The 223835-nt window shown below is 46.8% G+C and overlaps 6 protein-coding genes, 2 long non-coding RNA genes and 4 other non-coding genes across 16 annotated transcripts in view; 9 read left to right on the top strand and 3 right to left on the bottom strand.

Annotated features, from left to right (window-relative positions):
- Nucleotides 1–49463, top strand: part of Plxdc1 (plexin domain containing 1) — a 58531-nt gene extending 9068 nt beyond the window's left edge. Inside the window, exons 2-14 of the mRNA XM_036195297.1 lie at nucleotides 13411–13475; nucleotides 14186–14389; nucleotides 14665–14734; nucleotides 15376–15498; nucleotides 15932–16050; nucleotides 17240–17339; nucleotides 29306–29401; nucleotides 31695–31776; nucleotides 36076–36136; nucleotides 37700–37832; nucleotides 43548–43583; nucleotides 46093–46253; nucleotides 48241–49463. Coding sequence (XP_036051190.1) covers nucleotides 13411–13475; nucleotides 14186–14389; nucleotides 14665–14734; nucleotides 15376–15498; nucleotides 15932–16050; nucleotides 17240–17339; nucleotides 29306–29401; nucleotides 31695–31776; nucleotides 36076–36136; nucleotides 37700–37832; nucleotides 43548–43583; nucleotides 46093–46253; nucleotides 48241–48360 — 1370 coding nt within the window. The 3' untranslated portion in view covers nucleotides 48361–49463. The remainder of the gene's footprint in view (nucleotides 1–13410; nucleotides 13476–14185; nucleotides 14390–14664; nucleotides 14735–15375; nucleotides 15499–15931; nucleotides 16051–17239; nucleotides 17340–29305; nucleotides 29402–31694; nucleotides 31777–36075; nucleotides 36137–37699; nucleotides 37833–43547; nucleotides 43584–46092; nucleotides 46254–48240) is intronic.
- A 43072-nt stretch (nucleotides 49464–92535) lies between these two features.
- On the top strand, nucleotides 92536–121543 carry Fbxo47 (F-box protein 47). 3 transcript variants are annotated; one of them, XM_036196902.1, is made up of 11 exons: nucleotides 92536–92702; nucleotides 95507–95714; nucleotides 97212–97382; nucleotides 104031–104107; nucleotides 107850–107927; nucleotides 111857–111965; nucleotides 114092–114268; nucleotides 117602–117748; nucleotides 119098–119240; nucleotides 119767–119926; nucleotides 120915–121543. In XM_036196902.1, the coding sequence occupies exons 2-11, from the start codon at nucleotides 95531–95533 to the stop codon at nucleotides 121025–121027; spliced, it is 1359 nt and encodes a 452-aa protein (XP_036052795.1). In that variant the 5' UTR covers nucleotides 92536–92702; nucleotides 95507–95530; the 3' UTR covers nucleotides 121028–121543. The 3 variants fall into 3 exon arrangements, with proteins under 3 accessions (XP_036052795.1, XP_036052796.1, XP_036052797.1); XM_036196903.1 differs by having other exon boundaries at nucleotides 92536–92708; XM_036196904.1 differs by lacking the exon at nucleotides 117602–117748.
- Nucleotides 121544–130218: 8675 nt separating this feature from the next.
- LOC118589397 lies at nucleotides 130219–131744 on the bottom strand. The gene is made up of 2 exons (XR_004945669.1): nucleotides 131428–131744; nucleotides 130219–130868 (listed from the first exon to the last, which is right to left on the bottom strand). It is a non-coding gene; the product is annotated as an uncharacterized LOC118589397 (long non-coding RNA).
- Nucleotides 131745–134445: 2701 nt separating this feature from the next.
- Lasp1 (LIM and SH3 protein 1) lies at nucleotides 134446–173217 on the bottom strand. Of its 2 annotated transcripts, none has more exons than XM_036195577.1 (7): nucleotides 172893–173217; nucleotides 165747–165841; nucleotides 156560–156644; nucleotides 147614–147721; nucleotides 139389–139545; nucleotides 138840–138934; nucleotides 134446–137043 (listed from the first exon to the last, which is right to left on the bottom strand). In XM_036195577.1, exons 1-7 carry the CDS (start codon nucleotides 172959–172961, stop codon nucleotides 136870–136872), a joined length of 783 nt encoding a protein of 260 aa, XP_036051470.1. In that variant the 5' UTR covers nucleotides 172962–173217; the 3' UTR covers nucleotides 134446–136869. The 2 variants fall into 2 exon arrangements, with proteins under 2 accessions (XP_036051470.1, XP_036051472.1); XM_036195579.1 differs by lacking the exon at nucleotides 172893–173217 and adding an exon at nucleotides 166077–166257 and having other exon boundaries at nucleotides 136495–137043.
- On the top strand, nucleotides 173134–176151 carry LOC118588911. Of its 2 annotated transcripts, XR_004945625.1 has the most exons (4): nucleotides 173134–173458; nucleotides 173999–174152; nucleotides 174258–174350; nucleotides 175769–176151. It is a non-coding gene; the product is annotated as an uncharacterized LOC118588911 (long non-coding RNA). The 2 variants fall into 2 exon arrangements; XR_004945624.1 differs by lacking the exon at nucleotides 175769–176151 and having other exon boundaries at nucleotides 174258–174502.
- On the top strand, nucleotides 173768–173839 carry Trnac-gca. The gene has a single exon. It is a non-coding gene; the product is annotated as a tRNA-Cys (tRNA).
- Nucleotides 175486–175557, bottom strand: Trnac-gca. The gene has a single exon. It is a non-coding gene; the product is annotated as a tRNA-Cys (tRNA).
- A 10139-nt stretch (nucleotides 176152–186290) lies between the features above and the next one.
- Rpl23 (ribosomal protein L23) lies at nucleotides 186291–190303 on the top strand. The gene is made up of 5 exons (XM_036195580.1): nucleotides 186291–186372; nucleotides 186866–186949; nucleotides 187276–187404; nucleotides 189957–190070; nucleotides 190179–190303. Exons 1-5 carry the CDS (start codon nucleotides 186360–186362, stop codon nucleotides 190259–190261), a joined length of 423 nt encoding a protein of 140 aa, XP_036051473.1. The 5' UTR covers nucleotides 186291–186359; the 3' UTR covers nucleotides 190262–190303.
- Nucleotides 186981–187112, top strand: LOC118590523. Its single transcript, XR_004945813.1, has one exon. It is a non-coding gene; the product is annotated as a small nucleolar RNA SNORA21 (small nucleolar RNA).
- Nucleotides 190304–193304: 3001 nt separating the features above from the next.
- Nucleotides 193305–197629, top strand: C8H17orf98 (chromosome 8 C17orf98 homolog). Its single transcript, XM_036194968.1, has 3 exons — nucleotides 193305–193511; nucleotides 196511–196610; nucleotides 197441–197629. The coding sequence occupies exons 1-3, from the start codon at nucleotides 193305–193307 to the stop codon at nucleotides 197599–197601; spliced, it is 468 nt and encodes a 155-aa protein (XP_036050861.1). The 3' UTR covers nucleotides 197602–197629.
- Nucleotides 197630–199195: 1566 nt separating this feature from the next.
- Trnac-gca lies at nucleotides 199196–199267 on the top strand. Its single transcript has one exon. It is a non-coding gene; the product is annotated as a tRNA-Cys (tRNA).
- Nucleotides 199268–201417: 2150 nt separating this feature from the next.
- Cwc25 (CWC25 spliceosome associated protein homolog) lies at nucleotides 201418–222558 on the top strand. Its single transcript, XM_036198228.1, has 10 exons — nucleotides 201418–201560; nucleotides 204839–205011; nucleotides 210668–210904; nucleotides 213772–213841; nucleotides 215036–215148; nucleotides 215804–215867; nucleotides 217585–217787; nucleotides 218622–218711; nucleotides 220894–221055; nucleotides 221535–222558. Exons 1-10 carry the CDS (start codon nucleotides 201543–201545, stop codon nucleotides 221647–221649), a joined length of 1245 nt encoding a protein of 414 aa, XP_036054121.1. The 5' UTR covers nucleotides 201418–201542; the 3' UTR covers nucleotides 221650–222558.
- Nucleotides 222559–223835: the final 1277 nt, after the last annotated feature.

Raw genomic sequence — 223835 nt, 5'->3', positions numbered from 1 at the left:
AAGGTCACCCAATCAGTCCATGGGCAGGATTTGAACTCAGGCAGGATAGCTCCAGTCTGGTCAGAACCAGAACTGTAGAACACAGTACAATAAGGCCAAACATAGTAAGTAGCACATGCCCTTAATCCTGGCACTCAGGAGGCAGAGGCGGGAAGATCTATGTGAGTTCAAGGCCAGTCTGATCACTTAGCATTCCCATCATTCCAGAGGCTGAGGTGGGAGAACCTTTAGTTAAAAGCCATCCTGGGCTACACAAGAAATGACTAGAAACTCTCAGGCTGTCTCTTAAGGTGCAGGGGCAGCCTCAGGGCTGGGTTCCTGGAGGGTGCCCTGGGTACCACTGGCCTGAACATGGGAGCTGCCTGAGGAGACTGACGACCTGGTGTAGGGGAGCACAAAGGTCATGCTCCCATCTCTGACCTGGCACAACCCCTCTAAGGCTGAGGAGGAGCCAGGCTCCACCACCCAGGACCTGAACCCACCCACAATCTCCTTTGCTTCTCAAGCTAGTCTTTCCAGCCAGACCGCTGCCATACTGTCCAGGCCACTGAGAGTCTCTGGATTTTCCTTTCAGCTTCCTCTCTACATGCCCTAGGGCCAGCTGCCCACACAACTCTGGCTAGAGCAGACCATCTAAAAGACCTGCTTGAGGGCTGGAGAAATGGCTCAGAGGTTAAGAGCACTGGCTGTTCTTCCAGAGGTCCTGAGGGTCTTTTTAAAAAGAGACTTGCCAGGTGGTGGCTGCACACGATTTTAATCCCAGCACTCGAAAGGCAGAGGCAGGAGGATCTCTGTGAGTTCAAGACCAGCCTGGTCTACAGAGTGAGTTCCAAGACAACCAGAGCTACACAGAGAAGCCCTGTCTCAAAAAACAAACACCCTCCCCACAAAACAAAAACAAAAACAACAAAACAAGAAACAAAGAGAGAGGCCATGAGTACACAGGTGTCTGAGGAGGTCAGAGATGTTGCATCCCCTGGAACTAGGTGTTTGTTTGTTTGTTTGTTTGTTTGTTTGTTTGTTTTGTTGATTTTTCGAGACAGGGTTTCTCTGTGTAGCTTTGGAGCCTGTCCTGGATCTCACTCTGTAGACCAGGCTGACCTCGAACTCACAGAGATCCACCTGCCTCTGCCTCCTGAGTGCTGGGATTAAAGGCGTGTGCCACCACCGCCTGGTGGAACTAGGTTTATAGACAGTCATGAACAACTGACTAGAGTGCTGGGAACCGAACTCAGGTCCTCTGGAAGAAGTTAACCCCTGAGTCATTTCTTCAGCTCCCCAGATGTTCTCAACACAGACTTTCCAGTATCCTGGGATGCTTCTGAGCTCCAGACACACAGGAGAGTTGGTCACTGTATTCTAGTCCTAAGTGAGGTAGTGTCTGTCTTCTATTATCTGTGACTCCAATAGTTTCTCCAGTAGCACTTAGAAATGGGGCCTTGGGAGTATAGTGAGGTCATAAAGGTGGAGCCCTCAGACATCAGATTAGTTCCCTAATAAAAGAGGTTTGGGAGAGCTTGCTTATCCATCCACCAAGTGCAAAATCCAACAACAAAATGCTGTCTGTAAATCCCTCATCAGAGACTGAATTCACTCATGCCTCCATCTAGGACTTCCTGACTTCCTGAACAGCAAGCAACACATTTTTCTTGTTTATAAATTACCCAGTCTAAGGTATTTTGTTATAGCAGCCTACACAGGCTAAGAAAGTATGCTTGCTAAGACATCACTCTAAATCAGTTTCTTCATCCATAAAATGGGATAAATAATGTCTCATAGAGTTATAAAAACCAGGCATGCTAAAAGGCTGAGAAATTAGGCAAAAAGATTGTTCCCAGGTTTTACCTGAAACTACCAAAATAGGATCTCAGGGATAAAAGAGAATGCCCTGCCTAGAAGCCTCAGACACTCCCTTTGTGTGCTCATGTGCAATGGGACAGAATCCCAGCCCTGTAAGAGTAGACTCAATTCCCAGAGTTGGTAGTCACCCTCAAGCCTGAGAAGCATGGTGTCCTACTGATTGCTTTCAAGCGCAGGCATCTGGGCCTATGGGAAATGTGGCAGTGAGTTCACCATAGTGGTATTTAGGAGAGTACAAAGCACAGAGGCTAGCAAATGGCCAGAAAAAGGAAAACAGTTAAAATGGTGGGGTGCCTGGCAGCAGTCAGGACCAGAGAAAGGAGGAGGATCTCTGTGAGTTCAAGGCCAGCCTGGTCTACAGAGCAAGTTCCAGGACAGCCAGGACTGTTACACAGAGAAACCCTGTCTCGAAGAACTGGAAAAGAAAAAAAGAAAGAAAGAAAGAGAGAGAGGTGGGGGGAGGGAGGGAGGGAGGGAGGGAGGAAGGAAGGAAGGAAGGAAGGAAGGAAGGAAGGAAGGAAGGAAGATGGTGGGGTGCGGTGGTTCACACTTGGAATTACAATCCTTGGGAGGCTGAGGCAGGAGGATTACTAGGAGCTGAAGGCCAACATGGGCACACACAGAGCGACCCTGTCTTAAAAACAGAGTGGGTTTTCTTCTGTATGGACTGTCATGACACAGACCTAGACGTAGACGCATCCGGGAAGAGTCACTCTCAACTGAGAAAGTGCCTGGGTAGACTGGCCTGTAGGTGAGTCCCTGGTTATGTCTTGACTGAATGACAGGTGTGGGAGGGCCTGACTCATTGTGGGCGGGGCCAACCTGCAGGTCAGGTGAAGCAAGCCCTTTCTCTCTCAGTTGCTTTGGCCATGGTGTCTTATGCAGCAATAGAAACCCCAGCTAAGACAGGTGCCCTGCACCCGATCCGGTGACCTGAGTTCCATCCCCAGGACCCAAATGGGGAAAAAGAGAACTGATTCCTGCAAGCTGTTCCCTGGCCGCTTCCCACTCGCCACGGCACAAACACTAACGAGATAAGTGGGGTTTTGTTTGGTTTGGTTTTTGATTTTTTTCCAGACAGGGTTTCTCTGTGTAGCCTTGGCTGTCCTGGGACTCACTCTGTAGACCAGGCTGGCCTCAAACTCAGAGATCTACCTGCTCTACCTCCTGAGTCTCCCAGGTGCTGGGATTAAAGGTGTGTGCCACCACACCAGGCCATAATTTTTTTTTTTTTTTTTTTTTTAAGCTCAGAAGGAGCTGTATGCAGAAGAGAGAATACATGGGGTGGTTTCACTTTCTAAGAGCTTGCTCTTGTGGTACCCACACTAGTCATTCAAGAACTGCATAGATCCCTCTTAACGGCCACACCACTCTCGAAGGTCCCATCAGTGGTGCCCTTGGGACCAGAGTTCAACATGAGTTTCTGAGGTGAGAGGAAAATAAGACAAGGTTAAATGAACCTTTCTGGATGTTAGCCTGGTCCATAGCTACCTCATGAGCAAGCATTTCTTTCTTTTTATTTGAATGTTTGGTGTGTGTGTCATCACAAATGTGTGAGGGATACAACTGTGCTTTTGGGAATTGGTTTTCTCCTTCCACTATGTGGGCTCCAGGGATAGAACGCCCATCTCAGGCTCAGTGCCTTTACTCACTGAGCCATCTTGCCCACTGGGCTGTCCTACCCACTGAGCCACCTTGCCAGCTCCAGACAGGTATTTCAGATGTTCTGTTTTCTCTTGATCCAGAATGGTCAGCTGAAGTCACCTTCCCAAGGTCACACATCTAATAAGTGGCAGAGCCCAGACAAGAATGCCAGTTCTGCTTCACAATCTAGATCATAGCTACTGTCTCCTTAAGGATGATGTATGGGTAGAACCTTTTTAATTTTTTTAATTTTTAGTTTTTAAAATTCTTCTTCTTCTTCACAAAAGCACCACTGAGGATCTTATGCAGATGTAGGCTCTGATTCTGCAGGTTTGGGGTTGACCAAGGACGCTACACTCGCTTGCCCTCCCCTCCACCCCTTCCTCCCTCCCTCCCTCTCTCCCTCCTTCCTTTTCTTGTTTATGTACGGGTTTCCCTCTTTAGCTCTGACTGGCCTGGAACTCACTCTGTAGCTTAGGCTGGACTTCAACTGGTGGCAATCCTCCTGCCTCAGTTTTCCAAGTACTAAGATTATACAATGAGTCCCCACATCTGGCTTGCTTTCTTTTTTTTTTTTTTTTTTTTAAAAAAGATGTGGTCTCACTGTGTAGCCCTGACTGGAATAGAACTCACTTTGTAGCCGAGGCTTCCTTGAACTCATCGAGATCCACCTCCCTCAGCCTCCAGAGTGCCAAGATTGAAGGTGTGCACCACTGCACCCAGCCCAAAACTCTGCATTTCTGACGGGCTCCTAAGTGACTCTGGTGTCACTGTCCCTAGAACATATTTAATATCTGGGATCTAGAACACATTCCGGGTGGTTTTATAAACCCTTGTGGACTGGGGTGATTGGGAACCCCCTTCTCAGAGCACTTTCCTGGTTGATTCCAGCTGCCTGAGTGCTAGCCTGGCAAGCCTGGCTAGTCAAGCTCTCCTGCCAGCCCTGCGGGTGCCCTTGGTCACTTGCCCAGCATCCCACCAGCCAGTTGGCTGGCAGGTGATGGGATGATAGTGACAGCTTAGCTGGAGTTCCTTTCCAGAAACATCTTGAGTTCAGCCAAAGTAAATAGAGTGTCACTGTCAGAGTGAAGAGCCAAGAGGGTCTGGGGCAGCGGCAGTGTGAGCAATTGAGGGAGAAGAGCCCTTGCTATGCAGATACTGGGCTGGACGGTGTGTGTGTGTGTGTGTGTGTGTGTGTGTGTGTGTGTGTGTGTGTGTACAGCCTGTGCTGTCAAGACATTTCATGGAAAGGCCCAACAAAATCATCTAAGAACTCGCCCTTACGGGACACCTGCTGTGGGCACCGGGCCAAGAGCTTTCCTTCATCCTCTTCCGTGGAATCCTTTCAAGACTGCAGCATTGAGGAAGGGACTGTAACCAGAGAGAAGAATGATGATGTCTGGGTTTCAAACTTAAATCAGGCTGACACCAAAGCTCACACACTTGATCCTGGAGCAGTGGTTTTTCAAATGATGCCCCCATGGAACCCTAAAAGTTCCTGGAGATGCCCTACATGCTGCTATGGGAGAGAGGGGGTTGGAGAAGGCACCAGAAGTTACAGAGTGGCTTCACTGTGATGTGATGGAGGTCCTGAGCTGCCAAGGAAGGAAGAAAGAAAGAAGTCTGAAGTCACCCCATTGCCTGTGAAACAGGAGGATCATGGACCAGGGCTTTGTGACATGTCACGGATCTATCTCCTTCATAGACTTATTGACTCTCTTTGAAGTGTCAAACCGGCACTGCCCCATCCTCTGGGGAAGCAGACAGCAGGTTGTATGTAGTGATGATGGTCTGTGGATGGTGTGAGTTCCTTGGCCTGTGCATCCTGAATAAGGCACACACAATGTTGTACATTGTATAGTGTTAACTGGCCGGCGAGGCTGACTATGGCTTGCTTCCCTGACCCACCCACTTTTCCTTTTGTATTTATTTATTTATTTGTTTGTTTGCTTGTTTGTTTGAGATAGAGCCTCATACAACCCAGTCTGGCCTCAGACTTGCGATGTAGCCAAGGATGATCTTCCCTCCATCTCCCAACTTCACCCTGACTTGGTCCTTTGCTATGCCCGAGTGTCCCCTCTCTACTTCCCCTCCCTAAGCTCTCTCTGGTCCCTCTTACCACCTAGTTTTCCTCGGCCAGCACTCTGGATAGGTATAACTCCTAGCTTCAAAGAGTCACCTGTACTGGGGGAAGGGGCAGGTGAGGGGCTGTGTGGGGCCTGAGGGTGACGTTGTGTGGTGCCATCTGGAGCAGTAATCTCTGACAAGCCATTGTGCTGGTGCTGCTCGGGCCGGAGCAGAGCCTGGCCTGCCTGCCTGCGATCTTCACCAAGGTCCTCCATGCTCTCTGAGAGCTGCTGGCTCTTGGAGAAAATTGAAGCTTGAGAGGTCACTTCAGTCGAGATTCTAATGTACACATGTCCCCAGAAGGTACTGATGTTGAAATTCAGTCCCCATGGGGCAGTAATGAGGGTGGAAACTTAACCCACCACGGAGATGTGGGGCGATTGGGAGGTAATGAGCACTAGATAAGGCTGTCAGCGAGGAACCCAGGATAGGACTTCATGGGGTTTTTATCTGTCTATCTATCTATCTATCTATCTATCTATCTATCTATCCATTCATTCATTTATTTACTTATTTATGGTTATTTGAGACAGAGTTGCAATTCTAGCTGTCCTGGAACTTGCTTTGTAGACCAGGTTAGCCTTGAATTTACCAAGATCCACCTGCCTCTGCCTCCTGAGTGCTGGTATTAAAGGCATGTGTGAAGGCCCACAGAGGTTTCCTAGTGAGATCTGAGCTTGCTTTACCCAGCAGGGCTGCATTAGAGGATTGCTTGACCACAGTGTGGTTACCAGGTGGTTGGAAGGGTCTACACCTGGCTAAGCTAGGGGGAGGTTTTTGCTCCACCCTTTGGCACCCCAATAATAGTCCTTTAGAAGAGCCAAAAGGGGACAGTGGATATTGATCCAGGCCCTCCCAAGGCTATCCTGAGTTTCTGTCTGTCTCTCTCCCCTCTGTCCTTCTATCTAAATATTTCTCACTTCCCCCTCCTCAAGAGACCCTGGGGAAAGAGTGGGAGTGGGTCTCCTAAAGATGGCAGCACAAACAGGGACCAGGGACTGGGCAAAGGGGGAGAGAGGGCCCCACAGGAAGTTTGGGCATGTGCAGTTACGTTGAAAAATTAAGACAGGGGTATTCTATTTTCAGGAGTGAAAGTTAGGTGGAGGAATGCCGGAGTTGAGAAGTGAAGCTGCAGCGTATCTCTCTCTCCATCTAGGTTTCTTTCTTTTCTCTCTCTTAATTTCTATCCATAAAATTAAAGAAAAAATTTAGAGTAAGTAAATTAAGAAAAATATTTAGGATAAGACAAGCAACAAGACAGAGGAACTATGTCCTTGATTTCCAACTGTATGAATGCAAACTCCTGGGAGAAGAATCAGAAAGAAAAAAAAAATCTTTCAAAGAAGAGAAAAGATGGGCAGAAAAAGATTCCTGTGGAAGCTTTTGGCCTGGAGGCAGCTTAGAATCAAGCCCTGAGACACAGGGGGGAATGTTCCCCGAGGTAGATGTGGATGAAACTAAACCCTCCACTCTGCTGGCAAACACCATTACAACACTGTACAATCAAAATTAGCTTCCGTTTGACCATGAGGTCAAAGTTTAGAGGGCAGAAATTTTGGGTAAGATTTAGTAATCTCTCGCTAAACACAAAGCTTTTCAGACCTTTCTTTCTCAGATTTTTTTTTTCTCTTTCTGTAGGAGCAAAAAATTAAATTCACCTTGAAGACACATCTTGCAGAATGGGAGAATCACTCATAATTTCCCTAGTATAGCAAAAAAAAAAAAAAAAAAAATCCCCTGAAGCATTGCTAATTCTTACTGTTAGCATTGTATCTTTGTTTCTAACGAGCAATCGGGAACCAATTAGCAAAGGGCCCGGGGCTAGCACCTCCGAGTTTGTGTGCATTCCGGGAACACTAGGGTTCCTGCAGTTGTCAAGCAGCTTCCTCAAGGGTGGAACCCAGGCAGACAGAGGGGGTGCAGGACCTGGGCAAAACTGCCAGCATAAAAAAGCAGGGTAAATTTGGCGGTACAAACATGGCTGGCGGGAGTGGCAACAGTTGCCCCCCACAAATACAAGCCCTAAGTCAGTAGGTGGGGCTACGCAGTGTCCCCAGCTGTGAAAAGAATCTCTCTGAAAAAGCTCTCTTTTCTATTGGGGAAAAGACCTTTCTGAAAACGCTTTTATTCCAATGCTTTCACTTTCTGTCAATGACCCAATAAGGCGGGAGACAAACATTTGTCTGAGTGCATGTGGACAGACATGACCCGCTCTGGGAACAGTGTCAGGTGAAAAATCTAATTAGAGAGGTACATCTGTCAAATGGTAACACGGGTGTTTTAATGGAAGCTTAGGGAAGAAAAAAAAAAATCTCCCATGGTAAAAGCAAAAGCATGAATACAGACTGTGTGCACAGAAATTTTCTCCCGGACCCAAAAGGCAGTATGGGAAATGTAGTTTGTTCCTAATAGTGTGACAATATAGGGAAAGGCAGTTTGGGAAATGAAGTCTGTAACAGAGATACCAGTACCGCACTGCCCCCAAACTCTATTTTTTTCAGCTTAAAATTCTGTTTCTTGGGGTTGGGGATTTAGCTCAGTGGTAGAGCGCTTGCCTAGCAAGCACAAGGCCCTGGGTTTGGTCCTCAGCTCTGGCAAAAAAAAAAAAAAAAAAAAAAAAAAAAAATTCTGTTTCTTTTCCAAGAAATGTTAGAAATCTTAGCCTTAAAAATGCAAGAACAAAATATTGACATTATTTAAAAAGCTCATGGAAATCTTAAAAAGCAGCTTTAAGAAATTAAGAAGAGGGAGTTTTATCCTCAGTCAAGCTTACATGAATTAAGCTCTGACTTCAAACTCTCAAGAAAACTTTCAGAAAGCTGACTATAAACTCCAAACTTTAGAAATGATTTATGTACTTTCTGTCTTGTTAATAGTTCAGTTAAGAAACTCTTCTAGCCGGGCAGTGGTGGTGCATGCCTTTAATCCCAGCACTTGGGAGGCAGAGGCAGGTGGATCTCTGTGAGTTCGAGGCCAGCCTGGTCTACAGAGCTAGTCAAGGACAGACTCCAAAGCTACAGAGAAACCCTGTCTCAAAAAACCAAAAAAAAAAAAAAAAAAAAAACAACTCTTCTAGTTGTTTGCTAATAGAGTTTACTTTTGAATATGTTAGTTCTGTTAAGAGATTCTTTCTAGATGTCTGTTAAAGTTTATAAAATAGTTCTATAGCGTTTCCTTTTGAATATGTGTGTAAAAAGTGTAAATGTTGAATGTGAGTTCATACTAAAATTGTTTTTATTACTCCATCAATATCTGTCTAGTCCACACAAATCAGATACTATTGATTTTTAAAGGATAAACTAAATCACATCAGAAGCATCTTGAAGTTTTTACTACTCTTTTGCCTTCAGATATATTTGAATACTTTTATGATCTCAGTGGCCCCTGGAAAACTTAAGTGAAGATGTCATAATTAGGGGAGTTTTTATGTCTGCTTCCTGGAGGTTTCCACTCCTTCTGTTTCTGTTTAGAAAGGGGTAGGCTTCCCATAAAGGGATAAGTCTTCCACAATCCAGTTAGCTTGTAAAAGTGTCTTTATAATTAGCATGGGTTTGTTTACTTGAGTGGATATTTTGAAATGATTTGAAATGAATGTTTTCTCCTGGGAATCAAAATAGTCTCTTGAAAGTTTTACTGAACATCTGTTATGAGAGAGTTTTGATCCAGGAAAAGGGCTTGGTGCAGCTGAGACTGCTGTAATCACCTTAGACCCATATTCCATCTTTATTATCCTCTACTCCTTTACTGGGAGGTGTGGCAGCTGTGGAGATCACTGTGGATGTTTGCAAACTCAGTAGGGACCTGAGTCAGAGCTGAGTTAAGCTCAGTACCTTCTCCTGCCAGAGGCTGATGGTCAAAGACTGGCAACTTCCTTCTTGATAGCTTCCAACCTAAGCCAGAGTACACCTGATGGAAAGTGTATCTCTGTGCTTGATGGAAAGTGTATCTCTGTGCTTGATGGAAAGTGTATCTGCATGACTGGTAAGGAAGATCAAGCAAAGAGGACAACCTAAGACAGGCACAGTCTATCTGAGGGGCCTGAGGGGCCTTTATTATATCTAGAAGAGGGAGTTGTGGGGGCTCACAAAGGTTCCTAGTGAGATCTGAGCTTGCTTTACCCAGCAGAGCTGCATTAGAGTATTGCTTGACCACATGTGTAGTTAATAGGAGTTTGGAAGGGTCTACACCTGGGGGAGCTAGGGGGAGCTCTTTGCTCCACTCCTTGGCATTTCTGCACCCCCCCTTTCTTTTTTAAAAAAAAATGAGACAGGGTTTCTCTGTGTAGCTTTGGAGCCTGTCCTGGATCTCACTCTGTAGACCAGGCTGACCTCGAACTCACAGAGATCCACCTGCCTCTGCCTCCCAAGTGCTGGGATTAAAGGTGTGTGCCACCACCACCCTGGGCGTTTCTATAAATAGCCCTTTAGAAGAGACAGAAGGGGCTGGTGGATATTGATCCAGGCCCTCCCGAGGCTGTCCTGTCCTTCTGTCTAAATATTTCTCACTTCCCCCTCCTCAAGAGTACCCTGGAGAAAGAGTGGGAGCAGGTCACCCACAGGCACGCACCACCACTGCCCAGTGACCCTGCAGGCTTTATAAGAGGGAGAAGCCCACTTTGGTGGACTATACTGGTAATTCCAGCATTTTGGAGGTCCAAGTTTGAGGTCAGCCTGAGCTGCATAGAGAGACCCTGTCTTTCTTCCCATGCACACTTATGCATATAAGTACATGAGTATACACATACATGTGTGTGTACATGTGTATGTGTCAGTGTTTTTACATGTGTGTGCTAACACCTGTTTAAATGTGTGAGCCTGTGCATGTGCATGCACATGCTTACACTTATGTATGTGGTTATGTATCTGTGTGCATTTATCTGTACATGTGGGCATCTGTGAACATGTGTCTTTGTATGCATACACTGTATAATGTGCATTAGTGTGTGGATACACACATTCTTGTGTACACCTGTGCATGCATGAATATGTATGTTTGTGGTGTGTGTTCAACTCTGTGTACCTGTGTGTACACCTGTACCTTTTTTTTTTTTTTTTTTTTTTTTAGTTTTTCGAGACAGGGTTTCTCTGTGTAGCTTTGTGCCTTTCCTGGAACTCACTCTGTAGCCCAGGCTGGCCTCCAACTCACAGAGATCCGCCTGCCTCTGCCTCCTGAGTGCTGGGATTAAAGGCATGCGCCGCTGCCGCCACCACCACCACCACCACCACCACCCGGCTCACCTGTGCCTTTTTTGCATGTGGGTGTGTACATGTATGCATGTATATGTATTATCATTCATATGCACATATGTGTAGCAGGTCTTTCTTTGGACCACCAGCTCCTGAATAATGACATGGAGACTTTCTATTAATTATGAAATCTTGGCCTTAGTTTAGGCTTGTTCTCAACTAGCTCTTATAACTTAAATTAATCTGCTTTTATTAACCTGTGTTCTGCCATGTGACTCATTACCTCTCCTCAGTATCATACATCTGACTTCCTCCATGTTTTGCTGTTGAATTCCCGAACAGAGAGAAACCGACAGGAACCCAGTAAACAGAGAGAAAGGAAGGTACAGGGGTTGGGGAGGGGCAGGGCTCAGACCTCCGCCGCCATCTGGAAGGGCTTGTTTAGGTGACAGCATCAGAGACTTAAGGGCCATCCTTCCAACATGTCATCAAAGACCTGGGCCCCGTCCAGCTCTGTTGTTCTCCATCCTTACAATGTGGTGCTTGCCCTGAAGTTTACGATGTGGTTGCCGGTGATCCAGCCATCATGGCTGCACATCCGTTAGGACAAGGAGAAGGGAGAAAAACTAACGGGGACAAGCTATTGGACTTCTTTCAGAAGACTCCATCAGAACCTCAACCGCCAGGTGTTTGTTTTCTGTTCCGTTGTTGTTGGCAGGATGTGTTCCTTCCTGCAATGTTCCATTAGCAAAGAGGAATAGTGAGTGGATGTTGGCTAGGCAGATTCTGCCCCACATGGCCTTGTGCACTGGGGTAAGAGGCCTGACATTCATTCTCTTTAGCTGGACGCCATGGTGTCCTAAGCAGGGGAGTGACAGGGGGAAACAGCTTCAGGTTGTCCCACTGAGCCTGAGTGGCACTCAGCTGTGGGCACCTGAATTCGTTTTCGGCCATGAGAAAGTATTTATTCCATTTATTCTCCCTCATGCCTAGAGACTGAAGCCACTTTCTCTCTGGAGGCCCTGGGAAGGGCCCATCCTTACAGCTTCTTAGCTCCTGGTGACTCCTGGCAGTCCCTGGCCCTCCTTGGCCTGGGAACATCAGTCCATTCTCAGCCTCCGTGGTCACGTGACTTCCTGTGCCCCCTCATTTCCTCTGCCTGGCCCTCTTCCATGATAAAGACAGCAGCCATTGGATCAGCGCTTACCTGATCCAGGGTGACCTTCTGTTGTTCCCTTGACTCCACTTACCTGCAGAGGCTGCTGTCAGGGGAGGGCATCTTCTTAGGTACTAGGAAGGCTGGGCTTAAACCCTCTGCAGCGTGCCCAAGGACCAGACATCAGAGCTTGCCTCTCCTGCCTTCCTCTTCACTGTCAGCCAGGACTTTAGCCTTTAAGGAGGCAGACTTATTCCCAAACTTTCAACCCACTGCAGGCTCTGGTCCCTCACTAGTCTCTTAGTCATAAGAAGGCACACTGTGCCCAAACAGGGTTTGTTGTTTCTTTTGTTGCTCTCCTGTGGACCAAACCCTGAGCCTTGCATATGGTCTACCACTGAGCTGTGTCTCCTGCTGGGTTTTGTTTGTGTTTATTTTGTATTTTGAAGCAGAGTCTCAATGAGTTACCTAAACTGACCCTGACTCTATGAACCTCTGGCTGGCCTTGAACTTGTCGCCCTCCTGCCTCAGCCTCCCAAGTTCCTGGTATTACATGCATGCTCTCCCATACCTGACTCTTACACACTTCTTGAGCACTGATGAACAGGTGAGGAAGAACTTGGTCCACAACTACAGAAGTAGATTTACTTCTTCCTGCATGTCAGGCTCAAGTTGAAGTTGAAACAGTCATTTAAGCCAGCATGGTGGCATGTCCCTGAAATCTCAAGCACTTGAGTGAGTATTGAGAGTTCAAGGCCATCCTTGGCTACTAAGCAAATTCTAGGCCAACCTGAGCTACATGAGACCCTGTGTTAAAAAACAACAACAAGGGATTGGGGATTTAGCTTGGTGGTAGAGCGCTTGCCTAGCAAGCACAAGACCCTGGGTTCGATCCTCAGCTCAAAATAAATAAACAACAACAACAAAATGATGGGCTGAATAGCATCTAAACTTGGTTTCCCTTTTTCACAGATCAGATCCCCTGGAGCTTGAGCTATAGGCAATTGTAAGCCCTGCAATGTGGGTGCTGGGAACTGAACTCCGGTCCTCTGCAGGAGCAGCAAGCACTCTTGAGTTAAGAGTGAGCCGTCACTCCGGCCCAAAGCTGGCCTTTACTAAACTATTTTGTTTGACACGGGAATATAGAGCAACCAGCTGTCGACTGGCAACAGCAGGTGGTCCCAGCAGAACTTCCCGTGTTCCTTTACTTCTCTCTCCAAGCCCACCCCAACCCTAAGTCTCCAAAAATGTGTTCAGAGAGTGTCGCTCGTCAGAATCATAGTCCGCTGGTCTGTAGGCATGCAGTGATCAAGGGCCCCAGCTCCCTGCTCCTACTGGGCTCAGGCCAAGGGCTGGCTGGGCAGTTGGCAGCCCGACAGGAAGAACATGGTTCGCTCTGCTGTGTCTGCAGCCTGATTAACGATCCATGATGCCCAGGACATCGCTGTGCCCGAGGCAGCCTCCGGAGCCTCCGACCTCCCTGCTGCTGCCACGAGCCTTCTGTGAGGTGCTCTTGGGCCAGCTCCAGGAAGTGCTGAGACACAGCCCTGCTCGCTGGCTTTCCCATGCTTTCTGCCAGCCACTTCCCTGCCCTGCTATAAGCCCTGGCCCCAAATGCTCCTCCGAGGGAGACTGTGGAATGAACCCAGCCCGCTGTGGCCTCCCCATCAGCCACATAGGGAGATGCAAAATTATCCCTTGAACTCCTGGCTTCTCTCTTCCTTCGCTCCATCTGGTGGCGGCAGTCAGAGCGCGGCTGCTGCTGCTCTCTGCTCTGCTCATGCCCATGACTGAGTGCTCTGTGTCCTGTCTCCTCCAACAGACCAGCAACCGCCTTCTCCCTTAGTCGTCTAAGGCCTAGTTGTTGCTGGTGTTTGTCTGTTTTTCTTAGGGCAGGTCAGCAATTCTGCGTCCCCTGTGGTCTCGGCACGCTCCTTTTAGACAAAGGCTTTATCTGCGCTTTTCTCCATCATGTCTCCAATGTTGAACTTGGCCTTTGTCATCTGAAACGTCCAGGATTACAGGATAAGCCTCTGGCTTGTCTGGGTAGGACAGAGCTGAGCCCAAGTGGAGCCACTGTGGATTTGGCTAGGGCCAAACCTGTGAGGAATGGTGCAGGACTATGCTCTCCAGGGTTGTTCCAGAAGCTCCCAGGCCTAAAGCAGTGGGTCCAGTGCTCTGGGCCAGGAGGATCTGGGGGAAGTCTGGGTAGGGTGGTGCTGGCTTACCTGGCTCATCACACCTCCCATGGGCTCTATCTCTGTCCCCACAGGAAGACAACCACAACTACTATGTGTCCCGTGTCTATGGTCCTGGCGAGCGCCGCAGCCGGGATCTGTGGGTGGACATAGCTGTGGCCAACCGGAGCCACGTGAAGGTCCACAGGATCCTCTCAAGCTCTCACCGGCAGGCTTCGGTGAGTGCCTGGGCCTAGCAGGACAGCCTAAGCTGGGAGGTTGGGGGCTAGGCCAGCATCGACTTCCTGGACGTGGACATGGTTATGGCCTGGGGTTTGTGTTCTGGGATATAGGTACGGTCAGAGAATGCTCAGTGCGCATACTCAGCTGTAGTCCTAAGGGGCCTACCCTGGATATGCTTATGCCCACGTTGTTCAGACAAATCTGGAGCAGAGGGGATGACCAGTATTTGGCTGGCAGCTCTACCCATGGGGACTCTCTCCTGTCCCTGCAGAGAGTGGTCTTGTCCTTTGATTTCCCTTTCTACGGGCATCCTCTGCGGCAGATCACCATAGCAACTGGAGGTAAGGAAAAACCAGTGAGGTTGGGGGGAGGGCGCTTGGAGGTCTCAGCCTGGCTCTTGAGGGACTCACTGGGGATAGGAGGATAGGTGGGCTGAGGAGGCAGTCAGGGAATAGCTTGAATGTCCCACTCAAATCAGGTGACTGGTGTGTGGTGTGTGTGCATGCGTGCATGCGTGCATGCATGCATGTGTGTGTGCGCGCGCGCGTGCGTGCGTGCGTGCGTGCGTGCGTGCGTGTGTGTGTGTGTGTGTGTGTGTGCCTGCGTATGCGTGCACCCATCCTGCTGGACCAACACAGTCAGTATGCATAGCTCTGGGGTCTCCACATCTCAGTCTGAGCCCGAGGAAGCAAGGCCCAGGGTCCCTGTTGATATGAGGAATCTCTCTGATTCCTCTTACTTTCATTCTGTTTCCTGTTTCCCCTGAAACTGGGGAAGACGGGACTCACTTCCTCTTCCTTCTACTAGCCAGAGACAAGGGACAAGCATTCTCTAGTCTGGGCCATTCTTCTATCTCACCAAGCACAGAGCCCGCCAGGTGGGGAGGGGATAAGGCCACGAGGCTCGCTTCAAGCCCCTGCCAGTGGGAGGGGGCAGCCCCTTGAGCCGTTTCTAGTGACGCCTCCAAACCTCTCTCCCACAGGCTTTATCTTCATGGGTGACGTGCTCCACCGGATGCTCACAGCTACTCAGTATGTGGCGCCCCTGATGGCCAACTTCAACCCTGGCTACTCTGACAACTCCACAGTTGCTTACTTTGACAATGGTGAGGTCCGATCTCAGAGGATAGTTCACCCTGCCCTGGGCCCACAGTCACACAGGCAGACGGCCACCTTTCCATCCCACCCAGGCCATTTTCCCACTGTAAGAAGGGGACTGAAAACTTTCTGGGGAACCTCCACTACTTCTCCCTCTCATCAGCCTTCCAGGAGACAGACATTTCCATTTTCCCTTTTGTCTCCAGGGGTCAGGACAGGCAAGGAAGAAGGGGTATGCACACAGTATGAGATGAGCAACTTGGGGACCTGGGGCAGGAACAGGATCTTAAGGGGGCCTCTGTAGCTCAGAAGCCAGGCTAGTGGTGTGGGTTATCCAGTTCCTGCTTCTCAAACTCACAGATGGCCCCTATCTCTGACTACCACATCTGCTGGGTCCCCCTGCACTGGCTCCCTGTTCAGCCAGGTCTCTGTTCTCCTCAGGGACAGTCTTTGTGGTTCAGTGGGATCATGTTTACCTCCAAGGCCGAGAGGACAGGGGCAGCTTCACATTCCAGGCAGCCCTTCACCAAGATGGCCGCATTGTCTTCGGCTACAAAGAGGTGAGAGAGTTCTAGAACCTCCCATTTATCCAGCAAATCTTTATGGATAATCTGCAGTGTGCTGGGCATAGGACTCGGTGCCAAGACAGCTCTGGGCTTATCTGTGGACTTGGTGCTTATGCAGATTGAGAGAGATGGTTACAGAGACCAATATGGAAGTGCCGGTCAGATTAGTGGCCCTGCATAAAGGCTTCTGGTGCTAAAAGCCTGCTGTGGGGGATCTTCACGTTGTCAGAGGCCAGGGGAAGCTTCCCTGAGGAAAAGGGTTGAAATCTGCAGGATGAACAGGAATGAAGGAAGTAAAGAATGAAGCGCAGTCTTACTTAGGGTTTCTATCGCTGTGAAGACTCCATGACCACCGCAACTCTTCTAAAGGAAAGCATTTCATTGTGGTGACTTGCTTATAGTCCAGAGGTTTACTCCATTATCGTCATGGTGGGAACCAAGGCAGCGTGCAGGCAGACATGGTGCTGGAGAAGGAGCTGAGAGTTCTAGTCTTGACTGACAGGCAACAGTAAATCATCTGTCTCACTGGGCGTGGCTTGAGCATAGATGAGACCTCAAAGCCCGCCTCCACAATGACACACTTCTTCCAACAAGGCCACCCCTCCTAACAGTGCCACTCCCTGTGGGGGCCGTTTTCTTTCCAACCACACAATCACATGGAGGAGAGAACAGCATGCCACGGTCTGTGGCAGGACAGAGCATAGTTTATACAACGCACTAAATGAAGGTGGCTTTCTGGAGTGGAGAGTGGGGGACAGGATGGCACGGGGGGGGGGGGACCAGATGCACCTTTGGAAAAGGCTACTGTGGCTCTAGAGTGGAGGACAGATTGTTGGAGACTTAAGGGAATGCTGGGAGATGGTCTGGGGATGTGATACAGCTTGGAGAAGGGAGATGAGAGAACTGGGCAGACATGAGAGCCACTGGGTTAACTCACAGTATTTGGAGATGGCTGAGAAGAGGAAGAGTGGGGAGGAAAGAAAGGGAGAGGCCGCGGGTGACTTCTGGGCTGGGTGGAGCCAGAGGGTCCATGGAGGAGGAAGTGCAGGAGTCCTACAATATGGTTCCAGGGGTTCAAGTCCTCAAGCACTGAGCAGACAGCTGGCTGTGGAGCTCTGAGTGGGGACTTTGTGGCCACAGAGGGTTCCAGGTGGATGGCAAGTGCCTCTTCTCCCCGCTGCAGATCCCTATGGCTGTCCTGGAAATCAGCTCTGCCCAGCACCCTGTCAAAGCAGGCCTGTCAGATGCCTTCATGATTCTCAACTCATCCCCAGAGGTGCCAGGTGAGTCCCCATACAGCTACCTCTGTATTAGCGACTTTGCCCTTTCCTATGACAAAATACCTAGCTGATAAGTAAAATATCCCCCAGTAGTGCAGTAAGTCAGATCAGGCCAAATTAGTAAGTCCAGGTTTAATCTGAGCAAAGCATTCCTACGTGGTCCCAGGGGAAGAGGAGAAACCACCCAGCAGGTCTATAGGCCAGGTCTTAAATACCCTGTAGGGTGATCTTATCTCAGAGGGAGGAGCCGCCTCCTGGCAGGCTTTCTCAGGGGCAGGGTCTGGAGAGAGAGAGATGGGGCTGAGCTGGGGCTTCCATCTAAACACCAATGAAGACAATTTAAGGAATGTGGGTTTGTTCTGGCTCACATATAGTCCATGTGGTGAGGAAGGTGAGGAGTGTGAGCGTGAGTTGCTGGTCACATGGAGTCCATAGTCAGGAGCAGAGAGAGGTGAATGCTGGCGTTCAGTCTTGGTTCCTGAAAAGGTTTTGCACCCAGATAGGTCTCTCCACTGACCCAACAATCCAAATCAGACTGAATAAGAAAAAGCCCCGGTTTAATGGGTAAAACATTCCCAGGTGATTCTCCTATCCCCCAGAGAAGAGACAGGATGAGAGTCCAAAAAAAAAAAAAACACCTGTCTCTTTTCTGGGGGGCAGTTTAAATACCCTGTGGGAGTGGTCTTGAGCATCTCTGGGGGAGGAGCCATGTTTGGCAGGACTTTCTGAGGGGCGGGGTCTGGGCAGAGAGGTGGGGCTTCCACCAGAACAGTCCCTGGCCCATGGATAACACCACCGTATCCCAGCCTTTCTCTCTTCCTCAGCTGAACCTCTCTGGAAAAGCCCTTTGGAGATGTGTCTCCTGGGTGATCCTAAATCTAATTAATTTGATGATGGAGACTAACCTCCAAGCCCTCAGCATCCACGGGCGACTCACCCTAGGACTCTTCAGAGTTCCCAGTGTCCATGGTTTGTTCACAGGCACCCACTTCCATCAAGCCCCTGTCCCTTTGTCATGTTATAATGGGATCTTCTGTTTTTCATGGAGGAATGTCTCCAGTCTTGGCTGAAGGTATAGGGAGCTGTCTTTGAACTTCCTAAAGCTGAAGTGTGTGGCTCCCCTTGCTCCAGGTTGTACGACTCTATGCAGGTCCCATTGTCATTTAATTCCCAGTTCAAATCCTAAGTACTGGACTGGGGCTGGTGGCCAATGAGTGCTGCTCACTGTAGTGTATCTGTTAGAGCAGCTGGAGGGGGACAGTGGTAGATCCCTTGCATGACATGTGCAAGGCCCAGGCTCCATCCACTGTCAAGGCAATAGTGAGAGGCACATTGGTGCACTTTTCTGAGGCAGTATCCTGGCCTTCACTGAGGTTTTGTTTTGTTTTGTTTTTTCGAGACAGGGTTTCTCTGTGTAGCTTGGGAGCCTGTCTTGGAACTTGCTTTATGGACCAGGCTGGCCTCAGACTCACAGAATCCACCTGCCTTTGCCTCCCGAGGGTTGGGATTAAAGGAATGTGCTACCACTGCCCAGCTCTTCACTGAATTTTAAAGTGGGCCATGTAACATGTGCAAAGCCTTGGGCTCACTCTCTTGTACCACAAGAAATAATAAGTCACAACCCCTGCTTTCCGAAGTGATGCTCTTCAAAGTCTGAAAAGTCAGTATCCTCTAAGTCTGTTCCGCTAGGCAAGCAGGGAATTCGCTTGGATTACAATGAGTAGCAGTGAACCGCTTCAGGGAGAACACTGTGGTCTGTAGAGTATTGTTTCTGTGGATATCCCACTGTCCAAGCCCAGAACGGGAGGCCTTTTCTGTCCTGTGCCCATGTTAGCTCTTTCCTGCCTGAGAAGATACAGAGTGGAATTCAGGTTTCCTGGTATTGAAGATTCTCCAGCCATCTTGGTATAGCGACACATGTCTGTCTGCAATGTCAGCACTCTAGCAGTAGAGGCAGGAGGATTAAGGAGTTCAAAGCCAGGCTAGGTTACAAGAGATGCTGCTGTCTCAAAAAAACAAAACAAGGGTTGGGGATTTAGCTCAGTGGTAGAGCGCTTGCCTAGCAAGCACAAGGCCCTGGGTTCGATCCTCAGCTCCAAAAAACAAAACAAAACAAACAAACAAACAACAAAAAAAACAAGTAGTCTAGGCAATGACTCAGTAGGTAAACGCTTACCTACCAGCTAGCATAAGAACCTGAGTTCAGATGCCCAGCGTCCACGTCAGCTCCTCCCCCCACCATGGCGGCACATGCCTATAGTTGTAGCTGAGGAGGCAGACACTTTTGAACTTGATGGCAGCTAGTCTTGCCTACCTAATCATTGAGCTCCAGGTTCAGCAAGAAACTAAGTCTCAGAAACTGAGGTAGAGAGCAATGGAGGAAGATGCTGGCATCCACCTCTGGCCTACTTATTCACACAAACACGTGCACCTCCCCCCAACCCACCACCATGAAATGGAATTTAATAAAGCAAAACAAACAGCAACAGCAAAAAATGTGCCAGCCACTGAGTCCTTCTGTCTGCCGAGTAAGGTGGGAGAGGTCTTCTGGCGGGGCCAGGGGAGATTTGCTGGATACAGCGGGTTTCTTACCATCACTCCCTTAAGAAAACTATTGCTCACACTGTGATCAGAGTCCGCAGAGCGTTGTGATGCGGAGAAAAGCTGTGGGTGTCAGCAGCATCTGCTGGCAGAGGCAGAGGCGCTCAGATCCTCCATGCTGACCGCAATGTTCTTCATTTGGCTGGAGGTAGTGACAAATGTGATTCCCTTCACCTGTCTGTTGTTGTTGTTGGTTTTTGTTTGGTTTTGTTTTTGGAGTCAGGATTTCTCTGTGTAACAGCCCTGGCTGTCCTGGAATTCTCTCTTGTAGACCAGGCTGGCCTCGAACTCAAAGATTCACATGCCTCTGCCTCCGTAGTTCTGGGATCAAAGGCGTGTGCCACACATCCTACCCCTTCACTTGTCTTAAGAAGCTTTATTTTGCTGGACCTTGGTAGTACAGGCCTTTAATCCCAGCACTCAGGGGGCAGAGCAGGCAGATCTCTGAGTTCGAGGCCAGCCTGGTCTACAGAGAGAGTTTCAGGACAGCCAGGGCTGTTACACAGAGAAACTCTGTCTTGAAAAAAAATTTTTTTTTCATGTAATTGTCAAAACTGACATATTGTGAATTAGTGGAATCAATTACTGAAGGCCAGATTATCCAGGGCTCCAGATTGTAATGTGAACTCTGGATGGCACCTGACTGGCCTCAGACGGCCCTAGAATGCTGGTCCTCCTTTCCCAGAATTTCCTTTCCAAAGCGGCCTTGAGGCCAGATGTGTGTCAGCAGCATGTGCCATATCTCTGCGCCAGGCAGCCATGAAGGAGCTGGAGGCCTCAGAGCTGGCTGTAGAAGGGAGAGGGACCAGCCAAAGAGGATGTGGGAGGAGGGTCAGCCACCAGATCTGGCCCATTTTGACTTCTTACTCCCCTAATAAAGGATCCTGCATAGAGAGAGCCTCACGTGATGCTGTGCTCCTGTAGTCCAGCACTCAGGAGGTGGAGGCAGGAGGATGATTAGTTGAGGGTCATCCTCAGCTGCATTGTGGGTCCCAGGCCTGTCTGGAGTACATGAGGCCCTGCTTCAGAAAGAACAGGAAGGAAGACAGAGAAAAATATTCTTTTTTTTTAATTTTTGTTTTGTTTTGTTTTGTTTTGTTTTTCAAGACAGGGTTTCTCTGTGTAGCCTAAGCTGTCCTGGAACTCACTCTGTAGACCAGGCTGGCCTCGAACTCTCAGAGATCCACCTGCCTCTGTCTTCCAAGTGCTGGGATCAAAGGTGTGCGCCACCACTACCTGGCTATTTAAAGTATTTTTAAAGTGCTCTTCCTTGGACATTTTCCCCCAAGGGCCCTTCGTCCACTCTTCCACTTTTATCCTGTGTTCCCCGCACTTGGCCCCTGGAGTCTTTTCATTTTCTGCCCTTTCTTTATAATGATGAAAACCTGCTCTGCTTCCTGCCCTGAGCTGAAAGTTGCTCAGGGTTTTCTGCCAGGGTTCTAATCCTGGTTATTGACTAGATAACCAAGTGAGCAAAGGAACGGGTGGATGGATGGATGGATGGATGGATGGATGGATAGGTGAGTGGGTGGATAGATGATGGATGGATGGATAGATGATGGATGGATGGATGGATGGGTGGATGATGGATGGGTGGGTGGATGATGGATGGATGGGTGGATGATGGATGGATGGATGGATGGATGGATGGATGGGTGGATGGGTGGATGGATGGATGGATGCTGGATGGATGAGTGGGTGGATAGATGGAAGGATGGATGATAGATGGATGGATAGGTGAGTGGGTGGATGGATGGATGATGGATGGGTGGATGGATAGGTGAGTGGGTGGATAGATGATGGATGGATGGATAGATGATGGATGGATGGATGGATGGGTGGATGATGGATGGGTGGGTGGATGATGGATGGATGGGTGGATGATGGATGGATGGATGGATGGATGGATGGGTGGATGGGTGGGTGGTTGGATTATGGATGGATGGATAGGTGAGTTGGTGGATGGATGGATGATGGATGGATAGGTGAGTGGGTAGATAGATGGATGATGGATGGATAGATGATGGATGGATGGATGGATAGATGATGGATGGATGGATGGATAGATGATGGATGGATGGATGTGTGGGTAGATGATGGATGGGTGGGTGGATGATGGATGGATATGGGTGGATAGATATATGGAGACCCACCATAGCACATTTCCAAACAATGGTTACAACATTTTGGGATGACTTTTATGGCTGGACTTTTCAGTATCTACTAGTGGTAATCCTTCTCTTCCTCTTCTTTCTCTCTCTTCCCTTTTCTCTCTCCCTCTCTTCTCTCCTCCCCACTCCTCTTCCTTTTTCTCCTGAGACAGAGTCGAATGTAGCCCAGGCTCCTCTTGAATTTTACATAGTAGAAGGTGCCCCTGAACTCTTGACCCTCCTGCCTCCACCTCCCTAGTCCTAGAATTACAGGCGTGCACTACCACTCCTGACTCTAACCAGAGCAATACTGGCCTGCTGGTGGCAGGGGTGAGAGCAACATGGGACATGTGACCCTCTCCTCTGAGCCACTATCAGGTCCGGACGGGGCAGCAGGCTTTCTGTGGACCTCAGTGTTTCTGCATCTTGGAAAGTTGAAGCAGACAAAACACAATATCTCAAATTGCCAGAAATGTGGCTTGGAGACTGTCCCCATCCTGGATCCAGAAAACTGGCCACACAGATGGATGTCATTGTCCCTGGGTGAGCCCACATGTTGCTATAATAATCAAAGACAAATGACTCCAGTATGGATTCTGTTTATAAAAATATAAATGTACTTTGCCAGTCGATAGTGGTGGCGCACGCCTTTAATCCCAGCACTCGGGAGGCAGAGGCAGGTGAATCTCTGAGTTCGAGGCCAGCCTGGTCTACAAAGCGAGTTCCAGGAAAGGCTCCAAAGCTACACAGAGAAACCTTTTCTCAGAAAATAAAAATAAAAATAAAAATGTACCAAAGTCATACACGCAAACAGGTACAAGGTGACAGTTGAAGGGGCCAGTCTTTTCTATTCAAGACAGATTTCTGAACATCACCTCACACACTCCTCCACACTACCATTCATCTGCCCTGCTCCGCTGGCATTGGCTGCGCTTGTTCCCCAAAGGACGTCTCACATCCCCTGGGTGCATCAGAGCCCAGGGCTCAGCCCTTCCTTTGCCCACCCTCTAGTGGGAGCCTTGCAGCGTTCTGCCTTCCCTGGCTGTGGATTGCATGTTTCTGTCCTTGGACTTGGCTTCCTCGTCAAGCGCCTGTCTCCATCTGTGCCCAGGTCCCATGTCACCTTCCTTCTGACCGTGTCTGAGCTCTGGCCTACATCTTTGTAGGTAGGGAATTCCTCACATTCAGCTCCGTGCCTTCTTTGGGCTCCAGCCTGGGCCTGTCTGACTGTCTATGGTCATCTGAAGACTTCCCTTCTGAGGCTTTCCATGGTGATCTGTGGTGAAGGGGCTCCTATGGGCTGTGGCTGACATTCTAATAAGCGGATGAGGTTTTTAGGGCCATCTTTCATCTGTTTGTGTATTCACAGCCATTTCCTAAGCCCTTTTAGGTAGAAGGCCTTTGGCAGGGAACTGGCAAAGACAAATGCCGGGTTGCCGCTGTCCTCGGGGATCTTGAAGTCTAGGGGCAGGGCGAGTGAGACAGGAATCTAGATATTGACTGAGCAGTGTGGCAGGTGAGATGGCACCAGTGATTCGGCCTGAGGGTGGAGCCAGAAGAGGGAAGGAAGGTTGGCATTAGATTTGAGGCCTCATGGTCCCAAGGGTTGGCTTAATGTTCCCAGGCTTTCAAGCCACCTTCTGGGCCTCTATGTCCCTCCAGACACATGAATGACAGGAAATTGTCTTCTCTACCCTGCTGCCCATAACATCTCATTTCCCCGTGGCTAGGGGTCTTCTTTCAAAAGAAGTGTATATGGGGAAAGTTGAGCGTGATGACATAGGCCTGTAATCTCACCACTCAGGATCCTGAGTTCAAGGGAGGCCTGGTATAATGTGAGACTCTGGTCCAAACAACCATTTAGTCTGTGTGGGTTTGGGGATGTAGCTCAGTGGTAGAGTTCTTGCCTACTATGAATGGATCCAAGATTCAGCCCCCTGCACTAGAAAAAAAAATATATCTGTGTGCATGTATTTCTGTACATACATATTTGTCTATGAAGGTGACTATCTGTACTCTTGTGTATGTGTATGCATAAGTGGATATATTGTGGATCTGTAGGAGTGAGAGGTTCATTCCCACGTACAAGACCTCATTCCTATAGTTTGGTTTTGTTGTTTTTTTTTTTTTGGTTTGTTCTTTCCATTTTTGTTGCTTGTTTGTGTTTTTGAGAGACAAGGTCTCTCTACATAGCCCTGGCTGTCCTGGAACTCACTATGTAGACCAGGCTGGCCTCAAACTCACAGAGATCCACCTGCCTTTGCTGCCCAAGTGCTGGGAGTAGAGATATGCACCATTATACCTGGCTCACTCCCATAGTTCTTTAAAAAATTGGATTTTTTTTTATTTTATGTTTCTGAGTGTTTTGTGTGTATGTGCATCACATGAATGCCTGGTGACCTCAAAGGCCAGAAGAGAACACTAGATTTCCTGGGACTGGAGTTCTAGGTAGTTACTAGCCATCGTGTGGGGGCTGGGAATCGAACTTGGGTCCTTTATGAGAGCAAGTCCTCTTAACTGCTGGGCTAATTCTCCAGCCCACTTCCAGTTCCTGATGGGACACATCCTCTTAGGACCATGGTACCCCTGAAGACACCTGGACGTTACTAAGTGACTTTTTCTTCATTTGAAACAGGGTCCTTTTTGTAGCCCAGTCTAGCCTCAAATTCAGTATCCCCCTGCTTCAGCCTTGGGACTGCTGATATTGCAGTCACATGTCACTACACCTTGCTCTACTGGCTGTCATTTCTGAAGCTGTCTCTACAGCCTCCTCTCCCAGACTGAAAGCCGTTTAATAGGTGTGCTGGTTAGCTTTTGTCAGCTGGGCCCAAACCTAGACATATCTGGGAAGAGGGACTCTTAACTAAGTGCATCCTTAACTTAAGAAAGTGCATCCATAAAACTGGCCTGTAGGCAACTCTAGTTCTCTTTCTTTCTCTCTCTCTCTCTCTCTCTCTCTCTCTCTCTCTCTCTCTCTCTCTCTCTCCCTTTCCTCTCTCCCTCCTTCTCTCCTCCCTTCCTTCCTTCTTTTTACAGTGTCTCACTATGTAGCCCTGGCTGTCCTGGAACTCTCTCTGTGTAGACCAGGCTGGCCTTGAACTTATAGAGATCTGCCTGCCTCTGCCTCCCAAGTGCTGGGATTAAAGGCATGCTCCACTATACCTGGCTGCATTTTCTTGATTAGCGATTGATGTGGGTGGGGCCACCCCTGGACAGGTGGTCCTGGGTTCTGTAAGAAAACAGGTTGAGTAAGCCATGGGGAGCAAGCCAGTAAGCAGCACTCCTCCGTGGCCTCTGCATCAGCTCCTGCCTCCAGGTTCTTGCTTTTAGTTCCTGCCCTGACTTCTCTTGGTGATGGGAATGTGACCCGAAAGGTGTGAGATGAAATAAACCCTTTCCTCCCTAACTTGCTTTTGGTCATGGTGTTTTATCACAGCAGTGGAAACTCTCAGACAGAAACAAACACACAGTCATTCAAGTCTTTGGATGCTGTATAATTGTTTACTTTCAAAGACAGTTCTGCAAATGTTCCTTTCTGCCTCTTCTAGAAACACCAATAAGGATGCTGAAATCGGGAGTTAGAGCATTTGCACCACAGGAGCCAGCCAGAGCTCATGCACCCTCCCCATTGGCTGTTGAACACACACCACACACACCTCTGGGGACGGTCTGGAGCTTCCCTGGGACCTGAGGCTGTTTGTGTGTTTTTGAGACAAGATCTTGCCATGTAGCCCTTACTGGTCTGGTACTTACTATGTAGTCTAGGCTCTCTCCCACTCATAGCAATTCTCCTGGAGTAGCTCCCGGAGTGCTGGGATATGCCAGATGCCTAGGTGAAACATGTGTTTTAAGTTTGGCCCTTGGATTAAAACAGAAAAAGAAAAAAGCCACATGGCTTTGAGCAAATGATACATAGAGATCCTACACTCTGTTCTCACTTCTTCCTCTGAAATGCAGTGACATCAGTCCACAAACTCCAGAAGGATGTCAGGGCAGATGAGATGGTCCAGATCTGGGAGCTGTGTCTGACATGAGCTGGATAGAGCCGGCTCCAGGGTGGCCAGCAAGTGTGCTCAGGATTGAGCAGTTGCCCACACCTACGTACCGGATGAGTTAACCGAAGACATCCACGGTGGTGCTGGGCTCTTGTGCGATTTCCCTCTTCAACTGCAGAAGGTGTTTTCTATTTAAGGTGGTGGCTAGGCTTGATTGGTAATGTGTTATAAAAAATTTATTTGTCTATGAGTTAACTTGTCTGCACCTCAGTTTCCCCACTTCTGATTTGAATGACGGAACAGTATGTCTTGGCTCCCTTGCAGCTTAGCCCGAGGCATCTGAGTGTCACTTCTGACAGAGCCTAGGCAGTAATCCCTGGGAGGTCTGGACCCTTCCTCCCACCCACTGTTTGTCTGAGGATCTGCCTGGGAAGGAGGGAAGAGAGGAAGAAGAAGCAGGAGCCTGGATCTCGTTACAAACCATCTGCTTCCAAAGCAGAAGTTCCCCAAGGAAGGAAGGCATCTCAGACCTGGGTTGGTCATCTTCTCAGGCAGGAAAGGAAGGTCAAGGTCCTCCAACAGCCCCAGAGGACCAGTAGGATGTGTGAGCTTGGGGGAAGTGTGGTGGGGAGGGAGAGCTGAGACCAGTGCTCTCTGAACTGTCCTTAGAGACCCATTTGCCCTTGAGTGCTGACAGCCCGGTGTTTCCTGTTGCTCTGCTTTCTGGTGAGGGTCCACAGGGGGCCAGGCAGAGGTGGGGATGGCAAAGGCAGAAAGGATGTTCAGGTTGCTAGCCAATGGTCAGGGACTCTGTGGGGGACTCCTTTGTCACAACTTCCAAAGTGGGAGGGGACTGCCAAGCTGGTGTGTGTGTGTGTGTGTGTGTGTGTGTGTGTGTGTGTGTGTGTGTGTGTGTGTGTGTGCAGCAGACCAGAGGGAAGAGGGAAGGGAAGAAGTGGAGCATCCTTCCTCTCCATGTTTATAAACATTGGTTAGAGTGGAGTTTGAGATGTCTGGAGAGGCTGAAAGAGCCTCAGACTCTCAGCCAGACTCAGAGGAAAGAAAAGCTCACAAGTGGAGGCACACACCTTTAGAGCCAGCACTCTGGATGCAGAGGCAGGTGGATCTTTGTGAGTTCAAGGTCAGTGTGGTCTACAGATTGAGTTTCAGGCCACCAGTCAAGGCTACCTAGTGAAACCCTGTCTCAAGAAAACCCACAAAACAACCAAAACAAAAAAACCCCAATGCCTCAAAAACAAAAACAAACAAACAAACAAACAAAACAACCCATCAGTAGAATCTAACTAGTCTCATTTCTCAGTGTGGCTCACTGAGCCCAAGTCCCTCAAACAGGGTCAGCTGGGCAACGTGGCAGCAATCTCACTTCCTCTTCTTGTGTGGCTCACCTCCTGGCAAAGGCTTCTCTTTCCCCATGGTCTCTGTCACTCTCCCCAGCTTCATTCCAGGGCAGTGGCAGACCCTGGTGGACCCTGGGTGACTGCTGGCCCCTCCCGGTGACCTGGGAGTGGGCATGGTGGCATCTCAAGTGCGGGCCCCAGGGCTGCAGCTCTGCCATCACTTCTGCTTGGGAAGGTCTGCCCGGGATGCTGCACAGACACCAGAGCAGCTCCTCCTACTTCTGTGATTTCCAGTGTTTGGGGGCTGCAGCAGCTTCTGTGACCCCGAAGCAAAGTGGCGAGGTTGGGCGAGCATACCAGCTGTGATTTAGTTGTAGGTTGAGTAAGTGGAGACAGCTTGGAGGTTTAGGATAAGCCATAACGAAACACCCTCCCTGCCTCCAGGCTCACTTCCTCCTGAGGCTCTCTTCCCTACTGTGCTCGTCTGCCATCTTGGGAAGTTTTCCTCAGACCACCCTTAGCCAAGTGAAAAACTTGTATTTCGGCCTGCTCTGGGTTCCTAGCTGAAGCCGAAAGGGGGTGTCCTGGGGAAATACTAAAGCGAATCTGCAGGAAGAATTGAGGGTGGGGGAAAATAAGGGCCAGGGCGGGTTGGTGACTACCTCCAGTACTAACTGTTTCTCTCCACAAAATAGCTTCCTTCTCCGGTTTTGCCCATGGGACTGAAACTTTGAGCCATTCACAGCCAAGCTTGTATTAGAGAGCAACATGGTTCCAGGTCACAGGTAGAAAGGCTTGAAGAAGGTCTCATATTGGTTCAGCCCTGAGCCAATTACTGCTAGGCAGGACCTTGGGAGGGCAGACTCCCTCCAGGGCCATGTATGTGTAGACATGAGTTGGGTACAGTTGCCCCAAAGGGAACGCTGTTTCCATGGAGAGGAAAGGGAGTTGAGCGGACCAGCATACTCCTTGGCTCTGTCACTGTGTGGGGAAAGTCATTTGGTGGGAAGGAAACCATCCTTGATCATGATTCTTAGCTGAGCCTGGTAACAGTTGGGATACCGGAACTTTTGAGACAGCCAGGTTGGGCCCAGCTCTTCAGCTAAAATTCTAGTTTTCCCTCTTAAAAGTACTGAGTCAGGTGTTTCTCTTTCCACTTCATTAGCAAAACACTGAGGTTCAAGTGACTTAGCCAAGGTCATCCAGTAAGTCAGGAGCATCCTGCCTATGAGGGCCTGGGGGAAGTGTCTAAAGACAGGTGTGGTATTTAGGCTTGGTTCTGGGCTCTGAACCTTGCCTAGGCCTCTACCAGGAGGGGAGAGCTGGGGCGTGTGTAGTCAGCCAGGGCAGCCTATCTGTCTGAACATTTGCCAAGCATTCACTGTGGTCAAGTTCACAGCCAGGTGCTCGTCACTCGTCTAATTAGAAGTTAATAAGGCGGTGGTGGGGGAGGCACTGGGCCTGAGTGGAACAGAGCAGGGAGCAGCCTTGGAGTGCTGCTCAGAGGAAGCAGCCCTTCAGCTGGGTCTGCATGAGTGAGCTAGACACAAAGAGAGAATGGACAAATGCTGTGAGTTTATAAGCAGCAGTTGTGAAGTTGCCCAAGCATGAGGCGGATGCCCTAGGTCCTGACTCCAGAAGCAGCCAGGCCCCCAGGTTCAGACTGCTTTTCACATAGGCCTTCCTTCCAAGGCCAGCCCCTCACATGTAGTCTCCCTGTAGCTTCAGCCTCGTTATCCCAGGCGGTCAGGTTCACTTTCTCCTTCACTGGCTGCATATTAACATCTGTTGGGGTCCTGGGCACAGGCCTGGGAGCCCTCTGACTATGACATGCTCCTGATGTAACAGATTCCACTTCTTTTCAGAGTCTCGGAGACGGACCATTTTCGAATACCATCGTGTGGAACTGGACTCCGGCAAGATCACCAACACATCGGCTGTGGAGTTCACTCCATTGCCAAGTGAGTAGGGGCAGTGTGCTGTTCTGGAGCATGCTTTAGACTGAAAAATACTGGGTTCTGATCTCAGGCCCAACTTCTGATCCCTGGGGACACAGTCGCCTAACTTCTCTGGGCCCTAATGTCCCCACCCTGCCAAGCTGGGGTCAGGGCTGGAGCCGCACAGGCCAAGGTGAGTATAGAAATGGCAGCCTGGACATGGAACATCTCACCCCAGGCCTGGGGCGTGGTTTGTGTCTAATCAATGGCATCTATTGCTAGGGATACATACTTGAAACCCCACAGAGCTGAGCCTGGAGACTGCTTGGACAGGGATCCAGAAATAGATCTTAGTCTTTGGTTACTCGCCATTTTTCTCCTAGAGGAGGTGTCCCTGGAGGCTGCCTCACTGGGCGGCCTCAGTTGAGATGGAGCTTGCTATGGAGCCAAGGCTGGCTTCTCCTTTGTGGTGACTCTCCTGCCTCCGCCTCCCAAGAGCGGGACTATGGGCATGTGCTGCTGCACCAGGCTGGGACTCGTACTTTTCTGGAGGGTTTATTCCTTCTCTTTTCTCCTGAGTCTTCCTGCGGCCAACTGAAGCTGTAGCCATTTGCTGGCCTTTGGTGACATTTCTCATGACCCGTACAACCCCACCCGCGCCCCAGCCCCCTGCTGCCACTTTTCTCCTCCCTGGAAGTTCTAGGAATAGATAGCAGAGAAATAAAAAGAAAATTTTGTCATGAGTCCTGAGCGTCATCTCAGCCTGGCTCAGGCAAGTGTCTTCTCCCAGAATAGGGAACGGCCCCAGATCCCAGGGCGATCAGAAGATGAGGACACAGCCCAGATCACAGTCAGCCCCAACCCAGTGACCCTCCACTCAGGCAAGAAGCCCAAAGGCCTGGAATGTAGGGGTTTCCCAAAGACCACGTCAGAGTGGATCTCAGGCTCATGGTGATGCAGGCCTGTAATTCCCTCTGAGACAGTAAGGCAGGAGGACATTGAGCTCAAGGCCAGCTTGGGCTGTATAGGGAGACTGTCTTTGGGGGAATCAAACCTTAAGTCCTAGAAATCAGGAGCAAGAAAATCCAAGGCCAGACTCAACTGCCCCAATAGTACTGGGTCGTCCTGGGGGTGCATCTCTAAGACTCTCAGGAGGCTGGGAGCAGGGCAGGGACATCTGCACTGGAATGACTGGACATTCTGACTGCAGGCTCAGATGGGCCCTGATTCAAACCCAGACCTGCCATTCTTAGCTCCAAGAACCTCAGTTCCCCCCTGTGAAACAGAGTAAGCAAAGCTCCTACCATGATGTCCCTATACTCCAGACTCCCAGGACACGTGAACGGCCTGTATTGGTTTTTTGTTTGTTTGGTTTTAGTTTTTTGCTGATGTAACAAAATACTCTACAAAAGCAAACTTAAGAAAAGAAGGGAAGGAGCTGGAGAGACAGCTCAGTGGTTAATAGTACTGGCTGCTCTTCCAGAGGACCCGGGTTCAGTTCCCAGCACCCACAACTCACAATTGTGGCAGCTCACAACCCCAGTTACAGGGAACCCAGCACCCTCACCCAGACACACGTGCAGGCAAAGCACCAGTGCACATAAAATAAAATAAATATATTAGTTTTCAAAAGTGGGGGCTGGAAAGATGGCTCAGCAGTTAGGAGCACTGACTGCCCTTCCAGAGGACCTGGTTTGCAGTGGTGTTTGCTCCACCAACGCACATACACATTTTTTTTTTTTTAATTTAAAGAAAGGGAGAGTGTGCTTCAGCTCACAGTTTGAGGACACAGCCCATCATGGCGGCAATGAGTGTAGTGTGAGCAACTCACATGGGGTCGGCAGTCAGGATGCTTCAACTCACCAGCTGTGCTACCTGCATTCAGGGTGGGCCTTCTGTTCTTGGTTATACCTCTCTGGGGAGAGTCCTCACAGATGCCCCCCAGAGGTGATTCTTCTAGGTGATTCAAAATCCAGTCAAGTAGATAGTGAAGATCAACCATCCCAGGGACCAATGACCAGGAGGGCCGGAGAGAAGAAAGCAAGGGAAGAAGATCTCAGCACACTCAGGAGGCAGAAGCAGGAGGATTTCCGGGAGTTTGAGCACAGGCTGCTCTGTCTAGCAAGCTCCAGGACAGCCAGGACTACAGAAAGAGACACTGTCTCAAAACACAACAACATAAGTGAGAGACGCAATAATGACCTTAAATGGTCCCCAAAGTCTGAGACACTGCAGTTCAAGAGGGACCCAGAACTCAGGAGCTTTACCCTGAGAGGCAGTGACAAGTTGCTGACAGCTGCAGTCTCTTCTCTTGCAGCCTGCCTCCAGCATCGGAGCTGCGATACCTGCATGTCCTCGAACCTGACCTTCAACTGCAGCTGGTGCCACGTTCTGCAGAGGTTTGTGTCCAGGTTACACACGGACTTCTGAGAATGGACCATGGAGGTGAGGGTGGGGTCAGGCAGGGGGTAGCCAGGGCCCACTGACAGCCTCAGGCCTCACTGCCCGCCGTCCGCCAGCATTAGGGTCTCTCTGTCCAGTGCCACTCTGACTCCTGGGACAAGAATGCCACAGTAAGTTTCTCTCAAGGCTTGTACCTGATCAAGGTGGGTGTGTGGGTGTAAGGCCTGGGGTAGCCAGGCTCCAGGAAGACTGTCTGAAGACTCTAGAGGCTGAAGATCTCCTAGGAAGGCTGACTCCTTCTGAGCCAGGGCTTTGAAAAGAGTAGGTCATAGCTGTGGTCACTCTAAAATCTCTGGTCCGTTCTGTCATGATTTCCAGGGAGACCCAAGGTCTGCATTTTTTGTTTGTTTGTTTGTTGTTTAGGGGTTAGTTTTTTGTTTGTTTGTTTGTTTGTTTGTTTGTTTTGAGACAAAGTCTCTCTGTGTAGTCCTGGCTGTCTTTGAACTCACTTTATAGACTAAGCTGGCCTTAAACTCACAGAGATCCACCTGTCTCCACCTCCCGAGTGCTGGGATTAAAGGTGTGCACTACCACCGCTCGGCACAGGCCTGCCTCTTAACATGGCACCTCATTTATAAGCAAGTGACAGGCCGTGACCCAAAGACTTATCATAGCCTAGTGAGCTCCATGGCCTCCCCAAAACTGCTCCAATGTCTTGGGGTGCAACAGGTTTCCTGAAAACCAGGAGCATGGATGCTGCGGGTACTGGAAGTTCAGGACATTCTGGATGAGATTCAGTTTGGGGGATAAAGTTCTTAAACCCAATGCATCTTCCAGTCCTAGGTCTGTAATCATCTCCTCGCAGATTAGACTTGCAATTCAACCTTGGTTCTTCTAGCCAAGATAAATAAATGTCAGGAGAAGGGGATTCCTTTGGGGATGCTGATTCTCCTGAGAGCAGGAAGCTCTACAAAGTCCAAGGGCCTTTAAAGCTATCTTGAAAATTGCAAAATTACAGTCTCTAAGTCTCTGTGCAGCTCGCTACAGCGGTCAGCATTTCCTTTACTCCCTCCAACATCCCAGAGCAGAAACAGAAGCTCTTCATCCTACACACTGCCAGCCTGGCACACAAGATGCCAAGCCAGCCATCAGAGAGTGGCTGGGCCGGGATGCCATCCCATCCCTTCAAGGTGTTCTTCCCTCCGGCTGTGTCCTCTTTCCCTTTCTGAGGACCTCAATCCCTTTACCCTATGAAGTGGCGTAGAGTACATGACGCTGGGGGACATGGGTGGGGTGCACACTGTTACCACAGTTCCTGCAACCCCAGATAGCATTTTACCAAATGCATCCAGGGCCCTTAGCAGGAGAGGCACAGAGCCCCAGGGGAAGTGGGTGGCATAGACCCTCTAAGTGTCTTCCGTGAGGGAGGCTTTACTCTCTGTACCTGGAGGGCTTGGTAAAAAGGGCAGCTGGGCTGGATGTGGTGATGTAGGCTTTTAATCTCAGCACTTAGAAGCAGAGGCAGGTGGATATCTATGATATTTAAAGTCATCCTGATCTACATAGTGAGTTCTAGGACAGTCAAGGCTACATAGTGAGACCCTGTCTCAAAAACCAAACCAAACCAAACGAAACAAACAAACCAACCAACCAACAAACAAAAAAAGCCAACCCAGAGCTGGAGAGATGACTCAGCTGTTAAGAACACTAGCTGTTCTTCCAGAGGGATCCAGGGTTCAAATCTCAGCACTTGGTAGTTTAAAACTGTCTGCAATTCTAATTCCAGGAATCTGACGCCCTCTTCTGACCTCTGCAGGCACTGCACACATGTGCTACACAGACATACACACAAACGAAACACCCAAATACACAAAGAAAAATAAAATACACCTTTAAAAAAATCCATCTGAGCATGGTGGCACTTGAGAGGATGAGGCAGGAGAATCAGAAGTTCAAAGTCATCCTCGGTTGTGTAGTGAGTATGAGACCAGCAGTCTACAAAATGTGATCCCCAGGGACCAAGATCCCAGGAGCCTGATTTTTGGAACGTTTCATCTCATGCATTTTCAAAGCTGAGCAGCATTTTCTGAGCCTTGGGGTGATACTTCAGATGACCTCACACGATCCCTGGGATCTAGGGGCTGCTGCCAGGCATGACTCAGTATCCGACCCGTGCTGAGCCATAGGAAAATGGGTCAAACAGAGCAAACGCTCCCTTCACCACCGCCCCCACTTAGGGACCACACCCAAACTTAGAGACTAGATGAACTTAGTGGAGTAAGAGCTGGAGTCTCTGAATGTGAAGATGCTGGCCAGGTGGGGAGGTGTAGGGGCTCTGCTGGTGAGCTCTATCTCTTCGACAAAACAGGGATGCCCCATCAGAGGGCACAAGGGAGCTGAAACCACCCATCCCAGCCAGACACCCACCGCCTGGGCTCACTCCGGCTCATGCTCCCCCCAGCCAGCTCTCCAGAGCCTCAGCTCCAAAAGAGAGTTGATCAAGTCCTCTGAAAAGTCAGAGGGCAGGGCCGGGACACTGGGGACACCAGTGGGTGTCTTCTCCCCTCTCCCCCACTCACCCTGCCCTCTTTAGCCACTCAGGGCCTCCCTTCCCTGCTCTGTAAAGAACAGTTCCACCAACCACAGCGGGTACTTTCATTTTATTCTACACTGATCCCCTTGTCCCCTTGACTCATAGTGGAGTCTGTGGGTGGCCTTAGCCCTGGAAATGATGGTCGTAATTCTCACCTTACCTTGTCATTGTCAGGGCCCCTTGAGATGGGTCTGGTGCAGTGGGAGACTGCACCAGCTATTCAGCGATACTCAGTAAGTGGCCCATTCCCACATTCTTCTCTGAGTCACTGTTGGCTAGCTTGAGACTTAACATGTGCTGTTAAACCCAAACTGAAGACTCCAGGTTGTGGTATTTTGTTGTTGTTTTGTTTTGTTTGTGTATATGGATGTTTTCCCTGAATGTACATCTGTGCACCATGTTCATGCCTGGAGCGCTTGGAGGCCAGAAGAGGGCATTGGATCCCTTGGAATTAGAGTCATAGACAATTGTGAGCCTTCCTGTAGTTACTGGGGATGGAACCTGGGCCCTGTTGTCTGGAACTTGCTCTGTAGAACATGCTGGTCTTGAACTGCTTCTTTGGCATATACCAACAACAACACCCGGGCTCAACTTAGTCTTAAAAGGCTCTACCAACATCATCAAAGAAGCCTGAGTTCCAACCTCTAAACTGCTCATTGTCCCCCAGCCCCTAAAAAGTGAGAGAACAGTGGTTGGCCCAGCTCAGCCTCTGGAGGCCTAGTTAGATAGCCCTCAGGAAATTTGGCTTTGATCTCACTGGGTGGGCACACAGCAGCTGCTGGGGCTGAGTTAACTTGCTGAGAATTCTCTGAGCTAGAAGCTTGGGATGTTATTCTTCTGTTGTGATATACTTAGGGATTGGGTCACATCGGGCTTAGTGGCTTCCGCTGGCACCAAGAAGGAAGAACGGAAATTTAAGCAGGATGCTGGCAAAGAACATTCTCTAGTTTTTTCTTGTGCCCCACCCTCTCCCTAGGAAAGCCCTTAGTGTTCTCTGTCCTCTGCAGAGACCCGTGCCAGTCTCTGACACCATTCTTTTTTTTTGTTGTTGTTGTTGTTTTTGTTTTTCGATACAGGGTTTCTCTGTGTAGTTTTGGTGCATGTCCTGGAACTCACTCTGTAGACCAGGCTGGCTTGAACTCAGAGAGTTCTGCCTGGCTCTTCCTCCTGAGTGCCGGGATTAAAGGCGTGCACCACCATTGCCTGGCTCTCACACCATTATTATTATTGTCCCCTTATGATTACACAGAGGGAGTTGGCCACATTACATGATCTGATGCCACCCTCCACCCAGCCTCTGCTGCCAAAGGGAGACCCCTTAATAGTGATGGAGAGCCCTGAATGAGCAAGGCTTTCTCCAAAGGAAAGCACAGGTCTGGACATGCCAGATTCCCAGCAATGCCTTCGTACAGAGTGGAAGGGATCCTGAGTTTTCAGGGTCACACACACACACACACACACTGCTGGGCAGAGAAAGCCTTGCTCTGGGGAGCTGGATCAGAAGGAAAAAGTAGAGAACATGAGGATCTGACTGAAAATCCCATAATCCCCTCCTGCCCAGGGCACCTGTGCAGTGGCCTTTCTGGAGCCTAACCAGCCAGCCTAGAGCTGACCCTCAGAGAGCTGTTGATGAGTAGAGAGGTGAATGAGAGGGAGGATTCTCTGCTGAACTCCTCATATCCCGTATTTGGTTTCTCTATAGATGCTCCAGTGGCTTTGACCGCCACCGCCAGGAGTGGCTGGCCTACGGCTGTGCCCAGGAGGTGAGAAGTGTGCGTGGTCTGCTATAGCCCCTGCTTGGAGAAGGGACCCTGCCAGAGGACTCTGCCCTTGATAATGCTTCTCAAGGTGGCTTTGGCTTGTGACGGCCCCATCCTCTCCTTCATCCCAGAAAGGTTTTTCTGTTCTGCTCTGAGCCACTGTGGAGGATTTTCCAGGGCTGGTTGAATCCTTGAGTCTAGTTCTGCTGGTGATGTGACCTTAAGCAGGTAGCCTTTGGGAACTGCTACCTCAGGAAAGGGGGTGTTAGGTCTAGCCTTAGACACAGCTGACTCCTCTGGGCCACTGTACTCCTTATGTTAATGAAGCTCTATCCCTTCTAATTTTGAGGGAGGTGGTCATTGGGGGGGGGGATTGTTCCAGGCACCTCCTACTTAGAATCCCATCCAGGTCCCTTCTCCAGAACACTCTAGACCCGTGATTCTCAACCTTCCTAGTGCCATGACCCTTTAATGCTGTAATTTTACTACTGTTATGAATCCCCATGTGAATATTTTTGGAGATAGAGGTTTAAAAAGGGGGGAATAAAAATTAAAATAAAATAAAAAATTAGGGGTCACGATCCACAGGTTGAGAACCACTGCTTTAGTTTGTAGCACGTCTTCTCACACGGGCAAAAAGAGGCGATCTCACCCAGGAGCCTACCTCCTCTCAGATAATCTAGGCTAACCTCAAACTCACGCAGCTTCCTGGTCTCTGCGCCTTGTACGGCCTCCACGCCTTGTAAGGCAGGCACACTTCACTATGTACTGCTCCACACTTGCACTTATTTAACATGACCCAAAAAGCTGGGGACCAGGGCCCTCGCTGGCCAGAGGGGAAACTGAGGTACAGATCCGTTTAAAGACTTGGCCTGACATTCACCACCACAAGGAGCCAGGCTCAGTGTTTAAACACGAGCCCTTCGGGCTTCCCTGCCATGTTCTCATCTTTCTCTGCTCTTAGGAAAACATAGCTGGGGCAGCAAAATGGCACAGTGAGTGGAGGGGCCTGCTGCTAAGCCTCAGACCTGAGTTCAGTTCCTGGAACCCACATGATAGAAGGCAAGAACAGACTCCTGCAGTTTGTTCTCTGACTTTCGTGTGCTTGCTGTGGTGATCACACACTTTAAATAGATAACACACACACTAAATAGATAAATGGCGGCAGGTGGGGGTGGGGGAGCCAGCTGCATCTGACATTGGCTGTTAGTGACTGTTAAGATATTAGTTAGTTAGTTAGTTAGTTAGTTAGTGTTAGTTATCTATTTATTTATTTTTGAGACAAGGTCTATGTAGTCCTGGCTGTCCTGTGAGATAGGACACTTTCAAGATAAAGTGGAAGGTTCCATCTTCATTATTTTCTGAGACAGGGTCTCACTCTGATGACCAGGCTGGTCTTGAACTCCTGGACTCAATCAATCCTCCCCATCCTCCCCCAACCTGCCACCGCCTCCGCTGCCGCCGCTGCCGCCGCTGCTCCACCTCCCAAGCAGTTGAGGGCAAGTGTAAGGTCTGAGTGGATTCAGGGCTGGCCGCATCTGGAAGCAGCATTGGGGTCTCTTGCAGGCAGAGGGCAGGACATGTGAGGACTTCCAGGATGAGGGCCTCTATTCAGCCTCCCCCGACAGCTCCTTCGGCCCCTTTGACGGTGACCGCACCACCTCTTCCTCCTTCTTCATCGACAGTCTCACCACAGAAGGTAAGACATGAGTCCTGGGGCAGAGAGAATCCCCAGGAAGAGCCTGCCCATCCCTGACAGGGACCATCTCACAGGTCAGGGATTGCCCTGGTCTTTCACTGACCGTGCACTGAGATTCAGAAAGCTTAGCTGTCTTGGTGGTGAGGTGCAGAAGCCGATACAGAAGGAGAAGCTCTGACCACTGGGAAGACTGACCATGGGACCATGAGATGGAGGTCTCTTCAGAGAGGAGGAAATGGATGTTAGGGTACCCTATCTTAATATTAACCTTGCAGAGCCCATGAGGCTATTTATACTGTGGAATGATAACTCTGTCTGGGAGTCAGTGGTGAGAGATGATTGATTTTTTTTTCCATAACCTACCTTTATTTTTTTTTCCTTCTTCTGGTACTATTGAGCCCAGGGCCTCGCACTATGCTAAGCAAACACTTTACACTACACTACATGCCCAGCCCTCTTGTTTTACTTATTTTACTGAGACAAGGTATATTAGTTACTTTGCTATTGCTGTGATCAAACAGTGTGACCAAGGCAATTTATAAAAGAAAGAGTTTGTTTGGGCTTATGGTTCCAGAGGGTTAGAGTCCATGACAGTGGAGCAAAAGCATGGTGACAGGAACAGCTGAGAACTTACATCTCAAACCACAAACAGGAGGCAGAGAAACACACTGGGAATAGCACGAGTCTTTTGAAACCTCAAAGGCTGCCCCCAGGTCCACACTTCCTCCAACAAGGCCACACCTCCTGATCCTTCCCAAACAGTTCCACCAACTAGGGACAAGTATTCAAACATATGAGTCTGGGGGCGGGGAATTCTCATTTAAATTGCCACACAGGGTCTCACTCCCCCAACCTGATCTTGAACTTATGAGCAATCCTCCTGTCTCAACCTTCCAAGTTCTGGAATCACACCTATGAATCACTATGTTTTAGCTTTTTTGAGACATAGTCTCATGTAGCTCAGGCTGGCCTAGAACTCACTGTGTAGTCAAGGATGGCCTTGAACTCCTGATCCTTCTGCCTCAACTTCTTAAGTGCAGGAATTATTTTTTTTGGGGGGAAGGGGTGAGACACAGTCTCTTTCTACATACCCATGGCTGTCCTGGAACTCACTATGTAAACCAGGCTGGCCTGAAACTCACAGAGATCCTCCTGCCTCTGCCTCCCTCATGCTGGGATTAAAGGCATTTGCTACAATGCCTCTCTCACTTTCACTTCTGACTCAGTCTTCCTTTTTGGGTTGGTGCCCATTCACTAAGGCCTGACTGTCCTCGGGGTTCCTTTGCTGCCTCGAAGCCTGGGGATCCTGATTGGAGTTTCCAGAGATCAGGATACCTGGAACACCGTGTGAGTGCCTCTGACAGCCGCTGCAGCCTTCAGTCCCAAGGGCTTCGAGTCTTTTCTGTTCCTCAGACCCTTTTAGGATTTGGTCCTCAACCTGCTCCTTTTCCCTTAGGAAGGCTGAAAGGCTTGTGAGATATTTATAGCGTCCCTGGAGAGAAGGGAAGGGGAGAAGAGAAGTCTAGTGTCTGAAAATACAATGTAGTCTTACTTGACAGTAAGAGGCTTATAAGAGGCCAAATCAGCCACTCAGGGCTACCTGAAACCCCCTGACCTTCTAAACACCTAGACTAGAGACACAGCTACCTCAGACCTGACAGGAAGAGATGTTGTAAAGTGACAGATATAGGACTGCAGCCAGAGAGGCCTGCCTGGACAGGACAGAGACAGATCGCAGGGATTTGGAGGCCCGGGGACTGGATTTAAGTGTTCACATACAGTCAAAAGCCCCTCACTCCAGTGGACAGATCACCTCTGAATAGTGAGAAATCACCTGTGAGAAAGCCTGCAAATTTACTGTGGGAGACAGACCCACACCAGGCATCACTGTGGCATCTGAGGGCTCGGCTTAGCGGCTAGAACTAATGATCGGCCAGATGAGTGGTTATTCCAGAAGTGTCACCTACCTGCCTATCTGCCTCTGAGTGTGTTTGCCAGACGATCCATTCATTAGTCGGCCAACTGCATCTTGGCCTCATGCCTAAGAACAACTGTAGTGTCTGCGCTTATCAATTTAATAGCTGATGCATCCTCTTTCCTTTGATTAGAGAGCCACCTCATACTTCACAGAGCCCTGGCAAGATGGCCTCTGGAACCCAGTCCTGGTGAGCAGGAGAGGCTGCCTTGGGCAGTGTGGCCACCTTTGGTGGCTCTGTAGGACAGACTGGAACAGGCACTTGTGTCCATTTGTCTGACAGGATAGGTGTGGGCTGGACTGTAGTTGAAAGGTCTCAAAGGGATGCTGAGATGAAGGGGGGGGGTAGAGTTTATTAGAAGAGCTATTAATGCTATGGACAGACAGACAACAGCATGATGGGAGCTCTGAAGAGAGGAATCAGGGCCCACATGGCTGAAGTTGAAGCCTCTCCTTCCACCTTCCTTGAGGATGGGAGTGGTTTCACTTCACTCTCAGGAAGGAGCCAGGGCAAGGGTGGAGAGTGGGTGTGAGGCCACCAGTACCCGCTTTGGTGGAAACCCTGCACTCAAAGGCTGTTAGCCAGGGGCTCCCAGACAGTGTCTCAGCAGAGTGCCTGTCTGTGTCTGTGAGAGAGGAAGGGCTACTGTAGGCATTGGGGGCTGAGTAGCACTGGATTCTTCTAACATACATTGGGACTGGAGAGATGGCTCATTAGCTGCTCTTCCAGAAGACCTGTGTTTGTTTCCCAGCACCCACACACAGTGGCTCACAACCATCTGCAACTCCAGTTTTCCAAGGGATCCAGTGTCCTCTTCTGACCTCCACGGTAACCAGGAATGCACATGGTGCACAGACACATGCAGGCAAAACACCCATACACATTTTTTAAAAAAAATTAGGGTTTGGGGATTTAGCTCAGTGGTAGAGTGCTTGCCTAGCAAGCGCAAGGCCCTGGGTTTGATCCTCAGCTCAAAAAAAAAAAAAAAAAAAAAAAAAAATTAACATTACATTCTTCAAGTGTTTGGTCTATATTCCCAGTCAAGCTAATTTGTCAGTGATAGTTAAGGCTACTTTGATCAGGTTTTTTTGTTTGTTTTCATTTCTTCCTGTGTTTTGTTTCTTGAGCTAAGGTCTTGCTATACTTTGTAGCCCAGGCTGATCTTGAGTTGGGGATGATCCAGCCTCAGCCTCAAGCCCTGCCCAAGTCTTCATTCAGTTTTTGTTAAATGATTGTATTCAACTTGCAATTAAAAAATAGGTTCAAAGTTGCATTTAAATATCTTTATTGAAGTCTTATAAGTATATTTATGAATCTGTAACTCTATTTTCAATTTGTAGGAATTAGCTTTTTAATTTTTTATTTAAAAATTATTATTTTTAATTATATGTATGTGAATATGTTCAGGAGTGCCCTAGGAGGCCAAGAGGTATCAGCTCCTCCTGGGACAGAGTTCCAGGAAGTTGTGAGCTGTCTAGCATGGGAGCTAGGAATTGAACTCAGGTCCTCTGCTAGAATAGTCTGTTCTCTTAATCATATCTAAAAATTACAGTTAGTGTGTGTGCATGATGTGTGCAGGAGTGGAATGCATGTGTGGAGGTCAGAGGTCAACTTTGTGAAGTTGATTCTCTCCTCCCACCTTCCCATGGGTTCAGAGGCTCAAACTCGGGTCACTGGGCTTGTGCGGCCTCTGAGCCATCTCACTGACCCAAGGGATTGGCTTTTTATATTTACATTTTAAAATCATTTAGTAATTGAAGGATAATTGTTGGGGTTTCAAAGTAAAATATACAGAAGCAGGTATAGTCAACAAAGTTTTGTTTCTTGTTCTTATTTCCTCTTCCCCCCACAAAGAACAATTTTTTTTTTTAATTTTTAAAAGGTTGTTTGTTTGTTTTTCTTTTGGTTTTTCGAGACAGGGCTTCTCTGTGTAGCTTTGTGCCTTTCCTGGAACTCACTCTGTAGCCCAGGCTGGCTTCGAACTCACAGAGATCCACCTGCCTCTGCTTCCTGAGTGCTGGGATTAAAGCTGTGTGCCACTACTGCCCGGCTGTTTGTTTGTTTTTTAAGGTATGTGTTTTCCCAGCATGTATGGCCGACGGATGCATGCAGTGCCCACAGAGGTCAGAAAAGAATGTCAGATCCTCTGGAACTGTGAGCTGCCATGTGGGTGCTGGGAGTTGAACTCGGGTCCTTTGGAGGTACAGTAAGCATTCTTAACCACTGAGCCATCTCCAGCCCCCAACTTAAATTTTTTTAGTGTAGTTTTCTTCCATTATCTGCATTTTGACACTTGAAGACCCTGAGAGCACAGACAGTAGATGTGGAAGCCTTGGGGACCCCAGTGCTGCAGACAGGCAGGTGCCAAGGACAGCGAGGCACAGAAAACACAACAAACTGTCCCCTGAGAAGGGGCAGTACTGGGACCAGTGAGAGGCGAGCAGGGCAGTCAGCTTGGGTAAGAATTTAAAGGCAGCTCCAAAGAACCCAAAAATAATTATTTGAGATAAATAGTTCAATGTAGTGTTGATAAAGATCAAAATTAAATCTAAAAATTCCACGATGTACCTAATACCAAAGTTTTCAGCAGAGGATGGCACTCCCAGGTCAGCTCTGCAGAGTTTTCCGTGGTGAGACGCTGGAGGAGGAAGTCAGAGGGGAGGTTTAGGGCGAGAGGGCACGGAGGAAGTGATAGTATGCTCAGATGTGTGGAAGGCCAGGGGTCTGAGGGACCTTGAGCAGCTTCTCCAGCTACTCTCTTTCCAGCAGCTTCCACCACAGTGTGGAGCTATGACACTTAAAAGACTACTAGGGCCTCAAACCTGTGAACAAACGTGGGACCCACTAGGAGTCTCAAGCAGCCTGGATATTGGAGGTGCAGCAGGGAAGAGGAAGGAACTGCGGTAAACCGGGGTGCGGTTAAGACTCTTTCAAGTTGAGTGATGAACCGAGAAAGCCTCAGTGTACACCTTGAGCTATAGAGAGGGCGTTGAAATTGCTGCAGGCCCTGGGGTCCGCAAACAAACCCGGGGACCACTGTAAGCCTTCCACAGCATCCGGCTGCCTTAGAAGGCCAGGCAAGATTTCCAGCCAGCGGCCCAGCCAGCTGCCTGGCCCCTTTCATCGCTACAGCCAGTAGTATACACAGCTGGCAATTCTTTGACCCTGGCTCTCATGCTTTCCCCACTTCCCGGCTTAGAACTCACTTCCTCCCTCTGGGAAACTTGTTGATTCCCATGATCTGGGTGAGGCCTGCAGAGACTTCATCACGTGAAGTTTATTTATTTATAGTTTGGTTTTGGTTTACTTGTTTGTTTTGTTTTGGGGTGTGTGTGTGTGTGTGTGTGTGTGTGTGTGTGTGTGTGTGTGTGTGTAGTGTTAGAGGATAAATCCAGAGCTTCTCACGTGTCCCATGCTTGGCATGTGCTCAGTGACTGAGCTACAACCTGGTATTGTCTGTGTTCAATCGCCCCTCTGTTCCCTTCTTGATGTGGGTGGGGACCATGTGGTCTCCCTCACAGTAAACACTCATATAATGTTTGATGAATGAATGACACAGAGAGGAGGAGCTGGCTTGTCCCTACCCTCCCCATTGCACTGCCATACAGTTTTGAGCAGGACACCTCCCCTGTCTAAATGGAAAGTTTGGAAAAGACACCTCCTGGAAGTTCCATCCAGACCCAGAGTGACACATGTCTGAATGACTGCACTAATTTTGCTCCTTCTGTCCTCTTTGAAGATGACACCAAACTGAATCCCTACGCAGGAGGCGACGGTGAGTGCAGAACTGCCTGTCCCCCTTCACCAGATGGATGGCTGTGGGCCCACCTGGAGGAGCCCCAGCAGAGGGGGAGGGAGAAAAACAAAGGAACCAGGGGCCCAGGCCTCTGGCTGGTCGGGAGGGCTGGGGTCTGAGGCCGCAGACCCTGGGGCGATGAAGCATGTCTACTCTCCACACCGCTTGTCTCAGCTAGGAGCCTCCGGTGCCTACTGTCCTGAAAAGAATTTGAGGACGTGGCCGAACCAGTGCCACTTGGCAGGGGGACTTGTGACAGGGGGTGCTGCTTCCCTGTGAGCCTCAGCTGTATGTTTCCTCACTGCCAGTTTCCCTCCCAAGGAAAGAGTATACAGATGTTGTCCACTGCAGACCTGTAGGGGTACCAGAAGGGGGGCTACTACCAGCCTCAGGGAGAATGTCCTGGGAAGCCCTCCCCGCTCCCCCTTGCTGTAGCTACTACAAGGATGGATGTGGGGATGCCTTTCCAGTCCTCCGGGCTGGAGGGAATCGGGAATCGAGCCGGAGAGGCTCCTTCTTTACAGCATCCTGGCATACCTCCCAGTGGAGATGACACCATTATTCCCTTCCACGAGTTTGCGAGGCTGGGTGTGTGGTGGGGGAGGAACCAGGCCAGGCTCTTCCAGCTTGTGCTACGTGCTCATCCACCACAACCCTGAAGGTCAGATCACAGTGTCACAGCAAGCTAAGGCTGACCCCCAACCAGCAAGTCAGAAGAGCCTAGCCTGGGTGTACCCTTTCAGTGTTCCCACTTCAGGGAAGGTTGAGGCCCTACTAGAGTGGCCTGGGTAGTTTCTGTCCTGGGTTTCTTCTGTGTACACAGTGCCCGCAGAGGCAAATGGGGAGAGCAGGAACCCTGATGCAGTCAACATCCTGTCCTCACACTCCACTGCCTCTCTTCCTCCCCAAGAGCCATGTGAGAAGGAGTGGGGGTTTCTGTTGCTGACATTCACATCTGTCTTCTTAGCTCATACCTCCACATTAGGTAGGGGAGGCAGCAAGTACCCACTACAGGTAATGTTAGGGAACCCGGCTTCTCAGCAGCTGACACTGTCTGTGTGTCCTTTGGCAAATGGTGTAACTTCTGTTTCTGTTACCTTAGCCATAAAAGAAAAGGTGAGCTTGGATGAGCCCTCTTATCGTTGGGATGTATTTCAAATGCCTGGAATGTTCTCTGACAGTTGTTTGTAGGAGTCTCCAGAGGCTCTAGTTCATCCCACTGAATTCAGGCGCAATGGGACCCCCACTTCCCAGTGGACCTCTTTGTTCTTAAGAGCTGGATAGTAATCCATCCAGCAGGTCTCAATCTGCAACAGACAGAAGCAAGGATAACTATGGTTATTTGCTATCAAAGCAATTAATACTAGTTCAGGACTTCCAAGATGCTGGGCAAGGTTCTCAGGACTTGAAATAAGCTCTGTTTATCCATGGCACAGTGACCCCAACTAGACAGCTGTTGTCCTTGTCCTACAAAGGTGATAACAGAGGCTAATTTGCCCCAAGTCACAGAGCTATTAAATGGCATTTATTATTATTATTATTATTATTATTATTATTATTATTATTATTATTAAGGTAGGTATCCTTACTGTATAGTACTGGCTGTCCTGGAAATCTGTAGACCAGGCTGGCCTTGAGATCTACCTGCTTCTGCCTCCAGAGGCTGGGCTCAAAGTGACTGTGTAGATGAGGATGTGACCTTGAACTCTTGATCCTCCTGCCTTCTCCGAAGTGCAGAGATTAAAGGCCTTTGAGATCACACTCAGCTAAGATCCCAATTTTTTTTTAATTACATTTATTTTGTGTGTAGAGTCTGTGAATGTCTGCCACCCTCCCTGTGGAGGTCAGGGGACAATTTGCAGGAGTCAGCTCCCTCCTTTCCACCATGTGGTTCCAGGGATGGAACTCGAGTTATAAAGTTCTAAGGCTTGGCGGCAAGCAAGCACCTTTACCCCCTGAGCCATCTCGTTAGCAACCAAGATCCCAAACTCTTAACTATCACATGCCTTTTGTGAATTCCTTAGAAGTGCTGATGTGGCCAGGTGTTTGATTTGTGAAAGCTTCCTTATAACTTTTTGTTTGTTTGGTTTTTGTTTTTTGTTTCTTTTTGAGACAGGGTTTCTCTGTGTAGTTTTGGTGCCTGTCCTGGAACTCGCTCTGTAGACCAGCCTGGTCTCGAACTCACAGAGATCCACCTGGCTCTGCCTCCGAGTGCTGAGATTAAAGGCATGCAGGACCGCCACCTGGCCCTTATAACTTCTTAAGAGCAACTTCTAAATGATTCTAGAAAACACCTTAAAGGTGCCAGAACATTCACATTCACATAGTTAGAATCATCCCACCAACTCCCGCCACACCTCTCTGTGGGTTTGAAAATGTGGGTGTTTGTCTCTGGGACCTTGTCAGAACCTGAGGCTCTGAGGCCCAGCTTTTTTTTTTTTTTTTTTTCTCCTTGAAATCTTTCTCTGTTCTACCTGTATCTCCACAGGACTTCAGGACAACTTGTCTCCAAAGACCAAGGGTCCTCCTGTGCACCTGGGCACCATCGTGGGCATCGTGCTGGCTGTGCTCCTGGTAGCGGCCATCATCCTGGCTGGGATTTACATCAGCGGCCACCCTAATTCCAACGCTGCACTCTTCTTCATCGAGGTTTGTAACACAAAATCTAGTAGGTCTCTTAAGAAAAAAATACGGGGCCAGATATTGGAGTAAATGCTGAAAAATCAGAGAGACAAAGGAACAAGCCACAGCCACCACCTCTTACCTCACCAACTCCTCAGCCTGAAAATACTTTTAGTTCCTGTCTCCTCACGCCTTATACACCTTTCTCTGCTCAGGCATCACTTCCTTCCTAGTGTTGGGATTGATGGTGTGTGTGTGTGTGTGTGTGTGTGTGTGTGTGTGTGTGTGTGTGCCTCCCAAATACTGGCACTGAAGGTGTGTGCCACTATTGCCTGGCTCTGTTTCTCTCCTAGACTGAGTCAATCTAAGGTAATCCAGGGTGGTTTTGAACTCACAGAGATCCAGATGGATCTCTGCCTCCTGAGTGCTAGTATTAAAGGTGTGTGCCACCACTGCCTGGCCTCTATGTTTAATCTAGTGGCTTGTTCTGTTCTCTGATCTTCAGGCAAATTTTATTAGGGTACACAATATATCACCACAGAGATTGGTGTGGAATTTGCCTGTATCTGCTTCAGGCCAGTTTCCACATCAGTATTTCCCTTGCCATTCGGAACCTGCCTCGCCCCATCCTATCCCATCCCTCACCTCCCTGAGAAACTTTCCTCCGCTCCATCACATCTTTGTGGCTGGTGCCCTTGAAGTCCACTATATTCAGGACCCAGCATCTAGGTTTCCTTCCCTGGGGTGTGGCTGATTTCCCCACTTATGAGGTTAGGAAAGCCCCCAGAGGAAGGCATCAGAAATGCCGTAGAGTACCCTATAGTGGCAGGGGACCATCCCCTAATGACTTCCATTTTCTTGTACCCAAATTTGAGATTTTGGACTTACTCAGAGTCATGATGGAGCCACCATATTTCACTGCTTCTGTGGGCTTTTTGGGTGACAGCTGACAAGCCAAAATGTTAATGAGGGCTGTGCTCTCAGGGAGCTTTAGCTGGGAATGCTGCAGTTTTAATGTTCCAGAGCTCAGAGGGAACAGGAGTGTATCATGGGAAATAAGGCTCAGCAAGCCACAGAGCTCAGTGACATCCCCTATCCCACTGGTAAAGACATTTCCAGAGACGCACGGTAGACCACCCCTCGATGATTTCTGAGGATGTGAAGATGAATGAGACACTAACCTGCCCTCCAGTAGGTCACAAGCAGATGGTGTCCCCAGTAAACTCCTCACCAGCACATCCACAGCACATTGAACTTCCCTAGAACCCTGATTAAGAAGGATCATTTGAGAAGGTTCCAGAGGGGCACATCTGATACATCAGTCTCTACCTGGCTCGCAAGACCACTGACCTCATTCCCCAGAGGCCTGGGTGGTTCCCTCAGTGTTTTAAAATGAAACAGCGTCTTTCCAGTTGTTCTGAATTCTTAGCCTACCTGGGTATCACCAAGGACTACTGGTCCCCAGGCCACAAGGACTTCCATGGGTGGAGTCAGGGTAGAGCAAGGAATCTGCATTTCAGTAAGTTTCCCATTGACTCTGATGCAGGACCTGTGCTGTCTAGAGGGCTGTCTTGCATTTCCAGAGTCTCCTAGATCATTTAGGCATCTGTGGCCTGCTTCATCTCTTGCTATAGTCTCCCATCTCCAGTCTGCTATCGAAAGCTTCTAGCTCCATTTAGCAAACCGCACAGTGTTGGCTAAAATGTATTCCTTCCAAACCTGCTTCTAAACATGCCAGGAAGGTGGTGCACACCCACAATCCCAACACTTGGGAGGCCAAGGCAGGAGGATTGCTGCAAGTTCAAGGCCAGCCAGGACTATATAGGATCTCTAGTGGCATAGGGTTTATTGGAGGAATCTTGCCAAGAAAGTAGCCCCAGCCACCACCAGCCGTCTCTCCACACTGAGTCCCCATCCCTCAGAACCCTTGTAAGAGAAAGCCTTGCACCAGCCTTCAGGGATGGGGTCCAATGAGGAGGTGGGATTCTCTGACTTTGCCTCTGTGTCCCTGCAGCGGAGACCTCACCACTGGCCAGCCATGAAGTTCCGGAACCACCCCAACCAATCCGCCTACACAGAGGTCGAGCCCTCAGGCCATGAGAAGGAGGGCTTCATGGAGGCCGAGCAGTGCTGACAGCATCAGGCCAAAGAGCTGGGGATGGCACGAGATGGGGTCACAGCAAAGAGGAGTGATTTTTCCTGGCTTCCTCTGAGCTGGCCGTGAGCCAGGAAGACAATGGCTTATGGTGACGAAACCATATGGTCCTCACACCCCAGATAAAAGGGGTACAGTCACACAGCCATGAGGGTTTCTCAAAGGAACACTAACCTCAGAGTTCTCTGTTCTGATGGGAGGAGGCTCTTTTGGGGGGTCTCTCAATGGTCTGCCCTCCACTGAGCCCCTCCCCACTGGAGAGAGCCTGGTCACTGAAGCCCCTGCTGGGGCTCCTGCATTCTAGGTTCCAGAGACTCAAGGGCTGGTCTTCCTAGCTATGGAGTCAGTGCACTTGGCTCCAAACTCAGTGGCTCTGGAAGCCTGAAGAAGGGGTCCCCTCCATCCGAGAGCTCTTATCCCTTGAGACAAACCAAATGAGAGGGGAGAAAAGGAACCTTGGGGAACATGTGTCTTCTGGCCTTGGCCCTTTGCTTCATCCTTTCTGCAGAGACCCAGGGTCCGTCATCAGGGCACTCCAGCCTGCAGCCCAGGCTGCACCCTGCCCTGCCCATCAGCCTCCTCCTTGCAAGCTGGTCTTGCATGGCTGCCAGCAATGAGTGGGTGCTTGCTCCACCATGTGTCTGGTGCCCACTTTACCCTCTGGCCTCTTCTGTTGTCAATTCCAGGAGTTTCCTAAAGAGAGGAAACAACTTATCTGACTGACCTGGGTGGAGGCTTTTTGTAACCATTAACAACAAACAGGTGGCTAGAGGTTTCCCTGAGACCCCCTGCCTCAGCAGGGAGCTCTGGTTGTATCCTGTTCAAGCACAGCTGCCGTGAAGGTAGGGCAGAGAAGCCAGGCATGGGACAGAGGGACCTTGACCTGGAAATCGGCCTCCATCTCTCCAGCTCTGCAAAGAGCTTTGGGGGCAGGGAGTTGATGCTCCCCTACTTAGCCTGGTTTTAAGGGACTTCTGTCCCTGTGATGGGCAGGACTGCTTCTGAAGGACAATGCAAATCTAGAGCTTACCCTCCCTCCAAATAAATACCATCAGCAAATAAATATGTCACAGCCTCCACTCCGCCATGCCTTTGGGCCTGTAAGGAAGCTCCATGAAAGAAGCTTGCGCTCCAGGTGGGTCACTGGGAGGAGGGAAGGTTGTCTGCAGATACCTGAACACATCTGGTCCAGAAAATTCGAGCCGCTCCACGACTGACCCGTGAAAGGACACCAGTGACAAGCAGAACCAGAAATATGCTGTTGTCTGCTCTGCTTCATAAACCTAAAGAGAAAAGGCTGTGGGAAGGGGGTGGGGAAGGGACCTGAGGAAGGACAGCGAAGCAGAATGGAGTGCTTTGTAGACTTCAGGAGACAGCCGAGTCTGTGACCTGGGCACCCAGCCCTGTGGCGATCTTTGCCAGTGACCAATCAGCAAAACACCACGGACCATTGGGGCTGGGATGGTGTTGTACTTAGGCTTCTGTTGCTGTGATAAAACACCATAACCAAAAGCAATTTGGAAAGACTCACAGTCAGGAGGGAGCCTGGAGTCAGGAACTAATGCAGAGATCATGGGGAGTGCTGCTTAGAGGTTTGCTCCCATGGCTGTCTCAATCTACTTTCTTGTTTTGGTTTTTTGAGATAGGGTTTCTCTGTGTAACTGTCCTGAAACTCACTATGTAGACCAACCTGGCCTCAAACTCACAGATCCACCTACCTCTGCCTCTTGCTGGGATTGAGGGCGTGCTCCACCATCGCTTAGCCAGCCTACTTTCTTCCACCACCCAGGACCACTGGTCCAGGGGTGGCACCATGCACAGGGAGCGGGGCCCTCCCACATCAATCATTAATCAAGAAACTGCCCCGTAGACCTGCCTGCACAATCTGATAGAGGCATTTTCTCAGTTGAGGTTCCTCTTCCCAATAACTCCAGCTTGTGTCTAGTTGACACAAAAACTAACCATGACTGTTGGCTAGTGGGGACCCTCGGGATGTAAGCTTATGCAGGGGACAGTGCCTCTGCCCTTACCCAAGCTCCCTCACACTTCTTCCACTTGCAACCAGGTAACCATGCTGGGTTCCTGAAATGGACAAACAGGGAGGGAGGCAGGGACATCTTGCTACTACCACTGCAGATGGGGAAACAAAGTCAGGATGTGGTAGCCTGGACTGGGCCAGCCTGGCTGACCTCTGGGGTGTCACTTTTGGAAAACAGGCAGACCAGTTTGTTTACATCAAAAAGCTGAAGAGCCTTGGATTCCTCAGAACAGAACATTGAAACCCGGACTCCCAAGAACAGCCATCACCCCACAGAGTTACCAGAGACATGGTCCTCGATGGCATAAGCTTCTTCCCTGTCCAGAAAGCATTTCTACTTCTGGGGAATTTGACCCCAAAGTTTGAGCAAGCTGGTGAGCTGGATAGTGACTGTGAGTAAACACAGGAGATATAGGTCTTAGGGTCTCTCCTCCACCTCTGGCTGAGACTGGCAAGGCAAGGCAGCGCCTCCTGTACCATGCACCATTAACCAGACTTTCCACCCCCATGGCACATTCAGGTAGCTGCCAGTGCCTTCTCCACATGGAGGCTGTGAATATCCTAGAGAAAGTGGGCAAGGGCTCTGTAAAAGTTCATCACACAATAGGAAGCTTCAATCTGCGAACCTGGAGTTTTCCCTGTCAAAGAGCCTGGCTAGTCCTAGGATGTTTGTGTTTTGTATCCTTCAACCAGTCACAGAGCCAGGAAGATGGCTCCGTGGGTAAAGATGTTTGCTGCCAAACCTGAAGACCTGAAGACCTGAAGACCTAGGACCTACAGGGTGGAAGGAGAGAACTGACTCCCACAAGTTGTCCTCTGACTTACACACACACACACACACACACACACACACACACACACACTACAGAACGTGTGAGTGCACAAACATACAAACAATAGATATAATTTTAAAAGAAAATGGGAATAGGAGAATACAAAGGCTGGGTACAAGAGGCCATTGCTGCCTCCTTCACTCAGCTACTCCTAGATTTGTAGGCTTGTCTCCTTGTCTGATTCTAGAACACAAGTCCTAAGAGTCTTCTGTGAACACCAGCACCCAGGAGACCCCCACTCGGTACCACAGATAAGCTTTCCAAGTTTAACTGGAAATCACTCTCCAGCCATGACCCCCACCCAGCCCAGTGGATCTTGGGACTCTGGAGGCCACTTTTAAGCCTTGTCTTAAGGTTTCTATTGCTGTGAAAAGATACCATGATTATAGCAACTCTTATAAAGAAACCATTTAACTGGGTGACTTACAGTTTCAGAGGTTTAGTCCATCATTGTCATGGCAGGACATGGTGGCACACAGCAGACATGGTGCTGGAGAAGGAGCTGATAATGGAGAAGGAGCTACATCTTGATCTCAGGCAATAGGAAGTGGTCTGAGATACTGGGAGTGGCTTGAGCATATATGAGACCTCAAAGTCCACCTCCATAGTGACACACTTCCTCCAACAAGGCCATACCTTCTCCAACAAAGTCACCTCCTAACAGTGCCAGTCCCTACGAGCTTATGAAGCCAATTATATTTAAACTACCACAGCCTGGAGCCTGAGGTTCACAGTGTCCTTTGGGCATCATGAAAGGTTCTTGGTGAACCTATGGAAACAATTCTTAAAATTGGTACATTTTATCAGGCTCACTGTGTTCTCTCTCTCTCTCTCTCTCTCTCTCTCTCTCTCTCTCTCTCTCACACACACACACACACACACACACACACACTTATTGCTAAAAGCATTGAACAAGCACTTGGGAGGTAGTGCTAAGTAGGATCAGGAGTTTGGGGTCATCCTTGGCTGCAGGTCAAATTTGAGGCCAGCCTGAGCTACATACATTCCTATCTCAATAAAACAAATAATAGCAATATGCTAGACAAGGCTAGAGCTATACTCAGCAGTTAGCGCAATTTGCTGGGCCAGTGGCAAAAGCTGCTAGCCAGACACACTCTTTCAGAAACAGCATTCACCACATGAGCTGACCCAGTCTGGTTGTGAACAGGACTAAGGCTTCCCGGTTGTGGGGACAGACTCAGGTTGGCATGGAGTAGCACTGAGGGGCTGTACCCACAGCAGAGGAATCAATGTCACTCATTAAAACAGTCTGTCTTTCTCTAAGAAGTTACTGGAATTTCAATAGCTCTAGAAGGACCTGGGTTCTGGGAGACTCTGGTTACCCTACAAACAATAGATCTGTGTTTCTTGTATGAATTTCTGGTGTTAAGAATAAAAAGAAGCCATCTTTTACAACCTTGGCTTTGTGCAAAGCACGAGATAAAGGATGTAACGTCCACATCCCTTGATCCCATGCTTGCCTCTCCTTTACCTCTTCCCAGCAGGCCCTGAGTCTGGCTGTGGAGGAAAAAAGCCTCAGCCACTCACTGGCCAGCAGGCCTCCTTTCCCTCTCTCCAACAGAATCATCCAGGAGCAACCCCAGCGGTGAACTTCTTGCTGAGTCTGTAAATCCTTGAGAGCCAACTTCATGCATTTTAATCTACTATCTAGAAATGAAAAATAAATCGGAGTGAGTTGATACTGTCACATTTCTGGATGCTTCACATTCGAAGAACTTTAGCAGCCTCGTGTTTTTATTCCTTTTTTTCCCCCTCTCACAAAACATGAGTTAGCAAACCAAACAGGAAAAAATTCAAACTCCTCACAGCCAAAACCACTGATGCCAAATCTCAGGCTCCAAACAAGCCAATTTATGAATAAACATGCCCTGATCGCCAAATGAAAAGGAGCATGCTGGGAAAAGCAGGAGAGGCTGTTGAATAAGGTGGGGAGCTGCATGGGATGAGAAGGTGGGGAGCTGGGGCCTCAGCAGTGCCCCTGAGGGGCTGTGTGACATGAGCCAAATCACTGAACTTCTCTGGGCCTATTTCCACTTCTATGAAATGGGAGGGGCTAGTGTAGTTGGTCCAAGGAGAGGCCTTAGCGATCTGCAATCACCTGGTTGTTTTCAATTCACACAACAGTTTTTGAACCAAAGCATCCCTTTCTCTTCCATCATCCTGACACGATGACCACTTGTTCCAGTTGGTGTAAGACTCTCCTGGCTCTCGTCCTAAATGTCCTGCTTCCCAGGAGGCTCTTTGATCCCAGACACCAGAGACACATTGTCTCGGGAACTCTCCCACCCCATTGGCTGAAAGAATAATGTTAACAAAGTCAAGCTCTTTAGGGACGTAGTCAGGAACCTTGCTGGTCCACATATGTCCAGACAGTGTGAGCAGTGAGGGACAGTGTGGAAAGAAACACAGGACTCAGGCCCACCCACTCCAGACACACTAAATCAGAACATACATTTGAGCAGCCTCGGGATTCATGGGAAGCAATTCTGCATGGAATCACAGCTGGTGGAGAGGCTTTGTTTTTCCCATTTCTCAGATGAAGAAACTGAGGCTCAGAGAGATGATTTACTATCTATTCATCACGTGTGCCCTGGACCACCAAATGACCCATCCTAGGCCACACAGCTAGTAAGACAGGTCCCAAATCCAGGTCTTCAAAATCCCATTGGAGAATATCCTCTGTGTACCTCAGAACAGCACAGCTCCACATGGTCACAGTGTAACAGAGAAACAGATTACAGATTGGGACGGAATGCCCCGGCCCATGGAGGCCCTCACTTGGGTGCATTGTCACAACTTCCCATCCTCACTCCTGGCTCCCGAAGCTGTTGTGTGCATCTTCCCTTGTCTACACAACCCTGTGGTTATGCAGATGTTCTTTCTACTGCTGTCTCCTCCACCCCCATCTACTTCAGCAACAGGACCACAGAAAGAAAGCACCTGGATGAGCAAGCCTTGACGGCGACAGCAGCGGCTGATGACGATGAGGATGACTATGGTGATGATGCCTTAAGACTTATTTATTTTATGTCTATGAGTATTATGCCTGCGTGTCATGTATGCTTGTGCACCAGGTGCATGCCTGTTGCTGCTGAGACCAGAAGAGTTCCAGATGGTTGTGAGCTGCCATGTGGGTGCTGGGAACAGAACCTAGGTCCTCTGCAAGGGCAGCCAGCACTCTTAACCACTGAGCCATCTTCCCAGAAGATGCTCTGCTTCTGGAAGGAGGTGAACTGCTAAAACCAAACAGGGATTCTTTGGAGGGTGGGGGCTGTTTTCTTTTGCTAATAATATTCACAGAACATTTTTTATATCAGGTCCCAAAGGAGAGCTAGGTGATACCCCCTGTTCTCCACAAACCTAAATGCCCTGAAAATAAGGCCTCCGATTGCAGGCCTGGGCTGTGAGAGGGCTCAGTGAGGGTAAGGCTCTTGCCACCAAGCCTGACAACCTGAGTCTGATCCCTGAGACCCACATGGTGGAAGGAGAGAGCTGATTCTCACAAATTACTCTCTGGCCACCACACATACGCTGCAGCATGTACACACACTAAATAAATAAATGTGATATTTTTTTTAAAAAATTAAATTTCATTAGCTATTCCCAGATCCTTGGGTTTGACTCTTCACCTCCTTTGGAGATACCCTGTGATATGATGGAGTATGCAGAAGAGGCAAGACTCATCCTGCCCAGCTAAGCTGAGAAAAGACAGAAAACCTTCAAAACAACAACAGATTTGCTTTCCGTCAACGGCCTACCCTATGACCTGTTCCAATCAGATTCTATTTTTATTTCTCTTTTTCTGAGGTCCTGGAGTCGGGAAGGGAGTGTCAATGTTTTGCCAATGAGATATATCACCAGCCCTAGTCATCATTTTGAATTCACTCACAGAGATATACCACTGTCAGCCCACCCTTGCCTTGACTCCATTCTCTCAAGGAATATTAGAAAGCTCCTTCTCAGGGCTGGAGAGATGGCTCAGAGGTTAAGAGCACTGACTGCTCTTCCAGAGGTCCTGAGTTCAATTCCCAGCAACCATCTGTAATGGTGCCCTCTTCTGGCATGCAGCCATACATGCTGTATACTAGAAGAAGGAAAGCTCCTTCTCAAAGCCAAAAAGCCTCCCCCAGGACCTGTCTCCTGTCTGTTGCCCAGGGCTCCACAGCTGCTGACTTCTCTCTCTTCTCCTCAGGTCTCCACCCCAAAGTTTCATTCAGCCTCTCCAGCCCCAGGGTAGAAAGATACAGAAATCACAGGGACCAGAGGAAAGGGAAGAACACCTCACCCTGGAATTGGAGGGGGTTAATATTCCCTTTACATAGAAATATTTAATGTTAAAGCAATAGTCTAGGGTCTCCTCAGATACACCTGAGATTCTAAAACAAATGAATAAACTGTTCACTCTGGGGGCTAAAGAGATGACTCAGTGGGAAAGAGTGGCAACCCTCCCTCAGTTGAGGGCTCCTTGGGCCCTTCTTTCCCAGCACAGCCAGGAAGGGGAATGTGCCTCAGGAAGGGGAATGTGCCTCAGGAAGGGGAATGTGCCGCAGCTTCATGAGTCTTGAGGCCCTATCGCTGGGTGATCCTGTGCAGCTAGGCTCTTGGAGGAATGGGCTCTCCTCATTTGAACACAGCTTGAAGACTGGAGCCTGTTATGTTCCAGCCTACAGGACGGCTTTCTGATCCAGTCTCTCAACCTTGTAGCCTTACTCAGGGCGACCGAGGCCTGATGAATGACCTGCCAGGACCTCAGAGCATGTGGGAAAGCCCTGGCAGCTGGCAGCAGAGCAAGGTGGTTGGAGAGTGACCAGTTGGCCTCAGAAGCGACAGAGCCTGACTCCATTCCTGGTGCCTCAGCATCTCTGTCTCACTGTCGACATCTGTTTATTGGAAATGGTGGGGTGACAGCACCTGCCACATCGGGTTTCGGACCCAGGCCCCCTCATCAAGTACTTGCTGCCATTTTTATTATTTGTTAACAGCCGACCACACTCATCCATTGACCCAGGGTAGAGAAGGGATTTGTCTAGTGCTTTTGGCTACTTATTCCAGAAGGAGGGGTTCTGTTTGGCTGGCTGCCTGTGTCTTTCTCTCAGATACCACCTGCTAATCCAGGGTTATGAAAGACACCTCTATCCCACCAGGGGCAGCTCTCGGCTCTCACTACTCTGAGGAGAAAGACATTTAGTCACCCCTGATTCTTGCCTTCCTATAGATATAGATGTAGATGTAGATATAGATGATATGGAGAAAGATGGTATAGATATAGATATAGACGATATAAATATAGATGATATAGATAAAGATGGTATAGATATAGGTATAGATGATATAGATATAGATGATATAGATAAAGATGGTATAGATATAGATGATATAGGTATAGATGTAGATATAGATGATATAGGTATAGATGTAGATATAGATGATATAGACATAGATGATATAAGTATAGATATAGATGTAAAGATGATATAGATATAGATAATATAGGTATAGATATAGATATAGATGTAGATAAAGATGATATAGATATAGATGATATAGGTATAGATATAGATGTAGATATAGATGATATAGATGTAGATATAGATGATATAGATGTAGATATAGATGATATAGATGTAGATATAGATGATATAGATGTAGATATAGATGATATAGATAAAGATGATATAGACATAGGTAGAGATAATATTCAAAACACATCTGTAATCCAATCACTTAGAGGGCTGAAGCATGAGGATGGTTAGTTCGAGGCTAACCTGGGCCACACAGAGACAATAGTGAGCTTCTATATCTGAAATCTCTCTCTCTCCCCCTCCCTCCCTTCCTTTCTCTCCCTTCCCCCCTCTTGCCCCCCCTATTCTTTAGGGGTGGAGGAGAGAGGGCTGAGTAGCTAGGCTGTCCTGTTTGTAAGCCAGATAAGCCACTGAGCTGAGTTTTCTCTTTCTTTTTAAATTTTAATTATATTAATCATTACAAATTCTTTTTAGAGACAGATTAGACAAGCCAGGTGGTGGTGACACATACCTTTAATCCCAGCACTCAAGAGGCAGAGGCAGGCAGGTCTCTGAGTTCAAGGCCAGTTGGAGGTCAGCTGATCTACAGAGTGAGTTCCAGGACAACCATGGCTACACAGAGAAACTCTGTCTGGAAACCCCCTCCACAAAAAAAAAAGGAGGGGGAACAGTTTGGGCTGGGGTGTGACTCAGTGGTAGAGACTTCCCTAGTGTGTGAGACTCTCAAATAAAAGCATCCATAAATAAAACAAACATATTAACCTTACACAGTGCCTAAATACCACTCAGCATGTGACAGGCGCTTCAGTAGATAAGGTAAATGAATGTGAGCCTGACATGTCTTCTCCCTGGCAGATCAGTCCCCGCCCCCACCACCCCCGTGGATATTATAATGGGAAGAAACAGACTGGAAAGCCTTCATGCTTTCAGGGTCACAGAAGGAGACACTGTGAGCAGGTGATTCTTTCTTGCATGCAGTGTGTTTAGAGGGGCTGTGAGCCTCAGGTTGAGAGAGGGGGCAAGGTAAGGCCTGGGGCCTGGCTGCAGGAGCCTCTTATTCTTTTTGTTTGTTTGTTTTTTGTTTTGTTTTTTGTTTTTCTCTGTGTAGCTTTGTACCTTACCTGGCTCTCGCTCTGTAGACCAGGCTGGCCTCGAACTCACAAAGATCCACCTGCCTCTGCCTCCCAAGTGCTCCAAAGGCATGTGCCACCACTGCCCGGCAAGGAGCCTCTTATTCTTAGGTGGATGCAGAAACCAGACTTAAGACCCTCCTCTCCCCTTACCTGCCTCCCCTTCTTCAGGAGCACAGGAAGTCCGTGGCCCTGGCAGCTCCCAGCAGCAGGACAAGGGACCACTGCCATGGAGGCTCTTCCCACACACAGAAGCCACAGGCCTGGCTCTGCCAGTTTTCTGGTTCTTGAACAGAAAATTGAGTCTCAGTCCTCAGCACCCAAATACATGACTCATAGGCAGTGTGCTCCACAGAGAACGGGCACAAAACCAAGAAAGGCAGAGCACCGCAGTGAACAAGCCACTTGCCAGAACCTTCTTTCCACCCAGGTCCCAGTTTCTGGGGAAAATCACCTGCTATGATGCAGACACAGAGGAACCAGAGCTGGAAGGGTTCTCGTCCTGTCACTGAGAACCAGACACCCAAAGGCTACTGTGGTAGTTTGAATGTAATTGGCCCCCATAAACTCATAAGGAGTGGCACTATTGGGAGGTGTGGCCTTGTTGAAGGAAGTGTGCCACTGTGGAGGCGGGCTTTAAGGTCTCTTTTGGTTAAACTTTGCTCCATGTCACAGCCATTTCCTGTTGTCTGATCAAGATGTAGCCAGCACCATGTCTGCCTGCATACTGCCGTGCTCCCCACCATGACAGTGGACTGAACCTCTGAAACTGTAGGCGAGCCGCCCCCCAATTAAATGTTTTCCTTATAAGAGTTGCCTTGTCATGGCATCTCTTCACATGGAAACTCTAAACCAAGCAGACCCGGTAAGGCCAGCCTCAAAAAAAGGCAGGAGAGGGGGCTGGAGGGGTGGTTCAGAGGTTAAGAGCACTGACTGCTCTTCCAGAGGTCCTGAGTTCAATTCCCAGCAACCACATTGTGGCTCACAACTACCTGTAATGAGATCTGACGCCCTCTTCTGGCCTGCACGCATACATGCAGACAGAACATTATATAGATAGTAAATAAATAAATCTTTAAAAAAGGGGGGGGGGGCTGGAGAGATGGCTCAGAGGTTAAGGGCATGACTATTCTTCCAGAGGTCGTGAGTTCAATTTCCAGCACCCACATGGTGTCTCAAAACCATCTGTAATGAGATCTGGCGTCCTCTTCTGTGTACATAAAAAATAAATAAATCAATTAAAAAAAAAAAAAGCAGGCAATCTCTGCAGGTCCCCCAAGGTTCCTCCCATTCCTGCTTGTCTCTGGTACCTAAGAGAAGTCTCAGGGTCACTTCCATCTTGTCTTCAGTTTACCGGGCTGTGTGGAATTGACAAGTTAGGTGGGTCTCTCCAGCCACTTGTTTTCCACAGTCTCTTTGGAGCTCATCAGTTTGGCAAGGCAGTGCCCCTGCTTCTGCCTCCGCCCCCACGCTTAATCAAAGGATTCCTCTGTAGCACTTTACAGCTCTAAAAACACGTCCACACACTCAAGTCTCAAAGACAAGGTGCGTGGGAGTGGAGCGCATGCTCAGGTGCGGTCACAGGGCGCATGCTCAGATGCGGTCACGGGAGGCCTCCCTGCTGGCCCTCTCCCGACGAAACCCAAGCACGCTGCAGGATTCAGCACAAACAATCATACTTGGTGTTGGCATTGCTTTCAAAGCACTTCCTTATTGCAGTGTCTCAGCTAATCATCACAGGTCTCTTGGAGTTGGCAGGGTAGGGATTGGCATCCCGCTTTTTTTCCATCTTACTTATTCTGTGTGCCCGTGGGTACGTGTATAGGTGCACATGTGCCATAGTACATGCAATTCAGCAAGGGGTCTTATGTCTTACATTATCAGTGTGCTGTGTGATTGTGCAAATGCGCACAGCGCGGTCACGCAATCGGGGCATGTGTGGTGTAGCTCCGCAAGCGCTCCTGTGCACGTGCAGGGAAATCCTTAAAAAGCTGGACAGAGACTTCTCCCTCCTCTTTCTGTTCCCCTCTCCCCAGCACAAACCTCTTCCCCAGGCCCATGCCTGGTTCTTCTGTCGTCATCGTCCCCACCCCCCCCCCCCGCCGCCCTTCTAATAAAGCTCCAATACTGGGTTTTGTCGTGGCTCATGACCTTTCTGCCCAGTAACCAGCGCCACTTATCACTTTAAAAACAACACATGTGGCAGTCAAAGGACCACTTGCAGGAGTCAGCTCTCGAGTGCTGCACGTGGGTCACAGGAATTGAACTCAAGTCTTCAGGATTGGCAGCAGGCACCTTTACCTACTGAGCCATCTCGCCTTCCCAGCGTCCTAGTTCTTAAGATTGGCAGTGCTCAGAGTCAAAACAAGGGCCTTGAATACTTGAATATGCTATACAATTTATAAGAAATAAAAAAATAAACAAACATTGCCAGAGGTTGGAAAGATGACTCAGGCTTTGAGAACACTTGCTGTTCTTCCAGAGGACCAGAGTTCAGTTCACAGAATCCACACTGAGCAGCTCATAACCTGTAACTCCAGCTCCAGGATATCTAAAGCTGGATTCTGACCTCTATGGGCACACACATACATGTGGCATATACACACACACACACACACAGAGAGAGAGAGAGAGAGAGAGAGAGAGAGAGAGAGAGAGAGAGAGAGAGGGAGAGGGAGATCTTTGTTTAAGAAAAGAGAGAGGCACATACCTGTCATTTAAGCTCTAAGGACATCTAGCTGGCTACCTGTGAAGCCAAGACTTGAACCCTGGACCTATGATGACTTGAGGTTCGTGCTTTTACCCCTGAGAAGTCATTAAGGCAGTCTTTGAAGGGCACAGGTGGCAAATCTTCACCCAGGTCAGATCTTCTCTGCAGTATCCCTGGAAGACTGTGCATTGCTTAAACACCTCCAGCAATGGTGGGGAGGGGTCATTATTTTCTGAGGCAAGATTTCCCACTGGTTATTAGATTTTTTTTTTCCTCCATCAAATGAGGAAAATATGTTCATCCTAATATATGCTCTGGAACTCATGGTTCTCACAGAGGACAGGGCCCACTCAGGCAAGGTGAAGGATGGGCTGGGTCACAGACTCTCTGGTGAGTCCAGCAAGCTCCATGGAAGGTAGGAGCCTAATCTGTCCCCCACCACCACCTCCACCCCCCTCTTCACGACCTGCAAACCTGTTTAGGGAACTCTTGCCTGCTTGGTGTGGTGTTGGGGCCACAGCTGAAGCAAATACCTGAATTTCCATTCATGGAAAGGCCTCCCACAGCTGAAAAGATAATTATCTGCCCGCTGAGCTGACAGGTTCCCATCTGGCAGGGGCTGAATGCTGTGTCTTTAGAAAGAAAAAGAAAAGGGAAAACACAAAACAGAAAAGGCTTCTGGCTGCCTTTAACAGAGGCCCTCAGCTACTCTGAGGGGGGGAAATGCTGAGATGGGTGTGGGAGGGAGGGGGCTTAGAAAGGAGAAGAATCTGGGTACTCTGAGCTCACTCCCTTATTCTAGCACTTTCTCCTCTGCCAAAATTGGTAGGGCTGCCTTGCCAGCTGGACCCTGAAAGTCTGCCCAGATAGACAGAACCACGGGCCCCAAGACAGCCTCCAAAATACTCACTGCTTGCTCATGGGAAAATGTCCAGACAGAAAACAAAAAGGCGCCTACCATCAGGTAGAGATTCCACTTCAGGGCTCTGCTCTCCTGGGCTGTCCCCTCCACGTCTGCAGCCCCTCATTGTGACAAGCTGTAGACCCACGAGTGCCACCCACGAGTGCCAGTGCTGACACCCACCCTGCCATCGCCCCTTGCCTCCTCTGGATGTCTCCTCTGCACCCCCAGTCAAAGAGAATGACAAGTGGACACAAAAGGATCAGGAGTTCAAGGCCATCTTCATCAGCTACCTGATGGGTGAGAGGCCAGCCTGGCTACTCAAGACCGTCTCAAAAAACTCAAACCAAGCAAGCACATACAAGGAATGTTTTCTAGGAGCTTTAGCTAAGAGCCCACAGCTTACCAGTCGGTCCACTGTTGTGCCTCAGCTACTGGAGGTGTGTTAGGCCATGTACCCAGTCAGAACACAGGGCAGCCATTTGCTGGGAATTATAATAGCAGTTAGGTCTGAGGTCAGGGTAACCAGTGTGTTTAGACTTACACAAAGCCACAGTAGCATTACAGATTGAGTACTGTGTCAGGCCTATTATAATGCAGGAGCTAGGTATACTTGCACCAAAGTTGGAAGCCAGAAACTATTCTTGTTAAACTAGGTTTAGAAGACTTATATAACAAGATCACCCAGACAAAAATAATGGGAGGAGTTTATTCCTTTCATCCTTCTCCCTTCCTTCTGTCTTTCTGTCACCACCACCTCGTGTGTGTGTGTGTGTGTGTGTGTGTGTGTGTGTGTGTGTGTGTACAATCAACCTCAGGTGTCATTCCTCAGTGACTCCCACTTTTGTTTGACTGGCCTGGAACTTTGCCAAGCAGTCTAGACTAGGCAGCCAGCAAGCTTCCTGGGACCTGCTGTTTCTGCCTCTCCATCCTGTCTTTCCATCCCTGAGATCACAAGCACACAAACCAAACTCAGGTCCTCATGCTTAATTGCTTTACCAGCTAGTCCTCATTTCCCTTCCTGGGGTACTGGAGATTGAACCCAGGGCCATGAATATGAGACTAGGTTACCATAACCCTAGACCTGAGAGAGGGAAGTTGAATCTTAAATCTGTTCTGTTCTTTTTTTTTTTTTTTTTAATGGTTTTTTGAGACAGGGTATCTCTGTGTAGCTTTGTGCCTTTCCTGGAACTCACTCTATAGACTATGCTGGCCTGGACCCCTGTTCTGTTCTTTTAAATATATATATATATATATATTCAAAAAAATTAACTTCCTAAAATTTAATTTAATTTTCTAACGTACACAAAGGCCCCATGAGCTGGTGCCATGAATGAATCTACACCCATCAACAGGGGCTGCCATAGCTCTACCCACCTACCCTCTGTCACCAGTTTGATACACATATTAGATGCCATGTTATTTCATCTGTAAATACCTTGGCACTCACCTCTGAAGGATAAGAACGCTCCTCAACCTCTCAAAATTATGACCACTTATGAAAGTTTACCAAGAAAAGGTCCTATTGTTCTTTGAAACAGAAAGATTGCACAATGTATGTCACCCCAGCAGGGAGTAAAGCAATTCCTCAGCTCGGTGGCATGTTAGCACAGTGTGGTGGCACAGTCAGTGTCTGCCAAGTTCAGGAATGGCCGTCTGGCAGCTGCTGTTCACCTAGCCATACACAACAGCTCTCTTCTTCTCATTATCCCCAGGCAATATGGACCCATCCACAAAGGAAAGCGAAGGAAAGACGTCTTTCACTGATCCAGCTCTTTCCAGCTCATAGGGAATCTTTTCCACTGATGGTTGTGACACTGTCTTAGGTGTGCATGGAATAACACCAACATCAACTAAACACACCTACTATGTGTCAGACACTGAGCTAAGCATTCCCATATGTGCCAGCAATGTAACACTTAGGTTTTAAATGTTGATTCAATTTTTTTTTTTTTTTTTTTTTTTGTGGTTCAAGTTTCCATTTGACTAGGAATTTCATCCTACATTCAAATGCCATGGAAGACAATAAACCACTTTGGGGCTGAAACCCCAGTGTTAAAGAAAGTGTGGGTGTGGATGCGTATGCATCTAAACCACTCTGAAGGTCATCCTGGACAGTATGACTCTATCAGGTCTGGGATACGGTTCTTGTCCCAGATTGCCCTACCTCACCACAGTAGAAAGCATCCCAAATTCAAGTTTACGGTCACCTCCCACTTTTACGCTTCAGGGCTTGTCCTAAGGAGTTTGGGGGTCAGACAGGGGAAATAAAACAAAATACAACCATCACTTGATGTCCACAGGGAAGAGGACCCCAGGAGTACCAAAGTCTGAGAATACCCAAATCTCTTGTCTAGAACGGCAGAGTATGTGCATGTAGTCTAGGCATACCCTGCCATCGCTAATTTACTATAGAATGCCCAACACAGCATACATGCTCTATAGTGTTTGCACTTTTTAGGGAATCATGGCAAGAAACAAAAGTTCATGCATGTTCATTTCCTAATGCTTGCAATTGGTTTAATTGTATAGTGGCTGGAGAGATGATTCAGTAGTTAAAAGCATTTCCTGTTCTTCTAGAGGACCAGGGTTTGATTCCCAGCATCTTGCAACCATTTTTGTTGTTGTTGTTGTTGTTTGTTTTTTCGAGACAGGGTTTTTTTGTGTAGTTTTGGTGCCTGTCCTGGATCTCGCTCTATAGACCAGGCTGGCCTCGAACTCACAGAGATCCACCTGGCTCTGCCTCCCGAGTGCTGGGATTAAAGGCGTGCACCACCGCCACCCAGCCTCACAACCATTTTTAGCTCCAGTTCCAGGGGACCTGACACCCTCTTCTGGCCTCCCACAGCACCAGGCACACACATGGTGTACATACCTACATGCAGGCAAAACATTCGCACACAAATACACCTTTTATTAAAAGCTTTAAAAAAAAATCATGGATGTGGAATCCATGGATATGTAGCCAATTTTACACAAGTAGATCTGGCTGGGCATGGTGGTGCATACCTTTAACCCAGTTCTTGGGAGACAGAGGCAAATGGATCTCTGTGAGTTCAAGGCTAGCCTGGTCTACAGAGTGAATTCCAGGCCAGCCAGGGCTACTCAGAGAGATTGTTTCAAAAAAAGGAAGGAAGGGAGGGAGGGAGGGAGGGAGAAAAGAGTAGGTCTACAAAGCAGAGGGTACCAACTGGCATGGCAGATGTGGAAGTCAGGGGAGGCAAGAGGGATGCGCCACAGCAGTGGTTTGGGAGGCAGGAACAGAGAGGACACTGGAGAGAGCGGCAGGGGACCCAGGGTGTTTCCCAGGACTGTGCATTCACTGCACAGGCATGCGCAGATCTTTGTGTCACACACTTGACCGCTCTCCAGCTCCTGACAGTCACGCTGGTGACGGTCTCCACTGAGGTGGCTGCCTTTGCTTTTGCCTGCGTTCTTTAACAAGCCTAGGGCGCTCAGGGCCATCTGTCTCATCCAGCGGGGCTCTTGTTGGTAGCGATGAAAAAGGGGAGCACGCTGAGCTTTCTGTACCTCTAGAAGAGGGTTTGTCCATCATGGGTTTTCTGTTTTTGAGAAAGAAAGGGGGAGCTGGGCGTTGGTGGCGCACACCTTTAATCCCAGCACTCAGGAGGCAGAGGCAGACGGATCTCTGTGAGTTTTAGGCCAGCCTGGTCTATAGAGTGAGTTCCAGGAAAGGCGCAATGCTACACAGAGAAACCCTGCCTCAAAAAGAAGAGAGAGAGAGAGAGAGAGAGAGAGAGAGAGAGAGAGAGAGAGAAAGGGGGGTCCTGTTGGACAGAAGGATCACATCTGCTGGGGAGAGACCCGCAGTTAGGATGTTAACAACTGGGGGGGCTCTGAGGAGAAAGGTGTAGCGATGGGAACAAGGTGTTTTCAGAGCTCTGGAGGGCGGGCTGCGGTGGGGGGGCTGCGGTGGGGAGTGAGGGGAGAAACTAGGTATTAGCTCTGGAGAAGCAGGCTGGAGGCACTTTATGAAGATCTGAACAAGCGTGCTGAGGCCTTGCTCTGAAGAAGGGTCCTGGCAGAATTGTCACAGGATCTAAGGAATGTTTCTCTGGTACAGCAGAGAACACGGATTGGGACAGAGGGACAGTGGAGGCCAGGGAGAGCGGGCGGGAGGCCCCGAGTGTCCTCCACTGTAACTGTCACTTGCTTCTCTCTGGCCCCGTTGGAGATGGAGCCTAGACATAAGCCCCTTCCTGACTCTAAGCATCCTGGGAACAGCCATGCAGGACACCGGTTTCCTATTTCCCAGGGCTTGGCCGAGTATGTGCTCATCATATTTGTTGATGGAGGGCTGTGGAGGTGATTTGGAGGAGAGATGATGAAGGCCCTCTGCAGGACACTGGGAAGTCTAAATGGGCAGCCTGAGATGCTCTAATGCGACCACCTGCTTGTTGAGAGACTGAATATTCAACAAGAGCGGGGTTGGGGACTTAGCTCAGTGGTAGAGTGCTTGCCTAGCAAGCACAAGGTCCTGGGTTTGGTCCTCAGCTCTGGAAAAAAAAGAAAGAAAGAAAAGAAAAAAGAAATATACAACAAGAGCATCTGATGGCTAAGGAATGACAGGGCCGCTCACAAAGAAGCAGGAGCGGAAGTGGGTGCATAGATGCTTCTAGGTTGGGACAAGGCCACTAAAAATATCTGTCCAGAAGCTGGACACACAGAACTCCTGCTGCACTAACCTTATGGCCTGAGAGGGGTCCCAGCTCCATTTCTATTGTTGTAATAAAAGATTCTGGCCGGGCGGTGGTGGTGCACGCCTGTAATCCCAGCACTCGGGAGGCAGAGACAGGTGGATCTCTGTGAGTTCAACGCCAGCCTGGTCTACAGAGCTAGTCCAGGACAGGCTCCAAAGTTACAGAGAAACCCTGTCTTGAAAAAAAAAAAAAAATCAAAACAAAACAAAAAAATTCTGACAACAATCAATTTAAGAAAGAAAGGGTTTATTCTGCTTATAATTACAGGTTATAGTCCATTATTTCAGAGAACTCAAGACAGGAACGTAAAGTCTCACATCCATAGTCAGCAAAGAAGAGAATAAGCTTTCTGTCATCCATCTTTATTCTGTCTTATATATTTCAAGACCCTCTGAGTAAGGAATGATGTCTCCCCTAGTGGGCTGGGTCTTCCAACCTCAATTAATAATCAAGGCAACTCTCCACAGACAGCCCATAGGCCAACCCCATCTAGATAATTCTCCAATAAGGTCTCTTTCCAGAAGGGCTGGAGAGATGGCTCAGTGGTTAAGAGCCTGTATTACTTTTGCAGAAGACTTGAGTTATGTACCCAGAACCCATGTTTTTAAAAAGAAATGTTAACTAGATTCATTCTGGGGGCTGGAGAGATGGCTCAGGGGTTAAGAGCCCTGGCTGCTCTTCCAGAGGTCCTGAGTTCAATTCCCAGCAACCACATGGTGTCTCACAAACATCTCTATTAGGATATTCTGGCATGCAGGTATACATGCAGAGCACTTACAAATAAAAAAAGTGAAAAGATTCATTCTAAGATGGATCAAGGTTGTGTCAAGTTGATTGTTAAAACCAGAGCAGGAGGCGTATGCAAAGAGTTGCTAGTGGTTGTCTTGGGACAGGGTGAGGCCACCCAGGGGGAACAGAAAAGCCGAGGCCCTGGGTGGAGCCTTGAGCCAGCACTGATGGGAACAGAACAAACAACTCACTGTTGGGGAGAGAAAAGGAGAATCGGGCAACTGCAGAGTCAGAGCAGACAGGGGAGTGGCCCAGGTCAGGAGATGACCCCAGGATGCCCCCCCCCTGAGATCTCCAATGAGCAAACCTGGGCTGCCACCCAGCAGCAGCAAGAGAGTTCTCAGACGGCACTGTGACTAGGCTGTGGGAGGATAGGATCCAGATTGTGTTGGTTAAGAAAGAAGTGGGTGTGAGGGCTGAGGGGGCCAGGGGAGCCAGGGGAGAAAGGGGAGCCAGGGGAGAAAAGGGAGGCCTCTGAGAAGGGCTCTAGCGGGATGAGGAGAATTAAAGAAAGTCCCGCTTCAGATGGAGGTGGGACTGGGGAGGCCTGTGTCCGGAGCGGGAGAGAAGAAGGGGAGAGGTGAGGTGGCGTTGGAGGGGGAGGGGGCATCTGATGGTGTGGAGAAGGTCCCCAGGGATCTGAAAGTGCACAGTCAGGCTTATGATAGCTCAGCGCACGCCTAGCTTGTGACAGAACCTGGATTTCATCCCCAGAACCACCACAGAGTAAAAGCATGTAGACCAAAGGACCACTTCATAGTGGACATAGTAAGTCCTTCTATTGGAGAGCAAACTACAGAGCGTTACTGGTTTCTCTTCAATAAGGGCATATTGTTTCTACTAAAATACAAGAAAGTTAAGTGGATCACCAAGATCACACAGCCTATCAGTAGAAGAACTTGGGATCAAAGAATCAGTTAGGAGAAGTTCATAGGCTAGAGATAGAGTTCATTTGGTAGAGTGCTTGGCAAGCATGCATGAAGCCCGGGGTTCAACCCCTAGCAGTGCATGAACTGGGCATGGTGGCTCAAAATCCCGGCACATGAGAGATAGAGGCGAGAGGATTAGAAATTCAAGGTTATCCTTGGCTATGTACTGAGTTAGAGCCTAGCCTGGTCTACATGAAACCTGTCTGATAAAGAGAAACATGTAAGGTACCAAAGACCCAAAGTGAGCAGGAAATGGACAAGCTCACAGGCTCACAAGCATTATCAGCAGACTGAGCTCGGCCCCAACTAAGGAATAAGCTCCACGGCTGCTCAGAGGGTATGCCCTGGGGGAAGGGAGAGGATGCAAGAGCCCAAGCAGTTCAAGAGGAGGTGACCTTTGACCTGAGTCCGAAGAGATCAGAAGGAACAAGTTGGCTGAGGAGTGAGTGACATTCCCAACAAATAAGACTAGTATGCACAAGCCTGAGCCTCTGGGAACTGTGACCAATTCCCTTTTCTAGAGCACAGGGTAGGTGTGGCTGGGTACAGGAGAGCAGCGTGCCAAGATCGGGGTGGAGGAAAATGGTACACTGTGCTGAAGAACTGTAATGTTTTCCCTTGTCTCCTGGGGGCAGCATGGAGATTGGATGAATGGAGAACTATGGGAATCCAAGGAGGCAGGGACAGTACAGGACCATAACCTAGGCAAGAAAGGATGGACTGAGGCAATGGCATTTGTAATACAATAGAGAATGAATATGTGTATACATACATATACACAGTGTGATGGTTTGAATGAGATGTCCCCCATTGTCTCAGGCATTTGAATACTCAGATCCCACTTGATGGCATTGCTTGGGTAGGTTTAGGGGGTGTGGCCTCGCTGCAGGAAGTATGTCATGGGAGGAGGTGGCACCTTGAGGTTTCAAAGCCTTGTGCCATCCCCAGCTCACTCTTCTTCCTGCTTGGGCTGCAAGATGTGAGCCCCCAGCTTCCGGGTCTAGCCGCCATGCCTCCACTCTGCCATGGTGGACTCTTACACCTCCAGAACTGGAAGCCTAAATACCTCTGTAAGTTGCCTTGGTTATGGTGTTTTAGAAATAAAGCAATAGAAAAGTAACTAATGCACACAGATACTCTCACATATAAACATACATATATGTGTAACATACAAATACATATGTACTGACCAGCCTCAGAGGCGCCTAAGCTGATGTAGATGGTAGTTCACTCCCGTAATCTCAGCACTTGAGAGTCGAAGCAAAAGGATTATACTGTGTTCAAGGCCAACACAGACTACAGAATGAGATCCTGTTTCAAAACAGACAGACAGACAGCATGTTTACTAGTTCTGGTTTGAACAGAAACAGAACGGGGAAGTGGATACTAGAGGGTGGGGAGCTGGGAAGAAAGAAATCCAGGATGCTTTGGGTGAGAAGCCTTTGGGTGTCCAGTAGGAAGTGTTAGGCAAACAGGTGGATGTGAGGGTCTGGAACTCTGGGGAGGGGCGGAGCTGCATCAGAGTCCCTATCGTAAGGTAGAGATTGGAGCCACTTGTGGGGAGAAGACAGCAAAGCCCCCCCTTTTCTGAGCAGTGGTGCCATTTATGGAGTAGATGGAAGAGAAGGGCTGTGAGAAAGGGAAGCTGAGAAGTAGGAGAAGGAAAAGAGATAAGGATTCCTCTATCAAACTCACCGAGACCCAGGGTCACATGAGAAGGTGCTACTGAGAACAAGATGGGATGCAGGGATGGGGCGCTCACTTGCTTCCTTTGGGAAGAACAGCTTTATCCCTAGTAAAGGGATAAAGGAGGCCTTTTGCGCTAAGAATGGAAGAGCAATGAAGTTTCTCCCCTCCCTTCCCCTCCTCCCCTTCCCTCCCCTTCCCTCCCCTCCTCCTGCTCCTCTCCCCCTCCCCTCCTCTGTGCTATGTTGCTTGACTCTACAGTAAGCAGCACATTCACAGAAACTACAGCATGGTGCTTAACAAAGGCACTGAGTCAGACGTTCCAATGTTTCCACTGTGTACTTCAAACTAGACAGGCTACAAACAGAGATCATCCAATATGATCATGCTGTCCTTAAAAAATGTTCCTTTGATAATCATTAAACTGTTCTGTTTACCAGAAATGTTCACAGGGAAAATAAACAACAGGGCCATTTAGGAGAATTTCAAAATTGAAGTTTAAACCCTAAGAGAAAACAAGAACAGGAAAAATTTTTAACTGAGTGAGCTGTGCAGACCTCAGCCACCCTTGAGCGGTCTCTCTGGCTAACATTACATAATTCTTCAGCAGCTGCCGGTCTCAGCTGCTAAAATTCAGTGTACGCATCACACTTAAGGGACAAAATACTCAAAAAACAAAACAAAAAAACAAAACACCAATATAACCAGGCAGTGGTGGCACATGCCTATAATCCCAGCACTCCAGAGGCAGAGGCAGGTGAATCTCTGTGAGTTCGAGGCCAGCCTGGTCTACAGATCAAGTTTCAGGACAGCCACCAAAGCTACACAGAGAAACCCTGTCTCAAAAGCCAAAAACAAAAACAAAAACAAAAACAAAAACAAAAATTTTTTTGTTTTGTTTTCTGAGACAAGGTTTCTTTATACAACAGCCCTGGCTGTTCTTGGAACTCGCTTTGTATACCAGGATGGCCTAGAAGTCAGAGAAATCCACCTGCCTCTGCCTGCTACCCAAGTGCTGGGATTAAAGGTATTCACCATCACCACATGGCTCCAAAATTTTTTTCCTTAAGAAGTAGTGACTTTTTTTTTTTTAGAATTTTTAAAATTCTATTTTATGTGTGTTGATGTGAAGGTGTCAGATCCCCTGGAACTGGAGTTGCAGACAGTTGTGAGCTGCCATATGGGTGCTGGGAATTGAACCTAGGTTCTCTAGGGAGAGTAGTCAGTACTCTTAACCACTGAACCATCTCTCCAGCCCCTCAAAAAACTTTTTTTTTTAATTAAAAAAATATGGGGTTGGGATTTAGCTCAGTGGTAGAGTGCTTGCCTAGCAAGCACAAGGCCCTGGGTTTGATCCTCAGCTCCAAAAAATAAAAACCAGGGCTAGAGAGATGGCTCAGAGGTTAAGAGCACCAACTGCTCTTCCAGAGGTCCTGAGTTCAATTCCCAGCACCCACATGGTGGCTCACAACCATCTGTAATGAGATCTGGCGCCCTCTTCTGGCCTATAGGGACACATGCAGACAGAGCACTGTATACATAATAAATAAATAAATCTTAAAAAAAAAAAAAAAGCAGCCGGGCGGTGGTAGCGCACGCCTTTAATCACGCCTTTAATCCCAGCACTCCGGAGCCAGGTGGATCTCAGTGAGTTCGAGGCCAACCTGGGCTACCATGTGAGCTCCAGAAAAGGTGCAAAGCTATACAGAGAAACCCTGTCTCGAAAAATCAAAATAAATAAATAAATAAACAAACAAATAAATAAATAAAGCTTAGGGGCTGGAGAGAGGTCTCCATAGTTAATAGCACTTGCTGCTCTTCCAAAGGACGCAAGTTCAATTCACAGCACCCACATCAAGCAGCTCACAACCACCTGTAACTCCAACATTAGAGGATGCAACACCTTTTTCTGGTCCTTAAGGGCACTTACACACATGTGGCATACACTAACACAGATGCATACACATACATGAAAAAAAAAATCTTTAAAAAGCAAACAAAAAGAGACAGATAAGAATAGTCTATAGGAGGTCCGGGTTACCAACATCACCACCATCATCATCATCACCAGAGTGTATGTATGTGCGCTCACGCTTGCTCACATAGACTTGTGTGCTATGGTGTGTGTGTGTGGAGGTCAGGGGACAACATTTTAAAAGTTGCCACAGGGCTGAACACTTAAAAGTAGTTAAAATGAGTTTTATGTTGTGTGTACTTTCCCACTATAAAAATGGTTAATATAAAACCGCAGACAATGATCGTCTCTGGGATGGAGGGAGGAGATACATCTGGTGATACATCCTCTCGTGACTTCCCAGATGTGCCGCTGTTCACTTTCTTGGCTGGCCACTAACTCATTCCTGTTCGTTTTATTGCTGTTTTTAAAGTTGTTCTTTTCTGGGACAAAGCTGTGTAGCCCAGGCTGGCCTGGAACTCCTGGAATTCCCCACCCCTCCCCCATTCCTGCCTGGAATTGGGAGATTACAGGCTTGCAACACGTGGCTAGCTTTTGCACATACGTTTTCCTTTGTTGTTCAGTGCCCATGCTGTACTACTGTTGCTATTTTTATTTCATTTTGTGCTTTTGTTGTTTTTCTGAGGCAGGGTTTCACTCTGTAGCCCAGGCTGGCCTCGAACTCACAGAGATCCTCCTGCCTCTGCCTCCCAAATACTGGAGTTAAAGGCATATGCCACCGTGCCCAGCCTGTTGCCATTTTTTATTATTATTTATTTTATGTATGGTTTGCCAGCCTTTATGTCTGTGCACCACATATGTTCCTGGTACTTTAGGAGGCCCAGAAGAGGGTGTCAGATCTCTCAGGACTGGGGTTACAAACTCACCCAATAATCTCGGTCCTACCAAGTTCCTAAGTAAAAACAGTAGCCAGAAAAGACATTTTCAATACTAAGAGCCAAAAGCTCTGTATATCTTAAACTAACTCTTCTTTACATGATCCTCTGGCTAAAGGAGAACCCAGCCTCCTTTCATGTTCTCAATCTCTCGAAGGCTCCCAAGTACCGACAAACTGAGCCGCTCTGTCTTCTGGTTGCATTCAGTCCATTTAACAAATGCCTCTGGTTTTTGTTTGTTTTCTAACAATGCATAAAACACAGTCACATAAAAATTGCCCGTCATCTTTCACAAGGAAGACATTTCCAGGCTAAAGTACCAGCTATCTCTTCTCTTGTATTAGAAAATATGTAAGGCCTGTTATCTTGGGAGCTAACGGGGATGTTTGGCTGACCCACATAGTCACAAAGAGTCTCAAATGGAGATCTTCAGCCTTGGGTTTAGCTTAGTGGTACTTTAATGAACTCAGGCAAGACCCTGAGTTCTTTCCCAACACAAACACAGTAAAAAAAAAGAAAAAACCCTCTAGATAACTGGCCTCACACCCAGTGAGACTACAATACAGTAAAAAAGACACCAAAATAAGCTGAAACAAAGACATTTGTTATACAGACTTAAGGACATGTGCAAATACTGGACCCTACACTTCCAGTTGTGTCCTATGGGTTAATGGCTGACCAATTGAACAAACAAATGCAGAACACTAGGTAAATTTTAATTTCAGGTTTAAAAAAAAAAGTATAATGTATACCGGGTGGTAGTGGTCCACACCTTTAATCCCAGCACTTGGGAGGCAGAGGCAGGCAGATTTCTGTGAGTTCAAGGCCAGCCTGGTCTCCAAAGTGAGTTCCAGGACAGCCAGAGCTATAAAGGAAAAAAATAGTTAATTAATTTTAAAAGTATAATTTACTTCCCCCCCAATGCTGTAGAGTAGCATTCTTTATTCATTTTCAAAAAACAAAAGCAACCTAACAAAACAGAGCTAGAGAGAAGGCTCAACGGTGGAGAGTCCTCACTGCTGTAAGATGAGAACCAGAGTTTGGATCCCAGCACCCACATGAGGGGCTCACAAAGCTTGTAACTCCAGCTCCAGAAGACCTAGCACCTCTTCTGGTCTCCTCAGTTACCTGCACACACACACACACACACACACACACACACACACACACACTTTGAAAATAAACTAAAAACCAATAAAGATTAAAAATTGACTGTAGCTCCCTGGTAGCATGCTTATCTAGCATGCTCAGGCCCTGGGCTCTTTCCAGGACTGGATTCATTGGTAAGTTTCAGCCAATGAGAGATACTGTCTCAAAACAAACAAACAAAGGTAGATGAGTTGTAGGCTAGCAGGGCTTCCCATTGAGACCTAATATCAAAAACAACTGAATCGAAAACAAACAAAAGCAAAGAAAGCTAGGCAACCTCTCTCTGCGGCTGTTTGCTCCATAAACTGAGGATGCTGTGTGTCTGAGTCAAAGCAGAGGTTGCCAATTTTCTGCCTTTTAGATTCCACCCTCTCTGGAGATCATTATTTCTTACGCAGCTCTCTTCTGCCACCTGCTGGACATGATGCCACACATACAGTTCCCCAGCTGTTGTCAGTAACTTGTTTACTTAAGCTTTCAGCCAATTCATGAGAATTATCATTTTCTGGGTTTTCCACCTTTAAGAGTTTCTAGTTTGTAGCTCATTTCAAATGAGTCAAGGCTGAACTTTGCCCATCTGGAAATTAGCATTTCAGCGGTTTTTCCCATATTGGAGTATTTTTCACATTGGTGTCTTGCAATGACTATCCTGCCCAGTTGACTCAAAGAGTTTGCTTTAATCATTTACAAGAACAGAAGAAAACTGTTTAAAGTTTATGTTGTTGTTTTTTTCACATAGGGTTTCATAATATAAACCAGGCTGGCCTTAAGCTCACAGCAATTCTCCTGCCCCAGCCTCTCAAGCAATGGAATTACAGACAAGCAGTGCCACACCTGGCTTTAAATAATGTTTGAAAGATTTCTGAAGCTGGGTCTGGTGGTATAGCCTGTGACTCTAGCATTGGGGAAATGGAGGAAAGGGCATCAGGAGTTGCCTGCTAGCCTGAGCTACATTGTGAGACTCAACCTCAGAACCAACAACAATTTCTGAAACACTATCCTGATTTCTTCTTCTTCTTCTTTTTTTTTTTTGAAACAGAGTTGTGTGTGTGTGTGTGTGTGTGTGTGTGTGTGTGTGTGTGTGTACGCATGTAGTCATGGCTGGTCCAGAACTCACTCTGTACCTCTGTGTAGTCAGAAGTTTTCTTGTGTCCTGCCTGGTCCTGCAGCTGCTCAAACCCAAGTAAACCCACAGAGGCTTATATCAATTATTAATTGCATGGCCATGCCTATGGCTCAATTTTCTTGCTATGTAGCTCTTATAACTAAACTCGGTCAATTTCTATTTATCTATATATCACCACGTGATCCATGGCTTTACCTGTGTGCCTTTACATGCTCCTTCCTGGATGGCGGGATGGCATCTCCTCCGCCTCTGCCTTTCTTCTTCCTGTCTCTCTGCTGGATTGCCTGCCTGCCTCTAAGCTGCCTTGCCATAGGCCAAACGGCTTTATTTATCAACCAATCAGAGCAACACATAGTCACAGCATACAAAAAGACATCCCACAGCAGCTCTGTAGCCCAGGTTGACCTCAAACTCACAGAGATCCACCTGCCTCTGCCTCATGAGTGCTGGGACTAAAGATGTGTGCCATCACTGCCTGGTCTTTCTCTTATTTTTTAAAAATGATTTTTCCATTTCCCTAGGAGACTGAGGCAGAGGAATCTGGAGCTTGAAACCAACCTGGGCTACATAGGAAGACTGTCTCAGAACACAAAGGTCAGTGGAGAGAAAGGAAGAATGAAACGATGAAGGAAAGGAAGGCCAAACTGTTTTCCCACGTGGCTGAACCACTTGTATGCCCACAGCACCAAATGACCCTTCCACGCTCTTCGCACACCCTCTGGCCATTTGTGTTATTGGTGTTAACGATTTTGGCCAGTCTAATAGGTGAAAACTGTATCTCGTTGTAGTTTAAATTTTCTGTTGCCCCCCCAACATGTGTGTGTATGTGTATGTGGTGTATTTTTGTTGGTGGAATGCATGTATGTACTTGTAGACATTGGGTGTTTTTTCTCCACCTCTCTCCATCTTTGTTTTTGAGACAGGGTCTCTCACTGAACCTGAAGCCCGTGTGTTGGACTAGGCTGTGTGGACAATGAGCTTCAGGGACTCCCTTTCCCCAACCCCCACGCCCAGCACTGAGGATACAGTGCACTGCATGGCTAGGCTTTGCACATGGATTCTGGGGACCCCGACCCAGGCCCCTATGCTTGTGAAACAGGCACCTGAAATTTTCAATATTTTATAACATGATATATGTTCATTTGGAACCTCCAGCTCGCTCCTGTACAGTCTGAGAAGGCCCATTTCTGTCTCCTCAAACCCTGCCCACTCAGAAAATCTCCAAAACAAAGGGAAGGCACCAAAAAGCCCAGTTTCCCTGCAGTTGCCATAGTCCAAGTCCCTGCCTAAACCATTCAGCTTTTGACCATACTTGGGCACAAAACCAGCTTGTGGCAGACACAGTGTCACCCCTTGCCTACAAGCTATATAATCTCCCTGCTTTAGTTAGGGAGCATGGCTTCTCCAGTCTCGATCACTGGGACTGGAGAACCCATCCAGGAGTTCCTTTGCTCAAATAAACCTGTTCTTACACTTTTTCAGTTCAGCTTGGTCTGGCTTACTGCATCAGCAGAGAAACCTATTATCAGAGGACAGAAAACCTATTAACATAGAATTTTTTTTATGTTTATTTGCCATTTGTGGATCTTCTTTAATGAGGTAGGTGTCTGTTCAGATCTTCTGTTATTTTTCTAATTGTACTGGTCATTTTATGAAGGGTTTTTTAATTATTGTTTTTAATTATTTATTTATTTGTTTATATTTTATGTATAAGTGCTCTGCTTGACAGCAGAGGGCACCAGATCACATTACAGATGGTTGTGAGCCATCATGTGGTTGTTGGGAATTGAACTCAGGACCTCTGGAAGAGTAGCCAGTGCTCTTAACTGCTGAGCCATCTCTCCAGCCCCTATTGCTGTTGTTGGTGTGTGTGTGTGTGTGTGTGTGTGTGTGTGTGTGTGTCCTATATGTATATGTGTTATATATACAAATTTGTGCTCTTAGGCACACATGTGGAGACCAGAGATCAATGTAATAGATCCTCTATTGCTTCCCACCTTATTTTCTGAGACAGGGTCTTTCAGAGAGCCTGGAACTCACCATTTGCTTATTTCTGTCCACTGGCTCTGGGGTTCCATAGTGCATCGCTACTGTTGGAATTCCTGGCCACTCCCCCAGCTACATGACCACACATGCACTGTCCAGTAGCCAGGCAAGATGTTTCGTCATTCCAGGGCTTTATGGCCTACGTAATCCATGCACTGCATGGTCACGTAATTTGCACCCAGTGTGATCATGTGATCTATGCGCATGTGTGGCATAGCTATGTAAGCCCATATGCACATGTGTGGAGGAATCCATAAAAAGCAGCTCACAGATTCCTCCCCTCTCTTCTTCCTCTCTCCCGGCACAATCTTCCATAGGCTTAAGCACATTCCCCTCTGTTCCTTCTCTTAATAAACTCTTTTTTTTTTTTTTCTTCAGAGCTGAGGACCGAACCCAGGGCCTTGCGCTTGCTAGGCAAGCGCTCTACCACTGAGCTAAATCCCCAACCCCTTAATAAACTCTTATAGTGGGTTTTGTTGTGCCTTGTGCCTTTCCTTGCACAGTAAACAGTTGCTTAATGACTAACACAGCACAGCATAATAATAACTAACAGCCACAGCTGGCCTTTTACCTGGGTCCTAGGAGCCCAAACTCAGGTTCTCATGTTTACTTAACAAGTGCGTTACCCCTTCAGCCACCTCCCTAGACTCTTGGGGGTTTGTTTGTTTGTTTGTTTGTTTTGGAATAATCTTATGTAGCCTAACTAGCCTTAAACTCATTATGTAACAGACTCTGGCCTTGAACTTCTAACAGGTATGCACCACCTTTCCCTGATAGATTGCTCATTTTCTTATTGTAAAGGGATTGTTTTGTTTGGTTGTTGTTGTTGTTTTAAGATGGGTCTTTTATTCATCCCACCCTGACTTTAAATTCATTACATAGTAACGAATGATCCCCCCCCCCCCCCCCCCCCCCCCCCCCCCCCCAGGGTTTCTCTGTGTTGTTTTCGTACCTAACCTGGATCTTGCTCTGTAGACCAGGCTGGCCTCAAACTCACAGAGATCCCCCTCCCTGCCTGTGCCTGTTAAGAATGATTTTGCCCTCCTGACCCTCCTGCCTCCCCCTTCCAAATGCTGAGATTACACACAGCACAGGCACTGCCACACCCAGTGAGCTGTCCCTAAGGCTTTTTATTTTGTTTCATTTTGTTGTTTTGTTTTTTGACATATGGTCCTCTACATACCACACCCACTTCCTGTTGTCCCTAAATTCTAAAATAAAACTCCTGCCTGGAGCAGTGTCACAAGCCTGTAATCCCAATACTTTGGAGACAGAGACAGGTGGACCTTGTGAGCCAGCACAGGCTACATACTGAGTTCCAGGCCAGCTAAGGCTACATAATGAGACCCTGTCTCCAAGAACAAACGAATTAACCAACTAACAAAAACACATTCTTTCCAGGATTCCCACCGTAGTGTTAATATATAAGATGAATGAATGCATGCATAAATGAATGAGTGGACTTTCTGAACAGAGTTCTTGAATTCCCATTACCTCAAACCCTATATTTTTCTAAAAATGTGTGTTGGGAAGGGAGCTCTTTTGAAAGAAAGCCAGGAAAAGACCTTGGGAAAGCAGGCCACACCCAGTGCCCACTCACTGCTGTGCGCTTTGTCCCACTGCCCTGTGAATTCCCAGACAGCTGTCACTGACCCCCATATTTTAATGCTTTCATTTCTTGCAGTTTATGATGACATTCATTTAAAAATAGTCCAAAATACTTTCCTACCCATCTCTATCTCTTCCATTTGTGGTAATGCACAACAGAACATAGTTTAAATACTTTCCCTAGTAGATAAAACATTATGGGCCTGGGAGCAAGTTTAGAAAACTCAGACATGAAGCATAGAAAAACATAAATCTCTCTTAATCTTTTGTTTTGTTTTGTTTTTTTCTGAGACAGGGTTTCTCTATGTAGTCCTGGCTGTCCTGGAACCCACTCTGTAGAACAGGCTGGCTTCAAATTCACAGAGATACCCACCTCCCCTACCTCTGCCTCCAAGTACTGGAATTAGCAGCACATTACAACTATAAAATAATATATACAGTATTATACTGCGTGGCATAATACTATACATATTATTTTATAGTTTTCTTTTTTAAAATACCATTTTCCATCCAAATTTAATGTGCTCAATTGGCTGAAAGCATTGGGAAAGCAATTTAGTCTTGGAATTTGGTGATCTCATCTGAAAAAATAAAGACTTTCTATCTAACCATAAAGCCATTTTTTTTCTTCTTGGATTGGGTGCTCTGTCTGCATGTATGCCTGCAGGCCAGAAGAGAGCATCAGATCCCATGATAGATAGTAGTGAGCCACCATGTGGTTCTCGGAATTGAACTCAGGTCCTCTGGAAGAGCAGCCAGTGCTCTTAAGTGCTGAGCCATCTCCCCAGCTCAGCATAAAGCCATTTTTATACCAAAACCTATTTCAGGATGAAATCTATTCACCACTCTAAGGTTCTGTATGAAACAGACCCCTGGACCACACACTCTTAGCTTATATATGTTTTTATTTTTACTGTTGTTATTGTTGTTTGTTTGGTGCTACATTTTGCTAAAGCCACTGCAAACCAAAAATATAACTGCAAGGCTGGAGAGATGATGGTTCAGTAGTTTAGAGCACTGGCTGCTCTTGCAAAGAACCTAGGTTCAATTCCCCACATTCACACGGCAACTCACAGCTGTCCACAACTCCAGTCCCAAGGGATCCAACATCATCTTTGGTCCATGTGGGCACCAGGCATGTATGTGGGTGCACAGGCATACATGCAGGCAAAACACCTGTACACATAAAAATAAATGATTTCACTACATAGTAAAATTTTTTAATTTTTATTTATTTTATTTTATTTTTGGTTTTTCAAGACAGGGATTCTCTGTGTAGCTTTGCACCTTTCCTGGAACTCGCTTTGGAGACCAGGCTGGCCTCGAACTCACAGAGATCTGCCTGCCTCTGCTTCCCAAGTGCTGGGACTAAAGGCATGTGCCACCACCGCCAGGCCAAAATTTTTTAATTTTTAAAAAGAAAATAAAATATTATTTCAAAAGTTGATTTTAAAGGCTGAGGGCATGACTCAGTGAGTATAATGCTTGCCATGAAAGCATGAGGCCCTGAGTTGGATCCTATCACACCTGACTATGGGGTGTATACTTGTAATCCCCATGCCAAGGATGCAGGGATAGGTAGATCTCTGGGGATCGATGACCAGCCAGCCTAACCTACTCACTGAGTTATAGGCCTGTGGGAGGCCTGTGTCAAAAAACCAGGTAGATGGAACCTGAGGAATGACCTAAAGGCAAGAACACACAGATGTGGAATACTCTTTTTGTACACTGTGAAGATGTGTCTTTGCCAAGGCACCTTCTGGTTGGTTTAAGAAAGAGCTGAATGGCCAATAGCTAGATAGGAAGAGGTTAGGTAGGACTTCTGGACAGACAGACAGAAAAGAGGAGGGCATGAATCTAGGCAGGAGAGAGATGCCAGAGGAGACTGAGAAGAAGTAGGACATGCAGGAGGAGAGGTAAAAGCCACATGTCAGCATGTAGACTAATAGAAAGGGGTTAATGTAAGTTATAAGAGCTAGTTAGAAACAAGCCTAAGCCAAGGCCAAGCTTTCATAATCAATAATAAGTCTCTGTGTCATTTTTGTAAGCTAGCAGCTCAAAGAAAAATCCTCTACACACATATGTACATACACATAAAGAAGCATGCACAGAAAAGGTGCATTTAATATGCCTAATCTGCCAAACATCACAGCTTAACCATGCAGCATCCTCTGTTGCCCTCATAATCCTGAGGGAAGCTGTGGTTCTTTGTCCGCCATCACCAGACAGTAGCATACACACCTCACTGGCCCAGAGGGGAAGGAAAATCAAAATTCAAAACAATATGGTTTCTTCTGAGTGCCTACTACTTTCACACATCTTAAAGTTAAAAAGTCTAAAGTAAAATTTGTAGTTAGAGTTTTCCTGCCTGGCCCAGTCAGGACAAATCTCTCTTACCCGCCAGTCCCACAGTCACTCAGACCCAACCAAGAAAGCACACAGAAGCTTACATTGTTTACAAACTGTATGGCCGTGGCAGGCTTCTTGTTATCTACTTCTTCTCTCTTAAATTAACCCATTTCTGTTAGTCTATACTTTGCCACATGGCTTGTGGCTTACCAGTGTCTTTACATGTTGCTTTTCATGGCAGCGGCTGGCGGTGTCTCTCCCCAGCCTTCTACTTCCCAGAATTCTCTTCTCTCTTGTCCCGCCTATACTTCCTGCCTGGCCACTGGCCAATCAGAACTTTATTTACACAGAGTGATATCCACAGCAAAAATTAAATTATGTCAGGGACTCTCTGTGTATTTTTTCCAACTGTCCTACATAGCTTATAATATGCTTAGTTATATTATTTTGAGAGTTTCTAGGTAGAGATTATTTTTTAACTTTTATTTATATGTCTGTCTACCTATCATGTCTTTGCAGGTGCTCAGGGAGGCTAGGAAACAGCACTGGATCCCATGGGGCTGGAGTTACAAGACATATGGGCCACTAGCTGTGGGTTCTGGGAACCAAACACAGGTCCTTGCCAAAAGCAGAAATGCCCTTAACCATGGAGCCATCTCTGTAGCCCTAGGTTCTTTTGTTATTTGTGTTTTGTTTTAAGATATGTTGGCCTCAAACTCAATAACTAGCCCAGGCTGGCTTTGAATTCCTAATCCTCTAGGCTCTACCTCCTGAATGCTTGGACTATAGATGAGTGCCACCGTGCCCAGTTTTTGTTGTTGTTGTTATTGTAATTTTGGTTGGTTAGTTGGTTGATTTTTTTTTTTTTTTTTTGAGACAGGAAATCTTGTGTAGCCTTGGATGCCCTGGAACTAACTCTGTAGACCAGGCTGGCCTTGGACTCACAAAGATCTGCATGCCTCTGCCTCCCGAGTGCTGGGGTTAAAGATGTATGCTACCACCACTAAGTGCAGTACCTCACACTTACATACTCATACCACTGAGATATATCTCTAGCCCTCTTTTTAGTGTCTTTTTTCCCTTCAGATAGAAGCTCACTAAGTCCCTAAGGGCTGGCCTTAAAGCCATTTCATACTTTAGGCAAGCCTTGACTTTATAATCCTCCTGCCTCAGCCTCCCCAGTGTAGGTTCCAAGGAAACACTGAAGGAAGGCCCAGACTCAAATAGAATGTAAGAGCAAAGAGCATTTATTAATATTCCAGCATGCAGGGGTGTTCACCTGTACAAAATGGCAACAGCCCCGAGAGAAGTGTGGAGGCTCCTTTTAAGCACAACTAAGGGGAGTTTCAGGGACAGTTAGGTCATCTCAGATATGATTGGTTAAACAAGCAGCAGTTACATTAGTATTTTTTAATTGCCCAAGGTTTAGTCTTATCATCTTTGGACATACTTGCACAAGCATGGGCAAGTTTGGATGTGACTCAAAAGGGGACGCTGGATTTGTCCTTGAGACATTGTGAGGCAGGTTCAGGCCTTGTCCCTGAATGCAAGGGCCTTGTGGATAAATGGTCCTTTGTTGGAGAGATACCTGTTGTGTTCTTCTCCGAAAACTGAAACCTAAATTCAATTGTGAGGGTGAGAGAGTTTAACCCCTTCACTCCCCCTGAGCTTGGCTCCCTCTTGAACCCTTGAGATGGGTCCAGGGGCTGATATTGGGATCTAATAACCATCAGTTTAATAGTACCCAGACAGGAATTATCATTTAGTTAAGAGCCAACAGCAATTAGCAGAAGCAGAGGGGCCAAAGGCCCTGTGATGGCTGACAGAGTTTCTTATCTAGGAGGAACCTCGAAATGAGAATGGGAACCAGTTACTATTTTATTTTAGCTCCCCTATGATATGGAGTTTTCTTTGATCTAACATTCCATCCTGGTGGGGACAAGGGGTTGACACACTCTCTTCTGTAACTGTTTCCTGATGAAATTAGCATGTTGTTGTCAGGGCCCAGGAAGTTTGGAATGTTAGTCAAAGGCAAGGAGAGAATTCAGCAATGGGACATTTATCAGAAGCATCTGATTTGCTGACCCAGCTGAGGAGACAGGGAGCATTCACGTTGGCTGGACTGGTTCACATCAGCTTTCCCCAAGTCCAGGGCTCTCAGTCATTGGAGCAGGTTGTAGTCAGCCTCTGATGCTACACTGTGTCTGTCAGTCAAGTGGAAATCTGTTGAGAAAGACACTGACTAGGGACAGAAGTTACAATTTAGGAACTTTTAAAAAAGAAATTACATTTGGAACTTTTTCAGTTGACCTGTGACAGATGGAGCCAAGCCTTATGATTCGACTTCCTGACGCTTATGTGAATTTTAGGTTACCAAAGGAGATAAACATTTTAGATATATTAGCATTACCATTGCATTGGAATCCATATTGTAGAAAAAGCAAGTCACTGGTGTCTGTAAAACAGCTTGAGTCCTGGCAAATGTTATAGATTTGGGTTAAAAGCACACACATTTTTTCTGTCCAGATAGTCAGATATGGATTAGATTAAAATGTTTTTGGCCTGATGAGAAGCATCTTTAAGTCTATACGTAGAAGACAATTAAAGAAATTCTAAAATCTTGAGCTTATGATTGACTAGTAGCAGTGTTTTATCAGAGCTAGATTAACAGCTTATCAGAACTTTATAGATTATTGTTAAAACTTTGAATTTTTGAAGTCTCAATGGAATGATTGCATGGTGAGAGAAAGAAATTTGAAACATTTCTCGTATTTTAAATCATTTATTTATATCACTGTAACTTGCATTTATATCTTAAATCATTTTCTGAGACCCTCAGATTTTATTTAAGCTTTTGTATTCTCAGACATTTATATATCTTAAAACATTTTTAGACCCTCAATAGAGAACATTTTCTTAGACCCCCAAAACTTGCATCGACTTTCATATTTTAGAATATTTTTATCCAATCATTTATCAGAGATACAAGAATGCTATTATTGAGAATAGTCATTTCAAATTATGTTCCTTTAGTGCAGTTATATCTGAAACCTGTTTAGTTTTTCTCTATAAGAAACCTAATAGCTTTAGAAAAAGCAAGGTTTTATTTTGTTTGTTTGTTTTGTTTTGTTTTTGCGAGACAGGGTTTCTCTGTAGCTTTGGAGGCTGTCCTGGAACTCACTTTGTAGACCAGGCTGGCCTTGAACTCACAGAGATCCACCTGCCTCTGCCTCCCGAGTGCTGGGATTACAGGCGTGCGCCAACACCCGGCATTGATTTTTATATATATAATAAAATGAGCTAACAAGCTGGCTATAGCCTTGTGGAAGAAACTGGTTGCTTGCTGTTGCTAAGCTGACAAAGTTATAGTTAGCCTAGCCATCAATATCATCAGAGATCTAAGAATAACTTATAACATGAAGTATAATCTGATTGGCCTGTGTATTAGTTAAAATGACAGAGATTAGTCCATTACCTAGACAGCCATCCCAGGCTCCTAACGCTCTCCATAACATTGGGGCAGAGGTACCAGGACAGCATCAGTCTTTGGCTGCCATGTCTATAAGATGAGAGTTTTTTCCTGTGGAAGAGGAACATGGGGAAGACTGATCTTATTTTGTCTAGGCAAAGTGGGGCAATCAATTTTCCAGTGTCCTGCTTGTCCAGTCTGGGCCAGGTCCTGGTGGCAGGTGTTGCATTGGGGCATTTTGCCCAGTGGTCAGTGTTACCAATAATCCAGGTGGAGTCATTATGGTCTTCCATATCTTCTTTGAAGACCTCGGGGTCACTGTTAGGAGCTGGGAGTCTCTGTCTGTTATAGTAAGCTTTTTTTTTTTTTTTTTTTCAGAGCTGAGGACCGAACCCAGGGTCTTGCACTTGCTAGGCAAGCACTCTACCACTGAGCTAAATCCCCAACCCCGTAAGCTTTTTATTAAATAATTTAAATGCCATGTTCATCAGATATATGACAGGTTTGAGGACCATTGTCTATTAAATATATCTGAGCCAAACAAACCCTAGACTTAATCTTGGAAATATATCTAAGTTTGGTAACAACAATCAGGCCATAATGTTACCTTGTAGATGCATTAGTAAAATGGACCGTTCAGGTCCTGTCTTTATTTTTCTTATAAGCATTTTCTATCTTTGGGCATAAGTATATCCTTAGTCATTACAGGAGCATTTAGACTACAGCTTTTATTTATAGACCATAGATGTGATATTGACAACTTTTTTTTTTTTTTTTTTTTTTTTTAGACAGGGTTTCTCTGTGTAGCTTTGGAGCCTATCCTGGATCTTGCTCTGTAAACAAGGCTGGCCTTGAACTCACAGAGATCTGCCTGGCTCTGCCTCCCGAGAGCTGGGATTAAAGGCATGCGCCACCGATGCCTGACCATGATTGGTCTTCTATGGAATGACAGAACTAAAGCTCTTAGCTGTTCAGAATTTCATGGAGAAGTCTAACTCTGTTTCTTAAAATTTGTCAATAGCCAAAGAAAAGAAGAAGATCAATCATATAGAACCCTGCAACCCAGAAGACTGTAATATTATGATTAATTATTAACCTGTATTTTTAATTATATAATATATTTTTAAATAAGTCTGATATGGGACCTCAGTCCTCTTCCCTCCTCTAAAGAACATGACCCCATTTCTAATATAAACATTTTGCAGTGAAGAATCACCAGATTTTCTTTCACTTTTAAAACAGATTTACTTACTATCATGTATACAGTGTTCTGCCTGCATGTATGCCTTCACACCAGAAGAGGGCACCAGATCGCATTATAGATATGAGCTACCTTGTGGTTTCTGGGAATTGAACTTAGAACCTCTGGAAGAGCAGCCAGTGCTCTGAGCTATCTCTCCAGTCCAGCTTTTCTTTTTAAATGAAGAAAACCAACCATAATTAACCTAATAAAGTCAAATATCCAAGGTACTTTATGGTTTCTTTTTCAGTTTTTTGTTTTTGTTTTTTTAATTCAGTATTTATTTGCACGTATGAAAAACCCAAGAAAATACAGTTCACACCCCCTCTGGCCTTCTACAACTTCCTACACATCCTCGGGTCAGACTTTTCCTATCTCCACTCCTCTGGTTCAGCCAGACATTTTTATTTTAGACAAGCTCTTCTTTCCCTTCTTTTTATTATTTTAGTCTCCTGCCTTCTCTCCTGCTTTTCAGATAACATGAAAACTTTCACCAAGTCTTTCTTGTAGTTTCTTTTAGTAACCTAGAATATTGTATAGGTACAATACTTTAAACAAGAGTAAAAATATATATAGATATATATATAATCACAAAAATAACCTTAAATTTGTATCAATATATGAAAATCATACCAATGTGAAAAGCTTGAGGCTAGTAGTGTTTTTTTTTTCTTAACCTGATCAATAATAATGCACAACCAACCCCCTTAAGTGATGACAAATATTTACAACCTATCAAATCTGAATGACCAAGAACTATCTATCTTGAAAAAAATTTAAGATAATGGCCAAGTCCTGGAAAAACTAATTGTAACATTTGTCATCCAGTCTCAAAACTGTTTTCATGCAGAGGAACCAGAATACACATCATCTGTCCTGTAGTTTTTCTTGGCTTTTTCCCTCATGTCTGTAGCCAAGATCTTCAGGAGGTCCCCCGACCCCCAATCAAATCTGATCTTTATTAATTTTGAAGGAAATCATATATTTTCTCCCCTGTGGAAACATAAGCATAATTTTCCCAAACATAATATATCTTATGACTTTTATTCTGAAGCCAAGACATCTTAAAGTATACAGGCTAGTTTAATTCAGCACTTTCTTAGGCAGTGACAGGACAGAAAAGGGTCAATGAAGCATGACCTTAATTAGTCTTATCAATAAAAAAAAAACCAGGAGTCAGATATCAAGATAATAGCTTGAAAGACCAGAGAAGGAGAGCAGAAGCAGCCACTAGTGACTTCTTACCTCTTCAGATCCTCCCACTGAAAAAGCCCAAGATCCTGACTCCACCCAGCCTCATCACTTCCTCTCTCTTCCTCCCAAGTGCTGGGATTAAAGGCATGAGCCACCACCGCCCAGCCTTTATGGTTAACTAGTCCTCTATGGTAAACTAGTTATGCTAGTGCTGTCCTCTGATCTCCAGGCAAACTTTGTCAGAACACAAACAAAATATCAGACAAGTTAAGGTGGGGAGTGGCAGCAGCCAGGACCTTGGTGGAGGGAGGTGTTATCCTAATGTTATGAACTGTATCAACAGTGAGGAATTTGGCTTAGGAAGGGAGGGGGAGTGGCTGCATGGGCAGTTCAGCAGCTGGTGGCCACAGAGTGCTGAGCATTTAGATGGGGACTTGGGTGGCTAGTGGCATCAGGGAAAGAATTTGCAATAGACACCAAGAATTCAAAATTGGTCTTTTTGGAGCCTTTCTTTTGTTTGGAAATTCTCTGAGTGGGCAGGGTTTGGAGAGCGACAGAGACAGGACCATGCAGGGGCGAGCTGGAGGCTCCAACCCAGCAGGTTCGCCAAGCTAGACTTAGGTGGTGTCTGTACTTTGGTCTGTCATGGGTTTTAAAAACATTCCTTTCAATGCAAAAGCTGATAGTGACATAGAACGGAAGAACATTCCTTTCAATGCAAAAGCTGATAGTGACATAGAACGGAAGAACATTCCTTTCAATGCAAAAGCTGATAGTGACATAGAACGGAAGACGCTGACATTCTAAAAAAATCTTTAGTGAACTGCTGAGCTAGGGACCCCTCTTCCAGAAGCAATAGCCTTAAAGCATAGACTAGGGTGTCAAAATATGGAGTTGGAAGAGAGAGCTTCCCAAGTGGAGACTGCCCCAGCCAGTGGGGTTCCGACAGGGGCAACCCACCTGTGGGAGTGAATGAAAGGAACAGGGGACACAAGAGACGACCCCAAGACAGGATTCTGATCAAGCTGTAAATTTTATTTTCCTCAGCAAGGCTTATATAGCACAGGAGGGGAGGGGCAGGAAGGAGGGAAGGGGGAAAAGACGTGGAAGGGGTGTTAGATGTGGGAGACGTGCAGAACGTGCAACTGCAGGATATCAGCTAAGGTCACTGGTCAGGGGCCATTTATTCTGTTGCGAGGCTACCTGACCATGGAATGCTCTTTACATTTGGTTGTCATGGCACCTGACTGTGGAATGTTCTTATCTTTGGGAGCCTCTGGTTAGTAAACAGGTGTTACTGCTCTGGGGAAGGTCAGTGGTCTTATGACTTGTTCTCTGGCCTAGCTAGTACTTTTCCATGGTTCATGTTTGGTTCCTGACATCTTGGTCCCTGACAGGAGACCTTGGCTTGAACAGTACACCAAGGAGACAGCCAGGAATCCAGTTTAGAAGAAAATAGGAAGAGTCTGGGGAAAAAAGGCAGACAACCTCAAATGCAGCCACTCAGAGGCAGACCTTGGAGATCAAGCTGTATTTAATTAGAGACAGTCAGAAAACACTGAGCCAGGAGGCATGGGAATAATACAACCTATTATTCTATACCTATAATTTTCATTAAAATCGTTATTAATAAACTTAATAAATGAACAAATATTTGAAATTGGCTATTTCAGACCCCATCAGCTATTTCTTTTTTTCATTTTCTGATTGTTATTTGTTTTTTGCTAGTAATGGGGCTTGAAGCCAGGGCCTTACACATGCTAGGTAAGTACTGTATCATGAGCTACATCAGCCTTTGTTTGTTTGTTTTGTCCTGGCTGTCCTGGAACTCGATATGTAGACCAGCCTGGCCTCAAATTCACAGAGACCCACCTGCTTCTGACTCCCAAGTACTGAGACTAAAGGCATGTGCCACCACCTGTCTACATCAGCCTTTTCTTCCTTTCTTCCTTTTTTTTTTTTTGGTGGTGGTGGTGGGGTTTCTCTGTGTAGCTTTGTGCCTTTCTTGGAACTCAATCTGTAGACCAGGCTGGCCTTGAACTCACAAAGATCCGCCTACCTCTGCTTCCCAAGTGTTGGGATTAAAAGCGTGCGCCACCACCACTCAGCCTTTTTTCTTTCTTTTTTTTTTTTTAAATTTTTATTTTTTACTTTGAGACAGGGTCTTACCAACTTTCTCAGACTGGCCTTGACCTCACCCTGTATCTTGTAGAGAGACCTTGAACTTGATCCATTCTTTAGTTGACGAGCATCTAGGTTGTTTCCAAGTTCTGGCTATTATGAATAATGCTGCTATGAACATAGTTGAGCATGTATCTTTGTGGTATGATTGAGCATTTCTTGGGTATATGCCCAAGAGTGGTATAGCTGGGTCTTGAATTAGATTGATTCCCAATTTTCTGAGAAATTGCCATACTGAACTTGAGAACTGCCTCTGCCTCCCATGTACATGGAATGACTTGAACTCATGCCTTCCTTTAGGTAATATTTCATCTGCTGTTTATGAATATCAAAATTAAACTACAAGGGCTGGAGAGTGGTTAAGGACACTGGCTGCTCTTCCAGAGGTCCTGAGTTCAATGGTGGCTCACAACCATCTGTAATGATATCTGGTGCCCTCTTCTGGCATGCAGGCAGAACACTGTATACATAATAAATAAACCTTAAAAAAAAAAAAAAAAAAGCTAGCCAGGAAGTGGTGGCGCATGTCTTTAATCCCAGCATAGCCAGGAGGATCTCTGTTAGTTAGAGGCCAGCCTGATCTACAGAGTGAGTCCCAGGACAGGCTCCAAAGGTACACAGAAAAACCCTGTCTTGAAAAAAAAAACCCAAAACCCTAAATAAATAATAAAATAAAATAAAACCCTGGAGCCTGATATTGGGGTAACTTCTGAAAGATCAGAGAGACAAAGGAAAAAGCCACTGCTATGTCTCACCTCGTCAACTCCACAAATCCTCTGACTAAAATCCTCTGAGTCCTCACCCGAAAGGCTCCAGCCAAAAAAAACTCTAGCTGAAAGGGATGCCTCTGTGGAAAAGCCTTTAGTTCCTGTCTCCTCACACCTTATATTCCTTTCTCCACCCAGCCATCACCTCCTGTCTCAACCTTCCTAATCCGGGGATTAAAGATGTGTGACTTCCAAATATTGGGATTAAAGGTGTGTGCCACCACTGCCTGCCTTCTATGTTTAATCTAGTGGCTTGTTCTGTTCTTTGATCTTCAGGCAAGTTTTATTAGGGTACACAGCATATCACCACAAGTTTCCATAGTGCTTTGGATAACATCTGAATCTTTACCATTCATGATCTTGATATTCACTGTGATATTCACTCAGACAAGAGAAAAATAATTGGCTTCAAAATAATGCAAAGTCAGAATTGACAAATGGAGTTGGCAAGATGACTAGCTGGTAATGCACTTGCTGCCAAGCCTGATGACCTGTGTTATATCCCAAGAATCCACATGATAGAAAAAGAGAAGCAGGCCCAGGGCATGGTGGCACATGCCTTTGATCCCAGCACTCCCAGCACTCGGGAGGCAGAGGCAGGTGGATCTCTGTGAGTTTGAGGCCAGCCTGGTCTACAGAGCAAGTTCTAGGACATACAGGGCTGTTATACAGATATCTTAGGATTTCTATTGCTCTGAAGAGACACCATGACCATGGCAACTCTTATAAAGGAAAATATTTAATTGGGGTGACTCACAATTCAGAGGTTCAGTCCATTATCATTATGGTGGACCATGGTGGCATGCAGACAGAGATGGTGCTGGACAGATAGCTGCTGCATGTTGATATGCAGGCAACAGGAAGTACACTGAGACACTGGGTGGTATCTTGAGCATATATGAGATCTCAAGCTTGCCTCTACAGTGACACACTTCCTCCAACAAGACCACACCTACTCCAACAAAGCCACACCTAATAGTGCCACTCCCTTTGGGTTTATGAGGGCCAGTTACATTCAAACTACCACAACAGATAAACCCTGCCTGGGGGAAGGGAGGGGAGGTAAAGAGAGAGAGAAAAGGAAAGAGAGAGAGAGAGAGAGAAAAGGAAAGAGAGAGAGAGAGAGAGAGAAGAGAGAGTCAATAAAAAAAATCATGGATAAGTGTTTGTACTAATGATATGACAGCATGTCAAATCAACCCAGATTTGTGACAGAGTCTCATGTAGCCCAGACTGGTCTTGAATTTACTAAGTATCCAAAGATGGCCTTGAACTTTTGATTTTCCTGTCTCTGCCTCCTCAGTTCTGAGATTTCAGATGTGCACTGCCACTACACCCAACTTTGATCCTGAATTTTAAGTCACAGTTTGTGTGTGTGTGTGTGTGTGTGTGTGTGTGTGTGTACGTGCACATGCACAAGTGTGCATATTTTGTTTATACATTAAAAACTTTTGTTGGCTGTAATATGAAGCTGATCCTTCCCAAATAGGAGAATCTTTTCAATACTACTATCTTCCTTCAGCCTGTCTCCTATCTGGTGCCTTCTCCATTAAATTCTCAAATTAAATGTCTCCCTCCTCAAAGAGACCTTTATAATCCAGTCCATCTATACTAGCTCCTCCAGCACAGGTTAGGTGCTGTTGCCTTTTTTCCTTTGTAACCCCGTGGGTGCCATTGTAGCTACTTTGTTCGGTACTGTGATAGCTTTTAATACACTCCCTTGAGCAGGAAACACATGTATCATTATCTAAGGCCTCCTGGACAGCTGCCCCACTTAGGCTTCCAGACACTGAATCAATGCCCACATGAGATGCATGCGTATAACCCCAGTACTCGAAATGGCTAGTCAGAGGTTCAGGCTAGCCTTGTCAAAAAAATAAAGAAAGAGAGAGGGAGGGAGGGAGGGAGGGAGGGAGGAAGGAAGGAAGGAAGGAAGGAAGGAAGGAAGGAAGGAAGGAAGGAAGGAAGGAAGGCCTTGTCAAAAAAAGGAAGGAAGGAAAAGAGAGAGAGAGAGAGAAAGCCACAGGATCTGTAACTAAGTGAGAACTTAACATGGGGGGCGGGGGTCAGGAAGGCTGAAACAGGCTCTCAGGTTAGTAGTAGCCCAGGCTGGCTCAGTCCTCTTGTCTCCATCTTCTCTGTGTAGGGATTATAGGGATGTGCCATCGCACTCGTGTGACATACCCTGTTAACTTGAGAGCAGAGGGAACCGAAAACTGCCTCAAACCGAATATAAAGAACAAAATAGTGGCCGGGCAGTGGTGCTGCAAGCCTTGGGAGGCAGAGGCAGGCGGATCTCTGAGTTCGAGCCCAGCCTGGTCTACAGAGCGGGTTCCAGGACAGTCAGAGCTACACAGAGAAACCCCGTCTGGGAAAAAAGAAAAGAACTAAGCGGAGCGGTAGGCTTGTGACTCTCCCAAGTCTGGACTCTTCTTTCACACCTTCCCGCCTCCCTGACCATAATGGTCCACAGCTTGGTGCTTAAAATGGAGGTGGTGGGGCCGGAGCGTCAAGCGGCTCCCTCTGAATAAATACGGCTCGGGCGGAGGAGGCACGGCGGGAGCTTCTTCGCGAAGGGGCGTGGCCTCTGGGGGTGTTTCCCGGGGCGGGGTGGAGTATTCAAGAGGGAAGGCCGAGGAGCCCCGGCCGCTTGCTCTCCGCGAGGGGGCGGAGCCTCCTCCCGCGGGGGCTCCTGGGAGGGCAGGAGAGCCCCAGCTGCTTGGTATTCATGAGGGGGCGGGGCCTCCTCCCGCGGGGGCTCCTGGGAGGGCAGGAGAGCCCCAGCTGCTTGGTATTCATGAGGGGGCGGAGCCTCCCCCGCGGGGGCTCCTGGGAGAATTCTAAAATAGACTTGAGGCGCGGGGGGCGCCCGAGAGCCGAGGACGCAGCTCCGGAGCGGGGCGGAGCGGAGCGGGGCGGAGCGGAGCCTGCCCCGGTCTCTGGCGGGAAAACCCTGAGGAGATTTCCTCTCTTAAGGGCTGTGAGGGCTGAGGATGGGGGCTCACGACGACTGAGTCCCACTGCCCTGGCACACTGTAGCCGGAAAACTGTCGAAGTCTGTGGTAAAGGTGTTTTCTTCTCCCCGGTCCTTTCTGGTGGAGGTGGTGCCGGCGTCTGCCACGGCCCCTCACGCCCGCTTTGGAGACGTTTGGGGCTGGCACCGGAACGTTCCACCAAACCCCGCGGTGTGCTCCGGAGGGGCCGCGGCGGCGGGCGTCCAGGCCCGAGACCCTCCCACCATGGTGGGTGGGACGAGCTGGCCTGCCCCGCCGCTCGCTCGAAGGCTGAGCCGGGCAGGAGGTCCCCGAGTTCGACGCCAGCCGTCCCGAAGGGGGACTGTTCCTGTCCTGCGGGTTTGGGAGCGACGAGGAAGCCCGAAAGGGCTTGGTGGGCAGCGTCAGTATTTTCAGCAACCCTGCCCTCCTCCACCTCTAAACCGGGTCGGAGCGGGCGTGGGGGTGGGGAGAGAGTAAGATTTAAGGTTTGGGGTTTTTTGGTCTTCGAGAAAGGGTTTCTCAGTGTGGCCCAGGCTGCCCTGGAACTCACTGTGTAGCCCAGGCTGGCCTCGAACTCGGAGATCCGCCTGCCTCTGCCTCCCGAGTGCTGGGACTAAAGGCGTGCGCCACCACCATCTGGTTGAGACTTGAGTTTTGAAGTCACTGGGGCCAGTTATTTTCAGTCCTTCAGAGATTTAAGTTAAAATTTATATATCCACGTGTGTCTACACCCTTAGTGGATGGTAAAGACCCTTGGGAGGAGGTGGTCAATGAGTGTCTGAAGGGTCCACGAACCCCACCCTAGCCTTACTAGCCTTACTAGGGTAGAATTTACATTTTATTATAGTGAAAATACTTTAAAATTCTGTTAAAAGTTAAAATTCATATGGGCGGTGGTGACACACCCCTTTAGTCCCAGCACTCGGGAGGCAGAGGCAGGGGGATTTCTGTGAGTTTGAGGCCAGCCTGGGCTACAGAGTGAAATCGAGGTAAGATGTGGCTACCTAGAGAAACTAGGTTTTTCTGCCTTGGAAAACAAAACAAACCAAAAAAGTTAAATTTAAAAACAGCTTTGTTGATTAATCCAGTCAGAATTCTTCCCCGTGGAATTTCATGAAGATGCTAAAATACATATTCTTATAGAAAAACATATATTGGCATATAATTAAATTGTAATAAGATTACAATATAGTATGAATACTTACCTTTAAAAATACATAAATTATTAAATTTTCATTTTCACAATAATATAAACACCAAATGTAATCTTTCATTTATCTATATTTTATAAGCATGGACATGTTATATGATTTTATTATTTCTACAATTACTAATTTAAAATTTCACTGAATGTGAAGTAAAATATAATTACAGTCCTTTTGTTCTGGGGTTTTTTGTTTGTTTTTTGTTGTTTTGGTTTTTTGAGACAGGGTTTCTCTGTAGCTTTGTTGCCTGTCCTGGAACTCGCTTTGCAGACCAGGCTGGCCTCGAACTCACAGAGGTCCACCTGCCTCTGCCTCCCGAGTGCTGGGATTACAGGCGTGCGCCACCACCGCCCGGCCACTGCCAGTTTTAATCTGTTAGAGGGGATACATTCAAATTGCACTAAATATCTCTTTTCTTTGCTTTTATTGTTTGTAACAGAAGACTGTCAATACTCAGTTTAAAATATATAAAAACGTTCCTACAAATATTTAAAGCTACATTAATACTTTGGTATTTTTAGTCTACTAAAATTGTAAAAGTAAGTCAGGCCTGATGGTTCATACCTTTAATCGCAGCACTCAGGAGGCAGAGACAGGTGGATCTCTGTGAGGTCAAGGCTAGCCTGATCTACTCAGAGGGTTCCAGGACAGCCAGTGCTAAGAGAGAGAGACCCTCTCTGAAAAAAAAAACTAAATGAAATATACTGATGATAGATGCTACATTATAGGGCTTTGTTTGTTGTTTTTATTTTGTAAGACTGAGATTAAGCCCAGGGGCTGAAATACTCGGTGATTAGTCTGTCAGTGAGCTGCACTCCATCCCTCATAGGTATTGAGTGTATGTATGTATATATATATATATATAAAATTATTTTTTTAATGTGGAGCTGAGGATCGAACCCAGGGCACTGAGCTAAATCCCCAACCCCTTGAGTATATTTTGTGCTGCAATGTATTTTGTGTCAATTTTTTTTCTCTTTCCTCCCCCACCATGTTCTTTCATAGTTATCAAAAATTCATATTGGACAGTGAATTCAGGTTGCAAAAAGATTTCTTTTATATTAGACTATAAGTCTGCCCACAAGTTAAACTATATTAAATCTTTTACCACTTTCCTATCTTGCTTTTTTCTTTTCTTAGAATTTATTTCTTTTCTTAGAAATTATTTATTGTTTCATTTCTTTCTTTTTTTGTTTGTTTTTCACACAGGGGCTCAATAACCCTGCCTGTCCTTGAACTTGTGATCCTTTAGCTTCTGCCACTGGAATTACAAACATGTACCCCCCACATCTAGTTTTAAATGCTTATTTTCTTACTACAAGTCATATTCTACCTAAAAATAGATAGGATGCCAAAAGATGTTAAGGATTTAAGAAGTTTTTCAAATGATGCTGAGATGGATAAGTAGACTCCTGATGGGTGTGCCAATCTACGCATCATAGTAAATATTTTGTAATGTGGAAAGACAGGTGTTGCCCATCAAAGTGTGCACCTTGGGCTGGGACTGTACCTCACTTGGTGGAGTGCTTATCTGGCATGCCTGGGTTTGATCATCATCTCAAGAGGGGGGAAAAAGAACAGAAAGTGTGACTCTTAACTTAAAAAGAAACAACTTCATTGCCTTAATTTTTTTCTTTGTGTCTTGTGCTTTATTTTTCTAACCAGGATAAATCCATGAGATAAGAAAAGATGGCGTCCAGAGTAAATACCAGTTTCACTCTGATACCCAACCAGAAATGTAAACAACGTACTAACCATCAACCCAGCTATTTTTGCAACACCCCAAATTTAGATCTTCAACTCTTATCTACGCTTGGAAATTTTAAGGTCTTACCATTGGAAATATTCCACATAATTTTAAGATATTTGTCAGGTGAGGTTTGGGGGAATAGAAGTATGTTATTTAAGATATTAGAATATTATAATTTTCCCCAAGTATTAGTTTGTTCTCTTTATTCAGCTATGTTAGTACCATTCAGGAATGTTGATAACATTCATAATGAGTTTATTTTCTTTCTTTTTAAAAATAATTTATTTAACTTTATGTAAATTGAGAGTGTCAGGACCCCTTGACCTGGAGTTACAGACAGTTGTGAGCTGCCATGTGGGTGCTTGGGATTGAACCTAGGACCTCTGGAAGAGCAGCCAGTGCTCTTAACCTCTGAGCCATCTCTCCAGCCCGAGTTTATTTTCTAAGGGTCCACCAAACACTTCTCTGTGTTTTAGCTAAGACTGAGTGTAAAGTTCCATTCTTGCTCCCTCTCCTCTGTCTCTTTTCCTCAGAAAAGTTTACTTAGGAGACTACAAAAGGCAGCTGGCTTGACAGTACCATGAGGACTGCCCACAATAATGTTCAATTTTTTTTCCTTTCTTTCGGAGCTGAGGACCGAACCCAGGGCCTTGTGGTTGCTAGGCAAGTGCTCTACCACTGAGCTAAATCCCCAACCCAATGTTCAAAGTTTGTAAAGAAATTGTAGGCAGGATACAGCATACACCTATAATTTCAGCACCAAGGATGCTAAGGCAAGATCACAAATATCAGGCCAGCCTGGGCTACATAACAAGATCCTGTTAAAAACAAACAAACAAAGAAAAACCTTGCAGGCCATGGTGGTACATGCCTTAAATCCCAGCACTTGGGAGGCAAAAGCAAGAGTATCTCTTTGAATGCCAGGCCATCCTGGTCTGCATAGCAAGCTTCAGGACAGATGAGAGTGCATAGAGTGATCCACACTCAAAAAAAAAAAAAAATCAACAGCCAGCAGGTAGTGCACACACCTTTAAACACCTTTAAATGAAGCACTTAAAGGCAGAGGCAAGCCTGGTATACAGAACGAGTTCCAGGGCTACACAGAGAGACCCTGTTTCAAGAAAAACAATAAAACAACATCAACAAAATCCACCAAAACCTAGAACAACTACTATCACCTCTAAATTATCTGAATAGTAATAATATGATAGCTTGATATTTCCCACCATGTTTCTGTTGAGAACTAGATTTAAGACAGTATTAAGATCTTTTTAAGCACTAGGTTTGTTGTTTTTGTTTTTTTGAAACAGGCTATCTTAGAACTTACTCTACAACTCAGGCTGGCTTCCAACACCTGGCAATTTGCCTCCCTCAGCCTCCCAAGTGCTGAAATTACAGCTGTGAGTCAACACACCTGGCACTAGGTTTTTTTAGTTTGTAAGTTAATAGACTATACTAGTGGTGATGCTTTTATATTTAAGTCATTTGTATTATTAGTGAGTTAACGTAAGTTAATAGAGTATACTAACAATGATTTAAATCATTTGCACCCATATTTTATATAAATTTATTTCTTTTTTTGTTTTGGTCTTGTTTTAAATTTATTTATTTTTTTGATAGTGAAGGATATTGGCATGTTAAGCATGGTATCCAAAACAGTCAGCCAGCACATAATTAATTATATCTCAACCTCATCTGGAAGTAGAAGACTTTTAATACAGAACTTTCATAACCTTGATCTGTCTGGCACAAAAGAAGAAACTCATCTACTAGATCACTACAGAGCTCTAGGTAATTTATAAAATGCAAACTGCAACAAAAAACATCCTAACTGTTTTGTTATATAATTCTGTAAGGCTAGTGACTTCTAGACTATTTCCTGGAGATTTTCTTTTTTTCTATGGTATTATTTATTTATTTATTGGTTTTTTTGATACAAGGTTTCTCTGTGTAGCTTTGGGCCTTTCCTGGAACTCGCTTTGTAGACCAGGCTAGCCTCAAACTCACAGAAATCCGCCCGGCTCTGCCTCCCCAGAGCTGGTGCTGGGATTAAAGGTGCGCCACCACCGCTCGGCCAATGTAAAGATCTTAACAGTAGTCCTGCTAAAGATGAAAGCTGACAGGCGGTGATGGCACACCCCTTTAATCCCAGCACTTGGGAGGCAGAGCCATGCGGATCTCTGTGAGTTTGAGGCCAGCCTGGTCTACAGAGCGAGATCTGGGACAGCCTCCAAAGCTACACAGAGAAACCCTGTCTCGAAAAACAAACAAAAAAAAAAAGATGAAAGCTGAACACAGTGGCTCATGCTTGCAATCCTAGCATTTTAAAACCAAAAACAGAGAACCATAATTTGAGCCCAGCCTGTACCTCATAGTGAGTTCCTGAGTTCTAGGTTAGCCTGGACAAAGGTGTGACTCTGTATCAAAAAACTTTATAGAACTGAGGATGTAGCTCAGTTGGGCCAGTGCTTGCCCAGCATTCATGAATCCCTGGGTTTCATCCCTAGCACCAAATGAACTGAGTGTTTGTGGCACTTGCCTGTAATCCCAGTACTCAAGAAGTGGAAGCAAGAGGATCCGAAGTTCAAGGTCATAGTGAGTTTATAGTCACCTTCATGAAACCTTCCTGGGGAGAAGGGGAAAATACTTACATACCTTTCTTCGACTAGCCATCACTTCCTGGGATTGAAGATGTGTGTGCTACCCAGTACTGGGATTAAAGGTGTGTGCCATCACTGCCTGGCTTCTATGTTTAATCTATTGGCTGGCTCTGTCCTCTGATCCTCAGGCAAGCTTTATTTGATGTTTCAATCTTAGATGGTCTTTTAATAAAAAAAAACTCAGACCAGATATCAGGGTGAAAGCTGAAAGATCAGAGAAGCAGAGCAGCCAGCTACTAGTTCTTACCTCTACAAAATCCTCAGTCTAAAGAGAGTGAGTTCCTGTTTCCTCACGCCTTACATACCTTTCTCTGCCCTGCCATATTACTTCCTGGGATTAAAGTCATGTGTGCTTCCCAAGCAAAGGCATGAGATCTTAAATGCTGGGATTAAAGGTGTGTGCCACCACTGCCTGACCTCTATATCTAATCTAGTGGCTGGCTCTGTCCTCTGATCATCAGGCAAGTTTATGGGGGTACACAATATATCACCACAATTTGATATACAATATATTACCACAAGTGGTGGCTCATGACTTTGATCCCAGTACTTGAGAGACAGAGGCAGGTGGATCTCTGAGTTTGAGGCCAACCTGGTCTACAGAGCAAGTTCCAGGATAACCAGGGCTACACAGAGAAATCATGTGTCAAAAAACAAAACAAAACAAAACAAAGTATAAATTTAGACACATTACTGAAAAATCATTATTCTGTTATCAAAATCTGTGATCTTTTTAAAGTATTCTACATATTTACTAATAAGTCATTATATTATACTGTAATTAAATTCACCTTATCAAAGGAAATACTATATCATTTTTCTTCTCTTAATATAAAATAACTTGTATCTTTTACTCCATTCATTGATTTCATTTTCCCTAGAGTACTGAAATAAAATTCTAATTTCAGTTTGACTAATGATACCAATTTAACTATGAAACTAAAATATAATTAACCAAAACATGGCAATGAAACCAAATATCAGGATGTTATTGGGATTTAAATAAAGATATAGTAAGTTGAGTGAATCTTGTCTTTTAGAAACACAAGAATGCCTAGCTTTAAAAAAAAGAGAAGTAATATGTAAATTCCTCAATAATGGCTTGTGGTTTAGGCCTGTAGTAACAGCTAATTGGGAGGACTATGAACTCAAGATCTGCCTGTACTATGGAGTTCAAAGCCAACCTGAGCCATTTAGAGAGACTCAATGGCAGAGCATGCCCTAGCAGGCATGAAGTGAGGACCTAAATTCAGTCTACAATGCACAAAAAAAAAAAAAAAGAAAGAAAGAAAGAAAGGAGGGAAGAAAAGAAAGAAAAATAGTCTGGAGCTGGAGAGATGGCTCAGAGGTTAAGAACAGTGGCTGTTCTTCTGGGGGACCTGGGTTTCTTCCCCAGCACCTAAATGGCAGCTCACAACTGTCTGTAATTCCAGTTCCAGGGGATCCAGCACCCTCTTCTGACTGCCTCGGGTTCATATATACATGCAGGGAAAATAGACAAATAAGTCTTTTTTTTTTTTTAAATGAAAACAGTGTTGGTTTCAGTGTTTTTAAGTAGATTTGATAAAGCCTGGAACGAATGGGGCAAGTATTTGGATTCGGTCTAAAGGAATTTTTATTTTCCTAATCAAATCTTAGCTGCTTAAGCAAACCCAATGACATTGTCTGAGAATTGAATTCAATGGTAGAGTACTTGCCTACCTACTGGCCCAAGCTTATTAATCACAACACTGTGGAAGTGAAGGCCATAGAATGAGAAATTTAAGGCCAGTTTCAGCTACATAGTGAGTATGAGACCAGCCTTGGCTACCTGAGATGGTCTCAAACAAATAAATAAAAAAGGCTCTAGGTTCCATCTTCAGCACCACATTAAAAACAAAAAACAATAATTATATGGGTAATTCAATTAAAAATATATAAACATTGATCTTAACACCTAATCTTCAAAAAATGTTTCATCAATATATTAGTTTTAATTTTCTATTCAGTTTTTTGTAGATAGATGCTTTATGATTGGTTCTTTGGTAAATGACACACTCAGCATTTTCCCATGCTTTCTTCCCTATCTGATCTGTTCCTATTTTTAGATATTGAAATAACATTTTTCAGAATCTTAACTTTGAAGATTATAAATTTAATTTGCATTTTCTACTGAACAGAACAGATGGCCAGTGTAGAAGAATACTGCATCTGACATTATTTTCCTGGGAGAACTTAAAAGAAATTGGTCTCTGAAAAAGAGTACCTGTGTTTAGAAAAAAAGTCAGCTAAACAGGAGGGTTTTATGGTAAACTCTAACCCTTAAAAATAGGAGATTTCCAGTAGAAAAGGCAATTATAGCTTGCAGTCCCAGCTATGATATAACATGAGACACAATGCCAAACATGAAAGGAAAAGAACTCAGACTAAAGCCAAACTCTGAAAATAACTTTCTATAAGAAAAATAAGGAGGGCTTATGTTTAAAATTCAATTCTGGTCATGTGTTACCCAAACATAGCAACTTCTAAAAATAAACTTGATTCCTATAGATCTCCAGGTTTATATAATCATTTTATTATGTAAAGAGTAAATGTAGAGAAGTGATGGTTATATTATATAAAGAGTAAAAACTGGAGAAAGTGGTGGTATTCACATGCATCTTTTCCCACCACACACACCATTTTTAGTGAATGCGATTTGTCCTTACAGGAATGTTAACAATGTATTGCCATTTTAGGAAAGCAGAATACTTAGGGGAAATAAATCATACACTTCCTGCCAGTATAGTTCAAATAACATCTTACTGAGAAATTGGAAGGCTTTTTTTTTTTTTTCTTTTTTTCAATGTCATGACACAGAATCCTACACATTAACATACACGCTCTGTAAACTACCTTAGAGGAGACATAGTTCAGTGGCTAGGAGTGAGTACTTGCTGCTCTTGCAGAGGACTAGGGGGTTTGGTTTCCAGCACCTACATGGTGGTTCACAACTGTCTATAGCTCTAGTTGTAGGTGAGCCAATGCCCTGTGCACATAACACATGCTGGTGAAACACTCATACACATAAAAGTTAAATAAAACCAAGTGTAGTGGTGTATACCTTTAATCCCAGCACTCAGATGCAAAGGCAGGCAAATCTCTGAGTTCAAGGCCAACCTGATCTACATAGCTAGTTCCAGGACAGACAGGGTTACATAGAGAAACTCTGTCTCCAAAAAAAAAAAAAAAAGAAAGAAAGAAAGAAAGAAAAAATAGTATAAGTCTTTTGCTGTAGGATGTCTTTTTTTTTGAGCTGAGGATCGAACCTAGGACCTTGAGCTTGCTAGGCGAGCGCTCTACCACTGAGCTAAATCCCCAACCCTAGGATGTCTTTCTGTATGCTGTGAATATGTGTTTCTCCCATTGGCTAATAAATAAAGCTGCTTTGGCCTATGACAAGAAAATTTACAGCCAGGTGGGAATTCCAAGAGAGAGAGAAGGATGGAGACAGGAAAGACGTGATCCAGCCACTGAAGAAGGAAGGTATGAAAAGTACCAGTAAGCCATGGATAAACAGAAATGGGTTGAATTAAGTTTAAAGAGCTAGCTGATATAAGCTGGAGCCATAGGCCATACGGTTGATAATATAAGCCTCTGAGTAATTATTTTATAAGCCACTGTGGGACCTCAGGGCCAGGCAGGACACAGGAAAACTTCCAGCTATAGTCTTTGGAGAGAGACAGGTATTTAATCCAATATGTGAGCAAATTTATAAAAACTATAATTTATGTGAGTAAAACTGACTTCTAACCTCTGAAATTTTAAATACTTAATGACATTTAAAAAAAAAAAAAAAACTTTTTGGAGACAGAGTCCCTTATATAGCCCTAGCTGGCCTGGAACTCAGTATGTAGACCAGGCTGTCCTCAAACACAGAGATCCACCTGCCTTTGCCTCCCAAGTTCTGGGATCAAAGGCATGCATCACTACTCCTGGATGACTTTTTTCTTTAATTATTATTTTGTGTGTGTATGGGTGTTTCTGCCAGAATATGTGGCTGTGTACCACATGCATGAAGTGCTCTTAGAGACCAAAAGAGGGTATCATATCCACTGGAACTGGAGTTAGAATTTGTTACCTGCCATGTGGGTGCTAAGGATTGAACCTGGTCCTCTGGGAAAACAGCCTGTGCTCTTAACCACTGAGCCATTACTCTAGTCGCATGATTTTAAATTTTTATTTTTTATTATTTTTCCCCTCTTTTGGTTTTTCTTTGCATTTTTTGGCTTTTTGAGACAGGGTTTCTCTGTGTCCTGGATTTCACTCTGTAGACCAGGCCTGCCTTGAACTCACAGAGATCCACCTGGCTCTGCCTCCCAAGTGCTGGAATTAATGGCGTGTGCCACCACCACCCAGCTGGTTTTTCAAAACAGAGTAGCCTTGGCTGTCCTGGAACTAGCTCTATAAAGTAGGTTGGCCTTGGACTCAGAGATCTGTCTGCCTCTGCCTCTTTCCCAAGTACTGGGATTAAAGGTATGTATCACCACCACTCAGCTAAATTTTTTGTTTTTTGTTTTTTCGAGACAGGGTCTCTCTGTGTAGCTTTGTACCTTTCCTGGAACTCACTTGGTAGACCAGGCTGGCCTCAAACTCACAGAGATCCACCTGGCTCTGCCTCCCAAGTGCTGGGATTAAAGGCGTGTGCCACCACTGCCCAGCTAAATTTTTTATTTGGATAAAGAAGTACAAAATCTTCCTATTCCTATATTTTACACAATTTTTATCATGTTTTCCTTTGTTGATATAAGGTTAATCCCAAGAGATACTAGAATCTATTTCCTACAGAATAAAGATAAAGTTTGCCTAGTATATCTTTTTGCCTTATTGTATCTTTTTAAATCAAATACTCTGATATATGTCCTATATTATCTATATATGAGGTTTTGGCTTTTGCCAAAGCTAGATGGACATCAACACCACTTGGTGACTGTCATGCACTATATAGTACTTTTAATTCTTCCTCCAAAATATTTGTGTAAAAACTAGATCATAGTCCACAGTGATACAGCATACTTAATTTTAAGGGAATATTGTACTATGCTGTTGTGGAATATTACTTTAACTATGTAAAGAAGTGTTGCATTTGTTTAACTATGTAAAGATGTATTGCTGTTTCACCTTACCTGTCTAAGGCACCTGATTGGTCTAATAAAAATCTAAATAGCCTGGGGGCTAGAGAGATGGCTCAGAGGTTAAGAGCACTGACTCCTCTACCAGAGAGGTCCTGAGTTCAATTCCCAGCACCCACATGGTAGCTCATAACCATCTGTAATGAGATCTGGCACCATCTTCTGTGTACATAATAAATAAATAAATAAATAAATAAATAAATAAATAAATAAATAAATAGTTTTAAGAAATCTGAATAGCCAATAGCTAGGCAGTAGAAGAATAGATGGGGCTAGCAGGCAGAGAAAATAATAGGAGGAGGAATCTAAGGGGGAGGGAGAGGGAGATGCCCAGGGCCAGCCCAGCAGCTGCTAGCCAGCCAGACATGGAAGAAGCAGGAAAGTAGGACATACAGAATAAAAGGTAAAATCCCGAGGCAAAATGTAGATGAAAAGAAACGAGTTAAAATAGATTATAAGAGCTAGTGGGACAAGCATAAGATAAGGCCAAGCATTCATAACTAATAATAAGTCTCCATGTCATGATTTTGCAGTTGGTGGTCCAAGAAAGCCAACTACACTATGCTGTTGATAAGTTTATTTAATTTCATCGTTGTCATTTTTTCCCTTATGTCTCTTTCCTTTCTCAGGTCTACTTTTTAAAAGATGCACCTTGCTGCTTCCCACCAAGGACAGACTAAAGTACATTCACAAGATCCTCTCAGAAGTAAGATCATATGCCAGAATTAGTTCATGTCTTGATTCTCAGTGAAGATAATTTATCACTAATGTCATATAGTCTTTATAAGCTTATCTTTTAAATTTTCTATATGTGCTCTCTTCTCCTCTCTTCCTGTCCACATGTGTGTTTCACACAGGCCTGTCATGTCTCTTCTATCCTATATTAATAAACAGCTCTTCTGTGGAAAAAAAATTTCTATATGTATGAATGTTTTGCCTGTATGTATGCATATGCATCATGTGTATGCCTGGTGCCCATGGAAGCCATAAGAAGGTATCATATCCCCTGACACTGGATCTACAGGCAGTTGTGTGTCGATACTGGGAGTCAGACCTGGATCCTCTGCAAGAAAAGCAAGTGCTATCTCTCCAGCCCCAAATCAATCTATTAAAAACAGGATTTATTTTATTTTTTTAACTATGTATATGTTTGTGTTTCTATTTATGGGTGCCCATGGAAGACAATTACAATATATTTTATACCATACAAGAATAATAAGGCAGTTAGTGGGTCTTTTGTAATATTTATTTTTGTTTGTGGCAGGGTGTGTATACCATGGTGCACACCTCTTCTTCCTTTTTTTGAAGGGGGATGGTTTTTTTTTTGAGACAGAGTTTCTCTGTGTAGCAGTTCTGGCTGTCCTGGAACTAGCTCTGTAGATCAGGCTGGCCTCGAACTCAGAGATCCTTCTGCCTCTGCCTCCCAAGTGCTGAGATTAAAGTCATGAGCTGCCACCACTCGGTTGACAGTCCTCTTTTCACATGGGTTCCAAATTGAATTTATGTTTGTGACATAAGCACTTTACCTGCTGAGCCGTCTGTCTCACAGCTACCGAAGTTGTTTAAAATGGTAATTTAGAGGCTGGGTGGTGGTGGTGTACGCCAGAGTCAAGAGAGTCTCTGTGAGTGAGTTCCAGGCCAGCCTGGTCTATAGAGCAAATTCTAGGACAGCTAGGGCTGCACAGAGAAACCCTGTCTCAAAAGCAGAACAACATAAAAGTGGTGACTTAGGGCCTGGGAATGTAGTTCAGTTAATAGATTGTCTGCTTATGATTTGTTTCCTAGCACCTCTTACACTCAGCACAGGGGCACAGGCCTGTAATCCAAGCACTAGGGAGACGGAGACAGAAAGAAGCACCAGAAATTCAAGGTCATGTTCCTCAGGTACATAGTGAGTTCCAGATCATCTTGAGATAGGTAACCCTGCCTCAAAAAAACAAAAACAAAAAGCTAGATGTGGTGGCACAGACCTGTAATCCCAGCAATCAGGAGGCAGAAGCTGAGGATCAGGAAATCAAGGTCATCTCTGCTGTATAACCAGTTCAAGGCCAGGCTGGACTACAGAGACCTTGTCTCAAAAATAGAACAAAGCAGTCCTTAGGAGCCGTCATGGAGTTGGCTGAGGAGTCAGAACAGTGCAGCTTTCCTCTTCTGTCTCTCCCAAAGCCTCAGCAGGCTTTTTTGGATCCTGTGGGCTCCCTTTTTCCTCTAAAGCTGGCTCCCCTCCATTTGTTTGTCTGCATGTGGCAGACCTCTGTGCCAGCTTAAATGGCATTGCCTTTCTTCATTCTCTCCTCCATTCTCCTCCTCAGCTGCTGAGATTTATAGCTTGCCTGCCCTGGGTGGTTTTATTTTATTAAAATGAAATAATTTCTAAGTGTTAAAATCTTTTTTTTTTTGGTTTTTGAGACAGGGTTTCTCTGTAGCTTTGGAGCCCTCCTGGACTAGCTCTGTAGACCAGGCTGGCCTTGAACTCACAGAGATCCGCCTGCCTCTGCCTCCCAAGTGCTGGGATTACAGGCGTGTGCCACCACCGCCCGGTGTTAAAATCTTTTTATGTAATATACTAAACAATAACAATTTGAGATTTTTATTTTGTTTTGCTGTGCTGGGGATGAATCTTGGGCCTCTTGTATGCTATATAACTATAACTGAGTTATACCCTTAGGCTGAAATTTGTGTGTGTGTGTGTGTGTGTGTGTGTGTGTGTGTGTGTGTGTGTGTGTACTTACCCGTATGTGCATATCATGGCCACAAGCTGATGTCAGAAAACTTCTCTACATTTGTGTTGTTACTGAGACTGGCCTCAAACACAGAAATCCACCTGCCTCTGCCTCCCAAGTGCTAGGATTAAAGGTGTGCGCCACCAAACCTGGCTCCCACACTGAATATTTTGCCTGAGTGTATTTATGTGTACTGTGCACATGCCTGGTGAGTGCAGAAGTCAGAAGAAGGCATAGGTTCCCCTGGAACTGGAGCTTATGAATGACTGAGTCATCATGTGGGTTCTGGGGTCTTAACACGGGTCCCCCACAAGGGCAGCAAGTGCTCTCATCTGCTGAGCCATCCCTCCTGCCTCTCCACTTTATGTTGTTTCTTTATTGTTTTGGGAGGGGAGTTTTTCTTTTTTTCTTTGGTTTTTGGTTTTTGGTTTGGGTTTTTGATTTCTGAAACAGGATCTTTTTTTTTTTTTCCTTTTGGACAGGGTTTTTTTTTTTTTTTTTTTTTTTTTTTTATGTAGTCTTGGGGAATCTGGAACCCTACGTAGACCAGGCTAGCCTCAAACTCATGGATGTAAGGCTGTCTCGGCATCTTGAGTGCTGGGATTAAAGGTGTATGCAACCACACTTGGCTTCACCTTATGTTTTAGAAACATAATGAGCTCCAGGTTGCTGTTTCAGCTAGTCTGGCAGACCTGAGAGCCCTGGAGATCCACCTGTCTCTCCCCAAACCCATCCCCAGCACTGCAGTTACAGGCTCACCTTACCACACTCAGCTGTTTTTACATGGATGTTGGGGATTCTGCCTGCCTCTGCCTCACAAGAGCTGGGTGGGATCAAAGGTGCCATGCCCAACACTAATTTTTTATTAATAATTTTTTAAGTTAAAATATAATAATGTCATTTCTCCCTTTTTTCTCCCAACCCTTCATATATACCCCCTTTATCTCAAACTCATGCCTTCTTTTTCCTCTGTTATACACACACACACACACACACACACACACACACACACTCCTAAATGTATAAATACAGCCTGCTCAGTCCATATACTGTTAATTTGTATAGACATTGTTTCAGGGCCTACTACTTGTTATTGGATAACCAGTTGGTGTGCTCTTCTCTGGGAAGACCATTTCTCCTGCTCTCAGCATTCCTTAGTTGCCTTTTTTGTCTAGGTTTGGGGCCCCAAGAGATTTCTCCTTCCATGTCAGCCTCTCTATTAGTGTCTTCCTTGTTCAGGTCTCGTTTAGGCAGCCATGCTGATGATTTCATGACTTCATGTGTGTAGTTTCCCTAGTATTTCTAGGAAACACTCTCACAGCAGACTTCCTGTTCCCCTGACTCTCAGTCTTTCCATCCCCACTCCCTATGTGATCTCTTGTGTTGGAGATGTATCAGGTGGGGCTGGAATCACTTGTTCCTCTGCATTTTGATCTGTTGAGGTTTTCTGCAATGGTCTTTGTTGCAGAGTTTCTTTAATGAGAGCTAGACCCTGTCTCAAGATGTTTCCAGTAGCCATGGTAGTGCATGCCTTTAATCTCAGCAGAGGTAGAGGCAAGTGGATCTTTGAGTTCAAGGCCAGCCTGGACAGCCAGAGCTACACAGAGAAACCCTGTCTCAAAAAAAACAAAACAGAAACCAACAACAAAAAGCTATTTCCAGTAAACCTGAATATCTGAATATCAAGTTATTTTATAGATCCACTAATAGTTGCTCTCTCTACAGGTTTCCTGTTTTAAATTCAGCGGTTGTTCGGCTCCTTTGCAATGTGTAGGATTACCATGTTATGGGATGTTTTTACAGGTACATTGTTTAATGAATGATTTTGAACTGTTAGCAAGTAGAATATGGGGGGTGGGGATTTAATTCAGTGGTAGAGTGCTTGCCTAGCAAGCGCAAGGCCCTGGGTTCCGTCCTCAGCTCCAAAGAAAACAAAAAACAAGTAGAATATGGAATTCCTGTGTACATTAATAGACACTCTAGTAATCGTAAAGCAAAATAACACTGTAAAAATTTGTTTAAGAATGTATTTGGTTTTCTAACTGGTGAGAAATGCTTAGCATTTATTTACTCTATATAAAGGTACTTAAATTTTGGGTTTTTTTGTGAGCTAGGGATTGAACCTAGGTCCTTAGGCATACTAGGTAAGCACTCTATCTCTGAGCTGCAACCCAAGCCCTTAGCCAACTTAAAAGACTAAAGGTAGTATATGTGTGCATGCGTTTATAATTTTATTTTACTTTTTGAGTCCAAGTCTCACTATGTAGCCATGTGTGTCTTGGAACTCATTATGTAAACCAAGATGGTCTCGAGCTCACAGAGATTTGCTGCCTCTGCCTCCCAAGTGCTAGGAATAAAGGAGTGCACCACTACACCTGGCTTTTTTTTTTTTTTTTAACAATTTATTTATCTTTATTTTATGTTCATTGTTGTTTTACCTGCATGTATGTCTGTGTGAGGATATCAGATCTTAGAGTTACAGGCAGGGTGCTGGGATTGAACTCGGGTCCTCTGGTAGAGCAGTTGGTGCTCTTAACCACTGAGCCATCACTCCAGCCCCTACATCTGGCTTTTTTATGAGTATTTTCAGTTTAAATTTATGGACTAGTTTCCTGAAATGTGACTTTAGAAATCAATTTATTATGTCAAGAATATCTACTAATCTCTTATAAAGAGGAAAAAAATGAAAAGTATCATTTATTAAGCCTTATATGTGCCAGAAGTCCTAAAGCAGTCTTTATGAATTATCTGATTTGAAACTTATAACCACCTTAGGCTCTTACCTCATTCCTCAGGACTATACTTGAGAATCATATGCTGTATCCCAGCCTCCCAGCCACCAGCTCTTATGCACCCAGACTCTAGGACTTCCTACTAACAGTCGTCCAAAACAGATTTTTACTTTTTTTCATTTGTTTTGTACTTTCTACCTTTGGATTAAGTATTAAAGATATGCATTCATGTAAAATTCAAAAGGAACAAAATATATAAAATAAAAAGTCTCCCTCCCAGGCCTAACTCCCATCTACTGATTTCTTTTCACCAGAAATAATCACTGCTTAGCAATTTCTCTCATTCTAGAAGGAATAAAGTTAAATTGTGGGGTGCTGGGATTGAAGATTAATTTTTTTAAAATGTGTGTAGGTCTGGAGAAATGCTCAGCGGTTGTGGGCATTGGCTGCACTCCCAGAGGACCCAGGTTCAATTCCCAGCATGCATATGGTGACTCATACCCATCCAAACTTCAGTTGTAGTAGGTCCTACAGCCCTCTTCTGACCTTCTTCGGGATCAAGCACACACATGATACACATGTGTATATGCAAGCAAAACATTTATACACATAAAATAAAATAAATCAGAAATGTTTTTTTTAAAGATTTATTTATTTATTATGTACACAGAAGAGGGCATCAGATCTCATTACAGATTTTTTTTTTTTTTTTGAGCCACCATGTGGTTGCTGGGAATTGAACTCAGGTCCTCTGAAAGAGCAGTCGGTGCTCTTAACCTCTGAGCCATCTCTCCAGCCCCCCAGAAATGTTTTAATTTGTATTTGTGTCAGTGTCAGAGTGACAACTTGTAAGAGCTGGTGCTCCTTCCACCCTGTGGGTTGGGTGTTACACCTTGACCTAATGAGCTGTCTCACTGTCCCAGAAGATCGTTTTTTTAAACCGCTGAAATCCAGTTAATTATTTTAAGGGTTTATATGAGGGGCTAAGAGTGGTGGCACACTCCTTTAATCCCAGTGCTCTGGAGGCAAAAGCAGAGGCCAGCTTGGTCTACCTAATAACTTCTAGTCCAGCAGCCAGGGTTGCAGAGTGAGACCTTGTCTGAAAAATAAGTTTAAAAAACTGAATAAACTACAAGATTAATGAATTTATATAATTGTATGCTACTTAAATCTCCTTTTTATATGTTTGTACTTTTTTTAAATAAAGTCCTTTTTTTCTTTTTTTCTTTTTTTTTTTTTTTTTTGGTTTTTTGAGACAGGGTTTCTTTGTGTAGCTTTGTGCCTTTCCTGGAACTCACTTGGTAGCCCAGGTTGGCCTCGAACTCACAGAGATCCGCCTGGCTCTGCCTCCCAAGTGCTGGGATTAAAGGTGTGTGCCTCCACCGCCTCGCACATTTTTTTAAAAGATTTATTTATTTATTATATATACAGTGTCTTGCCTGCATGTATGCCTGCAGGCCAGAAGAGGGCACCAGATCTCATTACAGATGGTTTCGAGTCACCATGTGGTTGCTGGGAATTGAACTCAGGACCTCTGGAAGAACAGTCAGTGCTCTTAACCACTGAGCCATCTCTCCAGCCCATGTTTGTACATTTTTATATATTCAAGACAGTTATTAAATGTCTGTTTTCATTTATTTAAAAACAAGCAAGTTATAATCAATTATCACATTAAAATGAAATCATTATCATTTGTAAACAATATCAAAATGACAAGCGTAAAAGTCATAGACAGTCTACTGTAAAACTAAGCCACAGAGGCTGAAAGATGGTCCAGTAGGTAAGAGTACTTGGTGTGTTAAGTATGAAGACCTAAATTCAAATCCTCAGTACCCCAGTAATAAGCTTCCATTGCCATGGTGACCTCTAATCCCATCCAAGGAGCTTACTGGCTGCCAGCATAACCAAAAACTACAAGTTCTAAGTTTGGTGAGAGAGTGTCCCAAAGGAATAGGAACATGTAGAAGAGGACACCCAACATCCCCTTGTGTGTATCCTCTGTGGTCACATACACTCTCTCATACACACATATACACAAAAATAAATTAATAATTGGTTTAATTTAGTTTGATTTAATTTAAGTTTAAAAACTGAGTCACAAAACCAGGACTAGAGTCCCATTACTTAGACTTGCTGCAGGCAGATCTAGGGTTTGAGACCACTCGTAGTACAGTAGTGAGTGAGGTCCAAACTGAGAAGGCTGTAGAGGTGGTTGTCAGCTAAGAATACTTGATGCTCTTGCAAAACACCTAGCACCATATCAGGGCAGCTCACAATTGTCTGTAGCTCCAACTCTCCTGGCTTCCACAAGCACCTTCACTCATGTGGCATAACCTCACAGAGACATATACTCAAAAATCAAAATAAATTTATAAAAACCTTAAGATTTGCTGAGTGGCCGGGTGGCGGTGGTGCACACCTTTAATCCCAGCACTTGGGAGGCAGAGGCAGGCGAATCTCTGTGAGTTCGAGGCCAGCCTGGTCTACAAAGTGAGTTCCAGGACAGACTCCAAAGCTACAGAGAAACCCTGTCTTGAAACTGAGTTCCAGGACAGCCAGGACTACACAGAGAAACCATATCTTGAAAGAAAAAAAGAAAAAAAAAATTAAAAAATGTGGTGGGGGGCAAGAGAGATGGCTCAATGGTTAAGAGCACTGATTACTCTTCTAGAGGACCCAGGTTCAATTTCCAGCACCCACATGGCAACTCATGAGGATCCAATACCCTCACAAAGACATATATGCAAAACACCAATGCACATGAAATAAAAATAAATTATTTTTAAAAAGCCACAAAAACACCTTTCTTCCTAACAAAAAAGAGGCAAGATTTTGGAGAATTTCTAGGTTGCAATTATGTTGATTTCTTGTGAATTGAGGGTAAAAATTGCACATCACCTAGGTCATATACTTCAAACAGCCTATTTTTATTAAGTAGTAGTGGCTTACCCTTCCAATTTGTGTCTGAACTTGTGCAAATGTTTCTTCTGTTTTCCTCAGACCTTAACAGCAGGTTGGGATGAACTTGAGTGCCATCGTGTTTATAACTACTTATGTGAGTTGACTAATCTCTCCCGTAAGATGCAGACTGTTGTCTGTAACAAACCAGGTAAAGAGCTTCATTTCAAAGATAATATTGAATAGAGATGAATTGTTAATAAGAGGTAGAGTTCAAAAGTATACGTAAAACAAGTTGTGGAGGGGCTGGGATGTAGCTTGGTTGGTAGTGGGTTCGATCCCAGCACCACAGAAAGTAGGATACCATGTGGATGTGATCTGCTTCCTGTTGGTAGTTCCTCTGGAGAAACCTGATAACATAGAAGGGACAAGGACAAACCCCAAATCCAAGATAGTGATTCTTCTGGGGAAAGTGATTGGAATTGATAAACTAAAAATTCAACATTCGGAATACTTACTTATTTTAAAAACCCTTAAGCAAACATAGAAAGATGTAAAGCTTTGACTAAACTTGATTTGCACACTGTATTTGTTACTGTATTTTTACTTTTCTGTCAACTTGAAACATTTCAGTATTTAAAAAAAAAAAAAAAAGTGATGAGCCAGGCAGTGGTGGTGCACACCTTTAATCCTGGCACTCAGGGAGGCAGAGTCGATGAGTCTCTGGGAGTTTGAGTCTAAGCTGGTCTACATACTGAGTTCCAGAATAGCCAGGGCTGCATGGAGAGATTCTGTCTCAAAAATAATCACACTTGGGCTGGAGAGAAGGCTCAGAGGTTAAGAGAGGTTAAGAGCACTGACTGCTCTTCCAGAGGTCCTGAGTTCAATTCCCAGCAACCATATGGTGGCTCACAACCATCTGTAATAAGATCTGGTACCCTCTTCTAGTGTGCAGACAGAACACTGTATACGTAATAAAAAATTTTTTAAAAAAATTAAAAAAATCAAACTTACTGTCCACTGTTTTAGCTTGACTTGAGCATATTGTTCTTTCTACTTACTGTGTCTCCAATGCCCTTTATGCAATTGTAGTATCTTCTGGGAACCTTTTTCATTTTCTCATTTTTCTAAAATACTTTCTTTCTATCTCATGCTTTAAGACTCAGTTTGGGGTCTGGGGATGTAGTTTAGATGGTGGTAGAATACTTTCTTAGGATGCCCCAACACTGAATAAAACTGATATGGTGACTCATGCCTGTCATCCCAGCACTTTGTAGTTGGAACCAGGTGGATCAGAGGCTCAGAGTCATCCTTAGCTGTGTACTGAGTCCAAGGCCAGCCTGGGATACACAAACCCTGTTTGAAAGATAAGTAATTAATTAACTAAATTTAAGAAAATCAGGCTTATCTCATACCTCTGATCTCAGCACTTAGAAAAGAAGGCAAGAAGATTAGAAGTTCCAGGTTAGTCTGAGCTATATATATAGAATTTGTAGCCATTTTGGGCTATATCAGAACCAGTTACAAAAAGCTAAAATTGTGGATGTTGACTTGGCAGGTAAAGGTTCTTGAACCTGAGTTCCCTAGGATTCACATGGGAGACCAGAGAACTGACTTCCACATGCATGCCATGGCACATACTCACATACATGTAGGCACACACAAAATTTAAAAATGTAATAATTTTTAAAACTGCACACATGTGGTACACAGACATATATGCAGTCAAAACACTTATATACATAAAATAAAAATAAATACAATTGAAAAAAATTATTAAGCCAAAAATATAAATAAATCATAACTCTTAAAATTTTTGTAGAAGAAAGTGGAGTATCAATTTCAGTACAAAGTATGTGGATAATGTATGTCTGGTCTTTATATTTATTTCCTGTTAAATCCAAAATCTGGCTGAAGATGCATTTCATCCCTGCCACCACATACATTGGGTGCAATGACACACCTGTAACCCCAGCATTGGGGAGGTGAAAGCAGGAAGATCTGAAGTTTAGTATTAACCACATAATGAGTTCAAGGCCAGTCTGGGATACATGAGACCCTATCTAAATATGTAAATCTAAAAGTACATAAGATTCTGGTAAAACTGAGCATGGATTTAATTTACCATTATTCAAATTACTGAAGCTAAATAAGGAAAGTAAGCATGGAAGACAATCAAACTATAAAGTTAAGGCACCTTCTACTTCTTGGTGACTTCTGTTTATACACTCAGTCTATGATCTCTCTTTAACCATGGCGGTTAATAGCTGGCTCTGATCATTATCCAGTATGCAACTTACCTTTCTAGAAAAATTATTTACAACCTTTTCTTTATAGGAAGTTCCCGAAAACTAGAGTTAAGGATTAGACTGTTCTGTAGGAATGTCCTACTTGATCATTGGACACAACGAAGTGATTCTGCATTTTGGTTGACTCGAATATTAAAACCATGGCCAATGGTGAATCAAGCAAGATTGCTATATATTATCTTTGGACCGACAGCTCCTCAAGATGGTAAGCACCATTTCTTTTTTGAGGATATGTGTGTTACATACCTGGTTAATTACTTTTGCTTTAGGAGGCTTTTTAAAAACTTTACTGCTGGTGTACACCTTTAATCCCAGCACTCAGGAGACAGAGTCAGGCGGATTTCTGTGAGTTCGAGGCCAGCCTGGGCTACAGAACAAGAGTTCCAGGAAAGGCTCAAAGCTACACAGAGAAACCCTGTCTCAAAAAAAAAAAAAAAAAATCACACGAGGAAAGTGTCCAATCACAAGGAAAGCCACACATGGCAAAAACATGTTTTTCATATAAACAAATAACTATTGTTAAATGTAATAATAATTTGAAGTTAACTCACTCCTGTCTGTTACACCTGGGAAGAGTGTGAAAACACATTCCAAGAAAAATTTCATGATTTTAAAGAAACTGAGACACTTGGCTTGTTTTCTTGGAGTTTTCTCCAAGCACTCAGAATTCTCCTCACATGACTCCTTCTTGGACTGTATTCTGATACATAGAGTTCCAGACCAGTCAGAGATACATAGTAAGTCTCTTAGTTAGGGTTCTATTGCTGTGAAGAGACACTGTGACCAGGGCAACTCTTAGAAAGGAAAACATGTAATTGGGGCTGGCTTACAGTTTCAGAGGTTTAGTCCATTGTCATCATGGCAGGTGGCATGCAGGCAGACAGTGCTGGAGAAGGAGCTGAGAGTCCTACATCTTAATCCTCAGGCAGCAAGAAGTGAACTATGTCACACATGCGCATAGCTTTCGAATATAAGACCTTAAAGCCCACCTCCACAGTGACACGCTTCCTCCAACATGGCCACACCTCTTAATAGTGCCACTCCCTATGGGCATCCAAACACATGAATCTCTGGGGGCTATACTTTTCAAACCACCACAGTAAGACTTTGTCTCTAAAATAAATAAATGCCATCTATTTATTTATTTATTTTGTGTGTGTATGTACACGTGTGTAAAATGTGGCATGTCTGTGAAGTCATAGGACAACTTATAGGAACCACTTCTCACTGTATACTGTAGGGTTCTGGGATGGTCACCATGTTGACAGCAAGCACCTTTACACCTTTATCCACTGAGCCGTGTTGAAGGCCCAAGAAAGGCCTTTTGTCTTTACTTAGGTCTATCATTGCTAGTGTTTAAAGTGTGCTTTCACCATTTCAAAAACATACTGCATTAACTTGTGCATACCCTGAGCTTCAAGACAGAAATTGTTCTGCTCTGAGTCAGAACCAGATATATTCCTGTCCTCTCTCTCTCTCTCTCTCTCTCTCTCTCTCTCTCTCTCTCTCTCTCTCTCTGGCTTTTTGAGACAGGGTTTCTCTGTAGCCCTGGCTGTCCTGGAACTCGCTCTGGGGACCAGGCTGGCCTCAAACTCAGAGATATCTGCCTGCCTCTGCCTCCTAAATCCTGGGATTAAAGGCATGGGCCACTACTGCCTGGCTCCTGTCATCTCTTATTTACCTAAAAGTGCTGCTTTCCCATCTTAAACATTAATGTAACTCGAGGTGATGTTTACTGCTGGCGGGAACTGATGATGTTAAGAAACAAAACAGAGCCCCAAATTGATGATTTACTTAGTTGTAGGTTTTCAAATTCAAAATCTGACTTTAAAAAAGTTTGTTACCACCAGGCGTGGTAGCACACACCTTTAATCCCAGCACTCGGGAGGCAGAGGCAGGTAGATCTCTGTGAGTTCAAGGCCAGCCTGGGCTACAGAGTGAGTTCCAGGAAAGGCGCAAAGCTACAGAGAGAAACCCTCTCTGGGGGGTGGGGGGTGTTTGTTACCCTAGGTTGTGCTGAGATTAATGTTAAATTTATCTTACATTTCCTTATTCCACTTCACTCAGTAGATAACCAGTTTTAGTGCATATTGGCTAGCAGCCAGGAGTTTTATTTTGAAATTAAAATGTTGTGTATAAGCCACAGAGAAGATTGGCAATAAATAGAAAGTGACTGAGCTGCTCTGTTGTGATCCAAATGTTTGAAAGATGCTAATAGAAGCATGCCAGTAGGTTTTACTTGATTTTAGTAAAATTATAGCAGTTGACATTCCAATCTGTGTCATCTGTGTACTGGGAGCACTATCCTCATCTGTGTACTGGGAGCATTTTTCTCATCTGTGTACTGGGAGCACTATCCTCATCTGTGTACTGGGAGCACTGTCCTCATCTGTGTACTGGGAGCACTGTCCTCATCTGTGTACTGGGAGCACTGTCCTCATCTGTGTACTGGGAGCACTATCCTCATCTGTGTACTGGGAGCACTATTTGAGGCTGAGATAGTTCAGTAGGCAATGTGCTTGCTGTGCAAACGTGAAGAGCTGACTCTGACCCCCACACCCAGGGAAAAAGCTGGGTGTAGTGGCTTGTGCTGTGATCCCAACACTGTGGATGTAGCAATGGGCATACCCCTCAGGCTCCCAGCCATCTTAGTCTGAGAAGTGAGCCCCAAGGAAAGACACTGTCTCAAAAATAATTAATAATAAAAAAATAAAAAAGTAAATGATTCCTGAGGAATGACACCCCGGCCTCCACATGCATGCACATTCACACAGGAAAGGATAATACAGATAATAAATAGGTAGAAGCACTGTTCTTTTTATGAAGAGAGTTGGGACTTATTAAAGATACGTTAATATAAAGGGCTGGAGAGATGGTTCAGTGGTTAAGAACACTGACTGCTCTTCCAGAAGGCCTAGGTTTGGTTTCCAGCACCCACATGGTAACTAACAATCATCTGTAACTCCCATCCAGGTGATCCAATGCTCTCTTCTGACTTTTGCTGGCACCAGGCATGCACATGTTGCATAGACATATATGCAGGCAAACATGCATACTCATAAAATAATATAAAACAAAACCTTAAAAAAAACCACTATAATCCCCAGTAACAAAAAATTAAGTTAAAAATTATGTTAATATAGGCTTAAGCAGAGACTTAAGAGAACTCTTTCTTAGGAGAAAGTAACACGGTGTTAGTAATATGAGTGTTAAGTAATATGGGTGTGGGCTTCTCAAAGAAGAATTGTTGAAAGGAAGACCTACCAGAGCATGCGTAAAAGCTCCTCAGGAGAGAGTCACAAAAGCACTGTTCTTCATGTTCAAACTACTTCAGTTACTTGGTTTAGGTATTATTGCTGTGTTTCATCACAGTTAATGAGAAACTCAAATTTATAATGATATCAGAGTGGACATTTTAATGATGACTGTAGCTTATATAAGTAATGGGATTGTGTAATCCTTCCCATTCTAAACAAATCCTGAAATCTTTATCACAAACTATCTAATCTGTCATAGCCTACTTTTTGTTTCAATCCAGGGCAGGTGATTTGGCAGGAAATGGTAGAAGGACCCACAGATGAATCCAGTTTGAAAGGCTTGGCTAATGCCATTAAGTTACTCTATGACACAAGTACCAAAGAGTGGACGGCAGATGATGTTATCAGTCTTGTAGATGAACTATCAGGTGAAATATGTATTTCCTTATATAGAGTAATAGAAATTTAGTATTAGAATACAGCTGTGAAGTTATACAGACAATTCTCTAAGTAACAAAGAGTGTATTAGAAATCACTAATTGCTCAATATGTCGTATTATATATGTCTTGTTACTGCTCTAAAACGTTTTTAGCTTTGTGTATGTGCTTGTATGTATGTGGAGTATGTAAATACATGTGGTGTAAGAATGTGTTTATCTCAATTTCCAATGTTTTAAGTTAATGTGTTATTTGACAATTTCATGCATGTATGTAATGCATTCTGATTACTCTTGCTCTTCGCCCTCTCTTAGCTCCCTCCCACTTCCATAAAGTCCCCTCCTCCTCTCTATAAGACTTTCTCTCTGTCATGTCTTTTTATTTTGTTTTGTGACCCACTAAGTTTAACCAGGATGTTTGCTGTGGGATAATCCTCTTGCTCACTGTAAAGATTTGTCACTTGAACTGGTTTAATAAAACACTGATTGGCCAGTAGCCAGGCAGGAAGTATAGGCAGGGTGACCAAACTTAGGATGATAGAAAGGAGAGGGCAGAGTCAGGTGTCACCAGCCAGATGGAGACCTAGTTGGACACCTAAAATGGGATAGAGGTAAAGGCTACAAGTCCAGGGAAGTACATGGGTTAAGTTGTAAGAGGTAGTTAGTAATAAGCCTGAGCTATTGGCCGAGAATTGTAACTAAATAAGTCTTTGTGTGTTTATTTGGGACCAGGTGGTTGGGACAAGAAATGTCCAACTACAGCTGTCCACATGACCATGGGTATAGAACCGTCCCCTGGAGCCTGGTAGACTCACCAGTGGGTACACAACTGAAAACAATGGCTGTAACTACCATAGCTTCCATCAGTAGCCAACAGTTCCCCAGGAGGGGTTCAATTCCCAATTTTACATAGTAGTATTAGGTCACTTCATAGTTTAATGGGTTTGCTTACTCTCATTTTACAAGTTCTCACACATACATACTCTTCTAGATTACATAAAAACCCTGTCTCAAAAAGAAAAGAAAGAGCTGGGCGGCGGTGGCACACGCCTTTAATCCCAGCACTCTGAGAGGCAGAGCCAGGAGGATCTCTGTGAGTTTGAGGCCAACCTAGTCTACAGAGTGAGTTCCAGGAAAGGCGCAAAGCTACACAGTGAGACCCTGTCTGAAAAACCAAAAAGAAAGAAAGAAAGAACAAACCTAAAACATTGTTTCTGAGTATTTTCCTTGGCACTAATTACATTTCCAATAAAGTAATATAATATTGGATGTGTCTAAAGATGTTCACTACAGCAGTTGTGTAATTTCTCATTAAATACCTGTTCTTCCTTTAATAAAAGTGGTTCCCCGGGAGTGGCTTCTGGAGAACAATGCACGCCTCCTGATCCTGAGCGGGAACAACATCTGCTTCACTTTCATGGCTAGTAAAGCAGTGAACGGACGGGCCATTGAGCTCGCAAGGCTCATAGTCTTTTTGGCTTTGGTAAGTAAAAACTAAATTTTTCTCTAGCAAGTTATTTAGCATTCACTTGACCCAGCAATAGAGCTGCTTCCCTGGTGCTTACAAAACCCAGGTTTGTCTGTCTGTCTGTCTGTCTGTCTCTCTCTCTCTCTCTCTCACACACACACACACACACACACACACACACACACACACACACACGGGCCTACCAAAAACTGAGATTTACAGAAAATATTATTAAAGAAATAAGTATTAAATTACATATTTTATTTGTTTTTGTTTTTTGAGACAGTCTTACATAGCCCAGGCTGGCCCCATCCTCTCTATGTAGGCAACACTGACCTTGAATTTGAGTGCTGGGATTACAGGCATGTGCCATCACACTCCCATTTTATTCACGTACTGAGCGTTTCCCATTTGCAGTCTCAGTGGGTATCCTGTGCTATAAACTATGCTACATCACAAGCTGTCATTGTCACTCTCACTTGAAGCTTTACAGCTTTCTTCACATGAAGACTGATAATAGTGCTTTGTGCATCTGAATCAGGTGTGTGAGAAAGAGCTATATTGCATGGACTGGACAGTTAGAATGATGCAGAAAGTCTGCAAAGTCTTCAGCACTGCAGCAGAGAGAAAGAGCTTCCTGCAGAGTGTGGCAAATGCTTTTGCCTGTGTCACCATGGAAATGCTGCAGCCTATTATGTCTGGTAAGTAAGAGTGTAGACAGTTCATAGGAGGGAGGGATAGTGCCTTCAGGTCTCAGCCTCAGATGCAACTAACTGGGCTTGGTGGTGCACACCTATAGTCCCAGTACTTAAGCCTGAGCAAGAGAGCTGAAGTTTGAGCCAGCCTGGGCTACATAGTGAAACTCTGTCTGGAAATATGATTTTGGTTTTTTGAGACAGTCTCTTTCTAAGTAGACCTAACTGGTTTGGAACTCTATGTAGACCAGGCTAGCCTTGAACTCACAGAGGCCAACTACCTCTGCCTTCCAAATGCTGAGACTAAAGGCGTACGTTACCACACAGGGCCTTGTGTAGGTTTTAACAGATACTAATTTAGTTTACTAAATGGCCAACATGATAATTAACCCTGCTGTTTTTTAAAAAAGCTTTTTTTGGAACTCACAGAGATCCACCTGCCACTGCCTCCCAAGTGCTGGGATTAAAGGTGTGCACCACTATCATTTGGCTTTTGCTGTTCTTTTATTTTGCCTGCATGTATGTCTATGCACCATATGCATGCCTGATACCTGCAGAGATCCGAAGAGGGTGTTAGATTCCTTAGAACTGGAGTTACAGATGATTGTGAGCCACCATGGGAGTGCTGAGAATCAAACCAGGGTCCTCTGCAAAAAGGAATTGGCTGGTGCTCCTAACCATTAAGCCATCTCTCCAGCTTCTAATTAGCCCTGTTTTATAGATGAGAAAAAGAAAACATAGAAATAACCTGACTTGCCCAAGGTCATAAATGAAAAGATACTAAAGCTTAGACCAGTATCCTTTCCTGTTTTCTATCTAGTGTCTAATTTCAAGACTTCAGCGGTTAACGCCTGGCTTAGTAAAGATCATCAACAAAAATTCTTCTCTTTAAATATTATTATAAACACTTAGAACGTCTTACATTCCTCAGCCATGTGTTAAAATGTTTAACTTTTCCCTCTCCCTGCTATCTGTTCCTGTGTATGTGTCACAGGAGAGCGTGATGATGATGACAGAGGCTTCCTGAATTTGTTCCATCTTCTGCATGCTCAGGCGAACTTCCATAAGGAGGTGCTGTATTTGACCATGAATGCCTCTTCTTCCTAAGTCAAGAAGCTTGTCACTTAAAGAATATGTCTCTAGACTATAAGAGAGTGGCACTTTTTCACATCCAAGGGTAGCACCTGTTGGACTTTTGATAATCTAATTACCAGAAACTCCAGCTGCACAGGATTTTAGCTGTAACTGTTTCACTCTGATTAATGTAAAATAACAGGCAAACCCAAGAATGTGTTGCTACTTTTCTGGCAAACTAGCTCTGCCTCTCCAGATCATCAAACCAAAGCAGAATGTTAACTGTCCAAGAATCTGCAGCCAGCTCAACCTATTTGTGTGGCTCTTTGAAGCAAGAGCTGATTCTGCTGTATTAAGAACAGATTCGCATTTGTTAACTCGTGCTGTCTGTTCACTTGACATCGGCTGAGCAAATATGGCCCAAATGTTTTGTGAGGATTTGTAATACTGTGTTTTAGAATGTGCATTATGTAAGTCACATTCCTTACCATCTTCTTAGCATATGGCTACAAAATAAATTTTATATTTCATTTATATTTTGTATGAATTAACAGAAAAAAATCCAAAATAAGTATCTGTGGATACATATATATGTATGTGTATATATATATATACACATATATATATATATATACACATATACATATATTTCCTGCAAGACAATCACACAAAAGGTCTACAAATAGAGGAAGGTGTTTGTATGTGAGCTATAGTCTTCAGATAATGGAATCCTCTTATCACTTCCTTGGGGATTAGAGCAGAGAATTGCAAGCAGGAGAAAAACATAATGAAAGTAAATAGCTCTTCTGCTGCCAAAACAATCTTCACAAATGACTCCCCCTTCTTGGTAAGACATTCCCCTGTCCCAGAAAGTGGGGTTTGATGATGGGAGCTGAAAGCACACATGGTTAGAGTAGCCAAAGAGAGGAGATGGGGCAGGGGGAGAGAAAGTGTCTGTGGATCCCAAAGAACTCTAGGCCCATTCAGTAGACATACCACCTACCTTCACCTCTGCTTCCTATGAAGGTGGTATAATGCAGGGGGCCTCTAGAGCTCTGGCTTCCTCTTCTTGAGGCCCTCCCCGCCAGGCAAATGCAGGGCTTTGTACATGCTGAGCACGCACTTTACCACTGAGTTGGATCCTGGCCCACTGTCACCTTCCCTCTGGACTTCTCAGGGGCTGTCCTCTTTTCCTCAGAACACTGGGAGATAAGGAAATTACCTCTGGTGGCAGGGTGTGAAGAAAACTCATAGATTTTTAGCAAAAGGGCTCTGAACATTGGATAGGACTGAGGAGTAGTGAAAATTGTGGAGAAATAAGAATTGTGATAACACTTTCAGTGTGGAAGGATAAAAATTAATTGCCTTTTTGTTGTCCAATTATAATTCCACTAGAAAAAAATTCTTTTCTCCAGAGTTTATTTGAAGATTTAGGGGGGGAAACATTCTTGCTTTTATAAACCTCATTCATTTTCTTCAGCTCAGTTGAAGAAATGATCTGTAACAATTAGCCTGGGCAGCCTATGGTAATAGCAAGTACCAGAATGCAAAGTAACACCTCAGAGCATTGATTTTTTTCCTCTGTCTCTGATTTCCCATAGCCACTTTGGGAAGATTACTATTTTTACCTCTCAAAACACTAGTGATTTCAAGTTGACATTAGCTTACCATATCCGGCTCTGAAGATTTTGATAAATATATAACTTCATTTTATAGGGCTAAGAGTCCTACTACCTGCTCTTAGAGAGAACTTGGGTTCAATCCCCAGCACCCACATAGCAACTTAAAACCATCTGTAACTCCAGTTCCAGGGGATCTCATGCCTTCTTCTGGCCTATGCAGGCATACATATGGTGAATATCCATCCATCCATCCATCCATCCATCCAGACAAAACACCCACACAAATAGAGTAAATACAAATTTTTTCTAAAAGATAATTTCATTTTCTTAGAGAAATATGTCATTATGAAGTTTGTTTTAATTCCTTGAATTATTTGAGTCTCTACAAAAGTTATTTTTAGAAATTTTATTAAAGAAGCATGTTTTAATTAAAACAATTTATTTTCTGTACTGGAAATCTAACTTAGGGCCTCATACTAGATAAGCATCCTACTACTGAACTATAATCCTGGATAATTTAAAGTTTCTTTGATTGGAATCTGAGACTCTTTGCACCTTTGTTGGCATAACTCGCTGCTAAAAATTCTTTCAAAATTCACATAATTTTGTTAATTTTGATTATTATCCTCTCTTGTCCAGAATTTGGATCAGAAAAAAAAAATTAGCCTAAGACTGCAGTGTATGTCCTTTTTTCCTTCCTTCCTTCCTTGTTTGTTTGTTTTGTTTTGTTATTTATTTTTCAAGACAGGATTTCTCTGTGTAGCCCTACCTGTTCTGGAACTCTCTCTGTAGACCAGGCTCGCCTTGAACTCACAGAGATCCACCTGCCTCTGCTGGGATTAAAGCTGAGCGCTGCCACTGCCTGGCTTCTTTCTTTCTATCTCTAAAAAGTAAATTGACAAGTTTTTCATTTAAATGTTAATAGATAAAATAAATTTGGAAACAAATCTGTGGTTTCCATAATTCAGTGATCCAGTTGATTTTGCTGAGTACATTTGTCATCAAAAATAAAGTGATTTTGAGTTTTAAAGAGGGACATTAACGTGAAGGAAGCATTTATTCAGAGGTTTAAGTAGCAGGCAGTCTGATTAACCACAAAAAAAAATGGACTATCTGAAAATGAGTAGACTGAAACACTAGAACTAACTCGCCTAGAACTAGCTAGAACAGTCATAAAAACACTTCGAATTTTCCACCAGCCAGACAGTTTCTCCTGTCTCTCCAAACCAGATCAGTCTCCATGATCACCGGAAACCCAGGACCCCAGGATGTCTTCCCTTGTCCTCCTTTGGCTTTGGTTTATAGGGTGGACTTTCCTACTCTATCCCTACATTGCTCGTGTGTTTTTTCTGTACACATAACATAACATGTTACTACTTACTTTAGAAACTGAAGTTTCTATCTTGTAATGACTATCTTAACCATGTGAAGCCATAGATTTCTCTCACGTTATGGATAATGCCTTCTGTTTCCTCAGTCAGTAAGTAGCAGTTCATGAGTTCCAGGGGCAAAGTTCAGCATTGCTCATCAGCAGCTGCTTGTAAGTTCCTTCTCCTGGGCCAACTCTGTTTGCACTTGCAGGACTTTATTGTAGGATAACTGCTCACCTTTGGAGACCAGAGCCAGCATGAGGCGCCCAGGAGAAGACGTAATGGCAGAACCACTTGATATCTAAGAAATAAACACTACCCTCCTTGTAGGATTACTGTCAAGGTCAGCATCCTTATGTAAACAGTACGGAGTCACATGACTGCAGATTTGTACATGCCTTGACAGCCTCTGTGCTTACTAGACACCTTATTAGCACTCCACTAGCAGTGTGCACTGTTACCTCAAAAGCATTGTGTTGTGCTAAATATTTTTGATACCTAATATTGTATTTGTTAAACTATTTAATTTTTTATTCATCTTAATAAAATTAAGTTTAAACTGGAAATATTTTGAATATGTTTAGAGTTTGTTATTATTCCAGTCATTAACTTTCTTGAATGTACTTCTCTTTCTGTAAACTGTTAATTTTTTTTTCTCCTTTTTTAGACAGGGTCTTACTATGTAGCCCTGGCTGGCTGGGAACTATGTAGACTAGGCTGGCCTCAAACTCAGAGATTCACCTCTGCCTCTTGAATACTGGAACTGAAGGTTTGTGCCACCATACCTGGCTAAGCTGTCAGTTAAACTCTACAGTGATTTTAAAAACAGAATTGTTAGAGCTGGTTGCATGCCTATAATCCCAGCACTTGGGAGGTAGGGGCAGGGGCAGGAAGATCGCTGCTAATTTGAAGCATGCCAGTTGTACATATCAAGTTCCAACCCAGTCTGAACTGCATACACAGCAAGACTTTGTCTCAAAACAAAATAAAAGTAAGCACTTGGTTTCCAAACCAGGGATGGGGACAAAAGGCAGCACCTTGCACATGCTAGGCAAGCACTGCACCATTAACCGTATCCCAGGCCTGTGCCTCTGTTCTATGCTGAGGATGGAGCTCAGGGCCTCAGGCATGCCAGAGATACACTCTACTACTAAGGTACAGCACAGCCCCCAGGGAATTGTCTAAACGGTCTTTCAGACAGTTCTGATGTATCTATCTCATCCTTAATAGTGTAGCATCCAAAGATTAACTTCATTGACTAGCAACCACTCATCAATTGAGCAGTAATCTGTTAAGTAGAACAACATTGTATACTGTTCTCTTTAATTCAGAGACATCTCCAAGCATTATTCCAATTGCTGCTAAAATAAAGATGTTTTGATTATCAGTTTAACACCAGTTCCAAATCCCAAATAAACAATTAAATATTGTGTGTTTCCAGCAACTTCCTGAAACTACAAGATTTGAGTGTCTGTCTGTCTCCTCCCTTTCTCCTTCCCTTCAGTTGGGAAGGGGGCAGATGCAACCCAGGATATTGCCCAAGATAGCTAAGTGATCCTTATGTGTTTTTAGCTGAGCATGGTGGTGCAAGCTTTTAACTCCAGCACTTGGGAGGCAGAAGCAGGTTTGAGTTTGAGGCCAGCCTGTTCTACATATCAAGTTCCAGGCTGGCCAAGGCTACATACAGTAAAACCATGTTTAAAAAACATATTAAGCCAGGTGGTAATAGTGCACACCTTTAAACCTAGCACTCAGGAGGCAGAGGCAGGCAGATCTCTATGAGTTCCAGGACAGGCTCTAAAGCTACACAGAGAAACCCTGTCTTCAAAAACAGAAACAAAAAAATTAGTGTTTTAATTGTGCTTGAGAATGCCAATATACATGTAGTTTAAATAGGAAATAAAATATTCTCCAGCTAGATACAGTAGAATTCATGCCTATAATTCCAGTACTTGGGAGACTGAGGCAAGAGGATTGCTGCAAGTTCAAGGCCAGCCTAAGGTATATAATGGATTCCAGGCCAGCTGGAATTAAAAAAAATAAATTATTTTTTCTAACTATTTGAGAAGCAAGAAGATCACTTGAACCCAGAAGCTTGAGACCAACCTGGACAGAGCTTGGATACAATCTAAAAAAAATAAAGTGTTATCTGGGCAGTGGTGGCATGTATCTTTAGTCCCAGCACTCAGGAGGTAGAGGCAGGTGGATCTCTGTGAGTTCCAGGACAGCCTGGTGAGCTCCAGAACAGCCAAGGTTGCACAGAGAGACCCTGTCTCAAAAAAATAAAAATAAATTGTTTTGGTTTGGTTTTTGAGACGAGGTCTCACTATGTGGCCTGGGAACTTGCTCTGTAGACCAGGCTGGTCTCAAACTCATAGACCATGCACCTGCTTCTGCCTCCCAAGTGTTGGGATTAAAGGTGTGGGCCACTATGCTGGGCAAAATAAATTTATCAGAGCTGAAGAAATGGCTCAGCAATTAAAAGCAATGGCTGCTCTTACAGAGGACAGAGTTCAATTCTGAATACCCACTTGTTGGCTCACCATTGTCTGTAATTACATTTTTAGGAGATCCAACACTGTCTTCTGGCCTCTGCTCCATGGGCAACAGGCACCATGTGATACACAGATATACATGCAGGCAAAGCATCCATATACATGAGATAATAAAAGAAATTTGGGGGGCTAGAGAGATGGCTCAGAGGTTAAGAGCACTGGCTGCTCTTCCAGAGGTCCTGAGCAACCACATGGTGGTTCACAACTACCTGTAATGAGATCTGGTGGCCTCTTCTGGCCTGTAGTCATACATGCTGTATACATAATAAATAAAGCTTTTTTTAAAAAAAAGTAAAATTCTTTTAAAAAAAATTTAGCCGGGCAGTGGTGGTGCACGCCTGTAGTCCCAGCACACGGGAAGCAGAGGCAGGTGGATCTCTGAGTTTGTGGCCAGCCTAGTCTACAAAGTAAGTTCCAGGACAGCCTCCAAAGAAATCCTGTCTCGAAAAACCAAAAATAAAAAAAAAAAAAAACAGAAAGAAAGGAGGGGGGGGGGAGAGAGAGAGAGAAAGGCAGGAAGGAAGGAAGGAAGGAAGGAAGGAAGGAAGGAAGGAAGGAAGGAAGGAAGGAAGGAAGGAAGAAAAGAAAGAAAGAGAAAGAAAAAAGAAAATTTGAAAGTAAGTTTATCCAAACAAAACAATACTAGCATTGAGGTTGAAACAGGAAGATGAGGCCAGCCTGGCTATTTAGTGAGACCTTGTCTTTGGGGTGGGGGGGTAATGCAACAGAAAGCTACTGTTATTTCTGAGTGTATTACTACAAGGGTGTGTAGTCACAAAGTAACAATTCTCCAAAGTTTCTTCTTTTTTTGTTTTTTGTTTTTCATTTTTTGAGACAGAGTTTCTCTGTGTAACAGTGTTGGCGATCCTGGAATTTGCTTTGTAGACCAGGCTGGCCTTGAACTTACAGAGACCCCCTGGCCTCTGACTCCCAAGAACTGGGATTAAAGGTGTACATCACCATGCCTGGCCAAAGCTTATTTCTTAAAACTATGGAGCCAACTGATGAGATAGTGCAGTGGTAAAGGTGCCTGTCTGCCACAACTGAAGGCCTGTTTGATCCTGTGGACCTTCATGGTGTAAGAAGTGAACAGGCTCCCACATACAGAGAGAGAGGGGAGGGAAGGAGGGAGGGAGGGAGGGGGAGAGAGAGAGAGAGAGAGAGAGAGAGAGAGAGAGAGAGAGAGAGAGAGAGAGAGTGTGTGTGTGTTTTTATTGTTGTAGCTTTGTGCCTTTCCTGGAACTCACTTGGTAGCCCAGGCTGGCCTCGAACTCACAGAGATCTGCCTGGCTCTGCCTCCCGAGTGCTGGGATTACAGGCGTGCGCTACCGCTGCCCGGCAAGAATTTTTTTTTTAAAACTATTATGTTGTATTTTATAAAAAGCATTTTTAGGGCTGGAGAGATAGCTCAGAGGTTAAGAGCACTGGCTGTTCTTCCAGAGGTCCTGAGTTCAATTCCCAGCACCCACATGGTGGCTCACAACCATCTGTAATGAGATCAGGCTCCCTCTTCTGGCCTGTAGGGACACATGCAGACAGAACATTGTATACATAATAAATAAATAATTTTTTTTAAAGCACTTTTAAAAAGTTTAGTCTTAAGGCCAGGCGGTGGTGGCGCACACCTTTAATCCCAGCACTCCGGAGGCAGAGTCAGGTGGATCTCTGTGAGTTTGAGGCCAGCTTGGGCTACAGAGTGAGATCTAAGACAGGCACAAAAACTACATAGAGAAACCCTGTCTCGAAGGGAAAAAAAAAAGGCTAGTCTAGGGCTGGAGAGATGGTTCCATGGTTAATGGCAGTTAGTGCTCTGGCAGAGGACCCAGATTCAGTCAGTTCCCAGCACCCACATGGTGGCTTACACCACATGGTGGCTTACACCACATGGTGGCTCACAACCATCTGTACTCCAGTTCCAAGGCATCTGATGCCCTCTCCTGACTTCCCTGGCTCCTGCAGAAACATGGTACATAGACGTAAGTTCAGGTGTGCAACACATACATACAAGATTAAAAAAAAAATTAGAGGGTAATCTTTCTGTTTTTATGTTGTACCCATGTCTAGCAGCTTATGGACCTGACATATAACTGAGATCAGCCTCTGCCTTCTCGCTGAATTACTGACAAGGTGTTTCAATTCTATATGGGTACAGACTGAAGAACTTGTTTCATAGAACTTCAGAGCGAACTTGATTAGAGACTACACCACAAAGATTGAGCCACCATAATTAACTCTGTACTTTGGATTCCTTTCAGTCTTGATACTTGCTTAGCTAAGGGTACAGAACTGCTGTCTTGGTAGAAAATTGTAGTTTGGGCAAAGCATGGTGGTTCAGGCCTATAATCCCAGCTCTTGGGAAGTGGAGGCTGCTAGGATTTCAAGTTTGAAGCCAGCCTGGGCTATGTAAGAAGACATCACACACACACACACACACACACACACACATACACACACACACACACACACACACACACACACACCCCTGTATCAAGAAAAAAAATAGAGAAGGAAGGAGAAGGGAGGAAGGAAGGAAGGAATTGGAGTTTGAAATAGCAAGATTGTGCTGAAGTCAGAGAAATACTTGAAGCAGAATGTGCCCCTGAAGATCACTCCTAATCTATTAGTGTTCAAGGCCATGCTTTTGACATTAGTGAATCTATGGATTACCTGTTTCAGGTCCACACTGTCACATAGTATTTTATTTGTTAATGTGCTAACACCACAGATAAAGTAGCCAAAATAAATAAACACATTTGCAGTAAATAAACACATTTTCTCCTCAAATTTATCTTGCAGTTGAATGTTCATTATTAGGTATTGTGTACACCTTGTAATTTCAGCACCCAGGAGGCTGAGGCAGGAAGACTGAGTCTGATGCCAGCCTGGGCTCCATAGCAAGACCCTGCCTAGGACAAAGCCATTTGGGGAAGGATGAGAGAGTGTGGTAGATTACTAAAACTGTCTAGGGATTCTGCCCTTAGAGATATCATTTCCAAAGATTAGACAAGAATTTTAGATATTTTGTTTGTTTGTTTTGTTTTTTTAAGACAGGGTTTCTCTGTGTAACAGCTCTAGCTGTCCTGGAACTTGCTTTGTAGACCAGGCTGGACTTAAACTCACTGGGATTAAAGGTGTGCACCACCACCACCTGGCTATTTTTAAATTTTACGTGCATTGGTGTTTTGCCTGCATGTATGTCTGAGAGTGTCAGATCTTAGAGTTACAGACAGTTGTGAGCTACCATGTGGTTGCTGGGAATTGAACCCTAGTCCTATCCAGTGCTCTTAACCAAAGCTCTTAACCATCTCTCCAGCTGTGAGTTTGAGGCCAGCCTGGTCTACAGAACCAGTTCTAGGACATCCAGAGCTATACAGAGGAAACCCTGACTCAAAAACCCAAATAAATATACAGCAATTGAACAAAATAGCATTACAAAAAGCTATTAATTCTTTCTTTTTCCTTGTTTATGTTTAAGCTGGAAAAGAAAATCAATGTAGAACAGTTATGATGGTTTCCAAGGGGATAACAGACAACCCAGATTCGGGCCAGATCCACTCTGTATCCTAAAACATGTTTGTTTGTTTGTTTGTTTGTTTCTTCCTGACCCTAACTGGTCAAGGAAATATGAAAACAGTTTTTTTTTGTTTTTTAAACAAAAGGAACATTTAACAATCAAAACATGTTTAAAACCCCTCCCTTAGGGGTAAAATTTATTTTCCTAAATTAATATAGACATTTTGTTTCAATGCTTTATAGGTAGGTACAAAGAATAAGAACTTCACAACCATATCTCTCATCAAATAAGAAGCTGGGGACAAATGGGATAAGGAGGGAAGAAATGATAATCTTTAAAAATGCAAATGGCAGGGTTTTTTGAGGGGAGGCTGCAGATCAAGGGAATCCACAAACTCAGACTGTACAGTCTACAAAGACACTGATGGGACAGACAAGCTGAATTTGCCCTTGACCTTACAAGGGTACATCTGCTCGTGAAACAGAAAGGAGAGAAAATGTTGGCATGGTGTGCAGTTGCATTTAGATCGAGGGAAAGGCTGCCCGGATGAATGTTTGAGCAGTTCTCCACTGACTTTACTGATTCTACATTTCAACCTTCCACATTTTCAATACACCCTGTCTACAGCTTAAATACATGCAGCAGCTGCCAGTGGCATCCTTGAACTCCTGATGTCCCCAGGAGTGCCTCTGCCTCACAGAGGCCCTGCTTGCCAAGGGTTAGCCATATCCGGACACACTGGAAGAAGTCAGTTGGGCCTCCGGACTCCTGCTATTGGGCAGAGTCCTCTTGCTGGACCGGACAACACCGGAGCTGTGGGAAACCCAGAAACAAAGTGCTCAGCTGGGAACTGCAGATAGGTACCTCTACTGATCAGGAACTATCGAGAGATCTGAGAGGCCACCCCACTCCTCCAGACAAATTCCAGAGCTGAGAAAAGTGGGCACCTCCCCCAGACCTTACCCCAAGTAAATTTCATTTGCTATTTTACTCGAGTGGGAATGAGTCACTAGTGAGTTAATGAATGCAGTTATGCTAGCAGATTTGGAAACCACCCTGCCCCATACATAAGGATGTTCTGTAGCCATCGCCAGTAGAAAACATACGACTTGGTTTTGCATCGACCTAGAAGAGGAAATTAGGATATGATGGTCCCTGGCCACCACATACATCCCTCCCCTCCCCTCCTCCCTAAAGCCCAGTGCATTGTGAAGTTTATTTTTAATTTTAAGAAATTACATTTTAAATTGGTTCCCAAGGAAACCTTGCCTTTCTTGTTCTTTTCAGATTGATCCAAGAAATGCTATGGCAATGTGTCTGAGAAACAGATACAAAAACAAGCTCTCTTTTCATTTTGTTTTGGAATCAATACCCGAATAATGACCCGAAGCAAAAATCCACCGGTGCGTCAGCAAGCAGGATGCTCGGCGCTTCAGCTCCATCCTTCCCCTGGCAGCCCCCGCAGCTCCAGGCCACTAGAGCAGATAGATAATGTAGGACAGAACCACCAGGCCTATGATGGCAAAGAACATGAGGATGAAAATATCCAGCATGGCGCAATACTAAGCAGAGGAATCGCCTGGATTCCGGGGAAATGGGCGCTGCAAGCGTGGAGGTCGGTCAGTGCAGAGAAATGGCTCCCATTCCCTCCCGCTTCCTGTCCCCTCCCCCTCCCGGGGACCTGAGGCTAAGGGATGCTGCAACTCCATCAGCGGCTTACTCTCCACCTCCATCTTCACAGTCAGCCAATCACAAAGCCCACGGTGGGTAACCAGGGAACAGCTACTTTTAGACCAGGCAAAACCGGAGAGGTTCAATTTCTTCCCAGGAAGCCAGCCCCGCCCCTTTGTGTGGAACCGCTATCTGTATTTAGATACAGTTTCTGCACTGAGTGGGCTGCCCCGGGAGGTGTGAGTGGAGGATCTCTACAGACCCTTCAGGAACGGATTCTCCTGCCTGCCCTCTTCCTTCTTCCTCTCACAACTCTGGCAATTCATCTCAGAAAACTAATCGTTACCAGTTGTGTGGGGCATCGGCTACTTCAAAGGGGAATACGGATGAAGGTCTCATGTGGTCTCAGGGGGCATCCCTGGCATGGACACAAGTTTCACGCTGTGCCAGGTATTGCACACATGGGTAATTTCAACCTGTTTGAAGTCTGCTATAGCCTGGGCTCAGAGGTGGTCAGGAGCCTGCCTTACAATATTTCACAGCTCGTCACCTGTGGGCAGGACTCAAAGCAAGGCTCTCATATTGCTAAGCCCATATCCTTTTTCTTTTCTTTTTTGTTTTTTTCAAGACAGGGTTTCTCTGTGTAGCAGTCCTTGGCTGTCCTGGAACTCGATTTGTGGATCTCCTGAGTGCTGGGATTTTAATTAGAGGCACGCACCACAACTGCCTGGCCTAATTCCATATCCTCTTTGAGTCCACCTCACACTGACTTGCCTTGTTGGTCTGGGAGACATGAGGTCTCTCCTCCACCCTTTCTGTTCTGTCCTTTCCCATATTTGTCTCCTCAGAGAGTTTAGCCCAGTGTCATCCTCAGAGAAGACTGAGGAACCTGCACACCCACTCCTGAGTAGATAGTGTCTAGAAATGCAAATTTAAGTTTTTTTTTTTTCCTTTTTGTTGTTTTGGTTTGGGGTTTTTTGGAGACAGGGTTTCTCTGTAGTTTTGGTGCCTGTCCTGGATCTTGCTCTGTAGACCATGCTGGCCTCAAGCTCACAGAGATCCGCCTGGCTCTGCCTTCCCAGTGCTGGGATTAAAGGCGTGCGCCACCACCGCCTGGTTGTTGTTTTTCTTGTATTGTTTTGTTTTGAAAGTCACATGTAGCCCAGGCTGGCCTTGATAGGAGTCCCTTGCCTCTACCTCTCGACCTCCAGTCAGCTTCCAAGTGGTTTCTTCTGAGGGAGCAAAGATGGATGGCTTATTAAAAGTCAGTGATATGAGGACCAACGACAGGGCTCAGAGGGTAAAAGAGCCTTGCATAAAATCTGCCGACCTGAGTTCAAGCCCTGGGCCCTACATGGTGGACAGACAGAACTGACTCCCGTAAACTGTCCTGGGGTGTCACATGTGCCCTGTAGTGTAAACACATACATACTTGCACAAGCACGCACAATAAATAAAAAACGTTTAAAAAAAAAACAAAAAAACCATGCTTCCTCAGTGAGATATTTTGTTGACTTCTGCTGTGTGTGCACCAACTATTTATTATTAAAAGGAAGAAAAATCCTGTAAGCCAAGTCTGAGGTCTAGCATCCTTAGCCTCACCCCAAATAATTCATTTGAAGGGTCCAAGCCTTGAGATATTAGTAACCGCCTTCTAACATGAGGCCTCAGAAACTTAGGCCACTCCCAGAAAAGGAGCCTTCCTTGAACTCATTTGTCCAGTAGGTGACAAATGAGTTCCAGGAAGGCACATCTACACCAGCTGAGCAGGCTCTTCTGATGTTGTTGGACACTATAAGCTGGCAGCCAGCTCCTTCGGGGACCCTGCTGGGCCTGCCTTTGTGGGGACTCACCCAACCTGAGCATCCCCCACTCCTGCTCTGCTGGGTTCAGCCTGCCATTCTGATTAAGTTTCAGCACTTCGCCTCTCACTTGCTGCTCCCCTGGGGCCAGAGAATACTTCCTGTGTAGCCCCAATGTTAAAATGTCCCTCTCCACCAAGCCTCCATGCAGGTAGCTGATGACCAGGAGCCAGGGTCCAGGAGTGCCTTTTGCCTACCCCAGGACCCTTCCCAGGTCCGCTGAACAGAGGCTGGCTGCAGTGCCTGCAATGTAGCTGGCTGGCTGGGGACAAGCCTTCACAGGGCTGGGAGGAGATGGGACAATTCAAACATGGCAGTGGTACACACTGGGCTAGAGCAATCTTGGGCTGAGCTCACTGGCTGCCTTGAAAACCTGTAGTGCCCATAGCCAAAGACGAGAAACTTCTTTTTTTGAGACAGGTTCTCTGTGTAACAGCCCTGGCTGTCCTGGAACTCACTCTGTAGACCACCTGCCTCTGCCTCCCAAGTGCTGGGATTAAAGGGTGTGCCGGCCAAGCCCATGCCATGCCAGCAAGACCCGGAACTTGACTGAGACCCGTGGCAGCCCCCGTGTCCCCTGGCTAGGAGGGGGGAAGATGCAGAATTCAGGGAATGCCAGCCTTGCATGGAACAGAACCCCAGGCTAGGCAGAACTGTCACTTTTGGAAGACACTGGAGGGCTGAGGTATGTCCTCAAGGAAGAAGCAGGCATGATAAAGAGCCAGCTACCCTTTGGTTTCTGGGTCAGTCCTTCTCTCTTTGAGGGGTAACTGGGCTCACTGTCGGTGAAGGTCAATGCCCGCTGGCAGACAGGACACACACAGAAGTTACTTCAGAGCCAAAGAGGAAGCCCAGTCCGCAGGTAAAAATTAGACTTTTATTTGCGTCACCAGGATAAAGATTCACTTTGTGGTTCAAGTCAATGTTCAGATTCATAACAGGCCAGAAAGAACTGATCCGAGCGCAAGGCCAGGAGGGAGGGTAACAAACAGATCAAAGAAAGTTGACAACCCCATATAAAAGATGAGTGCGCGGCTTCACACACACACACACACACACACACACACACACACACACACACACACACACATGAAATGTCAGACAGAGGCGAATTTCACAGGGCCACTTCTGTTTCCTTTTAAATACAGGCTTTGTGGGGTGGTACTTTTTGTCTTGTGTCCAGCTATTAACAAATAAAAATGTTCCCTGGAGGGACACCAGGGCGGAAAGCAGGAAGCAGTCTGGGGAGAATCCATGTCCCTCACCACGGGGCTTCTTGCATTGCAGGATTGGCCCACAAAAGTTAAGTTCACAGTCTAGCCAAGGTGCTTTTTTTTTCCAGGGTTTTAATTGGCTGAAAGACCTTTATGAAGGAAGAGATCATGGGCTTGGGGATCCTGTGCTCTTCTAGGAGTGGATGCTTCTAGAAAAAGAATATGGACTCCAGCTGGGGCCCTCAGCACCAATAGATAGTTCCTCTTCCCTCTGCAGGTGTGTGAAGGCCTCCCCCATTTCTAGCAGTAGAGGAGCAGCTGGCATGACATGTTGGGAAGGGAGGTTCAGCTGACTGCAATCAGGCTGCGGCACCTCCCAAGCATAGGCCCTCCAAGAGCAAGAGTCCCTGACCCCTGGCCCCCAGAACCGCATTGTGCTTTGAGATGAAGAGGAAATGGAATGGACTGGTGCCTCCCCTGGGGCTCCTAAAACGTTTCCACAAAGTTCTCCCCGTACTGCTCCCACTGGCCATCACCCAGGTTAGGGTCAGAGAGGACTGACCAAGGAGGAGAGTGGTTACTCGCCAATCTAGCAAGGTTGGTTGTCTGGACTACTGACCGCATCGCTGACCTGACCAATGCCTTCAGGTTCAAACCTCACCTGCAGTAGGGTCTGTGGGCAAAGGGGCCTGATACAAGACTCAGAGTCAGAGGACCCACGAGAGCTGACAAGAAAACCCAGAGATGAATGAAGCCACGTGAGGGCTGTCCCAGGCCCCAGGGGCAAAGGAGGAACCTGAGTTTAGCACCAGCCCAGAGATGGTACTGCCAGCTTTGGCGTCCTGGACCCGAACTCGCTCCCTTGTTTCAAGGACAGGAGAGCCTTGAGGGAGGTGCCAGTGTGGGTGACTTGGTCCTACCATACTCTGTAGCCTCAGACACAAGGAGAGGAAAGCCTTCTCCCGCCTCCCCAGTGAGTGAGCAAAAGGGTGATGGGGCCTTCTGTGTGTCCAGGAGACTGTTCTCAGAGCTCCAAGCCCCATCCCGCCGTGTTCCAGGGAGGGAAGGCCATAGGAGGCGCAAGACCTCTTCCCAGGGGAGCAGGAAGGAACAGCTCAGTTAACTCAAGTCCCAAAGGCACCCCTTGCTCTACCCTTCACAGCAGGATCCCAGCCAGGGAGATAAAGAGAGTCCCTGGAGGCTGGGGGAGGGGAAGCAAATAGGCCTGGGGAGAACACCCTGTTCCCTCCTTCCTGCTGCTGCCCTTAGAGCTAAGGCAAGAACTTGACCCAAGCTGTGCTTCCCGAGGAGCCCTGTGGCCACCCCCAGGTTTGCGTAGGCAGGACGGCACACTCAGTGTGTGAAGAAACACACACAGGGTCAGGAGAGAGGACTAGCAGAAAGGTAAATTCATCACATTGGTCCCGACGTAACTGAGGCCTCGGTACCTCCCCTACTCCCCCCAGGAATGTATGGAACCCTACCTGGAGGTATGAGGAGTATGGGGCTCACCCCAGCCCCAGGATATAGGGTGTCAGAGGAGCTAGGCCCAGGGATTCAGAATGGCCTAAGGCGGGAAGTGAAGCTGGGAGCTAACAATCCTCCCCTCCCCCAGACAGGGTCTCACCACATAGCTCTGGCTGTCCTGGAACTCATCGTGATATAGACCAGGCTGCCCTTGAATTCAGAGAACTGTTTGTCTCTGCCTCCCAAGTGCTGGAATTAAAGGTGTGCGCCACCAGCACCTGGACTATCTGATCTCTTTAATGGGTCTCCCATTTCAGCCCAGCCCTGTGAGCCCACCCTCCCCAGAGTGCCCGGCCTGTTCCATCCAGAGAGAAAAATCAATCAGTCGGTTGGTCCAAGGGAAAACCTGCCAGAGGAAGGAGCCCGAGACAGTGGCAGAACAAGGCTTGGGTTGGCAAAAGCAGCTGGAGGAGGGGCGGGGATAAAGAAGCAGCGGCGGATCTGAAAAGACAGAGACACTGAAGGGTGGATGGGTCAGGCCCCAGGACAGATGTGATGCCATGGAATGCACTGAAGACAGAGGGTGGGGCGGCAAAGGGCTCAGATGGCCTCCACATAGTTGGCTGGCAGCATCCCTGTGTCACCGGTACGCTCCACGGTCCCGTACATCCAGCCATCATCGATCTGCTGGACGTTGACGATGGTGTCCCCATCCTGGAAGGAGACCTCGTCCTCGTCGGCAGCACTGTAGTCATACACTGCACGGTACCGTTTCTGGGAAGCACAGGCAACAGTCAGCCTGCGCATTGGATGGAGGCTCTCCCATACCCAGACCTTCACCTGGGCCAGGCGAGTGCTCCACCAAGCACTCTCAGGCCCCATGTTTCTCTCTACCTCTCAGGGACCTCAGGAGAACAATGAACCAGAAGACGGGGCTTAGGGATGGGCCTCTGCCACGGAGTTTCTAGAACCTGCTTCCACAGGTCAGCAGGAAAGTCCCATAGACTCAACGCTAAGATAACGGTTTTAAAATGTGGTATGACAGGTGGCGGTGGTGCACGCCTTTAATACCAGCACTCGGGAGGCAGAGCCAGGCGGATCTCTGTGCGTTTGAGTCTACAGAGCGAGTTCCAGGACAGCCAAAGCTACACGGAGAAACCCTGTCTCAAAAAACCAAAAATAAAATAAAATTCGACATGCCATACTGGGCATGGTGAAATGGGATTTTTAACGCAGCATTCAAGAGACTGAGAGAGGAGGATCCTGAGTTCAAGGCCAGCCTGGACTACGTAGTTGTCTTAAATAAAATCCCTGGTATGCTTGGGTCTGGGTTTGAATTCTCAACACCACAAAACAAAAAAAGTGGTACAGCCTAGTCACTATTATTTGAAGGGTTATTAGTACCACTGTCCCCTTTATGACTCGTCTGACTTCAGTCCCAAATGGGGACAAAAGGCTTCTAAGAGTGTCTATCTTCCAAACCTGTCATGACATGCCCACAGATCCTGGTGTGTATATTGACTGTCTTTCTCTCCAACCTGAGCTGCCTCCCTCCTGCAGCCTAAGGGCTATGCTTTCTATGACCTCCCAACACACCCACCCCCTTAGTTTGCTATGGCATCTTTGCCCACACCGGCACCAGGGCAAACTTGGTCTTTTCTTTCTTTAAAATAAACAAACAAACATTGAAACAAGGTCTAGCTATGTAGCCAGGCTTGTCTTGAATTTGCAGTAATTCTCCTGCCTCACACCCCCAAGTGCTGAGATTACACCCTCACCCAGCTGCCAGGGTGAGTTTCATAAAGCGAAAGTCAAACACACTGGTCACAAAGTCTTCCCCCTGGCCTCCAAAGTCCCCAAAGGGCCTGACCTCATCTACTTCCTTTTCCTGTCTCCAGGAACCTGTACCTTCCTACAGGATACCGACCCTTCCAAGGATGTTCTGCCACAGGGCCTTTGTACCTGCTGTTCCCCCTGGACCATCTCACTCCTCTAGTCCAGCAGGACTGTTGGGAAATGTTAGACCTTGTCTCTGCTGTCTGCATACTACAGCCACTCACTACCTCATCCTTCCCACAGCCTCTTGGTGTCGTCTATCCCAGGCTACTTTATTTCTCTCCCACTCTGACATGGAGATCAGCCTAGTGCACCCTAGGGGGACGTAGCCTAGACCGTCAAGGCCAGCATGTTCACACCAACGACTGCCAGCTCTTTCTGCTGCTCATTTTCTCATCCAGAAAAACCTGATGAGTCCTCCCATAGGCCTGGCTCAAGACGGCACCAAAGGCTACATCCTACCCACACCAGGACACAAAAGCTAGTAGTACATTATTGTTTTCCGGGCGGGAAGGGATGCGGTACTGGGGACAGAACCCCAAAGTCCCATGCATATTAGGAAGTGCTCTACCACTGAGCTATATATAGCCTTGGTGTTTATCGTGTGTGTGTGTGTGTGTGTGTGTGTGTATGTGTGTGTGTGTGTGTGTGTGTGTGTGTGTCCCCACACATACACTGCATACAGCTATGACCTCTCTCACCCCAGAGTCTCTCATTTCCAGGCAGATACTCACCCCGCCGCCACCTGGGGCACTACGCTGTATGGAGACAGGGGCTGCGGGCTCCTTGTAGCCACCATAGGACTGAGTCGGCTGCTGCTGCTGGTAAACTGGAAGATGGAAGTGACAGGGCTCAGAAAGTGTCCGGCCAAGCCCATTCCCCCATGCCTGTGACCTTGCCAAGTCCATTCCCCAATGTCCTGTGACCTTGCCAAGCCCATTCCCCGATGCCCCATAAAGCCAAAGGCATGGATTTTCAAGCCCACCCCAGCCTTGCTCAGCAACCCCCCACAAAGGCTTATGGCTAGGTGCGCACGTTCGTTAGTGTCTTGGACCTTTATGGGGGCCATATGTTCCTCATACTGGGATCTACTCTTCCAGATCTCCTGCACTCACACCCTTAGCAGGGATGGGAATACGATTCTAGGGAACAGTCCTACATGCATGGATGCCTCTGTGTGTGTGTGTGTGTGTGTGTGTGTGTGTGTGTGTGTGTGTGTGTGTCCCACTCTCCTGACCTCAGGGCCCCCTCCTGCCCTCCCCAGAGCCCAGGCTAGCACTCACCTGGGGCACTGGTCGGGATATGGTGAGGCTGTGGTTGCTGCTGCTCTGGTGGCCTCCGGTAGCTGCTGCTGTCCTGGGCTTCTCGGCGCTCTGGCTCCACACCTTCACCTCCACTGGGCCCCATGCGGCTCTTCTCAAACTCCTCATGGTATTTGATCTGCAGTGCAGAAGGAATGGGTGGAGGACTCCGCAGCAAGCCAACAGTCCTCTCCCATTGCCACTCAAGCTGGGTCCGGTGCCTGCCTGTCCTCCTAGCCATTGAGGCAGGAGGGAGGAGCTGGGAACTCCAGGCCAGCCTGAGCTTCACAGTGAGACACACACACACACACACATACACACACACACACACACACACACACACACACTCACACGAGAGTCTCCTGGAGAGCTACAGAAAGAGAACCAGCTGTCTTTGTAACTTAGCCATGACAAGCCCCGGCTAAACCTTTCTTTTCTCTCTTTCTTTTTTTTTGAAATAAAATCTCACCACATAGACCAGGCTGCCCTGGAACTCAAAAGATGTTCACCTGCTTCCTGTCTTAATTAAACCTCCTTAAAAGGGATCATTGGGGCGGGAGGAGGGAGGACAGGGGAATCCGTGGCTGATATGTAAAATTAAATTAAATTATAAAATACAAAAAAAAAAAAAAGATCATCAGATGTGTATGCTATGAGTTACTACAGGGTACAATGAGATAACAGCCATGAAAAGTCCACGCAAGGACTGGCTATGTATCTTGAGGGCTGGTTCTATAATTCAGTTGATGGAGTGCACAAAGCCCCACATGCTGCACAAAATCAGGCATGATACACACAGCAGCACTTGGGAGACAGAGACAGGTGGATCTTAGTTTGATGCCAGGCTGGTTTACATAGCCAGCCAGTTCCAGGCTAACCAGGACTGTATAGTGAGACTCGGTCTCAAAAACAAGCAGACACAAAGTTCAAGATCATCCCTGGCTACACAGACTAGAAGGAGAGCCCCCCTTGTATGAGCATGTGGTAGGGGCCAAACCTTTCTAGCTCCCACTATGGTCAATCCTAACCACCACAGCCGCTCCTATTAATTGCTCCTTGCTGTGGCCAGGCACTGTGACTATCATGGGCTGCTCATTTTATAGGACCAACATGTGACTCAGTGACTGTGCCAGCCCCTGGGCTTGACAAAAGGCTGACAAATACTCCCTTGAGTGCCTTTAGCACAATCCTCGAAAAGCACACACTACTTTAATGATGACACAGAAACATCACTACACAAATACAGAATGTACATTGAAAAATGTGCAAAAATAAAAAGTGATCCACAAAATATGAGACAGAGAAGCAGCAGGCCAGAGGTTCTACATGTCCTTCCTGCACCCTCGTGTGACACATCCTCTCCTCCCACCTGGAAGAGCCTCAGTGAGGTCTCCTCCCTGCTCTCCCACCGAGGAAACTGGTGGGAGGTCAAGAAGGGAAAGGAGAAGGCCCAGAGTTTGGGCAGATGGAATGAGGCAGACTGAACAGCTGCTCCCAACCCTGACAGAACAGCCTGGTGACTGTACCATCCTAGGGAGGCTTCAGACCCTGCCTGGAAGGCCTGTTTCTCGCTTGTTTACCAGGACCCTGCCCTCTCCTAACCCTGGAGGATGGCAGTGGAAGGGAGAGGTATGGAGCTGGGCAAAGCTGCTCATTCCCTTAGAACAGAAAAAGAAAGAAGCTGAGCCGGGGCCCTCTCCGGAAGTCGTGGTGAGGGCTTTGGCCCTCCACGCCCGCGCTTTCTCTGCTGTCCTCTCTCTCGCTGAGCATTCTCTGTGCACAGTCAACAAAAGGCACAGAGCTGTGGCTAACTGGGGACACCTGGGTCACTATCACTGGCTAAATAACGGTTATGCTGCAGTGTGGGCTGACAGGCCAGCAGGCCAGCAGCCGGCATGGGGATGGAGTGTCCACTAGAGGCAGAGAGCTGCTGACTCTCAGAGTTTGGGCAGAGACCAAGACCTCTCCCTTCCTCTGTCATGACCAAGCAGGGACACACATTCAATGGCGAAGCAGTCAGAGATAAGGCCGGACTGAAAACTCCCCAGGGTGATCCCCTAATACCACCTGGAAGGGCACCCAGGCGTGAGACATGCACAGACACAGGGGAAAGGGGGGCCTCTCCAGCTCCAGTTCCTTAAGGACCCTGCTCCATGGCCAATAACCAAGAAAGGAAGTGAGAGAGAGGAGGGAACAGGTCTGCATCTAGCCCTGGGTGTCCAGCTGCAGAGCCAGGTGACCCTGAATGTGAGCCCTTCCCTGAGTGGCTCTACATTAAAGATGGGGTGAAAGGAAGCTTTAAAAAAAATTCATGTGGGGCCCACACTCCTCCTTCACAACAAGGGTTCTTGGGGGGCAAAGGCTCAGGGGCTACTAGGCCCCACCCATAACTCATTCTTGAAAGACAGGCAACCTGCATTATTTACTAATGCCTCGTTTCCTCATCCATAAGCTAGGCCATGGTAACATCTACTCCCCATCAGTTCCCAGGGCAGGCCTGTGGACATGTGTATTCCACATTGGCTCCATCCACCATTCTTCTTAGAAGTCATTTCGTGTAGCCAGGCACCATGACATATGCTCACAAACCCAGCCACTCAGGAGGCAGAAGCAGGAGGATGCCACAAACTTTGAAGGCCAGTCTGGTCTAGATAGTGAGCTCTGAACCCAACAGGGCTACATAGCAAGACCCTGCCGACAGATAGATAGATAGATAGATAATCAAAGTTACTGCCCATGAGAAGATGCATATAAAATTAGATCCCAAAGACTCAGGCATCTTGAATAGTGATAGCCTAAACACAAGACATCCTCATCCTCCCTTGACCCACAGATACCACTTGCCACTGTTAATGAATTAACCACAAGCCAGGCAGTGGTGGCACATGCCTTTAATCCCAGCAGAGGTAGGGGTATCTCTGAGTTTGAGGCCAGCCTGGCCTACACAGCGAGTTCTAGGACAGCCGGGGCTACACAGAGAAATTCTGTCTTAAAAAAACAAAAAACAAAAAAACCAACAACAACAACAAAAAAAATGACAACCTTAACATATGCAGAGCTCTTCACACCAATGTCATAAAAGTGTCCCACACATTATCTCCCCCACCCTGACAACAGTCACCCTAAACTCTAAGCAGGGGGCTGGCTTTCAAGTTGTCCTCTGACCTCCACAGCACACATACTAAGTAAGTGATAGTTCAAGATGGATACACCCTATCATTCCCATTTCAGAGAGGAGGAAATGCAAGAAAGGCTTGGAGACCTCTATGATGGAACTTTCACTGGGACAGTGGACAAAGTCACAGACAGACAGACAGACAGGCCTTTTCTTGAGAGCAAGCACGGGGCAGAGTGACTACATGCCTAGTTGCCATTCTCTCTTCTTCTGTCCAAACACTGCTCTCCCTCAGAATGGGGGGTCATCATAGGACCACCCTCCCCTGGGTACACAAACAAGGAGAGGAAGCATGGGGCGTAACAGCTGAAGAGCGAGGCCTGTTCAGGCTGGCCACTGCCTTCCACTTCCTCCCCAGCAAAAGAGGGAAGCTGTGTGATTACTCCTGGCCCACCTAGTAGTTTCTTAAGCAAACAGGCAAAGCAACATCCTCCAGAGGATCCTGTCAATCATGTGACTCAGATCTTTTGCTTTGTTTTGTTTTTCAAGACAGGGTTTTGGTGCCTGTCCTGGATCTTGCTCTGTAGACCAGGCTGGCCTTGAACTCACAGAGATCTGCCTGGCTCTGCCTCCCGAGTGCTGGGATTAAAGATGTGTGCCACCACTGCCTAGCTGTGGCTCAGATCTTTTTTTTTTCCCTTCTAACTTTTATTAGTGTGTGTGTGTGTGTGTGTGTGTGTGTGTGTGTGTGTGTTTTACCTGCATGTATGTCTGTGCACCACATACTCAGTGCCTTCAGAGGTCAGAAGAGGGCACAGGATCCCCTGGAACAGGAGTTACAGGTGACTGTAAGCCAGCATGTGGGTGCTGGGAACCAAATTAGGTTCTCTGTAAGAGTAGTAGGCACTCCTCAAAGTTCTGGGGTTTTTTGTTGTTGTTGTTTGTTTGTTTTTCACCCTGGCTGTCCTGGAACTCACTCTGTAGACCAGGCTGGCCTCAAACTCAGAGAAAGAGCCCAAATGAGAATAGGCAGTAGGGTCCAGGGCCTCCATGGAAGGAAGCCAGTCCTCTACTCACCACGAGGTATCGGTGCATGTGGGTTCAGTGACTGGGGCCTAAAGACTCTTTTTTTGTTTTGTTTTGAGACAGGAAAGACTCTCATTGGGCAGGCCTTTGGTATGACGAGGTAAGGTCCCTCCAAGGTTGGTGGCTCATGTTCTGCTTTCTGAAGCACCTGCTTCCTGACTGCAGTGGAAAAGTCTGACCAGCCACACGTCTGCCCCCACATGACACTGTGTCACAGCTTAGCCAGTACCATCAACCTTTAAATGGACTAACCAGCTTGCTCTCATAAACCTGCCCCTTTGTGGGGCGGGGCTGAAGTTCTACTTGGTGCCCCAACATATTACTCCTTTCCTTTTCTCACCCAGCCCAAGAATAACATTTCGTTATTGTTCCCATTACACAGATAGGGAAACCAAGGCTGAAGAGTAAGGTTAAATAGGCTACAACAGAATCTACTACTAACGTAAGGGCCTTAGCTCTCAACCACCATGTAATATGGCTTCCTATCAGAGACTCATGTCCCACCACGCCTGAGACAGGGTTTCTCTGTGTAGCCCTGGCTGCCCTGGAACTTGCTCTGTAGACCAGGCTGGCCTCGAACTCAGAGACCCACCCGCCTCTGCCTCCTGAGAGCCGGGATTAAAGGCGTGCACCACCACTGCCTGGCTTTTTTCTTTCTTTTTCTTTAAGTGAATCTGAAGATCAGGCCCAAGACCTCATGAATGTAAGGCACATGTTCTACCACGGCTTGACACCCCTAGGCTTGATTGGCACAGTAAGAGAAGAGCTGTTTACTGTACCTGTTACAGTGTGGTTCGGTTCGCAAGGGGGGAAATGAGAAAATTGGGGCTGGAGGTATAGACATGTGAAGAAGAAAAAGCCAGGCTCCCACGAAAGGCTTCAGGAAAGCCATTTCTCATTCATCTACGACCTCGGCAATCTGGAGCAAACACATACGTAAGCTTAAAGCCTTTGCCTCCCAGCACAGTGCTAGAACATGTGAAGACAGGATTATGAGATATGTAATTCCCTCCCTCCCCTCTTCCCCACTCTGCTAGAGATGGACCTCGTAGCCTCGCACATGCTAAATCCACATTCTGCCACTAAGCTGCATCCCCAGGCCCTTCACATCCCTTCTTTCCTCACAATGTAGAGAAGCTAGCTCTGCCTCTGAGCACCACTGGCAATGTTCAGCACTAACGCAGTCACATGACTACTAGTACTTTTACAGAGGAGTAAACGGAATCTCAGAGCAGCCCAGCAGGTGTGGAATGGAAAGACAGGAACCTTCATTCCAGCTGGCACGCCTGTGTCTCTCACCCTCTTGCCTCACGCAGGGCTGAGGACAGACCGCACGTCACCAAGCAAACATCACCATCCCAGGAGAATAGGCACTTGGTTTTCAATTGATCTGGCTGGTGAAGCCAGGCTCCATCTCTACAGGACAGTCATTAGGTGCTAATCTGGGAAGCCGAGTCACACACAGGGATGCTATTTTAGAGCCAAAATACAGTGTGGCTCTGAACAGCAGCCTTCTCAGGGTTCTGCTGGAGGCTGGCACAACTTGGCCACAGTTCTGCCTGTGGTTAGAGTTCCCTCAGTTCTGGGACACAGCCAGGTCTGGCGTCCTCTGACTGAGGGGCTGGTGAGACCTTCTGAGTTTAAGTGATAACTTTTTCTCAGTGAGGACCACAGTACACCAGGGGATGTGTTTACAATGCTGAATCTTGGGCTCCAGTCCAGGGGTGACAAAGTGGAGTGCTGGGGGAACAGAGACCCTGCATCTTCACTAAGTGCCCTATGATTGCAGGGGACCCTTTGTGTATATATGGGGAAACCGAACCCACGGGTCCTTGTGCACGCTAAGGTATTGCCCAGCTGACTGTGGGGGGCTCTGACAGAGACAGACTTTAATCACATTCATTAGGACCAAGAGAAAGACTTCCAGCATTCAGTCACACCTCCCAGCTCCCAGCTCAGGCTGTTTGGTTGCTCTGGAACCCCAGGCCAGGTTCAAGGCACCTCCCCCAGCTCTGAACCAGGGCAATCAGCTAATTGCAACCCTGAGTGGCTGATAAGATGCTGTCTCTAGTGTGGATATCTTGGCCACAGCCAGTTTTTGTTTCCAAAACTCCTCAGGCACTAATGCATCCAATGTTCAATAACAGAGTGCAGGAAGGCAGGTGAAACAGACTGGGTATCAGAACATTCTGGAAATCTTCCAGAAAGTGACACAGGAATGACTAGGGCTTGCTCCCTTCCAAGAGTCTCCAAACTCACAGGGTAAGTCAATGAATGAATGTCCCAGAGGCTGGCAGCATTGACTGGAGGTGTCTCAGGACACAAAGCCGCAGGACTCCAGCTTTGTGAGACACTCCACGGTTTCCCAATCACCCAAGGCCACACCACTTCCCTTCTTTCCAAATAGGGAGTTTCCCTGACACACCCTTTTACCCTTTGTGTGGTCTGAGCCAGAAAGGAAACTCCAGGGTGTGTGTGTGTGTGTGTGTGTGTGTGTGTGTGTGTAAGGCCCTGGCTGGAAGAGGGTAACTGTAAGAGGGTTTCCTGGGGGCCAAACAAGGTTTGAAGCTTTCTGAGAATCACCCTCCAGGCCAGGAAAAGCAGTCCATTCCCTAAGGCCATTCACTTTAAACTTCAGCTCAATAACTGGGTTGCAAAACAAACTTGTTAGACTGTCCCTGAAACAAGAACAGAAAAATGTCTGAATGAGCTCCCCAAGTCCAAGCACTACTCAGTACAGTGGTTTCCTTTTCTCTTTTTGATGCTGAGGAGGGCACTCTGGGCCTGATGCATGCTGGGTAAATGCTCTACTGCAAATCTACATCCTCAGCTCTCTTTCAAGAGGTTTTCTTTGTTTCCTACAGGGTCTCCTTATAGAGCCCAATCGCTTGATCTTTGCCTCAACCTCCAAGTGGCTTGGAATCCATGCCTCTCCTGCCTCAGCCTCCCAAGAGCAGGGGTTACAGGCATGTATCATTAAATAAAGGGAATGTTTCTTCTAGACAGAGGACAGAATTTAAAAGCTATTACCCCAGGCAGGGGTGGTTCCGTCTCGGCCCTATGTTTACGGAATCTACCTGACCCTCCACTACCGCTCACCAGCACAGCCCAGCTGGCTAATGAGGACGGCAGGATAGAGAGGGATGTGGAGCCTAGAGGGTGGGGACTTAGGTGGGCTGTCTGAATCCGGGTCCTATCCACTCCACCCCAGTCCCTCAGCCCAGGGGGACAGACATGAGGACAACGGCCTGCCTCATCCTTCATTGATAGGGGTCTTGTTGCAGCTCACTGGGCATGTTCTAGAGCTCTGTGCTCAGGCATGTGCCCATGTCCTGTGATGTCGCTCACAGCCGCGCCCTACTCCCACATACTCCAAATCAGGCCCCTGTAAGCCAGAGCTTCACAAGCTGCTAGTTTACAGCTAGGCACAGAAAGCACAGACGGAAATGGAGGCCTGTTCTCTAGTTCCCGGCTGTCACTTTACCACCCTCTGAAGGGGCTGGAGAGGGTGTAGGGCCAGCGGGCAATGCCAGCTGGGTTTTCACACAGGAAGGAAGAGCATGCTGAGGTGGGAGGCTGGCGAGGGAGGGCGGAAATGACTGCAGTGTTAGCACCCAGACGCAGACAGGAGGCTCAACCCCCCAACCCCAGCTTTAATCCTGTGCTAAGCCAAGCACACGCTGACCCCCACCATGCCGAAGGGGTGAATGGGGGCCCCCACTCTAGAGAGTGGGGGGTAACTTAATATCCCCATACACACACACACACACACACACACACACACACACACACAGGGCAGTCTCTTTAAGGAGGAAATGCTACTTGGACAGATGCCTTGCAAAGAGGGGGAGCAAAGACAAGGCACTTGGGAACCCCAGTTTCTCCCTTCCCTCTATTCAAGCCACCACCACACAGGCTCCCCTGAGGAGCCAAGACCGGGAGGCTAGGGAGAGGGTGAGAGAGGAGGGCAGAGGGGTAGCCTGGGTAACAGGGAGCGAGGTCTCACGTTACTGATCTGGTCCTGGGTCTTCTTGATTCTCTGCAGCTCCGGTGTGTCCGCCACCACGCTGAAGCCTTTACCCTTGTTCTTCTCAAACTCCTCCTTGTAGCGCACCTGGAGGCCGAGGAGGAAGAGGAAAGCCCGGGGTGAGGTGAAGTCTGAGCATAGGCATGCCTAGCCTGAGGCCTCTGGCCAGAGCCAAGAAGGAAGAGGAAAGCCCGGGGTGAGGTGAAGTCTGAGCATAGGCATGCCTAGCCTGAGGCCTCTGGCCAGAAACCCCCAACACAAAGCAGAAGCCTGAGCCACAAAGTATCGGAGCAATAATAACCCCACTAATAACCACATATCTAGAAGGTTCACATAAAGAGGCAACGTCTTGGGGTAGAGAGATGGCTCAGTAGTTATAAGTACTAGCTGCTCCTCCAGAGGAACCCAGTGAGCACTTAAAACACAAAATAAAGAAAATAAAGATGGAGGCACTTTTGCTCAAAGTCCTGACATCAGAATGTGCTGACACCAGAGGACAGCATCAGCCTTTAATTAAAGGCTTTAATCCCAGCACTTGGGAATCAGAGGCAGGCAGATCTCTGTGATTTCAAGGCCAGTCTAGTCAACGTAGTGAGCTCCAGGACAGCTAGGGCTACATAAGAGAGACCCTATTTCAAATAAAATAAAATAGTCCCAGAAAGTTAGCACCTGGGTGTAACCAGTAAAGCTGTGGGAGCCCCAGGCCAGGAGCAACCTGAAGCAGTGACCTCGAGTCTACAAAGATGATCTCCAGGCAGCTCAGCAGCCCCTGGTCCCCAATGTTCCTCAATGCACACAAGCCACAGACTCTAGTGACAAGGGACCCTTTCTAATGAACAGATTTCCCACCAGGATCCTGTGCCTTTGCCTGGCTATGACCTTGGTGACTGGTGAGTGTCAGGCATCCTGGTTAACCTGGCTAAACGTAACTGAGGCCGTGAGCACCTAGCCTCCACCCACTATCCTTCCCCTAGCAGTGGCCGCCGTGGCCTGCTGTGCACTGGGCTTGCATAGGACTTGCAACCTGCTTACGCCAACTCTACCCACTGTCTGTGAGTAGACATCCAGATATCCATGGATCAACTGAGTTGTTGATTTATTTGCTGTGAGTTACTCACTTTCCCATAAAGTGTGACATGTGAACAATATACTGTACATTCAAAAAAGACATCTGACTAGCCTCCCTGTGACATATAACTCAGGTCCAATTCCTAGCACCCATGTGCCGACTCACAACCATCTGTAACTCCAGCTCACGTGGGTCCGAGGCCCTCTCTTATTCTCTGAGGGTACAGGGCACTCACAGGCTACACAGCATACAGGCAAAACACCTATACACATAATACTTTTTTGTTTGTTTGTTTTTCAAGACAAGGTTTCTCTGTGTACCCCTGGCTGTCCTGGAACTCACTCTACAGACCAGGCTGGCCTCAAACTCATAAAGAGCTACCTGCCTCTGCCTCCTGAGTGCTGGAATTAAAGGCGTGCCAGCATACTTTCTTTCTTGGTCATTTCACCTGCCTGAGGTCGCATGACTTAGCAGCAAATATCCTGAGATGCCAGGATGCCTGACTCTTAACACTACACTCCTCCTGCCTACAGCTGTAAGAAAGTCCTTGCCAAATCTGAAGATTCAGCATCCCAGCCAGAACATGGCAGGACCCACCTAGAGCACGGGGGAGTTTTTAAGCAACCAGCTGAGCAAGGGCTATGCCAAAGGACAGAGGCGCTGCCTGGAGAGCGGTGACCTGTTGCTGAGCCTTTGACAAGGCAGAACAGCTTCCTGCAGCCTGCCAAGCTGGAGAAAGAAACTACCAGAAAGGGGGGCAGCTGAGCAGGCGGAAACTCAGAACAGGGTCCGAGCTCTGGGGAAAGCCACACCACACCACTGCTGCCCCCTCTCTTAAGAACTCTATGGAAGCTGGGCAGTGGTGGCGCAGGCCTGTAATCCCAGCACTCGGGAGGCAAAGGCAGGTGGATCTCTGTGAATTCGAGGCCAGCCTGGTCTACAGAGTGAGTTCCAGGACAGCCTCCAAAGCTACAGAGAGAAACCCTGTCTCGAAAAACCACAAAAAAAAAAAAAAAAAAAAAAAAAAAAAAAAAAAAAAAGGACTCTATGGAAAACTAGAGGCACTCAGGATATACTACAGAAAGGACTTCCCAGCACTAAAGGAACTGCAATCTGAGGAATGAACAGCTCGTGCTTCCCTGGGGATTTTAGAAAACAGAACAGATGCTGGAAATACAGAGGGACTGTTTCTTGGCTGTTTCTTGGCTTCAGATGTCCACTGTCCATCTCAGTATCTGTTCCAGGCCTCACCAGCTGCCTGGATTTCCTCTACAGTGGCTGCACTATCCTGAAACAGGTCAGCCCAGGACATAGAGGCCAGGATGTTGGGAGTTTCCAGGAAGCCTGGGCAGCTCCCAGGCCTGGAGTCTTGGGTCGCACACTGAGCTACCATGCTGAGGACTCACAGCTTGTGAACACTGTCAGGTCCTCCATAGTTAGGATCACAACTTAGGTGGATCCTTTGTCCTTTGATGCAGATAAAAAGGAAGGCCTAAACCGGCTTGGTAGCTCAGGCCTGTAATGCATTCAACCGCCTAGATTAGGATACATCTGTGTAGCGAGACCAAAAAGATCTGGCAGATTTAATGTAGGTTCACATGAGACAAGGAAAATGACCTGGCCTGACACAGGCTTGTGAAAAACGCCTGAAGTTATAAGAGAAAGGTTCAGGCCCAGGCCACCCAGAGGGATGTCAGGTGAGTGCCTAACATCCACCCTCCTAGGAAGGCCTGAAACAGCACATGACTACTAGAAGGCACTTCAGAAAGTAGACATCTGGAAAGAGAAGAAAAATGGAGAATGCAGAAACCCAGAAGGGTCCTGCCTAGCCTTAGCTTCCTATAAAAAGAGCCATCACAGATATTAGTTAAAACATGAGAAAAGCCAGGGATGGTAATACACACCTAAAATCACTACGCTCGCAAGGTAGAAAAAGGTAAGAGTTCAAGGACAATCTGGGGTGTGTGTGTGTGTGTGTGTGTGTACAGATATATCAAAGTGAGTTTGAAGCCAGTTTGGGCTATATGAGACCCTGTTTCAAAATATGCACACACAAGCACACACACACACACACACACACACACACACACATGCACACGCACGCATGCACGCACACACACATACACACACACACACACACACACGCACACACACACACACACACACGCACACACATACAGCTGAGCACAATGATGCATGCCTGTTATATTATGACTAGAGGCAGAGACAGGAAGATCCAGCCCAGTTTACACAATGAGATCAAATTCTCTCTCCTTCATGTCAAAAGAAGGGAGACTTTCAGGTCACTAAATAGGTGTGGGTCCAGAACCAGGAGCTTGGACTGATAAATCCAATCGCCAAGCTGCTTCGTAATCTTAACCTCTGAAGCCTCGGGTTCCACATCTGTAAAATGGGAAATCAATGGTGACGCCAGTGCTAAAGCGGAAGTGCTGGTGCCACACAGCACTCTAGGACAACTGTGCCAGCGCTTTGCCAAGGCTAATGTGCTGAGCCCATGCCAAGCCCCACTCCCTCCAGTTTCCTGGCTCTGCAAGGGTCAGGCCCCCAATCCAGGGAACAGTTACCATGGCAACACCGCAATGACATCAACTAGTTCCCAGGCTTAGAAATGGCCTTTCCTCCCCACTGAATGGATCATCCATTTCACCCTAGCATGGGAGGCAGAGAAGGTAGAGTGGGTGGGGGCAGGGAAGCCTGGATGCCACAGTGTGGCTACAGGCCCCAAGTGAGCCAGGTCCCCTCTTGAGGTTGGGGTATAGGGAAGGAGAGCTGGCTAGCCAGTCTCTCAAAGCCCACTCACTCTGGAGTCATGGCCCTATCTAAGCAGCTTTTGGCCGGAACAGAACAGAGCTGAGGAGAGTTTTTTATCGCTAAAAGGGGTAGCTGGGAGGCCCTCATTGAGACCTTCCCCTCACCCATGCCAGAGTGCCTGCATTTGTCTGGATGACTCACCAGCCATGGCAGGGTAGTGGTTGGGACACAGCCTGCCAGGTCACTCAACCCAGTTGTCAGTTTGGCTACAATAGAGCCTGAACTTTGACCAAATGACTCCATCCCTGCTGCCAAGGCCTCCCTCTCTGGAAATTCCCACAACAGCACAGGGCATGACACCCAGAGAGGCGCTATCCATGAAGATCTACCTTTCTTAGGTAGGTTTAGTTACTCTCTCATTTATCCCAGCTGAGAGCTGGTACATGCCAGTGTTTGCCGGATAAATAAGAAATGAATCGAATACAGATACATCATCCGTCGCCATCCACCATAAGAAGCCAGGTGTGACAGCACACAGTAATCCTAGTGAGGCTTGGGCAGGATTGAAAGTTCTAGGCCTGCCTGTGCTACATAGCAAATTCTCCCCTCCCCCACTCTCTCTTCAAAAAAAAAAAAAAAAAAAGGAGGGATGTGGGGATGGGGGGCATGTGTACACCTTTAATCCCAGGCAGAGGCAAGTTCTCTCTGAGCTCTTGGGCGAGTCCCAGGCCAGCCAGGGGTATGTACTAAGACTGTCTCAAAAAGACAGAAACAAACATTCTACCAACCATTCCCATTTCCTGTAATGCCATGACCTCATTTTTGCATGAGACCCACACTATGTAACCCATTCCCGTCGAAGGAAAAAGCAGCTGGACTTTCCATCAGAGCCCCAGATGTGAGGAACTAATGAGAGATCAGAGCTGGGAATGGAGGGGTCACAGTCACTGCGTCCATTTCCACTCCCTCCTAGAGAACAGTAAAAGGAAATGGTTACCAAGCTCTGGCACCATGCCAAGAAGGGCAGACACCTCACACATACTAACATCCCCACAGCCGACCCCAGGGGAGACGATCCCCACTTTACACATGGAGGCCCCTTGGCAGGGCGGTTTAATAACTAGTCCTGAGTCACAGCTAGTGGTAGTAATCTAGGCCTCGACCTCAGGCCCTGGTAAGAATGAGACAAGGTCTCAGGATACAGCCTAGACTCGTCAATCCTCCTGAGGGTGCACACCACCATGCCGTGTGTGCGTGTGCGTGTGCGTGTGTGTGTGTGTGTGTGTGTGTGTGTGTGTGTATCTGTGTGTAGCACAACCTCAGGGGCACCACCCCCCTCCTTTGAGGCAGAGCTTTTCATAGGGCTGGAGCTCACCCATCAGGACAGGGCCTCCAGGATGCCCTGGTCTTTGCCTGCCCACTGAGGGATTACAAGCAGGAACTACTCTGGCAATTTTTACCTGGGTGCCAAGAACCGGAAGGGGGCAAGGACTTTACCACTGGAGCTATCTCCCTAGTCCTCTTTGCTCCTGACTGGCGAGAGGGACGCTGCTCTTCAGGGAATGCCGCTGTCCCGCTGGTCATGGGATCCAAGACTGGCGTGAGAACCCTGCCCAAGATGAGCGGCAGAGAGGCACAGCACGCTTCCCTCCCCTCAAGGGCATTTCCTGAAACCCTCTAAGAAGGTGTCAAGGGAGAAAACACAGAGACATTCCCAGCACTTCTGCCTGGGAGGGGCTTGGACTTGTCACACACACACACACACACACACACACACACACACACACATACACAGCCTCTCCTCAGCCCCATCCCAAAGCTGCCGCCTCCACGTGGTGGGCTGCAAGTGAGAAGGGGGAGCTGGGGGGAATGCCAGCTTAGACAGCAGCGCCCAGAGTGTCATTGAGGTCACAGATATCCCAACACCCCAGGTACCTCTTTGGGAGCCAATACAGCAGTGGGAAAAAAAAAAAAAAAAAAAAAAAAAAAAGATCAAAGCTGGAGTGGCCTGGGCTGCTCCCCAAAGGAAAAAGAACCCGCACATGAAGCCAGGCCAGTAAGGAGCCAGCCCTGGAAGGAGCCCATGACACCCTGCTGGGGAAGGGCAGGGAAGCGGGAGAAGGCTCCCACTTTCCTTCCAGCCCGTCACACAAAGCTCTAACTAGTGCCTCCCCCACAGCAGCCACAGACCTATCACCAAGACAGCCAAGCAGGGCTGTCCTTCCAAGCCTCACATCGAGCCCAACCCCCAGCTTCTAGGCAAATGGGTCTCTGTCCCCATTTCACTACTCAGGGTGGGGGGAACTATGAGGGGGGAAAGAAAAAAAAAAGCCTCAGACTACACAGATGGTAGGGGGTGGGAGAGACACATGCCTCGAAGCGGACGGGGCTCTCTCCTTTCCACGTCCTCCTCCAGGTCCCCACGTCCAGGAATAGAGCTGTGCCCTCAGTGCAGAAGGTAAACTCCCTCGCCTCCCACCCTGTTGACTGACACAGATCCCCCAGTGTGGCACCACCCCCAAAGCTCTACCTGGCATCCCAGCAGAGCAAGCCTCCAGAACGCCCTGGTTGGGCATGGTGGCATATAACCAGGAATCCCAACCCTCGGGAGACTGAGTCTGAAGGATTAACGGGGTTTGAGGCCAGCCTGGGTTAACCTCCGGTAAGCTGGTGTGATGGGCAATCAGCCCAGCAGAAGAGTTCCAGCTGTACTCGCTGGGAGGCCCGAGCAGCTAAATTCAAAATCTACCTGCCTCGAGCCCTGGGCAAGTGGTGTTGAGAGACTAAGAGTTAGATACCCCAGTAGGCAGACAAAGAGGGAGAAGGGGCCGTGGCTACAGAACAAAGATGTATCAGAGTAGCCTCCCCAAACCTCAGTGACCCCTCCTACATAATAGGAACAACTCCTTCTTAGATTAGAGGTGGCAGCTCACACCTAAAATCTCAGCATCCAGGAGGCTGAGGCAGGAGAATTCCAGCCTGGGCTACTTCTAGTGGGCTCACAATAGCAAGGGTGTTGAATTTCTCCTTAGAGTGGGACAGAGAAAGGAGAACACAAGAAAGTTCTCTTGCCTGGCCCAGGCACCTGCTCCTTTGACCCCTCCCTCTCCTTGCCTGCTGGAGGCAGCTGGAGTCTAGGACTTGCCCTGGAACCACTAGAGGACAAGCCTGTGCGGTGGAACACACTTGTGAGCGACAGGACCAGAGCCCAGATCCTACAGTCTCGCTCAGTGTGGCCTGGGACTCTTTGGGACTCACTTCCCAAGCAGGGACAGGAAGGGAGCTACCTTCCCACCTTCCTACCTTCCCACCTACCCACCTTCCCCTGGAGTTGCATCAAGGACAAGAAGGGGAAGTACTACAACACTTGTTAGGTTTCACAAGTTACAGCAGCATCAGGGACCATTTTGCGTTTTTGTTTTTGGGTTTTTTTGTTTTGTTTTGGTTTGGTTTGGTTTTTCGAGACAGGGTTTCTCTGTGTAGCTTTGCGCCTTTCCTGGATCTCACTCTGTAGACCAGGCTGGCTTCGAACTCACAGAGATCCACCTGGCTCTGCCTCCCGAGTGCTGGGATTACAGGCGTGTGCCACCGCCGCTGCTGCCGCCGCCACCCGGCCATTTTGCGTTTTGTTTTTTTTTTAAGAGCGGGGAGACTGTTCCCTTCAGGCAGTGGATAGAAAACCATAAAGCCACCAGGTGTGGTACAACCTCAACCCAGAACTTGGGAGACGGAGTTAATGTCATTCTTTTTTTCCTCCTGAGATTTTTAAAAATTTATTTCTTTTTACCTCTGTGCGTTGGTGTTTTGCCGTGGGTGTCGGGTCCCCTGGAACTGCAGTTACAGACAGTTGTGAGCTGCCGTGTGGGTGCTGGGAATTGAACCTGGGTCTTCTGGAAGAGCAGTCAGTGCTCTTAACCACTGAGCCATCTCTCCAGCCCCCTCCTAAGATTATTTTTTTGTGTTTGGTTTTGCTTGTTTTTTTCAAAGCAGGGTTTCTCTGTGTAGCTCTGGCTTTCCCAGAACTCATAGAAATCCGCCTGCCTCTGCCTCCCGAGTGTGTCAACATTGCCCAGCTAAGAAGTTTTTTTAAACACTCAATTTTATGTAGGTGTATGTGTCTCCATGGGCTATACACATGTGAATGCAGATGCCTGCAGAGGCCAGAGGCTTTGGGTCCCCGAGAACTGGAGTTAAAAAGGTTGTAATGACGTGGGCTCTGAGTGGTCTTTCTAGCCCCCAAAGCAATTTTTTAGAAGGACTACTAGACATTACCATCTCAAAACAACAACCAGAACAAACAAACAACAACAACAAAAAAACAAAAACAAAAACAAAAACAAACCACCCGAAACAGTCCTACAAGGGACGCCTCACTTCTCACGGATGAGGATTGAGTCCTGTGGCCCAGCTGGCACTACCCTGGGCACCTTGCCAACCCAGTAAATTCCCCTACTTGTATTTTCTCATTTAATCTTTTAATCCTTGTGGAGGCAGGCCAGGCTGGCTCCAGGCAGGGTTCAGTTAATAAGGTCTCAGGGCTCCAGACCACCCTAGCTCAATGTAGCCCATATCCCTAAAGGGCAGAGACTTCTCCAAGCCAGGGCAGACAACGTCTTCTTCTCTACTGTCAGGAAAGCCAGGCTAAAGGGATGGGAGGACCATCCCCTCACGTCCCCTCACGCTGTCCCCTCTCCAAAGAATGCAAAAGGTTTGGGGACATGACTACAGAGGACAGGCTGCACAACCCACACTGGCAAGTTTCTGGTTGGCTCCAAGCTCTTCTGTGCCCGGGATGAATGAAGTGGTAGGCAGGGGACAGCTTCCTGTTAAAGGCAAGCTTTAGGAGCCCTAGTCAAACAGATGCCTGCGCCTCTCCAACCAACTTCAGGTAGGAAGGCAGTATCCTCAGCATCAGCCCCCACAGAAGTCAGGAAGTGTGAAGTAACCGAGGAGAGGTGGGGGTGGGGAGACAGACAGGCCCGGGATTTCAGCATCTCAGGCCTCACAGAGACCACAGGTGCCCTTGCCCAATCCGGTGCCACAGGCCCTCCCCTTCCACCAGCCACAGAGTGCCCGCCCCTCACCTGACTCTGCAGCTCGCTCTGTTGCTTGAGACGGAGGTTTTCAGGAGTGTCAGCCACCATGGTGAAGGACTGCTTGGGGTAGTGTCTGCCGGACAGAAAGAAAATTGGGCATCACTCTGGGGAAGGACGGGGAACGCCGGGCTTCTCTAACGTTAACCCCTGCTCACTTGTCAGAGCTGAGGGGAATCAGGAACTTCTCAGGCACAGCCTGGGCTAGCTGAGAGGACAAGACACAGCAGGCCTGAGGGGCTGCCTGGCAGACAGAACTGTCCAGGGCCACAGGGAGGCTTCTGACGGTGTCCGATGACCCTTGTTTCAGATAATCCATGCCTTGGAGTCTCCTGGGACAGGCCACCCAGGAGGGCCTAGTCAGCTGTGCAGATGGGCACAGGATCAGAACTCAGACTAGCAATGGAGACCAGGCTAGACGCAGAAGAGCATGAGAGACCAAGACTGAAGGGAAAATGAATACGAATACCTAATACCCAGAAAGTTGTAAACTGGTGTGCTAAGAGAATACATGTGCCAAGAGGTGGTGGCGCACGCCTTTAATCCCAGCACTTGGGAGGCAGAGGCAGGCAGATCTCTGAGTTGGAGGCCAGCCTGGTCTACAGAGTGAGTCCCATGTCAGCCAGGGCTACACAGAGAAACCTTGTCTCAAAAACTAAAGAGAGAGAAAGAGAGAACACGTGTCCAACATGGTGTTTCAAGGGGCTAAGAATGTCCAAGTCACAGGGTAGGTGGGAGGGTCTGCTTGTGTCTAGTCACCTTCCAGTGACAGGTGACAGCTGTTAGTGCTGCCCTGTGCTAAGGGCTTATGGGACTTATTCTACCAACCTTCTGTCACTGTCCTCCTTTACAGACAGAGCAGAGGCTAGAGAGGTCGAGCAGTATAGTCTAAACACACGGAAACAGGTCAGTATTCTGCCCCCTAGAAAACATTGAGAGGTGGCCCAGAATCCAGTCTGCAAGGACCTGAAGGGTAATGTCCTTACTGACGGAGAGGTAACCAGTGTGTGGGGACTAGCCCTTGTCACTCAGCAGTCTCTGAGTTCACATATTCATCACATCGCCACCCTCTTCTCCACTTCTCCAGGAGGGGAGAAAATTGCTTTTGGTCACTTGTCTATTGCTTTATCCAAACTCCCAGAACAGCGGCTGAAGCTCAACAGAGACTTGAAGAAGCATATGCCACACCAGATGCTGAAGTTGGGCTAGGACCGGAGAACTCCGGACAACCGCCGTGTGTCAACGTGAGGTCCTCGGGTAAACCAGCCATGGTCTGTGTGTAGTGCTGGAATGTGAAATAGGTAGGTCCACGTGGACCTCACCCATCTCAGGGATTGGTGGGTGGCTTCTCCAAGCAAAAACCGTATTGAAAAGTCTGACTTGACTGTGCTTAGCTCTGGGTGACTGCGCCCATCACAGCTGTGACCAGTGCAGACCCCCTGACTCACACCCAGGCAGCCCAGTGCCAGGTCAGAAAGAGACAGATGGCCCATTGGAGCCTTTTTCTAGGTATGACCCACCCAGGCCGGCCGATATACCCACAGCAAGTCATGAGCTACCACGTGCTTTAGCCAACCCCGCACGTTTCCCAGCCACCTGTACCAACATATGATGTCCCTCTGGGCTACCTTGGGTAGAGAGAGGACAACCAAAGAGGGTGTGACTCCAAGGGACACAGTGATAGGCTCTGTTTCTAGATAACCATCTTCACCCTCTTGCAAGGTCACTGTCCTAGCCATCCCAGTTAGCCAGATAAAGAGCTCCCGAGCCAAAGGAGGGAGCTAGACGGGAAAAGCAAACACAGGTGCCTGCAGCTGGCAGCAGGAATGGCTGTGAATGAAGGCAGGCAAAGGCAAGGTCCCACCCCGAGGTCTGGCCCAGTGCCCTGCCGCCAGGCCACCCACAGCTCAGGAGCCCATCCAAAAATTCCTGCTCCCGCTCAGGGCCAGGGAGGATCAAGCAGGACTCTGTTCCTAGAGACAAGAAATGAACAGAAGGAACAGAAGTGAGATCTCTGGGAGAACTGGCTGGCCCTGAAACCCTAGGAGACAAGGCTTCAGAAGGGACCCTCCACACAAACTGGACCCACTCTAAAGGGAAGTGGGGCACTCACCAGGGGGAGCTGGGCATCTGTCAGGAGAGACGCCCACAGCAGAAGTGAGGGATCCAGGAGCCAGGCAGCTCTGGCCGGGTGTGAAGGGTCAAGTCTGATAACCAGCTAGCATTATGCCTTACAGAGTGGAAGCAGCCTGGAGAGCTGAAGGCAGGGACTCCACAAGCACACATCCACAGAAGCCCGTCCACAGACCCCGGGGGTTGTTCTCGTTTGGCCGTATGTGCAGACTGAAAGCCACCTCCTCCACTGGCCCAGGGATAACCAGACACGTGCAGACAGCCACACCCCCTCCCTAGTTCAGCGGCTGCGGTACACACAGCATCCGCCTCCGGAATGATTAACACATGGGTGTGTCCTCTGAATTGGACATGGGGCTGGCAGCCATGGACCCTCACATTCACATACCTCCTCCACTCACCCTGTTCCTCTGCTACACCCTAGCCCCATCAGAAGATCCCAGGAGCCCCTGCAACATGTACCAAATGCTTTGCTTCAGGTGGGACTGGGGGTACTTCATCACCTCTTTGTGGCCACCATGATCTTCTCCACCCTCTAGAGCAGGAATATTAATGGGGCGGGGGGGGGGGGGGAGAGAAGTCTAGATGTGGACTCCAGAGCGCTAGGGAAGGAATTTAATCCTGTATTGGTTCTCATAGATTAAAGAGCTCCAGATACTCGGGTGGGTTGCTACACGCAAGCCCAGGCAGAGGAAGAGCCCCACAGGGACTGCATTCCTCCTGATGGGTCAGCCCAGTCCCCTCCCCACAGCCCCCAACCCTGGCTGAGACAACCCTGCCTTTCCCTTCTCCTGCTAGCTGCTGTGCTTCAGGTTCCCATGGCAACCTCATCCTCAGCTCCAGGCAGGAGAGCAGAGAAAGGAGGGAGAGAGAGGTCTATGGGGTATGGGGGCAGGGGAAGACAGACTGCAAGAGTATCCTCAACCAAGAAGATGCCCAAGGGGCCTGGGCTGGTTTCTTACAGACAGCTGTGCTCAGGTTTGTTTCTAAAAGGCAGGGCACCAGAGGCCTGGACCGCAGCCCTCCCCAACATGGTGGTCCTCTTTGAAGAGGACTCCAAGTGATCTTCCAGAAACCATTGCTGGGAATTCTACTTTTCTCCTCCCCACCCTTAGACCCCAGGTTGAAGCCACCTTTCACCTTCAGGTTCAGGGAGTGGGGGGGGGGGGGCAGGAACACACCAGTTAACAGCTAAGACCACCCACCCCAGCCAGATCTTCAGGCTACAACGGAGACAAAATGAGAGACAGTATAAAGGTGCGGAGCTGAGTCCACAGAGCACAGCTGCTCTTTGTCCCTTCCTGGGCGAGCCCCTTATTAATCATTCCCAGAGTGTGGTGCCTTCACCAGAGGCCTCTCCACAGACCTGTCTTCGCTTAGGATAGCTGAGCGCGGAGGGACAGGACGGACGGACACAAACCGACACACAGATAGTCCAACAGGACAGGAAGCTGGGTGGGGAGGGACAAGGCAGCTACCTGGCAGCCAGGAAGGTGAAAGCAGGAAAAGCCTATGGTAGCCAGAAGGTAGGTGGGGGGAGCTGGGCAGCTGTTGGTGGGGAGTTGGGGAGTGGGGGAGACACAGGCTCGCAGCTCAGTTCCTCCACAGGCTGCACAGAATCACAGGCTGTCAGAAGCACAACCTCTTCCCAAATGCCCCACGGGGCTGGAAAAGGCAGGTACCACCTGGATGCCGATTTCGATTTCACATACAGAGTACCCGAGGCTTGGAGTTAAGGATACTTTGTTTGGCATCCTTTCCTCTGCTCCACAGCTGCCTGGCCAGCTGAGGGCATGCAGACCTGTTAGGGCAGATGGCCCTGGTCCAGCTCCAGCTCCCAGAGCTCTGTGAAAGGTGTAATTGGCAGGGCGATTGCCAAACAAAGTGCTTCATCCTTCAAGACCAGCCCACTTCCCCGCCTGACCTTTGAACCCTAGAGAGGACAGTGACCTAAGGGTGGCCTCCATCTCAGGCGATGAGCTACCCACCTGAGGACCTAAGCACACTGTTCCATGGCCTTGTGAAGTCGTTCCTAGCTGACAGGGGGCGAGTGGGACAGTGTGAGCAGAAGTTGTATTCCAAGGGCTGACCAAGGACAGGCCATAGATTCTGAATGCCCTGCTCTTCTCCGTTTTTGCAGGGAACATCATCCCTTCCAGTCTGGGACCTCTTAAAAAAAACCCCAGCTTTGTGTTCAAAGAGGAGCAAAAATACATCAACAAAAAACCAAGGAACTTTCGGGTTTTACCAAAGGGAAAGGAGAAGAAACAAAGCCCTAACATCCTGCCTCTGGTTAGAGCTGTGGATCCCCAAAGCCCCTGCTGGGAACACTGCCCACAGCCAAGCAGAGAGGGCAGGCTCCATTAGCCCTGATGCTTACCAGCCCCGCTCCTGGCCTACAGGACTAAAGTGTTAGGGACAGGAAAAAACAAGGAGGCATTGTTTGACCAGAGGCTGGAAATGAGCAGTCCAAAAAGATTAAGGGTACACTGGAGAAAGAACTTACCAGTCCTTAGACTTGGCAGACAAAATGAAAAGCCACATCCTTTTAATTCCTTTTTTTTTCCCCATTCACTAACAACTTTAAACAATGTCCACACTAACCCCCTGTTGGCAATATTTAAAGAGAAAAATATTGCCAAGCCAAGTAAGGCATGAAATATTGGGCCTCAAATTCCTTATCAATAAAAATGGGGCATTGGGAGTGAAAGTGATCTCCAAGATTCCTTGAGGCCCCGACATGTCTATAAGTAGGACTATGGGGAGGAGAGAGGTTGGGGGATGAATGAGGCAGGTGAGGTGCATGATGGCTGACACTCTGGCTCCCTGTCTTTGGTGGCCTCCTTCACCCCAAATATACCACACACACCCTTTACACCTGTATTGCTCCTAGCTCCCTAACACACTTGATTCAAGAAGCAGAGAATTTGGGGGAGGTAGGCAAGCCTGGGATGCTGCAAATGCCTCTCACTCCAGGACTGTAGCAAGGCCAACCAGATCTACTACATACATAGCAAGACCTAGCTCAAAAGAAACTAACCTGTGGCTGGAGGTAGCTCAGTGCAGAATGCCTGGTCACGCTAGCGAGCCTAAAGCCCTTGGTTCAAACTCCAGCCATGAATAAGCCATGTCAGCACTTAGAGATGGAGGCAGGAGGATCAGAAGTTCAAGATCAGACAAAGAAGCAAGATAGCTCAGTTTGACAAGCCTGACAACATGAGTTCAAACTTCAGAACCCGCAGTGGAAAGAGAACCCAGTCCTGAAAGTCATCCATCGACCTCTACATGTATGCACTGGCATGTGATTGCCAGCACTCATACATACATGTTCCTCTCTCCTTCTCTCCCTCTTCACACATACACAAACTTTTTAAAGTTCAAGGTCATCCTTGGTTATATAGTGAGGTTAAGGCCAGCCTGGGCTACCTGAGACTGTTTCACAAACACTGGGATTGGGATCAGGATGCTAGAATACACTGACTGGGCTCTAGAAATGGGAAGATTCCCAGTCCCCAGCAGGAAGGACATTTCCACCCTTCTCAGCTCAGCCTCTCACCCTACAGTTCTGGAAAACTGAATCAGGAACCCAGATATCTGGGTCACTTTGAGGGAAAAGGTTCTACTTAGGTCTCTCTTCCTTCACCACATGGTTCCTCTAGTCTACAGTGGGCATCCTGTCTGCAGGTCCTCAAGGCAATTGGTCCCATTGCCACCCCAACCCCAGCTCTGACCTCCACACTCTGTGACTGTTTGCATGGACCCAGTGAAACAGGTTTGCATGAGCCAGGGTTCCGATGATCCAATTTACAAAACAAATACTTCAGGGCATAAATATTTCTCTAGCCAACAAAACAGGCCCACTCCACCCACCTGGAAGCTTCATGAAAGAGGTGAGCAGGCGTGCTTGGACTGCTACACAGGTAGGAGTGTGCCCCCCTCCCTCATTGGGAAGAGTTCACCCTAAGAAATCTGCAGGAATCTCAGTGGGAGCCAAAGGGAGCCCAGGGGATGGTATGAGGCCACTCCAGGACAGTGTCTAATTGCATGCCTGTGGCTCACCACACCAGGCAAGCTGGCTGCGAGCACTAGCCTGTGTTCATGCCCCTGTCTCCTCAAACACGTCCTTGCAAGGAGAGAAACAGAAGCCCTTTTCACTGTTCAGTCACTTTCTAGAACTTTGTAAAGACGGAGGGACACTCAGCTTTCTTCTCTCATTTCCTCTTCTTCCACAAGACCCTAAGATGCCCCCAGGCTCAGACACCAGCCAGGAGCAGGCAGGCAGCACACAGAACTTCCCTGCACACCAGACTCACCCCACACTCCCTGGGTGGCCTAGAGCCCTGGCAAATTGCCAGGAGATGTCACCTAGCCTGTGTGTCCCATCCTAGGCAGGCTTAGTCCAGTGGAGGGGAGCAGCGCCCTGCAGAAGGTCTAGCCTGTGGCCCACAAACACACCCAGGGCTGGAAGGATTCTGGAGTGTAGGAGGGAGAAGCCCTGAGATTTGGGAATCTGAATGTCACTGAAAAATAGGCTCAGAGACAACTCGAAATGGGAGAGAATAAAGTGACCATTGGACTCAGGGCCTAGCACCCAGCAGGGATTCTGATCTAGGGCAGGGGGAACCCAAGTTCAGACAGGGGCAGAGGCCACCTATCTGCATTTGGCTGGGGACAATGAGCTTAGCAGACGGCACCACAGATACAAAGCCAGCAGGGAGCAGCAGCCAAGAGGCTGATGCAGCTGGAATGAAATGAAGCACAGCTGAGACACACACATGCGGGTGTGCGCGCCCATGAGAGAGAGAGAGACACACACACACACAAGCACACCAAGACACAACCCGATGCAGGTCCTTCCCAGCAAACACCCACTGGGCCAGAGGTCAAAGGTCACCTATATAGAGCTGAAGTTAGGGGAGACACCAACCTGTTCTCCTAGGGAAATGTCAGGAAAGGGATAAACTGGTGACTCCCCAAGCAGGGAAGACTTATCTCCTACTTTTCCCAGGCCCCAGAGGCTGCAGGCTCTCTCCTTTCCCATTTGCTGCCTGTCTCCCCCAAGAAGACTAAGCTAGAACTCTGGCACCAGGGCTAAGGGCATTCTGACAGAAAACATTCTCTCTGAATTCCAGCGCTCACTGGGTAGAGAAGTTGGCTGGAGAAGAGAGCAAGGAGTTATCACCCTGAGCTCCCCATGCTCAGCTAGACTTCTGCCAGGAAGTGGAGGCCCACCCACAAGATGCCCCAGGAGGCTGGCAGACCAGCCTGAAGTAGTCCGGCACCCAAAAGGTTAAGTGCCCTGGTTTTTCTGAACCCCACCCCGCTCCCCAAAGGAGGGAGGAAGTGGCAGAGAATCAGGGTTTGTGTGAGCCCTTAAGAATTCAAAGAATGTCCCATTTCCCTTGGGGCTGGGAGGGCTGGGAGGGCTGGGGGGGCTGGGTAGGCCAAGGAGCCATAGAAATCAGGAGAACTAAGGGACCAAAAAAGCTATGGGCCTTCCTCTACTCAGAACCACCCTGGGCTGGACCTAAGATGGGAACAATGGCCATGCTGCCTCTTGGGCTTGAGACTGTATCAGAAATCAGGTTCCCACACCTGAGACAGGTCAACAGAGAGCAGAGAACAAGCAACAAGTGTCTGGTGAACGCCCAAACCCCTAAAGTCCTTGGGCCAAGGAGGTGGGGGCAAGATAGCCTGCCCTCAAAGAGACATGTCTCCGGTTTTCCTTCTGGTAAACTCTGGCTAAGAAGAATTAAATTAGGAGACCAGCGGGTCATGGTGAAACATGTTTATAAACCCACACATCTGGAGGTGAAGGCAAGAAGTTTTAGGATATCTATCCTCAGCTACATAGTGAGTGTAGACTAGCTGGGATATATGAGACAAACAAGCAAAAATACCTAGACTTAAGACAAATCAGAAACTTAATTGATTACTGATCTTGCCACCTCCCTTTGAGGAACTTGACCTCCTAAAGCCCAGATCTTGCAAGTGGTCTGAGGTCAGCTGCTGCATCTGCTCTGACTTACTGCTGAGGGTGCACTTGCTACTCACAAGTCCCCTTAGAGATAAGAGTTTCAATCCTCTCTGAAACTGCCGGAGACTCACTTCCAGGATGGTGTCCCTCCAAGGTGGGAGACAATGGCCTCCCTCCCCAAGCCCTGCATCCAGCAGGCCACAACACAGGATTCTCTATAAGGAACATTCGAAGCCAAGCTAGCGACTCTCAGAAGAATGGGCAAACAGTGTCACTGGTCTCCCTGCAAGGCAGAAAAGGAGCTGGTTATACCAGGCCACACCCTTCTCCTTCTCAATATGAAAAGGAGCTGAAGTGATGGCTCAGTGGTTAAGAGCACTGGCTGCTTTTGCAGAGGACCTGGGTTCAACTTGCAGCACCCCTATATAGGCTCACAACCACCTACAACTCCAGTTCCAGAGGATCTGATGCCCTCTTCTGGTCTCCATGGATACCGAGCACCCAAGTGGTATTCATACACATAAAATAAAATAAATAAACAAATATTTTTTGTTTTGTATTCTCAAAAAAAAAAAAAAAGAGAGAGAGAGAGAGAGAGGAAAAAAAGAAAAAAAACAAAAGGTCTCTAAAACCTTCTAGAAGGAAAATGGAGAAAGGAATCACCAAATGAGAGAAAGCCAAGAGGAGAACCCCACTCCCAAGCCTGGATACAATGCAGCAGGCACAGGACAGGTCTCTTAATCCCCGTTGTACCCTTTGCACAACACGCAAGGTACAAGGAAAGTAGCCCACTGGCTTTACTACCCAGAGGCTGTCTACGAACCAGCCTCACATTAGCCTCCCCACGTGATCCTGGGAAAGTCCCCTCCCTTCCCTGTTTTCTCATCTGTAAAATGGGGACAGTAAAAGCACTCTGCTACGGGGGGGGGGGGGGGGGGGGGGGGGGGGGGGACAAAGCGATCATAATCTATCCAGTAGGGTGCGCAAGTGCGCAATGCCACCTTGGGCTGGGGGGTGGGGTGGGAGGGAAGCCAGGCACCCCAAGACTCCCATATCCCCCAGACTCACGCATTGCAGTAAGGTCTCTTCTCATAACCCTTGTAGTTCTTCATGTTCAGGGTCATCTTGCAGGTCTCGCAGTGAAAGCATGCTTTATGCCAGAACTGGGTGGGACAGAGGAGAGACACAATTAGACAGCAGGACTCCCCCAGGCATGGACACACTCTAAGGCTGTAAGAACACCTGGGGAAGCTGGGCGGCAGCGGTGGTGGCACAGGCCTTTAATCCCAGCACTTGGGGTGGATTTGAGGCCAGCCTGATCTACAGAGTGAGTTTCAGGACAGCCAGGGATACACAGAGAAACCCTGTCTTAAAAGTAAATAAATAAATAATAATTACCACCTGGTGAACAGGGGCATTTCAGGTCACAGGCTCTGGCAGCCAATGACACTCCCCTCCCCTCCACACGCCCCACCAGACAATTATTTAGCTGTCAGGACAGCAAGTAGATCAGATCTGAGAGAGTAAAGGGAGATGAACCCAGTTAAGAAGGAGGCAGCAGCCTCCAGAACGGCATCTCCACTTCCCCAGACCACTCCAACCCAGAACTGGATGAGACTCCTTGATTATGCAAAGCGGCACTCCGTTGCTAAGCAGCACACTGGGAAGGAGCAGGTCCTTGGCCACCAAGCCTGCAGAAGAGAGCACAGCCAATGGTACAAAGGCCCAGACCAGGGCAGACCTATCTTCCCTCTAAGCTGCTGACCCTCTGCTGCTCCCCTCCATGATGCTCTAGCTCAGCTGGCTCTCACTTCCCCAAGGACCCCCGATTAGAGGAGCCGGTAGGTGCCCCAGCCACACCCACATCCTGTCCACTCCCACCTCTGCGGCCCGCAGCTGGACAAGGGTGGGAGACACCCAGAAGGGGTAGAAAAGAGCTTTGTTTTAAAGCCCTCAGCTAGACTCCAGGTGTGTCCATATCACAACCCCACCCAGAAAGCTGTATGACCTTGGCCTCACCCTGTCTGCAAAGCACCTGGGAGTCTGATTCTACTTCCTGTCTATGGACTGCAGAGAATAATGCCCGTCTCCCCGGGACTGTTAAAGATTCATGAGAAACCACCTGCCCCCAGGAAAGCACCCGGCACCCTGCTTCTGAGTGGGTGCTGGAGGTACTCACACAGCCCAACTTGAGCACCAACAAGGGTACATGGGAGGAGCAACCCTAATAAACTCAGGGTTCTAAAACAGATCCAGGGTGGTTGATGGAGAGAAGGAGTAACCACGTGAAGCCACTCCATCCCAGAATTTAAGCCTTAGGCTGCTTGTACCTGCCTGTCTCAGCAGTCAATGGAAACACTCTTGACCCCCAAAGGAGGTAGCCAGGGGCCAGGGAGACCTCAGAAAGTGCCAGAGTGGGTGGTAGGACTGTCAAAGAACCCCCCCAAAGTGGTGCTTCTTAAAACATGTTTCCCAAACTAAGGGAGCTTCAGACACATTCGGAGGAGGGGCCCAAAGAAAGGAAGCTCAGTCACTGGGATTCCACCCCTATACCTCAGCACACTTCAACCAGACACCAGGTCTATTTCTGGGGGCAATTGCCCTCTAGTGGGACATTTTTCCTATCAAGGAGACCCAACGGGGTAAAAAATATCTAACAGGGAATGTTAACAAGGCAGGAAACGACTCTTTGGGAAGGGAGCCAGCTGTAAGTCTGGAAGTAAAGGGTCGGGTGGTCTAAGCTTGGCCCCACCCCGACCTGGGCCCGTCCAAGAGCCACTGCCTCCACCCCCTCCACCCCCCCCCCTCACAGTAACTTTCAGAATCCTTGCAGTTTGGGGGTGTCCCATAACCAACATAAACCCCCCCCCGAAAAATCAAAACAGGGTGGTCCTTCCACCATAGATTTCCCTGACTGGGAGGCATTGGCAGATTGCCCCAGCTGTCACCAGCTAGTCTACAGCCTCTGCCTGCTGCCCCTGCCTGGGCCCCTGCCTCCCCTACCCCCGCAGGGGCCTGCCAGGAAAAACATTCTGCAGAATCCAGACCATGACCCACTTTCACACACACATATGCAGGAATACACTGTCCTAGGGCTAGGGACCTCCAAGGTCGCCTCCTGACAAACTCCAGGTCAGGAAAGAGATCTCCCACAGATGGCCAGATCCTCACCCTAGAGCCAGGCCCTGTGGAGAAAGAGCTAGTAGAGTACAGACCAGGCTAGAGTTCCCACAGGAACTCCAGGCTGCTCCCAAGAGTATGCTCCCATTAGTGGTCTACTCCTAGAGATCCTAAGGGAGCCAGTGTTCTCAACTTGATACATCAGCCTGCGACAAGGGAGCGTGGTCATCTGTCCTTTTTTGGACTGCTCAGGAGCAGAGTAATGGAAACCAGTGTGAGTTGACTATCTGCTGGGCAGCTCACCAAGGCAGGTCTCCACATCTGTGGAGTTCAGTTCCTTCAGGAACTGTAGGAGAACCAGAAGGCCACTCCTTCGGGGAGGCAGGAAATGGCCATTCATTCAAGAGTGCTCGTGAACCAACTCCAGTATGAGAGAAACTTCATCCTGTCTCTTGTCAGGTATGGAGGAAAGATACTGTAGAAGAAGGGCCATCCCAAGAGGACCTGCCTTCTTCCCCTGGTCCGAGGAGCCTTAGTTCACAGCACGAATGGCCTTGTTTGCAAGGTCCAGGGCAGACTTTGGGCATGCACTCCCAGGATTTATGACTGAGGAAGTGAACCACACTGGGAGGTGTGCAGCTCAGAAGGCATCCCTAGTCACAAGGCAAGCAAGCTACCCATGAGATGCAGCTCAGTCAGACACCAGGCACTGGTCAACTGCCTTTCCCATCCTGTCCGAAATGCTGTGTGGGAAAAATGACTCTACAAAAAGACAGACCGACCAGCGGGCATAGAAGCCCCTGCAAGGATCCCACTCACTAGAGCCAGACCTGTGGCTCTATGGTTCTAGGGGAGGGAGAGAGGAGCTTCATCCAGGTCCCTGTACCTGCAGCCTGTCACCTGCCCCCTAAGGTGCCGGTGACTCAGGGCTGGAATATGAGACCCCTCCCTTCCTGCAGAGTTAGTCTGCCCCTTCCTAGGGTCAACACCAGCACTACCCAGGCTCAGGCCATCAGCCTAACTCAGGGCCTCCAGCTTATAAACTCAACACACTTCCCCAATTCCTTTCTAGTAACCTGAAGCTCCTGGAACCATAGCCCTCAGGATCCTTGGCCCAACACATTCCTCCAGATAGGATGAGGAAGGGTGGGGCCCACTCCCCGCCCCCATCTTACCAACAGGGTTTCACTACGCAGCTATGGCTGGCCTTGGAATACACTCTGTAGCCCAGTCTACTGGCCTCAAACTCAGAGATCCTCCTGCCTCTGCCTCCCACGTACTGGGATTAAAGGTGTGCACCACTATGCTGCCTAAGTGGAACCCACTTTTGGAAAAGAGACAGTGTAAATAAAAATACTTTTTTGCAAATACACCAGCAGACGACCTAAACAGCCAGAATTTTAGAAGCTGGGGAGGTAACTCGGTTGGAAAAGGGCTTGCCTAGAAGGCACAAAGACAAAATCCTGTGTTCAACACTCAGCACTGTAAAGAGTGGATGTGGTGGCAAAACTCATTAGTCATCCCAGCACTTGGGAGGCGGAGGTAAGAAGAGGATTGTGAGTTCAAGGACAGCCTGGGCTACATGAGACCCTGTCTTCAAAAGAAGAAATTTGCAAGTCATAGTGACATATGACTGTAATCCCAGCACTTGGGAAGTTGAGGCAGGAAGATTAAAAAGAAAGAAAGAAGGAAAAAACTTTAGGTAAAAGGAGGAAGACAGACTGTCCATGAGCCTCCTCTGGGTGGGTAAAGTCATCAGGAACATGGCCCAACACAAAATGGTAAGCTTACTTAAAACATTATAAAATTTTTTTTCAGTTTGAGCAACTTGATTGTATATTTCTCTATTGGGAATCTTGTAGATGACAATATCATGTCCCAATGTCAAAAAGACAGACACACTTGCTTATAGGGCTCATAGCTTACAGGAGCTATCTTCCCCCAACCCACCTCCCACCCCCACCCCCACCCCATTTGTGAGGCTGCTCAGCCCAGTACACTTCAGTAAGTAGTACCTAACGTGAATGGCTGGTCCTGAAGTGATTGCAGGGTATTCTAAACTTTTCTTTTTAACAACAAAAACAAAAACATGGAGATGGGGGTTGGAACAAGAGCTCAGTGGTTAAGAGCAAGGGCCGATCTTCCAGAGGACCCTGGTTCAATTCCCAAAACCCACATGGTGGGTCTCAGAATTTTGTTCATTCCAGTCCCAGCCAAGCCAACACTTCTTGGCTTCCTCTGACACCAGGCATACACATGGTGCACAGACATATACGCAGGCAAAGATCTATACACATAAAATAAAGCAAACAACAACAAACTGTTATTCATGGCAACATGAACTTTGTTCATTTGAGGGAACAGGGGTACACCCTAACAGCCATTTGGGGCATTCCAAAGCAACTGTCAGTGGGCCAGTCCCCCAGCTTTCCTGACTGTCTCCACCTGTTTTTAGAAGCTGAGGGAGAAAGAAAGTGAGAGAAAGCTGTAGCAGATTCTCAACAGTGTAGGTCACTAGATACAAAGTAGGTGTTCAATAAATATTTGTTAAATGAATGAGGTCACCCTGGCTCTCCTTCCTGTTCTAATCCCAGAAACCCTCCAGGGAAACAAACCTCAACCTCCTTCCTCAAACACTGTCGTCAGATTTATTTATCCAGCATGCAGAGCTCGCTGGTACTATGGATTGGGGACAGAGTGGCCTCCACTGGTGATAAGGTTTACCCACTTATGCCTTTGACAGATAAGGCTCAGCCAGGAGAAAAGACTGTTCATCAAGGACACAGGTTACTTAGCCAAGCAGCAGGCGGCATGCCATAGGGGATTGCAGTAAACCAGGCCAGCCCACCTCGATTCTCCCTGACTGTCGACCAGAGCCTTGGGAAGTTGGGTAGCAACCATGCCTATGGGACTGAACTTTCCTCATACCCAGGTCTCTGCTCAGCATTCTCCAGGGCTCCAGTTCTATCTGTTCTTATTGCCTGTAGGGCATTGGACGGGAGAGACAAGACGGCAGGATTTTCCAGTCTGTGGAGTGGGTGAAAGGCAGATGTCTCTCCAGGACCACTTCCACTAGGGGGAGTTCTAAAACCAGAAAGGAATCACCCACTCCCACTTCCCAGGGCAACCCCTACTAGAATATTCTCTTCTAGCTAGGGCATGTAGGATCCCTGCCCCCTTCCCTATGACACACAGCACTGAAGGTCTTTAGAAGGAGAGTGATTGGAGTGCTGGGCAGAAAAGAGAGAACGGCCTTGACCACACTCCCTGCACTGCCCACCTCCGAGGCAATGACATCATCAATACCCATCTGGTGACAGGAAATACTGAGGCCCAGAACCATTCATAAAGCTGATGGGCATAGACCTAGGCTAGGACTGCCTCCCACTTCCCAGGCTAGCAATCCACCATCCATTGCTTCTCCCCACTCATTACTGGGGAGCCCACTTGACAGCCTAGGGAACTGCAAATGCCGAGGTCAAAACACTTGACCAGGAATGACAACTATCTTCATGTAAGGACAGTTAACTTCCCGAGTTTGTTTGTTTGTTTTTTGGGGGGTGGGCCTCCATCTAGGAGTGCCCCTCTCCAGGGGCTAGTACAGTGACTGAGCAGATCAGCACCTTCCGTAAGCTCCTCCTAAACTCCCGGCTAGCCAAACCCCATGTCCTTTTCCTCCAGAAAAAGAGTCCAAATGTTTCAGAACCACGAGTCCCCACCTCCTGACCTGGACTCGGAGGTCAAAGGTTCCTAAGAACGAACTAATCTTAGTCCCGAGAGGAGAGACAAAGTATTTAACAAAGTATCCATTTCCAACAAAACTAGACCCCCCTCTCTCAGGCGCAGGCCTATCGCCTGTTCAGACGGAAAGGTGGGAAGAGGTAAACTCCTATCTAGCTTGGGGAACTAGACACAATGTACCCACGAGGAGCCAAATCACAGAGGCGTCCCTTCAGAGGGGAACACAGAGAAGGGACAGGTTGCCTTCGGCTTTAGAAGGTTCAAAGCAAGGCAGGAGGGTCCCACCTCAAACTGTACCGGAAACACCCAGATCTACTCTTCAATTCCCCTTGCAGAAGTGTAATGGCAACCAGATGAACGAGTCCAGCCTGGGCTGGGGATGTGTAAGAGCCCCTAGGGGACAGCTAGTTTCCAGAAGGCTACCCTCTCCGCCCTTCCCTCTAAAAAAATTCTCCCTTTCCTTGGCTTCCCCAGAAGTCGGTCAATCCCACCCTCCATTGATGAAACCAGCTCTGAAAAGTTAGCTCTTTGTTCTCCAAGCTGGTCTCCAGGCTGAGCACAATTTCAGATCTCGGAGAAGCGTCCCCTCCAACCCTCCCTACCTCAGCAGCCCACCCCGCCCAGCTCCTGCTGGGCTGCCCAGCACCCAGAGTGGCTTGCAATTTGAATTGGGGATTGGGAAAGCTATGAAGGAGGTCTGCGGGTTCCCCAACCACGGAACCAGCAAGGAGGGGGCAGTCCAGCAGGTCGTTCAAAACGGGGGGGGGGGTGTCTCGAAATAAGATTCCAGTGCTGCCCCTAAGTCCCTTTCACCACAATTGGCACTCGCTGGCCAATGGACCAGACCCAGCTTCCAGGCCAGGAAGCCGGGCTACCAACAGCCCAAGCCCGGAGGGTTGCGCTGGCCCCAGCCTCCGCCCCGCCCCCGCCGCCCCCTCCCCCCAGCGCCTCGCGCTTCCGCCTACTTGGCGCTGGGCGCCGCGGGGAAAGGGAGCGGCCGTCTCCTCTCTTACTCCCGGCTCTGAGGGGGGGCGGGACTGCACCTCTAACCTCCGGCACACACCCCGGCGATCCTGGTTTCCTGGTGCTCTCCCGCCCTCCCGCCTTTCCAACCCTTCTAGCCCGGACGCACAGAGTCCATCCTTCTCCAGCGGTGGCTGCCCACCGCCTCGCCTTGGATTTCCCGGGTTCCAGACTGGGGTCTGTCTCCGCACCCCAAGTCACGTCCCGCCTTCCTTCCCTGCTCAGGGGATCACAGAGAAGAGCCCGCAGAGACCCAGTCCCTCCTTCCTCCCCCCGATTGAGAGCTGCACTGGGAATGCCTAGCCCGCGGCGCCGGGTGCCCGAGCTCACCTTATCCAGACAGTTCACCTTCTCCGTGGGATACACGATCTTGCCGCACCGGGCGCAGTTAGGGTTCATGGCTCCGGGGAAAGACTGGGGCGGAGACGCCCGAGCTCGCGCGCGTTCCCTTTTCCTTGGGCGAGCGGCTGGGAGGCGGCGGCTGCAACTGTGCTGGCGACGGCGACTGGAACTGGGGAACTGGCCTCCGCCTCCGCCCTCCTTCCCCTAATAAACACGGTGGGGAGGAGGGGCTGCACTGGCTGGGGCGGGGACGCGCCTCGGACGCGGAAAGGGGCGCGCGCGACCAGGCGCGCTCCCCGGGCGACGTGGGGCTGCGTGGGGGCGGGTTCCGGGGAGGGCTGCAGGACATAGGTGCTGGAGTCCCTAAGCTCCCGGGGTGCCCGCGCCCCTGGGCTCCCCGACTGACCACAGCCCCGGACCACGGCCCTTCCCCAACTGGACATACATACGCGACTGCGACAAAGCCCGATCTCCCGTGAGAGGGCCGACCCCACGCACTCGATGAGGGTGGGGATGGTACGGATTCTCCAGACTCGAGGACTTTCTTTATACCAGTGGGTACCCAACGTGAACCTGCGGGGATCCCCACCTGCCCCGCCCAGTGCCCCAGCTAGTTCCCTTCTCGCCCACGTCCTCTCCTACATTGGTACCTGCCCCTTTCCCTTTGGACTCGGCGCGTCCGGGTGTTCACACTTCCTGCGCCTCTGAGCTGCAGGATTCCTAGGGGTTCACGGGCATCCTCTGCTTTTAGCTTGGTCCCCTTTGCTCTTTTATTCTTTTCCCTTACCCCTCTATTATCCGTGTAGCAGCTGCAACAGTATCTTACTACTGAAAAGAATTTGCTCCAACCACTGGAACGGCGTGGGGGTATAGCTCAGTGGTAGAGCATTTGACTGCAGATCAAGAGGTCCCTGGTTCAAATCCGGGTGCCCCCTCGGAGTCTTTTCCTCAATTTAATGGCCAAATAAATATACGTGTCATTTCAAATATCATCATCTTGACCAATCCTGGGTTAAAATAGGTAAAAAGATAAAGATTGTTCCTCATTTTACAATCTAAGCGGAAACCCTTCGTTTTTGCCTTGTATCCAGCAGAATAACTGTCAGGAACAGAAGGTGCGCGATCTTATTTGACTGGCGCCAGAGTGGTGATTTCTGCCTTGCGTGTTTTGATTGGATGATTCCACACTTGGTTTTCAGGAGCCAAGGTCACTCCCCAGGTTGGCATTCTATGTCGGAGAGGATAAGGGTAGGTCAAAAGAGGAAAACTCACAGATATGGCCCTTCCCCAACCTAAGCTTGCTTTTTCCCTTTTTTCATTCTGCCTTCTTTATTATTCTCTGTTCTTCACAAGCTTCCCTGTTGCTTGGTGATGCGGACCGAGTAAAAGCCCTTGGAGAACGTGGAAGCCGCAGCTGCGCACCCATCGGCTCTCTACAGTGCAAGAGTAAGATCCCAAAGCCAAGCAATAGAAATTAATGCAGTGGGTTTCAAACTTAGGCGTGCTCCAGAACGACCTAGAGGGCTCATCAAAACATCCCCAGTTTCCCATTATTGTGTAGACCTGGAGGGAGGCCTTGCCAATTAGCTCTTTGACGGATTTTCCAGGTGAGGCACTCAGGGACCCAGGAACCGGTCTTTGAGGATCACTGGAGTGTTACTACAAAAGCCTTCGGTTTGAAATCCTCAAAATGGGGACAGGTGTTCATCTGCTGAGTGTGTGGCCTACGGTATCTGGGCTGGAAGAAATCTTAGTGTGAAGAAGGAGGCAAGGGCGGCCCCCTCAGCTAGGTTTTGCCCAAAAAAAGGAAAAAGAAAAGAGAGGGAGAGGCATGCTGCCTGGGTCAGGGTGCGGCTGTGATATTTTAAACACGGAATCTGGTTGTGTCATCCCATGACCCCAGGGGAATACTCTCGTGCATTTTTTTGCTTCCCAGTTCCCATTACTGTTCTCTGCCGGGCTGAACAAGGAAGGGGCTAGAACAGCTGCGGGACAAATCCCAGAAATACCTGACTATTGCGTCTCACTTCCCAGGCACTAGGCCGTGAAATTGTATTTTATCAGGCCTCAACTTCTCAGTGAAGAAGATTCTCATTTTTTTTAAATCTTTAAATAAATGTCTTTTTTTTTTTTCCATACAGAGTGTCATGTAGCCCAGGCTGGCCTCAATTTTGAAATATAGGCCAAGGCTAATCTTAAACTCCCTTGAACTCTGATCCTCCTGCCTCTGACTTCTAAGTGCTGGGAGTAACAGGCATGTATTACCACACCTTGCTACAAACAAGTATATAAACATTCTGTTTCTGGATTCATCTTAGTGTTTTGGGTCAGGATACAAACTAGGTAAAAGTAATACTGCTTTCACACCTCCACACTGTGACCCAAAAGCAAGTTGTGACTAAAACTAGTCCAGCACGTTAGGAGAATAGGGTTCCTACTACTTACTTCCGGAGGACCACGAACATTCAGAATTACGGTGCTCCCTGGGTGCGGAAAATTTGGAGGATAGAGATTTTTGAATTGGAAATAACTGACTAGTGGAATTATATATGAATGTCAATGAAAAATATGCACACACTTAAGGGGGCACCCGGATTTGAACCGGGGACCTCTTGATCTGCAGTCAAATGCTCTACCACTGAGCTATACCCCCTCTGCCGGTGTGAGCTGAGAAAATTCATTTTACATGACTTGTATACTTTTCATTTTTGAGACTTTATACTTTTAAAAGTAACATATTTTGCTAAGTAATACAAATTTAACCAAAATAAAGGCACACATCTAAAAAAGAAAGCTAAAAGCACACTGACGATTTGGAAACATGAATTTAGGTTGCAAACTCTTTTTTTTTTTTTTTTAAGCAGGGTTTCACCATGTAACTCCATCTGGAATGCAAGTTAGACTCGATACTTTATCCAGTTTCTAATCGTTTATCTTTCTCTTACGAAACTGCGTTGGAAGACTTTTCCCTCTGCTCTCTCCAGGATACAAATATCATCTCAAACAGAACACCCACTGCGAGGCATTTGCAGTTTCCAGAGCGTCATGGTTGCCCTCTTGAGATTCTTAGAGCACTCACTATGCCGCCCTCTCAAGAAGCAAAACAAACTTCCAACTAAGATAGAGCAGTCCTAGCTCTCTGAGTTCCCAATGTGCTAGAGACCAACTAGGAATACATTCACAGGTGAATTAGCATAAATACTTGCTGGGCAGTGGTGGCACCAGCGCATGTGTTTGGAGGCAGAGGCAGGTGGATCTCTGTGAGTTCGAGGCCAGCCTGGTCTACAAAGTGAGGTTCAGCTAGTGATGGTGCCTGGGGAGTATTTAGCACTCAGTTCAGCCATGGCTGAATAGCAAAACTCTGCCAATAAGTAAATAATACTAAAAGCAAGATATTTAGCAAAGTACCTGAGGGCTACTTCAAGTTGGATAGCCATGGAAGAATTTTATTCTTCTTTCCTTTACTTAGAGTGATGGCAATCAAGTCCAGGGGCACTTCACCATTAAAATGATACCTTTCCCAGCTGTGTGGAAAGTGGGAATAGTGATTTGGCAGTTAAGACCGGAATGACATTTAGTAGGGAACCCTTTGGCAATCTGTGTAGGGTGGATAGTCTGGGCGGAGGCAATGACCAGTGGGCAGTCCTTAGAGGTGGGAGAGGCCAGGCCAGGGAGGAGCAGTTCAAAAGCTGAGGTGTAGGTGACCCACGCAGAGACAGAAGGATCTCAGAGCTCCAGGCCAGCCAGGCTTACACAGTGAGCCCTGGTATGGGGCAGTAGGGGGGTCGTGGCCAGGACGGGGGTGGGGATGGAGGGAAGCCACGGAATCTAACATAGCCGGAAGAGTGGAGAGCTTTGAGGCCAAAGCAAGAAACATGGAACTTATACAAAATGAATGAAAATGTGTGAGACAGTTTAAATGAAGGGAGCTTTAATCAATCATCATTCAGACTAATACAGAGGAGTTTTACAGGGAGTCTAATGGACCTGGAGAAAACCTCCTGTGCAGTATTATTTAACTTCAGGAATGACAGTCTGCAATATGCAGCATGGTGGAGTTTAAAGACATCATGCTGACTATATAGAGATCTTGTCTCAATAGATAAATAAAGAAGGAAGGAAGGAAGGAAGGAAGGAAGGAAGGAAAGAAAAAGAAAGAAAGGAAGAAAGAAAGGAAGAAAGAAAGAAAGAAAGAAAGAAAGAAAGAAAGAAAGAAAGAAAGGAGTAAATAAATAAATAATAAATAATGTGAAATCCGGATACTGCATGATTTCAGATACAAGGTATGTAGAGAACCACAGAAATAGAAAGGGAAATAAATGGTGGTTAGTAGGGACTGGGACAGAGGGAAACAGAGAGCTGCTGTCAGTTGTACAAAGGTGAGTGAATTCTAGACAACTGTTCCACAACTTTGTGCCCAGAGCCCTGGGGTGTGGCTCAGTGGTGGGAGCTCTCCTGGCAGACACCAGGCCCTGTACTGGATCAGGAACAAGAAAAATCGAAGATCAGTCTCACTGGTTTGAATTCAAGGTGTCTAGGTGTGATGGCACATACCTGTAATTCCAGCACTGTGAGCCTCTGAAAGGCCAGCCTCAACTACATATAGAGTTCAAGGTCAGTCTGGACTACATGAGACCGAGAAAGATAAACAGACAAACAGAAACAGAAAAGATAAAATACATAAGAAAATAAAAAGCCAAGCATTTCTCTTTGGAGCTAAGGATGTACTCAATGACAGAGTCACCTAGACTACTGAAGGCTCTGGGCTGTGGATTAGATCCTAACACAAACACACACACCATGTTTTGGGGGGCCGACAAGATAGTTCAAGTAGAGGTACTTGCTATTCAACCTGATGATTTGAGTTCATTCCCTAGAACCCATGTAGTTAAAGGAGAGAACCAACTCTTGCAAGTTATTCTCTGACCTCCACACCCACCTAAACACACACACACACACACACACACACACACACACACACACACACACACCTAAACACTCATACATACACACACACACCCCTAAACACTCACACACACACCCCTAAACACTCACACATACACACACACCCCTAAACACTCACACACACACACCCGAAACACTCACACATACACATACACACACAATAAATGTAAAAAATGCTAACTAAAAAACCCCATTTTAGCAGGGAGGTGGTGGTGCACGCCTTTAATCCCAGCACTTGGGAAGTAGAGGCAGGTGGATCTCTGTGAGTTCAAGGCCAGCCTGGTCTACAGAGTGAGATCCAGGACAGGCACCAAAACTACACAGAGAAACCCTCGTGTTAAAACAAATAAATAAATAATTTTTAAAACCCATCTTTTTGAAAAATCTCAGCCAGATGTGGTGAGTCACACCTGTCATGCCTGCACTTTGAAGGCTGAGGGAAAAGATGCTCAGTTCCAATTCCAGGTCCAGTCTGGGCTCTATGGCATGACCCTGTCTCAAGAACAGCAATAATGAAAGTCTCAGTCAAGAGAAAGCTATAAGTGTATGGCTCCCTACCCTTGCAGAAGTCATAATCTGGTACCACAGGCAACAGGCTCAATATACAGCCAAGGATATAGAGAGAAACTCGTGTGTGTGTGTGTGTGTGTGTGTGTGTGTGTGTGTGTGTGTGTGTGTGTTCTAAGTTTTTACTTCTGATGGTACTTGGGATTGAGCTTAGGAGTTCAGCATACCATGTGAGTTTTCTACCACTAAGCTATATACAGAATAGAGACATTGGGTGGACATTTAAGGAAGATGTTGAAAGCAGAGGCCACCACTGCATCAGGCTATTTTTTTTTAAAGATATTTATTTACTTTTTTATTTTACATGTATTGGTGTTTTGCCTGCTTGAGGATGTCGGATACCTTAGAACAGGAGTTACAGATAGCTGTGATCTGCCATGTGGGTGCTGGGAATTGAACTCTAGAAGAGTAGTTAGTGCCCTTAACCACTGAGCCATCTCTCCAGCCCCATGTGTGTATTTTTTTTTTCCTTTGAGACAGGGTTTCTCTGTGTAGCTTTGCACTTGTCCTGGAACTCACTCTGTAGCCCAGGTTGGCCTCAAACTCACAGAGATCTGCCTGGCTCTGCCTCCCAAGTGCTGGGATCAAAGGCGTGTGCCACCACCGCCCAGCTACCATGTGTGTATTTCTAACACAGGAATTGGCAAACCTACCAATAGATCCCTATAGTTACTGTATCCCATCACACCACTGCAACTGTTTTCTGCAGAAAGGAATGGGCAAGCTCTGCAGCTGAGAGACGGAGGGGATGAGAGTATAGGGGTTTCAGGACAGGAGAAACCATGGGGTGGTCATTTTGGAAAGAAAAGGTAAACATACTTGGGCAGAGGTGTAGGAATACTAGAGAAAACCTTTTAGAGGGGAGTGGCATGACACGTGCTTTTTCTCCATAACACTCAGCTGCTGGATGCAATCATGGAGCAATCCTATCATTGAAGTTACTTAGTTTGCAGGCTGGCAAGGAAATACATCCTCAGGCTCACAGTGAATCAGGCAGTGTGCCAAGCAAGGACTTTGGAGAACACAAAAAACACAAAGTGATCCCTGCACTCAAGAAACAACAGTCCACCTGACTTAGGGTGGGTGAGATGGCTCAGCAGGTAAAGGTACTTACCACCAAACCCGATGATTTGAGTTCAATCCCTGAGATCCACATAGTGTAAGGATCAGTTCCCACAAATTGTACACACACACACACACACACACACACACACACACACACACACTTTAAATGCAATTTAAAATACTGAACAAGATATGTGTTCCAAGTAAGAAACACTCCCAAAATCAAAATGCGGAGAGAATATTTAAGACAGCTCTTTGATGATGAAATCCAAGACTTTGTGCTGGACAGGGAAACCCCACAAGGCCTCCACACAAAGTATGACAGGCAATTGAGTAAAGTTCGAAGCAGGAGAAGTGGGTCTCCCCAGGGACAGCACATCAACTGGTTGTCCAGTTCCAAATGGTAAGCCTGCAAACAGGTATCCAAGTAACATTGTATGGATGAAACAAACAGGTTCTATTTAGAAATAAATGTAGCGGTGGTGGCACACACCTTTAATCCCAACACTCAGGAGGCAGAGGCAGGTGGATCTCTGTGAGTTTGAGGTCAGCCTGGTCTACAGAGCTAGTTTCAGGACAGCCAAAGATATAGAGAAACCCTGTCTGGGGAAAAACAAAATAACATCAGTGATTGTGGACAACTGGAATGTCTTGGGCTACCTTACCCTCTAAGTAGAGGATTTTCTCTCATTGCAGATGTATATGAATGACCTAACATCCTTGTGACTATTAGGTAAATCCCTATGGAATGTAGAAACAGACCCCACCAATCAAAGGCTGTCATCAGAAAACATTCCAGGACTGTTCCAAGAGGTTTCCCACTTTGATGTAACTTGCCTACCAGCTGTTTTTAAAGTGTGTTAGGACCAGGCATGAAGGCACACGCTTGTAATCCCAGAACAACAAAACACACACACACACACACAAAGCCTTGATTTGTGGTTTTTCCTTGTTCTAGTTCTGTAAAAACTTCAAAGAATTGTTATCATATTGAACACACTGAGACATGGTGTTTAGAATAAACTGAATCTGTGTTCCCAGGTCATAGTCACTTGTGTTTGGCTCCTGAATAAACTCTCTTATTCCTTTCCGGGTAACAATGGTGTTAAGTTTTGTACAGTCCAATTACAGTCCTCAAAGTGGGGCCCCAAGGATAATGCAACCTTCCTTCCTTCCTCTCTTTCTCCTCCTCCTCCTTCTCCTCCTGCTCCTCTTTCTTCTAATTTTTGTAAACAGTATCAGTAGTTAGCCTTTGGCTGGCCAGGTACTTGTTCTGTAGACCAGACTGGCCTAGAATTTATAGAGATCCACCTGCCTCTTAAGAGAGTGCTGGAATTAAAGGAATGTGCCACCACAGCCCGGGAAAATCCACTTTCACTAGAGGGGTCCCTAGATCGGCATCCAGTACCAACATGATCTCCTAGTGCCCCCGTGACTGGCACTGCTTCAGGGGAAGGATCTTTCCATGGTTTCAGCATCCTGTGATTTGACTGGGGAGTCTTCGGTTGATTCCAAAATGGTGGTTTAGGGATGGTTGTGTTGGGTATCTTTTGTTTTCAGAGCTTTAGATGGAGGTATCCATTCCTTTGAAAGCATCCTGGGTGTCTGACCTTTCAGTTTGTATAAACTTTTTCTCCCACCATTCCTTCAATGTCGAAGTCATGAGTTCAAGGCCAGCCTGGTCTACAGAATGAGTTCCAGGACAGGCTCCAAAACTACACAGAGAAACCCTGTCTCAAAAAACAAACAAACAAACAAACAAATAAATAAATAAGTGGGGCCAGGCAGTGGTGGTGCACACCTCTAGAGGCAGGCAGTTTTCTGAGTTAATGGCCAGCCTGATCTACAGAGTGAGTTTCTCTTTTTTGTTTTGTCATGTTTTTTTAAAATATATATTTATTTATTAAATTTTTTCCCATTTTACATACCAACCCCAGTTCTCCTTCCCTCCCCTTCTCCCGACTCCTCACCTCCCTCCCCCTCTATCCCCATCGACTCCTCCGAGAGGGTAAGGCCTCCCATGGTAGTCAACAAAGTCTGGCATACCAAGTTGAAGGAGAGCCTAGCCCCTCCCCATTGTATCAAGGCAAAGTATCCCACCACAGGGAATGGGCTCTAAAAGGCCAGTTCATGCACCTGGGACAGAATAGACAGGGCTACACAGAAAAAACCGTCTCAAAAAACTAAATAAATAAACAAATGTGGAAACATAACTGAAGACAATTTGGCTTTATACTTCCCTCATTGGGGAGCATTGAATGTCTGTAAACTGGATGTTAGGCATTTGGGGGTTTTGGTTTTACACACTACACTAAACGTCCTAGGAAACAGATTATTATTATTTATTTATTTATTTATTTTTTGAGACAGAGTTTCTCTGTGTAACAATCCTGGCTGTCCTGGAACTCTTTTTGTAAACCAGGCTGGCCTCAAACTCACAGAGATCCGCCTGTCTGCCTCCTGGATTCTGGGATTAAAGGCGTGTGCCACCACCACTCAGCACTGCCAGTACTCTTAACCGCTGAGCCAGTTCTTCAGCTGTGCCTGGCTGCAATAGAATTTTGTTTCTGGTTTTGTTTATTTTTTAAAGATTTATTTATTTATTATGTATACAGCATATATGACTGCAGGCCAGAAGAGGGCAGCAGATCTCATTACAAATGGTTGCTGGGAATTGAACTCAGGACCTCTGGAAGAGCAGTCAGTGCTCTTATCCTCTGAGCCATTTCTCCAGCCCCCAAGACAGGGTTTCTATCTACAACTCTGTCTGTCCTAAAACTCACTCTGTAGACCAGGCTGGCCTTGAAACTTTGCCTTGAAAAGCCAAAAAAGAAATAAAAAAAAATTTTTTAAGTTCTCTCTAAAGAACTTCATCCATATGAGAGAGGTGATCCATCTTTAAAGTGCACTGAAATAAAAGTCTGGAAAGGATTTGACAAAACATTCAAGTCAAACCCAGAATAAAGCCTGCAGGAAGAGGTAGCATGAAGCATCCCAGGACTTCTTTATCCAGTTCACTGGTCATCCGTGCAGATGAGTTAGGAGAGGTCATCAAAGGGGATATTTGACAGTCGGACAAGTTGGCTCTACTGGATGGTTCTATATCAGCTTGACACAAGCTAAGTCATCGGAAAGGAGGGAACCTCAATTAAGAAAATGTCTTCATCGGGTGGATCACTGAAAGTTTGAGGCCAGCCTGATCTACAGAGTTAGTCCCAGGAAAATGCATGTAGGGATCAGATCAAGCTGTAGGGAAGCCTGTAGGGCATTTTCTTCATTAGTGACTGATGGGTGTTGCTATCCCTGGGCTGGTGGGCCTGGGTTCTATGAGACAGCAGGCTGAACAAGCCATAAAGAACAAGCTAGTAAGCAATAGCCTTCATGGCTCCTATTCAGCTTCTGCTTCCAGTTCCTGCCAGGCTTGATTGACTTCCTGTCCTGACATTCTCCAGTGATGAACAGTGATGTGGAAGCGTAAGCCAAATAAACCTTTTCCTTTCCAACTTGCTTTTGGTCATGGTGTTTCATCACACCAATATTAACTCTAAAATAGTGGTTAACTCATTTAATCCCGGCAGTCGGGGTAGACACAAGTAGATCCCTGTGAGTTCAAGGCCAGCTGTCCTAGTTTATATGAACATAGTTAGTTACCCAGAGAGACTCAGTCTCAAAAAAAAAAAAAAAAAAAAAAGTGGCATTTGGCCAAATCCCTTGCAATGCTATTGGTTCCTGACACAGATAGTGACGAAGGGGAAGGGGAAGAAGGTGTTGATGAAGGGGTGAAGAGTGAACGTGAAAAAGAGGGGGAGGAGGAGGAGGAGGAAGGAGACAATGGCCCAGTGACGAATACAAAGGAACACTGGGGATTCCAGCCTCCTTTTTAGATTTTTCTTTTTCTTTTTAAATTTTCTCTAGTCTGTCACTCTTGTGCTCAGTTTCTGAGATCTCTCTTCCCAACATGATCGTCCTTAACTTAGTGTGGAGAAAATACCTTGGACAATATCTTGTTCCAGGCCAGCCAGGGATACACAGTGAGACTGTACTTCAAAAAAAAAAAAAAATTAAGAGTAAAAGCTGAGCATGGTGGTGCAGTTCAGTAATTTCAATGACTCTGGAAGCTGAAGCAAGAGGATCGAAAGTTCTAGCCCTGCCTGGGTCACAGAGCGATTTCAAGGGTATATGAGCAACTTATGGGGCAAATTATGAAAGATCCTATCTTTTTTGTTTGGTTTTTTGTTTGTTTGTTTTTTGAGACAGAGTTTCTCTGTGTAGCTATGGCTGTCCTGAAACTCTCTCTGTAGACCAGGCTGGCCTTGAAATCACCAGAGATCCACCTGCCTCCTCCTCCTGAATGCTGGAATTAAAGGTGTGGGCTAACATCGCCTGCCTGGCATAGTAGTGCACATATCATATGCAGGCACTACATACTTGCCAGATGCCCACAGGGCCAAAGGAGAGTGTCAGAGCCGTGGGAACTGGAGTCACAGATGGTTGTGAACTGCTGTGTGTGTACTGGGAACAGAACCAGGTCCTCTTCCAAAGGAGCAAATGCTCTTAACCACTGAGTAACCTCTCTAGCTCTACCTCTCTTTTCTTTCTTATTTCTTTTCTTTCTTTCTTTCTTTTTATTTTATTTATTTATTTTTTTGAGACAGGGAATTGCAGATTGGCACAAGCTGGCTTCAAACACCCAGCAATCCTCCGTCCACTGCCTCCCAAGTCCTGGGACTTCAGACATTCCACCATTCTGGACTTACACTTTCTCAAATCATTCCTCATGATTTTGTTGAGTTCCTTCTTGCTCCTGCAGCTCATCCTTCCTCGCCTCTCTCAGGCACACCCAGCTTCCTTGCTAGTCACAAGTTTTAGGCAAGTTCCTGTATAGGGCTTGTAAGTGACCTTTGACTGTTGGATACTTTAAACTTTATTATTGTTACTTATTAATAAATAATGTGTGTGTGGGCACATGTGCCATGCTGTGTGTGGGTTCAGAGAAAAATTTTATGAAATTGGTTCTCTCCTTCCACCTTTACCTGGGTTCTGGTGATCAAACTCAGTGGTCTGGCTTACATGGCAAGCACCTTTACTCATGGATCCCTCTTTCTGGCCATGATTTTACATACACCACACACACACACACACAAATAGAAACTTCCCACCTTTTTTCAGTGTTGTGGACAAGACCTAGAATATTCCTTTTTTTTTTGAGCTGAGTATCGAACCTGGGACTAGTGCTGTACCACTGAGCTAAATCCCCAGCCCCAAGACCTAGAATCTTGTTAGGCATGTGTTCCACCACTGAGATACACCTCCAGCCCTTTTCCTACTTTACATCTTCAGACAGGGTCTTTCTACATTGCCGGGGTGGCCTTGAACTTGGGATCCTCCTGCCTAACTTCTGAATATGTGGGATTACAAGTCTGCACCATCAGGCATTAATATTTCCATTGTAATCTGCCTCTCCACCTTCCAGACCCCTTACTTTTCTTTCTTCATAATTATTTGTTCCACTTAATGAACTACTGCAATTTTCAAAACTATGTCTGTTCTTTAGTGTCTAATAGCTGCTTCTAACCTCTACTCTGGCAGATAGTAAAATCCATAAAGGCAAAAACAATTCTATTTTGTTCCTTCATGTAATCTGATGTATGGCTTGGACAGAATCTGGCCTAAAGTAAGCATTCAACACATTTTTGAATGAATGTGTCAACAGAAGGAAAGAGGGGGAAAATGAGGAGAGGTTGAGGCAGTGAAAAGGGGACGATTGATACTAATAAATTAAAATACGCTCATTTTCATTATACTATATATATTATAATACACACACACACATAAAGTATACTATATTTGAACTTTATTTAGAAACTTTGCACATCGTTAAGAAGCAACAGAGCCAATCATTCACTGACGGCTGTGTGGGGTAATTTTGAGAGTAATGGAAGATGAGATACTCAGCCGTTGTCTGACTTCAGCTGTGTGCACAGTCATGAAAACAAAACAAAACAAAACAAAAAACTGTAATCCCAGCACTCGGGAGGCAGAGGCAGGTGGATCTACAAAGCTAGTCCAGAACAGGCTCCAAAAGCTAGTGTGTGTGTGGGGGGGGGGACTGGCCGCGGTGGTGGCGCGGGGAGTGGAGGGGGAGAATCTCTGATCTCTGAGTTCAAGGCCAGCCTGGACTACAGAGCGAGTTCCTGGACAGCCAGGGCTACACAGAGACCCTGTTTCGAAAAACCGGGCAAATTCACTTTGAAAAAAACTAAAACTAAAACAGAATGCAATGGTACCGAATACACAGATGGGAGTGATCTATAGCGCCCCACAGCCATTGTTCCACAACATAAAGAAAACATTCTGAGCTCGCTCTTCCCCCATGTCTCTCTGTTCTTTGGGAACAATTTATTTTTACTTATGTATTTATTTGTTCTGAAAAGTCTCACGTCGAAATTTGCGGTTCTCCTGCCTCAGCTTCTCGAATGCCGGGATTCCCAGAGAGTGCCACCACGCCCGGTGCACGAATTATTTTTGAATTCCTGGTATCCAGAGAAGAGCTTGGCAATGAAGCTCAAAAGAAGCTGTTGAACAAATTAATAAAGACAAAAATGTGTCTGTCTCCAATTACTTCCGCGGCCGTTGGGAGGAGAACCAAATTCAGGTGTGCCTACAGAATTAAACCACAATTCACAACTCCCGGATGCAGCAAAGCGGCCTACGCTTTCTACGTCATACAGCTGCGCCACGAGGGAACCAGGCGGGTGTCCGGAGATCCGGTCACATGGCTGACTGGGCGGGGCTTCCAGTTCATATCCCAGTGTCCCTTGGAGTAACTTCCTTTCTGACTCTTTCCGGGCGTTCAAGATGTCGAAGCGAGGTGAGGAATTGGGGATCCGCTGGCATCCGCCGCGCTGGGCGGCCGGCCGGTTCTGTGGCGACGGCTCCGGGCGGCGGCGGCGCTTTGCCGTTCTCGGGCCGGAGAGGGAGTGGGTGCGCGCCGCGGAGGCCTCGGGAAAGCCCGGAAAGAGGAGGGTGGCGGAGTTGGGGCGCTGAGCTGGCAGGAGCGGAGCGTGGGGCTGGACGGGGCCCGTGCGCTCGCCCCGCGCACGGCTGCGCAGTGGGGTGCTAGTCGGCCTGCCTTTGCAGAGTCGGTAACTGTAGACGTTGAGGCGAGGTTGGAGTCGTCCAAACCCCCTTAGCCTCGACAGGAGGACGGCAATATGGGAGCAGCCAGGTCCTGGGACACCTGGGCGGCACACGGGGAGAGGCTACTCTTGCAAAGCTTATGCACTTGTAGTGTGGGGCTGTGAGGGGCACTGGGAATCCTGGAAACAGTGGTTACTTGACCTGGTTTCTTTCCCTCCCCGCAGGACGTGGTGGGTCCTCCGGAGCGAAATTCCGGATTTCCCTGGGTCTTCCGGTAGGAGCTGTGATCAACTGCGCAGACAATACAGGTGAGGCTCTTGGCCGTGCCCGCCTCGATTCCCCCTTTTAAAAGCACTCAGTGGGCCGTTTGCTGGTGACCCACTGAGCCGTCAATAAGGGGCAGAGTGATAACACCACTTTTGGGTGAAGTGGCAACTTGTGTTGTTTACTTCAATCGGTGTTGTGACAAGGTACATCTGAAAAGATTGAATGTCCCGTGAGTGTGAAGGGGCTTGGCAAGTACAAGAGATCGCTTTTGCTTCGCGATCGCTTTGGCTTTTTGAGGTTGAGATACTTGTTGCGTGGCCCGGGCTGACCCTAACGGGCAATACAAAATTTGTTTTATTTTCTGTAGGAGCCAAAAATTTGTATATCATCTCTGTGAAGGGAATCAAGGGCCGACTGAACAGACTTCCTGCTGCTGGTGTGGGCGACATGGTGATGGCCACAGTTAAGAAGGGCAAACCAGAACTAAGAAAAAAGGGTGAGTAGACCATGGTGGATAGTTGAAGTTCTCCATATTTTGGAAAAAGGGATTGATTTCTGTGGCTGCCAAAACCTCCGCATGACTTGCTGTCCTTTCGGACACTGTTGGTCAATTGTAATGCTACTACAGTCTTTGGTGCTCCGGGACAGCTTTTGACTTTGTAGACTGTATTGGACTTTGAGGCGTGAGCCACGAGCCTGATTGTTTTGGTTTATGTGATATCTTGTCGTTTTCCTAAATATTCTTCTGTAAGCTCAGGTCTGCTGTTTTTTAAATCTGTGGCTCGCCTGGCAAAGTTCATCAGACAGTAATAGACCACCCGGTGTTGTGAGGAAAGGTCTCTGGTTTCTTGTATGGAAATCCTGAATGGTGTGTTTGAAGTGTGGTTATTGTTTGAACAGCTGGAAGCAAGCACAGCTTTAAAGATGCCTTGTAACCACGGACAGGCAGTTTCCTATTGTGGTGGCAATAAACGGAGTAATGCACGACCCCACAAAGTGTTTCCATTGGGTGTATGGATGAATTAAAAGGGACAAGCCTAAACCCACCTGGCTGACTCTTTCACTGCGGGGTTTCGATGTAGACCTGGACTCAGGTCCACACACCTCGGGTTCCTAGGTGCTGGGTTTGAAAGCACTGTTCTTGTTTTTTTTGTTTGTTTGCTTTTTCAGGGACGTTCTAGCAGTCCCTTGGCATGGCACAAATGTGGCGTGGGGGTGTGCTGCTATAGCAACACTTTGCTGTCAGCCTCCATAACCCCAGTATTGAAGTCTTTGTGCCGGGCAGTGGTGGTGTCACACCCCTTTAGTCCAAGCACTCCATGAGGCAGAGATGGGTGAATCTCTGGGTTTGAGGCCAACCTGGTCTACAGACCAAGTTCTGGGACAGCCAGGGCTACACAGATATCTTGTCTCAAAAAACTGGGGAAAGCCAGGCAGTGGTGGTGCAACACTATCTCAAAAACAAAACAAAATAAATAAATAAAAATTAAGAACAAAAGGTTTGCTGGGCAGTGGTGGCGCACGCCTTTAATCCCAGCACTCGGGAAGCAGAGGCAGGCAGATCTCTGTGAGCTTGAGGACAGCCTGGTCTACAGAGTAAGTTCCAGTACAGGCTGCAAAGCTACACAGAGAAACTGTATCAGAAAATGAATGAATGAATGAACGGCGGGATGGGGGGCTTTTGTTGTTCCCTAAAGCCTCTTCTCAGAACACCTCAGGGTCTGGTGGTGGCTCTGGGGGCTGTCAGAGAAGAGCAGAGCATGTGACCCTTACTTCGTGGGGAGGATGACAGCGGGTGTTCTGTTGTCTCCACCACTGTGGACACATCCTTCATTTCTGTGATCTTAGTTGGGACTCTCCAATTGAGACTTAGTCGGTATTAGTTATTTATTTTTCCTGATCTGTGGCTTTAACAGTAGTCAGAATCTCTGTCTTTAGGAATTCAGTCTTAATATTGTGCATAAAGATAGTGCTTCAATTTGAATATGCAGGAGAGGGCTGTTAAACAGGTAGCTTTAAAAGCTGAGCTTTGGGCTGCAGAGATGATTCAGGATAAGAGCACTGACTGTTCTCCCAAAGGTCCTGAGTTCAATTCCCAGCAATCACATGGTGGCTCACAATCATCTGTAATGAGATCTGGCACCCTCTTCTGCATGCATAATAAATAAATAAATCTTAAAAAAAAAGTTGAGCTTAGTTCTAATTATATAATTGAAGTGGAAGCCAGACTAGACTGCTTTTAGACCGAAGAGATTGTGGTGGTTCATATCATGTGTCCTGTCTGACATCAGTAAGGTCCCAAAGTCTTGTTTTTCCAAGTGGAACTATCTCATCAATAGGCAAAAGTAACAGAATGGATTTCGTGTACTATTTGTGCATCTCTATATACTGATGAGGGATCTTTCTCCAGTAAAAAGGAACACAAAATCTAAAGAAAACATTTCCTGTCCTTAGTATGATAAGGGTGTACTGTCAAGATACTGGGCATTAATTAATTGGGAAGTTGGGGGTAATACACATCAAACAGTGTTCTCTTTAGAAGTGTTGGATAGCAAACAAGGAACTATGTAGAAACTGACATGTAATGATACATTTTTATTTGGTGTAGTTAATATTTGCAGGTCAAAATGTGTGTACTTTGTATGGCAAGCCCTCTAGGGTTATCATGTGAAGGCCACATTCTTCATTGAGTGCTAGGTTACAGGCATGTAACCTATGTCACTCTTGCATGCAAGGCAAATTCTGTCAACTGAGCTGTTGGGCTCTGACTTCTGATCCTGTGGTCCTAGGATAAGAGGGGGAAATGTAGCAGACAGTGTTTTAAGGTTATATTTTGGAATTATTCTGGAAAGGAACGTATATATCTCTTTCTGAACAAAATGATGACTGTTTAAGGAATGATGTTTGCACTGATTCTTGTCCTTGTGGCTAGGTGCTGGAAACCTAATGCTGAGTGGACAGTCTGGAGAGGTGTAGCTGCTTGCCTTTATTTCTGCTTGTTCCAGGGCTTTGCCAGGTGATAACTGCTGCCCTGTTTTTCCTCCTTAGTCCATCCAGCAGTGGTAATTCGACAACGAAAGTCGTATCGAAGAAAAGATGGGGTGTTTCTTTATTTTGAAGACAATGCAGGAGTCATAGTAAACAATAAAGGCGAGATGAAAGGTAAGAATCAGTTCAAACCATCCTGCATGTCTTCGGCTGGGTGACTACTGACTGCTCTAGGAGCACGAACAAGGAGCCCTCTCTAACCTGTCTTCCTTTTCTACGCAGGCTCTGCTATCACAGGTCCAGTCGCAAAGGAATGTGCAGACTTGTGGCCCAGGATTGCATCCAATGCAGGCAGCATTGCATGATTCTCCGGTGTATTTGTAAAATATATTCATTAAAAAGTCTTTGCTCCAAAAACTTGTTTTCTTGACACACCTTCATCAGCATCAGCAAGGATTATCTTTAGGGCCTGGAGAGATGGATCAGCTATAAAGACCACTGGTTATTCTTCCTGAGGACACAGGTTCATGTCTTAGCACCTACATGGTAGCTGTAACTCCAGTTGGGGGGGGGGGGCAACATCCTCTTTCAGGCCCCTCTGCTGCTTTGTTGTGGGTGTTGGGTCCCCAAGAACTGGAGTTACAGTTATGAGCCGTCATATGGGTGCTGGGAATTAAACCTGGATCCTCTGAAAGAGCAATCAGTGCTCCTACCCACTGAGCCACATCTGCTCTTTTTTAAGGACTGGAAAAGCGATATCCACAGAATGATACTGGTATAAAAAGTGGTCTTAGCTGGGCGGTGGTGGTGCATGCCTGTAATCATAGCACTCAGGAGGCAGGGGCAGGTGGATCTCTGTGAGTTCCAGGACAGCCTCCAAAGCTACAGAGAAACCCTGTCTCAAAAAAAAACCAAAAAAAAAGTCTTTTTTAATATCTCTGCATGGTGATTTCCACCCATAACACCAACAAGCAGGCAGATCTTTTGAGTTCATTAATTTGTTTTTTAAAGATTTATTATGTGCACAGAAGAGGGTGCCAGATCTCATTACAGATGGTTGTGGGCCACCAGGTGGGTGCTCTTCACCTCTGAGCCAATTCTCCAGCCCGTTTTTGTTTGTTTGTTTGTTTGTTTTAAACACAGGGTTTAGCAGCTCAGGCTGTCCTGGAACTCACTTTGTAGATCAGGATAGCCTTAAGCTCACTGAGATCCTCTTGCCCATGCCTCCCAAGTACATTAAAGGCATTCACCACCACTGCCTGACTCAAAAAAATTTTTTTGAGGCAAAGTCTTGGAATGTGTATCCTTACTTGGAATGCCTCAAACTCATAAGTGATCCGGTCTATTTTAGGTGTATTGGTGCTGGATTGTATATCTGCACCATCTGTACAGTGCCCTCAGGCAGTCAGATCCTCTAGAACTTGAGTTATAGATGATGTTAGTTCCTGTGGTTGCTGGGAACTGAACCCAGGTCCTCTGGAAGAGGAGGCAGTACTCTTAAATGCTGAGCCACCTCTCCAACCCCAACTAGAAGCTCTTCTACACTACCTCACTGGTGCTGGGATTATAGGTCTACATGCCTACACCTGACAAGCCTTTTTCTTGAATGTTGGAAGATCAGGCATTTATACAGCAATGAACAGAAAAGCCTTTGCTGTTTCTATGTAATCCAGAAGAGGCAAAAGTACATTTTGAGGCCATTTTGGGTAAATTAGCAAAGAGGAAGGCTGAAAGTGCCCTGTAGTAGAGGGCTTGCCTGGCTGAGAACAGTTTCAATCCCCAGGAGTACCCAAAAGTATTGCCAACCTGCTTCACCCCAAGTGCCATAACAGGGTTGGAGTGGTAAGCAAAGACACATTGGGGGGTGATACATAGAGCATTTGTATTAGGGTTTTATTATTAGGGTGGGTGGGGAAATGGAAGCATGAGGAAAGAGTCACTTGGCAATAATAAACCGGAATATAGCATTTTACTGTATCCTAATCCCTGCCAGACAGAATTCCATGTCCATTAAGTTTAGGGTTTTTTTTTTGGGGGGGGTTTGTTTTCTGTTTTTTTCTTTCTTTCTGGAAGACAATAATTGGTTCTAGGTGGCACATACTTGTAATCCCAATACTTAGGGGTTATAAAAAAAATGATGCTGGGAACCGAGCAGTGGTGGCACACACCTTTAATCCCAGCACTCGGGAGGCAGAGGCAGGCGGATCTCTGAGTTCAAGGCCAGCGTGGGCTACCAAGTGAGTTCCAGGAAAGGCGCAAAGCTACACAGGGAAACCCTGTCTCGAAAAACAAAACAAGAAAAAGTGAGGCTAGCCTGGGCTATCTAAGAATGATTAGAAAAGTGGGATGAAAGGACCGGCCCTGAGGGTCCTGAACAGAGGGTTGGGAAAAATGAATTCTGGTTTTGGTTCTGCAACTAAACTTGGTGAATTGGGGATAGGGGAAGGGACAATCAGCAGTACCCCAGGCTGACCCCAATCTGTAGTTGAGGTTGGCCTTGAATACCTTCCAAATGCTAGGATTACAAGTGAGCCCCACCACCTGTGGTTTGTGGTTTAAGGAAATCCTCCTAAACCCTTAGCTACTTAGACTGAAGGTGAGGTTCTAAAATGCTCTTGAACTGTGGTCACATCCAGACGCCAGCTTTGCAGCAGAACTCAGCCAAGAAATTGAATCTTATAAAGCCTGGGAGCAGTGGCCGAAGATGTTAAAGCCTCACTGCTTTGCAGGGTACTAAGTTCCGTTACCTGTTTTTGGTTTGGTTTAGTTTTTTGAGACAGGGTTTCTCTGTATAGCCCTGGCTGTCCTGGAACCTCTCCATAGACAAAGCTGGTCTTGAACTCACAGAGATCCACCTGCCTCTGCCTCCCTAGAGTTGGGATCAAAGGCACGTGCCACGACCGCCTGATTGGTTACCACTCTTAGCTCCGGGTCAGGCGCACCTAAACTCATATACGAATGAAATGTTAAAACATTTATGTATGCCAGGCGGTGATGACACCTTTAATCCCAGCACTCAGGAGGCAGAGCCAAGCGGATCTCTGTGAGTTCGAGGCCAGCCTGGTCTACACAGCGAGATCCAGGACAGGATCCAAAGCTAAACAGAGAAACCCTGTCTCGAAAAAACCAACAAAGCAAAACAAAACTATTTATGTATATAAAGTGTGAGCGCAGAAGACTGGGCATGTAGTACAGTTTGATAGAGTGCTTATCTAGTACGCATGCGCATGAAGCCCTGGGTTAACTCCCAACACCACATTAAGATGGGCGTGGTGAACCTGAAATGTAGAACAATAGGGTTTGTGTCTCAGAGAGAAACTTGACCTACGTAACAATGTAACAATGCTCAGTGAAGCCCCAATCTGTGCTCTCTTCACCAGAAAGCCTTCTGAGGCTGTGGTGGGTGGGATGCCTCACTGTTGTGAGTGTCCTCTGCGACTCGAAAAGAGCTTTGTTTTGGATGGGGTGGCAGTGAGCACAATGGCTCGGGCCTACGGCCTCACGAGGCCCAAGCTGTGGTCCGCAATTCCACCTTACAATCCACAACTTGACTACCACACTCGTAGGTACTTCCGAAGCCACGTAGTTCAGCCCGTCTTGCGCAAAACGGATCAGGTAGGTTTGGGGATGTCCTGGAGGACCCCGAGATTCTGTCAGCCAGCCCTTGGTGCTTGACTTTGGTGGCCCAGGACTTTGAGGTTTTGCCCTCCCTAATTCTGGGCCTGGCCCTGCAGAGAGCTGGGCATAGCAGAGGCCAGCACCCTGGGGCTGTGTTGGTGAATTAGGGAGTAGAGGAGGGAGTGTGGTGACTGAGGAGTGGAGGTGCTAAGCTCTCGAGGTCCTTTCCACTCAGAACCCCATCTACAGTCTCATTTCTTGTTTTTGCAAAAGGGAGACATCACGGGGGCGGGGGGGGCTTCTAGCGTGACCTTACCGCAGGTCCTCAAAACCTGAAGAAACTCCCATAGAGCTCTGTGAACCAAACAAAGGGGATTGTCTGGACCTGGTATCTTGGTCCTATGCTGTCACAGTTGCAGGGTTAAGGCTGGCTCGGGACACCTGTGAGCCCAAGGGAAGGGAGCCCCCACTTCTGCAGACATCCCCCTGCAGTAGTGCTTGCCCAGGACTGTAGATCTTTAGGCTGTTAACTGGCAGTGCCATTTTCTCCCAACATCTAATTTTCTGTCTTTGTTTTTGTTTATTTAGGTTATATAGTCTCTCTGTCTCGCAGGCTATCCTTGAAGTCTTAAGCACAATGATCTTCCTTCCAGTAACTGGGAGTGGGGTTGAGGATGTAGTTTAGGGGTACAATACTTGCCTCACATGGATGAGGTCCTGGCTTGAATGCATCCTGTTCACCACCCCGATACAAAATAAAACCAATGGTTGGGCATGCAGGACCACAGTCCCACATCACCTGTTGTGCCTCCCAACACGTTTGCCTTAAGTATCTGTGGATTTCAGTGGTGTGAAGGCAAAAAGGACCTACCGGGTTGCACTTTTATAACAAGAGCCAGAGGTATATGTGTCTAAGAATGTCAGTATTTTTATTTTTTTGTTTTGGAGCCACAGTCTGGCTGTGTAGCCCAGGCTGGTCTCCAACTTGAAATCCTTTCCCCTCTGTTTCCTGAATGCTAAGATTACAGGCCCAAGCCACTTGACTTGAATTTATTTATTTATTTATTTGCTTATTTTGGTTTTTAAAGATAGGGTTTCTCTGTGTAGCCCTACCTGTCCTTAGAACTTGCTCTATAAACCAGGCTGGACTCAGATTCAAAGAGCCACCTGCCTCTACCTCCCAAGTGCTGAAATTAAAGGTGTGCACCACCACCACTTTCCAGCTTGCTTTGCTTTTTGTTTTTTTTTGTTTTGGTTTGCCCCCCCCCCCCCAGACAGGGTTTCTCTGTATAGCTTTGTGCCTTTCCTGGAACTCACTTGGTAGCCCAGGCTGGCCTAGAACTCACAGAGTTCTGCCTGGCTCTGCCTCCCCAGATCTGGTGCTGGGATTAAAGGCATGTGCCACGGCTTGTTTTTTTGTTTTTTGTTTTTTTTTAAATAGGGTCTCACTATGTGACCCTGGCTGGCCTGAAACTGGCTCTGTAGACCAGGCTGGCTTGGAATTCACAGAGACCCACCAGTCTCTGCCTCCCAACTGCTAGGATTAAAGACATGCCACTATGTCCAGTTTGTCACACACACACACACACACACACACACACACACATATTCACACACACACACACACACACACACACACACATACACACACACATTCACACACATATTCACACACACACATTCACACACATATTCACACATACACACACACATTCACACACATATTCACACACATTCACACACACACACACACACACACACACACACACACACACACACAGTGTTTTGCCTGCACATATGTCTGTACATGACTTGTGTGCCTGGGGCTCTTAGAGGAAAGAAGAGGGTGTCAGATGCCCTGCACTGGAGTTACAGACAGTTGTGAGCCTTCATGTGAGTATTGGGAATTGAACTGGGTGTTCTAGAGGTGCTTCCAGAACTCTTAACCACTGAGTCATCTCTCCAGCTCTGCCTCCAACCCCCACCCCTTTCTTTTGAGGCAGAGTTTCATCTCTAACTCATTTTCCAGCTCAGGTTACCTTCAAACTTGGGACCCTCCTGTTCCCTCCTATGCATCCGGAGTGTAAGCATGCACTACCATACTCAAGCTTTTAAAGTGTTTCCTTGTTTTGTTTGTCTGTTTCTTGAGAGGATCTCATACTTAGTAGCCCAGGCTGGCCTGGAACTCACTGTGTAGACAAACTGGCTTCAGACTCGAAACTACCCAAGAGCTGCCAAGTTACAGCATGCCCATGCCCAGCTCTGGTTTTGTTTTGTTATTGTTTATCATCAAAATTACATCTATGCTGGGTATTTTTATTTGAATAAAGATGTGAGAAAGTCAGGTGGTGGTGGCACACACTTTTAATCCCAGCACTCGGGAGGCAGAGGCAGGTGGATATCTCTGAGTTCAAGGCCAGCCTGTTTACAGAGCAAGTTCTAGAATAGGTTCAAAAGTGACAGAGAAACCCTCTCTGGGGGTGTGGGGAGCAGGGAGTGAGAAACAAGATATTTGAGCTGGATGGAGCAGCATGTGTACTTGGGAGAAGTTAGGGTAAAGACAGGAGGGTCAGGAGGTCAAGGTCAACCTCAACTAAACAGGTTTAAGGCTTCCTCTGAGCTATGTGAGCTGCTTGTCTTGAGAAAAATAACCAACAACGTGTAACAAAACAGTAACAAAATGTGTATTTAGCCTTTACTATGGCGGGCCTTTTATCTAAACTGAGTCATGGACAGCTCAAGGCAGCTTTCCAGTTGGTTACTAGTGAGGAAACCAGAGGGCGAGAAGAAGCTCTGTAATTGGCCCCTGGTCACATAGCTTGCCAGTAACAGGCTGGGATCAGGATCCACACTGTCCAGCAACAGAACCCACCAGCCACAATGCCTCTGCCCCCGTTTCTTCTGGCTCTACTTCTCCCTCTTACCCAAAGCAGCTCCAGGAGTTTGCACTCACTCGGAGGCATCCCAACTGACAGTCTTCTGTCCTTCATTTTCAGGATCATGGAGGTACAGGAAGGGACGGCTGGATAGTGGATTATTACCACATCTTTGGTCAAGGACAGAGATATCTGAACAGGAGGAACTGGGCAGGGGCAGGCAAGTGCCATCTCACTGTCCATCCTCCTATGATCCCACCATGGAAACAGTGTGGACCCCAGAGCTGAGAGAGGCAGGGCTACAGAGAGGCCTGGTTGGGGAAGAGGGGGTCAAGGACTGTATTCTCCTGGCTTTTCTTCCCATACCTAGCAAATAGTGTTTGGTGCTCCTAATAGTCAGTTCTTGAACACCTACCATATGTCAGGTCCCCCTCAGCCTCATGATTTTAGAGTGGTCTGTAAGGAAGGGCTGAGATGGAGCTGCAGTTTCCCCCATGCAGTCTAGAGCCTGTTGTTCCTGTGCTCGAGCGCATTCCTGCCTGTGTGTGCGTAGTGTGTTGCCCCAAGACACACACACACACACACACACACACACACACACACACACACACACTGTCTCCCTGAGCATGCTCAGTTTAGCAGCCATGGGAAAAGGAAGATTCACTTTTTCTGACAGGGACAACCTTCTTCCTATTCAACTCTACCTTTGGGTACAAGATTACCATTCTTTGCATAACATGATCGAATTGATCTCATCTATTTTCTCCAGATGGGAGAGAGGCAAGGGTTGACATCCTTATATCTTCTGGGAGCCAAGTCCAGACCCAGCACATACCCTTCACAGTCCTTTTGTAAACTCACCTGGGGTAGGGTTTATTTCTAGGACATCTGTTTCTGGGACCTCATGTTGTTAGTTTCTTTCAAGGGGCTCAGGGCCTCTGAGGAGGAAGCACCCAGCTGTGGGGGTAGGGATGCTGTGACTCACTGGGTTTAAGTTGGGAAGACAAGAGGATACTGTCTGCAGGCTCAGCCACTCTCCTCTTTCCCCAGGGCATTCCCTCCAGCAGGTCAGTGGACATGATTACTACAATGCCAATCCGAAGAAGATAACTACGGGCTTGTACGGTCGATTTGGCTACCGCCGGAACACTCCAGCCCTCCGCCAGCGCCCATCAGTGTTTGGGGAAGTCACCCCATTCCCTATTTTCTGAAGACACTGCTTCACAGGCCTTGACATGAATCTCCAAGCAGATGTTTAGATGAACTGTCAATGCTATTCTATATTTTTAAAAGTTACATTTTGTGAAAACGAAAAACGAAAACAAAAACAAAAAGTTACGTTTGTGTCTCCAGGTGTGTTCTTTCTTCTCTGGGGTGGGAGGAGGGAACAAGTTGGTTTCTGTACACTCAGCTTCACCTTTGGAAGGGAGAAGATCAATTAAAAAATCAAGGGAGCCTCTGTTTCCTTCTAGGCTGGGGTGGTGAGATGGGGCTACATTTGTCTGTCTTCCCTTGGCAGGGCCAGGGATTAAACCGGTGGTCTAGTGCATCGAAACACCAGCATTCTGCCACCGAGCTACCTCTCTAGCTAGCACTAGGTACTATAAGCTTGGCCCTCAACAAAACTTCTCTAGGTACCAGTAAGCTGGCCACTGTTTCCGTCAAGAACAAGGAAGGGAGCTGTGTGTGACAACCTGAGTTAGATCCCCAGCACCCACAAGGTAGAAAGAGCACACCGATTGCCACAAATTGTCCTCCGACTACCACATACACTCTGTGGCATGTATATGCCCATATGCATACATATACTCAAACACAATTAAATGTCGGGCAGTGGTGGCCCGTGCCTTTAATCCCAGCACTTGGGAGGCAGAGCCAGGAGGATCTCTGTGAGTTCGAGGCCAGCCTGGTCTACAGAGCGAGATCCAGGACAGGCACAAAGCTATACAGAGAAACCCTGTCTCGAAAAACCAAAAATAAAATAAAATAAAATAAAATGTCATTTAAAAGAGACAAAAAGAAAACAAACCCAAACAAACAAAGGCAAAAATACAGGAGGAATAGGCAATGGGGCCCTAGCTAGGTGCAGTGACACACACTTGTAATCCCTGTATTTAGGAGCTGGGAATGGGACGATCTTGCACAAATATGAAGTCAGCCTGGTTACATAACAGGTTCCGAGCCGGCAAGCACTATAGAGAGACCCTGCATCAAGTCTCAACAATAATAAATGTGATTTCCCTGGTTATTTTCATCCCCTCTGAAAAACAAAACACAATCCTGACATTTTAAGTGGGCCTGGGAGTTTGGTCTATAATCCCAGCTAGCTTAGAGACTGAGGCAGGAGGATGCAGGTCAAGGCTAACCTGGCTACACAGGGAGACTTTGTCTAAAGAAAAAAAGAAACTCGAGGGACAGCAACATAGATGCTGGGAGTGTGTAGCAGAGAGTTTGGTTGGCATGGCTGAGGCCTTAAATTCAATTCTTAGTCCTAAAAATAATAAAAAACCTGACATCAACCATCTCCTTCCTACACACACTTCAGTGAGGACCAAATGACATTGGGGTGCTTATTAGCCCAAATCACAGGATTTTCTGCTCATGATGTCCATTTCCTTTCTCACCAGTTGTCATTGTTTTATGTTCCCACCCTGCTCCTTTGTGGCCAAGAAAAGCCAAAGCAGAAGATGTGTACAGAGAAGGCGAGGCTTGAGAACACAAAGCTCCCCAGGGCATTAGTGTGGGTGGAACCGGTTCATAGTGAGTCACCATAAGTGGACAAGGAAGAGGACAGTGACAAGGTGAGGGGGTATAGCTCAGGGGTAGAGCATTTGACTGCAGATCAAGAGGTCCCTGGTTCAAATCCGGGTGCCCCCTTCCTCCTTAGTTCTTTTATTTCCATAACCCAGGCACTATAAATAACAAGGAACATTTAACCTGGTCTTCTGGACTAGGAATGAGGCTATGAGCCTGCCTGTGCTATGGACAAGAACTTTGAAGCCACTCTTGTTCTGAAATACATGTTCCTCTCACTTTCCAAGGGACCAATAAAACAGAGTCACTATACCCCTCCACTTTAACACAAAGTCCTTAGGCTGGGGCTATAGCTCAGTGGTAGAGCACTGGCTAACCACATGGGAGGCCCTGGTTCAAGACTGGTCCCTGAAGAGAAAGGATGACGATTGGTAGACATCTCTTCCTTCCTTCTATCTTCCTTCCTTTTGTAGCCCTGGCTATCTTGCAATTTGCTGTGTAGACCAGACTCATCTCAAATTTATAGAGATTCAACTGCCTCCAAAGTGTTAAGGTTAAAAGCATGCAACACCACCACCATTTTTAAAAAAGATTGTGTGTGTGTGTGTGTGTGTGTGTGTGTGTGTGTGTGTGTGGTGTGTGCAGATGCCTGTGGAGGCAGGAAGGCAAGAAGACGGTGCTGGATCCCTTGAAATTGGAGTTACAGGAAGCCATGAGCTGGTTCACTCATCCCTCCAGTTTTTTCTAGGTATTTCTAAAAAGAAGCCTTAATTTTTTCCCTCCTGAACAGGTAACTACTTTTTTTCCCCAAGTGTATGAGGTTGTGAGACCCCTGGAACTGGAGTTAGGGAGTTGTGAGCTGCTATGTGGGTGCTGGGAATTGAACCTGGGTCCTCTAGGTAGAGCAGCCAGGGCTCTTGAGTCATTTCTCCAGTCCCTTAAATTTTTTTTTTTTTGGTTTTTCGAGACAGGGTTTCTCTGTGTAGCTTTGCGCCTTTCCTGGTACTCGCTTTGGAGACCAGGCTGGCCTCGAACTCACAAAGATCCGCCTTGCTCTGCCTCCCGAGTGCTGGGATTAAAGGCGTGCGCCACGCCACCACCACCCAGCCCTTAAAATTTTTTGCAAGAATCCTCTGAAAGAGCAGCCAGTGTTCTTAACTGCTGGGCTATCTCTCTAGTCCTTTAATTTTAACAACTAAAAAACATAAGATACACGTCTTAAATGCCAGCACTCTAGTGGCAGATGGGTGTGGATCTTTTTGAGTTCAAGGCCAGTCTGGTCTACATTGAGGGGGACAACCATGGTTTTACATAGAGACCCAAATAAAAATTAATTAATTAATAAAAGACTGTAAGACCAGAAGCAAATTGGCAGATGCTAAACTTTCTGAACTTGACCGAGGATAAATCTTTCTTTTTTCTCTCTCCCCTCTCTGTCTCTGTCCTCCTCTCTCTCTCTTTTTTGTTTTGGTTTTTCGAGACAGGGATTCTCTGTGTAGCTTTGCACCTTTCCTGGATCTTGCTCTGTAGACCAGGCTGGCCTCGAACTCACAGAGATCTGCCTGCCTCTGCCTCCCAAGTGCTGGGATTAAAGGTGTGCGCCTCCACCGCCTGCCCGGCTCTCTTTTTTCAAGGTAGGCTTTCTCTATGTAGCCCTGGCCGTCCCGGAACTCGCTTTGTAGACCAGGCTAGCCTTGAGCTCAGAGGTCCGTCTGCCTCTGCCTGGGATTAAAGGCATACATCATCACACCCAGGCAGTTTTTTCTTTTTTTGAAACAGGTTCTTCAGACCAGGATAACCTCAAACTTTGTGCAAACGCTGGCCTCGAACTCTTTCTCCTTCTCCTAGCGCGGAGATGATGGGAGTGTGCCACCACGTCTGACTTTGGGAATTTCGTTTGACGGTATCTATTTCTATAAAACAAGCCGGGAGTGATGGCGTTGGCCGGAAGTCCAATTTTGAAAGCTAGATTGGAAATCCTGGTGCCTGAGGAAGGCGGCCTAGGTTGGCGGAGACTGACGTCTTGCAGAGGGCCCTGATGAGTGCGTTACCAAGGCAATAGAACCTTTCCCGTGGCTTTTCAACAGTTGGGGACCTTGGACGAGGTGGTTACGTGAGGCGACTCAAAGTGAGACTATCTACACCCCGAGAGTGGGCAGAAACTACACACGACTCTAGAGTCTCGGAGACTTGGCGCTCGTACAACGTCACCGCTCCAAGACGCCGACGCAGTTATATGACGCCACTCCCGGAAGTGCGAGCTAGAGCGGGCGGGGAAAGGGGCAGCTGGTTCCTTTAGGGGTCGGGTCCCGTGAGGCGGTCTCAGAACTGAGACCGTTTCCTCTCGATCTCCGCTGAGTCTTTCAGGTCCACGGACTGAGGAAGCGTCTCCACCGTCATGGGAGGCGGAGACCTGGTAAGTGCCCGTAGGCCTGGGCAGTTAGGATCGAGGCCCGAGACCCGCTGGCGCCGGGGACGGAAACTGGCAGGGGCGCGGTGGAAGTCAGGGGTAGCAGTAGGTAACCCTGGTAATTCTTGTTTTCAACACAAGGGGTTGGTAAACTCCGAGAGAGAAAGGATGGTTAAGACCACGGAGGGACTGGGATGAGACTTGGGAAGATGTGCGGCGAGTGATGTCTGCTGGTGTCTGTGTTTGCTGATTGGAGGGGGTCGGGGGCTCCCGGCTGGGAAGTCTGAGGTCACGAAGGGCAGATCTTGGCACACAGAATTTATTTTGTGTATGTTATCTTGGGACATAGTTCCTTTTCTTAGCTAGGAGTTTACAGTTGTTTCCTGGACCTGGACTGTCGAAGAGTGGGCCCCAATCCTCCTCGATTCTTTGGAGGAGTCCATTTTAAATCTTGTCCATCATTATTTCATTCCCTACATCAGTGCTTTGCTTTGATCTGTAGTGACAAGGCAGCTGTCTTCTCTATTCATAACACTTTTTTTAGGCTAAGCTGCAGTTGCTCTGAAGTCGTGTAGTTCATTTGTGGGGAACTAATGCCTTAAATAAAGTGGAAGTATCCACGAAGCACAGAGCTAGATTAGAAAATTATTGATCTTCATAAAGTGAAGCTAATTGAATCGATAAATATATTACTTTAGATATCTATACATTAGGCTGAGTTTGTCAGGTATTCTTGATTTGATCAAGTTCTAGGACTCCATCAAAGTTGGTCTAGATTTTTGTTTGGTTTTCGAGACAGGGTTTCTCCCTGTGGTTTTGGTGCCTGTCCTGGATCTCGCTCTGTAGACCAGGCTGGCCTCGAACTCACAGAGATTGGCCTGGCTCTGCCTTTGCCTCCGCCTCCCAAGTGCTAGGATTTAAAGATGTGAGCCATCCCTGCCCAACAAAGTTAGTCTAGTTTAGTATGTTCTTTATGTAAATGTGATTGTGGAGAGTGCATTAGTTTGTTTCTCTGTTGCTGTGATTAAACCAGGACCAAAAGCAACTTTCGGAGGAGAGGGCTTATTACATCTTACAGGTTAGAGTCCATCATTAAGGGAAGCCAGGGAGGGGGCAGGAACTGGAGCAGAAGCCATGGAGAAGTGTTGCTCACTGGCTTGCTTCTCTTGGCTTACTCAGCTACCTTTCTTATATAGTCTGGCCCACCTGCACAGGGATAGTACCACCCAGAGCGGGCTGGGCCCTCCTACATCAATTAGAAATCCAGATCTGTGTGTGTATGACGGTGAGGCTGTCCTGCAAATTGTATATTCAGCCATAAGATGCCATTAGCACTTGACTCTCCCTTAGTTAGGACATCTATAAATTTCTCCAGACACTGATTGCCATCTGTGCCCTGGGATGGAAAGGAGGACCTATGTAGGACAAAGGGGTGGGGTGGTGGTGGTGGTGGTGGTAGTGTGGTGTTGAAGGAAGTCCTCCTTAAAGGAAAGAATGTAGGAAGGAAGGATGAAACAACCTGGTAAAGGAGGGAAGGCAGTTAAGGGTAAAGACAGAAAGCAGATGGTACATGCCTTTAGTCCCAGCGCTTGGGAGGTAGAGTCAGTAAGAGCTCAAGTCTGAGGGTAGCCTGAGCTGGATAGCAAGGCCCTGGCTTGCACATTATGTGTACATGCTCACACATACCTGTGTTCTCTCTGACTGTGTGCTTTGTGCCTGCAAGGTACCTTGTGTATTTTATCTCCTTTAATCTTAAACTGGTCTCCAGATTTGCATCTCTCCCATCCACTCTTGGCATGATAGCTGGACATGCTCTTGCCTGCGTCTTTTCAGGTCTTCCTTCCCACCATCAACAGGGTGCAGTTTAAGACCCTTCACGTGTCTGTAAGAGATCTGCTCTGCTGGCTTCTTAGCTGGCTGTATCTCACACACCTCCTCCATTAGCATGCACTCTGCCTCCAGCCACAGTGAATTCTTTATGTTATGTTTTCCCTCATTGCTGGGACTGTGGTTGTGAGTGACATTTCCTCTTTTGTTTTTGGTTTTTGCGGAGACAGGGTTTCTCTGTGTAGCTTTGCGCCTTTCCTGGAATGAGGTCATAGACCGGGCTGGCCTGGAACTCACAGAAGTCCACCTGCCTCTGCCTCCCGAATGCCATTTCCTCTTACAGAGCTTCCCATGTCACCAGCTATTTTATAACCAACCTAAGATGCTACTTCCCCAGGGAAACTTCCTGCGATTACAGTTCAAAGTGAAGTAATGAGAGGAGAGAGGAGAAGCATTCATTGACAGGGAAGAAACGGGACAGTTCCAGGGAAGGAAGGTTGAAAAAGGTCTGGGTACATTGTAAGCATTGCAAGTTTAGGCACAGGAGAGCTAAGTGGACTCAATTAAAAAAAAAAAAAGAAAGAAAGAAAGATGTTTGAGGGGCTGGAGATGGCTCAGCAGTTAAGAACACCGACTGCTCTTCCAGAGGACCCTGGTTCAATTCCCAGCACCCACATGGTGGCTCACAACTGTCTGTCACTCCAGGATTTGACAGTCTCACATAGACACACATGCAGGCAAAAACACCAATGCACATAAAATAAAAAATAAAATTAAAAAAAAAAAAACAACAAAAACAACTGGCCGGCAGTGGTGGTGCAGCATTCAGGAGGCAGAGGCAGGCAGAGCTCTGTGAGTTCAAGGCCAGTTTGATCTACAGAGCTAGTTGCAATACAGCCAGGGCTACGCAAAGAAACCCTGTCTTGAAAATCAAAAGGAAAGAGAGAGAGGGAGGTGTTTACATAAGAATGAATGTACTGTCCCAATGAACCATGTTGCCTTTCAGAATAGATCTCTTCCTCCTTGCCCTATTTCTCCCATCTTGCTGTTATCAACTCCCATTGTAGGCATGGCTAGTGGAGTCTAAGGTTGTAAGTGTTTGAAGGAAACTCGGAAAAGACCTGTTCCACCCTGGAGCTGTAAAGACATTTCCCACAACTTCAGGCATGCTCGGCAGGCACTCTACCCCGAGCTGCATCCCTCACCTGCTGTCTTGCCTTTCCATGTGTGCATGTTCTGGTTCTGGGAAGGGTGGGTGAAGCGGGGCATGATGGTTAATTTTAACTACTTGAAATAATCTAGAATCACCTGGAAAGAGAATCTCAGTGACAGTTGTCTACGTTGGGTTGGCCTGTGGGTATGTCTGTTGGGGATTATCTTAATTCGTCTGTGGGAAGACCCTCATAACCTTCCACCTCCCACTCTCTGAATCCTTCCCTCCTTCCTTTCACTCACAGAACCTGAAGAAGAGCTGGCACCCGCAGACCCTTCGAAATGTGGAGAAAGTGTGGAAGGCAGAGCAGAAACATGAGGCCGAGCGGAAGAAGATTGAGGAGCTGCAGCGAGAGCTGCGGGAGGAGAGAGCTCGGGAGGAGATGCAGCGCTATGCTGAGGATGTCGGCGCTGTCAAGTAAGCGAGGGGCTGGGTGTTTGCTGCATGCCTAGTCTGGGTGCTGCGTAAGAGTTCAGTGATTCAGCATGTGGAGCTGGGAGCCTGACCATCTCCATTCTAAGGTTGGCTGTGCGTGTCCTAAGTTGTGTACCAGAGAGAAGGTATGGGAGCCTTGGGTATCTCGATAGGATCCTGGAAGTCATAATACCCAAGTCTGTGTGGGTTGTTGAGGACCAGATGTGTAATCCCAGCACTTGGGAGGAGGCAGAGGCAGGTGGATCTCTGTGAGTTCGAGGCCAGCTTGGTCTACAGAGCTAGTGCAGGATAGGCTCAAGCTACAGAGAAACCCTGTCTCGAAAAAAACCCAAAAAACAAAAAACACATAACCAAGTTAGTGTAGACCATGCTCCCAATAGATAGTTGACTAATACTCACGACTATGACTAAGAATCATTGTCTTTATGCTATCTGAGGCCTCTGTGAATGTATTGCAAGCCCATCTTCTTGGGGGCAGTGGGGTTAATGGGAATAAGTAGATAGGGTAGCTGTCAATAAAAGCCTTGTTGTGGCTGTAGACAATCTTGGTGAATTTTACCTTTGGTCACTTTCAGGGTAATAGTAATAGATAATTACCCTACCTATCTCATGAAATAGAGGGGGTCTATTTCAAGAAAATAAAAGGCATAAAATGCACTCCACAGTGCATTCCGAAATCAAAATGACAGGAACTGCAGGCAATTTGAACCGAGTCCTCCCTACTGTTCCTGTTCATGTGTCATGGGCAAGCCTTCAGGGTGACATGTGGCCCATTTTCCCCATGGGATATTAAAGGGTTTTCCTTAATTTCATGGCAGAGGGATTTGTTACATCCACAGTTGTGTGTGAGACTTAGTTTCAGTATGTGGACATAGTACCTTGCATGTAAATAAGGGGAAAATCCTATTCTTCCACGAAATGGATTGGAGAGGGTCTGATGTTTTACAGTGAATGAGGTTTTATGGAACTTTTAAATTAAATACAACATATTTAGGGAATGATGCTGGTAACTGTTAATTGTGAACCTTGGCGGAGTCCACGATCACCTGGAAGAAGGGCTTCTGGGCAAGTCTGTGGGGATTATGTTGATTCTGTTAGTTAATGTGGGAAGACTCATCTTGACTATGTGCAGGACTATCCCAGTGCTGCCAATCTGGAGCTGTAGGAGACTCAGCAAACTGGGCACTTGACTGTGCATGCAGGGTGACCAGCTGAGTTAGCTCCTGTGTATGCAGGGTGACCAGCAGAGTTAGCTCCTGCTGTCTGGATTTCCCTGCCATGATGGGCTGTATCTTGAACCATGAGCCAGAATAAGCCCTCTGTCCCTTAAGTTGGTTTTGTCAAGAGTGTTATTTCAACAGTACAGAGTGAGTTCCAGGACAGCCAGGCTACACAGAGAAACCCTGTCTTGAAAAAAAATAAAAACCAAAACAAAAGAAAATTAATCTTTTTATTTTATTATTTTTTAAGAGTTACTGCTGGGCGGTGGTGGCGCACGCCTTTAATCCCAGCACTCGGGAGGCAGAGGCAGGTGGATCTCTGTGAGTTAGAGGCCAGCCTGGGCTACAGAGTGAGTTCTAGGAAAGGCGCTAAAGCTACAGAGAAACCCTGTCTTGAAACCGCCCCTCTCCCCCAAAAAAGAATTATTTATTTTGGGGCTGGTGAGATGGTTCCTTGGTTAAGAGAGCTTGCAGAGGACCAGCTTTGATTCCCAGCACACACACTGACTCATAACCATCTGTAATTTGGAACTTGTAAATCCAGTTCCAGAACATCTGACACCCTCTTCTGGCCTTTGTGGGTACTACACACATGTGGTACACATACATACAGGCAAAATACATCAAATTGAATTTTTTTTTTTTTTAAGCTGAGGATCGAACCCAGGGCCTTGCACTTGCTAGGCAAGCACTCTACCACTGAGCTAAATCCCCAACCCCAAATTGAATTTTTTAAGAAGTGCAGACAGGGTCTCATTATAGCCCAGACTGGTGGTTCCCTGCATCAGCCTCCTGCGTGTTGGAATTGCAGATTATCTGTTAACCCTCGTGCTGAGGACTGAACCCAGGGCCTTGCACTTGCTAGGCAAGTGCTCTACCACTGAGCTAAATCCCTAACCCCTAGGTTTTTGTTTTGTTTTGTTTTGTTTTGTTTTTGAGGGCAATTTATTAAAAACCAAGACAGACAAACTATAAATCTCCCAGTTGCCTGGAGGTGGAGAATGGAGAAGAGAATGGGTGGAAAGGCCATGCTGTTTGGGATAAGCCAGCATGGGGGTCAGCTTCATGGCTATATACAGCCACAGGTGGGGAGGGGATTTATGGAATTCAGGTAAGGCAGCCCTAAGAGCTAGAGAAAGCATACATAGTTCTGGCCAGCGTCCAGAAGAAAAGACAAAAGAGAGAGAGGGAAAAAGTATATTCAGGACTAGAAAGGCAGGCTGCCGACCCTGAAGTGCCTCATGGCAGCTGGTAGGGATCCCCTCCCCCCAATGGCTTTTGTAGCTGATTTACTTGTCCATTTGGCTGGTTTGAACGCTTTGTATAATTATATGCTTTGACTTTCTCCAATTGAACACCATTGATTTAATGATTCACTCCACTCTTGTGGTTCAAGTGATCTTTTCTGTCTTTGTCCAGCATTGTTCTTGGAGCGAAGACGATGTCTCGTTCATGTAATGCTGTCCATCTCCAAATCCCTTTCAAACCCAAGGCCTCAAACATGCTAGGCAAGCAGTCTACCACCGAGCAACATAGTTTCTCTTTGGTATTTGCTGATAGTGTTACATAGTTGCAGTTTTAGACAGTAGCATTTGATCCTTTCATAAATAGATAAAGATGGGGCAGTTCCTTCCTCAGCCAATTCCTGTAGAGTAAAAGGGACTTTAAGAGGCAGAGGCAGGCAGATCTCTGTGAGTTTGAGGCCAGCCTGGTCTACAAAGCGAGTTCCAGGAAAGGTGCAAAGCTACACAGAGAAACCCTGTCTCGAAAAACCAAAAAAAAAAAAAAAAAACAAAAAAAAAAGGCAAGATTTTAAGGTTTTAAGTCCTTGTCTGAAAACCAAAAACAACAGCCAGCCAAACAAAAAACAAACTGGAGGCCTAGGTAAGAGCATCTCTGGTTTGAGGCCAGCCTAGATAACAGTGAAACCCTGAAAAAAAAAAAAAAAAGTAAACAACACAACAGAACAAGGGCTGAAATTATGGCTCAAGGTTAAGAGCAATTGTTGTGCTTGCAGAAGACCCAAGTTCAGTTCCCAGCACCCACATGGCTGCTCACAGTTCCGAGGGTTCCTGTGCCCTCCACCTCATGCACATTGTGCACATACATATAAATAAAAAAAAAAAAAAAATTAAGGGCTGGAGAGATGGCTCAGTGGTTAAGGACGTAGTGCTCTTGCAGAGACCCGAGTTCCATTCCCAGCACCCATGTTAGACAGCTCACAACTGCCTGTTCCAGCTCTGACCTCCACAGTCACCAGACAGGCATGTGGAACACATATACACAAAAGTCACTCACACATACACATTTTAAAAAAATAGTCTTGTCACAAACGAAACCACTAGGTATGATTGTGCATGTGTGAAACCTCCACACTTAGAGGAAGAGGCAAAAGGATTAGGAGTTCAAACCCAACCTTGGCTACTTGCCAGATGGCCCTGGAAAGAGAGACCAATTACTGAAAGTTGTCCTTTCTGACCTTCACGTGCACACTGTGATGTGTATGACCCTCTCCATTATATACACACACTAATGGTGAATAAATTTGTGTGTGTGTGTGTGTGTGTGTGTGTGTGTGTGTGTGTGTGTGTAGTTTTGGTGCCTGTCCTGGATCTCTCTCTGCAGACCAGGCTGGCCTCTAACTCACAGAGATCCACCTGGCTCTGCCTCCTGAGAGCTGGGATTAAAAGTGTGTGCCACCACTGCCCGGCAGTAAATAAAAATTTTAAAGCAAATTAAAACCCCAGAGCTTATTTGGTAGAGTGCTTACCTAGCATGCCCAAAGCCCTTGGTTTGATCCCTAGTGCAGCATGAACCAGGTGTAATGGCATAGGGGTATAATCCTAGCATTCAGGAGGTAGAAATAGGTGGATAAGAAGTCAAGGTCATCCTCATCTAGCCTGGAACAGCTCCTCCCTGGAATCCCTGGTCTTCACAGCTGTCAGACTTTCTCCTAGTCTGTTATTTACCTGCACAGGAGAGTTAGGAAAGCCTGTGATTACCTGGAGGCCACTGTCTGTGGTCCCTATTGTAAAGACCATCCTTCCTCCCAGTCTCCTGGCCTGCCAGAACCCAGCATTCAGTGTACCCTTCCATCTTGACTCTAGCAGTGTGGGTAAGCCAGGCAAGCTATTGCAGTTTGACTCAGCAACCACAATCAGTTCTTAATTACAGACTGAGGCTTTTCCAAACAGGCCCTTTAATAGACAGAAAAGTTATAAGTGGTCATGTTTGTATTAGTTTAAATGAATTATTTTCATTAAAAATACCCAGGGATCCGGGCCGTGGTGGCGCCTGTAATCCCAGCACTCGGGAGGCAGAGGCTGGTGGATCTCTGTGAGTTCGAGGCCAGCCTGGTCTACAGAGTGAGTTCCAGGACAGGCTCCAAAGCTACAGAGAAACCCTGTCTCGGAAAACCAAAAAAAACAAAAAACAAAAAACAAACCCAAGAAAACAAAAAACCCAGGGAATCCATTGCCCTCTTCTGGCCTTTGAGGGTGCTAGACATTCAATGCACAGACATATATGCAAGCAAAACACTCAGACATAAAAAATTAAGTTAATTAAAAAAAAAAAAAAGAGTTCAGCAGCATCCTGTTACCATCTGTCACATAAAGGTTCCATTCTCACACCTCTTTATCTTTCCACAAGGAAAGAAATGAAGTCAGGTATGATGTTGTGACATCATTTGGTCCCCCTCTTTTCTTTTTTTGGGGGGGGTGTTCCGAGACAGGGTTTCTCTGGGTAGTTTTTAGTGGCTGTCCTAGAGCTTGCTCCATAGCCCAGGCTGGCCTCGAACTCACAGAGATCCACCTGCCTCTGCCTCCTGAGTGCTGGGGTTAAAGGTGTGCGCCACCACTGCCCGGCTTTTTTTCCCCCTCAGTGCAAGCATCATTTACTTACCAGGTGTCTCTGGTCATTTCTCATCTCCTCTCAAGCATGCAGCACCACTGGGGCTGCTGTGTCAGGTGCAAAGATTGGCAATGAGTATGGCTGCGTGTGGGATTGCTGAGGTTGTTCTGGGTGCTGAGGTAGAATATGTTTATTGTTTTAGATTATCTTTGATGTGAAGGGATAATGTATAAACTTGGTAGTGGAGACTAGGTAGCTAAGTGGAGATCCATGCCTTAGCTGGAGGATTCTGGTTTTTCTTCATTAATTGTCTTTGTGAAAAGGATCTCTTCATTTATAAGAATCATTTCTTCATGTCTGCCAAGTTGAGAATGGTGTTTGGTTTACAGTAGGTATCTGCAGAGGCAGTCCAGTGCTGATCAACTCAGGTTCTGTGTGGAGTTTGACAGACTCTCCATTTCATGTGTGTGTGTGTGTGTGTGTGTGTGTCTGTGTCTGTGTCTGTGTCTGTCTGTCTGTCTGTCTGTCTGTAGCTAAACTATATCTTTTTTTCCCCCTTAAACCAGGAAAAAAGAAGAAAAGTTGGATTGGATGTACCAGGGTCCTGGTGGGATGGTGAACCGGGATGAGTATCTGCTGGGTCGCCCCATTGACAAGTATGTCTTTGAGAAGATGGAGGAGAAGGAGGCAGGCTGTTCTTCTGAGACAGGACTTCTGCCAGGCTCTATCTTTGCCCCGTCAGGTGCCAATTCCCTTCTTGACATGGCCAGCAAAATCCGGGAAGACCCTCTCTTCATCATCAGGTACTGCTGGGGGTTGAGAAGGTTGTTACAGAGATGCCCCGGGCTCTTCCCGGGCTGCCGTTTCTTGCTTTATAGTGCTCCTGTTTCCCACACCTCTGTGTCTGTCTGTGCTTCTGGGTGGTGAGAAAGGGCTCCTGTAAGGGTACCTGATGTAGGCCGCATGGAAAGATACTGGCAAATGTTTCAAGCCAGACAAGATTTATCTACCCATCTTTAACCCTTAAATAAAGATGAGAGGTAAAAGGCTGGGGATACCTTTGCTGGTAAGAGAATGTGTCGCTCCTGCCGAGGACCTGAGTTGGGACCCCAGTGCCCATGTCAGCTAGCTTAGAGATGGTGGAACTGCAGCCTTTGGAAGAGCCAAAGCCTCTGGCACCCGTGGGCACCAGTACTTACATATCTCACACTCGCGTGTGTACACACACAAATTAAAGATAATAAAAATCGTATTAAAATTAAAAAGGAGGTAGAAGCAAGATGACAAACACTGCTTGTTCCTTGGAAATCTGGGAAATCGGTGTCGAGGTGACTACAAGGTAAATGTCCCCTCCTAACCCCTACTCCCTTAACATCCCGCTGTAATCGTATAGCCGGTAAGTGCCTCTCAGTCCTTTTTCCTTCGCCTCCTTCCTTGCTTTTTTATTTTATTTGTTTGTTTTTGGGTGTGTGTATGTTTAGTGTATATATGTGCATGTGCGTGCTTACCTGTTTGTGGAGGCTATAAGTCGACATTAAATGCCTTTCTCAATCACTCTTCCTTATTTGCGTGTGTCTGAGGGTGCATGTGTGTGTGTGCACATGTGCATACATCCCAGGGTGTGTGTATGGGTCAGAGGGCTACTTTTGGGAGTTGGTTCTCTCCTTCCACCTGTGGGCCTTCGGGATTTGACCTTAGCACCTGGGCTGGGCAGCAAGTTCTTTCAACAGCTCTCTCTGCCTTACTTTTTGAGATAGAGACTCTCACCAAACCTGGGACCTGCTGATTCATCTACACTGGCCAGCAAGCCCCAGGATCTTCGTATTGCTGCCTCCAGAGTATTAGGATTGTGGCTTTCTTTACTGTTGTTACTGGTTTGGGACAGGGTCTTAGTATGTAACCTTGGTCAGCCTGGAGCTTGATATCTAGACTAGACTAACCTTGGACTCATACCTCTGTCTCCTGAATGCTGGGATTAAAGACATGTGCTCTCGGGCGGAGAGATGGCTCAGAGGTTAAGAGCACTGTTTGGTCTTCCAAAGGTCCTGAGTTCAATTCCCAGCAACCACATGGTGGCTCACAACCATCTGTAATGAGAATTTGCAGACAGAACACTGCATACATAATAAATAAATAAATGAATGAATGAATATTAAAAAAAAAAAAGACGTGTGCTCCCACCCTGGCCCACTCAGCCTTTTCCATGGTTTAGGGAGGTGGAGTTTGAGGCCTTCTGCTCGTGTGGCAAGCGCTTTACTGAATGAGCCCTCTTACTACTCGGTTTTTGTTTATTTGAAACAAGGTCTTATGTAGTCCAGGCTAGCCTCAAACCCGCCCTATAGCTGAGTGTGACTGAATTACTCACCCTCTGATGTGTGTTAGCACGCCCAGCTTTGTGATTTATTGAGATAGTAGCCTTGGCCTTGAATTCACATCTTCTCTCCTCAGCCTCCTGAGTATTCAGTTCTACATGATCACGCCCAGCTCTTCATTAATGTTTGCTTGTTATATCCCTAATTTGTTTCCAAATGATAGGCTTTCAAAATTTGAAAACTTTGTGACGTTTCTTATTGTTCATTTATTTATTTAAATTTTTTTCCCCTGGGTTGGGGATTTAGCTCAGTGGTAGAGCGCTTGCTTAGCAAGTGCAAGGCCCTGGGTTCGATCCTCAGCTCAAAAAAAAAAAAAGAAAAAAGAAAAAAGAAAAAATTTATTTCCTGTGTATGCGTGTTTTCCTGGCATGTGTATCTGTGTACTGTGTGCATGCCTGGTGCCTGCAGAGGCTAGAAGAGAACTGGAGTTACAGCCAGGTGTGAGCTGCCGTGTGGGGGCTGGGAATGGAACCCAGGTCCTCTGGAAGAGCAGCCAGTCCTCTGAACTGCTGAGCCATCTGTCCATTTCCCAGCACCAATATGTACACACACACACACACTCCTCAAAAGAAGAACCATTGTGTATACACACACACTCATTTCACAAAGGAAGAATCATTGTGTATACACACACTCACACACTCACTTCTCAAAAGAAGAACCATTGTGTATACACACACACACTCATTTTTCAAAGGAAGAACCATTGTGTATACACACACACACTCACACACTTCTCAAAAGAACCATCGTGCATACACACACACACACACACACACACACACACACACACACTCTCATATACTCTTCTCAAAAGAAGAGCCATTGTGTATACACACATACACACTCACTTCTCAAAAGAAGAGCCATATTGTTGTCTTTATTGCCCGGATGATGGGTCTGTTTTTATGCTAAGCAGTGGAGGTTGTTTTGAAATGTTGCACTCAGGGGATTTGCAGGTCCACACCCGATTCCTTAACCATGAGGGAAGCCTTCAATGTGAAGCCAAATGCTCACTGTCACACACTGCACTGTCTCCCATCCCACAGTATCCCGTCTCCTGTGTGTTTGCTAGAGCTCTCTGGCTTCCACACCATCCTCTGTAAATTGACCACAGTGTAAAGTCTGTGTCTGTGAGGTTTTTGTTTGGTTTTGTTTCAGACAGGTTCTCACTGTATAACCCTGGCTTGCCTGTGTGTGAGTTTTGAAAAGGGGTTTGTTAAATAGAATTTGCTGCAGAGGATAACATAATTCCCTTTGCAAAAGAAAGAGTCATTACAATTTTTCCTTCTATTTAGGAAGAAAGAGGAGGAGAAAAAGAGAGAGGTACTGAACAATCCTGTGAAAATGAAGAAAATCAAAGAGCTGGTAAATCATGCATCGAACATGGACCAAGATGGTGTTGGGGATGTGTTTGTTTGCATGTGTGCCTGCATTGTGTGTATTTGTGGTATCTGAGGAGGCAGGAAATGGGCATCAGATCTCCTGGAACTGCAGTTATGGATGGTTGTGAGTTATTCTTTGGATCCTAGGAATTAAATCCTGGTCCTCTGGAAGAGCAGTAAGTGCTCCCAAGTGCTGAGCATCTCTCCAGCCCCTCTGTCAGCTTCTTAACGCTTGGCCTTCTTTCTATTTCCTTCTAGGAAGTAGCCTGGCTTTTATAAATGACTTCTTCTGGGTTTGTGAGACAGGACTTACTTTGTGACCCTGGCCAGTCTGGAACTCCAGTCCTCCTTCCTCAAAAATTACAAGGCTTAAATTTTTATTTATTTATTTATTTACTTATTTATTTATTTATTTATTTATTTATTTTTTTTGAGCCAGGGTTTCTCTGTATAGCCCTGGCTATCCTGGAACTCACTGTGTAGATCAGGCTGGCCTCAAACTCAGAGATCTGATTCCCTCTGCCCCTGGAGTGCTGGGATTACAGACATGCACCTCCACCACTTGGCTCAATTTTTTTTTGTTTGTTTGTTTTTTTTTCAAGACAGGGTTTCTCTGTGTAGCTTTGCACCTTTCCTGGAACTCACTTGGTAGACCAGGCTGGCCTCGAACTCACAAAGATCCGCCTGCCCCTGCCTCCCAAGTGCTGGGATTAAAGGTGTACGCCACCATCGCCCAGCCAATTTTTGTGTTTTTACATACTATTTTATGCTAGCTTACCTTAACAGCTGGGAAAGAGCTACATGTCTTCAGTTTCTTTTTCTTTCTTCCTTTGTTTCTTTGTTCATTTGTTTGTTTTTTGTTTTTTGCATCTCCTTGTGTATGTGCATGGCCTGTGAGTGGTCAAGTTGTCAGGCTTGGTAGCAAGTGCTGTTAACCAGTGAGTCACAGGCTTGCCAGATGTACATAATGAGACTTTGTCTCAAAATAAGAACAATTTTTCAATGTGGATTCCTTGCTCACTTACCAGAGAATTTTTTTAGGGGGTCTGGAGTACATTTGTGCCCAACATGGATGCCCTGATAGTATCCTGGGCCATTTTGTATGTGAGCTGTTCCCTACACTAGGTACTAACAAGGGTCTTAGAGATCTCATGCGGTTATGTTCTGGACATTTCAGTTGCAAATGAGTCTGGAAAAGAAGGAGAAGAAGAAAAAGAAGGAGAAGAAAAAGAAGCACAAGAAACATAAACACAGAGGCTCCAGCAGTGAGAATGAGCATGGACAGGGCAGGTGAGCAGATGGTGCCAGCCTCCTTCAGCAAGCCTTCCTACCCATTCACTCATCCATCCCACGGGAGGAGCCGAGCACCAGGCACCTGGGGTTCCGTAGGGACCGTGCAGATGTGTGCTCTGTACTGAAGAGCCGGCCTCTGGCATTAGACTTCTTTGGAGATGCTAAGCCTGTGTCTCCTGGTGCACTCTTGGATAGGCTGACATTCGCCTCCCAGATCATAGGTCAGAACTCCTGACAGGCCCCTTTCATCTCAGCTAGAGTCCTGGGGACTGAAGGGGTTTCTGTAATCCCTCTCCCTCTTTCTGTAAAAATGGATTAATGGGACCACGTGCGCCCATTCCACGTCTTCCTACAGGGACAGTCAGCTCTGATGCTGCTGACTCACGATTAGTCCCCGGAATAGCAACATGAGGTGAGAGGAGAATGTGTTCAGGCGCTGAGGCTGAGAACTCTGCCCACGGCTTTTCACAGGAAAAACTCAACCGTGCTGATGTCTTCCAGTGAAGACAGTCCAAATAGAGGAAGGCACTGCCAAGCAGTGGCAGTACTAGTTGGGCACTGGGAGAGGCTGCACGTGGCAGCAGGAGAGATTCAAACCGGACTCCTGTGCCTTTTCTTTTTCAGTGAATGTGTGTATGTTTTAATCTCTTAGATCTCAAAAGAAGATGGCAAATTCCTTTCCTGTTTTGTCCAAAGTCCCTGGATATGGCTTACAGGTAGAGATGTGGGCTTTTCAAAGGGAGTGACTATGGGAATGTGCAGTTTGTCACCTTTGACCCCTGCAGATAGCAGGGGAGTCTGGGTAGTGGAGTCTGGGGCTGCGGGAGGCTAAGCCTGCTCCTTATCCTTGAGCCCTTTGCCTCTTTCTGAGTCCTCTAAGTAGAGAACTCACTAGTTGGAGAACTTATCATCCCACCAAGAACTGCAAATAACTGACACAAAATGTATACATTTTAATGGCTTTTGACCAATGGCCATCCCTCACTTTTGTATTTTAATTTTTTAAAAAGATTATTTATTATTATGTATACAGCATGAGTGACTACAGGCCAGAAGAGGGCACCCGATCTCATTACAGATGGTTGTGAGCCACCATGTGGTTGCTGGGAATTGAACTCAGGACTTCTGGAAGAGCAGTCAGTGCTCTTAACCTCTGAGCCATCTCTCCAGCCCCTGTATTTTAATTTTTGTGAGGTGCTTGGGATGGAACCTGGGCCTTGCATATGCCCAGCAAGTGCTTTGTGAGTGAACTACAGCCTCAGCCTTGGTTTACTTTCTACATTCCTTCCTTCCTTCGTTTGTTTGTTTATTTGCAGACAGAGTCTCACTGTGTAGCCCTGGCTGTCCTGGAACTCTCTATGTAGACCAGGCTGGCCTTGAACCCACAGACATCCTCCTGCTTCTGCCTGCCCAATGCTGGGATTAAAGCCATGTACCACCACACCTGGCTTGTTTTTGTTTTTGTTTTCCTTTAAGATTTATATTACTTTTTTTATATTATGTGTATGAGTATTTTGCCTGCATTTATAAGTGCATGCCACATGAGTTCCTCATGCCCACAGAAATCAGAAGAAGGTATTGGATCCCCTAGATCTGAAGTTAAAAATGGTTGTGAGCCACCAGGTAGATGCCAGGAACTAAACCCAAGTCCTTTGGGAGAGCAGCAAGTACTCCTAACTCCTGAGCTAACTCTCCAGCCCTTGTTTCATATTTTTGAGAGAATTATGTGAAGGCTAACCTGGATCTCAATATGGAGCTAAGGCTGGCTGACCTTGAAATTCTAGTTTTCCTGCTTCTACCTCCTGAGTGCTAGGAACACAGTACCCTGACACATCTGGCTGTTTTGTTCTGTTTTTTTTATACAGGGTTTACTTATGTAGTCCTGGCTGGCCTACAACTCACCTGCTTCTGCTTCCCAAGTGCTGGGTTAAAGGTGTGAGCTCTGGGCTCTTGTTTTTTTTTTGTTTTTTTTTTTTTTTTTTTTGATACAATCTCAAAAATTCTGATTTCTTCTGCATCCTGAATGCTGGGATTATAAATATGACAGGCAACTCTTGGCTTTTCTGAATAGGATTTCCATATCTAGTTTAAATTAGTCTCAAACTTGATTTTCCTGCTTTTGCCTCCTGAGTTGCTAGGGATAGTATATATGTACCATTATGCCCAGCTCTTTTTTTTTTTCTTCCTTTAAGACAGAATCTCAGAATATAATGCAAGCTGTCCTTGAACTTACAATCCTCTTACCTTAGCATTCTGAGTACTAGGATTCAGGTAGGCACCCCCATTCCCACCCCCACACAGCTGTGTGGTCAGCTTGATTGCTCTTGGCAAATTTAAAGAATCTCATTGTTCATTCTTTCCCTTGCTGTACTACACTTCTGTTTGAACAGCAAGATTTTCCTATGAATGGTTTCTCGTGTCTTAATGACATAGGTGAGAGACTCCGACCGTAACCAGGGGCTACAGGGTTCTCTGATGGCTGAGCAAAGGGAGATGAAGAACCATTCCCGCTCAAGAAGCTCCTCCCACTCACCCCCCAGACATGTCAGCAGGAAGAGCTCCAAGGAAGAGAGGTCCCGGGACAGGAGGTCTCGATCCCCGGGCAGAAGGTCACGATCTCCAAGACCCAGCAAACCGTGAGTGTGGGAATTCACTGGGAAATAACCTGTGACCCTAAGGGCCTGGTCACAGCAGGTGTTTGGTTTGGGTGATGATCATCATTTCCAGTCTTAGATGTCTCAGCTTTATTTCCTCTCCATCATTCTTTTCTCCACCTCACTCATGTGATCATAACGAATCGCATTTGGAGGACTGTATTGTGTTGGCAGAATCTCCCTCCACTTTGGGCTTTACCTTTTCTGTATGTGAGTGTAGTGTGTGTGTGGTGTATACACACGTGTGGTAGGTGCAGATACTTCGCTTGTGTGGAGTTGTTGGATGTCTTCCTGTCTTCCTGCCACACTCTACCCTATTCCATCAAGGCAGTCTCTCCCTAAACTGGAGCTTTGTTTTTTCCTTTTTTCTTTTGGCTAGCCTGGAAGCTCACAATTGCCAGAGATTCTCCTGTCTCCTCCCAACACAGTGCTGGGGATACAGGCATGCACAGAACTGCCTGGCTTATGTGGGTGCTGGGATCTCAATTCTGGTCCTCGGACTTATCTAGCAGAAATCTTAACTGCTGAGCCTCCTGAGGCCCTGGATTACACTTTTTAAAAGATTGTGTGTGTGTCTACATTTGTGTAACTGCATGCTTTGTGGAGGTCAGAGAAAAATTTGAGGGAGTTGGTTCTATCCTCCACCATATGGATTCCCAGAGATTGAACTCAGGTTGTCAGGCTTGGTAGCAAGTGCCATTGAACCATTTTTTTTTGGCCCCAGCCTGGAGTATACTTTTAAGGGAACTCCATTGGTTGAGGGATATACTAATAATCCCCATATAAAAAGGCCTGTCCCCTCTGTGTTCATTACAGGCACGCCTCTAAGGTGAACAGGAAAGAGAGAGATAGCCCATCACCTAAAAAGGAGGTCTACCAGAGGCGGCATACTTCTGGATACACCAAGTAAGTCAGGAATGTACTAAACGTCAGGTTCGCATATTTTAATTTGTTTCTACAAATGAGCACTTTTAAAAAGAACTGTCTTCTTCCCTTTAGAGAGAAATCTGTATATCACAAACTGTGTACAAACTATAATATACCCATTTTAGCAGCAATAGTTTTAGATGTCTGTTTGCCACCCGCCACCCCCCCCCCAGGTGAGGACCGAACCCAGGGCCTTGCGCTTGCTAGGCAAGCACTCTACCACTGAGCTAAATCCCCAACCCCAAGATGTCTGACTTTGTTAAGTGGTGACTAATCTGGTTCATCACTCCTTTTTTTGTTCTAACTTCATTTAGGATGAATGACAGGAAAAAGACATACCTATTATATTCTGAGGTTGGTCATTAAGTCAGGTTGCTGGCATTTAGCTTCATTCCAAAGTGGTATATTCTTGGGTTGTATCCATGAATGTATGTGTCCTGTACACCTCTACTCACACATGGGGAGGTCAGAGGAGGACATCGGACATTGGAATTTTCTTTGGGCCACCAACCAGGTCCCAAATAAAGACATGGAGACTTATTATTAATTATGAATGCTTGGCCTTAGCTTAGGCCTGTCCCTCTAGCTCTTTTAACTTTTTTGTTTTTTGTTTGTTTTTTTGTTTTTTGAGACAGGGTTTCTCTGTGTGGTTTTGCGCCTTTCCTGGAACTCCCTCTGTAGTCCAGTCTGGCCTTGAACTCACAGAGATCCGCCTGCTGGGATTAAAGGTGTGCGCCACCACCGCCTGGCTCTTTTAACTTAATTTAACCTGTTTCATCTACATTTTGACTTGGAGCTTTCCTACTTTCTTGCTTCCTCTGTGTCTGGCCCCTGGCGTTTCCCTGGCACCTCTTTTTCTTTCCTTTTTTCCAGCTTCAATTCCTCCTCCTACTTAGTCTCCCTGCCCCAAAGTCCCACCTATACCTCCTCCCTTGCTATTGGCCATTCAGCATTTTATTAAACCAATCAGGTGTCTTAGGCAGGCAAGGTAAAACAGCAATATAATTAGACAAATGTAACACACTTTTACTTAGTTAAATAAATATTTTGCAACATAAACAAATATAACACATCTTGCATAGTTAAACAAATATTCTGCAACATAGACAAATGTAACACATCTTACATAGTTAAACAGATAGTTCACAGCACTCTACCTTATTCACTGAACCAGGTCTGTCACTGAAGTTGGGGCTCAATGATTTGGCTAGGCTAAATGGCCACCCAGTTCCTGGGATTTGCCTATCTTTGCCAATTAATGCCAGGGTTACAGGCATATGTGGTTATGCCCAGATTTTACACTGGTGCTATGGATTTGAACTCAGGACCTCATTCTTGCACAGCACGTGCTCTTACTCACTGAGACATCTCCTCAGTCCCATATCCATGGGTTTTTGTTTTTTCTTTAGTTTTGTTTTGCCTGCTTGTGTGTCTGTGTGAGGGTGTCAGATACCCTGGAACTGGAGTTACAGACATCTGTGAGCTGCCCTATGGGTGCTGGGACTTGAACCCAGATCCTCTGGAAGAGCAGCCAGCGCTCCCAACCACTGAGCCATCTCGCCAGTTTCTTTCTTCTCTCTCTCTTTCTTTCAATCCATTTTGTTTGTTTATTCGTTTGTTTTGTTTTTGGCTTTTTGAAGCAGGGTTTTTCTGTGTAGTTTTGGGGCCTGTCCTGGAACTCGCTCTGTGGACCAGGCTGATCTCGAATTCACAGCGATCTGCCTGGTTCTGCCTCCCGAGTGCTGGGATTAAAGGCGTGCACCACCACCGCTGCCCGGCCAATCCATGAGTTTTTAAGCATCCCTTATGGAGTAGGAGATAGCAACAATCACATGGCTGGCCCAGTCATTTGTCCTGTGAAAGCACACTTGCTGTGAGGTTAGGTCCTGGTTAGCACTCAGTCTGTTGTTTTAAAATAATTATCCCAGAGATCACTGAGTGCGATTATGAAATCCTTCACTGAAAGTCTTCATGATTTGTTGGGAATCACCCAACTGAGGCGTCAGAAGGAAGGAAACTCATCCTGACATGGCACTGTTCCTCTTATTTCTCTGGAGAGCCGGGAGCTGGCAAGCCTGTGGACCTGCCTGCATGTTGTGCTCCTTGGTTTATTTTGTTGGGGAAGGGGTAGAACCACCTGGATGGTTTCTGTGCTCCACAGAAAACTCTCAGCAGAGGAGCTAGAGCGGAAGCGCCAGGAGATGATGGCAAACGCCAGGTGGAGGGAGGAGGAGAGGCTGAACACCCTCAAGAGGCATGCCAAGGAAGATGAGCGGGAGCGCAGGCTGGAGAAGCTGGACCCTCGCTCTGGCAAGTTCATCCAGTAAGTACTTGTTCATCCTGGGCTCCACCAGCATGGACTTTAGGAGGCCATGTGGCAGCAGACCCACTGCTTGGTGGGCTTTCTCGTCTCTGTCCGGGGGTGGAGGGGGGCCTTTGGGGCTGCTCCCAGTCTCTAGCCAGGCAGTGGGGGAGTTTTTATTTGAAGTAGAAGTTATTGGTACTTTCCCCACATCACTGAAAGTCTTTGGTCTTCCTTTTAAGTAAAAATTTATGGCTTAGAAAACCTTTTTCAAATAAGACTTGACTTGTTTTCCAAAAACAGATGAGTTTTCCCTTATGGACATTTAAAAACCTTGGTTCCAGATGGGAGTCATTTGAAAATTGTCTGTGTGGGCTGAAAAAAACCTTGTGTGTCTACAGTTGCTTTCTGACTACAACCCTGGTTTTTCTGATTCTGCCAGAGTTGACCAGTTGAGAAAATGTCCTTTTTTCCATTCACCTGTCTCTTCTCTTCCCTAGTCGCATGAAGCTGGAGAGCGCATCTACGTCCTCCCTGGAGGACCGGGTAAAGCGCAACATCCATTCTCTACAGAGAACACCAGTAGCTCTGGAGAAGAGCTTCATGAAAAGATGAGAACCAATCCCTCTTACTGGTTTTCCTGAATTCCCCAGGGAGGCTGCGGAGTCCTTAAAATTCTCTTTGTAAGAGTTCAAATGGCTTCTTCTACAGATGAAAAACCACCACTGTTCAAAGTGCCCTTGTCCATTGACTCCTGAAACATGGTACATTCTTTAAAAACCAATGTGACTTGATTTGGGGACCCTCAGGACCTTATCTGGATGCACTGTGGGACTTGACTGTGTTTTAATGGCCGGGTACTGGACTGTCCTGGAAGGCTGGGATGCTTGTCACACCTCTTCCCTCCCACCTGAATGAGTGGCTCAGACCTTCCAGAGACCTCTCTCCACAGCCCAGATAGACTCTGCTTACTGGGATAAATGAGCACTGATTTTATTTAGTAGATCTTATGACAGAATAGCCAAGTGTCAAGAAGAGAGTGAAAAAAACTGGGAGATAAAACAGTACCAAAAAAAGCCCTAAATGAAGTGTTAAATATTTGTCTTTGAGATGTAGTAGTCTGATGTGTATATGTACAAATGTATAGTTTTATACATGCTTTAAAAAAGCTAGCTTTGTGAGAACATTTTGATTGATTTCACTGTGTAAAGCCTTATCAGGAAGTAACATGGTAAGGGGCGTGGCTTGTTTTCTCTCTGCCTCTGGTTTGGGAGGAACTTTGGGGTTACTGACAGAATCTAGCTAGGGTAGCTAACCTTTTGACATTTGGACTTAACTTTGCCCTCTGCAAATGTGTTAGGTTGCATCCATGGCTTTGTACTGCCAAGTATATAGTCCCCTCTGTTCCTTAGAGTCTCATATCAGGCAGCCCAATGGTTCAGGCAACAGGATCGTGTTGTCAGTATGCTGTGCCGTAAAAGAAAATAATGTGGAAGCCCTTTATTTCCTGGAGATATATATATATATATATATATATATATATATATATATATATATATATAGTGGGTTTTTTTTGTTTTGTTTTTTTTGTTTGAGGCAGGGTCTCTTGTAGCTTGGGCTAGCTTTGAACTTTCTATGTATCAGAAGATGACCTTGAACTTCTAGCACCACACAGTGGCTGCTGCTGCTTCAGTGTGTCTTTTGAGACAGGGCCCTTACTGGCGCAGGCTGGCCAGGTGGTGGTGGCTGTCCTCCTGCTTCAGCCTTCTGAGTGCTGGGATTACTGGCATGAACCTCATGCCTAGCTTCCTAGCTTCTCTTTTATCCTGTAATAATTTAACTAAAAATCTAAGACAAAACCCCAGGGGCCACTCCTGTGTCTTCACTGCCTTTTTTTCCTCTGTTTTTTTTTTTTTTTTTTTTTTTTCACCAGAAACCCTCGTTGGCCAGGGAACTTCTAGGTTCCCTCTTTCTTCAAAACAAAAAACCAAAAACATTTATCCTAGCCGAGGCTGACCTTGATCCTCCGGTCTTGCCTCTGGAACTGTGATTACAGACCTTGTGGCCCTCAGAGGCCCTCTTCACCCACACATTAGTCAAGCCATTTCCTCCTTCTACCAGTTCCTAATTCAGCTTAAAACGTATTTGGGTTTTTACTTTTAAAACACTAAAATGCCGGGCACTGTAATTCTTAAAACCCAGTTTCCCCCCAGAGAATGTAACATTATTCATTTAATCACTTCATCCTGATGCCCTGTGCTATGGGTAATTATGGCTTTTATTTTATTACTTGGCAATAAAGGCTACATTTATTCTTGTAACTGTGTAAAAAGCGACCGACCACGTGCGCGGTACTGAGTTTTCATATCCCGGCACAAATGTTGACCTGTGGTTTGTGTCGAATGCAGAGATCCTTCGTCCAAGATGAATTACGTAACAGTAATAAACCGTGGGTGGTTTACTCAGGTTTCTTGGAGCAAGAATGAGAAGTTTATTGGGATACGCGTCCGCAGGTGCTAGCGGTCTCTAAACTTGACCCTCAGTTTCGAGGCGGCCAGGCGGCAGGTGGGTGGGCGCGCGGCCCATTCATAAAACCTATGATGCCGGGCTTGCTCTCTGATTGGCCTCGGGGAAAGGGGGCGTGCCCGCGGGTGGAGCGCGCCGTCAGCCCAGGGGAGTGGGAAGATCCACGCTTGGGTGGAGCGAGGGGGCGGTCCCTGGTGTTCGGGCAGGACTTCCTTTTCCCCTGGCCGCGTTACGGCTCTCCCCCCCGGGGTGGGGATGGTACGTCCCAGCCTCCT

Source organism: Onychomys torridus, chromosome 8, assembly GCF_903995425.1.
Source record: "Onychomys torridus chromosome 8, mOncTor1.1, whole genome shotgun sequence".
Classification (NCBI taxonomy): Eukaryota; Metazoa; Chordata; class Mammalia; order Rodentia; family Cricetidae; genus Onychomys; species Onychomys torridus.
This window is presented reverse-complemented; position numbering and strand designations above follow the sequence as displayed.

Coding starts and splice junctions, on each gene's coding strand:
- Cwc25 (XM_036198228.1), top strand. Junction 205,012..210,667: donor GAGGATGTCGGCGCTGTCAA/GTAAGCGAGGGG, acceptor CCCTTAAACCAG/GAAAAAAGAAGAAAAGTTGG. Junction 217,788..218,621: donor TCTCCAAGACCCAGCAAACC/GTGAGTGTGGGA, acceptor TGTTCATTACAG/GCACGCCTCTAAGGTGAACA.
- Lasp1 (XM_036195577.1), bottom strand. CDS start 172,961: ATGAACCCTAACTGCGCCCGGTGCGGCAAGATCGTGTATCCCACGGAG. Junction 165,842..172,892: donor AGGTGAACTGTCTGGATAAG/GTGAGCTCGGGC, acceptor TGTCCCACCCAG/TTCTGGCATAAAGCATGCTT. Junction 137,044..138,839: donor GTGCCCCAGGTGGCGGCGGG/GTGAGTATCTGC, acceptor TGTGCTTCCCAG/AAACGGTACCGTGCAGTGTA.
- Rpl23 (XM_036195580.1), top strand. Junction 186,950..187,275: donor CAACTGCGCAGACAATACAG/GTGAGGCTCTTG, acceptor TATTTTCTGTAG/GAGCCAAAAATTTGTATATC. Junction 187,405..189,956: donor ACCAGAACTAAGAAAAAAGG/GTGAGTAGACCA, acceptor TTTCCTCCTTAG/TCCATCCAGCAGTGGTAATT.
- C8H17orf98 (XM_036194968.1), top strand. CDS start 193,305: ATGCCTCACTGTTGTGAGTGTCCTCTGCGACTCGAAAAGAGCTTTGTT. Junction 193,512..196,510: donor TCTTGCGCAAAACGGATCAG/GTAGGTTTGGGG, acceptor CTTCATTTTCAG/GATCATGGAGGTACAGGAAG. Junction 196,611..197,440: donor GAGGAACTGGGCAGGGGCAG/GCAAGTGCCATC, acceptor CTCTTTCCCCAG/GGCATTCCCTCCAGCAGGTC.
- Fbxo47 (XM_036196902.1), top strand. CDS start 95,531: ATGGCGTCCAGAGTAAATACCAGTTTCACTCTGATACCCAACCAGAAA. Junction 107,928..111,856: donor GTTATGGGATGTTTTTACAG/GTACATTGTTTA, acceptor TGTTTTCCTCAG/ACCTTAACAGCAGGTTGGGA. Junction 114,269..117,601: donor ACCGACAGCTCCTCAAGATG/GTAAGCACCATT, acceptor GTTTCAATCCAG/GGCAGGTGATTTGGCAGGAA.